Source organism: Pithys albifrons, chromosome 3 (genome assembly GCF_047495875.1).
Source record: "Pithys albifrons albifrons isolate INPA30051 chromosome 3, PitAlb_v1, whole genome shotgun sequence".
In the NCBI taxonomy this organism is placed as follows: Eukaryota; Metazoa; Chordata; class Aves; order Passeriformes; family Thamnophilidae; genus Pithys; species Pithys albifrons.
Window position 1 is genome coordinate 49595122 of NC_092460.1, and position 236518 is coordinate 49831639.

At 49.0% G+C, this 236518-nt stretch overlaps 9 protein-coding genes and 1 non-coding gene across 18 annotated transcripts; 5 read left to right on the plus strand and 5 right to left on the minus strand.

The window, feature by feature from the left end:
• Positions 1-3478: 3478 nt before the first annotated feature.
• Positions 3479-21044, minus strand: CBX6 (chromobox 6). 2 transcript variants are annotated; one of them, XM_071551789.1, is made up of 5 exons: positions 20950-21044; positions 20727-20770; positions 20522-20587; positions 20244-20310; positions 3479-12117 (listed from the first exon to the last, which is right to left on the minus strand). In XM_071551789.1, exons 1-5 carry the CDS (start codon positions 21016-21018, stop codon positions 11200-11202), a joined length of 1164 nt encoding a protein of 387 aa, XP_071407890.1. In that variant the 5' UTR covers positions 21019-21044; the 3' UTR covers positions 3479-11199. The 2 variants fall into 2 exon arrangements, with proteins under 2 accessions (XP_071407890.1, XP_071407889.1); XM_071551788.1 differs by having other exon boundaries at positions 3479-12171.
• A 5219-nt stretch (positions 21045-26263) lies between these two features.
• CBX7 (chromobox 7) lies at positions 26264-42499 on the minus strand. Of its 3 annotated transcripts, XR_011697461.1 has the most exons (7): positions 42357-42499; positions 40923-40966; positions 36819-36884; positions 36234-36300; positions 35306-35648; positions 32559-33279; positions 26264-30964 (listed from the first exon to the last, which is right to left on the minus strand). XR_011697461.1 is itself a non-coding variant. In XM_071551791.1 (6 exons), exons 1-6 carry the CDS (start codon positions 42423-42425, stop codon positions 33131-33133), a joined length of 735 nt encoding a protein of 244 aa, XP_071407892.1. In that variant the 5' UTR covers positions 42426-42499; the 3' UTR covers positions 26264-33130. The 3 variants fall into 3 exon arrangements, 2 of the variants coding, with proteins under 2 accessions (XP_071407892.1, XP_071407891.1); XM_071551791.1 differs by having other exon boundaries at positions 26264-33276; XM_071551790.1 differs by having other exon boundaries at positions 26264-33279.
• Positions 42500-66265: 23766 nt separating this feature from the next.
• On the minus strand, positions 66266-86605 carry PDGFB (platelet derived growth factor subunit B). Of its 3 annotated transcripts, XM_071549875.1 has the most exons (8): positions 86529-86605; positions 80610-81048; positions 74088-74184; positions 70841-70924; positions 70096-70301; positions 68252-68393; positions 67681-67848; positions 66266-66477 (listed from the first exon to the last, which is right to left on the minus strand). In XM_071549875.1, exons 2-7 carry the CDS (start codon positions 80763-80765, stop codon positions 67712-67714), a joined length of 822 nt encoding a protein of 273 aa, XP_071405976.1. In that variant the 5' UTR covers positions 80766-81048; positions 86529-86605; the 3' UTR covers positions 66266-66477; positions 67681-67711. The 3 variants fall into 3 exon arrangements, with proteins under 3 accessions (XP_071405976.1, XP_071405977.1, XP_071405975.1); XM_071549876.1 differs by lacking the exon at positions 86529-86605 and having other exon boundaries at positions 67685-67848; positions 80610-81576; XM_071549874.1 differs by lacking the exon at positions 86529-86605 and having other exon boundaries at positions 80610-81576.
• Positions 86606-113746: 27141 nt separating this feature from the next.
• On the minus strand, positions 113747-121097 carry RPL3 (ribosomal protein L3). The gene is made up of 10 exons (XM_071551792.1): positions 121039-121097; positions 119782-119974; positions 119009-119177; positions 117993-118128; positions 116592-116778; positions 116051-116211; positions 115653-115754; positions 115077-115172; positions 114491-114610; positions 113747-113857 (listed from the first exon to the last, which is right to left on the minus strand). The coding sequence occupies exons 1-10, from the start codon at positions 121039-121041 to the stop codon at positions 113813-113815; spliced, it is 1212 nt and encodes a 403-aa protein (XP_071407893.1). The 5' UTR covers positions 121042-121097; the 3' UTR covers positions 113747-113812.
• LOC139670780 (small nucleolar RNA U83B) lies at positions 116389-116480 on the minus strand. The gene has a single exon (XR_011697555.1). It is a non-coding gene; the product is annotated as a small nucleolar RNA U83B (small nucleolar RNA).
• An 11311-nt stretch (positions 121098-132408) lies between the features above and the next one.
• On the plus strand, positions 132409-152357 carry SYNGR1 (synaptogyrin 1). 2 transcript variants are annotated; one of them, XM_071551794.1, is made up of 4 exons: positions 132409-132638; positions 143611-143848; positions 145297-145442; positions 148069-152357. In XM_071551794.1, the coding sequence occupies exons 1-4, from the start codon at positions 132540-132542 to the stop codon at positions 148285-148287; spliced, it is 702 nt and encodes a 233-aa protein (XP_071407895.1). In that variant the 5' UTR covers positions 132409-132539; the 3' UTR covers positions 148288-152357. The 2 variants fall into 2 exon arrangements, with proteins under 2 accessions (XP_071407895.1, XP_071407897.1); XM_071551796.1 differs by having other exon boundaries at positions 146797-148157.
• A 5504-nt stretch (positions 152358-157861) lies between these two features.
• On the plus strand, positions 157862-167353 carry TAB1 (TGF-beta activated kinase 1 (MAP3K7) binding protein 1). Its single transcript, XM_071551793.1, has 11 exons — positions 157862-157912; positions 158695-158831; positions 159013-159166; positions 159786-159872; positions 160425-160563; positions 161038-161151; positions 163546-163657; positions 163766-163910; positions 164992-165214; positions 165505-165661; positions 166653-167353. Exons 1-11 carry the CDS (start codon positions 157880-157882, stop codon positions 166858-166860), a joined length of 1509 nt encoding a protein of 502 aa, XP_071407894.1. The 5' UTR covers positions 157862-157879; the 3' UTR covers positions 166861-167353.
• A 20724-nt stretch (positions 167354-188077) lies between these two features.
• Positions 188078-211275, plus strand: MGAT3 (beta-1,4-mannosyl-glycoprotein 4-beta-N-acetylglucosaminyltransferase). Of its 3 annotated transcripts, none has more exons than XM_071551799.1 (2): positions 188078-188093; positions 205629-211275. In XM_071551799.1, the coding sequence occupies exon 2, from the start codon at positions 205630-205632 to the stop codon at positions 207136-207138; it is 1509 nt and encodes a 502-aa protein (XP_071407900.1). In that variant the 5' UTR covers positions 188078-188093; position 205629; the 3' UTR covers positions 207139-211275. The 3 variants fall into 3 exon arrangements, with proteins under 3 accessions (XP_071407900.1, XP_071407899.1, XP_071407898.1); XM_071551798.1 differs by lacking the exon at positions 188078-188093 and adding an exon at positions 188784-189035; XM_071551797.1 differs by lacking the exon at positions 188078-188093 and adding an exon at positions 204485-204568.
• Positions 211276-220173: 8898 nt separating this feature from the next.
• MIURF (mitochondrial elongation factor 1 upstream open reading frame) lies at positions 220174-220699 on the plus strand. Its single transcript, XM_071551801.1, has one exon. The coding sequence runs from the start codon at positions 220487-220489 to the stop codon at positions 220697-220699; it is 213 nt and encodes a 70-aa protein (XP_071407902.1). The 5' UTR covers positions 220174-220486.
• Positions 220700-220702: 3 nt separating this feature from the next.
• On the plus strand, positions 220703-230254 carry MIEF1 (mitochondrial elongation factor 1). The gene is made up of 5 exons (XM_071551800.1): positions 220703-220876; positions 222216-222364; positions 222515-222695; positions 224633-224895; positions 225997-230254. The coding sequence occupies exons 2-5, from the start codon at positions 222221-222223 to the stop codon at positions 226801-226803; spliced, it is 1395 nt and encodes a 464-aa protein (XP_071407901.1). The 5' UTR covers positions 220703-220876; positions 222216-222220; the 3' UTR covers positions 226804-230254.
• Positions 230255-236518: the final 6264 nt, after the last annotated feature.

The window sequence follows — 236518 nt, forward strand, 5'->3', positions numbered from 1 at the left end:
GGGAAAGCCCGAGGGAAGATTTTCCTGCGGGATGCCTAGGCTGTAAGTAGAGGGCTCTTCGATATTCCAAGGGTTAGTGCCTCGTTAGTGTCTCGTTCCCTGAGAGGGTCTTTTGGTCCTTTCCCTCCTTGCCTTTCTCTTAAAAATGAAACCAGCAACCTTCCAGTTCTCGGAAATGCCTCTCCGGGAGGGCAAAGAGCGGCTGTCTTGCTCTCCCATCTCCAATGGGACTGTTGCAGAGAGCAGCCGTATGGTGTCTCACCCTCCAACAGCACACCTGTCCTATCCATTTGGGAGATAGATACCCACATTTAATCTTCCCCTGCCACTGCTCTGTTCTAAGCCTCTCATAAAGGACATACTCAGACAACCACTCATTGCTGTGACAGCACACTTGCCCGTGCGACATAAGCTATGCCGTGCCCTCTCCTGTTCCCTGGTGCCTTGGTGACACAGCTCAGCCAAGCAAAGAGGAGCAGAGGAGGGAAAGCAAACAAAACTGATTTCAAGCTCTGCTCAGTAATGGCAGAAAATCCTTCTTAGCCGGCAGGGAATCAGCAGCATGTGTGTTTAAAACAGCTCCAGTGCTGGATATGAAACACTAGTAAAGCTTACATCTTCTTTTCCCCCAGGCATATTTGAGTGGATAGCAAGGGAGCCAGAGCTACAAAAACTCCTCAAATTGGGCTTCACAGGAGCGGGGAGGTGAATGCTGCTGGCAGGATACAATCATCCTTTCTCCCCTCAGAGTACATTGCAACCCGGACCCCAAAAAGTCCTCACCCTGGAGCCAGCAAGAGACCTGTCTGGCTCATGGTGTTGGGAGGCTGTGAGGAGGAGAGGAAGACAGATGGGTGGTTTAAGAGAGAAAGAAGAAAGGAATCATGAGAAGAAAAAGTGGAGGTGGACATGGAGCAGGCTGAGCAGGTGGATGTGAAGAAAACCCAAGCAACAGGCATCTGGCTCTGGCAGCGAGGCCAGCGAGCACTCCAGGAGGATAAGTGCTTGGTGTTCTGGGACGAGTTGGCATGGGATGCAAGGAAAACAGAAAGCCTGCACCTCACAGCATGAAGGAAGGCCACCAGCCTTCAACCTGCACCTTCCTAATAGTGGCAGGGGATGGCACCCCCCAGAGTCCCCCTCTGCTGCAGCATGTTCACCCCTGGCACTGGCCAAGCAGGAGCAGCTTCAAAAAGAGCCCATATGAGTGCTGGACCAGCCCACCCTACCCCAGAGTGTGCAGATCAGGGTGGGAGGGACATCCTTTACCTGCATCCCTGTGAAGAAAAATGCTGTACATCTCTACAAAGCTTTTTATGTCCCCTGCTGGGAGAAGTGATGCCTATGCTAGGGACTTTGCACTGTCCTGGATATCTAGATTTTATTGCCAAAGGATTGCAGTGGCAAGGTTCATACCTGTGTCTGGTGCTGCTGTGGTGGTGAGTGGGGTGAGTGAGCCCCTCTGCACCAGCCCTGACCCACTCACCCATGCTGGGATGTGGAAGAGTTGGGTATCATGGCAGGGCAGGGCTGAGGGCTCCTGGGGGTCCTGACCTCTCCCTCAGCAGGGACCACAACTTCTTTCCGGAGACAAAGAGATGGCAAAAATAGATTTTTGCAGGGGGTGATGACTCAGATGGGTGAGTAGCCAGAGCAGTCTCCCTGTCCCGTGAAGAGGTGCTGAATGAGCAGCCGGGTCTGCAAGGACACAGCACTACCAAAACTATGCCCTCTTGCGGGTGACAGGGTGGAGAAAGGCAATGTGGGTTTTGGGAAGCCCTGTGTTGAATAGGATTGGTGGCAGAAACTGGATTTAACAAGAAGTCATGGATTCAGCCCAGAGGGTCTGGGAGAAAGCAATTAAGGGATTTTGTTCCATCTAATTAAGTCTGGGGCTGGCAGCTGTCCCCAAGGTGTGGCTGCAGACAGGGCAAGGCTGGACAAAGGGCCACTCTGCTGTTACCTCTGTGTGAGAGGGACATTTGGAATGAACTGCTAGCTTGAGGTGAAGGACACCTGCTGCTCTGAGGCCCTCCCCATCCAACCCTCCTTGCAGGAACAAGGTAGCCCCATCCCAGCCAGAGTGAAATCCTGGCCCATTCATGATGCTCAGGCCAGCAGGGCAGTGGGGGTGAGGAAGGGGGAGAGCCTTTTCCCACAGGAGGGTAATCTCATACCTCTGGGGTAGAGGATTCGCCCCCAGGGACACCCTAATGGGGCAAAAGGGCTCTGTCGCTGCCACTCCATGGACCCAGCTTGTCTCCTTAGACCAGAAGCCATTAATCCATCTTGCCTGGGCATATGCAGACTCTATATAGCATGGAAATCCTGGCTTCTCTCCTTTCCAGGTCTCTCAGCCCTGCAGATGTGACTTACATCACCTTATCCTGGTTACATGGTCTGCCTGCACCAGCACACTGTTGCAGGACCTTGTTGGATGTGTCCAGTCAAGGCTGGCATCTCCCTCTGCAGCCTTCCTCCTGCTCCAGAAAGTATGGGTCAGAGTGGCTTCATTTGCTGTTCTTGAATCCAGCCAAAAGCCCACTGGCGTCTGAGCAAAAAAGGGAAAGAGTGCTGGCCTCACGGGCATTTTGGCACACAGCAGAGGCAAGGTGAGCCTGGAGTTAGGACATAAATAGCACACTTTGGCTGTGCTTGGCTTTGATGGACAGTGTTCTCTGCTCCCAGGCAGCCAGGACACATCACCACTGGAGAGGGCTCTTCTGTGGCTTTCCAAACCTCAGACATTGCAGAGGTATCTCAAGGCAGGAACTCTGCCCAGGAGACCAGATCACACCATCTCAAAGGGCAGCCCTGAGGGTATTTTAGTTGGAGCCAGCACCACAGCTGTGCCCAAACACTGCCCTTTCCCAGCACCCAGAAGTGCTGCCTTCCTGCTCTTCTCTCTTGCCTGGCTGAAGAGCATCTCCCACCTACAGCACTTCCCCCCCTGAAGGTTTGCTGTAGCCTTTTTATGCATCTGCTGTGGGCTGGAGACCAATAGAGTGAATCTGGGCCTTCAATGACAAATGGAAAGTATTTTTCACCATATTTCTTAGATTAGCATAAATTGTGCTTAAGCACATGCTCTGGAGCTGGGAAAAGCCTAAAGCATTTTTTAGCCACTGAGGCTAAGCTGTACTCAGATTTAATTTCATTTTGAAAAGGATGTGGGAAACCCATGGGAGATTCTCCAAAGCATGTTGGAAGCAGGGGTTCAGGTTCCACTTGCTAGAGCTTGGCGTTCACATAGTGTTTTCTCTTCCCTTAATGTTCCAGAATTCTCCCTTGTCTTTTGTCAGAGCTTCTCTGTGTCCAGAAAGGTCCAAAGACTCAAACCAGGAGTGACCTGCAGTGCCCAAGAAGGTAACAAGTGTGTTTGACTGCAGAGCTGACCCCTGCCAGCTCAAGGCAGGTGTTCCAGTACCCCTGCTCCCCACCCCACAGGTCACAGCCCACCAAAGGAAACAGTAACAGGTTTTGGAATGTAACAATTTATTGGGGTTAATTTTTTGTTTTAATTTTTAATTCCCCATTTCTGGCATTGATACAATATTCAAGAGCAGCAGAAAGAACAAAATGTACAAGAATACAAGAGTAATTAGCACAACCCCCACCCCCAAACCTGGAGCAAACCATTTTCTTGTGGGCAGTGCCATGGGAAGGGGTGATTCAATCACCCCTCCAATGGCTATGCCTCCCACTCATCCGCTCTAGACAGAGTTTAGCCAGCTGGGAACTGGATTAAAAAAACCAAAACTGAACAAACACTATATTTAAAATGAAAATTGCAAGACAAAAAAAAATATATAGATATACAATTCATCCGTGCACAATCCTTAAATGCATTTTTTTCAAAATAAAAAAAATTACACGATACATACTTAGGTTTATCTTAAATAAAAAAAAAAATTTACCACCTTCACTCTGTATGCCAAGTGAGGGGAAATGAAGAGACAAATGGGTTGCACCAGAACTACCAGCACTCTTAAGAGTTAGGGCCGACCTTCTCCAAGAGAAAGGACAGGGCTCTGATGCTGCCAAAGCTCAAGCACAGGCAGAATCTGAAGCACCCAAGTACCACAGAGCTCAGTGGGGTCACTCACCTAACCAAGTTCAGTGTTTGCAGGAATCTGCGGAATTTGAGCCTAAGCTTGGCACAGGGGAAGGTGAAAGAAAAGATGAGGCAGGGCCCTGTCCTCCACTACCAGTAGACAACTTCCTATGCAAAAAAAAAAGAACCAGGGGGGAAAAAATCCCAAAATAGAGTCTCCTCTATTCTTTGGGAGCATACAAGGCTTTATGGCAGAGGAGAGGAGGGAGGACAGCACACTAAGTTGATTTGCTTGGGGCAAGTGCAGGCATGAAAACTGTTTTCTAAAAAAAGTCATCACAATGATTAATCGTTTTGTTCCATTTGAGAACTTGACCTAAGACTCCATCCCCCTTTGCAGCTGGGGGCTGGAAGCAGCAGGCTACATCCAGGACAGCTGAAGAGCAACCAAACTGAAGAGCAGCTGGGGGGCTCCTCAGGAGCATATAAGAGCACCCATTACTCCTACAAGGCCCAAAAGCCCCACCAGTTATTTTGACCCACCCAACTGCATTCCAGAGGTTTAGTGTGAGCTTCAAGTGCTCAGCTGGAAAGTAAAGAACCAAAGCCCTGCAATGGGAATTCACTTTGTCTGCATGTCCTGACCATGCCCCTGCCCTCCCACCAGATCTATTCTCTGAGCCACTGCTGAAGCTGGCAACCCCCCAACTGCATCTTGCTGCTCTTCTGTCACCTGCTGACTTCTTCCCTGTGCCACAGCATGTGCCTGCTGCCCACCTCCCAGCTCTGCTCACCCAGGAGTGCAGGGCATCTCCACTCCTCTACTACAGTGCTGTCTGCCAGTGCCGATAGGGAGCAGGCTCAAAGGACAGCACTTACCTGGGGTGGAGGGACCCTCACCCCAAGGACTGTGCTTTTGGATGGCCCTGGAAACATGTAATTTCCCACCACAGAGAAGCTGGAAGGGACAGAAGAGCTTCAAGAGGCAGCTCACCACCATGGGAAGGACAACTGACTGTATCTCACTTCAGTCCAGGAAGGAGAAATTTAGAGAAAGAATAATTCAGGGCCCTGACACATCCTTACAGGTGAGACAGGTGGGACACAGGGCATCTCAGATGCACCATGCAGAACATGCATGAAGCTTCTGGTGCCAAGGCTGACCCTACACAGACAAGGGTCCAAATACCTCTGACCACATCAGTCTGACAGAGGGCAGTGTTGAAATGGGAAAGCAGCAGAGGACAGAAAGGCAAAGGTGAGGACGGAGACAAACTCAAACATCTCCCATCTACACCCCCAAAAAGAAGCCACGCACACTGCACTCTGGAGAAGGACCTCAAAAAATAGAAGTAAAAAAAGAAAATAAAGACACTTATTTGCTCAATCCCAAAGCACTGGTGAAATGAAGGTATTTCCTGGAGTTACCTGGGGAAGGAAGCATGGACAGAGATGGGATTTCTGAAGCAACACTCAGCACTCCATCTCTGGGCAAATGCCTCAAGAGTTGGGCTGCCAGCACCCTCAGCAGGATGGTCACCTCCACCCTCATCCCCTTCCCATGAGGGAGACAGAGGCACAGGGCAGTGACACAGCTGGCAGAAAGGGCATGGCAAGCCAAGAAGGAACAGAACCCAGGAGGCACCAAACCCCCAACCCCAAACTAACCCTCTACAGCAGACCACCTTCAGAGTGGAGATTACGAAGGCTGTGCACAGGGTTGGGGGTGAGATGGGGAGAAAGAGGGGAGAGGGAGGTTTCCTTTATATTCATATATTTATATATAAAACGTAAATAAGATCCCAGCTCTTGCGTGATTATTGGGCGATTGAAAAATGCAGCAAAAGCAAGCGACATTGGAGTAAAAGGATGCACCAGGCAAGGAGGAAGAAGTCTTGTCAGAAGGTGGGGAAGGAGGCAAAGGGAAAAATAAGCACTTAGCCAAACACGCACTCCAGGTTTGTTACACCTCCCTGGGAAGAAGGACCTGCTCCTGAGAAGCCCCACTAGTGCCACAACCTGGAATGGGCAGAAGTGTGGGGGACTCAGGACACCATCCTTCAGCATGGCAACCTCTTTCTGCCAGGAGGTCCCCAGGAAGGTGATCATCTCCAAATGCTGGGAGCTGCTGAAGCCTCCTCTACGAAGAGGGGCTAGAGAAGGGAGTGAAATCCCTAGGAAGACTCAGCTCAGAGACAGCTCCTACCTGGTATAAAGCATGATTGCAGTTGTGGTTGTTTGTTTTTTTTTTTATTTCATAAAATCTCCCTGGGAACTTCAGTAAGGGGAGACACAGAAAAATGCTCCCTTTCTCTTTTGAAAACAGAAATTAAGCAGTGGCTCACCACAGCTGGGCCTGCTCACCACACTATTTCTGTTTTCCATCCCGAAAGGAGCTTGTATCTCATTAGCTTCACGCCTCCCCAGTCCCACTCTGCTCAGTGAGAAGACGGCATGAGACAGGAGGCTGCTGCTCCAAGTTAAAAGCTGTGGGAAGCACTGACAGAGCTCATTATGCAGAGAAGAAGTTCCCAGAGCAGCGCAGGCTACCGGAGGCATCAAGACATCTGTCACCTGCCACTGAAAAGCCAAGGGCACCAGAGAAGTCCAGATAAGAAAAGCTGTCCAAGCATCCCTGCCTGCCACATTCTATTCTGACACCAATATCTTAATGGCTTCCCTCTTCCTGCAGTCACTCCCACACACCAGATGAACACCCAGTGGAGACATCCTGGATGGGGAAGCCAGCACACAAGAGCTGCCCCCTCACTCTGAAGGAATGTTGGGGCAACTCTTCCCTGCCACTCTGCAGGAAGCTGGAGTAAAGGCTGCCCTGCTTGAGCAGAGTCCTGTTGGGGTGTTCATCTTCCCTCCCTGTCCCAAAGACTTCCAGCATTTACTGGCCTCAAGAAGAGGGTACCCTTCACTCAGCAACACCTTCAGAGCACACAAGGCAGCTCTCTCATCTGCCTCTATAGATCCAGCCACTGTCGCAGAAGGGATGCTGGACTACATACCAATGGGACTCAGTTCTCTGTCCTGATGTGCTGAATTCTATACAGAAAAATGCCACTTCCCACCTGATGCTGGAAGAAGCTAAGAGACCCTATAGAGGGGAGGCATATCTGCTTCCCAGGAAATAAGCCCACCATGATGAATTCTGCTTGGATACAGGGGACGGAAAAGAGGAGACAGCGACTTGGCAGGAAAAGTACACACCAACCCCAAATCTTAGCAGCTTGCTGTGCATGCAAAGTAAGTCAACTGTTTCCATGTTGATGGCCTGATCCACGTTCTGGTGTAACGTGACCGGCCATTTCTGAGGGTCGCTTGGCCAGAAAACCACTTGGAGACTCCACCTTAGCTCACAGGAGAGGTATGGGAGGGAAAGGAACTCACTCCAACACTTGGGAGGCAAGGACGGGAAAGGTTTGTAGACAGGGTTCCTCCAACATGCAACTTGCTTTTTCAGCTTGGAGATCGCTGCTTAGTCCTAGAATGCCTTTCTCTCCAGTTCAAGCAAGCCAAACACCATCCCAGACACACATGCTTCAATACTACAAAATACTCTTTTCTCTAAGGACCATCTAATACCACTACAGTTTGTGCAATCACTGCATTTATTATTCATTTTTAAACTCTCTCTCGCTCTCTCCCTGTAGAAATTTTTTTTAAAACTTTTCTTTTTTTATGCAAAACTAATCATTTCACTTTTTCCACTCCATCATAAAATCTCCTCTAAAAACACGACAACGAGAACAAACATGGCACAGACACAGAGAATATTTCCCTGCTTTTGTTGGGTATTTTTTCCTAGGGGTCATGGGGAAAGGAAGGGGATACTTTCAAATAAACTCCACCTTCAGTTCCATGCCCCTTATAAAAGGCATGGATGAATCTTCTTTCCCATCTCCATTAAGAGCCAGGGCAAAAATTCAGAAGGAGGAGCATAACCCACATTACTATGAAGGTAGGTTAGTCAGCCTCAGGTGTCTTGTCCACCTGAAGAAACTTGAGGCTGCTGCTGCTGCGTTCAAGTTAGCAAACCTCTAACTCAAAACAGCACAGGATCCTCATTTCGGATCCAGAAGTTTAGGGTTTGGTTCCCACCTGGTGACTCACTCAGGGAGAGATTTGTCACACAAGCAGGTGAGCTGTGTCTGCAAGCCAGATCATAGTCCTTTCTTCCTCCACAGAGGATCTACTGCACAAGCTCTCTGCTGCAACAAGTCCCCTCATTTCCTCATCACAGGAAGAAGGTCCTTGCAGAGCATCCCTACAGTGACCCACTGTTTTGCTCTTCACAGACAGTTCCCTTGCTTGTCACTCTGGAGAAAGGCAAAACCCCTTCAATTAAACAATTCCTGCCCCTTGCCCCCAAAGAACACCATACAAGAGACACTGGGGAAAAGAATTCTGCCAAGCAACACACCTTGGCCAAAACACATCAAGAGTTTCCTATTAAAGTTCCCTTTTATCTCCCACTTAAACGCTTCGATATTTTTTTCAGAACCTGATACCACAAAACAAAACACATCACCACATACACACCAAACAGTAACTTAACAACCTAAAGTGATTGGCCCATTTGCATCCACCCCACAAAGTGGTTCCTCTTATCTCGCAGCCACAGATTAGTTCCTGTTCAGAAGGGGGAGGAAAAAGAAAAGAATCTCCTCACTATTTTCCTAAGAGCTTTTCCCTATGCCTACAAACTGCTCACCTTTGAAGCTGCAGTCAAATGGACAGGCTGTGCTAAAATAAGGGATCCTTGGGTGTGCCAGGCACAGGAAAGATGAAAAAAAACCCCAACCAAACAAAAAAACCTGAACCCCACAAAAAATACAAGCAGGTATTAATACAGACACGCACACAAGTCCAACAAGTTATAGGAAGCCTTAGCTTGGTGAATGGATCAGGGAAGTCTCTTTCTCCCTGCCCCTAGCTCTAGCTGTGAATGAAAGCACATCCCCAAAGAGTCCACTAAGCTCTTTAACCAAGGGAAGAAAAAGACAGAGGTGTACAAAGGGTGGTGCTAACAGCACCTGGAATCCCCCTCGGACTGTCTGCACAGATACCCAAACACAACTGGTGTGAATTCACCATAACCCATAGCTTAGAAAGCCACCTGCTGTGAGGCAAGGTTTGTGTGGAGGGCAGCAAAGATTTTATTACACTAACCCAGGCACTGGAGGAAGGAAATAGACAAGCTCTGGGCACAGAAGCCCTAATTAAGGTCAGAAGCTGGTCTATTCCTCCACCACTCTGACAACGTCCCTTGGGCAGACAAATATTACTTCCCTCCCACAAATTGCCTCCCTTCTATCCTCAAATCACTGCAACCACAAAATCACTACTCCACATGGGAGCACTCCTTGGAGCCAGCAGCTCCTGAGCATCCTTGTGTGAAAGCACCAGAGGGGCCAATTCCACTCATGTTTACCCGCCCAGGGCAGGACTGTAAGTAAATGAGACCTGTTATGAGGAATTTTTTCCACCCTTTTCACCTCTGCAGCATGTTGTGTAGAAGTGACACCCTTCTGCCCCATCCAGGAACAGGGCTGAAAGGGTGAGGTTCTCACATCGATTGATCAGCACCTCTTTTCCTTGCCCCTACAGGCCAAGTCCTGTTAGAATGGAGGAAGTAGAGAGCAAAGGAACAGCATCTCATCATGAAGCTTAGGACCCACACAGGAATGGAGCAAGCCAGAAACAGCAGGCAAAAAAGAGCTTATTTTGGATGTGAACAAAGGTGGTTAGGGAAAGAGGGAGCTTGGGGAAAAACCAGCAAGCTGCGGTCTTGCTTCCTTCTGCCTGCTAGGGGTGAAGAAAAGGAGTTTCTTGATCAGCTCACAGGAGCTTTGGGGGAAGAGATCCAGTGCACATGCATATGGTGTGAGAGAGACAGGTATTTCTTATGAGCACCTTTGGCTGACAGTTGTAAGGGCTGTTTCAGATGCTGAAAAGACAGGAGAAACCTCTTTCAGGCCACCCATCAGGAGAGGCAAAAGCAAACAGGAAGAGCAAATGACCCACCTTAGCATCCACCCCTCCCTCCTTTGGAGGGAGCAAGAGGAAACAAAATGGGTCGGGGGAAGCTCACACACAAGGTGGGAGACCAGCCTCATCTGGCTGGGGCAGCGTCACGCTGCTGGCATATCTTCCCCCAGCCTGAAGGATGGATGCACAGCCCACTCCCATTTCCACCACAGAAAGGCCAGGGAAGGGCATTTCATGCCCTCTCCCCTGAGCAAGTGCAAGTGATGAACATCAGGAGGAAGATCTGGGCTGGAAGCAGACTCCTCCCTTTCTCCTGCAGAGCTGAGCAAGTTGGAAGATGCAGAAGAGAGAGAGTAGGGCACCTGAATGCAACCATACAACTGCCAAGGTAGCACCAATAGTAAAAGGAAAGGGGAAGCCAATGTGGGGCATATGTTGCATGGGGCACCCCCCCACCCCAGCTTTGTCTCAAGCACCTTCCAGGCATGACACTTCACCTGCCTCTCTTCCCCTCACTCTGGGGGTATCTGGATCAGCAACTGCTATGAGGTCAGTAGAGGAAAGGGCAGATCCAGACCACAGGACAAGAGGTGGAAGGATGGCAGGATCATAGTCATGGCAAGGGGGAAACAGGAATGGAAGAGACTGCATGCACATTGTGGGAGAAGGTTTGGAGTACGTGGGCAAGGGCTCCAATTCTCTTACATCCTCCCCTCAAGGGTCTGGAGCTCCTCTTCAGTTTTTGTTGAAGATGGAAGGGGTATGAGGAAGAGGAGCATCTTCCTCACCACCTGCACAGGCACACAGACACATGCTCACCCATCCCACAGTCCCAAAGGCTTCACTGCCCGTTGGACAATACCACATTCAAGAACAAACAATCACTCCCCATCTCCACCACAACCCTCCCTGCCTCCTCCCAGCAGCACCAACACCCAGAAACAGTGGGTTCTCCTACACCCCCACTGACACGCTCCAGCCTCCATCCAAGAGGAAGCAGGGAGGAGGAAAGGAGGACAAAGGGTGGCAGTGAGGGCAGAGAGACAGCCAAGGGGAGAAGGAGAGAACTAAGGACAGCCATTCACACCATGACTTCTTGCAGGCAGGGCTCCCCCCACACCCCTGGAGCGGGGGGACCTGGCTGCTCACTTGCTGCCTCCTCCACCACCACCTGCCGCCACCTTCTCAAAATCCTCTGCGTTGCAGAACTCCTTGATGGTTACAGTGAGGAGATTGCTGGTGACATCCGTGACCACCACATTAGAGCAAGGGGACATCTCAGGACGCCAGTCACCGGCCTCCTGCTCTGGGTCAGAAGAGGAGAGGGACAAGGAGGGCGTCTGCCCCCCACTGCACCCTCCTGAGGGAGAACGCTTGCTGGTAGCAGCCGACTCAGGTGGAATTGAGAGGTCAAGGACCTCTGACTCACGCCAGTCGGGGATGGCAGGGCTGAGGGTCTCGGGGAGCAGCTTCGGAGGGGAATCATCTGGGTCAGAGGAGGAGTGGGGGGTGGGTGATGGGCAGCCCGAGGAGCTGGAGCTGGGAGCATCGTAAGGGGTGGAGCCCATAATAAGCCCACAGGAGGCTGCCTGTGAGCCTTCTGCCTCCCCCCTCCCCTCCAGAGAGGGAGTAGGTGCAGCAGACGGCTTATTGTAGAGGGAGAAGGTGCCAAACTTCATGTGGCGGATTTGGGTGCGGAGGACGCTCTCACTGAACTTTTTGCTCTTGCCAATGACACGGTTTCGGGATGGGATTTTGGGCCGAGCCAGGCCCCCAGTCCCATTGGCTGGCTTTCCACCTTTGTCAATGACTTTGAGGTTGAGGATGATGCGGCTGCGTTTGGGCTCACGGGGTTTCACCTTACGGTTGATGATGCGGACGGTCTCCGAGAAGGGTGAGACGGGAGGACGAATGCCAGCCCCACCCCCCACGCTCCCGCCGTTCTGGGGGTCTGGACGGGGCAGGGGGCGTCGGGACATGCGGTGGCATCGCCGGATGTCTTTCTTGAGTCGGTGCACCGCGGCGCTGGAGTGGAGCTTGGGAGAGGAGGTACTAGAACCAGGCTTGACAGAAAAGTGTACATCCCCAATGTGGAGGGCCTCCGCTTGGGCCCGAGCCTGCGGTGGTGGGGAGAAAGAAAACAAACAGGGTCAGAGAAGCAGCTTAGGTGCAGCCAAATCTCAATCTGGGCATTGCTCACCCGAGGTCAAGCACTCACCAGCAATGCCATGTCACATTTACACCCAACATTAATGATAAGCACAGGTCCATACCTACAGACTATTGATAGCTATGGCACAGCCCCCAGACAGGCACAAAGCACTGCCCACATCCTTTTTGGGCAGCTAATGTCTAAGCTGTGGCCCTCTTGGCACATGCTTTCCCTAGGGAGAAACTGCCACTGTTCAGGCATGTTTGAGGGTTACAGTTAATGGTCTCAAAGGCCCCCTTACTTGGTCATCATTAGCAAACATATGCAACCTTCCACTATCAGCCAAAGAAGCCAGCACCTTCCTAAGTACTGGGGCTGTTAGTGCTGAGTTAGCACTGAAAATTATGACACTAGGGATTGTATCAGGTCCCATACAAAATGAGCACAAGAGAGGAAGAGTAATGCATTTGGTTTCCTTTTCCCCTCTCACATCCAGAATCCTCTCTGGAAAGCATGGTAGAAGGGGATTTTGAGGAAAAAAGACGGAGGCAGGTGAGAGTGGTCTGATGGAACTGTCTTAGCTAAACACAAGAAATGCAGAGATCTGAAGCTCATTTATAACTAAGGCAACAAACAAGTCATTGATCCTTACTGTACTGTGGGAGCAAAGTCCAGTGTTCAGAGTGAGAGACTAGGCCAGCTAGAATGCAAGTCAAGTTGTAACTGCACCTCTAATGAAGAGATTGCGATGTCTTTTTTTGAACACCCCACTTGTCTGAAGCCTAGTAATGGACCAGAGCAGGAACAGCACCAGTTCAATTGTGCTGTGCCAGCCCTCCCAAGAGCCAGGCCTGGGAACAAGACTTTTAAGCTTTTCTGATGCTTGGAGATAGTTCCAAAACCTGCCCTGGCTCATGCACTAGAGACAGGATCATTTTCGGCCAGCAGGAACAACAGTTTCTTTGGTAAGCTGTTGCTGTATGACCTGAAGATCCCACGGGCATGGAAACCTCGAGTGCATTCTTACATCACACCTCATCAGAACACTGTGCTTATAGAGCTCAGCCTCCTACCTGCACCCTGCTACTTGCCCAATCCAATCCCCTTTCATATTCCCTCTCAGCAAAGGAGACAGGTGGAAGTCACACAGGCCTGAAGGGGACAGGAGAGCCCCCCTGTGACTGCCCATCCAGTGAGCAGCTTCCCCCACCTCGTGGGCACAGCAAGAACTGCAATGCTAGAAAACGACAGCTGCTTTTCCTCCCCAACTTTTCCATCCTGTTGCCCCTTGCACACGCCAAGATCGGGATGGCTTCTTGCCAGCTAAGAGCTTAGCACTCAGCTCCATCTCCTTTGTCATCCTGCAGGCTGTGCCCCTACCAGAGCAATGCCCGGGGAAAAAAATGTGCATGTAAAGGCAGGGACCTAGCAGAACTAAGTGAGGGGCCCAGCCAGCCCCTGCACAAAAAGTTCAAAGCCCTGGCCCCACAGCTTTGCTGTTACCCAGTGCACCACTTCTCCCACCAAGATCCCTGTGGGAACCACAGAAGATCCCAAACAAGCCGAGAATGTAGATGTGAAGACATTCTGTTCTTCTCTGGCTAATGTTGGATAATCATGGCCTTCAGTACTACTTATATCCTGGCATTTAAAGTACTGCAAAAATGAGGCCTCCTTCTCCAGCTGTATATGATAATACAGTCTGAAGGCTCATCCAGACGAGGGACTTTTATGTTAGCTGACTAAGAAAGCAGGACAAGTTAACAGAACAACCAAGGCAGGGACAGACACTCTCCATGTTAACAAAACACTGCTGTTTCCACCCAGCTAGAGGAAAGTGTTCCCAGCACACACAAACCCAAACACAGCCCAATGTCTCGCTAGTTTTTCGTTGCTCAGCTTCATGTGTTATTCCATGGCCCAAACTCTTGAGACAATATACACAATTCTTGTCACAGGCAACCTACAGTTTGGAGCACAGCAGCAGCAGCAGAACTCCCAGGGTCACGTATCAACTCTCCCGATCCCATCAATACATAACTTGGAGACGCTGCAGACCCTGTCAGGAAGTCACAGGCACAGGCAAATGCACATCTAGGGCTGTGCTTGCTCCCTCTCCTCACAGGACCCTCTGAAGCAGATGGCAGACATGAAGACAAGCTACAGTTTGCTTTTTCACAGTATGTACCAGCACAGCCTGGAATAACAAATTTATTCTTCCTCTGCCACCCCTTACAGCATTGCTGGAATTGTCCCTTGGACTGAGTCCAAATTGTCCTTTGGACTTCTCACAAATTTACTACTGCTCAGCTGAGAGCAAAGTGCAACACTATGTCCCGTTCCAAAATGCAGGACAGGAAAACCAGGTAGACGGTACAGATGCACCAATGAAAATCCTTCGTCTACAGCTGCAGTGGATAGACACAGGTATCCTTCACAGCCTCTCCTGCTGCCAACACTGCACATCTTTCAGATTAATTTCCTACCCTGTAATCATGCCTTGGAGTGGGTTCTGCCCACTCTGTGTCACTCTGCTCCAAGTCAAATTTAATTGCCGCCTTTTATCAGCACTGCCTTCCATCACCCATGGGAAAGGCAGCAGCTTCCCACAAGGGTGGGGGAAGCAGTCACAAACACCCTCAGTTTCCTTAAACACCCCAAAATTCCTCAGCAAAGCTTCCCATCAATCACATTCAATGAGGCAATAGTATTGGGATGGTCACTGCCTGGCGACTTCCACAGCCCTGCTGATTTTACTTTCTCTCCCTGTGAACATTAATCAGCTCCTGTGCTATTTTGACAGAGAGACCTGTCTTGGTTTTGTGCTTGCACAGCAGCTAGTCCAGAGCCCTGGTACATGGCCGGGACTTTTCCAGTGTGCCAGAGACACTAGGTCTACTTTACTTGCTATGTGTCTGCATTTCCAGTTACTTCGGGGGCACCTCCTCAAGGCTGAAGCTGCTTCTAACTTGTGTTTCAGCTGTTTGCTCCTATTAAATTTGTTTCAGTAGTCTCCAGGTAGACTGTATGCAGCATCAATATCTTTGGCCAGATAATATTAAAAGAGAGGATAGGCTGGGACCCATCAGTTCTCCTCTGCTGCTACACTGCTATCCCCCAGAGACCATATCCAATGCAAGTTTCAAAGAGCAATATGCAAATATTCAGCTTACCTTGAGATTGTTTTTCCAGGTAAGGTTTCAAGAAAAATACTATCAGATGCTTTATCTAAGACCAGCCCCCAGAGCCCTCTCACTTGCGAAGCTCAGTATTCCCACCACAGGATCAGGTTTATTCAGGCATCAGCAATGCAAACTTGCCCCTCCACTGCAGCAGACAGCACATTTTCTGGGCCCTCCTTCCCCTGCTTCCAAGTTTACATTAAATAACTCGCTACCTCTGGTTTGGAGAAGACTCAGCATTCAGCTTTATCTGTTGGTAGTGCACTTCTCCCTGCTACAGGCCCATTTCTCAATCATACTCACAAGCCATATGAGCATAAGGTCTTTGAAAAAAACAAACCTGTTTAATCCTTCCAGCTGTGTCACCACAGTTTGCTACTTGGCTCGCAAGTTTTCCAAATGGAAACTACCTCTCTGGGTTTTGCTGTTTTCACCCGCAGGATGTGCTCACTGCTGAAGAGGTACTCAGCATGTATACGAAGTAATTCACTTTCTGCTTACAGCTCAGCCTACATCAGGATGCAGCTTCTGGAGGCTTGCTGCAGTGCTCTGTCACGAGAGCAAGTCAATTGCTAGGATTGCTTCCCTTCCCCCTCTTCCCTTCTGGGATACGTATCACCTTTATTTATCTTGTACAGCTCTCCCTCATTGCCTCTGGGAACTCGTGTATCTCCCTCATTCCCTGCTATTTCTGAATAAATGTCCCTTGGGGCCCCAAAAGCATATTTGTTCATTTATTCCCTTACCACGCTGAGGCACACAAGCACGTACATGGACACGTGCTTAGGAAGACCTCTCTTACCTGCTTTGTATCAAAATTTCTCCAGTTTGGAAGGGAAAAAAACCCCAAAGACCTCATAAGGCAATGGATTTCTAGTTAAATATTTCAAAATCAAGCCAATTCCAGTAGCGCTGCTGCCCCATAGTAGCGCTACTGTCTCATAAATTACTAGGTCTGCTTTGTCTTTTATTCTCCACCTGCATTCCCACAGTCCTTGCTCCAAACAGCGTTCGCAAGAGCTCTTCTTTCCCCTTTTTGGCTGCCATTCTGCCTTTTTATCACCTTCTTTCTTCTGCAGTCTTCCAAGTGACAAGGCAAAAGCAAGCCAGTTCATAGCACAGTTCTCCCGAGCAACACTGCCATAAACTAAAGTTTCCCTCTGGATGGCGAACGAAATGCCACAAAGGGTAATGGTCTGTTTTCAAACCACTCGAGAATAATTTACGAACGGGGAGGAGATCAAAAGAAACTCAATTCCAGTTTTAGAGTTCAAGAAAGGGCGAAGCAACAGAGCACCACGCTGCTTGGCCCCCTCTTTCCCCATGCTCCCACTAAGAACCTCCTTTACTCTGTTCTCCCTTACTTCTTCCTTCCCATTAACCTTCTTCACTCTTGTCCCCTTAGTATTTATGGCCACCGCGACTAAGGGTCTTCGCCAGCCACCCACTGAGCTTGCAGATCAGGCTCTGTTTCTGAATAGCACTTGCTAGACTTTATTAGGTGAGTTGGTGAGTTTTGCATTCTGCACAGCGGAGTGCCAAGGGAAAAGCAGAATAAAAAGAGCAAATTGAGCAGGAGAAAAAGAGAAAGAACACTACAGCATGTCTTGTATCTCATTCTAACCTCACACCAGCCTGTATTCTGACCTGCAGCCTAAGGGCCTGTCCTCAAGGATGACTCCTGCCAGACACCCAAGAAGTGAGGTAAGAGCCCTACATACAGTGCTGCCCGTTTCAGACCAAGGACTCCACCTCCCACCTCTCAGCACAAGGCTGCAGAATACCAGCAGTCTCCCAAGAATTACAAACTCCCGCCAAGCCTGATCTCAGCTGTGGGAAAGTTTCCCCCTAGTATACAGAGGATAAAGACCCATTTCCTGCCCGAAACTTTGTAGCTGAAGTTTGCAGGGGTCACTTTCAACACTGGCCATCTTGATAATGATACTACAAGTCTGGACTGTAATTTGCCTCTGCAGCCTGCTTGAAAGGGCAAGTGTTAGAAACAAGAGCCTGGCTTACAAAGGCAGCAGGTGGATGAAGATGCAGCTTTTCAAAGCTCTTCCAAAGGCGTGGGCCACTAACCTGCTGGAATGCTTACTGCAAATCCCTCTGGGTGCCTATCTGTAACTTTTGAGAACTAATCCCAGGATAAACCTAGCCTCAACTGCAAGCTAAAACACCCACACAACCCAAGGGACTGAGTGGAGTATCAGGGCACTTATTTTGATGCCATCCTGGAAACTCAGAAACCTAAGTTTAAGCACTGATACATATGAGATATTCTAGCGATCCACCAAGTTGACAGCAGACTAGTCTACCAAAGCAGTCCTAGGTCAGACTTCTGCTTAAAAATCATTGCAACCAGGCCTAATCCGTTAACAGATCAAAAAGAATATTGTTCTAACTGCCAACTCCAAATACTCCCTCTGGGATACAAGAATCAAATTTCTTCCCCTGCTTCCGAAATTCTCACTGGCAAGAGATTCTGCAGCCGAAAGAGCTGAAAACACTGTTAGCGATGCGCAAGGCAGAACTCAATCCCACTCCTCCCACACCAGCATTGGTGCTGTGGGGTTGGCAGAGGTCAAACGTGCACCTTCGGTGGGTCAGAAGAACTGACGGAGGTTTGCAAACCATCAAACCACCTCTGTCGCAATTCCAGCCACAGCTGTGCTGATGGTGGTTTGCCTGAATGGAGCTCAAACAAGTTCAGATGGGACTGGCTGTGATAGTTACTTCTTGCTGCCTGGCCTGGGGTGTTATTTTTAGGGTAGGATCTGAAGTCACAGAGAACAGCAAGTCAGAGTGCTAACAGTTCCGCCAGCTCTGTTTCCCAGAGGTGCAAGCCAAGTGGCAGTGAAGTGCTCTGCCCTGCCAGCCTCTCCCACAAAGTGGCACCAGCCTTCAGGAGAGTTAATCTTGCTCCACTATCACGATCCACCTTCTACAAAGTACCAAGCCAGCTCCACAAACCTACAGGTTTTCATTACTGTTTCAGGAGCTTGCAGAAGGAAGATGTGCCACAGAAACGTGTCATGGACATGATTCAAAGGATGCTGTTGAATAACTCAGGTTCCAAGTTTAGGGAGGTTTTAAAGAGCAAGGGGAAAAGATAAGCAATGAGTGGATTTTAAGTTTGGGGGTTGGTTTTCATTTTCTAAATGAGTGAAAATGAGTGAATTTTTTTTCAAATGAGTGAAAATGAGTGAATTTTTTTTCAAATGAGTAATATGGCAACAGATTTTGCCATATCACATTCAGAATCAAAAATAAAAGAAATTGATTACACACAGCATAATCACTTCTCTACAGCTCCAAACAGTGTCAGGTGTTCCAAATACCAGTATCTTTAATACAGGCAGAAAACTATTTTAAGCTGGTGGTTTCCCTTTAAGCGTTCCTCTTCATTGTTGGAAATATAAACACAAGGGTTACATTTAATGCATGACTGCCAGAAAGAGAAAAGCCAACTAGTCTGGTTTCCCTGAATATAGTGTAAGAGGTAGTACATATCAGATATGTTTGTAATTACCAATCTGCAGATACAGAGCACTGTTAGCAGAAAAACAGGCAGCAAGGGAAAAGGACAGTTCCATCAGCAGGATTTTCCAAGGATTACCACAGTCCCCTGGGTTTTATGCAGAGCATCAGAATACGCCTGTTCCTGCATTTCTTCCGTGTGCTTCATTATATCCTCTCAAAGCAAAGAAGAGGTGACACCCTACTCCTCACTGCTCTTTCTCGTGCTCATGCAGTTAAAAGTGCTGCGCTGACTTGAGTAAAGCTCCTACTGCTGCCAGGCAAAGGAAAGTATTAACCTGTTTCACAGATGGGGAAACACACACAAAGGCTAAATGATTTGCCCAAAGCCACAGGATGACTTGGTGATAGCGATGCCTTACTACAGGGTCCACACTGGCTGTTCCAGGGCTTTATACCAGAATAAAACCAGGGAAGCTGCTGTGGACTTACTCATCTGTCTGAACGGTGCAAAGGTGTGTTCCTTCTATGCTCATTTGAAGTCTGAGATTGTGACAGTTGAAGAGGAAGGGGGGGAAGAGGGGAGCAGAGCAAGCCATTTTGTCTGTAAACTAATAAATTCAGAGCTCACATAGCAGTCACACAGCTACTGGAGTTCTTAATTAAAAAGAGAAAGTAAAAATACCGGGGGAGCATGCACTAGGGACTATCTTCCTTGCTCTTCACTGCAAACAGAGATGCTATGACATCTTCTTGCAGAGATGCTGAGTCTGTCAGAGGAGAACTGGAAACTTCAGCTGCCATCCTATGCAGAGGTGAAACACTCCTCTGCTTCCCACCCACCCACCACCCTGCCCTCCACAAAAGCAAAACAAGCCTGTAGTTTACAGATCAAAACATGAACCCTTCATAAAACTCCCATGGAGCACCTATATCCTGAAATGCAATCAGAGGAGCACAAGAGGCAGCGGGATTCCCGCCTCACCTCCTGACCGCTCAGCGTGCTGCTAAGTTGCAGAACACGGGCTGGATGGAACAAGCTGCTGAAGGAAGACGGAGCACGGCTGGCTAGCTCTCCACTGCGGCAGCAGAAGGCCGTGAGAGGGAGAGGATATTGGAAAAAGAGACTGCAGCCTCACCACGCACATCTGCATGTGCCGCCCGTCCTGCTGAGGCACCAGTCGCACGCACACTCGCTCTCCCCTCTGACGCTTCTGCGCCTCTGCCCACCCCCCCTTTCCTGTCGGGTTTTCCCCGCGCTCCCAGAGCCAGGCATCAGGCAGAAGTCACTTGAAAGTCCAGTCCTTCCAAGGGCATGCACCGGAAAGGTTTGAGAAACATTTGGCTAGGCCTAAGTTATTTAAATAAGAGTTACCTTCAGCAGAAAAGTTTTAGGTTTAGGTCCTCTCTTCTTGGGCCCGTACAGCTCACGCTCTCGTTCCCTTTAGGGAATCAAATTTGTCAAGAAGTTAAAACTTCTCCCAAAGGGAAAAACAGAGGCATACAAGTTTGGGTTTTCTTTAAAAATAAAATAAGAAAAAGAAGAAAAAAAAAAAGAAACAAGAAGAGCCTGGACACTCTTTCCCCCCTGTCCACCCAAAGCTAGACCTGCTGCTGCAGCCCCCCCAGCCCGGGTGGGGGATGAGCACTCACTTCTGCTCGAAGGCGGCGATGAGACGGGAGTCCAGGATGTTCTCCTCGGGTTCCCAGGTGCTGTACCTGCCGGGGCGGGAGCAGCGGGGGGGACAAGCGGATGGGTTAGCGCCCAAATCCCCCCGCAGCCGCACACAGACACCCCCACCCCCATCTGCCCCATCCTGCGCCCCCCGCCCCCGCAGTCCGGGCGGGATGCACTCACTTGATGGCCCAGCCTTTCCATTTCACCAGATACTCGATGCGCCCCTGAAACACACAGGGGAGAAGGAGCGGGGGGGGGGGGGGGGGGGGCAGGGGGAGAGAAGAGATTGTGAGGCGGGGGCCAGGCGGGGGCCCGGCGGGCGGGCCAGCGGCGTGGCCCGGCAGCAAGGAGCGGGGTGAGGATGAGACGGGGTCCCGCGACCCCACGCGGGGCAGCCCCTCACCTTTCGGATACGGCGCTTGATGATGGACTCGGCGGCGAAGACACGCTCCCCCACTGCAGACAGCTCCATCTTGCTGCTCCCCCTCAGTGGCGGCGGCGCCCACAGCCCATAATAATCCCGCCCGCCCGCGCGCGCCGCCCCGCCCCCTGCGCGCGGCCCCGCCCTCCCCGTGCCGCCGCCGCCGCCGGCTCGCGCACGCCCGCGCGCCCCCTCCCGCCGCGCCCGCGCGTCACCCCCCCGCCCCGCTCCCCGCGGGTAAAGGCCCTTAAAGGGGCCGCGCCCCCCGGGTCGCGGCAGCGCGGGGAGGGACACGGAGGGGAGGGCAGCGAACCCCGCTCGGGCAGACCCCCGGCATGGCCGCCGAGCTGTCCTTTCCCGCCAGAACGGGGCCTCTTTTCACTTAACACAATGGCGGCAGCCTCCTCTCCTCCCGCTGCGGATGCACCGTCACCCCCCTCTCGCCAGCGGGAAAGCACAGGCAGCCCCAAAGCACCCACCAATGGCAAAAATGTGTAGTAAAAGCGCTTAAATCCTTGTTATCTTTATTCTTTATTCGGCTTGAGTGCATGTGTGCCAGTATAAGGTCCAGTTTTTGATCCAGTATAAGGTACTGTAAGGCAAATGCGCCAAGCATGCTACATAAACCTATAAAAATACCAGAAAAATGTTAAGTCACGTAGAGGAATTTCCTGCCCTGTTTCTGCAAAACCCTAATTAATTTGCAGCGTGCTTTACACAGTCTTGCAGGTGCTATAAAGACAAAGAGGCAAAAAACTCAGTCAAAAATCATTCTCTGGGATTCAAAATGGAAGCTCACGGCCCTGCAGCTGTTGTTGTGTGGAGCTCAGGGTCCTCCCTTACCTGGAGGTACCACCCGGCACAGTCTGTTCTGCTCACCTGTTTCTTGGGTGAGGAGGGGGTGCATTTCAGGTATCCTCTGGAAAAAGTCGGGGCTGTGATGAGGGCCATTGGCAGTGTCTTACTTGATTTGCTGCTCTTTTTCCACCAACTCTTGATTGGGGGACTTATGCTTATTAATTTATAATGTTATTAATCGATATACCTATCATAGAGTTTGCTTACTTCTCCCTCTGTATAACATGCAGCAAAACTCAAAAGGTACAGACCTGTCCTTGAAGATGCCACACCAAGAGGCCCCAGAGCCTCTTGGACTAATTAAAACAGCCAGAATACCCTACGAAATGAAGATAAATCAGAAAATATGTCAAAAGAACTATATAAGTAGAGAAATTTGCAATTAGACCAGTTACAGTTGCCAACAAGTCTGGTTTGAAGCAGTTTCCAGCAAAAGGTAAAAAGTTCATGAGAAGAAGACAACTAACTTCATCCCCAAAGACCACCAGAGACCCCTGCCCCGATTACCAGGAGGAAAAGCAAAGGCATGAGGAGTGGCACGGGGTGGAGAAAATGGAAATCAGTTCTTGAAATCATTATAATAACCCTCCCCTCTCAAAGAAAATAATGTTTATGCATGAAGAAATAAATATGTATAACTTAATTGCATATAAACCAGTTGTTAACTCGACCAGGTGTGCATGTTTTTGGAGGAATTATCCCCCATGCACCCAGGCCTGGAATAAATGTACATCTCTGTAATCTCACTGGATATAGAGTCTTCTTTCCATAAAACACTGTGGCCTTCGCTAACCCTTTCTCTATTTGTTCTCACCTTCCCTTTCCCTTTCCTCCTCCAGTTCAGGGGTCTCACTCTGAAGGAGGATATTCTGGAAACAACTATATTATGGCTATAATATCAGTATTAGCAGGGATGGATTTCCTGAAGTCAAGGCAGGCAGGTAGGAGAAACTGTTTTCCTCACAACCTGTGACTCAAGCAACACTCAGGGTGTTTTGTTCTTTCTCACCTTAGCAGCTGAAATGTTGCAGCCACCACAAGCAGAGGAAAAATTACTCAGGAGAGGACTTGCTCCCCACCACCATGTCCCCATTCGAAGGGGGGCGACTGAGAGGGTGATAAATGCTGACAGAGACAGCAAATGGACAGTCACATGGCCCCTGGTCCAGGACATGCGAAAAATTCAGAGAACTGAGGTGTTTCTGTGTTCAGGGACTAAACCACAGTGTGCTTCACCACTGATAATTCTGCATTTAAGTTATAGCCCTTGCTTCCAGAATAGGCTGTAAGAGGCCCTTTCTCAGGTATTTGCCATCACAGGCCAGGCAAGAACAAAGCCCTAAGACTCCCATCTGAAGTGCCCTTCTGAACTTTTCTGTTTCTCCAGATGCCACTTTCTATTTAATCTCAATTCTTCATATGTTTGAAGGTGACTTCAAAAGAACAAGTCCCTCACACCCATTGCATTTTGCTTTTCACTTTTTTAACTTTGCACATTAAGTGTTCATTAACACCATCTATGTTTAAATTAGCGTGTTTGTTACTGCTCACTTTGTTTAACCAACTGCTTTTGCACTTGTAGCTGAGTGTAAGTAACTGAACTTTAAACCAGTGCTATCATCCTCACTAAAAAGCAGGCACCCCAAAATCAAAAGGGGGAAAAATCTTTATGTGGCTACACAAACACACGTGCAGCAGTCAAGACTGGTGGCCCTGTCCTGAAACACATTTATGGGGCAAGAACAGCACAAGGCACTCCTGCCTCAGGGCAGGAGCACAAGGCACCCTGATTCATGGACCAGAAGGAGCTGCAGCATTTCAGAGGGTTCCATGTGCTCTTTCTAGTTATTTTCTTTTTCCACCTGTCAGCAGAACCTTCTTTCCAGCCACAGTGCCTGCTCAAATCACTGTGAGCTGCCATTGCACAGGTATTGCCTAACACTTTCATCTAACTTTTACTCTCAAAAAGCAAAATAGTAGCAGAATATCCGGCTGTTCAGGGCATTGTTGGGTGTTTCCTTTGTTTCATTCACATTTCCAGTAAAACACTTAAAAAAAAAAAAACCCACCTGGGAAGATGGCTCTCCCGGAAAAGCTATTGTTCACTACAGACACTGAAATAAAATATTTTTCTGGCACCTCGCTGTCTGCAAGACCGTGGTGCCACAGGATAGACCGTAGGATGCACTGTAGCACTTCTTGCTAGCACTGGGAGGCAACAAGACCTTTCTCACCAGAACCGCTGGCCAGCGCTGTAAAGGCACAGGGGGACAGCAGCAGGTGGAAGAACATTTTTATATATTTTTAAGTGGTGCTTGATAACGGGAAACTCACCTGCTCCACATCAGTAGCTGCCTCCAGGCTCATTTTTTGTGGACCTGCCAGGAGTAGCACCGCTTATCTCCATGAGAACAGCTCCAAGGGTCCATCAACTGACTCCACTGCTGTGGGCTCCAGGGAGGTCACTGTCGGGAGTGGCAGATTTCAGTAGGAAAACGGTCACTCCCTCACCTACACCAGGAGTGGGTGCAGCTGCACACACTCAGGAACCCTATGGTCATCCAGGTCAAAATGGGCTGAGATTTCCCTACTGCAACTCTGGAACATACACAGGCAAAGGCAGATCCCTCATGGCTGACCACATGCCTCCCCGAATACCAGGGGTGGGTGGCTCAGCATGGCCCAAAGCAGTGGCCAGAACAACTACCCTGCAAGCCCACTAACTTTTTGATGTAGCAGAGAGAGGAGAAGGCCCATGGGTTTCGCGCTGTGCCTACACTGGTGGGGAGCTATGATATCCCTGGGGCCTGCCTAGGATTTTCTAAAGCAGCCCAGCTGCCCAGGCTGCCGCTGCACTGGGGTGATTACACCAGTCCCCCAGGTTTCTTGCATTCTTGAGTTTAAAACAGTCGATTGGTGAGCAAAATGCTGGGAAGAGAAGGACCAAGGAGAAAGGAAGGTGTGTGGCACTGAACAGACAAGAGGTGACTGCCATCATAGGGGTCACACACACTGAATTTCACTCTGTCCTTCTTAGAGAACACCAAGCTCCTCAAAGTGTGTGGTTCCCCTTTTGCCAACTGCCCTTGTCAGGCTTTCAAAGGGGAGAGCTGTGCAAGGCGAGCTGGCTGCACTGCATGGATCAGAGGGGCGGCATAGCAACAGATTATTAAAAAATAGAAGTACTGCCCAGATTAACCTTTAATCCAGCCAACACATGCATGCGAGAGGACAAGCTGTTGTGAGTTTCCAGTGCCAGCCAGCCTCTGCAGCGTTGGCAGGGGCTGGAAGACACAACCTCCAGAGTAGGCTTTCCCGTAATTCTGCACTGCAGTTTCTTACAACTTCACCTGACTCGCTAGCTGCTGCTGCTGCCAGAAAGTAAGTGGCTGGCTGGAGTCCTCCAGTGCAATCACTCAGCTCCAGCCTCCCTGGCTCAAGGCAAGCATGCTGATGGTGCTTTGGTAACATGGGCAAGACCTAACAACACAGCCTTGAGCCATGACCAACTCAGGAAATGCACCCCATCCCCCTCTGCTTTTGTTCTGCATGTTTTTGTGATTGATGTCACAGCTGTGTTCAGGTGCAGGGCTCACCCTCACCTTACATCTACTATAGCCATCTTGGACAGCCCCATTCTCTTGCCACAGTACCTCAATAAACAGCTTAGTCTGCCCCTCCACAGAGGATGGAGGGATATATGCCTTGAGGGAGCAGGCTAGGCACTGAAGTAGACTGACATTTGGGATCCTTCTCCACAGAGTATGAGCAGTTCCAGTACCTGGGCTCCTCAGCTAAGCCCTGCATTACCTCATGTGAACCAAGGGCCAAACTCTGCCCAGGAGTAGCTGTGCTCCTGAAGAGGTCCTTGGAAGGCCTGCAGGACAACCCACTGGAAACTCTAGCTTGGAGGAGAGCTGCTTCCCTGCTGGCAACCAGCATGAAACATGTCTGACAACCCAAGCCTTGTCTCAGATTTTCTCCATCCCACAAGAGACATAGGATATAGGGTGCACCAACACTCTCCTGGTGCTGGCAGAACTGTCCTGGCACCACAGCCTTGTGCAAGGATGTAGAGAACTCCCATAACCCACAGTAGCAGTCAACCTGCCTTTGCTGTTCTCCTCTTCAAATTATAATCCATCAAAGACCACCTGTCCCCAGTCACCTCTGTACAGCTCTAACCCAGGGGGTTAAAAATTAATAAAAAGCTGACCTCCTCTAATCAAAATAATGAGTAATGTCAGAAACAGCCTTTTGCAGTCTCCATTCTTCATCGATCCTTCTTTACTGATCTTTCTCAGGCATGCACTCACTTTTTCCATTCCTTTTCCAGCTGCACTGCATGTTTATACCAAGAGAGGTAACTGGTGGAAAATAATTCAGCTGTAGAATTAAAGTAAGTGGAGGTAAATGACCACACAAACAGACCAAGGAGTAAATGTCAGTTCTCATATTTAATATTTTAATAATTTTGTTTGCAACATTTACCACATAAATCATCTAAATAAATAGATGCTGTACAGTCTCTTATCCATATCAGTACAAAAATAAAACCACACTTTGTGTCAAATTATACTTGAGCCTGCCCTCCCTTTGCTATTACAGTCTCCTTTTACAGCACATACTTGCTCAGAAAAGGCATTATACTCTGATTGGTTTGTTTGGAATTGGTTTACTCCCTATTTCCCCCCTCCCCCCAAATACATTCAATTAGTCTGTACAAAAGCTAGAAGCTCATTCTGTGCAAAAGGAAGCTTTCTGTGTGCAAAGACTCTGATAGTCTAGCGTGCTGGCGGGAACAACAGCAACAACCGAAGAGAAAGGAACAAAAATAATTGGGGACCCTCCCCTCTAAGTGACCCTGTCATCCCTCATCTTCCCCCCTCCAATAGAAAGGGAGCACACCAAATAAGATGAGTTAGTGTGCAAAAGTGTCCAAATGATGTGCGTATGCTGAGGGAAAAGGTTGGTGTTGAAAACCCAGTGAGAGAACTGGGGTGTCATCCCCCCATGCTGTGGAGCTGGCTGGGTAAGGACTCTCCCGTTAGCCTGCTCAAAAGGTTCTTGAGATACACAGAATAAAAGCTTCACTAAATTATTTTAACTCTTTTGTTGCCATTCTGTTGAAGATGAGGTGAGGAAAAGGCCTCTGGAAAAACCCAGCAGCAACTGAATACAGCACTCCTGGTTCACCCTCCCTTCCTCTCCCCACTCCCTGCAGAAGGACAGACATCTCCCCGTTCCTCAATTAAGCTAATAAGGTGCAATTTTTCAGACGGAAACTCTGTGAAGATGTCTCCGGAGCTGGAAGAAATGGTCATAGTTCCAGACTAGGACCACAAAAAATGAAACTCAACTTCATTTTTCCCTTTCCTTGTTCAAGGGAGGTGGGGAAGGAGGAAGCCAACCTGCACCCCAAAGGTGATCCAGGGACTTAGAGGTCTCCTCCCCTTCCTTAGGGAGTCCTCTGTTCCTTGGCATGGCAGAGCACACTCCCTTGTAGCCATGGGAGGGAGGCAAAGGGCTGGATGGCAGCTCTGGAAAAATGATAAGGAGCAGCCAGCGGCCTGAAACAGATACATCTTTTGCTTTTCAAATGCCACTTTTAGACAGACGATAAGGAGTACTTAGCACTCCTAGTGCTTTGCGTTTCCAAAGTGCTTCAAAACATACTTCTGATTTAAAAGCAAAAAAAAGCTGCTTAACATTTTGACAGATTTGCAAAAAAGCTTCTTCGTGCTGACACTACATTTTCTTGTTAAAAAACAGTAATAATAAAAAAAAGTTTTCCATCTCCTCCTCCAAGATCCCCCTCCCAGCCAAAACTCTTCTACTCCAGTGAAGAGATAAGCTGTGACAGAGGTTATGAGCAGTCTTAGGAGCTCTCCCTTTCAGCATCTGACTGGCACTCTTGGACAGGAATCCCTACCATTTTTGCAGGACATCCGACAGCAGATGAGGCAATCTCAGCAGCTACTACCCCACCCCAACTTTGTAGCAATCCATCCCTTTCCTGTCAGCCATTATGTGCTCCCACTGAGATCTGTACGTCTCTGCAACTCCCAGATAACTAGGGATCATCTCCCACCTGCTCCCTGTTCAGCCACTGTACTTTTAAGAAATTAAAGGTGAAAGAGAAGGACGTGGAAGAGAAAAAGGGGTAATTTCTACACGAGTGCTTGTTACAGGAAAGGATTTGAAAGGTCTGAATTCCATTTCAAGTGATTGCTTCTCTCTGTCCTTCCAATTGTCTTAGTGCTATTTTATGGGTCTTCCCATCTTGACCCCCTGCTTGGGGAGAATCCAGGTGGTTTGACACCCAGAAGGTTCACACTTTTTCTGCGAGGACAGAAAGTTCAGCAGAGGACAACACAGCCTCTTGATCATAAGCTACTGTCTCAAAACAAGTTTATCATACCCTTGGGGAAAACTTTTATGACAGGCAGGGCAAAAGCAATGTGTTTCTTTTACCTGTATGTGCCAATGCTATGCATTCCCATGCAGAAGTTACCCTATGCAAGCTGTTAACATATTCATCTCCCTTGCACTCTCAAATGGTAGAAGACAGATACACAAAGGCAGTAATCACTACCTCCTCTCCACAGGGCCCATGCAGAACTCCACCTGCAGATGCAAGGGATCAGTTTCATTACAAATTCTTTGTTTCTAACACATTTTCTCTCTCAGCTGCCAGTTCACCTAAAGGCCTGTCCTCAACCACCTAGTGAGAGCGACTCTGAGGCAACTCTGTCCCTCCCTTCCCTGACTGGCAGCTGCCCTTACTATCCTCCCAGAAAGACCCACTGCCCTCTTCTTCCTAGGCTGCAGATAAGCCAAGGAGGAACAGAAGATGGGTAGATCTAATTAGCTTTATAAATGGAGGTTTCTGCACTTTCCCTACTTCAGAAAACAAAAGCTTAAAGCTTGAGAGGAGAGGAAGGGGTGAAGAGGTGGTGGTAGACTTTGCTTTCCCTAAGATACAGATGTGGCTGACAGCCCCTGCTGTCTTTCGCACCCTGGCCTTTGTTGTGGCTACCACAGAGAGTCCTGCATCAACTACCCTGCCTATTTTTTGACCCTTGTGAGGCCTCCCTTCTCTGTTCCAATGAAACCATCAAACAGCATTAGCTGGCGTACAGCAGGAAACATTACTGGGGCAAAGGGCCCCCTGTGAGGTGAACAAACAATATTATACATTCAGTCACAAAAACACCAGAACAATAATTCTGGACAGTTTCACAACACTAATAACAAAAAAAAGCCATTCACTTCTCAACAAGCTTTTTTATGTCTGAGGCTCTGACATAAACAAGAGTCAATTCACTTACAAATTTGGGCTTATTTTGGCAAATGGAACTGCTTTTGGGTGTTCTCACAATAATATCCTGGCCTTGCTTGAAAAAAAAAAAGAAATCCAAAAGAAATCACCTCGGTCTGACTTCACAAGCAGAAGGGCCCCCAAGCAAGTGCAAGACAATAAGGAGCATGCAGGAGCTATGAGGTTACTTAATGCCACTATGTACGTGTTAAAACTTGCTGTTCCAAGGCATCACTTATATATCAGAGCAATAACATCTAGTTTATAACCATTCAGAAACAAGAGAAATATATACCTCATTGAGGAATATATACCTCGCTTTCCACATAATTTTTTTAAACACAGTGTTAACAATAAAGGCTTTCCAGTTTCATGAAGCCACTCATTTCTGTCATATATACAGAGAGTTCACTGTGAGAAGATCTGTGAAATAAAAACCTGTTTCCAAAATGGTGCTGGTAAATTCTCACATGGAAACAGTTCTAAGAATGACCATTAGAATAGTTCTTCTCTGAAAAGGTTGTTTCTTGTGTACAGTTCAGTAATTTCTTGTTTACAGCCATTGAGCCAAACGAGGTATGGGAGAGTTAGCCCATTTCTATTCTCAGCTTGTGCTTCAAATAGAATTATTAAACTCAGCTTCAGCTGGATGCTATTCTGGCTCTTCTAATCAAATGGAATGCTTAACAAAGCTCTGAGTGCAGCATCTGATTTTCATGATATGTTAGTACAAGAAGTCCCAATTCAATTTTTGTGTTTTGGGTTAAACTGGCAGATGGACAGTATTGGGGAGAAGAGACAAACCCATACAACCTCTCTTGCCATCTCTAGTAAAACCCCCATACATCTCTAACCCTGCAGAGGTGGAATAAAGCTAATTTTAAACTCCCTGAAGACCAGCTCTACCAAGTAAATTTACAACAATATGACACCAGACAATGCGGAACAGAGCCACATTTTTTAAAAAGATCAGGAGAAAAATCTTCTCAGAAAGATCTTTAAGATAAACAAGAATTCATGAATGTCAAAAAAAAAGTCCACGCCAACGAAGTAACTGCTTAGTTTCCTACCACAAACTCCTCTTCACACCCCCCACCCCCAAGCCCACGCACATGCAGCTTGTTGCGTCTTAACCCGATTACAGTTAACTCCTCATTGACACAAAGCAGCATGGCAGCCAGGTACTTTGTTCCACACTTCGTGCAGTGAGATGAATTAGTCACCCGTAGACCACAAGCTGGCCTGATCCAAAAAATGATTAAGATATGAAACTGTGGGTGGATCCTCTTTGAAAGACCACCACAGGTCTTTGAAAACTCTACTGCAAGAGGAAGAAAATATGTTTAAAGAAAAATGCCAAAACAAAGTATTGAGAAGTGTCAGCTGGTGAATGGAAAGAAAGCAGAGGATGGAAATCTAGTTTATTAGGACAAGCTCTTTCCTGCTGCAGGAGTGGTAATGCTTCCGATGTCAGCCAAAGCCAGGGACTTAGTAATAGGAAGCTTTTTTTGGTGTATTTTTACGCTGAGATGAAGACACGACAAAGGCAGCAGTTGCTGCCATTAGAATAAAGACACCAGATCCTATAAATGCTGTCAAGATCTAGGAGTTCAAGGCTTTTTTTAAAATAAGCTAAAATGTTATGCTTCCACAACCATCACTACCTGACCTGCTACAACCCGCAAGAGTGGACTCAGCCATGTGGTGGTCTCAACACTGGTCTCAACAGGAGAGGCAGGGATTCAAGACATTTGGCAGGCGTCAGGAAGAGGGGGTGTGTGGGGGGATGACGATAACAAGACTGTCTGACCCCACATCCTGCAAAAGAGGGTGCAACTTCAGACACAGAAGCCTCGCTCTGGACACCCACGTTCAACAAACATCCTGTGCCTGCATGCTTACCTCATCAGTTTGCCCTTGCTAGCTACTGCAAGCTTCTTTCCCACTCACTCTTCCTCCCACCTCATAATTCCCCTCCCCAGCTTCCACTTCTCACCCTCTCAGATTTCTCCATAATAGAACTCCCATCTAACTTCTTTGAGAGGCAAAAGGTCAGTTAAGAAATTCAAGATCTTCCCAGTGGTCCCGAAACTGCTGTGACACAGTGGAAGACAGGCTTGCTGAAGGAGTTCTGAGATGGAAGGGGAAATTCTAAATCTACAGTGAACTGCCATTTAGTTTCTGAGGTAAAACCTGCTTTTAATAAAAACCATAGGGGCAGTCCAAGCACTTTGCAAAAAGTAGATGTCTGAAGGACCAGAAGCCCCAGGCTCACAAATTCTGCAGGCCAGTAGCCAAGCCCTTCAGAGGAATACAATGAGGACTTTCACATGTGTCTCAGCTCAGAAGGCCCATAGCTTAGTTTAGAATAAATACAGCATATGAGATGCTTCAGGTGGGGTGGGGTGAGGAAACAAAGGGTTTGAGGGCAGTAATCATGACGAGCCAATGTTACCCTGCAGGTACTCTGTCTTGCAGTTCCCACTTTAGACTCTAGCTTACTTTTCATGGTTTCCATAGGAAAAGGTCTGTATTTAAAAAATTAAGTTATTTAAATAAAATTTGCTTTTAAAAATGGAAGAGAACATGCATGTGCAAGAACAGATGCTATGCTAAACTACCAACTCAAAATACATCGATTCTTCAAAAACCTCAAAGTGTCACAAGCAGTCCAGCACAAGGCATTTTTAAGTGCAAGATTAGTCAGGGTCTGTTGAAATGCAGACCACTTTCCTTGGCAAAGATTTTTAAGCCTTCCAAGGGGAAGTTCCTATCAGTAAAGTAGTACAGGATCACAGATACTGTGAGGAGACTGGAGTCATGGAAGAATATCACTCAGGCAGTACAGTCCACGAATTCTCATCACTAAGAATTTTTTTCCCCTCCTCAAATCTACTACATGCCTTCCCCACATGTTGTTTACCTTGGATCTCTCTATGGGATCCAAAAACAGAATTTGCTGCTAATCAAAGTCCATTTCTAGCTCAGTTCTGTTCAATTCCTGCATCCTGGGCCTGTGCCAGTTTCTTGGATATCTTTGCAGTGCCAGGCAATGCTTCAGTTGTCCTATTAGCCCTTCCTCCCAGGGGAGAGGGATCGGTTTTCAACCAACTTATTACCACAAATTCAGGGTAGCATTTGTTATTAATACTGAATTTGGCAAAGGGTAAGAAGACCCCACTTTCCATAACGCATTCCTCACACACCAGAGCCAAGCCTGGAAATCCTGTTTAGCATATACAGAATGGTATGTCCTGACTGTGCTGGGTTTCTGAGCTTTTAATGAGGGCAAATTGAATTTGTGTTGCCAATTTAGATTTCAGAGATGCATTTCAGTCTTTCCGCATGATCAACAGTCAAAGGGAGAAACCTCTGCTGCTTATATGGCCCCGTGCTGCAAAGACTGACTTACCACAGGCAGGCAAATACGGTTCTGAAGTCCTGACAGCAGGCCACAAGGAAAACAGCACTGGAGAGAAAGTCTTAACAGGCTCGAGTTATCTACACAGGTAGGATCCATTGCCTCTCACTGCTGCAGGAAGAGAGGGAGGAGGAAGGTGGGAAGAGCAATGCACAGAGATGTATCTTTATCCAAAGGATATCAATGGCAGAGCACAGCAGCAGGCTAGAGATCCAGCTCTCTTTCCACCTCCACATGCCCTCTCCCCACAAATGCAGCTGCTGCCACTTGACAGGATAAAAGGCGAATTGTTCAGCTTGCTGCTTTCACATCAAGGAGGGGAGTCTTTGCCAGGGAAAGGGCTGTCAGTTTTTCAGCTGGACAAAGCAATGACAAACACACACCCCCTACACTGCCCTTTTTTGCGTATCTGAAAGGGGAAAAAGGAGAAAAAAAAAAAAAGGTCTCTGTAAACATTTGAAGAGGAGACATTTTGGACTTTTTTTTTCTCTTAAGGGATAACGTAACCCTTCCCTAACCCCACCCTAAAAGCACTGGTTTTGGGGAGCACTGCAAACAGAGATTCAGAACTGTGCACTCCGGTCTCGAAAGAAGCCCTCAGCCACTTGTGCTTCTCTGAAAGTGACGGTAATGGAGTTTGCTGTGATGTCTGTCACTGTCACTTCACTGGGGGGCACAGTGGGGATCCAAGGGAGAGTGGCATCCACATCTGCTGCAGAAGGAAAGGCAGATAAGAGCATGTTAGTGAGAGAGAAGGTGAGGGAGAAAGAAGAGAGGGAAAGGAAGAATGGAAAAAGAGTCTCTTTTCTCACAAAAGTAGGTGATATGAGCCTGAGTCTGCATGTGCAACGCAAGAAAGAGCACGTGCAAGCCCTCCCCTCAGAGGCTAAGTGAAAATGGAGGGTCACTGCAGGACATAATGGGAAAAGGAAAGAGTAACAAAGGTGTCCAGACACACAGTGGCATCACAGCAGCCTAGAGGTCAAAAGACCCTATAAAACCACCCAACTCATCTAACCATCCACAATTCCCTGATGCCTCTCACCCCATCTCAGCCCCTAATTTGGTTTTGTGTCACCAATGCACACTCTGTGAGCTCACCTGCTTCTAAATGCCCTACTCTGCTGAAAAGTCAAATATCAAAAACTCTTAAACACTGTCTTCAGATACTCGTATAGGAGTCAAATGGATCCAAAATGGAGGGCCTGCCTCGTAATGCATCTGCAACACAGCCTGGGTGTGATTCTCTCAAAAATCCATCAATAGTGCTCCATGGAAACGCTGCTCTCCCTTTCTCATATACTTCCTTTTCTCCCAGACAGCTCCATACAGAAAAACCAAGCACCCCTGCACTTTCTCATTGTATGAATAATTATCAGTCCCTCTGCCAACCAAAGCCCCACTTCCCCTGAACTCCCAGAGAGTGCCACATAAACAGAAAGAGAAGAAGGAAAACACACCCTCTCCATGTCATTCTACCTATACTTTATACCCTGTGATCCCAACCTGGGCAAAGAACAAGCCCCCTTAAGAGTGTCTGCCTCAAGCACCTAGGGTGCCTACTTTCACCTCACAAAGAGTCTAGTCCCCCCTACCAAAAACTGGGATTCCACGCAGACCATATGTCAGGGGGAGAACAACAGTTTTACAATTCTGTAGTGCCACTTACTCTTACGATCCCCAAGTGCTTTAGAGCCCCACACTTCTAGGGCAGAACAGCCCCACACATTTGTCCACTGCCAGGATATAACACTGGGCTCCTCTGTGCTACTCTCATTGCTGCCTTCCTGGATTCTGGGCACTGTTCCAGTCCCTCTCAGAAAGGAGGGAATAGCATTGATTCCCAGAACACAGTCCTCTCCCTAAAATTCTGCCTAATCCAGCCTGGCTAACAGCTACTCCTATCAAGGAGTAACAGGATTCCCTTAGCTACTACAAGAAGCACAAGCCCCGTTTTTCTACTCCTCAGGAAAGCTACGCCTTCAGAAGCTCTAATAATGCAAGGATAGAGTTTCCCTGGTAACTGAGAACAACACACACATCCCACAGCTCTCCTGCACAAGATCCTGGTATCCCTCCTTAAAATGCCAAATGTGCTTGGACATCTCCCATGCCCACACTCATGCTGCCTACTCAGTGGGATGAGGCAGGAGTTAACCATCCTTGCTTCATCTCTCTCATCCTCCTGTCACATAGCTCTATTGCAAGAGACTTCAGAGGCGTGTGGGGAGGAAAGGGAAGACGGGAGCAGGGGAGTGCACTATGGGTTCCTAGCATTATTTCTGTATGCTTCTCAGAGCAGCACTATGAGGAGTGTTGGTACCCAAGCTTGTCCACTGCCAGCCGAGCTCCTATGAGCCGAGCAGCAGGATGAGCATGCATGGATATGTGGACAAAGGTGGAGTTTATGAATATCACACTTGTGTGTCACCTCTGCTAGGAGGAAACTCTAAGAGGGGAGTAATTTGCACTATCTTCTGCACATTTTCTAACACTGGGAAAGGCATCACAGATGTAGGATTACAGACAGGCAACAGCACCAAAACCTCACGATTAATCTGTGCTCTTCAAACAAGAAAGATGCCTGCAAACAAGACGGCCACAATATGAGCCAGTAACAGCTGCTCTGAGTACCTGACCTAAAACCAGAAGCCCAGGTGGAGGTAACCAAGGAGAAGAGACACAGAGCATCCTTCACATGGCCCAAAACTTCACAGCCAATGGGTATCTGGCCTTACCTTCTTTGTTAGTGTGCTGCGTAGCCTCCCAGTCTTCAGGGCCCTGCCTGGCCTCTAGGCCCACTGCATCATTCAGGAAAAACTCATGCCTGCAGTTTCGGTTCTCCAGGCTCGCCATACGGGGGAACTTCTTCCTTGACAGTCGCAGGTACTTCTGGTTTTTGCGTTGTTTCCGGAGAGAGAATGGAAGGACTGCTCCCCCAGTCTTCTCTGGGAACTCAGCCTGCCCTGTCTTGGTGGCCCCTGGCAGACTACTGTCTCCTCCTCCAAATCTCCGTGCAAGAGAGAAACAGAGCTTCTCCTTTCCTTTGTGAGCACTCCTCAAGTCCATACCATACAGTCGCTGCCAAGACATCAACACAGAAAGGGTCAGAGCAGACATCCGATTGCACAGGCAGGGCTCCACCTTGGGAACCAGGAAACTGTTCTTTGTTCAGTCCCTGAACATCCAGGTGAGCTAGGATAAGGTGTGCTGCTTCTACAACACTGTTTCTCTCACCTGTTCAACTGCCATCTAAGCTCTTCCTAATACGTGCTTCCTAGGATTGGCTGCCTTGCCTGGGAACGTGCTGAAACTCTGCTTCCAAACAGTGGCTACCTTTAACTTGATGAAAAGTCCAAGCTTACAATAAAATTAAAAGAACAGACAAACCAGGCAACCTGCAACAACTCAGGCCCTTGGTTTATAAAATCCCAGTTCACAGAGCAAGAGCTGTTGTTTTATTTTGCTTTTTTTGAAGACAAATTAGATAGCTTTTCAGCTAACAGGTTAAAACTCTCTGCCTAACAACTAATTTCACAGTATTGTGTTCACTTGTTACCTCCAATACTGTCCATACAACAGCAACAGGCAATTCCCACCCCCCTGAGAGCAGAGGAGCAGCAGAACTGCTAAGAGTTAGAAACACACAGAAGAGCAAGAGGCTACCTGCAGTAGGAGGCGCTTTGGTTTGGGGCCTCTTTTCCTGTACCCCGATGCACGGTCTCTTTCTTCCCTGTGAAAGAGGAATACAAATCAAGTACTATAGACCACAGCATAAAACCTAATAGGGACTTCAACGTTTCTCAGCTCATCACCCTTAATTTCCTTCACTAAAACCCAGTGGTGACCAGGGTGGGCTTGGAAGACATCCCAGAATTGCTTCCTGCAGGAGTGAAAGCCTTGCAATAGGGGAATTTCTCTGACACAGCAGATGAAGGATGGGTTAGAGAAACTTATCACCTCACATCACTCCAGTCCAGCTCTGGACCTGATTAAAATCTGAGACTGACTGTTTTTTGGCTAAATGCTGCCAGTTCTTGGCCTCATTTCCTGAACACTGCCAATCAAAGCTGCTTTAACCTTTTCTTGTCCATCTCAACTGACATCAGGGTACAGAAATCAAGCAGGATTCATTACTATACATCTCATCTTTGACTGAAGTAGGGACAATGGGGCACTTCATGCATATAATGTTATAAAGACAGTATTTCTTTTCTGGTGTTCAGGGAGAGAAAGAACATGCACCCTTACTTTTCTTCATAAGCCACTACTAGGCGAGGGTCCAAGATATGATCCTCTGGCTCCCATGTGCTGTATCTGAAGAAAAACATACGAAATAAAAAGTAAACAACACTTTAATGAAACATTCTCTCTGCAGGCCTGCTACCAGTGTGCTGCAGCCCTGGATACTATCTTCACCAGGGCTGGTGGGGCCTGCCACAACATTGCGAGAGCTCTGAGGTGTCTCAGCCATTCCCTCCCCACCTTCCCACAGACACTATCCCCCCTTCTCAAAACAGGCAGGGCCAAGCATCAAGCAGCTCTTTGTAGGAAAACAGGGAAGTTTCCTCCCCAGGGCCCCCTCCACACTGTTCACAGAGCCTGTGCAGACACTTGCAAATTGATTTTAAGTCCATGCCTAACCAGGTCTCATCTGCAGTGCTCCTTCAAATCCAAAAAACCCCATGGAACAATGAGACGTGATCTGATACAGCTTTCTGAAAAATAGGTCTCTCTTAATTTAGAGTGCTGAGAGAGTAAGTATGCTTTCTCACCTGCAATATTAATTACTTCTAATCACTGAAGCCGAAAGTATTAATTTAAGAGTTTAATTTTTCTCCTCTGATGCCATTCAACCAAACATGTTCAGACCGGGGCCCCAGGGCAAGCTGATGGCCACTTGCCAACACCTCCTCCTCCTGCTCAGCTCCCCCTGCGGGTCGTTCCTATCGAACAGAGCTCATCAGTACTTTGTACTGGAGCAGGAGGAACCCCCTGCATTGCAGGCAGGGCCACCAACACTGCTCCAAATCGGCTTCATCCTCCAAAAGTAGCCTGTGAGCGTCACTCACTGCCCCAGCTCCCTCCTCAATAGGCAGACGGCTGTGACAGGAGTCAGATGCTCAGGAAAAGGACTGAACCCACCCAGCAGGCAACTCCAGAACTGGTTACTAAGGTACATAAGCTGCACTTTACACCGGGGAGAAGCAGCTAAAAATGGCCAGTGTGGTAGCTGAAAGGATCACACGGTGGTCCTTGTGGCATGTTTGCTTCTAAGAGGTCATGCTTGCCCAGAAAAGCTGTGTGGCATGTCTCTACTGTACAAACACTAAAACAAAGCAGCAAGTCTGAAACACCAAATGCCTCAGAACACTAATTTTCCTGGATTGTGAGGTCCAGGCCTGGAGGCAGAGCGCCTGTCAGACCCCAGCGAGGAGGACCAGAGAGGCATCACTTGAAGGTGCGCAAGGGTACATTTATATCAGTGCCTTTAAACAGTGAGAAAGCATTTTAGGATGTTTACATTTCTGGAGGGAGCATAGGTTGCACAGGAGGGCATGTGATACATGCCTATATGTACATGGGGGAGGTGGTTTGGGAATGCTCTTCCCTTTCATTGCTCTATTAGAGAGAAGAAAGGTACTGGAAAACAGGAGAATTCCTGGAGAATGGGTTAGAAATGAAAACACAATTCTTTTACAAAAGGGAGAAACAAAAATTGAAATCCAGATATCCCAGGTGCACTGTACATCAGAGAGTTAAGAACAGACATGTCTTCATAACCAGCTGATTTCTCTCCCTCTCCCTCCCTCCTTTGCTCATGCCTCCTGCAGCAACCTGACTGTTAGCTGTCAAAGCCAAGATGTTGTTTGAAAAGAGGAAGGTTTCCTCCCAGCTGCAGGGATTCTGGCACTCATCCTACAAATTTAAGAAAAATAACACCACGAGGGGGGAAAAAAGTCATCAGATTGCTTTTCATAGGCAGGAGAAAAAAAAGGGATTTGCTTATTAAAAAACCCAGGTGGGTGTTGCCATTTTCTCTGCAGTTCAGATTCTGGCTTTGCTCGCTGCAGTAGCAAAACACTGCATATAAAAAAAACATGGTTGAGTTTGCCACGCGCGCGCGCACACGCACACAGAGCTTTATATATGGGTACACACAGCTCAGGCTGCAGCAAACTGCAGAGAGCAGGCACTCTGGAAAACACAGATCATATGATCTTCCTTCCCCCTCCTTCTACTCCTCCTCTTCCCCCTCCCCTCTTAACTCCAAGACAAGTTGTAAACAAGCTTGTAGCTAGAATCAGACCGTCATTCCTCCGTTCTCTGACTCCAGGAGTGCAATCCAGAAGTCTAAGGTGCAGGGCATGAACAAGAATTTTTTATTAAGAAGAGGAAAATAAAAAAAGTGAAATATGAATTACATGTGAAAGCAGCAAACTGCTGACCTATCCTTATTCCCTTCCATGATGCTTCCAATGGTAATGATGGGGTATTTGGTACAGAGATTACAAAGAGCAATGCAACAAGGCTGCAAAAGGGAAATGAAGAGAAACAGGACATAGGATGAGCAAACAGATAAAAAGATGCAAATAGCTTGTGGTGCTGCCTGCCATCATGGGCATAGGTAAGTTTAGAAACAAGGAACAGAGACTGCTAGTGGGATGCAAGTGCCTTCAGTGCTCTGAGCATCTTGGATTTAACTAACTCAAACCACTGAGTGAACAGTTAAAAGAGAATGAGACGGGGGAAAGAAAAAAATATCAAGGTTCCTCAGATTTGGAATTTGGGAGAAGAGGCAAGGTGCCTGGCTCTTCACAACATCAAAAGTAGGAAACCCTGACATCACCTTGCTCCCTGGGGAGCTGTGCTTTAAATTCCCCGAAGAGTTTATTTCTCCCTCTAAGTTCCAAGATGCAGGACAAGAAAGGCAGCAGTTAAGAATAAGGGCTGCTCTGTCCAAGGAAACGTTATGCCACACCTCAGCCCACCTTCTTGGCAAGGGACGTTACAAGAGAAGGACCTTAATGCATTGGTTGAAAGGAGAATGGGATAAACATCAGTATTCTGCCCAGAAGGGGATGGGGCCTCACAGGCTCCAAATACATTTCCCACCCTCTATCAGTGATTAAATAAGACTTGGCTATTTCGGGCTGAAGCAGTCCAAGAAGTAACCCACACTACATGGCAGGTCACGCTCAACAAGTGCACAAGGTTACGCCTTGACAGCAGGACTTAAAGAATAAAGTCACCCTCTCCCACCACCACCAGAGAGAAGTTGCTTATATTTACGTGTGCCCTATAGGCATGAGGATTAGGCTTGAGGACTAGGCATGTAGGAACACACTTCAGCTTCCTGGACATGAGGTACAACCTGTCAGAACCACCGTAGTGGGCCCTGCTTTGCTGCTGTGAGGGCGAACCCGTAATAAGCGGCCCTTTTGCTTAGCAACACGGAGCAACTGTGTGTGTAATGCTGTTGTATCCACCCACGTTGTGTATGTATGCACAGAGTCACAAACAAAAAAGCAAAGACAGGGCCCCATATGGGTTGGCCAGGAAGCTTTTCTACTAGACTGTGAGCTGACATAGTAATATTCTCCAGTTACCTAATCCTTCTAATCTCAAAGCATTTTGCAGACTGTTTAAGCACAGACCAGTCACTCTTCTTCAGAGGCAGCTGCATTTTAATAAGAGAAGTATCTATAAACAGTGCACAGCAATGCTGGAAGAAAATGCTTTTTTTCTTCCTTTTGGCAACATAGCAACCAAGTAAAAGCACAAGAGGCATTCACAATAACAGAAGGTTTTGGATAAGGAAATGAAGGCATGGCACTAATTTTCAAGGGACAAATATCCCTTGCATTTGGCTACAATCAATAAATCTGAAACATTGTGCCTTTCTGTTAGTGAATTGCAGCAGGGAAGCAATAAGACAAGAAGACAAGACCATCAACATGTATTCTATTTTAAAAGACTGCAGACAGCTCTAAAAATAAAGTGGGGTCCTCTTGGTGCTGACTCAGAAAACCAGGACCCATTCCAAGATCAGAAGAATCTGTGTCTTTGCTGAACTCATAACGAATTTTAAAACATTTGTATCTAGAAAGTATCACAATGGAATATTTCAGCTGTGGCAAAAACCAGTCTGAATGGACTGGCACACAGTTTGTATTCCTTAGCTGCCAATTCACAAACCGATCTGGGTTTGGTTTGTGGCTCTTTAGTTTTGTTTATTGTTGCTGAAATGAGGAACAAGCAATTACTCATTATGAATGAGCTGCTCAATTGCAGAGACACAGTGTAAGCTACTACCAAATATTAAAGAAAAAAAGACAAATAAACACAACTTACTTTGGGGGCCATCCTTTCCATTTCACCAGGTACTCTACTTTACCCTGAGGGTGGAAAAAGGAAGAAGAAAATAGGTGAACTCTGCAACCAAATATGGACTACAGTATGAGATGCAACCAATCAACAGGACTAAACTCCGCAACCAAAAAGCTCCTTTCCCAACACTATTTTTAAAACAAAGCCACTTCCTCATTCAACTACACTTGCCCAGAAAATGGGCATGCAGGTGTGTTTAAGCATGCTTGTATTTCCATCAGCTTGAAGCTCAGCTTCATAGGAGGGCTGCAGGCAGAACACTAAAAGCCAACTGGAGAGCAAGACTGAACCATTCCCACAGGTACAGGCAATCCTACAAGAAGTCAGAATGCATATATGCAAGAGGGAGATGTATGCCAGGAGCAAATGTCAGATGAATTTTTTTAAAGGAGAGAGAAGAAACACAGTATTTCAGAAACTATGAAGCATCTCCAGCATGTTCCTTTCCATTTGCTACACGCCCTACTGAAACACTGTTCTATCCATCACAGACATTCATCCTTTCGACCCAAGCTCACAGCTGAAGTTCACAGTTACCCATTTACTTGCTCACTCTAAATAAAAGATTTAAAAACAAAAAGCAAAAAAAAAAAGCGCAGATTGAAAACCATGTTCAAGGGCACAGTCAGCAATGTGTACAACGATCAAAATATTTAGTATTATACTGAGGGGTTTATTAAGCACTTCCCAAAGCATGGCAAAGGCCTTCGTGCAGGACGACCACTCTCAGAGAGCCCCTGCTGCAGCTGCAGGCACCTTTACAGGAGAGCATGACAAGGAAAGCGATCGGGTTCTTCAGTGAAAAACCAGTTTCATTTTCCCCATGGAGGGCTCATCAGCCTCCCACGGTTGCAAAACACTGCCCTACAAGGAACTTTCCACCGGAGGATCTCTACACATCGCATGCCTACAGGTTAATCCTTGCAACACCCTGCGGGGCCGGGAGCGCTTGCACGGCGGAGGAAATCGAGGCACGGGAGCCTTCCCAAACCCGCTCCGGTTTGGGCTCTCCCGTTTGGTGTCACCAGCCCTCATCCTGCACAGAGGCTGAACCCGCAGCAGCGACAAACACCCCTCGGTCCCGGAGACCACCGAGCCAACACGTGTGTCCCCCGCCCGCCAGCCCCGGGCAGGCGCTGGTGCGCCCCCGCCGCGGTAGGGACGGGACGGGACGGGACGGGACGGGGACGGGGACGGGGACGGGGACGGGGACGGGGACGGGGACGGGGACGGGGACGGGGGACGGGGACGGGGACGGGGACGGGGGACGAGACGGGAAGGGACGAGGACCGGGCGGTCGCGCGCGCGCGCCCACCACGCCCCCCTCCCGGTGCGCGGTGAGAGGGGCGGGCGGGATGTCCCGGTGCGCTCCCCCCGCCCCGCCCCGCCGCTGCCCACCTTCCGCACGCGCTTCTTGCGGATGCTCTCCACCGCGAACACCTGCTCCCCGATGGCCGACAGCTCCATGCGGCGGGAGGGCCGAGCGGCTGTGGCGGTGGCGGTGGCGGCGGCCGTTCCGCGTCGCTCCCCCTCCCTCCCTCCCTCCCACGCCCCCTCGCGCGCGGCCGCGCCCCCGCCGCCGCTTTAGAACCTGCGCAACGTTTTCCCCGGCGCGCGCGCGAGGGGGCGGGAGCGGCGGGCAGGGACGGGGGCGGTGCGCGGACCGCGGCGGGAACCGCCTGAGGCGCCGCTCCCGCCTCCCGCCTCTCCTCCCTCTCGCCTCCCCCCGCCGCGGGAGCGCCGACGGGGAACGGCGGCAGTGGCGGCGCTTACGGGCGTTTCCCACAGGAACGGGGTCCCCGCTGGTCGCGTGCGGAGCGGGAGTGGCGCTGCGGCTGTGGCTGCGGGTACAGAAGGAACCCGGTGTGGCTCCTCTGTCCAGTCACCCGCTGCAGGTCAGGTGCCTGTGACGACCCTGGAGAAGAGGAGGCTTAGAGGTGACCTCATCACTGCTATAACTACCTGAAGGGAAGTTCTAGCCAGGTGGGGGTTGGTCTCTTCTCCCAGGCACTCAGCAATAGGACAAGGGGGCACGGGCTCAAGCTCTGCCAGGGGAAATTTAAGTTGGAGATCAGAAAAACTTTACAGAGAGAGTGCTCAGGCATTGGAATGGGCTGCCCAGAGAGGTGGTGGATTCACCATCCCTGGAGGTTTTTAAACTGAGCTTGGCCGTGGCACTGAGTGCCATGATCTGGTAAATGGACTGGAGTTGGACCAGGGGTTGGACTTGATGCTCTCAGAGGTCTTTTCCAACCCAATTGATTCTATGATTCTATGACCTACCGCTGAGGGGAAAGGGAGCAAACCAAGATTCGTAAATGCTTGTGGCCAAAAGGAACTGCAAAAGCCTCAGGGCCTCAAAAGCAGTCAGAAAGTTTTATTAGTAAATTACATGCTTGACATGGAAATTGGTATGTTAGTCCCCTGACCTGCTGTATAAGCACACAGCAATGGAGTTTGGGCAAGATGGGAAGGAAGAGAGAAAAAAATGCATGAATTAAAGAGGGAAGAGAGAGGAAGAAAAGGAAAAGAAAAACAAAAGAATCGAATCGTATCACCAGTCCTGGTTCCAGCATTGATCCAGCTGATGGGATGTCAGTCCTGGTTTCAGCATCGATCCAGCTGCGTCGGTCCAGTCGATGAGATGTCCACAGTCCTGGGGGCACCTTGGCCTCTACAGGTGCCCAGAGCTCCTCTATGCACAGAGCGCACAGGTAGCTCGTAGTCATCATGGATGAGCAGGACATCAAGACACCTCTTCAACGTGGCCAAGGCTTTCTTAAGTGGAGCACTAGAAAACAGGGACACCATGAGCACACATTCTCACCTGCAGTTTCCAGGCTTCCTTGTGCACAAACCAGCTGCACAGAAATGTGCTTTTGTTTCCCGATCACTGCTTTAAACAAGAGACTCGTTTGTTGTTTTGGTTTTTTTTGAAGTCTACTAGGACGTTTTTTATATCACAGCAGGGGTTTATTTCTACATATGTAACTACCTGTTCTCACATGAATGTGCTTAGTTCCTTGACACTGCGACTGTGTGTCACTGAGTGCTGTTCATATACGAAGTCTGAGATGGTGTGAACCTAACTGTACAAATGGCAAATATTATACAGTAAAGAGCATGTTAATTTTAGTCATTTAGTCTGAAAATGTTCCTTTTCACACAACACACTGTGTCCACAAGTGTGGATTGAGTAACTGGCAGGGTGCTTCTTGCTGCTGTGATTAAAGCCAAAGTCCACTGTCAGGGAATCATGACCCTTTGGATAACCATTAAGCAGAACTAGCAGTTTATTTGGTACTGTAATAGCGTAGCTGTTGAATAGTCAAGGGGTTTATACTGTATTGAAAAATTAATATTATTAATAATAAAAAGCTTTGATCTTCTTTTTGATCCATCCTTTCTTCTATTCTTTGTGTTTTAAAGTGAATAGATAAAAATATATAAGGTAAAATTTTTTTGTTTCTCAAAATTAAGATCAGAAAAAGTAGAGACCAAAGAAGATTCGAACATTTCTCTGAATTGCAAGGACCTGTTTTTATTCCTTTTTCTCAACTTGAATCTGGTGCAGTGTAAAACTGGAAAATGGAAGAAATGGTGCTCCAATGACCACACTAACATGAAGTGAAATAAATAAATCCCACAGTCACAACGAAATTTCAGAGTTATTATTATTTAAATTATTGGTAAACTGTCGCACTTCTTAGCCTAGGATATTTACAACTCATTATTTAAGATATGTCTCTTTAAGATCAAAAATATATATGTATGTATTTATATATGTTTTTGAGAAACTTTGTTAATGAATACCAAAGGGGTTCTCAAATTGACCTGCATTTTGATCACAAGCTATAATACTTTTCTTATAAACAGAGATATACAATCAGAATTCACATGCTTGATATTATCAGTATGATTTCCAAGTGATTATTCCCTTTCTTTTTGCTTTTTCCACACCAGCAACTGACTCAAGTAAGGATTAGGCAATATGTGCACAAGTTATGTTTCAGCTTTCACAAAAAGCACTCCTTTGCCTGAAAGCAGGAGGGGTAAATGTGTCCACAAAATTACATCAGCATTCAGACAAGTTCTGGTCAAATCCCATGACAACAAAAATAAGCATTCCGTGTTTGCTGGGGAGTTTTTCCATTCAAGTCCTCCTCCTTCACGGGGGCTTTATTCTCCCATGTGATTGTACAGGCTGCAGTGAAACCAGTGTGAGTCAGGACTGCTGTGGTGACAACACTCCCCTGGATCTCTGAGTGTCTTTGGTACCAGAACACCCTGCTTGGGGACTGTTGTACTTTTCACAAAATGCTACGGAGTCCCTCACAGCAGCCTGGTCAGGGTTTTTTTTTTGGCAGTGTTTTTGGGTGTTTTTTTCTTGAGACAGGGTATTTGTTTTCGGCTTTTTTGCAATATTTTAAACAAAAATGTTGGGTTTTAAAGCTGTTACACCACAGTTACTTATCATTTTACTAATGGTTATAAATTAATTTGAGTAGGTTCCTTTTTTCCTCATTCAACCAAACTTGAACCCTGAAAGCGAAGAGCAAGTACATCTCCCTCCCACCCCATCCCAAGTTCTGAATTACCATTAAGTGAATGTTACTAAGCCATTTATAGGAAATAGGACAAACAATCAATCAAGTTTTTCAGATCTTACAGCCTGTTTTAGCAGTACTTTAAAAGCCATTCTGTGATAAAAGACCTTTTCTGAAGTATATCAAGAACTAGATTACAGAAATCTTTATTGGAGTTTTTCTTGTTACCACTAATTGTACAGTCACACTTATATATAGCAGTGAACTCCATGTGCAGAAAACCAAAGCAAATATTGAACCTTTCTTAGTACAAATTCAGAGACCCAGATCCAGGAGGCTTTAATCAAAATTCCAATTAACTTCAAAGAGTTTTACTTGAGTAAAAATTGCAAGCAGAATCTAGTACAGAAAAAAATTACCATTTTAATTGTTGCTAGCCTGATTAAACGATTCAGCTTCCAGTTGATACAAGCACTTACATTAACACTAAAAATTTATTAATGGTCATTTATATTCTGCAAAGCCTAATCCTGCCAAAGATTTTTTTTTCCCAGAAGACTGCAGCAAAGATCAGCATAGCTTCAAAACCAGCCAGCACATCCCTGAAGAAGGGCTGCTTGATGAAGCTTCAAGGAACGACCTTGCAGCAGAAGCCAGCCCTGGCAGCCTACGAGTACAGTGCTGCCACGACTCCGTAATGTCACGGAACTGGCAGCCACGCAGAGCAGTACTGTGGATGGCAGTTGCGATATATCACGGAGTCGGTGCATTAACCAGCCTCTCCTGCGGCGGTGCTGCATGTTTAACTATCAGTAGATGGCACTCATCCTGCTGCTCTGCAAGCGCAGGTCCAGTTCATACGCAGGCTGTGGTTTCAGCTGGCAGCCTCATAACACGTCACAGAAATAAAGGGCAGTTAATGGGCGCAGTCAGCCCTGTCCTAGCTCAGGAAAGAAGCCCCCTCACTCCCTGAGCTGGATGGAAGCATGGGAAGGCACAGGCAGGATGCACGGGGAATCAATGCAGTTAAGCCCAAAGGCACTAGAGACACCACCCTGTAGGTATGTTCACATCAATTAGTACTTTTAATGTTAGTTTCTTAAAACCCACGGAAGGAATGCAGCTGCCCCCTGCTGCCGGTTGGCAGCTCCTCGGTTTACCCGGAGCCCTCGGCACCAGCAGCCAGGGAACAACGTGTTTAAAGCTATGCTTCTGCTGTATATTCCTCACCTGGCTCTGATCTGCTCCCTTTGCAGGGACTTCCTGACACTGGATGGCCAGTGAACCCCAGCCCAGAGTAGTGCTTTCCCTCCCATTGTTACAAAACATACACATGGAATACAAATGTGTAAGTTCCCCAGCCTTGGCCAAAGGAGCTAGTCCTAGAGGGTAGAGGAAAGATGATCTGGCCCAAGCTTAGGACCCCCTGAAAGCTCTGGCTGGGGTCTGTCATGAAGAAAAATACCTTTTGTGGGTTCAGTGTCATTTTGCTTCCATCCTTAACTACTTTTTTGCCCAGTATGTGTTTTTTACATGCCTTACACAACATACAGGACAGTTGTCTACTTCAGTCTTCAATCCTTTTTAGATTTGAGCACCCAGCAGAGTTCACTGGGCCATGGAGCAGCTATGACATGGTCCTTTTCCTGGGCAAGAGGAGATTGGCGTCCTGACCACAACCCCTGACTGTGTGTACATGTCATTCAGTGCCTGACTCATGCAAATACCTAAATGTGTCCTAGTGAAGGTGCTGAAATGTTGATGTCTGCTTTCCAAGATAAACACTTAGCTAAAGACCAGTCTTCCTTCACTCTGGACCCCTGTGACTGTCACAGCAAGAGTGAACCATGCTGGTTTGGTACACAAAACACACATTTCAGATAAATTCCTCTACAGGAAGCTGTAGTAGGATTTTCATTACTCTGAAGCATAGACTAGAAGTGTGGGTGAGCAAGAGAAAATAAGTGCTTTTGTGGTTTGTTTTCTTTAATAATATTTTTGTGGTTTCAATGAAATTGAGTTTTGTTGTTTCAATTAATTTGAGTTTTGTTGTTTTAGTGAAAGCCTGCCCCATCTGTGGACATGTGATATGTCTTTGAAAAGCCTTGGCTCCCACATGTTCTATGGAAAATTCTTCAGCTGTTCATTGCTTAAAACTTCCAAAGACTCCCACTCTCATATATGATCCTCTCCTGGCACTGCCTGCCTCTAGAACATCCAGCCCTAAAACTGTTTCTTTCCACAGAGGGCTATTTGCATGTGAGACAGCAGATTTCCCCTGTTCTTCTGTTGTGAAGGGGCCAGCGTGGCAGTGCTTGCTTCCTTCACCCCTGAAGGACTGAATATTTTGAAAGACTTAAAAACCGGGTATGGGACCAGAGTCTGTTTCACACTTAGCTGAGGGTTTACAGCGTCTGTGCAGTCATGACTTGGTTGGCATTTGTGATCAGATCTCCTGCTTTGGTGCCAGAAGCAGGCTCCCAGCCTTCATGCCAGAACGCATCTGGGTTATGCCCTAGGGATGCAGAACCTGGGAGGTGCTCTCCACCCATATTACAGACCTACCATATTAAACTATGCCCTGCCATGCCATGCCATGTGGTAGAGCAGACTAGGCTGGTGGAAAGAGTGTGTTACAGACCCTCCAGGCTGAGGAGTACATGTAGCTTTCTGGGAAAGGGTTCTGAGCACATGGCTGCCATTTGAATGCACTCTGCGCTCTGTGACAGCACCTGTACAAGAGGTCTCTGCTCTGGTGGGTGCCTGACCTGAGATCATGACAGAGGAAGTAAGTGGAGGAGGAGGAATGTGCAGCCCTAACTTCTAAGCTCCAGGGAGGGATTGAGCTCTCCCATGTTTTTTCCTGCTGCCTCAAGGCAGCTCCCTGCCCTGGGTGATAGTTTGTCCACTGGGATGCCTCTGCAACTTGTCCAAGAACAGGCTCAGTATTATCCGCTGCCAAACAGCTGGGTTGAAAGAATCAAGTAAGTAATGTTTGAAGCACTGGGAGAGGGACCAAAAGCATTAGAGTAATGAAGTGCTTTAAGGAAGTCTCTTGAAGCACCTTCGCCTGGTTTCCCTGTACACAGCGTCATCCATGTGAGCTCTGAGTGGCGCTTGTTCATTAGGTGGCACTACAGGCCCAGGATTCCACAGCCGAGTTCGGTCTCCAGAGGGCTCTGCTGTGCCTGGACAAGGTTTTGTAGGCTTGGACACTTCATTGCCCGATTTGCATATATTTTTCCTGGAGAAACATGCTGTCCTGACAAATACTGGGAGAACACAGGCTTGCTATTGCAAATGCAAAGCAACAGCAATCAAGACATTTGATACAGCTGCCCAGGATTGAAGGCTGCAGGAGCCGTGCAGGAGTTGCTTGGGGTGAATCCCATACCAAGGACCTGCAGCCCACCTGCATGACCTGGTTGCACCAAGGCAGTGCAAAGGGGCTTCTGCTTTCCCCTGAACTGGGAAACAGCAGAGCTGGTCCTCTCAAAGACCTCATTCTTTCTCCAGTGCCCTGTGGAGAGGCCTCAAAAGCTGCTGGTGATCCAGAGACACATGCTCGTCAAGAAAAGAGCACCATGCCACTGTGCCTGTCTCCTGCCCCTGCTGCAGGGCCAGCAGTGGTGCCCAGCACCTATGATGAGGCCTGGAGCTTCCTGCGCTTTTGAGTAGAAGATACCCAACGTATCTCAAGTTGTGCCTCTTCCACTGAAACATCCTGAACTGGAGTTGGGAAAGTACCTGTGTTCTCTTACAGCCCTTCCAGCCACCTTCTTCTTCACCTTGATTTCCTTGGCACATGGAAACTGTGTCCCTGGTTAAATGTTTACACAAGTTTTCAAAGCCAGGGAGTGTGCGGGCAAGATCTGGAAGTGCTTCCCTTAAACAATTTGGTTTGAGGTGTTTTTAACTCCCTCCTCCCATGTTGCCAGTTATTCCCAGCCTGGCACAGTTCTGGCTCTACTAAAGCACACCTGACTTGGCTGACAACTCACACTGCTACTCCCATCCCAATGCTCCACTAGAGCTGAGCCTGGGCTCCTCCATCCCATCTGGCATCTTAGTCACTCTCCAGGCCTGGGTCAGTAACATGCAGACTACTCTATGCCCCTCTGTCTGAAGCTGAAAGATAAATGCCCTTGAAATCTTAAGTAACCAAGATAATTTTATTTTGAACAGGAAAATGGACTGGTTTTCCCCCTTATCTAATTGATTAGGAATGTCAAATATTCTTTTCTGTACACTGTGCATGCCTCTTACTTATGTAGGAAGCAGCTGGTCTAGAGACTGAGCCAAACACTTTTTTTTAACTAGAAAAAATTGAGATTTTTTGGGGGGGACTTGGGGGGGGGTGGGGGGTGGGGCGGGGGGGGGGGGGGATGTCACTGTCTTTCCTTGTGAGTTGACAGATAGAATCCATCTCTCTGCTTTTCCCCTTGAGTCCTGACATGTCTCTGGGAAACACTTGCCATGTCACTGCTTCAAAGAAAACTGCAGGTGTCTGGGAGAATGGGGATAAGGAAGGGAGTGCCAGGACAGTCAAGCCAATGGGATGTTCACAGCTCAGGAGCCATGTCTGGGCACCCAAATGATATCAGAAAAAAAAACTTGGCTTTTGTCTGAGTGGATTTCTGTCTATTTCTATTTCTGCACATTGCTGAGCAGTACTTGATGCAGCAGTTACTATGTAGAGGATGATATTAGCTTTGCATCCGCGTGACTCTCTAATTCCGTTCTGTAATGGACTTAAAATGGAGTGTATGTTCCCATTTTTCTCAGTAGGCAGTTACATTTCCCATCTGAAGTTGTACAGCCTTACACTGCACTTCAGAAAATTTTTTCTTAGGAAGAGCTCGAAATTGCAGCATAGTTAGATTTGTTGCTGAAGAAAACTGTTGTTTCAGCATGACTGATAGGTACAGCACTGTCTACTTGCAAAACCCAACAGAAAGATGGTTCTTGGTACAATTCAGCCAAATAAGTAACTGAATCCCCTTAACAGAAGTAGGACTCTGTAGAGTCACTAGTGATTGTAATGACTGGAAGTTCATGTCAAGAAAGTAACCAATGAAAAGAAGTGTTTCGTAGGATAAACTTGTAAAAAATAAAGAAAAACCAGACAATCAGCATTATAGATGTCACCATAAAGCTGTCACTATGAGTGTGCCTCATCCCAAAGCAGACTGCTGCAGCTCCACATGACTGTGGCCAGTGGTTTCCATAGAATCCTAGAATGGAAGGTACCTTTAAAGATCACTAGTCCAACCCTTCCTTGCAATGAGCAGGTAAATCTTCAACTAGATCAGGCTGCTCAGAGAAATGTCCAACCAGACCTTGAATGGTTCCAGGGATAGAGCATTTACCATCTCTCTAGGCAACCTGTGCCAGTGTTTCACCAATTTCACTGTGAAAAAAAGCCTTATATCTAATCAAAATTGATCCTCTTTTAGTGTTGGAAGTGGGTAGTTTGCTGCAAGGGAATGTACAAAAGAAATGTTAATGAAAACATTAAGTCATAGTGTATCTCTAGTAACACCTCTGTTCACCAAAGCTGAGAGCAGCATTTGGTCATGCCTTGGTGGATCATTGAACTAGTGGGGTTGGCATAATCTGCAGGAGGTTTATACCTGAGCGAAGGCAGCTGGGAGATACCAAACAAATGGGGTAGTGTCTTACATCGCCTTTTAAAAATGTCCACATGACTTCTCATCACTCAGCCATGACTGATGTCACCACCATTGCTTCCCACTGTCTGTGATACAGATCAGCTTGGCAGGTTTTCATCACACATCCCAGATCTGTACCTGGTGCAAGTGGGAGAGAAAACAGAGCTAAGAATGTACTTTCCCAGTCAGAATAGCACATTCCCTGTGACAGGTTGCTATGGAAAGTGATCATTCTGATAGTCACCAGTTTGCTGAGTTGGCAGGCACTGATACAGCCTTCAAGATACTCACAAGCAAGATGTCCCACAAACAGCCAAGCCCACCACTTATCTACACAGACCTCAAACTTGAGTTCTGAAGAGCATTAAAAATGGTTTGAAGAGCACATTCACAGCCTGACTTGAATATTCTGCTTTTTTACTGTAGTTGTCTGGTGTTTCCAAGAGCCATTTCAAAGGTGGACTCAAAGTTTACATTAGGGCTATGGCCAGAATGACACTCCGTGCCTCAAACCTGAATATTCAGCAGTAACTGAGCTGCTGAACGCTGGTGCTCAATGACCTCATAGGGACAAGGCAGCTGAAAAGGCTTGACTTTACCTGGTCTGTCAGAAAACACTGTGAGTTGTTTAATCAGCTAGCCAAACAACCTGCTGCATCTGCTCCCTTACCAGAGAAGGCCAAGCAACAAACATTTTCCTGGATAAAAGTTTCCACCAAGTTTTCACTGGCAGGAGGGAGATCTGCCAAGAGCACTGCTCTTCATCACCAAGACCTGGTGTCCAGGGACTGATCTGGACATAGAGGCAAATTTGGGCAACCTGGTTGCTCTCACCATGCATGAAGACACCTATACACAGTAATGTGGACTAAGTGTTTGGGGTTTGTCTTTTCCAGGTTTTACCTGTATTATCAGAAGCTGGTGGATTGCCAAAAACTTGGCAGCTGATAAAAACAAGTGCCATGCCAGATCCAGGGAAAATCCCACACTCTGATGCAAGTTGTTACCTCCAGCAATTCTTTCCTACATGTTTCGAGGTCCCTGAGGGACATATTCTTTGACAGCACTGTTGGAGGACAAGGCATACTCTGCGTGTTAAGCAAGATGGATTTTGCTGAGACAGTGGGTCTTATGGTCAAGTTTAGGCACTAACTGTAGCTGTTAAATAAATCAAGAGAGGAGCTCTGTTCCTGGACTTGCTGCTACTTGTCACACACTGGTACATTGTTCTCCTGAGGTGGGATTCACTGTTCTTGGTGTTTGCCAGCTAAAAATTAAGCACCTTAAATTGAGCTGACTGAAAATTAAGCAAACACTAGAAGCTCTTGTATCCTTCTCTAGACAAAAGAGAGCGTTTAGTACTGCCACAGTATGATTCATCCCAAATTTAAAAAAGTTAAGCCAGGGAATTGAGTTCTTTTCTGGACATGCCCATTTTGCTCTGCCAACTATTGAAACAGATGAGACATCTGGCTGAGACTTCAGAGCCAATGTCTGGACATCTGTTGTGAGGTGAATCCCATCGTTGTCCACCACACATGAACAGGTTTGGGAATGCATGGAGGACACAGCAAATACAGAGGCAATAAAAACACGGCCTTCTCCAGGGCTGTGTGCCATGTTCCAGCTTTTCCCCAATTTCCTTCCCAACAACCTCACTCTACTCCATCTCCTTCACTGATTTTACATGGTTAACTTTGATCATAAACTATCTTTCACTGATCAAGAGGTTACCCTGACTGCTGATATGACTGAACACATACACCCTCTAGCAAGGGACAGGCTCATCTTTTGGCTGAGAGAAGAACAGACCAAAACAATGCCAAGAAGATCACACTTTCACAAGGCATTTATTTTTACCCAGAACACAAATCCATCACCCCAAGGCAGGAACTGACGCTTGAGCCCAGACAACGCAGGTAGGTGGAACCTTGGATCTGGCTTTTCTGGAATGCCTCAGAACGTCAGTGCACAAAGTCAATCCTTGAAACAAATGAGTTTGCTTAACTTTGGGCGTCAGTGGACAAGTACACCAAATGCCTACTTAGACCTGCCATCTGCTGCTTCACTGCAGCGTCTGTCCCACTTCCCTTGTGCCAGGACAAGGCTGGCCAGTTGTGCGAGCTGGTGACTGAGCGTTTAGCCCTGCCAGGAACAGAGACCTGCCCTGTCTGTGAATGCCCAAGAACCACTGGATCCATTTTTCCCAGCAGCCTGTGTCCTCATGTAAGAAAGAAGAACTCTGTGGAGACACGTACACAGCTAAAGTGATGTCATTTTGTGTGCAAAGGCCTCAGTTTGATTTAAAGATCTTGTACCTGCTATTTAATCAGAAATCCCAATAATCCTCAGATAAAGAGATAAAGATCTGGTCAGCCCCTTGGAGACGGTTGATTGACACTGCCAGCAGATGAGAGATGTGGTATCTCAGATGTTAAATATTTCAGGAAAGAAGTAAGAATAAACAAAACCAGTTTTACTGAGATTCCTCTGCAATACAGACATTTAAATACAGTCAGTTGGGTGCCAGTGACACTGTCACTGGGAAGAGAAATCCTAAAGAAAACCAAACTGAGCACAAGCCAAATGGGAACTGAAGAGCCAAGGTGCAAGTCACCGGGGTTTCTCTCATTCCAGTCTGGAAGCCTGGCCAGAAGTGTCATGAAATCATTCATCCCACATGTAATGTATATTGTTTTCTTATTTTGTTGTATTTAATCTGGCAATAAATTGATGTATATAATATGGCCGCCATGATTAGTTTGTGTGGATGTCTTCATAGCTTGAGCATCGCTACACCATGGCAGTGACTTGGGATACCTACCTAGCTTACCTTGAAGAGACGTCACCCTGCAAAGTGGCTAAACCTGGATCATGCTGGTGGTGAGAGAGTTCATGAGAAGCACTGAAGAGCCCCCCGCTCCCCACAGGAAAGTTGATGTGTGGTGGGCAGCTCTACTGCAGTGCCCTCACTCCTCTGCAGTGCTGGGAACAGGCAATCCATGGCAGTGGGGAAGAGCAGCAGGCCTAAAGTGCTGATGCTCCCTGGAGCCAATTGCACTGACCAACCCCCGCATAGCAGGGGAAAAAAACAAAAACCAGCCCAAGAGGGCCTTGTTGTGAGAAGGAAGTATTATTTAACGTGCATTGTGTTGGGAAAGGAAAACAAGGGTCCTGGCACTGGGCCAGGTCCATTGGCCTCTTTTTTTTTCTCTTTTCTATTCTTCTGGGCAATTGTTCTATTGAGGCCAATTTTTTTGGTTGTTTTTTGATTTGTTTTGTTTTCTTTGGTGTTTTTGGAGTTGACAATGCATGGGGTAATTTGTCGGTGCTTTTCCTGTGTTTCGGCACAGGGACTGCCCAAACCCTTGGCCGTCCTTCCTGTGACAGAGATGCCATCGCTGTGGCCACTGGCACCAGCACTGGTGCATGGTTTGCATCAACAGGAGAGAGGGGGCTTCTTGGATGCCCCAGAGCTGGGGGGCAGGAGGGAGAGGCAGGAGCACAGGCAGCGAGGTGAGTCAGTGTGGAAAAGCAGCACACATTTCTGCAGTGTGACTCACCAGCCCTTAGGAAGAAAAAAATAATAAAAAAAAATTCCAGCCAAATTCTTTCACGGAGGTAAACAAGGTCACAGAGCGCAGCAAAATCCTGTTTACCTGAGACAGGACGTCTTTGCAGAGCCTGTGCTGGAAGCAGGGACATGCTGACATGACTCAGAGTGGCCAAGGCAGGGAGATGGGGCTGGGGGCACCTCTCAGCCAAAGGGCCCCCAGCCCCACTGCAGCAAAAAGGTGGTGAAACCTCATAATGGGGCTGGATTCTCTCCTCTGTAGAGGCTCTCCCCACTGCCTTGTGGCTCTATCAGGATGAATAACAGAGGGCAAGGGATCACCAGGCTATGGCAGGGCTCTGCTGGTACTCTGCTCACCTCCAACCCCCTCCATGCTCTTGGCCCTGGAAGCTCTGACCCACTGCTGCTGACCTGCCCATACTCCATCTTGAGTGGGTGCTTTCCCTGCAGCCCCACAAGGAAGTCCCAGTGGCCACATGGTTAATTAGAGCCCATTCCAGACGCTGACTGAGTGTTTTTTCCTGATAACAAGACGTGTGTGAGTGTACACTTGGGTGAATATCCTGTTCTTGCGACGGGCCAGAGAAGCAGGGGGCAGCTGGCGGGGGGGAGGGGGGGGGGGACAGACGGGGACCGGACACAGGGCAGTGCACTGGGATTTCGCATTCCTGGCATTCCTGCCTTGGCCTGTGGCTGCAAAACAGCCCAGTGGGGAGCACAGAGCACCCACGGGTGGCTACCCTAGCCACTTGCACACTTATGCTTTCATTGCCTCTGTGGTGACCACGACTGTGGTGTCAGGGCAAGGGGTCAGCCGGCGCCACCCCTCTGCAGCCACCAGGTCCAGTCCTCAGATGGAAACAGCCTGGCCTGCTCTGTGTCTCCTCTTTACCTGATGATCTTGGCCACTTTTCAGGCACCTGCCCCTCAGTTTGACCTCCTTGGCAGTGTCCTGAATGTCCTTGGCAGTGTCTTTTCTTGCACAGCCCCCACACTCTAGCCCTGCAGCAGGGCATGCCAACGTGAATCTGCACTGGGAGGCTGGGGACACCTGCTGTGGGATGAAAGGCTGTTACGGCCTTGTGGAGTCCTTTCCTCCCTGCCCTTGGCTACCCAGGCTGACTGCTGCAAGGACTTTGTGCTCAGGTCTCACAGTCTGGAGTTTCACTGGATGAGAAAGCCCTGCTCTCTTCCCCACTGCAGTGTGTCCATGGGGAGGACAGGGATATACAGGAGTAGAAGTTACCTTGGTCTGAGCAGTTGAATTCAGCTCACAATAAACTGCTCCTTCCTCTTCCACAATCTCTGACCCATCAGCCAGACTGGGCTTCTTGCTGAGTCCAGGCAAGTGAAGGATGTTTGCACTTCCCTCACTCCCAAGTGCCTGTTAGTAACCAGCGTGGTGATAGAAGACCCCATAGGACACCCTCCTTCTCTCAGCATTGCTTCAGCTCATGAGGGTGCAAGAAAACACCCACAGCCAAAGAAAGCACAGAGCTCAAGAGTGCCACTTTGGCTGGATCCGCTCCCACCTCCTGCACCCTTGCAGAGGTGAGCATTCCAGATATTCACATATTTCCAGAGATGCGTCAAGAAGAGCTCTTTTCTTTTCTTCTTTTTTTTTTAACTTTTTTTCACTGACACACCAAACCAAGCAGAGCCAATGCTGACCCTCAGCCAAAGCTATGTCAGGATGGTTTTGTCTCACAGTCAAATCATGATCCTTGGGTCTTGCACAACCAGGTACTTGGAAAATATAAAGATTTCTTTCTTCCTTTAAAACCCTCCCCTGTTCCACCTTCTCCAGCTTTCTACTTTCTGCTTTCACAACCTTCTGTGGCTTGGTAACTTTCTCAATGAAACAGGCACATGTCATAGCCCCACTGACAGCTTAAACAGAAGGAAAAGGAGACTCCCTGGCTCCCATCACCAGCTGCACACACGTGTTGTTGGAAGGGGAAGAACCAGGAGGAAAGAGGACAGTGCCTCTGGTCACATGCAAAATACCATTTTTGAGGAATTGAAAGCATGTTATGTCTGCAAGATTGCAAAAAGGAAAAAAAACAACCAAGGATGCTTCTGCATTTTGGGAAGTGGCCAGCGCAGCCATTCTGAGGTCTGGACAGGCTTGTGGGAAGATCTCAGGGGAGTCCTGGTGACAGACCTTCCTGCAGCCATTGGGGAGAAAATTGGGATATGCTGGGTGCAGGTTCCATCTATGACTGGGTGTACAGCAGGCATCTCAGCCTCATCCCAGTGCCTGCTGCCTTTGCCCTGGCAGAGATGGGGTGAGAAGCTGTTGAGGGTTGGGGTTTGCTTGTTGCTTGATCGGGGGGTGGCCACAAACGGTTGTGATTTTGATAGATCTGTGTGTTTCTTTGCTGTATTGCTGGTGGGGGAATCCCACAAGACCAGGTCATGATATCTGTTGAACTGCAGTCAGGACCATTTAAGCTGCTTTTGCTTGGCATGGAGGTGGGTCTTTGCTGTCTCAGGGCCTGTCTGTAGAGAAGAGCTGCTGTGCATTGATCCCAATTTTCTTCCCAGTATAGAAGGCCTTTTTACTCCTCCCTGGAAGGAGATTAAGCCATGCTGCAGAAGAGTTCTTGGTGTAGGACAAGGCAAAGGGGGCTTCTGCATTTTGAACTCAGCCCCCAGTGCTGCACAGAGGCTCCCTCCAGAAGAGCTCTGTTTATTCCTAAATTTTTTACATGCAACTTCTTTTTGAACTGCCTTTTACACATGCAGCTGACAGAAGCCCCAGTATTGGGAAAAGGTAGGAACATTTTTGACAACATGTTGACAAGTGCCTTCCAAACTCATTGTGGTCTGTAGGAGAAAGTGTCAAGGTCTGACAATAGCTGGCAAAGCCTGTTCTATCCCAAGATTGCTTGGGAAGGGGTGTGCATGAGTCCCGTGCTACCCAGAGAAAAATTCCAAAGCTTAATCTGATGAACAAAGTTCCAGTTGCCCATGGACTTCAGACCTGCCCAGGGCTCCCAAGCAATCCAGCTCCTTGGGAATGGGAAAACCCCAGCAGGGATTTGCTGGACTCCCAGAGGATTACAGGATAAATGACTAAACCTGTTAGGTCACTCACAAGATCTTCTTCCTTTTATGGTCAAAATGAAGTGTCAGAATCACAGGTTTCCTCTTTCCTTAGAATGGGTTTTCTAAGTACCACAATTTAGAGGATGCAATGCTAAAATTAAGTATCTGAAAGCACATGCATAGTGTTGCAATCTTGCTGCCTTGCCTACTGGTCTGTGTAATGCATGAGTTGGGTAACAAACAATAGAGGTTGGAAATAGCCGGGACAGAGGTTTCCTCTTTTGGTTGCAGAATTGTTTCCTTGACTGGTGCGTGCATAAGCCAGGTGGCAAAATACTTGCCCCGACCAAGTTTCCTGGCAAGCAGGAGGGGTCTTTTGGTGAGGGGTGGAAAGGAGTGAAAGAAAAAGTTCCCAAAAAAGCAAATCCTTCCTTTGGGCTTACCTTCACACTCCTACTCCTTTCCAAGCTCATTTTGTTTCTCAGTAACTGGTTCTGGCAGCTCCTCACAAACTTCTCAGGTCCTTTTTCAAACCTGTAGATGGAAACTATTGGCACTTTGTACTAGCAATGGAGACCTGAGATGCAGATGCCCATGTCCAAGCACCTCTGCTAATTGCCAAAAACTGGCACTGTGAACTCTCCCATCCATATATATACTCCAGGGACGCGTATCCCAGGGAGCCAGGTCTTACAAGTGCTGGGGAGCAGTGGAGCTTGTTGGTCTCCCAAATTCAAGCAGTGACCACCTCCCTAAGCCCACAGAAGTCCCAGATGGTATCTCCTCCAGCCAAGCGCAGGCATCTGGCTCTCTCACACGGCTCTTGTTTCCCTCCACTCCAATTCAATAAGGACTCATCACATTTGAGGTTCAGGACCCACTTGCCTTACCCACAGCTCACACTTGCAACACTTGGGCTTTGTGGCCATGGGTGCCCCAAATGCCAAGGACTCTGCCAGCAGGAATGACATCCTTCCCCAGCTTCACCCATGGTGGGCACAGCAGCACAGTGCCAGCTCCCAGCCTCTGCTGCCTGAGAGCCTCCACTTCTTGGATGGGTGTTCATATGCACCCAGATTCCTTAGAGGATTTTTAAATCCAAGCTTATAAATATTTATGTTTTCCAGATAGGAAAAAAATCCCCTATTGCTGGCTGTCCTTCCTCAAACTGGTGGTGATATATGGCAGCAGGAAATCTCCAAGCTCCCAAAACTACTCCTACACCCATCCACCCAAACCAGCTCTGCCCCCAAAAGGGGCACCTTAACACAAGCCACTCCAACCAGCTAACATCTTGCTTGGAGAAAAACACACAGGATGAACTTGCAATGAAATAATCCACTGTCTAGGTTAGAGCAGGGAGGAAAGAGAACAGGATTCAGCCCTGGGTTTGAGGCTTGCACCTGGCTCTGCTTCTGTGTTCAAAGTGGGAAACTAGAGCAGATTTTCTGTCCCACATGGTAGCAGCATCTGTCTGCTCCTTCCTGGCAATGAGCTTTGAAACCCTCTACAAGACCTGAGTAAATAAATAAGTACAACAATAGGTCACAACGTACCCAGTGGGGCTACCCATGGAAAAGGGAAAATACATGTCATGGGGAAAAAACTGCAAATCCTGTTCAGCTGCTCTTTTCTGTTTCATTTAATGCACTTGAAGATGGTCATGCTGGGAAAATGCTTTATTCTATTACCAGTCTGCTCACACCTGCCTCAGCAGAGTCAGGAGAGCCTCATCCCAGCCAAACCTGAAAGCAAAGAATGCCTTTTTCAGTCCTTTTACTCCTCCCAGCCAAGCTTGAATTCCCATTTCAGTCTTTTTACAACCGTCTGATGCAGTCAGGGGGATGCTCTGATGTATAAAGCATCCCCCATTCTTACCAGGGGACAAACCTGCACCTCTGGCTGTCATCTTGCTGTATCAGGTACCAATCCTACCCTTCACAGACCGAGAGCTTCATCTGGATTTGTGCATCCTTCTGGAAGGCAGCTGCCCCTCACCCAGCCTGGAATGCTCCGAAGCAGGGTCTTCTGCGAGCAAGAGGTGTGCTCCTGCTTCACTTCACTGGCCAGCACTGCCTCAAACTTTCCAGGGCAAGGCTATGCTATGATTGTGGTGTTTTGTCCATGGCTACTAGGTTTATGGGACACTAGGGAGACCCCCTTTTTCCTCCCATCCCCCTCCCACTGCAAGCATTTTGTTTTTCTTCTTAATTAATGGAAAAAATTCCTGAACCTGTCAGAGGGAAGGAAGGTCTTTTCTCTCACTCTCTCTCTCTCTGTGTCTCTCCTAGGTCAGTTACTGAAATACAAACAATATCCATGGTCATGGTGAAACATTTTTTCCACCTAAATAGTACCTCTGCAGATTTTAAAGGCACAGGCCCCTTTGCACAGCCCACAACTCCCAGCATGAGAGATAGCCAGGAGGCACTGCCCAGGCATTGTAGGCACCCTGCAGAGATGCAGGAACTTCCTGGATTTTTCTCACAGACATCAAGCCAGTGTGTGTAGAGTCATAGCAACCCCCCCTGCGCTCCTTTCTGGGAGCAGCTAACACCCCAGCATGCCCAAGTGTCAGGTCTCCTGAGCACCCTCCCAACCTGCCAATATGCATGGAGGCTTCTGACATCACCAGCCAAAGCATGGGGAATGCTGAAATTCCCTTCATGGAGCTGGTCATCCCCAGGTCTTCCTCTACACCCATCTGCATACACTTAGCTGAGCTCTGCTGCCCCTGAGCAGTCCTGCCTTCACTCAGGGGTCCTCAGCCTCTACCTACTGGAGAAGAAAGAGAACATCCTGCCTGCCATGTGCACTGCAGAGTGCCTCCTTACAGCTGCCTGCCAAATTTGGGCCACCAAAACACTCATGTGGGTGCTTGGTGTGATTCACATGTGACCCCATGCATGTAAACTGGGCTGTCTGTGTGCCAGACCCTCATGGGTCAACATCCGATATCGCTGCAGGAGATCACCTACAGGACATCCAGAGCCCTCTGGCCAGCCACCTCCTGGGTGCCCTGGGCTACCACCAGGCCTGCAGGTGTGAAGAAGGGCTTCTTTCTGGGAGCACACCTTTGTTCAGTCATCACCACTTTTCCTGTGATGACCTCATTTACTTTTGTCTCTGATGTCATTGCTCACAGCCAGCTCTGCGCTGAAGAGACCAGCAGTAGCTGACACCATCTCCTCTGCTCTTTCCTGAGTCTGTGCTGAGATTCCCACTGAAAAATAGTTTCTCTTCAAGAAAACTGATGAGTAGGGCCTGGGTTTGGGGACCAGAGCTTGCCTTCACCAACTGCATCGTCCAGAAGTGGCCAGGGTCAAAGGTTGAGGCATTTGGGAACTTGGGAATTTCCAAAACTACTGAGGCAAGACCTACTGCCGAGCTTCTTGCCTGGCCTGCAGCATCAATTGAATTTTTGCAGCATGTGCAAAAAAAAAACCTCACAGCCAACATTTCAAAATGTGTATCGACTGTCAAACCACAAACCTCCCTGCTGCCCAGGACCCTGCTGTCTTTGGGTTGCTGCTTAATCCCTTGCAAATAGCTTTATTGAGATAGTAATAAAAAATTAATAAGGGGGGGGGGTATTTCCCTCGGAGCTGCCTTTGTTCCAGTCTTTACTGTGAATCCAAGACAATCCATCATGCCAGAGAAACCCCTTTGATCTCTGACAGGCCCAGGGTAGGAAAGATGTTAGGTGAGCCCTGTCATCATTTTATATTTTGGCATCTTTGCTCTCCTGGCTCTTCTGCCAAGAGCCCCACTGATCTGCCACAACTGTTAATTGCTTGTATTAACCCAGAGTCTGCACTACCTGCAAGGACACTCCAGCATTTGGGGTTCCCTCCACTTCACACACTCTTAGCGCTCAATGTTTGGAGGGGGTCTATTGTTCCTTTAACCCCGTGAAGAAATCCACAAACAGCTGAAGCTGCCTGGCTTCCTCATGATGTCTTTTAAGATGGGAAATTCCCAAGCCTGTAACAAGTTCACTTGGTCATGGGCAGATCACAGTTCAGGGAGTGGCAGCACCATTTGGTCACGGGCTGTGTGAAGTTTAGTAGAGAACAGCTGCATGCTTTGGACACGGGCTTTTGTTTTGTTGTGTTTTTTTTTCCCTAAATAGCTTTTAATTTATCGTATTTTCCTCTTTCTTTGTATCTGCTTTTCCCTTGGTACAGCTGGCTTCTCTGCCCCCAGGGCCCACCAGATATTGGTGCATGGACAGTGAGATGGGGCCACTCTCCAACACATCCGTGTTCCACCCTGGGGTAAAGAAGCATGTCAGTGGCTTCACCCAAGCCCTCTCTAGCTGTGTCTTGAGTGTGGGCAGGTTGGGCAGCAGGACAGGGTGGCCAATGTGGAGAGGGCACAACTTATGTGAGGGAGGCACAATCCATGCACAGGGAGAAGAGTGCCCATATGGACTTCATTCCATGTGGCTGGGCTGGAGAAGGCTCTTTTTAGGAGCCTCAGCCAGGCTTGGGTGTGAGCTTAAGTCATATGTGTTCCTGAGCACTAATAAAACAAGCAGTCAAGGGTTTTCCCAAGCCTGGTGAGGAAACTCTTGCAAACTGATTTTTCACTGTATTTAGCCATGCAACAGCTTTGGTATTGCAAATTGTTGATGCTAAACCCCACAAAGTCTGGCTTTAAAACTCAGGGGTTTCCTTTTTGTGCCTGAACAGCCCATGGCCTTGCCCCACCCCTCCACCCCCCCGTCTGCTGCTTTTGGGAGCTGTATTATTACAGAGAGATCTATTGCTGAGGCCTCCCTCCATTGCCTGGAAGGCTTGATGCATTTCCTCCATCAAAAGATGAACCTCCTGTTGAATGACATATCTCAAGACTGGAGCTTTAGGTAAAGTAGCAGTTAAGCAATTAAATTAAGGAGAGTTGCCAACACTCCCTTGTTCCTCTGAGATCACCTGCAGCACTGAGTGCACCAAACTGGCATCCCTGCACAGTGATGCTTTCCGGCAGCCTGCTGCAGCCCTCCCAGGATTTATTCCTCAAGCTTGGCTTTGCAGTGTAGATGCAAACCACCTGCTCCAGCCTTGAGAAGTGGTGCAGGTGCCCTCCTTCCCATGGCCCATGCTGACATGTGCTGTCCTGGCCTTGCCAAGATGCTGCAGAAAGCAAACAGCGTCCAACATTGCACCTGAGGGAGCAGCTGCTGTGCGTGGCACTGGGCCCTGTGGAGGTGCTGGCACCAGGCACCCAGGCTCGTGGCATCTTTCAGCACTGATTCATTTTCAGCTGTTAAAAGCAGAGGTGTGAGCTTGTGGATGGGGTTGCATGGGGACTGCCGTGGCCAGGCAGTGTGCTGGACCCCTGGGATGCCAATTCCTTCCTCCTACTCCTGGGACATGATGATGGACCCATGCTTCCTATGCCTTATACACCTCTTTACACTCTTTGCTCCCCAAATTCCCTCAAGCCCAAAGAAGCCTCAAGCCAAAAACCTTTTTTCACTGGATTAGCCTAAAGAAATCAGAGTGGGGAAGTGATTACTATCCTCGTTGTGATTTTGCCTGTTTTCCATCCTTGGGGGCAGATAGAGCTCACCCCACTCCAGTTCCCTTCAGAGGATCAGGGGAAAAAAAACATGTCATCACCCCAAAATCAACCGTGCCCAGCAAGGTGCACACTGGGGACCACCAGGCTTGCCCTTTAAGGACAGCCTGGAGCACTCCTACATACTGATGTCCCAGGTTCACCTTTTCAGCACAAGTGCCCACTTGGGTCTATGTTCCCCACAGTTGAGCCACGGACAGAAGGTGCTGTGCACGTGCTGAGGGGATCTCAAAACTGAGGCACACGACAGCAGCTGCCTTCACTCCCCACAGCCTTGCACCCAATGCCAGATATGCAATACCTCCCTTGCTCAGAGGAACGGGAAGTGCAGCAGCCTTTCTGACCCACCAAGGGAGAGACTGCTGTTGTCTAGACGATGTGACTAAGGGGGGAAGGGGCTGACTGTTTGTACAGCTTTGGAGAGTGTAAACAATGCCGGCTGCCCTAAGCCCTTCAAAGCAGAGGAATCCAAAGATAGGATGAAAGCACAGGGAAATTCTGGCCGGGTGTCTGAGCAGAGCAGCTAAGGAGAAGGGGACCTCTTCGTGACAAAATCCCCAGCACCTGAGTCATTTCAAGCCAGTCCAAGTGAGGAAGGAGGAGCACAGCACAGCCAGCCACCCGTAGTGGGCAGGGCTGTGTGTGGGCTCTCAGGACTTTCCCAGCTTTGGTTGCTTCTCTGCAATTTCAGAACAAGTGTCCTGAAAAGGAAACTGGAAGCCCTGGGAATCCTGCTGTGCCATGTGGTGAACTGGTTTGGCCTCTGCTTTTCATTCTGCTCACAAAAGAAAGAGAAAATGCTGTTTGAGAGGTGGTTTCCCTTTTTTTTTTTTTTTACAACTTTAAATACAGTACTGAGTATAAATTAATCTTACATTTTAAAAAAAGGCAAAAAAATTAAAACATCTTTACAAATCCAAATAAACGATTTTGGAACAGGAAAACAAAGTGTCTTAAGACTTGAGGGCTTGGGAATAGAGGGAGAGAGAAATGTGCCACCTTGGCAGTGGCATGAGAAGTGCTCTGGGCTTGCAGGAAGTGATGACTGAGTCCCTCCCCAACTTGTAACAGTTCCCAGGTTGTGGCTTTGGCTTCTTCCTCCATCTCCTTCCAGGGCTTTGCCCTTCAGCAGAGGTGTGTGTGTGCAAGGGGAGAAGCGGCTGGAGGCAGGAGGGATAGGGGAACTGCTGTGATCACTCTGGGCAGGCATTTTCTTCATGTGTAACTGCAGCACCCAGCATGGCACAATCTGAGACTGTGACTCCAAGGTGATGCTGGGAATTCCCATTATATGTAACATTTCTGCTAATGGTGACTGACTATTAGGTGTGCAGAAACAGCCCTTGCCCACACAGTCCTCCTCCCTCCTGGGAGATAGGCACTGGCCCAGGAGGAACTCTACAACTGACCCTCCAGTTGTTCTCCAAGTTCTCCTCACTTAGAAGAGCTCATTTCTGTCTCAGACAGCTGCTGCCAACTGCAAAAACCACTCTCAATTCTTTCTCTATACCTACACAGAGCTGCCCACATCTTCGATCAACTTCCAAGCTAGGTGGGTTGGGAACATCTAATGGGCAGAGACCAAGAAGAACTTTGAGAGGAAAAATGAGAGAAAAATGATGGGAGAGGTAGGGACATTGGCAGGGAGAGATCAGTGTATGCAGGACACCCAGGAAGGGGTTAAAAACCTCCTGGGAATGACATGATTCTGCTTTTAGGACCACAGAGCAGGGAAGGACAGCTCACTGAGATTAAAGTCATGCTTCTAAGTTCTAAGTTTGGCTGTCCTTGGTCTTCTTGTGGTATCACTTCACCTCCTGCAAGAAGTTGTGCTTGGAGGGGGTGGTGCAGAGTGAGAGAAAAGGGCAAGGAAAGAGAGAGAGAGAGAGAGAGAGAGATATCAGATGATGCCTCTGCCTGCCCCATTCCGGGCCTCGCAGGCACATTGTAGTAACTGTGCTTTTCTGCCAGACCAGTGAAACCAATGCATGCACGTGCCTCTGAGCTTCCTGACACTGGGGAATGAAATCCATTTAAGAGCATATTTTTATATATATATATATTTATATATGCATGTATAAATACACATACACACACGCACACACACACGCACGTATATATATATATATATACACACACACATACACACACACATATACACATGCACACATACAAATTTTAAAAATAATTTGAGTTCGAGCCTGGAAAGTTGAATTCTCCACGAGCATGTGCAAAGATGGCTCCCCTTGGCAGGAGCCAGGGGCGTGGAGACGATTCTGCTGCTGTGTGCTCCTTCCCCACGATCCAAACACCTTCCAGTCAGCACCAGGAGCAGGAGGGGAAAGGGAGGGGGGGAATGCATTTGGCTTGTTTAGTTTTTGTTTTGTTTCTTTGCTTGTTTGTTCTGTTCCCCGAGATGTTGTGTATCTTAGTGGTTTTGGTTTTTCATTTTTAAAAGAAAAAATATACACACGCACATTAAAAATATATATCTACCCAAGTAGGGTGATAAAAGTCCTTAGTGCATTTTCCATCATTGGTCGCCGCTTGCAATCTGAGATACGCCTATTTCCATAATGTAGGTCCAGTGCAAGTGGGGATCTCAGCTGGGCCCCCCAGGCTTACCAGAAACACAAGAGAAAGGGAGAATATTCCCCTTCTGCCCTCTGTCCATCTGTTCTTCTTCTTCTTCCCTTAGAAGAAATTGGACCCATTTTCCTTTTCACATTTTCCATCCTGTCCTCTGTAGCAGGGAAGGCATTGTCCCATCCTCAGCAAAAGTTGTGGCTGTTTGGCGTTTATGGTTTTATTTGTACTTTTTTCATTTCTCATACATATATATAAAGGTCATCTTTGTTCTTTTGTGTGTGTGTGTGTGTGTGTGTGTGTGTGTGTGTGTGTGTGTGTGTGTGTGTGCAAAACTTTAAAATTAAGCTAATAAATGAAAGGAGGGAGACTTTGGTGGGAGAAGGTCCACTGATGGAAAGGGAAGCACCAATTGCCGTCTGAATCAGACGTCGAGGCAGATGGACAAAGAGGAATATCACTCCAACGACCCCATGGGGGCAATACAGCAAATATATTAAATAAACCTGGAAGTGAAACAAAACCAGACACAGCATTAGAATGTGTAACCCTTTCCCCCTGCAACTACCCTTCTATTCCCTTTTCTCCTCTGGAAATGTTTGTGTCAAAGTGCCAGATTAGAAGTCTGGGAGGACTTTTGACCTTCTCTATTTTTTACCCTGAATTGCAGGAGTTTGCATCATTTCTATCCTGGAAACTTCAGGCTGGCCAGGAGAATCCTGGGATAATCAGAGCCCTCATTGTGCTAAATGCTAAGCGTGGGAATCCCAATCCCAAGACAATGCCTGGTGTCCCTTGTCCGCAGCTCCTGAAATGCCACACAGAAGTCTGCCATCTCCTCTACAAGGTGAGGGGGAGTAAAAGTGAAGTGAGTGGCCTGGGCTCATTCAAAGGGCTACAGCAGAGCTGGAATCACCAAGCCATGGGCCAGGGCTCTCCCTGTTAAGCTGTCACCTCTCTCTAAATTCAGCTCCCCCCAATCTGTGCTCTGACTACTCTTTCTCTCTTTTCTATACCTTCCCCTCTCATAGGGAACCAGGCTTATTCTCCTTTCCCTTGTACCAGAGAAATTCTTCTGGTGATGAGGGAATTACTCCTGTTTACACAAGTCATAGAGAGAAGAATCAGACCCTGGCCTGACAAAGTCCAGATCTCTTGCCAGAGATTCCAGTTCTCTTTTCCCCTGATATGACCTTTCTTATGCACATGGGTTTCCTGCTAGGAGAATGATGAACTGAAAGTGTTGCTGCTTTTCAGTCTTTCTGCCAATTCAACTAATGAAACAAGAGGAAAACAGATCCCCAGAGCAAAAATAATTCTCTGCTTTCAATGGAGAATCAATAGAGAAAGGAGGACAGGAGTTGCTCCACAGAAGACATGAATTACATGGACCCTGAGGTGATTTAGCTGTAGCGAGAAGTCAGGCTTGTCCTCTGCCTGTAAGGGAGGCAGAGAAAGGAGAGGGCAGGGCCTGAGAGTAAGGATAGCTGGAGTAAAGATGGCTTGATCCTTCCAACTTTGGAAAGAGCCATAAAGGCATAAATAGGACACACATGTTGGCATCAAACCTAGTCCTTCCCGCTCCTTCAACCCAGATTTTATCCTGAAGTAGCCTCACACTGAATAAATGGCCAGTGCTGTGGGAAGGGTCCAAGATGACATGTCCCAGGAGGACATCTCTCCCGACTGGAAAAGCAGCTTGCTGTTACCTGCCTTGTGCTCTCTCCCCTGCCAGCACTTCTATGCTATGAGGATTTCTTTCAGCACTTTCTTATCGTTGACATGCTTGTACTTCTTATGTTTCCTCTTCTGTGCCGGCGGCCGGCGAACTCGCTGCCTCTGTGAGACAGTGGCTGTGGTGAACGATGGTGACAAGCCTGCCAAACAGAGGGGAGAGTGTCTGTACAGCAACAGGCAGCCGCCTCATGTTGAAACATCTTTCTCCACACTGTCAACAAAGAGCTCTGCAACAAGAGGACCACAAGGCCTCTTTCTGTTCTTCTGTCCCTTGTCCTCTGTTTTCCACAGTCTCTGCCCTCTCCCTTTTCCCACCATGCCCTTTCCCTCACCTCTCACCTTCCCCTCCTTCACTTCCCTTGGTTTCAGCCCCTTTCTAGCAGGCAGATATCCTGGGAAAGGTCCTTCAACTGGTATAAACCAGCAAAGTCCCATGGGGATTGACTGGAGCTAAGTAGATTGAAACCAGTGGAGGGCTCTTCCCTCTCTCCACAGACTCTCTTCTCATGCTTCCCTCCTTTCTACTAATGCCAACATCCTTACGTCTCTGTTCCCTTGACCCTGGACGGGTGTTCCTGGGGGGCGGTCGGGACACGGCTTCACACCGACACTGTACATGGTCCTCCAAAGGCACAACAACTTTTGTGAATTTTGGCTTCCTCTGGACAAATTCAATCTTGTACACCTATTTGGAAGAGAGAAGCAAGCAAAAGATTAATACAGCTGCAGCTCCCACTCTGTAAAAATAATCAGTGTTAGTGTGCTTCAGTACTGGCTTTCTTCCCAAAGGGTCAGAAGGCAGCTTACACAGCACGGTTCAAATTCAGGGGTGTTGTGTATGGGAGCACACAGCAGCAGAGCAGACCCAGACCAGGCAAATTTGGATGTCTCTGGTTGGTTCCCCTGTTCCTACCTATTGCTGCTGCTTAAGCAGGATGACTGGCTGATCAGAGACAGAAACACAGAGCATGCAGAACATGCTAGCCTGTTTCTGACAGATGTGATGGCAGAAGATCTGGGGGCAACCAGAACTAAGTCCCACAGGAAACTACAGGAAGAGCAAAAGGAATAAAACTGAGGCCTGATGCAAGCTAATACAGCTTCACCAGCTCTGCTGAGGCCTGTCTGAATTTGTCTCAAGCTCTTTAATAACTCACAGGGCTGAAGCCCTGAGCTCTGTGTTTCATGGGAAAGGCGGTGCTCTGGAAATTCCCTCAGACTCTCCACCAGCGCTGACTCAGAGGGAAGACACATTGCTCCACATCCCTACACAGGGCACAAGCTTCCTAGGGGGTCCTCCCACTCCAGCAGTGGGCAGGCCTGACCCCACTCAGCTTATCTAGCAAGACTGCGGTCCCTGAAGTGCTCCACAAGCTATAAATATTCACTGTGCTGTGCATCTGGGATGGAATTCCTCTAAACCCACTGCACCCAGCAGCATCCCTCAGCCAGCGCTGAAGCAGCCAGGCTGTTTATCTTTCCTTGAAAGCCCACTCCACACACTTCAGACCACACGCTGCTCACTAGACAAACACTTCCAGCCAAACAATAGAGAGACCTCTGTCCTCAAAGAAACCATTTCCAGGTCACTTTTTCAGGCTGGCTTTTGACCTCTCACTTGTTTTTTTCCAGAAAAACAACTGCTCACCCCCATTTTTCCCTCGTTCGGCCTGGCTTTTCTGAGAAAGGAATTTCCTGATGCAAAGGGCTGTGTGAATACAGTCTCTCCCAGCCAACCTCTGCTGCCTGCCTGGGGGAGTCTCTTACAGCTCAGGCAGAGGATTAGTATGGGATAAGTATTATTTTTAAACAAGCTGTCTGGGAGGAAGCTGTGAGGAGATCACTGGTAGCTGTGAGGGGAGGATCAGAGCAAGAGGTTAGCCATCAGGTGTCTGCTGGCTGCTGGAGCAGGTCAGGAGGTAATTGTGGGCTGAGAAAGAAAAGCTGCTCCAGTGCGTGTCTTGGAAAGAAGCTGCAGCAGCAGTGGGGGGATGGAGACTGACACTGCAAACCCTCCTCTTTCTGCATGAGAAATAGTTCCTGTGATGAAAGCACCCCATTTCTTCTGCTCTAACACAGTAGATAAGGCTTCCTCAGGCCACAGAAAGAGCTGTGACATGGAACTGCAGCTGAGGATGGTGGCCTGTAGCTCTGCACAGTGACAGTCCCCAGATGCTGGACAGCACCAGCCCTCCCACCAGCTGGCACGGATGTGACCTGCACCAGCAGCTCAAGTGCAGCATGGCCAATGCAGAGGGTGCAAGGGCAGAGTGGGTGCAAGGCAGCTGCGTAACCCCAGCACGTGAGACCCACTGTGGGCTTGGTTTTGAGGTACTGGGATGGGGGTGATGGCAGGAGGAATGAGCAGTGGGAGATGTCTCCCTTACCTGGACATGCCGCACACGAATCTGTGTGGGGCGACACTGCACGTTGCGGTTGTTGCAACACCCAGAGCAGCGCTGCACCTCCACGCAGGGTGGCCACACCACGAAGTTGGCATTGGTGCTGTCCACCATGTTGCGGGAGATTTCAAAGACCACCTCTCGCGTCTTGCACTCTGCAAGGACAGCTGTCTCTGCTGCTGCCAGAGCATCTGTGGAGGGCCAAGAGAAGAATGGGGGGTGAAATGGGCTTCGCAGTTGTTACCAACCTGCTGCAGCCATCTCTACTGGAAGAGAAAGATCCCTCACCTGTCTCTCTCTCTCACACACACACACACACACACACACACACACACACACACACACACACACACATGTTCTTTCTCCTTCTCCCATCCCTCCAGCTCTCTCCCAGTACAGAGCCATGCCCTGTGGAGGAGGCCCCAGTACAATGATGCTCCTCACTGCAGCAGTGCAGTCCTAGGCAGGAGATGACACTTTAGAGCAAACCACAACTGGCAGGATTTAAAGCAGAGCAGCTTGCAGAGCTCCAGACTCCCTCTCCTGCCCTCCCAGGGTGTAACACCCAGCTCTTACTCGAGGCCCAGACCCTCCTTCTCATCTGTCTATACATACACACTCACTTAAAACCTCTACCCCCATATCTGTATCTCACACATGCATCTGCACCCACCCATGACTGCTCAGGTGAGTGCACCAACAATCACAAGATGCAAGACCCCCAACTCACCTAGGCTTCGTCGCTCTCGAGACAGAGCTACAGGGTTTTGACCAGGCTGAGTTGCATTCAGGTTCAGGCTCAAGCTATCCTGCTCTGCAAAGGGAAAAACATGACCTAATAGCACCAGGTACAGGTGGAGAAGATAGTAGGCACTCGTGCTCAGATCATCAGGCAAAGTGCAGGGATATGGGATAAGCCACAGCCCCAGTACATCACACTAGGTGTAAATCCATCTGCAAGGTTACAGCTGTGCTGGGGCACGGACACTCCAGCTTTCCTCTTGGGTCAGACTGGGCAGCTCAAAGCAATAAGCCTACCATGAAAGAGGGGTCCTAGTCAGGTCTGGGAGAGGAAAACTCCAGCTCAAGAATGATAAGGCCCATGTCAGGGCTTTTTGGTGTCAGAGAGGAGTAGCAGAGAGATTCAGAACAACCAGCTGAGACTAGGATACAGCAAGGAGGATCAAAGACCAGATGGCACCAGCACAGCATTTGGTGTATAACACTGAGGTGCCTTGATGGGGTGGCTTGGGACTGGGAGAGTTGGGAGGTGAGAGAGCACGGAAAGGAGGTGATGGGTGGGAGGTGGGGTGCTTGCTTTCTCTCTCCCACCACACCTCTGCTGCTCTAGGGTAGAGCAGTTTTATGATACAAGAACAGAAAAACAGAGTTAAAATTACTTTTCCTCTATACTACTCTTAGGTAAGTGGCAGGATCTGGAGGTGGTTCAGTCAGCGATGGGAGAGGAAGACCGATAGCATTGAGGCCAGCCCTGAACGGTTCCCTCCCACCCCACTGCTTTTTCCCATAGGAAGTGCTGAATAGAGAAATGCCCATAATCCCCATGGAGCACTCCAACATACAGCCCCTCCTGAGCTCTGGACAATGGCTGCGCTCGAAGATAGCTCCCACCCAGCCACAGCTCTTTCCTTCTCTGACCTGCTTTAGCAGCTGAAGGAAACTGAATGGACGTCAGCATCAAGGGAGCAATTTTCTTAAAGGGAATTTGGGGCCAGTGGAAGATCTCTGTTTATCAGATATGTGGTGGAGCAGACTTCCCTTACCTATCCTGTCCCATTTCTCTTCCTCAGCCCTGCCCGAGTGCAGCCCTGTTATAAGGGAGAGCAGAGACTTTGCTCTCTGCTCAACTCTGAAGCAGTTGCTGAAGGATTTTGGATAGGTGCACAAAGGGATCATGAGCGGTCGATGCCTACACAAGAGGTGGACACATAGGCACCCCTTAAAGCAGTTAAAGAGGTGTGGTGAAGTCTAGGCCCCATTTGTCTTGCCCTGAGGCAGATGCCCAAAAGGAGAACTGGTGGATCATGCTCTAGAACGGCCTGTAGTTCTCTTGAGGCTAGAGAAGATGCCCCGGATTACTGGCTTAGATGGACACACCTGCTTTGAAGGCAGACACAGTTAAGGGGAATGACTCCCACTCTACACACCTCTGTTGTTGGGTTTACAATAGGGTCCAAGGTCAGGAGAGCACTGTCTCAGCTCATCTGCCTCCTGGAGCTGCCTCATTCTGGCTCCTTGTGCAGTCGGTGGAAGGAAGCACGGACAGCACGGAATAGCTCCAGCAACTGTGGGATTATTTTGCTGACACTCTAAATCACAGATACTTTAATTCCACACAGGGCAAGCAAATGTCAATGCCCGTTGGTCAGTATTTAGGAGCAGATGAGAGCCATGGGGTGCAATAAGGAAACTGCTTCACAGCACCACTTTCTGTTTCCCTGACCAGCCTTTCCCATCTGGGACCTGAAGTGAAACTACTGACGCAAAGCCTCAAAGCTCTGCAGCCTTCTCCCATACCCCTGGGCTTCTTGAACCAACAAGAGAAGCCCATTTTATTTCTTAGCCATGAGGGTGGTTAATAATTACGATAGAGAGGTATCTGTTCCTTAGACACCAGGCCATGACAGACTGCACACATCTTCTCAGCCGCAACTTCCTCACCCCTCCATCCTATGCCACCTGGCACTTTATCAAATGATGGCGGACTGCCTTTTGAACACAAGTTGAGTTGATGAGAAGACAGTAACGGGGAGGGGGGGGGAAATAGCAACAAGTGTTGACTCTCCTATTGCAAACCATGTCCCTCCCTCCTCCAGGTTGTCCTTCTACACTCCAGGTCAGCACTAAAGACAGTTGCAGTGGGGGGGACCAGCCTGGGACAATCCAGCACAGCTAATTTTGGAAGTTGCCCCATTGTGTGGCTCATGGACAAGAAGGAGGGAACTGGTGAGGGCAGGGAGCGGCCCTGGCAGTGGTGGCGAGCCCTGTCGCCTCTTTCTAAGACAAACAATAGCTGAACGCAGCTGGTGCCCTCCCCCTCGCTTTTCCCCCCTGCCCCTCCAGGGCCGTTTTGAAAGGCAGCGGGAATGCTTTTGAGACTGCGCCAGTGGTTGGACTGGCATAGGAAACAAAAGCAGGAAATTCTGTTCCCCCGTAGATAGTGTCTCGGCAAGGATTACAAAGCTCCAAACAGACAAAACACGAGAGAGAAGGCGAGCTGGGGGGGCTGGGGGACGACGGGCGGGAGCAGAGTTAGAATAGAAAGGAATTTGCTCTGAAGAGACCGTTTATAAATAAATTCCTGGGCCAGCCCAGCCGCCGTGGCGCGTGCTCCAGTTCCCACACGTGCCGACCCCTCCAGCCTTGTTGCTCCTGCTGCTCATTGCCCTCAGCCCTGGCCAAGTGACCCCAAGGCACTGCAGCCCCTGAGGCTCTTATCTACAGGCGAGAGGTGAAGCGATGCTAGCCTGACTTCGCCCCTGTTCTGTATTTCACCCTGGACACGTGCTCTGGCACCCTCACCATAATTAGAGCTTCTGGGAGCAGGCTTTTGTGGATGCTAAACTTGAAAACCCACTCAGCCCCTTCCTTCTCTGTCATCCTCTTTCCACCTCCCATTTTGCCACCTCCTAAACCAATCCTTGCTCAATTTAAACCTTCCTGAGTGAAAAGTGCTGACCTCAGTTCCTTACACTCACTTTGCCCATCTCCTATCATTTTTGGAAGTCAGTGACCCTGATTAGACCAGACAATTAGGAGGAGATCTATAAAGGCAACTGCTTGCCTTTAACTTGCACAAGTTTCAAGGGGACTAGGTGTGTAAATAGCCAGGTCTTGGCTCCTGAATGGTTCCCATATTTATAGTGAGGTCTGTTGACAGAAAACAGAATATTCCCTCCCAACCCCCCAAAGACTTCAGGAAAAGTAGAGGAGTGTTTGGTGAAGAGGAGATTTACCTACGGAGTCTATCTGCAGGGCGTGCTGGAGGTCACTGATGGAGCGCACTGAGCTGCCACCCAAAATCTCATAAATGTCTTCAGGTATGGGGTCCCCCTGCCAGAGGTAAAAAAAAGAAAGGGAAAAACAAGCATTAGAGAGATGATTTGCAAATACTGACTCTGTCATGAAGGGGGGGTCGGGGGGAGGTACAAGCTTGGAGGAGGCATGACAGAATCAGCGAAATGCAAACACATGCATTGTCTTGCATTGAGTTTTAAACCTCGAGGGCTTTGTGCCTTATGAAGGCACGAGACTGAAACCTAAACCAAAGCAAGAGAGCCCCACTTTCTCCCTCTCACAAAGCTGTCAGGAGACTAAAAAAGCCAAAAAATACCCATGCTGTGCAGCAGAGCCCTGAACACTATGCAAGCAGCCAGCAAGGCTTCCTTCTCTGGTGCTGTATGACTTCTCCAGGTGGCTTCTCATTCCTGCTGCCTGCAGTAAAGGCGTTTTAACAGACTTCCCTTACATTATCAGATAAAACTTTCCCAATATTTCCCTCTGTTATGAAACTCCCTCACGGGCTTTGTCAGTTATCGCGTGTATGTGCGTGTGCGTGCGCGTGTGTTTTCAAACCACAAAGGCCCAATAATATACATCATTTGCATACACTTTTTAAAAGAAAAAAAAAAGGTGGGGTTGGAGTGGAAGATTGACCTTCACAGCTGACGCTGCTCCGGCATAAGCCCTCAGTGAAACCACAAATGCTGCAGGGAGGTGACAGGCTAAGGAGCTGATTTGGGCAAGAAACATATGGGAATTTGGATGTCACTGCACACCAGCACCAACAAACCTTGAGTAAGCAGGTTTAGCAACATCAGAAGATGGGCCAAATTCAGAGTTTGTGCAGGCAGGTGCAATACCATTAGGTCTTGGGAATTTTACTCAGAGTGGGCCCAGTGACAGCACTTAACAAGACTACAAAGGAGCGGTGTGGGAAAGCAAGTGCTGATTAAAACATACTTCCAAAAGACTAGAAAAAGAGACGAAGGGAAGTACTGGCCAAAGTGTTTGCTTAGCTTCCAGCTCTCTTCATTCAGGGCTACTCAAGCGGAAAAGTTGCTCTTTCAGCTGGGTGCTGGATGGTGTCTGAGCCACAGCCCTACACATGCCCCTGTAACTGAGAGAAGTTGGCCCGTGTGCTTGTGAAACACAGAGATTTTCCTGTGGGTTTTTATGGACAGTTGGTGGCGTGTGTGTGGTCTTTCTACTGAACAGCTATTCCCTCCCTGCCTGCATCCAGTGCAGAACATTTCCCTTCCGATTGGAGCTGAGAAAAACTGACAGGGAGGTGGTTAAATGTTGGCTTTAAACCCTTGAGGTCTTTAGCCCAAACCTGCAGCCATTTTTGCATGACTGCTTGAGCCTGGCACTCTCCCACATGTGCGGGTCCCTTGGACACCTACCATTCACTTCTGTAGCAGAGCAGCAGGACTGCTCCCTCATCAGCCCTGTCAGACCACCTTCTAATACTGTAACTTACAGCAGGGCATGGTGCCTGCTGCAGCCCAAGTCATGGGGCAGAAACCTCCTGGGAGAGTGGCAGAGCAGACAGCACTAGTATCCTAAACCTCCGCAGCCAGATCCCCCAGAAAGCTTGAGTCAGATTGATCCTCCCTGCCCCGGTCCGTCCCTGTCACTGTCACATCTCACCACAGATCTGGCTGTCCGCCTGCAGCCAAAAGCAGATTTTGCATCCCCAGGCATTACTTCTTTAGTCTCTGAGGGAGAGGGAAGCGGCATCAGTGATGAATGCACAGCGAGAGAGAGACTTGTATAATTCAGGGATCACTGAGTATCTGTGAAATGAAGATGCCTTCTGACAACTCCTGCTGTGTGAGGAAGAGAGGGACCAACAGCCCAGCACCAGAGAGGTTCTGCACCACTTCCCTGCCTTTTACCACACACATTTACTGGAAAACAGATCATTTGCAATTCCCAGTACTTTCAGTCAGAGGTCAGTGCTGGGTGGTAAAATTGCAGGCTTTTAATGTTTGCACCTGTCAGCCAAATGCATTTGTGTACAAATGCTGCTCTGCACGGATGCCCCTGGTCCTTCCTGACACTTAATATGTGTAGGAAATGGAACTTTAAACTCTGGCACTTGCTGGGGGAGAGCGTGGGCAGGTGTTACGAGACTCGAGACTTGGTGACTTAGGAAGTGAGATGGGAGGTGTCACCTTGCTATCTGAGCAGGGGAACAGATATGAATCAGGGATTGTAAATGTAGGCTCTCAGGATTTCTGGGGACTGCCTATGGGAATAAGCTCCACTCCCTGCTCACAGTTGCAGTTTTAGATGCCAATTTTTTCTTGTTGCAGATACTACCAGCATGGCTATGGTGTAACACCATCCCACATGACTCATAGTCCTGTCCTCCTCCCCAATTTTTGTGAGGCAACTCTGCCAGTGACAACTGCAAGCCTGTGAAACTCCTTACTGTACCCTTGTATTGCAGAACCAAGTCCAAAGGTGCCCTAAGAGCAGCTACATAACCTGAGCTGCACATCTTGTCCTTATTCCCTTTGGGGTCTGTCACTGGAAACAGCTACCACTCTGGCCCCCAGCCCTGTGCCTGGGAGGCTCTGACACTGGGGCATCGCACACACCCAGGCTGAGGGCACTTGTGGGGATGGGACACAGGGAAGCAAAGGTCCATCAGCCACTACCATCTGATCCCATGGGGTCAGAAGGTGCAGGAGCATTGCAAGAGGTGGGACTCCCAACAGACCAGCCCAAGAAGCTGGTGTTTTTCCTGCTTAGCAGCTCCTCTGGAGTTATTTGTCTAATACAGGTTAACAATCTCCTTTTTTAACTGTGCGGCAGATCAAAGAAGACTTTTGTCTCAATGGACTCTTGGCTGGCTGTCAAGAGCCCCAAGGCCTGGCCTTGTATTCCTGCGAGGCCCTGAATTCTTAGAAGAAAGCAAGTTTGTTCTTCCCTCCCTCCCTCTGCCCACTAGTTCCTGACTTTCCCTTGAGCTGCAGGGGCACCCCCTAATCTGCCAATCCCTTGGCAGAGACATCCAACTCCCCTTCTTGAGCTGGGTGCTAGTGCTTGAAGGGCAAGCACCACAGCACACCTGACAGAAGCCAACAGAGCACCTGGCAGGGGCCCTGCCTGCCTGGCAGCTGCCCTTTGCTGAGGCTGTGACGCCAGGGCCTCTTGACACATCAGTTTTGACTCCCTCCTCCCAGATGTCCAGCAGTGCTATTTTGCCACTGCAAACCAATACAGACGCAGCAATGCCTTGCAAACAAGACATTCCCCTGTCCCTGCTCCCCATACATGCACTCCCCCAAAACCTGCCTCCTCCCTAACCTCACAACCTCTTGCTCTGGAGTTTTCTGACAATATATGATTTTGAGCACCAGGAATGCTAAAAGGTCCCCTTGCCTTCAGCTGCTGCCAGTGTGGTGCAGGAAATATGTAGGACTGTGCTCCGATCCTCCCTCTGGCAAGGGTTTCAGAGTCTTGCCTGAGGGTGTGTCTCTTGGTAGCACAGCAGGTACAGAGGAGGAGGGAGCAAAGATTGTGCAACCAGCAGGGAAGCAGACCCTCAGGGCTCAAAGAAAACAAACAAGGATACTCCCAAGGTGAAGACTCCTCCAGTTCCCTTTTCTGTGCTGGTGTCTACACACACCCACGTGTGACTGCACACGGAAGGACAGAAGGATAGCAGCAGTACCAGTTTGGGAATGGTAGGGAATCACCCAGCTATCCTCTGCTCTGCGCAGGTGAGGAGAACTTTCTGAGCACCTCCACACTGACTATGGCAAGGAATCTTGACAGCAGGGTCTTGAATGATCAGCTAGGCAAAAAACCCCAAACAAATAGCATATTTTGATTCCCTCTGAAACTGATGCAAGGACCCTGAGGGGAGACTCCACTGCATTCCTTGGCAGAGAGCAAGACCAGCAGCACCTGCCACCAGCTCTCCTCTGGCACAGGGCTTCCACCCTTCCCACACCACTCTCGTTACAGGGAGACCTGACATCTGCCTGCCAGAGGACCCCACAGCAGGCACAACCTTCATTGCATCAGACCCTTCTGTGTAGGTTGGTGGTTTATGTTTTCCTCCCTTAAAATAATCAAACAATGTTTGATCTAGCCCACGTTCCTAAAATACAAACAGACTTAAACACTCTTTTCCCAGTAACAGGGGGGCTCCACTGCTCCTCCACACTCCCCTCACATCTCCCCTGGAAGGGCTGGAGCTATTTCCACCCCCGGGGCTGGTTGTGTACCGGCAGCACTGGAACCACCACAGGAACCCTGTCATTCTCTCCTGCTGCTTCTCATCAGCTGACGGTGAGAGGGAGGCAGGGTGACTTGCCTGGCTCCTTCCACAGGCTCACCCCAGACGTGTCATCCATCCCAGCTTCCACCGCTTTGTCCTTGTCACTGCCTCATGCTAGGAAGACTAGGGAAGAATGCCGGAGCCTTGCGGCAGGAAGATGCAATGGGGAGCTGGGCCGAGGTTATAAGCAAGCGCCCAGCCGCACCTCATTCCTTGGGAATTCCAGAAAGCCCTGCCAGTGGGGCTTCACCCCAGCACAACCACAATGGGTTCAGCCCATCTCTGTAAATGTTGCAAGGCAACTATTATAGCCTGCAGGGCAAATGCAAATCAGCTTAGCATCCTTGCTTCCCAACTGGCAAATACCTTCCCGCTGAGGCTTGTACTCCCTTTGGCTGGAAGAGTTCCAGGGCCCTCCAGCTCCAGGTGGGTGCGATCGAAGAGGGAGAGGGACTCAGGAAGCTCCATCTCTTCTCTCAGGCCTCTGCTGAATTGGGGAGCTACTGCTCCTGGTGCACTTTCTCTGGCAGGGCTGGGAGGAGCTGCAAGCCCCATTCAGAGGACAACTATGCTTCAGCAGCCTGGTAGGAGCTGTGCTGTGTGTGCTTGGTGCAAAGGGTGCAATACACTGCCATCAAAGTAGATGTGGGGACTGACTGCAGGTAGAAGCATCTATCCAAGCAGAAATGTTCTTGGTTCTCCAGTAATACATGACAAATACAAATCCTCCTATGAAACCTAGCGCCAGAATTCCCAAACTCTAACCCTACTAGGCTGTCATAGAGCTGTACAATATTTCAGTATGGTTACAGCACTGAATAATAGCCCCCTGGGAACAGACACTTCCACCTTCACCCTTCTCCAGCGCCAACCATAGCTGATGTTTCATGCTGCATGGGAAGAACACATCTGAGCCATCCACAGAGGAAATACCATCCTCTGCCCAAAACAAACATAACCACTGGGCAGCCCACAGCTCTAACTGCTTCCTTTTGTGGCTTGGGCAAAGGCAAAATGGGCCCATAGGGAGGTTACGTGATGCTTTGCACCCAGCCTCTTCCTTGTCACCCCACAAGGGGTGCACCCACTCACCCCGCTCAAAAAGAAGGAAGGTGAAAACAGAAATCATGAAATGGGAGGAAGGTTTTGGTGGAAGGCTATTTCTTGCCCCTGACAACCAAGTTGCAGATCCAACCCCCTGTTTTGTCACCTTCGGTAGAGCTGAAGTGGGAACCGAGCACTGTGTAGGAATGTTAGGGGCTTTCTGATTCCCTCAATCTGCATGTGATCAGAGAATAAAACGTGGCAGCAGAGGTCAAAGGATTTGGGAATCCTTTTCCTCAACCATGGCTTGGGATGAGGCTTCAATTTCCACACAGGGAAACTGAAAAGGGCTGGGGTGTTCATTCAAATCCAGCACCTGTCCCTCACCCTCTGCCCGGCTTTCTTCTGATCAGAGCATTCAGGGTTGCAAGACAAAATGCTTGTGTGACCATGGCCCCAGCTGGGCACACACCTTGCTGAATAACCATGCAGCCCAATGTTGGTGTCTCTAGCCACTCTGTCCCCTTCCCTGTCCCTTCCAAATCCCCACACCCTTTCTCCATCAGCCCCCCTGGTGATGGCAGGGTGGGTTTCACACTGCATGTTACTCTAGAGGTGGCAAATGGACCTCTGTCCCCATTGCACGCACCCTGCAGGGATGCCAAAAACACTACAAGGGGGAAAGGCTCGACAGAGCCAGCACCCGCCCCCCGGGGTGACAGCCCTGGGCGAGGCAGGGCAGGAAGGTCTCCAGCAGCAGCCCACATTAATGAAGGCCTGCTTCAGCCTGGTCTCCCCTATCCCTGCAGCCGGGGGCAGACACGGGGGTGAACGTATTCCCAGGCGAAGCGCCGCCCGCGGGCCCGTCCCGAGGGCAGCGCCCGCTCCAGAGGGCTATCCCCGCTCCAGAGGGGTGCCCGCTCCAGCGGTCGCTGCCCGCCATTGGCGCGCCCGCGCCCCACCGCAGTCCTTCCCTGGGAGAGGGGCAGGGGAGCGCCGCCTGCCCAGGCTCCTCGGCCCCGCCGCGCCGCTCCCGCCCGGCACCTGCGGGGCGGCAACGGCGCCGCCGGCTCTCCCCCCGATCCCGGGGCTGGCAGCTCGGCAGCACCGCCCGCTGCCAGCGGCGGAAACTCACCTCCATGCGGGCCAGGGGCAGGGAGAGGATGAACGCGAAGACCACGCCGAAATTCATCCCGACTCCAGGCCCCGCCGGCTGCAGGCACATGGACGGCGAGCCCCAGGAGGGAAGCGCTTCCCGCAGACAGCCCCGCGGCCGCCCGGCCTCACGCATCGAGGGTGCCGCGCGTTCCCATGTCCCGTCCGAGCTGGGCTGCGGTGGGAGAGTCGCGGGAAGCCCTTGGAAGAGGATGTGGAGGTGGTGGTGGTTAGAGGAGACAGAAGTAGTTCTCGATGCCTCGCCTGCCTCTGCGCTATCTCATAAACCCGGTGGGAAAAAAATGCAGTCCCTCGGAATTATACACATCCAGAGTCTGCGTCCCCCTCGCTGCAAGGGATGCTTCAGTGGTGCCTTCGGCTAGGTGGTCCACATGCTATTCTTCGTCTTGGTTTTCTTCCTTTTTAAAAAAAATATATATATGTAAAAGCATTTACATGCAGGTAACAATGTCTCAGTGTTCTCAAAGAAAGATGATAATAACAGAATAATAACAAAAACAAAAACTTTTCCGAAGTTTGGTGCGAAATCCAATAAATGGAATCTTCCTTAAGGTGTCCTTTTCTTAAAATGCTGCTTTCCTTCCTTTTGCCCTCTTGCTTCTTAGCAAAAAGTTCCTAGTGTACATTGAATTCTTTCGCCTTACGTTAGATTCTGGCTCGGGTTCCTTCTCGTTCCAAGTGTTGGCAGTTTGCTTGGACGGGAGGTTTGCTTTGGGTTTGGAGACAGGTGAGAGCAAATGTTTTCTCTCTGGGTTGCGTGCGTGCGTGTGTGTGTGTGTGCGTGCACTGAGCCTTGACAAGCCTCAGAGCAGAGCTGCTGATTCTGCCTCTCGACCTCTGTTGCAACAAGAAGGGAAACCAAAAAAATGCAGAAAAGGTAAAATTGCAGGAGAGGCGAGTGAGCCGACGGGGCTTTATTTCAGTCTGCGAGCTGCAAGAGAGACTAAACTGGCACTCGGGGCTGCTCCTTTTATGAAGGAGAGGAGGAGATGGGTGGAGCATAACTTGCCACCCTCCTCTTGCTGGGTATCAAGCGAAAAATCTAGTGAGGGAGTAGCAGTCCATCGCTGACAAATAAAAAGTGTGTTAATTTAAATGATAAATTAATTAAAAATGACTAATGCTGCAGTAACCTGTATAATGTGGCTTTAATATCGCGTGAGGAATGGGGACAGAAATTCCTGCCTCCTCGGCAAGAGATAAGAAGAGAGGAGTTCCCGGCACGGTAGTTTGTTATTTTTTTTGGCCCCAGGTTCTTGCTGTTTCAGTCTGGAGCCCATTTCTCTGAGCTCCACTTGCTGTCTTCCCTGCCCTGCTACAGCACTAGCTCCAGGGAGAGAGACGGCTTTAATATCTTACATCTCTTTGTGTGCAGGGGGAAAAAAGAAGCCACAGAAATTTACACGTTCCTATAAGACAATCTGGTGTTGCTCGTGGCACCCGGAGGTATTTTGCTGCATGATTATCTCCACGATGTAATAAACATCTGAAGGGAAATTAAGCAAGCAGATATTTGCTGTGGGGGGAGAGGGATGGGGAGGGGAAGGCTGCTAACAGGTGAGTTCAAGAAAGAGTCATATCCTATTGAAAAAACACCCATACACACGCCCTCTCATGTGCATACAAGTGATCTCCTGGCACAGTTACACACTCACAAAACACACTTCAGGCATGACCAGGAGGGGTTTCTGCACCATCTTTGTGCAGGCTCGTATCCACCGATACATTCCTGCACTGTCATGCACCGCAGGCACTCGGCAGGCGTTCACTCTGAATCCCAAGCATCTCCTCTGCTTTTTCTATGCTACGCACACACTTCTATTCGAGCCACTCGCATGCACAGCTACGTGCAAATTTTGTCTCATTCACACATCCCTGGGCATCCATGTGTTCTCCTTCACTCTCCCCCTCTCTCTTCCCTTCTCACATACATACACCCACTGGCATACCAGTGGCCTCATCTCACAGCATCACACATGGTCCCTTAGACTGTCTAGGTGCCTGCAAGTCTCATGCAGCCAAACCCTCTCTAAAACACATGCTCTCACACCAGCAGCCACATATGCACCATCCAAAGTGTCCGGGTACAAGGAGCAGCTACCAGAACTGAGCAGCAGGCAGCTTACCAAATACTCCTCTATAGCAGGCATTCTGACAACACCTCCCAGGCTGGCTAGCTACACCTCCGAACCTGACTTGGTCTCATGGATGTGGGTGTTGGTCAGGAAGAACAGGAACACAAGGAGGACTGGGGGTCCTCCATAGCTTTCTTAAAATAGCCTAGCTCTTCTAATCCTCCCATCACAGAGACAGGTAACTCAGACACAAAATGAAAGGTCCTTCAGTAGTGCAGTGTGTCAAGGTGCTCTTAGGTCACAAGGGACCACCTCCCTTTGCCCTAACCCAGAAGAACAGTGGTAGGCTTCCCCACAGGTAGGGCGTTGGTCAGAGCCATGTCAGCTCCAGAGCCCAGGCCATCTGAAGTCATGAGTCCAGAGATAAAGACTGTCCTGGCAGTCCCTCAAACCAAGTCAAAAGTGACTTGATCCCAATTTTGGAGCTCAAGGGCGAGGAAGTGGAAATGCAAGGCATACCTTTGTTCATTTCTACTGCCGGAGACCTTAAGAAGTCTTTATCTTAGATGCTCCAGCCCTGTTAGCCCTGTCCCACTCCAAATTCCTCAGGACACTCTAAGAATTCCCCTCATTCTCCATTCTGTCCCGCCAGCAAGAGTACCAGCCATTTCAGGTGATGATAATTTGTCTCTAACCCCCAGCAGGGTGGAGTTGCTACCCTAATGTCTACCTGGGTGCTGAAACTCCTTCTGAAATCTGTAGGAGACTTCAAAAAAAGGTTTTAAAAGGGCCTGGGTCTATCTCACATCACTCCAGATGGCACCAGCCAAAGAAATGCTGTAGCTTTGAGCTCCCTGGTGTTCTGCAGCAGGGGAAGCTGAGGATTTGAGATAGCCAAACCAACTTCTGGAAGTCCTTCTATCTGGGGAGAGGGAGCTAGGGGCAACTAGGTCCCAAATGTCCATGACACCATTGTGTGTTTAAGGTTCAGTGGAGGCTAAGGTGTGTTTTGAGGGTCTCTGCCCTCAAACAAGCTGGTGTGGCTCCACCACCTTCATGCCACCTGGTTCAAGTTGTGTAGGGGCTCCCCCATGCTGTAGTGCCTGCCTGGCCAGGACAGAACAGCCTGCGTGTGGGAGGACTGATCAAACTCCTCGGCAGGGAGAGATATTGCTGCCTGAGAGAAGAAGGACTCAGCAGAAGGCTGTCAGGGACTGCTGCTCAGTAGCAACAAGAGCTGCTGCAGGGCCTGATTTTGGGGGGGAATATGTGTGGTGTGAGGTTGTTTTTTTCTGAATATCCGGCTACATTACATGCTAACTGGAATAGAAATAGAGTTATTTATTTTCATGTGGATGATACCAGGCAGTTTTTAGAAACTCAACATCAGAAACAAAAAGCTTATCCCTGCTGAACCTCCAGACAGCAAGGAAGAGGATGTTTGGAATTTGACTAATAATCTACCTATGACCCTGCCTGGAAATAGAGCAATGTGATATTCTAGCCGCTCAGGCTTCAGTTGCTTTTCCTTACTCTCTCTGTTTTTAAGACAGCGACAAATTTTTCCCTTGTGAGGTCTTTAGACTCACTTAAGGCTGGGCCAGTCTCACTGGCATAGAGTTCAATAGGGGTGCATGCCCTTAAAACTGCTGTGCCTTAAGCCAGGCAGGTGTTCCTTTGATTCTCCTACTTCTGTGAAATAAGCTCGACATTTGTCCCACAAGCTCCTAAAATTAATGGGGATTACTGGATCTTCCCCTCACCTGGCCTGTGGAAGGGGACTGGAGGACTGCAGGGCTATTGGTGTCCCAGATGTCACAGGATGAGAGTTTGAAACCACCATTGCATATATTTGGAAGATATTTCAAGGCTACATGAAACAGCTGGACCATAAAAATGTCCTGTTAGAGCATCACAAACTGACAATGGCTGGTGACAACTGTGCTAGCTGGTAACGGCCCCGCAGGCAAACCACAGCAGAAACAGATTTCCTAAGAGCCTGTAGCAGGGTTTCTTATTCAAACACCTTCAACACCACTAGAGCTCTCAAACCTGTGAACAGCTGAACTCATCTCCGTGGTTATTTTCTTATCATTAGGGAGGAGAGCAACACTTTCCAGGGGGACAATAGGCAGTTCCTTGCTGCAAGGCTGCTCTTCCCTCATCTTGTGGAAAAAATGATCTACTAGCCACCATCCACAGAGGTATGATGTGAGGGGTGATAACTTGTTTTTTTAATTTATTTATTACATTTTTTTTTAGAAAGGGAGAGAGTTGTGAAACAACAGGAAATAAAACAGGGCTTACAATGGAAAGCAAGACTCAGTCTGAACAGCTGAGATGTCTCAGCCTCTCCATGATGAGTCCTATTTTGAAAAACAATCAATGGAAAGAAATTAGGAGGTGTTGAAAGCCGACCTATAGTCAGCCCGCCCACTCAAGGTATCTAACTTAGGTGCTGCTCCCGGTCCGGTCTTTGAGTTCAGGAGAATGATGAGCAATCCCTACGCCTACACCGTGGGGCTGCAGCAGCCATCAATGGAGAGGAGCAGAGCAGCTGTGACGCTGAAATGAAGGACCTGGAGTAAGTTTTACGCGTAGTTTTCACGAGGAGACCTGTTCTGTGGGTGCATTGGTTTTACACTGCACAGCCAGGCTGTGTGAGGTTTATCCTGAGCTGCGTGATCGGAACAGAGTTGTCCTATGAAGTTTACACCGTGGTTTACACCATTTGCCCCAGAGGCTGCCAACGTGGGAGCTGCCCTGACTTTCTAATCACTGAATTCAGTCTAATGAAGGAAAAAGAAGGAAAGGAGAAGACAGAACAGAGGAAGGAGACAGACACAAGCAGGGAGCCTGGTGTTTGGTGCCAGAGAAAGGGAGAGCCTCAGAGTACCCAGGTCTTGCATAATTTGCCTTCCCACCCCTGGAAGAGAAAATGCTTTCCAAGGATGAGTAAAATCCTGACAGAGCCGGCAGAGAAATGGAAGGTGTCACCTGGTGAGCAGGAGTTTGATGGGAACCACCCCCCTCTGCCTGTTTCTCCCTGTCAGAGGGATTCCTCTAGCCCCTCACCACCTCCTTCATCTCACCCATTTCTGGCAGAAACGTGGCAGAGAGGAGAGGAGGGGGAAGGAGGACGACCACACAGACTCATGCAGAGGGCAGGGCACAGTCCCTGACAAAGGCGGACAGGGAGAAGGCTTGTGCCTTGCTACCCCACACTTTGAGGTGAAGGAGAAGGCAAAGGAATTTCACATCTCTGTGGATGTGCAGCTCGAGCAGGATTCAGAGAGAGAAGGCAAAGCTGGGGGCACTGATTTCCCAGCACTTTCCTGTGTGCATACATGTTCCTACATCAAGTGGGGAGGAGGGGATGCAGCCTTCCCTGATTGTACTACCATATATTTCTCCCCCTCCCCAACCCCCAAGTTTAGGGTAGAAGGGAACAATTTCCTTACACTGGCAACCATCCATTATGTCTATGGATCTGCTCCCCACCCCATTCCCCCTCTCTTTCCTGTTTTGATGAAAGGAAAAAATGTTCTGCTTTCCTTCTTTATTTTTCCAGACTGGTGAATAGCACTCGAAAGGAATTTCTCTCCCTCCCCCCTTCCCCTTTCCCAGTATAATAAATATATATGTATGTGTGTGTGAATACACCACACATCGCAGGTCATCTGTTGTTTTTCAAAAGGTTTATACTATTTTTGTTTCCAAATTGATTAGGTGGGCAGCAGTCCCCCTTTCCATTGACACCACCCCAAACACTGCTTCCCCTGCCCTCGCCCTCTGCCACTCACCATCTCCCCATCCTCTGCCCCTGGGTCTGCAGCGAGTGGCGGTGGCAGTGGCAGCAGTGAGAAGGAAGCTTGCTGAGCTGAAATAAAAATAGCCCCAGCAGTTACTCAGCTCAGAACGTAACATGACTCATGATGTGAAATGAAGATGAGGGTCGAAAATCAAAAGCAAGCAGCTCTCCCCTCCACACTCCTCACCACCTGCTATTGCTGCTCACGTCACAGAGGAAAACCCACTCTAAAAGCTCCTCACTGGGGGTCAGAGCTTCGGCCATGGTGGAAAGCCCCATGTGCTCTCCAACTGTGAAGACCTTTCCACCTGCAAAGACCTTTCGTACCTGTGAGAGCTGGTCCTCCTGCCTGCACCCATCTGGTTGTGCTGACACTGGATTTGATTTGATGCTGCTGCACCGAGTTCTCAGCTCATTTACCTCCCGTAAGCTGTGGGCCTTGAGCAGAACTGACATCCCATCAACACAGTGGCACAAAATACTCTGTGGCACCCTTGTACCAGCAGGTGGTTCACAACAGCACAAATGCAGACAGGCACTCTGGCTTGCCTGCACCTGCCGTGGCTGAGCCTGTGACTTGGGGAGATGTGGCTCATGCCCACCCATAGCCCACCCTGTGCCCCATCCCCATCACTAGGCAGGGTGCCCCCCATGTGGTGTGGAGGACACCCTGCTCCCCAGGGTGTGTGGGAGAGCAGCATGCCTGACATGGCAGGAGGCAGGCTGCCGCTATCTGCTGGCCTGTGTAAAAAGGGAGGGAGTTTAAAAATAGACTTTGAGCTGCAATGCCGGAAAGGCAGTGAGACGTATAGAGCGGGTGTGTATTTATCTTACACGCCCTGTGCCTGACACCCTGCTGGCATGGGGACGTGCCCCAAAGCAAAGGCACCGCTCGCTGGTCGTGGGCGCTCGCTGAGGGGCCTTGTGCCCCTCCTTACACTGCCTTGCCTGTGAATGGCATTGGGTGTGCAGGGTTGAGGGGAGCCCTGAGATCTGCCTCACAGGTACCAGGACTGCTCAGAGGTACCCCATTCCCACCACCCCATCCAAAGACCATTTGGAACTGTAGGACACACACCTCTCACCCATGCCAAACCAACACCATCTGTGGCTCCTTCACCCCCTGTATACCCAGACTAAGTGGCATCTTTCAGGACAAAGCCTTTCAATGGATCCCCTGCCCTCTGCCCTCTCCTGAACAATGAGAAATCAAGGAATATTGTCCAAGCTGAATAAAAAGATCTAAATTTAGAGTGTCTGATGTGTTCTTGGTTTCCTGCCATAACTCCCCTCCTCCTCCCCGGCCTCCCTCTTCATTGCTTGCTTAGCCTCGTGCACAGAAAGATTTCTGATGGGGTGACATCACCACCAAGACCCTGTCTCCCCAGTGATGAGACAGGGGAATTCCAAGTTTGACTCTAGACTCTGTTTTTGTAGGGCAGGGAGGAGGAGAGCACACCATTTTTAAACTCACCAGCTTAGATGTGCAGAAAAGGGAGGGAAACCTAAGATCAGGAGAGAGAAAACTTTCTCTCCCACTTCAGCCTCCTCATGTCCTGACCCTGACATGCCCCAGATGCTCTCCGTATGTTTCCATCTGCTCATGGCATTCCTCCTACAGCTCTGCCATGGCAAGTCATTGGAGCAGCACTGCCCCTGTGCTGTTCCAGCCTAGAAGCTCTGGCCTGCAGGACCCTCACTGCCCCTACACTTTCCCCAAGCAGGTCTGACCAGAAGCAAGAAGCTCAGAAAGAACAAAAAGAGGCAGAAAAATGTGTAACATAATTGAAAAAAAAGCCAAGAGGGAAGGGATAGGAGGGGTATTATCCAGCAATGTACTCCCAGTGTTTAAACAAGGGTCTCCCTTGGGTTCATGCCTGATCAGTCTGGGTGTCAGGGGAATCTATTCATTTGTTTTCCTCTTTAAACATAAAGGCTTTCCCATAACCACAGTGAGGAGGGAGCCAACACCTCTTGATGAACAGACATGTCTTAAGTACACGCACAGGAAGCCTTTCTGCCTTGCTCCTGGAGAGGAAAAAAGCCTAGACTGTGCATATTGACCACATTGCTCAGTGTCATTGGAAAAGGGAGCATGGGCTAGCAGCATTTTCTGCACAAGAATGGACACAAGGTGCTAACTGAAGCATGCCAAAATATCTGTGGGGCGTCTGGAGGTGCAGAGGTCCTGTTCAATAGTGGAATGCAGGCAGGTGAGCTGGGGGACTGACTCAAAAACAAGGGAAACTTCCCAACCTCCTTCAGCTTCGAACAGTGTCTCCCTCCAGCCTCCTGTGACCCTCCCCAGCTTGGTCGCTGAGTTGATGAGCAGGTGGAACTGGCCTTTTAGGCAAGCTGGGCTCCCCACTCTTTGCTCTCTTTCTCTGGCTGCATAATCTGTCTGGGAGGATTATGAGTCTTTTTTATTGCTAATATTATTAATTTCCCTTTTGCCAAAAGTTTGGGGACAGGCTCTTCAGAATGACAGCACACCAAGCGTGTCAGACCCATTGGTGAGACAAGAAAGGGAAAGGAGCAGCACTAGGTGCTCAGAGGGAGTGGGAGAGTGGCTACAGCCACAGTCAACATAGTATGAGCTGGCAGAGAAGCCAAGCAGGGCTACACCAGTTGGGGCAGAGGTGAATGCCCTCCTTCCTTCCCTCTCAGAAAGGTGAACAGCATGTGGGGCTCAAGAAGTGTAGGGGATAACCCAGACCTTTTTGCTGGTGGAGGGTGATTTTAATGCCCATTCCTAGCTCGGAGGGATTGGCAGTGCTAGAGGCTGGGGAATGGAAAAGTTCAGGTCTCCTGTTCCATGTGTAGCCGCTGCCAGAAAGCATCAGACTAATGGATGCAGCAGGGTGGGAAGGGAAAAACCAGCATCAAGGCCACTGGAGCTGAGGCCTCCTACCATGGTCTGGCTTGTCACCAGTGTGAGGAAGCAGCAAGAACAGGGCTTCTCCACAAGACAGGACAAGTCAGAAGTGACCTCAGCCCAGGCATGATAGGGACAGATTTCAGTCACAGCCTTAGACAAGGCAAGATCCCATCAGGAGCAGCAGGAGACAGGGCTGGAAACAAGCCTGCAGTACAGGTCTAAGGTGCATACTGGAGTCCACTGGAAATAACTAGTCAGAAAACCAGGGCAGCTGGGGGCAAGGCTAGCCACAGTTACACCTACACATAGCTCAGAGCAGGAATAGGTACCTGGACCTGAGCTTAAATGAAACTTAAATTAGGTAGTGGTTCCAAGTGAGCCTAGTTTGAACCATTTAGCCTCACCAAGGGCACTGCCAGGCATTAACCATCGCCATGGCAGGATATTCCCAGCTCTTTAGGGTGTGGGGCCTGTAAATCTGTCCCTGGTGAGGCTCACCATCTGGGCAGGATGTTGATTACCTAAACCAGCCGGAGGCAAAAGAGGCTCAAAAGCCAAGACACACCTGAGCAACACGTAATCAAGCTGGACTATCCTTGCCTGGCTTCAACCTTCTCCCATACTCCTGGAATGACAACGCAAGATACTGCCTCCATCTCTGAAATCTATGCCAAGAAACTTTTATTTTTAAATTCACAAACAATGACCTAGCAGCTGCTCCAAGGCTTTTTTTTTTCCTTGCTCACAGGGTGGAAATATATATATATTTAATTAGCTCATCGGAGCTAAATTTCCCTTCCCACCATTCTTCATTAAAGGCAGATGTAAAATGACCCACAACTGCAATCTCTATTGAAGGGGGTGTGACCCTTTGCCATCTAATAGAAGTTTCCAGAAAAGCAGTTTCTCCCACCCTGCATCTTTGCTTTGTCCAATTGTTGGTAGAGGGAGCCAAGAGTTTAAAATGCCATTTTGGCTGCCTCTCCATTATCTTGGGCAGACGGAGGGTTTGAGATAGCTCAGAGAATGGAAAAGTCCTAATAAAGGAGTGTGGTACAGATATAGCCTCACGTCTCACAGGCCCTTGGATCCAGCTGGGATCCAAAGATGCTTTCTTGCTGTTAAAAAAAAAACCAAAACTTTTTTTTTTTAAATACCAGCTGTCTCAATTTCTGACTGGACTTGAAGTAAAGCCCAGCCTGCAGGTCTTTACCTTCTGCAGCCAGATATTAGCCTTTTCCCATGCATGGGCCATGTGCTGTTCCAGAGAAACACTCCTGACCTCGAAGATGAATAGGACCTGGGAGCTCCTATAGTCATGCACTGTCCGGATAGGGCTGCCCGTGTCCCTCACACCCCCCACGCTGGCAATGCTGGCAGAGCACCGCGGTTGCTGCATTAGGATTGTCTAACACGGTGGGAGTATTCATCCACCTGAGGCATGGCAAGGGGATAGAGTCTTCTGTTCACACCTCTGAAAATTCTGTTAAAACATGGAAAACATTGTGTTTCCTTCATGTTTCCCCTGAAGAGATTCCCCGGAGGTGTTGCTTTTCTTCTCCTTTCCCCTTTTCTGAGGAAAGATGCCTGCCAGGACTGACTGCCCTGGTCCCTACTGTCCAGAAGTAATGAAAGAGCTCACATCCTCTTTTTTCTGCCCTTGCCAATCTAGCCAGGTTTACGTGTGAGCAGTGGCAGACAGAATTGATCACACACACATCCTGTACACCCACTGCTCCCCAGTTTCAGAAGAAGCTTGTGCTCCAAGATTCAAAAAGACCTCAACCTTTCCACTGAAGCAGCCAACCAGGGATACATGAAACATGGACTTTGGTATCTTTCTGCCATCCTTCTTCTCATTGTCTCCCCTTTCCCCAGTTATTTATGATCTGAATCTGGGCTTGTCTTAACTAAGCAGAAAATAATAGCATGCTGGATGCTTCCATCATGCTTGGCTGCCACACTGACCTGGACTTGACTTCAAGCCACTGATGGTGGTTGACTTTTGCTTTGAGAGGTGTCCTACAGGATTTTGGGATGAACAGTCACCAGATGCATATGTTGCAAGTTAGAGACTTTCAGACACCCCAGACTCCCAAGTCCATCTAATTGGCATAGGTCAAGGACGGGACTTGCCAGATGGGCTGTTTTGGAGCTGGCAGTGGCCAGCAAGTCTGGACTGCTCTGCATCGCTGTGGCTCCATACAGGGAGCCTCAAAGTTGGGGAGTTGTTTGGTCACTGCCTTAATCTCCTCTAAAGTCTGAGCCACAATAGAAGGTCAAGTAAGACGTAAAGGCTGACTCCTGCTGCTGCCTCAGCGTGACTGCAAATAGGTCAGACTTATCTCAAGAAAACAGAGCTTTAGGAATGGTGCAGACCCTCTTGTCAACCTGTCTGGTCTCTCGTTCTCCTTCCCCATTGCTTGCTCCCTTCAAGACTCTCTGAGGGGCTGCCAGGGCCACCAGAACCTTGGCAATGCTGGATGCACAGAGCCCTCTCTGGTGACAATAGCTCTTTCCTTCTTTCCCACATTCCTCCTTTCTTCCTGGTTCCTCCTTCCACCTCTGCAGCTCTCACAAGTTCCCGAAGTTGCTCCCAAGACTTTCCACAAGCTTCTGAGCAAAATCCCCCTCCCGCCCTTCTTCCCCAGAGTGGCTGGCCCCAGCCATGTAGGGCAGCCAAGCGAGTGCTTTTGGGAAGGAGCAGTGTCCCCATGACAATGTGGCTCTGCTTGGGAACAGACGTATTTACATCTCTGTCTGTGATGGAGGGTGTGGTTTCAAAATTGGCGCAAGTTGCTTGGAAAAAAACTGCAGAAAGCAGCTCTCCTGCCTTCTCCCCTCTCTCTCCAACCGAGAACTCCTTCCCCTGCCTCACCCCCCACCCTCCCCCCCTCCAGTTTCATTCATTTTGCTGGGAATGTTTTTAGCCTGATCAGCTCCAACTTACCACCCTGCCACCTGCTCACTTGTGCAGACACAGGAAGCAGAAGACATGGCTGGGTTGGAGGCACCAGTCCTTTTGCTGACAGCAGAAGCTAAGATTGATGGAAACTAATCCTAAAACCACTCAGTCCCAATCCTTTCATGCTGGGGAGTATCCCTATGTGGCATAGACGTATCTACTATGGCTCTACCTCTAAGCAAGAGATGTTCCACACATCTCCAGAAGGCCACATAAGTGTGTGCAGGGAGATTTTCACCATATCATTTTGTGCGTGGGAATAAACGCTATGCAAATGCCTGGAGATTCTCTGTGAACTCATGCATGTCCCCATATCCATGCCTGTAGGATCATCTGTGTTTCTTATGTGAGATGGTGATGCACAACTTTGCCTTTTCCTTGCCCATATGGAGTTTGATGAACCTGGAGCTGGGATCCAAACCCACAAGAGCAGCTCTATTCCGGGACTCGGCTGAAGGAAGCAAGTCTGCAAGAAGCAGCAGGATTGCAATAACCCACTGTCTTCTCCCTCCTCAGCCTGTTTCCTTACATAATTCCTGTAAAGGACAGGATTCTGTCTCAATCAACTGTTAGGTTAATGAAACCCTGATTTAATGCTCCTTTATTTCCACCTCTTCAGGGAAACTCTCCCAGCAGGCAAAGCAAATCCCAGGTATTGATTCTCTGCTCTGAGGGAGGTACATTCCCCAAGGACATGTGTGGGAATTCAGGCTGAGCGGCCTGTGGGTCAAAGACCAGTTGATACAGACTTTTAAACCCCACTGCACATGTGTGCACAGGGACACTTGCTACTCTTCTGAGCATGGTAGGAAGAGGGGGAGGGAAAAGTAGGGTTGTGTAATTGGAATTCCTTCATCCAATAAACAGCAACCCCCCAGGGCAGCAGCAGATAAGGGGCAGTGAGAACTTTCAGGCATTGCCAGCAAGGTGTTTGCTGGCCCCAGACGGCTGGTTCACCAGTGGTCTGCAGGGTGACCTGGCTGACTAATTTGGAATAAATCATTGGAGTGGGAGAGAGGTTGTGCCCTCCCTTTGGGAGCTTTTCTATCCAGGAACAGAGCTGGTGCAGGGACACTCCAGCTGCTGGCTTGGCCAGGGGTGATGAGCACCTTTTAAAACCTGCCAACGCTGGACTAAGTGCATTTTTCTAATGTGGTGCCTTTCCTCATTTGAGGTTTGCCCTGAGGTTCCTGCCTGACTCTACATGTTTTCAGAGACATTGCCTTTAGCACTGGTGGAAATTACCAATCTAAAGACTCCAGTATATTAATATTATGTATTTGTTTTCCTGCCTCTTCTGGATTGAGGGGTTGCAGTTTATCTTATGGTAGGGTTAGAAGAGTCATTCCTTCTGCATTTGATATTCAAGCTAGCATGCTGAAGGAATGGTCTTCCCCCTCACTGGCACCTTTGCTGCATCCCAAATCTGGAGTGCTGACCTCCTTCTGCTGGGCAAGCTGGAAGGGGCTTCCGGGAGGGACCAAGTTACAGAGAACAGATCCTTTGGCCATGTCTGGCATGAGCAGTAATAGCAACAATAGTAATATTCATCACTATCACAGCATTCAGATATCAATTTCCATCTTGCAATTTCTGTGTGTGCACTGAATCATTTATTTTCCCTGATGAGACAGGGAGGAATTGTTAGCCCATGGCAGATGTGGGGGAGCAGACATCCCAAGCCCTGCAGAGAGGGCCAGTAGTAGGGTTTAGTTGATAAATTGTTCCCTGCCTTCTAGTTCCACATTCACAAGACTCTGTGTGAAAAATGCCTACTAAAAGAGAACTACACTTTCATGGTACCTCAGCCACAAAAGACTAGGTGAATCAAAGTATCCATCTCTCCAAAGCTGTTTGAGATGGTTTTTTCCCCTAGCAAAGCTGTTATGGTGCGTGGGCACATGGGAAGGTATTTCCCACCACTGTCAGCTCCTAAAGTCCTGTTATGGACTTTAATTTCTGGTGCTGAGGTTCTGGCACCTCGCAGTGGGACTAAATGGGCTAAGAAGCGTGTCTAACCACAGAGCCATCCGTGTGACGCACGAGTCACTGAGTGCAATGAAAGACAGGCTGGTGGCTAAAGCCTTTTTCCCAGGCCAGCCTCCCCCGCTCCCAGCTGTGCTGGGCAGGACCCTCTTTCCAGTGATGGGACCATTGCGTCTGCAGCTCCATGTCATCGCCGCCCGTGCCTGCATGGAGTCAATAGCAGCCATTGTCCCGGGGAAAGGTCACCCAAGCCAGGCATGCAGGCTGCAGCGAGCATGGGGGCTGCTGCTGGAACAACGGAACAAGGGGAAGGGAAGCAGAGGCACAGGGCAAGAGGGGACAGGGCGATAGAAGGGTCAAGGACGTCGGAGAAGGTCTGGGTTGCCTCCTGCTTCGGGGAGATTTTGTGTCTGTATGCAGTAAGGGAGGAACTGGCCAGTTTCCACAGGGTTAAGCTTGCATTTGTGTGGGCAGCACCTGGACCCTTATTGGGAAATTTCTAACACCAGAAAGCTCAAAGCTTTCCTACACAATCTGCTTTTCCCATAACTGGCTATTCTTTTCTCCCCATCTTGAACTCGGCACTTGCAGGGCTGTAATGACTTTAGCACCACACCTACAGGCATCACCTAGTCTCCCCTTACATGTCCCAGTCCCCAGACAAGTGTTGTAATTTACAGTGACTGACCTCCTGCTGTGCCACATAGTGAAGGAATATCTTCTGCATAGGATCCCATCACCTTTATCGTCCCAATGAAGTGCTACTTTCACAGTGCCAATTATTTTTATGCCTGTTGAGCAAGACCTTTACTCCCTGGCCTGTTAACATTGGGTCATTTGTGCTTCTTACTGAAGCTTCACAAAGAAGCAGGGCTGGAGCCATTCTGGCAGTAATTTCCTTCACCCTCATCCCTGCTCTGGAAAACACACTGGAATTTCAGTAACAAATATTCCTCCAATTTCACGATCAGATGTCTGAGTCGTGAGTCCCACCCTGGTTTCTGTAGCACAGGGTTCACCAGCCTGGGGTGGGTGTCTGCAAGGATATCCATGAAACCATTCACAAAGTCAAAGCAATTGCCAGCATTTTTTCCTAATCTATTCATAGTTCTGTAGGGCTTTAGTCAATGCTCTGGAAGCATATGCCATTGGGTGATCATCTTGCATTTGAACAGCTGCTAATCTCTGCAAATTTACATTCACTGGGTTTTTTAGCCTCCTCCTTAATCTCAGGGCATTTGGTTTTGGGGTTTCTGTAACAAGTATTTTTTAATTTTTGAAAGCAGTTCTCATTATCTGAGAGATCACCCTGGGTCAACCATTCTCCGGGGAGAATAGAATGGAGATAAATTAGAGATGCATTTAAGTCATTTAACATGCCCAGGATGAGCTGGAGGGTGGGCAGGGCGGCAGGGGAGTAAGAAAAGTGAGAGCAGTTTGCCCCTGGGTACCTCTTGAGGGAGGCCTGCCACATTATATTATGAGACATCCTTATTTAGGAAAGATCACAGACCTGTATTTTGCCCTAGACCCTGTGGAACCTTACTGTGCCTTTGAATATGTAAATCTCCAGGAGGCTCCTCTGTTTTGGGATCCTTCTTCAAAAGCTATCACCTCCCAACGTTCTCCATGTCCTTCCTCTGTAAGCCAAGGGAATAAGAATTGGGGAGGGAAGGCAGACCTACTCTTTCAAACCCTGCCTTCAGAAGGAAGTCCACCAAAGCATGCTGCCAGTAGAAGACCCTGTGAGAGCAGAGCACTCTGTTTGCATGGAGCTGGTAAAGCCTCTGGAGCCCAAGTTCCCCTGACTGAACCTGCTTGAACCTGCCCTTGTGCTCTGCCAGGCTTCTGTGCATTGGCACCATCTCCTCTTCAACGAAAAAATAAGGGGACTTTCCCAGGCATTCTCCTTTAGCGGTACCAGAATGAAACAGCTCTAAAAACAGACTGTTCTCAGCTACGAAGATCCCTCTACCTTCACCAGATTTAGCTCTGCAATGAGCCTTGGTGGCTTTTCTTTGGGTCAGAGTTCCTCTCTTTAGCTGATTTCTTCTTCAGGTTCCAGTTGTGATTTCTGATCAGTTTTATTCCAAATCAGTACATCAGCCACAGGCATTTCTAAACTTTCAAGACCTTCAGAGACATATTTCTGTGGCCTCAGTTACTGAGAAAAGGGTCCTTGCAACATCCAACATGAGGAAACAGAGTGGAAATATTTGTACTTTCTTTGACTTTGGCTATACAAAGATTTTGTTCCCCATCCCTGTGCTGAACAGACTCTTCTATTCTGATTGCCTTATAACCACTTCTTCAGAGGTTTACTTGTGCTACCTAAAATCCCCAAAGCACTATCAGAAATTAAGTACTTTTTTCAAGTTATCTACCTGAGATCCTGTTGCCAAAATGAAGTGGTTTAGAGCCATTTGAGATGTCTTAGAGTATCTGAGACACATAAAGGGGCTGACAGATCTGCCACAGAACTTTACTGGAGACCAAGACGCATCTGGAGTAGCAGCTGGAGGCCAGGCAGGATACACTACTGTATCTAAAATGAAACTAGATTACCAGTATTTGGGCAACTGCATTGAACTGCAGCTGAGTAAGTTGTGAATGCATCCCCAAGCTGAACAAAACAACCTCAGGATGAATAAAAATCTGAGAGCTGAATAAACGTGGCACTACCAAGCCTTGCAAGCACCCTGTCTTCTCTGCCAAATCAAATCCGGTTCTTGCACTAACACTGAATCGAGCTGCTTGTCAGATTTGCTTTGCTACAAAATAATTTCATCCCTGCTCAGGCTGGCCATCTGTTCACTCGTTGGATTCCCATAATTTTATGCCATAGCTCTGTAACCTGATGATCAATAGCTTCACCATTTCTGGCAGCTGACATGCTGCAAAAAATCTTTCCCAAGTGCTCTTCTTACAGGGATAGGTGGAAGGACTCCTGAGATTTCATGGTGATATTGAGCAGCAATTTTTCCTGCTGCCATCAGAGTGGAGCATGGGTCTCCCTCATCTCTGCCTCTCCTTCATGTGGTGTCACACTGTTTCAGCTGCTCTGCCTGCCCTGAGGACCTCACTGCTATAGGGGCATAAAACCGCCTGCTGCTGCCTCCTCCCATCCTCAGCGAGCAAACTTGACCCACCCTGGTTCTGTGAAAGGTTTAATTTCTTTGGTCACTGTGTAACTACACTGAGACTCACTGCAGGACTGGTAAGAGCCTGAGTTTTCTTTCTCTGCCTCAATTATGTAAGCTGTATCACTGTCATGTGGCTGGGGTCAGCATGCATTGTCCATACTGGCTATGCAGCTGAGTGTGTGCTGGGACCAGCACAAAACTGTGATACTCCAAAAGCAAAGAAAAAGGTTTTCTATTCTGTGGGGAATCTCTGGTGTGCTTCATGAGGGCTGCAGACCCCAAAGGTGCTGTGGTGGACACTCAGGTAAGGGCAGAGGTGCAGACATAGGACTGAGTACGAGCCTAGGGTTGCCTGGTGAGCTGTGGGGCCAGGAGCCCCCATCACTTCCCCATGCAGTGGGGGTAGGGGAGGAGAGGCCCCCTGGGGAACAACAGAGCATTGAGCTGCTGCCCTATCTCTCCAGGGCAAGGGAAGCGGAAAGGTGATAAGAAGCCTCTCAGGTGAGGAATTCCTTCTCACTTTCCCCTTTCTGTTTGCCTTTCATCGGAGATAATATGAGTCTTGGGCACCTTACCAGGATGCTGAGCTGCCAGCAGAAGGGTCAGCCACAGCCACCGCTGTGCCCATCCCCCTGGGCATGTGCCCACGTCTGCCACATCTTTGGTGGGTTCCCATAGGAGCAGCTCACCCATGACCCCCTCTCCTTCCTCACCATCTGACCAGTGTTCCCGGATCCCCTTGCATGACATCCCATTGATTAACATCAGTAGCTGTAACCTGAGGAGCAATTCGGAAAAGGGGAGTGAGATTATGGGTGGTAAAGCCAAGGCTGATAAAGATGGTAGAATATTTGGGTAGCATTTCACTGCAGCACCACCTTCCTGAGAGGGAGCAGGAAGCATCTGAACTCCTGTTCCTGCTGTCTCTAGCCTGGTCTGTGCAGGCTTTGCATAGCCAGGCCATGTTCTTAATTCTCAGAGGCCCTGAGCCCATCTCTTACCTCCACAGATGTGAGGATGATGAATATTACTATGTGATGGGCTTGAAATGAGCATTACTGTGGGATGGATTTAAAATGTGAAGAGCTCTGGGAAAAGAGGCACAGAAGAACAGCACTACCAAACCATGAGTCCCTTCTACAGGTATCTGAACAATCTCCAGAAGGAGAGGCTGATTTCCAGCTGCTTTTTCTAATCCAAAGACAACTACTCTGACTGCTTAGTCTAATCTCCTTGTCCCCTGCATGACACAGTCCAGAAAATCTTGCTTGCCAAGCTCCTTCTCCAGCTCACGTTTTTGTGGCTGTGATGCCTCCAGTGCAATGTGATACCTCCTAGCAATGAGGCACAGTGTGTTATGGGCTCTCTGGGAAGCAGGAAGAAGACAGAAGGGTTGCAAGCAGTCAGACCCAGTAAGGCCCAGCCCAATGCCAATTTTCTGAAGAGAGTCCCAGCTGCATAGCACTCGGGAATCCCAGAGCAAGACTGTGCTTGCCTCCTCAGCAGATGTGACTGACAAAGTTTGGCTGAAGATTTGGGCTGCGGTGATGCCCCAGCTCCACACCTTCCTGCCTATGCCCCCTTGACAGCAGCAGGGAGATTGGCCCTTTACTCTGACAGTTCAAGAGGAATAACCTGCCAACTCTTCAAAGTGGGCACAGTCATCTGGGCCAAAGTCTACACATTGGAGTGAAGAAGCAAATGAGAAAACAAAAAAACAAAACAAGGAGAAAAGACTGGATGATGGATGGAGCAAGAAGGGCAAAGCATGGAGCTGGTGTTTTGTCCTTAGCCTGGGCACAAAACCTTGGAGCAGGAAGGGATCCTTGCTCTGTCCAGAGGAAGCTCTGTGAATGTCCTTTTGGTGATGGAAAAGACCACGGTTGGAATTCAGTCCTTTTAGGAAGAGACTTTTTAGGTACAGCTTCCAGTGAGATGACTCAGAGATTCTTCTGTCCTCTGGGGTCACCAGACCTTGTCACTCAGTGATGGGTAATGCCCAGTCCCCCGTGGTGCTGCAGCTGCGACACATATGCTGGGGTGCCCAGCGATGGGCTTCTGGTCCCTCAGCCATCCTGGCCTCTGATTCATTCCTGCTGTTTGTTGCCAGTCCTGGCTAAAGGGAAGACTGAGAAAAGCATGGGAAGAGGCGGTGACTCATCCTTAAAGCCCAGGTGGCTGTCCTAACTGAGGGACACCTGAGGGCTTCTGGCATCACAGGAAAGTGGTAAGACGGGCAAACATTCCCAGAGAAACCATGCAAAATAGCTGCAGGAGAACAGGGTTTCCCTGCTGCATTGTGTGCCTGCGCATCTGGGAATCTCATCAAGCCCACGCAGCAAAGTGAGCTCATAGCCAGGGTGGGAAGGCAAACCCACAGGCTTTGTCCACCCTGAAGTCCCCTCCAGCCATTGCTTTGGCTCTCTGTCGTGCTGCCAAAGCTGGGTAACTACTATGTGGCATCGCTCCGACCACTTGTGGTGGGACGAGGAGGTCCCCAGCAAGCATGTTCCTGAAGATGTAGGATGCCACCTCCCTCCCACAGCATACTCCTGTGCCAACAGCTCCAGAGATCAAATGCTCAGGGGAAGGGGGGAAGACATATGACTTGAAAGAGCAGCAAGAAGAGAGGAGGGAGAAGAAGATATGGATGAGGGCAGTGGATGTGGTGGTGTAGATGAGGGAAGCTGAAGCCAGCCAGGGATAGCTTGAGGCTGAGCTTTGGAGAAATAGATGAGATGGAGGTGGAACCACTACTAATGAATACTGTATTCGACCTGGCAACTGAAATAGATCGTACAGCAAGATTAGAGGTCATGGAAAGTGTATTGCAAGCCCTGCATTGCTTTTATTCACTGGAGAATGTTGGAAAAACAAGCAGGAAGGCAGGACAATGGGTCCCCCAGCTACGGACATCTCAGCACACATTTGAAAGACAATGGAGAAAACTATTAACTCCAAGAGTCCTCTATCCTGTCTCCAGTAAGATATATGCCTTGTTTTCCCTGGATAGGAACTAGGGATCAAATGGACAATGCCAATTAAAAAAAAAAATCTAGTAGAAATTTCTTCAGGGGAAAAAGGGGATTGGGGAGAGGGAAAGGATGACGCAGCTGCCAGGATTAAGCACAGCCTGAGTAAGGGCCTTCAGCAGAAGCTGACTTGCAAGGGAAAACAGGTTTGCCCATAGCCTGGCCTGCTGCTGTGGGATCTCTCTGTCCTAGTCATGGGGTACTTTGTTTTGGTCTGGCTACTGGTTCCCAGCATCCCAGGGGGCTGATGACCAGCCAGGTCTGTAGAGCAGTCCCATCTGACCCCAGAGGGTTTCAGATAGTGGAGAGCAGCAAGGAGGGTGCTGTGGACCTGCAGCTTTTCTTCTCTCTCTGGCACTTGGCCTTGACTGAAAAGGACAAGGTCAGGAGCATCCTTGCTTGAGGTCTCTACAAAGGTCTCTCCAGGAGGGAAATGTGCAGCCTGTCACCTGTCTTAATTAGAGAGATTATCTAATTAAATTGCTCTTCCATCAGGATTCCTCTTTCTGTTAACAGATGGTGGCTTCCTTTCCCAGGAACCGGGAAAGCTGTGCAGCTCTTCTCATGTTCTGACACATTCTTGCTCATGAGCACAGCCTCCTCTCTTTGGATAACCATCAGAATTTCACAGGGATCTACTGAGGATTTTAAGGTTCAAACAGTCATATTTGTTCATCAGGTGACTGGAGGGATCCTAAGAAGCTGTACTACCTCCCCTGCATGAGATGTCGTGAGGCCTTCAGCCATAACTTTTCTGCTAGACAAGAGGCAGGCCAAGAAGCATGGGCATGGCTCTTTAGGACTTTTCATCCCCGTGCTGGCAGGGCTTCCCCACACCTCCCTGGGAAAGTACTGCTGAGGTTCACAGCTGACTTCAGCAATGGCAAACTCCCGCTCAGATGGGCAATGGAATCGGATAGACTAATGTGCTTGTATGACTCTCAAGGATAAGAGGGGCAGACTCTTCTCGTGATGTTCAGCATGATGTTCAAGCTGGCCTCTTGCTTCTCCTGCTGCTGCAGCACAGGCCTGTTGGCTCTTCCAAACCTCCTAACATTCATCACGTTGTCCCTATGGTTTCTCCTAGATGAGCAATCTTGTGCCTCTGGCACTACTCCCTGCTCAGTCTTGACCCACATGTGTCCTGTTTGCTTGGGCTTGGAAGGTTTCACTTGCTACTTCTCATGTCAAAACGAAATAAAGGGGGACAGGGAAAAACAAGCACTATACTTAGAAGAAGGCTAGGAAAAATAATGGAGCTGGGAAGAGATGTGGGGCAACCACCTCCTAGGAACAGCTGGTGAGAGCAACCCCTCACCACCACTCTCCACTGAGCCCTGGGGAGATACTGTCACATCTTGGCTCTGGAGGAGAGGGGATATCCTTAACATCACTTCTTAAGGTATTTTGGCCAAGCATCCGGTCCCCTCTTCCTCTCCCTGAGTTCCTGTCCTCTGCAGTGACCACTGACCTCAGCTTGCACAACAGGTTGTTGAATTCAGAGATGAAGCCTCCCCATGGTCCCTTCTGAGCCAGTGGGCTACTTGGTTCATTTCCTAAGTCTAGAAATATCCTGTTACTTCAGAAGATCCTTCCCAATCTTTAAATTAGCCTTCTCAAGAGTGCTGGTTTTGCTGTTTTGACTCATATCCCCCCTTCCTGCCCCAGCCTGGAAGACCTCACCCCTAATTTAACCATGGATTGATGGGGTGCGACAAGGTTGCAAAAAACTGGAGAGTTTCCAGTTGAACATAACCTCCCTGGAAGAAAACAAAGCTTTTTACAGAGTGAGGAGGTTTTGCTGCTTCCCGCCTTCCCAACTCTCCCTCATATACCTCAGCAAGCCATTTCCATTGCCCTTTATCCCTCAAGCTTGTTTTAGGGGGCACCTCTGTGCCTGGAGGTACTCTGAGCATCTGCTCCCTTCCCAGCAGGGTCCCTGAAAGAGAAGTCTTCCCTGATCCAAAAACATCCCTGCTCTAGCCTCCATTCAGCACATGCCATTGTGAATCTCCCTTCCTCTGCACACTCTTCCATGCTTCCTTTCCCAGACCTGTTCCTGGACACACATAACAGTCCCAGGTCTATTCTGCAGCAAAATGTGCCTCCATTCCTGCTCCGAGACACACCAGTCCCTGACTTTATCCTGCTGCCTGGGATCATCTTAGCTTCATGATTCCCAGCCCTCCTGAACTCGACAGCCTTACCCCTCCTCCACCACTTGCCCCAGGAAATGCTGTTGAATATGAAGAGCAGCAGTGCTGAATCCTGCTTCCAGATCAGCATTTATCTCATGCTGGGCTCCATCCCTCTGTATCCAACACACATCCTTAAACCTTTTGTATTCTGCATAAACATCTTTGCCCAGATCTTCTAAAGGGCTGGGCAAAAGAGGAAGCAATAGCCTATAAAGAGCATGAAACCTTTGTGTCACAGTCTTATCCCCTCATCCTTCACGGATGCCGAGAAGTCCAGCCGTGCGACACTGCATGAGACAGGGGCTGCACAGGGAGCAATGTGAGATGTGTAAAATCAGAATGTGCTGTGAAAGTCCAACATGTATCAGTGATAGATGCAGAGCCTGAATTTCCTTCTTGAGTCCCCCCAATTTCCCACCTGGGTCCCACAGAGCATCCCACAGAACAGCCCACCCCTGCATCATCCTCCCTGTGACTGAAAGCTCATGAATGACCCACTCACCATGGCTTTCCCTGACTTCTCAGGTGAGCAGAGCCCTGTGGCCAAGCCCTGCCTGCCCAGCAGAGCCAGGTTCCTGGATCTACATACAGGGAGTGAATGTGGACCATCCAGGAGGAATAGCAGGTGTGGATAAATTTGGAGCATAAGGAGATGAAAAAGGAATTGCTGCCTGGAGGGAACCAGCTGCCAGTGCTAGGGTAGCTCAGGAGAGCCAGCAGCCGCAGCACAATGTAGGGCAAGATTGTAGGAGCTGGGGGAGGCTCAAATGAGGAAGCTGGTAAAAAGCATCTGGAGATGTAAGTGAGGTCAGGTAATTCCTCATATAGCAGTTCCTGCGCTGCTCTGGGAACAGACAAACAAGGCCTTCCTTCCTCCCAGCTTCCTCCACCTCAGCAGCTCTCCTTTTCAGGAGAGGCAGCTGGCCAGCCTCCTCCTCCCACTTTGCTGTCTGCATCCCTAGGGATGACTCACCTGGCCTTCACTGTGCTCTGGGGCTTCACCTCCCTGCCCCACCATGAGCAGTGAGGGCACAGGGGTCCTGTGTGTGACACACAGGGCAACTGCTGTTGGTGCCTTGGGGTGGCATGAGGCATCTGGGCAGCAGCCGGCACTGCTTCGGGAAAAACTGGAAAGCACATGCTAGCCTTGCAGTGTGGTGAGGTGTGGCTGCTATTTTAGGCTGGGAAAGCACAGAAGAATAGACCTGAAATCTCCCTGAAAAGCCACAGTGGGCATTTAACCAGGTGTCAGCTCCAGCGCTGGAGGGCCCAAGTGGCTGTGCTATTTTAGAGATGTATTCTTTTCTTATACTGGGCTATTTTTGGAGGCTGAGTGGGTACCAAAAGGACCCAGATACATTGCAGATAAGGGACTGATGACATTTTGGCGCTCATGTTCCAGCCACAAACACTGTTCATGAAGACAGACCCTGGGAATTGGCAGCACTCCTGGCAGCAGCAGCATTCTGGCTGTGCAGCTGTTCCTCCAAGGCATCAGGGTAGGGGTGCTGTAAGCTTCCCCCCAGCAGTGTCACCCCAATGGCTCCATGGTCTCCAATGTTCTCCCAAGTGTCAGCAGTGCCTCACAGCATCACTCAGCCTCATGGCATAGATGATGGGAGAAATCCTCCTCCTCCCTGACTCTGGAGCAGGCAGTTCACGTGCACAGGGACAGGGTTATGGACCAAGATGGGCTACATCTAATGGGACTGGGACAGGCTCTTACTCCTCAGCCACAGAAGGGTCTGAGATGTGAATGCTGCCCCTTGTAACAGAAAAAGAGGGTCTTCATCACTTGCAGCTGTGGTATACATATTTTTCTTGGAATAAGGAATATGGGGACTGGATGGTGGGAATTTCCTTGGCACAAGTGTGTTGAGGAGAAGGCTATGTCCACTGTCATCGCTCTCCACTACCATGCACAAGGTCAGGATTTACTGAGCTCCCCAGCCCATCCTGGCTGGGACACCTACATCCCACCGGACCAGGAGCTGGGAGACCCAAGGGCTTTGTCCCATGTTGGATTTTTTGCCCCAGAGCCATGCAGAAGAGCCCTTGGCACTTGGGATGCAGCACTCCTGACCTGCACCTTCAAGAGAGGAAGGACATGGGAACTTCCTCAGGACTTAAAAGGTGCCATGGGTGGGATGAGGACAGGAGCAGCCTGTGACTCTGCCAGACAGGGACTTGCATGCTCCTCCTGGCCCAGGGTGAGACAGATGGCCAGGCCCTCTGACTTTTTACTCAAAGTTCCCATTTGTGCCAGCAGGACAGAGGGCCTGTTGTGCATGCACGGCATGGGGACAACCCCCCTGGCATTCAGGGTTGGTGGAGGGGAGAGCTTTGAGACAGCAGCAAGGCTGGCCTCCACAATGCTACCCTGTGCTGTGCTGTTCCCATGGCTGCCCTTGCTCTGCCATGCCAGTCAAAGCTTTTGCAGCAGCTGGGTTAGAGTAGAGGGCATCCCCCAGGTCACCCTCACCAGGGCTTCTCCATGCCAAGAACATCAGTGTGAGCTTACAGCTTTCCCGTGTCCCCAGCCAAGGACTCCCTGAAGTCTCCTTGCACACCAGAGCTCAGTGCAGGGCAGTTGGGCTGGAGGAGATGGAGGCACAGCATACCAGAGGGGTGGGACTGGAATTGATACTACTTGTCTGGGCCATCTCCAGCACAAGCCCATGAATAAATCCTTCTGAATCTGTCTTTGTTCCCCTCAGTGGCGTCAGCAGCTCTTCGCTCCCTCCAGGAGATGATTCTGCTTCCGTTGCTGCCGTTTCCTGTGTTTCTCTCTCCCCCCTCACTCCCGTAGAGCCAGGCAACACCAGCACAAAAACAGGATTCAAGCTGCTGGAGAATTATCCTGATAACAATGACCAAGGAGACAGTCCGCTGGACAGGACCCTCCCTGGAGCCAGACTGAGTGGGGCCTCCAAACAGGTCATACCAACCTTTGGCACCCCCTCTTCCATGTACCCCGGGGCTGTTGATGTACAGGGAGCATTTCAGGCAGGGAAATGAGCACCCAGAAATGCTCTGTGTCAGCAGGTACTTCCATCCCCAAACCTTGGCAATGGTGACCAGGCAAAGCAACTCTCATACTGTCCTCACAACTGCTCCTGTCCCCATCAGCAGTTGGCAGAGCAGTAGGCACCACGCCATGCTCTCCCTTGCCAGTCCAGCTTCATTTCCCAGCTTTTCAGGGAGCAGGCAAATGCAATTGTGATTTGGCTTCATCCATGAGCAGAGCCGAAGGCAGCTCTGGCTTACAGGCAGGACCAAGGGATCTAATGCCTGCAGGCATGCTCCCATGTATCAGTATCCCTGGACCTGTGTCCATCCCTCCACCTCAGGCATGCCCAAGGGGGAGTTGGGTTTGCTTATCATCCCAGATGGAGATCTGAAATTCAGGGAACCCTCACCCATGGTCCAAAATGTTTTCCTGGATCTTCTGAAGGAGATCCCATCCCCAGCTGCTGGCCACTGCTTCCTGCCGAGGAACTGCTGCCCTCCCAGCATGCTGGTGGAGCCATGGGAGAAGCATGGCCTGCTTTACTCCGTGCAAAGCTGGCCATCATAGTTGAGGCAAGGGTAGAAGGGGACTGAGTGAGCCTGGCTGATGCTGCCTGAAGCAACCTAGGATGCACATGTGCAGACCAATTTGCTGGCAGGTCTGGAGGCAGCAGCAAGCACTGGGAAGAGGCTGTGGAGCAGGAGCACAGCTGGAACCTGAAGAAGATGCATCTGTAGCCTTGCTCCAGCTTGTTGAACAAGCTGGGTCTGTGCATGTGCCTGTGTCTTCATCGCGCTTCCTCTCACAGGTGCTGGGCTCATCCCTAACCACGTGCTCCCTTTGCCTCACATAGCAGGGACCTGCAGACTGGGGGGAAGGAAAAACTGAGTCTGGATGCACCTGAGTGACACCCCTCAGCTTTATGGCCTGAAAAATCATGCCACTGTGCCCCAGTCTAACAGGGCATCTGCTTCACAGTGGGGCTGTGGGTGTCTTGGAGGTGGTGCAATGCAAGAGATGTCCTAGAGATAGAGGAAGAAGAATTCCTGCCTGCTGCAACACCCAGTGAATGCCAGCCTTGCCAAGCAAAGCTGGAGCAGGATGCTGTCTTCAGCCTTACTGATTCCTCCAGCTTTATTGATCTCTCCAGGCTTAGCCCTGATCTTGTTGCTCTGATGGGAGATGACCAATGCCCTATAGATGCCCAGCAGATGGACCAGACCTTGGAGCAAAGGGGCGGAGCAAGGCCAACTGTAGGCGTGAGTTTGTCCTGCTGTAGCCAGGGGGTTGTAATCCCTGGGTTAACAGTGGTGCTGCTGATCCATAAATTCCTGTCAAGGGAGGAAAAGTTGACTTTTGGCCAACACAGGAGGTCTCTGACCAACAGAGGCAGGAAATAGCTACAGTGAGTGAATAAATAAATGGTGCAACTGTAGTTCTGCCTTACATGGTCTTCATGGGGAGCTTTCCTTTGTTTTTCAGGTTGGCTATTTATGCTATTGAGTGTGAAAATGATGTCAGCAAAGCCTCTGCTCTTCGCCACAAAGAATATCTGCCCCGAGAATTTTTGCAGGGCCAAGAGATCTCCTTGAGCAGCAAGCCTCAGAGGCTGGTGGAGCTTGCAGGAAACCCCAGCTGCCATGAAGTTCCTGAGGAGTCCCCTCTACTTCCACACATCCAGATCAGTGAGACAGTTGACCCAAACCCATCTAGCATGTAGCTGTGCCCCAGTAAAAGCCCATCTTGCCTAAAATGGACTCATAACCCCCTTCCAGAATATTTCCAATCTCTTTCTCACTGTCTCTCTTTTGCACCTGTTTTTCTATCCTATTCTACACTGCAGCCTTTAAGGCTTTCAGCTGCAGCCTGCTCGGCCTGGCGGTGTTGCTCCAGGTACACCTTGGGGGACAGGGGAAGAGGGAATGGGGAGTTCTCCTTCTGGGATTTTGCTGCTCTCCTGAAAAAGCCTAGGAGATATTTTAGAGAGCCAAGCTCCCAACTGGGCCATTCCCATGCTCACAGGAGCAGGGAAAGCACAGGTTCAGACCAGATAAAGAAAGTCCCCCAAGTTCAAGCTGAGCCTGCTTGGCTGTGGATGGCAGGCAGAAATGGCCATGCTTTGGGAAAAGAAAGGAGGAATACGCCATTCCTTCCCGCAACATTTGTCCCCTGCAATTAGGAGTGGCAACAACAAGCCCACACGAGTCACTCGGCAGCCAGCAAAGCCTCAGTGCCCGCAGGCAGGGGCGGCTGGCGGTGGGGTGGGAAGGGAAAAGCCAAAGTGAGTTCAAGGGTTGCCGGTGTACTTGAGAAAAACTCTTTCTGGTGACACATGCATCAGGTGTTTCCAGACGATAACAAAACCTGCCTGAGGTCATCGATATTTAATTAGCAATGAGCTAGGTTAAACATTATCCTAGGGGCAGGAGGGAGGGGAAAAGTGCTGAATTGGAGCAAGATTTAACTCTTTGCAGAGAAAGGGGAAGAAAAGGGAAGGTTGCTTGCAAGGAGAAGGGTGCTCCATGCTTGGTCCCCATCAGATTCTGACATTAGGCTGAGCAGAGGGGCAGAAAAGCTTTGGGGTACACATGTCTCTTGGGACTCCAGAAGAAAGAGGGGCTTTTTCCCATGGAAATGAAATGAGCTAGATTTGGAAGCTGAGTGCTCCTGCACCCCACCGGCCCTGGGGCAGCCAAGCACGGCTGCTGGAGCAAAACACTGGTGAGCAGTGAGGCTGGTGCCTTGTCTGGGTTCCCCGCCAGAGCCCTCCCGGTCACGGCTGTGCCGACAGCTGGGGCACCGCAGCGCTTGCTCTGGATGGCTGAGTCACAGCCCTGCTACCTGTGTGGGTTTGCACCTGGGTCCCTGCCCTGCCGCCGTCTCCCCTGTTTCCTCTGGCACATATCCCACACCTCCACAGCGGAGACCTGGCTCAGCAACCTGGGGGCATTCACTGCCCCCATGCTGTTCCTTGCCACCTCTCCCCTGCCAAAATTCCCTCCCGGCTGCCCCAAACCTGACACCCATAATTACTCCCAGATCGTAGGGACCGGCTGAAAGACTAAGTGTGAGCCACACCGTGAGGAGGGACATGAAAAACAGCTGCATCCCCTGCCTACAGTCAGGCCTCCCCACCACACCAGCAGCCTTTGACACCAGTGACACCTGGGAAGGCTCCTGCTGGGAGAGGGAAGTGGATCTCTGCTTGGGTTATGGACTGGACAGCACAATCCAGCTTGGGATATGGCCAGCCACAGCCTCTACCAACTGGCCAGTATGCTCAGGTCCTGCTTCTGCCCCTCTTGAAGGGGAGGCGGGTGAAGCTGGGCTGGCATTTTGTTCATCACCCCCTTTGCTTGCCAGTGGCTGGGTGCCAGGGGATGATTCCACTCTGCCTCAAGCAGAGTCTGGGGGACAACTGGCCTTTGGGGGTGCTCAGTGCCACCTCCCCAGGGATGCTGAATGGTTACTTCTTTATCCCTGGCAGCAGTGGTGGTGGTCTCCCATCACTGAGCACCTGGGAGAGATCCCTAGAGAAAAATGGCCTTTGGGGGAAGGGTCTGGGGAGATCCCCAACATGCATGGCAAGGGCCTTGGCTGGGATGGGGCCAGCAGCAGCATGTTCCAACAGCAAGGATGTACATCCTGCCTCCACATCACTGGTGTTGCAAACAAGCTGTCCGGTATAGCTGTACTGCACTTGTGGCATCTCACCCTCTCCTTAGCCCTGCTTCTCACCAGGGCCAGGCACCATGGGCCCTTGCCATGAGCAAGCATACTCCTGCTTTCTTGCCCCTCCTGCAATGATGTCCGTGGACAGAGCCTGCACGTGAGCCATCAGACACAACTGAGGTCCCCTGAAAGTGGGAGAGGGGATGAAGCTGAGGTGAAGGTGTCACAGTTCCAGTCCTGTACCCCCAACCCATGAACTCTAAAAATGGAGTGGAGTGAGGTGGGAAAAATGAGCAAATCGCCTATTTAGGGGCAGAAGAAACAGCAGCAACAACCTCCACATCTTCGAGTAAGGGAAGAGGCTGTAGCCACAGGCAGGGCGGAGCAGGTCGGCAGATGCAAGAACTTCATCTGCAAGGAGCAAGGAAATGTTCCGGAGCTGTTTGATCTTATTGTATGGAGGGAAGCGGGAGTGGGCGTCCAGCCTAGCTGGAACCAAACAATGATTATAAATACCTCCGCCATCAACAGCTCCTCGCCAACCTGGTCTGCCAGAGCCCCACTTGCTGACTGGTTCCTAAAGGGAAAAATTAACTTTGGTTTCCATCCACCCCTCAAACATGGTGGCAGATAGGAGTAGAGTGCACAGCAGACAGCTCTAGCCACAAAGCTGGTGGGGGAATTATCCCTGTGGAATGATATATGTGGGTGTAGCCTCCCCCAGTGACTCCCTGCGTGGCTGTGCCCAGAAGGAACAGCCCCTGTTTGCTTAATTCAGTCTCTACTGCCACTGCTGTCAATGAAGAAGTTAAAGAATATATATTTAAAAAGCCCTGTGATGTGGCAGTTGAGTGTGAAGTGATGCCTGAGCCTGGGGGACAGCCTCAAAGAGGTGTCCCTGTATCCTTTGAGTCCCTGGGCCAGATCCTCACATATGTCTTTTCCTGATTCAATCCTCGAGTTTAAATTTGGTGCCACACATGCTGCCAAGAGTGCCACCTGACACTGGAGTGCTTTGGGGCTTGTGGGGAGCCAAGTGACACCTGGACATCCAGGGGACTCTGGCACAGGGGCTGTCCCTGCTGGGAAGGGAGGACAGCCCTGCACTGTGTTTTGGGGAAGCTGGGAGACTAGAATGTAAATTTAGTATTCTCCACTGAGCCCATCAGTCGCCACAGAAACATGTGATTCCCCAGCACCATGCTCGGGGGAGGATGGAAAGACATCCCAAAACTCACGTGGGCTCCCATAAGTCCCATGTCCAGCCAGGGAGCAGCACCACACCAGGAGCACTGATATCCCCGTGTCAAAGCCCTGGTGGCCGTGAGAATAAAGGAGCTTCAGTTTTGGCTTTGGACAGGGAGCTTGGGCTGCCCACAGGGCTGCGATCCTGGAGCAGGGCTGCCTGCCACTCCCTTGCCTTGTGCAGAGAATGCCTTTGTGGGGACCCATCTCCTCACCACATCCATCCCCCCAGGTCCCACAGGCACTTCTAAGGGTTGGTGAGAAGCCAGCAAGTTGTCAGGTACAAAAGAAGTCCTCAGGCCGGGGGGGGGGGCTGCAAATCAAATGCACGCCGCCCTCGGAAAAGCCCAGCGGAGCTGCTCTGGCAGAAAAGCTGCCGCAATGCATGAACCTGGCTGTGGCTCCCCTGGGGCACCCTCATCAGCCCCTCTCCCCCATCAAGCATACTTGAAGCTCCCTGCTTGTCACTGGGATCAAAGGCAGGGGCCGAGGTGGGAGGCAGCGTGTCAGCTGGGCCACTTGTGAAGCTGACTGTGGGAGCCAAGACCTCCAACTTGAACCCAGTTTTTTTTCACCCCCCCCCAGGCATCATTACACACTTCTAAGGTCTCCGCTCCAGCGTCCCAGCTGCATTTTGTTTCATCTGCAGCAAGGGAAAGAGGCAGTGCTCAAGCCAGATGCCTTTAGAAAAGAGACCCCCCAACCAGAACCACTGGGTCTCAGCCCCTGCACTGCTGGCAGCTGGGAAGCGCTGGGTGCTGGGGGTGAAACCCAGTCCCACTGCCCAGCTGCAGCCCTCCCACCACCAGCTGGGACAGGGCACATTCCCACGGCACCCAGTGTTATTTCAGCAGGGTCAGGGCTGTCTATCCCTGTCCTCCTGCAGCTCTCGGGCCGGTCAGACTCACCAGGGTGAAGGATCTTTTCTGACCAGACTACAATGTTGTTGTATGTTTTGAAGCAGGGAAGATGCACTCAAGAAGCACCACCATGGCCTTCATGGAGCTGCAGGGAATGAGATGACAGTGCCAGAGAGAAAAAACTCACAGTCATTTGAAAACAACGTAAGTCATTCGGGAGCTGCTGGACCAATGTGTGACCTGCAATTGCTGCCTATTGCACTGGGGACTCACCAAAACAGAGGAACATGAAGGCTGGGGGACAAGGGCTGCAGGGTGGACCCAGGTTTTTGGAGCAGGAGGCTTTGCTGAAGCCAGCGTGGCATACCCTGGCTTCACTCCCTGCCCACATGGCTCGGCAGGGACATCCCAAACCAGGATCCCAGGACCCTCCCCACCAAGGTGTCTGGGTGTTATCCTGGGCTCTCTGAAGCCCTCAGGGGAGCTGAGAGGGCTCACATAGCCCGGATGACCCAGACTCAGCTAAACATGGTTTTTCTCCAGGCAAGTCCCACCAGCTAGCCCTCGGGGACAAGTGTCTTGCACACCATTTACAGAGGGAGGAGCGCCACCTCCTGACGTTGGATGTCCCCAGGATTCCAGGAAACCACTTTTGTGGGTTTTCTTCCCCCATCCGCTGTTTTATCAGTCAGCAACAATCGCTTCAAGAATAAACAAACAAGTCTGGCATTGGGGTTCAAAACAAAGCAACTCCTCCTGCCGGATACGCCAAGCATCTTCAGCAAGGACATTTCTTCAGGAATGCTTCCATCTACTTAGATGCCGATTTTACTAAAAATACCCTGCGCTGCCCTTTGTTAACTTCAAAATACAAACAGGACCTCCCCAGCCCCCACAGATGTCCCACCAAAAGGTGTGGTTTGGTAAAATTAGACGATTTTACTGATTTTCATCACAGTAGTGCAGTTTGTCACAGATACTCATCCCCAACACATCCATGTATCCTGACAATCCCAGATCCCTTGGATGCATCTGACTGGTGTAATGGAAGGAGCAGTGGCAGACAGGGTTGGTAGAGAGCCATGCCATTCCTAGCACATACCAGCTTTAAAAAATGGTAAGCCCACCGAAGGTGGGAGAAAACCCTGTCCTCAGAGCTGCTCATAAAACTGTAGCCTCAGGATGGACAGAGGTTGAGAATTCCACTTTTCTGCATCAGGGGTAATACAAATTTAAGGTTATTCTGTACGTACCTGCTGATTTGAGACTTGTGACAGAGGGGAAAAAACTAGATGAGACTTCTCCTATCTCGCATATAGCCGCAATCAGCCAGCAGGTCGATCTGTTAAATAAGGCTGACAGGGAGACAGCCAGCTTATGCAGTCACCCAGTCTGGTTTCTAGGGAAACAAGGTAAATGTTTTTCCTCCTTCTCACCACCTTTTAAGTCTTGGAAGGCACTAATGCCTCTCACAGGAAATAATCTCTACATCCCACCTTTCCCAGCTTCAGTTAAAGAGCAAACAGCACAAAACCAGGTCTGTTTCAGGGCAGTGTAACACTTGGGTGTGAAGGTCTGGAGTTACTGCCTTAGCTGCTGCCACATCTCCAATTATGGTCAGTGAAGGATACACCAAACCATCCCAGTATTTTCAGTCAGGCAGTAACACAACACTAGTGGCACTCACAGCTCTCTCTCCTTTCTGAGGGTGCAATGCAGAAGTCATCCTTCTCCCCATCCAGGCAGGCCTGCTTCCTATCACCATGCAGCAGGGAAAGGACATGGACTCGGGAATAGCCAGCTGCTGTGAGTTTGGAATTTGTCACAGTACCTGCTGCCTTCTGCTGTTCTCAGGAACAGCAACAAACTGTATCTGCAAAGCATGCAGGTTACCGCCCATACTACCAAAACTAGTTTCCATGGCAACAAGCATCAGCCATTTACCTCAAATTTAGTGATTTCAACTGTCTGAAGTAGTTAATTTCAAACCCCGTTTGACTTAAAGCTCTCCATCTACCCACCAGAGGATTAACACGAGAATACCTCAGTAAATGCAAATGCATTTAGGGCTCCTGCTTTACTATTTCACGTGACCAGAGAAGCCTTGCTCTGCCCCAAAATATTTGCTCTCCAAAACCAGCAATGGCAGCTTTATTCTCATTAAAGGAACTCTGCTACAAGGTGGAGCTTAACACAGCAATGTATACACCAAGAGCCAAAGTTAATTTGTTTAAAACGTTTATTTTTTGGTCTGAGAGCACATAGGCCACAGGACCATTCCACCCAATTACGCCGTCTCCTCTTTTGCAATACGATCCTTCTTGAGTGGTCCCTGAAAAAAAAGCCCAAAAAACAAACTATGTAAACAGCAGTCTGCACCAAAGACATCACATTACAATTACAGTAACTCAAGGCAAAAAAAGTCCCCCCATATCGCAACCCATTGGAAACCCTAAGCCCCCTCCCCAGGGCCAGGGATTTCAGGGAAAACTGAAGCTGGCGCAGCTGCACTGCAGCGATCTGATGCCTTTGGACGAGCCAGAGCAGGGATGCTGGGGCCACCTGGTGGGGAAGCTCCTGCACAGTCCTAAGCACGGCACTGCTCCGGTCTGATTCCCTCAGCACTCCCGGGTGCTTTCTCCAGCAAGTGACAAACTGGGAATGCCAACCACTGCGAGCACCATCCTTCTGAGCTACGTTTATAGGAGCTGAAGCGGTTCCATGTTTCATCACTGAACAACTTGCGCTGAAACAAGGCAACGTCCCTCAGACACCAAGCACTGCCAGAGCAGAAGTGAGGCCCCCTGCAGTTATGCCCAAGTTGACAGGAGGAGGCCTCTTGAGTGAAGCTGCACACTTTGTTTCACAGAAATTTTGGCATGACAGCCCAAAGGTCAAGCTGTAAGTTGCAATTAGAGACAATATGGTGATGTACAACACAAAGCTGCCCAGAAAGTGCCCTTACCATGAAAGCCTTCTTCTCTTCAGCTGTCTGGAAACGGCCATGACCAAATTTGGAGGTTGTGTCAATGAACTTCAAGTCAATCTTCTCCAGGGCCCGGCGCTTGGTCTGCACAAGCAGGGACTACAAAGAGAAACGCCAGGTGAGTATGCAGCAGGACCCTTCCAGTGCCACTGCACTGGCTACTTCCTGTCACCTCTATGTCTACCGTCTCCTCAGTCACTCTGACTTCAGACTTCAGCTGCTATGATGTGCAAGGAGGACTTGACAATAAGCCATCCCATCCTGCACCCTTGGCCTTCAAGGCCAGTCAGCTCACAGCAGGTGAGCCCCACTCTGCCTGCCAGTGTCCTTATGGCCCAGAAGAATTCTCAAGTCTAAAGCATGCCTATCACTACAAACAACCCTGGACTGAATTACTGGGAGAAAGGACCTCATGCCACTCCCAAAATCATTACTGTGAGGTGGGTTTGTCCACATAGAGCTTTTCTTTCCAGCACCTATATGATACCCAAGAGCTGCAAACACACCTGCACCAGAGGCAGCACAGCTCACTCCAGCCCATGTGACAGCAGACTGCACTACTCACCTTGCGCAGAGTTAGGACCCTTTTCTTGGTCCCCACAACACAGCCCTTCACCATGATGAAATCATTGGTCACCTCGCCATAGTGGACAAAGCCTCCCTGAGCAAGGAAGAGAACAGTTAGTGCTCTGTACTAAGAAGGACGAGTGATCACATCTGCCTCCAGCTTGATGTTCTCGTACCATTTCTGGGCCTTGGCCATTCCCACATTCACTGAAATCCTGCTCCCAGTATTGCCTTTCACTAGTCAAATTTCTTTATACAGCAATTTAGTTGCTGTGTAAGACTTTTGTTAATAGCAGAGGAGGCTGACAAAACAGCAAAAGCCGCTCTCGCTGTTATTCCTTGTAAATTTGTAAGTACCATTCCTAGGTCTGTAACGTCTCTGTATTGCCACATAATAAATTGAACTTGCAAGTTACACAAGTCAATGCTGACAGTAAGCAACACCATCTCCCGAAGCAGCAGTTTTATCTTGAGAGCTCTTCATTCTGTCCTTTTGCAACTTATACCAGGCCCACTTTCCCCTAAGGATTGCAGCTCGTAAGCAAAGTCTTGGCACAAAGCTGCAGCAACTCACCAGAGGATTAATGCTCTTGTCAGACAAGTCATAATCAGTTGATGCATTGTTTTTGATCAGCTTTCCATCCTTGATTTGGTAACCTTGGCCAATCTTGTAGATCTAAAAATGGAGAGAAATTCAACTTCACAAAAAGTAGGAAAAAGGGCCTGTCATCAGATAAAATGCATGCAGTTCTACATAGGGTCAGAGAAAAAAATGTCTGCTGCACTTTGAAAACATGTGGCCATACAAGAATTTGATGGTTAATCAACACAACATGCTATGGTTACTGTCCCCAAGATCACATTCTGACAGAGCGAAACATCCAAAGCCAATGTCTCTGCTCTGTTCACTGACATGGCGGGGAGTCACATCAGGCAGCTCTCATTTCCTCCCAGCAGTTCAGAGACACAAACCTTCTTATTGATCTCGGTGCGGTGGTGGTAGCCCTTCTGCCCAGCGCGGGCCACGGAGAAGGCCACGCGTGCCGGGTGCCAGGCGCCGATGCAGGCCACTTTGCGCAGACCCCTGTGAGTCTTGCGCGGAAGCTTCTTGGTGTGCCAGCGGCTGGTCACGCCTGCAACGAACCAAAGCAGTGCTCACAACCTCTGACAAGCTGAGAGACCACCAAACTAGAGGTCAGGCCACCTTTCAAGCTGCAGTCCCCAGACAACAGAAGGGAAGCCCAAACCCAGCATTCCAGGAATTATTCAACATTTCCCGGTGAAGCTCCCTCTCTGGCTGTCCCTGGGTTGCGTTCTCAGAAGGAAGGCAGCATGGAATGACTCCTCACAGATGTCAGGCGCTGTGCCCAGCGCTCATTCCATGGTCTCATCATTGAACTGTGACAGCAATATGGATTTACCTCCCCAGCCCTTGGCACACACACACGTGAAAAAACTCAAGGCTAGGATTTCATTAAAAACTGTATCCAATCACAGCCTTTTATGTGCTTACCTTTATATCCCTTGCCCTTGGTGACTCCAATGACATCTATCATCTCATCCTGGCCAAAGACTGTTGACACAGGCACCTGCTGTTCCAGCTTCTCCCGGGCCCAATCCACTTTATCAGCAACAGTGCCACCATTCACCTGGATCTCCATCAGGTGAGATTTCTTCTGTCTCAGGGGAAGCAAACGCATCTAGAAAACAGAAAGAAGGAAATTCAGGTCCTGGTCTTCCAAGATGGATTTATATTAATAAGCCAACTATCCTTCCAATCCTGGCCTAAACTGTTTTCCTTACTATATTTATTCTTTTCAAGATATAAAACTTTAACAAGGCCCTCCACTAACGGGAAAGGCTGTATTGTGGCTGAAATGCCAAGTCACTGCATCTGGAAGTTATATGCCACCCATAGGACCAGAGTTCTCTAACCTCACAGCCACCAAGCAAACTCCAGCAAGGAAGAACAGGAAGACAAGAAGGAGCAATAGTTTTAAACTGCAAAAGTGTGGATTTAGACTGGACATTAAGAAGGAATTTATTATGAGGGTGGTGAGTCAGTGTCACAAGTTGCCCAGAGAAGCTGTGGAGGCCCCATCCCCTAAAGTGTTTAGTCATGTCTGACAGGGCCCTGAGCAACCTGTCCTTGTGGAAGGTGTCCCTGCCCATGGCAGGGGGGTTGGCACTAGATGATCTTTAAGGTCCCTTCCAACCCAAGCCATTCTGTAATAAAGTCTGCCACACTGAAGGCCTCTTAGGGCAGAGGCTTTACAGCTGCTTCTGCTACATTTAGCGCACAGAGGGACTGGTGAGCATAGAAAGAGCAACTGCAATACTATCTTTGCTGTTTAATACAGAAAACTAATTCTAGTAAAATCAGCCATGTCATAACTAGACATCTTATTGCATTTCAAACCAACTCAAAATATAACTGCATCTTCCAAGAAAGTCTGGCTGAGTACTGACAGCTGGGGAGACACTACCACATTACTCAGCAGTACAGCTCCTCCAGCTGAGCAAGAGAAGCCACCAAAAAGATCTCTGAGTGCTTCCAGTCCAGATAGAATGCAGCCTGAAATGATGCTGAGCAGACAAACCCCACGGTTCAGTGATCAGTCTGGTATTATTTGTAGGTGGAATTAAGAGCCTCTAGGTCTACATGGTATCAGCAAAGGACTGAACACAAGAAGTTCCTACTACAGTTCAGTCTCTTTTGGACACTCCTTCAGAAGACTGCCAGTGATTGTCCTCAGGGCTGCTCAAGCATCCTGGGAGCACAGCTCTGTGCCTAATAAATTTACAGTCAGCATCAGGCTGCAGGGAAGGGCAGAATACCCCTAAAGAGATGGATCAAGTTTCATGCCTGCTCTCTCAGCTGTTTCTAGCATACCTGAGTCCTGTAGGCACTTACCTGAGTGTGAGCCATGACTCTAATAACCTGGCAGTACTTCTTCATGCTATTGAAATCTTTCTCCAACTGCTTTTTGCCCTCCTCATCTTGCCATTTCTTGCAGTATTTGGTGAAGGCCTTCTTCTTGGACTTGTGCCTTCAGGAGCAGAGCAGAGACAAGGTTTGGCTAAGCCCTTCATCAATCCCCAGGCAAGTGGGGACGAGCGGAAGGAGCTGCCACCTTAGCTGGTTTTGGCTCATTGCCAGCTTCTAATGACTCTTCCACTGGCAAGCGGAGCCTTGAGCTCATCAGACAGTGGCAAAATTGCCAAAGCTGAGCGGAGCTGCCATGAATTCCAAAGCAGATTAACATTCACAGTACAGAAGACAAAGGACTGTAGAGAGATGTCAAACAGTAACAGAAAAAAACCAGACCTTTAAAGGGATTGTGAGGTGACTACCATCTGCTCCAAAATACCATCATTCCCCCCCTTGTGTGCCTGACAGCAAGGTCCTTACTGAAACACCCTTGAGATCTTTATGGCTCAACTCTGACGTCTTTTCAGCCTGCCAAGTTCATAAACAGGCTGTGAGCTCTAGACACGCTGGAGCCGCACTCAGGCAAATGCACATACTTTCAATCACAACAGTGCCTGGAACAGCAATCAGAAGTAACACTTGTCTTCCCCTTTCCTGAGAAAACAGGGCTACAGTCAGGACTCGACACTCAACAACAAGCGCCAGAGGCGATTTCCTTATGTCCGCCCGTCGAAGTATCATCATGTGTAGCCGGTTAAGGAGATCTCAGGCAAAAAACAAACTGTCACCCCCATGCCAAGAAGGGCATGACCTAACATCATGCTGTCACCCTCACAGGGAAATTCACAGTCTATCCCATCATTAGGCCAGCTATCAAGGCCAAACACTAATTGCTGAAAAGCCTCCTCAAAAAGCTGTACAAGTATCATCTGCAACCCAGCAGAAGAAATATAAACTGTGGCACGGGGTTACCACAAGGCAAGGCCCTGCTCTCTTACCAGTTCTTGTAGAAGCGACGCTTACACTCATCACTGATGTGCTCAGCAAAGATGGTCTTGAAGCTACGGAGACCACGAGGGGTCTGCACATATCCCACGATGCCCACAATGACCATGGGAGGGGTCTCTATTATAGTCACTGCCTCGACCACCTCCTTCTTGTTCACCTCTGGAGGGAGGCAGAAATATAGCACAATTAACACCAGCATCAGCTATTAAACATCACCTGTTCTTTCTCACTCCCAAATCCTTCATGTGGAAGGTTAAATGATAAAAGTTCTCTTTGTAAAGATGATACATGTGATGATACAAAGTGATCAACTCTAAACCATAATTTAGCGCCTTGCAACAATTTGGGACTGGTTCAACAGAAAGGACAGCAAATCCCAGCAGGCAAAATGGATGGTAGCAAGTAACAGAATCACATTCAGGACTAGATAACCAGCAATAATATGCCAAAGGCAACTGAGTGATGTCTCTGCATCCAGAAGAGCCATTCTAAGGAGCCTGTTACCCTACAGCTAAACCAAACCAGGAGGTCTCTGTGCAGCTCAGGAACAGAACAACAAAACCAGTAAAGAGAGGCTGCCAGAAATGAAGTCTTGCTGCTGGGACAACACTCACATGGAAGTGGGAGGGGTTTGGGTGCTTCATACACCACCCACTCAAGGGCGTGGAAGGTGGGTGAAGCCCAGGGCTGCTACTGAACAGGGCACCCGCCACCACCCATTAACACCCCCCTCTCCTCCATTAGGAGGCGCAGTAATACATACTAGACCCAGGCCTGTCGACTTCCCGGACGATGTGGGTCATGCCAGCTTTGTAACCCAGGAAGGCAGTGAGGTGGACAGGCTTGCTCGGGTCATCCTTGGGGAAGCTCTTGACTTTGCCCCTGTGGCGGCTGCTGCGCTTGCGGGGCAGGAAGCCCAGGGATCCGTGTCTGGGAGCCGAGAACTTGCGGTGAGACTGTGGGCAGGAAACAGACAGGTAAGTGCTTGCTGCAGGGATCTGCTCACAGCCACCCAAGGGTTAATTCTCTCCTTGTCTGAAAACATAATTATGTATCTACCAGACAATTCACATTCTAGGTATTTTTCTCAGTATCAGCTGTGTGGCTCCTGAATTCCATTATGTTACAAGAATGTAATCCTCATGTCCCAACTACGCCCTTCCCCGATTTAACATTCCTCCCCTTCCAAGCTTATTTAAAGGCCTCACCAAGTCCCACTCTAGCTAGAAAGCTGGAGCTTGGCCACAGCAAGACACCCTAATTTCAGTCCCCTGCACAAGTCTAGAAAACAGAGCACAGAAAACTTTACAACATCTTTCAATGAATCAGTAACAAAGTGTTACAGAAGTAATTTCCGTTTGAAAAACTCCAGTAACCCGACATTTCAACATCCACCGTAGCCAGTAATTTTGGACAGAAGTGCAGTTTTGTTTCCTCAGGTTTTTATCTGAAATACCACCCCTGAAGCCTCGCTCTGCAATCTGAGAGCCACATAAAGCTGGGTTCTATCTGGAGAACTCTTAGCCCCAAAAAACAACTACCCGTTCAACCTCACACCCGAATCTCTAAAAAATATCGCACAGCTAAGCAAAAAGCAAACAAGAAACGTTTTCTATTTTTTAGAAATACTTGCCACGCGTTACGCCGAGCGAAATTTACAGCCCAAAAAGGACATTACTGCGGGAGCCCCCCAGAGAACAACCACCCGCGTCCCCACAAAAGGTACCAAACGCCCCCGCGCCGCGCAAGCCACGCAGACCCCGCGCCCCGTCGGGCCCGCCCGGCCTCCCCGCGGCAGCGCCTCGCCCGCGCCCCGAAAGGAGCCCCGGAGGGCCTGGCGCAGGGCGATGGCGCCGGATGGCGGAGGATGGCGCCGGATGGCGGAGGATGGCGCGGGATGGCGGAGGATGGCGCGGGATGGCGGAGGATGGCGCGGGATGGCGGAGGATGGCGCGGGATGGCGGAGGATGGCGCGGGATGGCGGAGGATGGCGCGGCCGGGCCGGGCCCGCAGCACTCACCATCTTGTCCCCGCGCTCGCCGGAAGGACCGCGCCCCCTGCGCGCCGCCTTTATAAGCGCTCCGCTCCAGGTCTCGCGAGAGGTGCGCCCGCAGTGCTACGGGCAGCGAGCGGGGCCTGAAAGGTTCGCGGGCAGCGATGGGCGGAAACGCTGCAGCGTAGGCAATGTCTGGCGGGGGCGCTTCGGTGCCCGCTCAGACAATGTGACACTGGAGTTTAAAAGAGCGCAGGATAAGGAAGGAACGTAGTAAAGCACATGCAGCCCTTCACAGGAGTGTTTGGCTGTGGTTCTGCAGCGCGTTATGCAGGCCCGTGCCGCCCTTCGGGATGTTGATGCCACACACTGTGTCCCTCCCGAACAGGTGCGGCTTCTCCTTTCCACGTTGCTGGTTCCAGACTGGGAGCGTCCCAGGGCAGCGTTGAAGTGGTTCCATTAAACAGCTCTGCAGCCGTCGGAGGCTCTGAGGAACCACGAGCAAAGGGCACTTGGCAAACCTTGCAGAAGATGTGAGGCAGTGTGAGGAAACATGGTAACGTGAGAGAAAGAAAAAATTAAAAATTAATTAGATAAAATAGGCTTCCCTGCTAGCACCGCCATCCCACAGCTTTTGCTTGTATCTCAAAATAGAAAAAGGTATCAAACAACTTCTTCACACAGGGATGTGTTCTCAGGCTGGTTATGTGTTCTCCAGGGGCCGTATCCCACTGTGTATTCCCACGGTGCTTGGTACGGTGCAGCTCCAAACTCAATCAAGGCCTCTGTGTGCTGCTGTTGAATTCATAAAAACAATAAACAATAAACCCAATGTCCATGCTCAAGTTACTCTGTGAGAGAGGAACTGAAAATAAGGCTTTCAGTGGAACCTGTCTGGACCAGCTGTTATTCATGCTGTTGTTTCTTTGGCTCCATTTATTGCAATTCTGGCACATGGATGAGCACTGTGAGGACCAGCCATGTCTCTGAGAGATGTTGGATGGCTTGGGCCACGTCAGAAAATTGCCCCCATGAGAGCTGGCACTGTGTATCTTCAGGGCAGGAGTGAAGCAAAGCTGAGGTGAAACCTGAACAGGGAAGGAGCTGGGAGACAGGAGATAAATTATTCACTCCCCCGTCATTGATACCGGGAAATCAGACAGGACCTGGCTGAAGAAGTTCCCTCAGACTTGCCTGGATTTGGAACTGCACGTCACCTTTACAGGATAACTGATATGCTGCGCAGCTCTGGCTGACACATCCCCTAAAGTGGCTCTGGTCTTCAGCCAGAAATGCTGCATCTCTTGGCCAAGGAGATGAAGGAGGACCACCCTAAAGGATCTGGAGTAGACCCAGTCTGAGGAGCAGGAGAGGGTAACAGGGCTGAGCAGAGCTGTCCATTTCAGCCAGCTGCCTGTTGGGCTGGGCTGGCTAAAGACCAGGTGAGGAGGTGTCAAAAAAAATGATGCTGTGAGATGTGGTCCCTCCAAGGACCACCATAGGTTAAGCGTGGAGCACACAAACTGCTTACCTGATTTTTCACATCACTGGAGAGGCAGAACATGCACCTGTTAGCTGGGAGAAAACAGAAAAAGGAGTCATTCCTTTGGAGGAATGACTTCTGGCCACTTGCTCTCATTGTCAGGGTGTCACGTTGCCTCTGGGTCAGCCTGAGAGCCTCAGACGAGGTAATGTGGGCTGAACCCAGGGCTCAGATCACTGGCATGGCATCAGGCATGCAGTGGGCTGGTGTCCTAGTTCAGCTGGAGGGACCAGCTAACCCTGTGTGGTGGTGATCAAACCTGTGTATTCCACCCCCTCTATTCATTCCCCAAGGACAATGGGCCATTAGCAGCAGCTGCCCAGGGAGCCATTATCACCTTCACACCCAGCCTGAGGGGGGCGGAGCTGCCAATGGGCCATCAACAGCTCAACAACCCCTGGCTCCCAGAGTTAATCACCCATTGTGTGAGTCCCCGCCCAGGGGGAGGGACTGAGTGCTCCCTGAGGGTACATAAGTGGTGGGTAAGAAGACCTCGGGAACCTTCTTGTCGGATCCAGAGCAGCAGCAGGACCTCGACAGCAGGAGATCACCGCTCTCGCCCAGACCACAGCCCTCGCCTGCACCAACAGGTTTTTCTTTTCCTTTTGCTCTGGACTTGGGGGAGCCACAGGGGTCTCAGCACAAGGGCAAACAAACCCCCTTGGGTTTGTGCCCCAGGACACTGGGTTATACTGCTGGGGTATTGTGAGTTGAAAGCAATTTCCCTTGTGTATCAGTGTTGTTATTGTAATATTATTATTAAATTTTAGCTCTGACTTATAATCTCTCTCGTGGTGAGTTCATTTTCCCTGCTGGTTCACCTTTAAACCAGCACATCTTTTGGCGCCCAACGTGGGGCCACGAGAGAGAAGTCAGAACTACAATTTCATTTTGTGTATTTGGGTACAGAAACTCCCTGACTACCATGTTGCTTGATGTATTCATGTGGATGGTGTATCTGGGCCTGTTCATACTTCGACACATGGGGAACCATGTGCCTATTTTGATGCTCTCTTTAATACCAGGGAGGAGGATCAAAATTGCTTTATTAATATACTATGTTTATGTTGTCATAACATCAGAAGCAATGAATTTCATTGTTAATGTATATTCAGTCTGGTCTGCCTGTCCTGGTTTGGGTTGTTACCTCTGGGGTCTCATTAAAAATAGCACCCAGACTGTGGGGAAAACAGGCGGAGATGGTTACTTCCACCTTTTCACCTCTGCTACAACAATCATTGAAAATATTGAGCTTCCTTTTGATGTTAGGGACAGCATAATCCTACTGTTAGTGCTGTTAGTGTTGCTTTGTCTCCTCTGTACTGTATACACCATGTTTAGGGTCAGAACTGGGCTCTCTAAGGAGACTTGCTGGAGGCCTGCCCTGGGAGCGGATGATGTTGAGTGGCACGGAAAGTGGGAAGATATGGGCCAGTATTTGGAGACCTTCTCTCCTCAAATGATCTGGAAATTCACCCCGGAACAACTGCAGGACCCTGCCAAAATGCTAAGCTATGTGAAAGGAAGATGCTCTGGTAGTCCCAGAGATGTGCAGCTCACAGCAACCTGCTGGGCCCTGGCCACTGCCTACCGCACACTGCTTGGTGTGGTACAGCATCATCAGGAGGAGGAGGAAAGGAGCAAATCAACTAGCGCCATGTCCACCCAGACCATGACTGAGCCAGAGAGGAAGAGAGATACATCAACTAGCGCCATGTCCACCCAGACCATGACTGAGCCAGAGAGGAAGAGAGATACATCAACTAGCGCCATGTCCACCCAGACCATGACTGAGCCAGAGAGGAAGAGAGATACATCAACCAGCGCCATGTCCACCCAGACCATGACTGAGCCAGAGAGGAAGAGAGATACATCAACCAGCGCCATGTCCACCCAGACCATGACTGAGCCAGAGAGGAAGAGAGATACATCAACCAGCACCATGTCCACACAAACCATGGAGGAGCCAGAAGGACAACAGAAACCGATAGCAGTTGCCCCTGTCCAGAAAAGAAAATCAAAGACCAAATCAGTTCGTATAGTGCATGACGAGGAAGAGTCAGGACCTTCACCTCAAGCAGAAGAAATGGAGCCAGAAATAATCACCCGGTCCCTATCCCTGGGAGAGCTGCGTGAGCTCCGGAGAGAGTTCACACGACAGGCAAATGAGTCCATCTTGACCTGGCTACTTCGAATCTGGGATGCTGCAGCCAATGATACAATTCTAGATGGGAGTGAGGCAAGGCAGCTGGGATCCCTGTCTCGAGATGTTGTCATTGATCAGGGCATTGGAAAGAGGCAGGAAACTCTCAGCCCCTGGCGGCGACTGTTGTCAAGCGTGAGGGAGAGATATCTTTGTAAGGAGGACCTCCACGTACAGCAAGGACAGTGGAACACGATGGAACAAGGTATCCGGTGCTTAAGGGAATTAGCCGTACTGGAGATAATCTTTTCAGAGGATGAGAGATTCCCTAAAAGTCCAGATGGTGTCCAGTGCACATCCCAGATGTGGTTAAAATTTGCACGACTTGGGCCAGAAATGTATTCTCGCTACCTTGCAACATTGCAGTGGAGAGAGGGAGAAGACAAGGTGGGTGCACTGGTCAGCAAACTCAGGATTTATGAAGACACTGTCACTGCTCCATTACGAGCCCATGTCTCAGCTGTGGAAACAAAACTGGCTGAACTGGAAGAGAAGATTAAGGAAGGACTCTTCCATATCTCTCCAGAACAAACAAGAGTCTCCGCCATCAGAAGCAGGCGTCTTCCAGCTAAGGAGAAAGGGTACACTCCACGCGGCAATCTGTGGTTTTACCTCCATGAGCATGGAGAAGATATGAGGAAGTGGGATGGGAAACCCACCTCTTCCTTAGCAGCTTGGGTACGTGAATTGCAAAGAGGCACAACTAACACAGGGAATTCTTCAAGGTTGAAGGCTGCTCCGGTCTCTCGTGGGCAAGGCTCCAGACAGTATAGGAATGATGATGTTATGCCTGATCCTCTTGAAGGAACCTCCCGGTCATATTCACAGGGAGAGCGCAGTGAATACCATGACCAGAACTAGGGGGGCCCTGCCTCTAGCCAGGTAGAGGAGAGGGACAATCGGGTTTATTGGACTGTGTGGATTCGGTGGCCTGGCTCATCAGACCCACAGAAATACAAAGCTTTAGTGGACACTGGCGCACAATGCACGTTGATGCCATCAGGATACGTCGGGGCAGAATCCATCTCTATTTCTGGGGTAACAGGGGGATCCCAACAGCTGACTGTACTGGAAGCTGAAGTCAGCTTGACTGGCAAGGAATGGCATAGACACCCCATTGTGACTGGTCCAGAAGCCCCATGTATCCTTGGCATAGACTACCTGAGGAATGGATATTTCAAAGACCCAAAGGGACTGCGTTGGGCCTTTGGCATAGCTGCTGTGGAGACAGAGGAAATCAGACAGCTGAGCACCTTGCCTGGCCTCTCAGAGGACCCTTCTGCTGTAGGACTGCTGAATGTTGAAGAACAATTGGTACTGCTGGCCACAGCCACAGTGCACCGTCGGCAATACCGCACTGACCGAGACTCTGTGACCCCCATACACAAGATGATTCGTGAGCTGGAGAGCCAAGGGGTGGTCAGCAAGACTCACTCACCCTTTAATAGCCCCATATGGCCAGTACGAAAGTCCAGTGGAGAGTGGAGGCTGACGGTGGATTACCGTGGTCTCAATGAGGTCACACCCCCCCCTGAGTGCCGCTGTGCCGGACATGCTGGAGCTTCAGTATGAGCTGGAGTCCAAGGCAGCCAAGTGGTATGCCACCATCGACATTGCCAATGCCTTTTTCTCCATTCCATTGGCAGCAGAGTGCAGGCCGCAGTTCGCTTTCACCTGGAAGGGGGTGCAGTACACCTGGAATCGACTGCCCCAGGGGTGGAAACACAGTCCCACCATTTGCCATGGACTGATCCAGACTGCATTGGAAAAGGGTGAGGCTCCAGAACATCTACAGTACATCGATGACATCATTGTATGGGGGAACACAGCAGGGGAGGTTTTTGAGAAAGGAAAGAAGATAATCCAGATTCTCCTAAGAGCTGGTTTTGCCATTAAACGAAGTAAGGTCAAGGGACCTGCTCAGGAAATTCAGTTCCTAGGAGTGAAGTGGCAAGACGGGCGTCGTCAGATTCCAACAGAGGTGATCAACAAAATAGCAGCTATGTCCCCACCGACCAGCAAGAAGGAAACTCAGGCTTTCCTAGGCGCCGTGGGCTTTTGGAGGATGCATATCCCTGAGTACAGTCAGATTGTAAGCCCTCTCTACCTTGTGACACGGAAGAAAAATGATTTCCAGTGGGGCCCTGAACAACAACAAGCCTTTGAGCAGATTAAACAGGAGATTAGCCATGCAGTAGCCCTTGGGCCAGTCAGGACAGGACAGGATGTGAAGAATGTGCTCTACACTGCAGCCGGGGAGAATGGCCCATCCTGGAGCCTCTGGCAGAAAGTACCTGGGGAGACTCGAGGACGACCACTGGGATTCTGGAGCCGGGGATACAAAGGATCTGAGGCCAGCTACACCCCAACTGAGAAAGAGATCCTGGCAGCTTATGAAGGAGTTCGAGCTGCCTCAGAAGTGATTGGCACTGAGGCACAGCTCATCCTGGCACCCCGACTACCAGTGTTGGGCTGGATGTTCAAAGGAAAAGCTCCTTCTACCCATCACGCCACTGATGCCACATGGAGTAAGTGGATCGCTCTGATCACGCAGCGAACCCGGATAGGGAATCCTAATCGCCCTGGGATTTTGGAAATCATCACCAACTGGCCGGAAGGTGAGAGTTTCGGATTGTCCTCTGAAGAAGAAGAGGAGCAGGTGACACGAGCTGAGGAGGCCCCACCATATAACCAGCTACCAGAAGAGGAGAAGCGATATGCTCTCTTCACAGATGGCTCCTGCCGCATTGTAGGGACAAGCCGGAAATGGAAAGCAGCTGTATGGAGTCCTACACGTTGAGTTGCAGAAGCGACTGAAGGACAAGGTGGATCAAGTCAGGTCGCAGAGCTGAAAGCTGTTCAGCTGGCTTTGGATATCGCCGAACGAGAGAAGTGGCCAAGACTCTACCTTTACACTGACTCGTGGATGGTGGCCAATGCTCTGTGGGGATGGCTGGAGCGCTGGAGAAAGGCCGGCTGGCAGCGCAAAGGGAAACCCATCTGGGCGGCTGAGATGTGGCAGGACATCGCTGCCCGGGTAGAGAAGCTGAGTGTGAAGGTCCGTCACGTAGATGCTCATGTACCCAAGAGCCGGGCTAATGAGGAGCATCGTAACAACGAGCAGGTGGACCGAGCTGCCAAGATTGAAGTCTCTCAGGTAGATCTGGATTGGCAGCATAAAGGTGAATTGTTTCTAGCCCGATGGGCCCATGATGCCTCTGGTCATCAGGGCAGAGATGCGACATACAGATGGGCTCGTGACCGAGGGGTGGATCTAACCATGGACAGTGTCTCACAGGTTATCCATGACTGTGACACATGTGCTGCCATCAAGCAGGCCAAGCGGGTGAAGCCTCTATGGTATGGTGGACGGTGGTCGAAATACAGGTATGGGGAAGCCTGGCAAGTTGACTACATCACTTCCCCAAACACACCAAGGCAAGCGCTACGTGCTGACCATGGTAGAGGCAACCACTGGATGGCTGGAGACATACCCCGTATCTCACACCACTGCCCGGAATACCATCCTGGGCCTTGAGAAACAAGTCCTGTGGAGACACGGCACCCCAGAGAGAATAGAGTCTGACAATGGCACCCACTTCAAGAACAGTCTCATAGACACCTGGGCCAGAGAGCACGGCATTGAGTGGGTGTATCATATCCCCTACCATGCTCCAGCTGCCGGGAAAGTTGAGCGATGTAATGGACTGCTGAAAACAACCTTGAAGGCGTTGGGTGGGGGAACTTTCAAACACTGGGAGCTGCATTTGGCAAAGGCCACCTGGTTGGTCAACACCCGGGGCTCCATCAATCGAGCTGGCCCTGCCCAATCAGAACTCTTGAATACTGTAGATGGAGATAAAGTCCCTGTGGTCCATATGAGAGGTATGTTAGGAAAGACTGTTTGGGTTAGTCCCACCTCAAACAAAGGCAAACCCATCCGAGGGATTGTCTTTGCTCAAGGACCTGGTTGCACTTGGTGGGTAATGCAAAAAGATGGAGAAACACGTTGTGTACCACAAGGGGACCTAATTTTGAGCAAGAAGAGTTTGTAATGTTTCATTGTATATATGTGTATATATATGTATAGGTAAAAAGGGGGTTAATTTGGGAATGACTAGATGGAGTGGAATAAGGGGTGGATAATGTCCTAGTTCAGCTGGAGGGACCAGCTAACCCTGTGTGGTGGTGATCAAACCTGTGTATTCCACCCCCTCTATTCATTCCCCAAGGACAATGGGCCATTAGCAGCAGCTGCCCAGGGAGCCATTATCACCTTCACACCCAGCCTGAGGGGGGCGGAGCTGCTAATGGGCCATCAACAGCTCAACAACCCCTGGCTCCCAGAGTTAATCACCCATTGTGTGAGTCCCCGCCCAGGGGGAGGGACTGAGTGCTCCCTGAGGGTACATAAGTGGTGGGTAAGAAGACCTCGGGAACCTTCTTGTCGGATCCAGAGCAGCAGCAGGACCTCGACAGCAGGAGATCACCGCTCTCGCCCAGACCACAGCCCTCGCCTGCACCAACAGGTTTTTCTTTTCCTTTTGCTCTGGACTTGGGGGAGCCACAGGGGTCTCAGCACAAGGGCAAACAAACCCCCTTGGGTTTGTGCCCCAGGACACTGGGTTATACTGCTGGGGTATTGTGAGTTGAAAGCAATTTCCCTTGTGTATCAGTGTTGTTATTGTAATATTATTATTAAATTTTAGCTCTGACTTATAATCTCTCTCGTGGTGAGTTCATTTTCCCTTGCTGGTTCACCTTCAAACCAGCACAGCTGGTAAACCTCAGAGCCTGGCCAGCTCAGCTGATGGCCCCATCCTGCTACCTACAGCCTCTTTCTGGGGTGAGGATGCAGGACACAAAGTGAGGAAGCTGATGAAGCTGCTGAGTGATTGAGATGATATTGGATGCATCCACAAGGTTATCTGTGGAAAATAATCAAACTGCTGAATAATAAGATCCAGCCCACCACATCCAGAGGCTGAATAAATTGGGAACTGGTAGACAAATTTGTGTTGTGATAAGGAACATGGGCCTTAGTCCACCAAGGCCTGTGGTACAAAAGGGTATGAAAACCCAAGGCCACAGCAATGGCAGAACCCAGAGCTGGGTGGTCTGGAGGTTCCCACACATAAGTCTGTCTTCAGTGTCTCATGGGGCTTACAGATAAGGATGTGTTTCACAAACACACCACCATGAGGAGATTGGTGCCCCCAAGGATTACTCCTGCCCTGCCTCCTCCCTCCTTGCCAGGGACCACAGCACCACAGCCATCCGAATTCCCACTGCAGGGATGCTGACCTGTAATATGCAATGTAGGGCTGTGTATCAAGCTACTGCAAACATCAGTTAAACAACACCAATCTATAGAGCCAGATCCCACTGCCAGCTGCACAGGTGTAACACAGCTGAGCCATTCAGCGTGGGGAGGCTGGTTACCCACCTAGTGTGAATGATTAAGGAGGGCATATCCAGGTGTTAAGCATGGTCATGCAACTCCCATAGATCTTCTATCCTCCCTTCCCCACTCCCGTCCCTGCAGGTTAAGTAGAAGCCAAGGCTGTGTGCAAACCTGCATGAAAAAGCCCATACAGACCACAATGTGCTTTCTTTGGAGGACATTTCATTGCCTGTTCTAACCTGGCAGATTGGTTCCCTGAGAAGGGGACCAGAACAAACTGGAGAGCTAAGGATCCACCTGTGCTAGAACTTCAGCTCCTCTTCCTAAAATAGACCTGCTCCATCCCTGGAAACATTCAAGGTCAGGTTGGACAGGGAATAGATCAGCAACCTGATCTAGGTTGAAGATGTCGATGCTTATCAAGGGGCGGCTGGACTAGATGATCTCTAAGGTCCCTTTCAACTCAAGCCATTCTAGGATTCTGTGGCTGGATGTGATGGAGCAATGTCCATCCTCTGCCTCCAGCCTGCCCCTCAGAAGGACCCCCACAAAAGATGAGGGATGGCTGCTCACTTTTTGGGGTCCAACTCCAAATGGGTCACCATGGGTCAGGTTTAAATGTGCGTTTATTTCCCACATACATTTACCTCTAGCTCTTGCATGGTTTTGGCTTCCACTCCTGAGCCATGTGGGTTGCTTCCAAGCAACCCAAGGGCTTGCTTTCCATGTCAGTTCTATTAACACTGATTATCAGGGACTCTGCAGTAGCCAGCAGACCAGCCAGCTGATGTGCAGCTACTGTGTGCAAAAAGCATGGGCCAAGGAGCTTGAATTGCCCCTAACGCCGTGTATCCCTTCCTGGCTGTGCTGATGGCCTTAGTGGCATTGTGGGTGCCAGAGAAGTCCAGGTGACTCCCAAGGCTGCAGCCTCAGGAGTGCAAGGTGTGTTTCTTGCAGCCTCTGCCTCCCAGAGTCAGGGGGTCTCCCCAAAATCTGGCTTCCCATTGTTCACAAAGGGTCTTTTCTGCTGCCCCCTCTCAGGAATGTGGCGTGGGTGGGCTGAGGGGTGTTGTAAACGAGAGCCCCAGGCTTCACTGCAGTGTGATTTTCAGGCTCATCAGATACCTCTCTGCCTGAGGACAGGTGCCCAGTGGGGGAGCACCACTGACCACACCTCTGGGATAATGGGTCACACCCAAGGGCCCACCCTTACCCCTCAATGGGAGCCTCTATGGGGGAGCGTCACAGAATCACGGAATTGTTAGGGTTGAAAGGGACCCCCGGAGATCATCTATTCCAACTCCTCTGCCAAAGCAGGGTCACCTCGAGGAGGTAACACAGGGATGTGTCCAGGTGAGTTTTGCATGTCTCCAGACCGTGAGACTCCAAAGCCTCCCTGGCAGCCTGTTCCACTGCCCGGCCACCCTCACCTAAAGAAAGTCTTCCTCATGTTGAGGTAAAACTTCATGTGTTTTAATTTATGGCTGCTGCTCCTCACCCTGTCACTGAGCATCACCAAAAGGAGCCTGGCACCATCCTCTCAGCACCTACCTTTGAGATATTTATATGCATTAATGAGATCCCCTCTCAGTCTTCTCTTCTTTAGGCTAAACATACCCAGCTCCTGCAGTCTCTCCTCATGAGACGCTCCAGACCCCTCATCATCTCTGAGCCCTGCTCTAGGTCCTCTCCAGTAGCTCCTTGTCCTTCTTGTACTGAGCCCAGAACAGGACACAGCACTCCAGATGTGGCCTCACTAGGGCCAAATAGAGAGGATGAACAGCTGGGAGGCTGGCCCTGCACTTGTGCTATGCCCTACCAAACGAAAGGTGGAATGGGCTGCCCAGAGAGGTGGTGGATTCACCATCCCTAGAGGTTTTTAAACTGAGATTGGCCGTGGCACTGAGTACCATGATCTAGTAAATGGACTGGAGTTGGACCAAGGGTTGGACTTGATGGTCTCGGAGGTCTTTTCCAACCCAATCGATTCTACGATTCTATGATCGCCCCTGCGTCCTTCTCCCGGCGGTGCTGGGGGGAGCTGCCTTTGTACCGAGAGCTGTTTTCCCACTCCCCCGCGGCCCCCACGCTGCACCCGCAGTGCCCGCGCCCCAGCACCCCCCGCACACCCCACGCCTTGCCCCAGACATGCCCCCGGGCCCCCGCGATGTGCCGCGGGCGGGGGGGTGGCGGTGGAAGGGGGGGGTGCGCGCTCCCTGCGCGGCGCGTCCCCGTGGGCGGGAGCGCGCGGCTCGTCGCCGCCGGGCTGCCAGGCACGGCTCGGCTCGGCGCGGCTCGGCGCAGCCCGGCTCGGCTCGGCGCAGCCCGGCACCGCCCGCCGAGCCCCCCGCCTGCCTCCCGCCCACCCCCGCGCCGCCATGGACGGGGGCGCCTTCGGAGCGGGGAAAGCCGGCGGAGCCTTCGACCCGCAGGCCTTCATCCGGCAGCCGCAGACCCTCCTGCGGTTCGTCTCCTGGGTAAGGCCGCGCTCCCCCGGCACCGGCACCGGCACCGGCACCGGGGCGGGGGGCGTCCCGCCGGGCTGCGAGGGGCGCGGGGCTCCCTCCGCCGACCGACTCCGACCCTGACCCCGACCCCGACGTTCCTGCAGACCTGCCTCTACACACACACACACACACACACACAAATAGATAACATCGTTATGCTGTATGTTAAATGCCATTATGTATTATTATATTAATACTCTGTTATGTATTATCTATTTATTATTATATGCTTTATATATGCGTGGTGTGGGGGTATGTATCTGCAGGGATAGATATGCACACATCTATCGATGTGTCTCCACATATCCCACATCAGTCCACACACAGATGTGGATGTATGCTTCCATAAGCATTTATGGCTGTATCTCTGTTCTTATTTTTATTTATATATATAAATATATATTTATATATATATGTTTGTATGTATATATATGTATATATGCAGGTATGTTTGGATATATGGATCTGTCTCTGAGTTTATACCTATCTATGTATAAATCTATATATATATCCACATATATGGGTGCACATGAATGTACAGCTATACGTACATATCTGTCTGTATGTGTGGATATAGGGCTATATGGGGCGAGAGCAGTCATTTGGGTTTTTTTCCCTGGCAGTTGGGGAAGGGATGAATCGGGTTGGACCATGACCCCATCTCCATCTCTGCTGGTTTGGGAGTGGAGGGGTGTCTTCTCACCCTCCCATGCCTGCAGGGTTTTGGCAGATGCAGGGAGGCAGCAGGATGTTGGGTGGCAGCGGGAACCTGAGAAAGGGATTGATGCTGCAGTCCTGGGATGGCTCCCCTGTGGGCTGGGTGGTGCTCGGCTCAGGCCGTGCCGAGGTGAATTGAGGAGGCTGTGGGGGGCTGAATGTCGCTCTGTGTTTTACCCTTATCCTCTCAACCCCCAAACCTCCCTTCCCTGTAATGTTTTTGTCTCTGTAATTTGTGGGAAAGGGGGCAGAGGGAAAGGGGTGTCTAATGGAGGTGTCTGGAGAAGGTCTCTTCCTGTTCCCGTGATCCTGATCCCATGGCTGCCCGTGGGGCTGGAGCGTATAATGCAAGAAGGTCATTGGGATTAAGGGAGCGAGAGCTGCAGCACCGAGCTGGCGGGGGAGAGATTGAGGTCTCAGCTGGGAGTGGAGAAGGGAGGGCAGGGAGAGAGAGTGAAGGAGACACATGCGCATGGAAGCTGAGGGGACAGGCGGCAGGCTGGCTTTGGGAAAATGAAAGCAGTGCCAGGTGGAGGAAATGAGAAAAAGAGAAGGTGGCCTGGCTTGCTGCTGGTGGTTGGGAGGCAGCCCTTGTACTCCCAGCTGGGTGGGTAATGTCCCGTCCGGGTGACGTGACTCGGAGGGCAGCTGGAGAGCCCCAAGACAGCTAAGGACGTGATTAATGCGGGAATTCTGTCTGTCTGTCCATCAGCCTGAGCTTGTTTACACAACAGCACATCATACTGGAAGCGGGCTGCCTGTGGCTGAGGGCCAGGCGAGGGGATATGTGTGCCCCCTGCTCCCAGGCAGCTGGAATGGAGCCAGCCTGCATGCCCAGGGATGATGGACGTGATGTGACCTACAAAGGCTCTCTCATTGCTAATCTCTGTGGCAGAATTTCCTCCTTCTCTTTCTGCCACTCTCTCTGGTGGGTTTTTTCCCCTTCATCCAAACACTGCAGGATTTTGGCTTCCCAGAAACACCAGTGAGGAAGAGAGAACAATAAATATGTTTGTTTTCTAATTAGGCACCTAGTCTGCTTCAGAGTATCTTAGACACTGTTGGCTTGCTCGCCAAGCTCAGCATTGTGCTCTGCAAGGTCTCCCCAGGCAAGAAGCGCTTCCCAAAGGCTGGCATCTCCTTGGGCCCCTGCACTGTTTCCCCCTGTTCATCTGACCTTGACAGAGGACAGGATGGGATTTACCCCAGGCACTTCACTTGGCTGTGGAAATTAAAGTCATTTTGCAGGAGCTGGAGGTGCTCCAGGTCAGCAGTCCAGCAAGGGAGGCTGGCATGGCCATCATGGTGCAAGTCTGTGCATTCCTTTTGCTTTTCCACTGTCTTGATCTTGTCTGTCCCAAGGATTTCTCCTTTCACAAATATTTAGTTGCAGTTTTGATCTTCTTTTTAACCTGAGACCAAGAGGGGTCCTTATGGGCAGTGCAGTCCTCTCTCAGGCCGTCACAAACATCAGACCCTTTATGGACCTTTTCTTAAATTGGTTGAACTTTGCTGAAAAAAGACTAGATCATGGGGTTTGGCCTTTCTTACTCTGTCTGGAAGAGTGCTCAGTGGCTCCAGTGGTCAGGGCCTTCCACTGTGAATCTATTTGTGGCTGGGGTTTTATCCATTTACCTTTGTGATCTGGTGTCCTTCAGTTTAAATGGTGCTTTTCCTTCCCTGGTGTTTTCCCCGGAGTATTTATAGACTGTGATTGCATCTGTACTTAGCATTTCTATCACCAGGCTCTATGAGCCAAACTCTTCTGGTGGCAAAGGGCTCTCCCTCCCTGTGGTCTCTGTTACAGTCCTTCCTTTCACCTGCTCTTGCACACATTGGAAGTACTTTGCCCACCATTTCCTGAGATCTCATTTGTCTTTATCCTGCTCATGTTGTGAGTTGTCCATTGTCTTCCCTGGGCAAGCTGGAGGCTCCTTTTGGTCTCTTTCACATGAGGAGCTTTCACCAAGAGCAGAAATTCTTGTGATCACTTCCTCAGGCAGTGACCTTGTGCTTGAGTCATGCAGCCTTTTATCAGATTTCATGATGGCATGGAGGTGCATATCACTTCTTACCAACAGGAACCAAAACTGGCTCCTGCCCAGGGAGTTTGCAGCCCAGTTGAGGTGGTGGCAAATCTCCAGGGGGAACTGTAGGATCAGGAGCAGATGGGATGACCGAAGATTATTTATATTGCTCCTTGATGAAGAGGAGATAAGATAAATTTGACAAGGAAAATGCTGAACTATGGAAAGAGGTTAGCAATTCTGGAGCATCTCTCCAGCATGACTGTGTTGTGAGGCGGCTCAGGTTTTGTAGGTGCTTTGGAGGTTGGTCACATGGAGTAAGTATGCATCTCCCTTACAGAAGGGTTGTCTGGTATGGGTACTGGTGAGCAGTGGTGGTCCTGCAGGGTGCCCTTGTCAGGTTTGGATATTCAGCCTCACCACAAGCCATTTCTCTGCTGCTGCCTTTCTCAGATGTGCTTGCCTGGATGAAGCAGCACCTTGCACAGCAAGGAAGCAGCCCTATGGAGCAATCCCCCCTGAGAATCTCTGCTGAAGGTGCCTCCAAAAGCATCTGGGTCTTGCCGTGAGGAGACTTGCCCAATCCAGCTGAACTGAGGCTTGCTGACAAAAACAATGTGTTGCTGAAAGATCCTGGAGGCTTCCTCATCTGTCTGTAGTGAAGAGCAGAACAACTCCCTCCCTATTCCCAGTCACAGCAGTCAGGAGAAGTCAAGCAACTTGCTCTGTTGCAATGTTGCCGCTGCAGTTTACTACCAGTCCTGGTCTTTCAAGGCCTTGCTCCACACCATGCCACTTCACTTGCTGCCAGCTGCAACACAGAGATGTGCTCAGAGCAGAGCTGCATCTCACAACTCTTCAGCTCACCTGGTTAGAGCATGGTGCTAATAACACCAAGGTCACAGGGTCCATTCCCATAGAGGCCATTCACTTAAGAGTTGAACTTGATGATCCTTGTGGGTCCCTTCCAACTTAGAATTCTCTGTGACTCTGGTGCCCCACAGTAGACAAGACACGGTGGGTTTTTTACCGCTTTGGCATATAGTCTTGCCTTTAGCCTATTTAGGTGACCCAGCAGCTGGAGTTACTGGTACTACTGCTGGAGCTCATGGAACTGGGTGACCCACACCATGCTGGAGCTGCACAGCTCCAGTATTGTTCTTGAAATAAAGCAGGTGAGTGTGAGCACATCCATGCAGAGTCCCATTGCGCCTGAACCTCCAGCGCTCTCCACAGCTGGCACATGGGAGCTGGATGGCTCCTTCGCAGCCTGCAGGCATTGGATGTAGTGCTGGCGCCATAAATAAGTAAAATGCTAAATTGAAACAGGTTGTTCCAGGTGCTCCTGTCTGCTTGGAAACCTGCTTGCTGGAGAAACTGAAGTGCTGCTCAGTGTAAAAGCCTAATGAGGCAAAAGTAACTTGCTTTTTAGAAGCAGGCCCAGCTTGCTTGGATGTGGCCTTAAGTAAGAGTCTTTTATGTCCAGCCACAGTTGCACAGACAAAACAGCCCATTAAAACGTGTCACACAGACTGAGGTCCTGAGCTCTCTGTGATGCCAAGGTCACTGCCCTGCCAAAGGGAGGTTCGGTGTGGAGACGTGCTGCCTGCCCTCCATCTTGTCCTCAGTCACCTGCTGCTGTTGCCACTGTGTCCCTTGGCTGGTGGGAGCATGCAGACCTTTTGAGCTAGGACAGGAATTGCTGTCCTGTGTGTCTACACACATGGTACATCCCAAACAACTCTGGCTGAGCAGACAAGGCAGATGAAGGAGAGAAACTACATCCAGGTGGTTTTGCCAGGACAGGTTGGCACCTGCAAGCTCAATGATGGGAGCAAGTCACAGCATGGCAGGAAGTTGCATCTCCTTCATTGCCAGCAGGTTCCTGGCTCACCATGCTTGTGCCTGGCTTAAGACAACACTTGCCTCTTCCCAAGAACACTCAGTCTGGGCATGTCATGGTGGTTGAACTGAGCCTTAAAGTGTGGGGACTTCATTAGTCCGAAAGCAGCTGCAACTGGGCTCCCACCTTTTCTGTCACAAGTAAATTTAGTTGAGATGTTCCTGCTGTTTCAAAACATGAGAGGCACACAGGTGAGAAGCAGAAAACTGTGTGGTGATGGGACAAGGCAAACATTTCTGACAAGACAAGGCAGCAGAGAGGAATTGTGTGGCTGCAAGAAGAGCTGGCACAGGTGACAGTGAATGCTGTCCTTTGCCTAGGCTGGAAGAGCCAAGCCAAGAAGGGATGTGTTCCCAGGAAGAAAACTGAACTCTTCCTTACAGAAAAAGATTTGACCTCTGGGCGGTCACTTTGCTGAGTACACAGTGACATAATAGCAATGTTGGGACCACAGAAGGACATGGATACCACCATGGAGATGTGAGGAGCTCATTAGTAGTGATGGGACAGAAGATGCTCTTTGACCATGGGAAGAGCATGAGACCTGTGGGACTAAACTAAGCTTCCTGAAGTTGCCCTCTTGGGCTCAGCTTCCTGTTGCAGCAGTGGGCATCTTCCAATGGCAGAGTCGTTCCTTCCTACACGTGGTTGTTAGGCATGGCTGCTCCATCATTACTCAGGGCTTGGGATGTTGTGGCAGGAAAGATCAACCTGGGCATGGGTCTATTGGGAGATGGAAGGGTTAATGGCTGGCCTGTCAGCTGCCAAACCATGTGTGAAAAAAAAGCTGGCTGGCCAGGAAAGCCTGTCCCAGATCCCGTGGCAGGAATTAGGGATGCGGAGCCTTTCTCCCTTCAGTCACCTGCTCCAGCTCAGCCCCGGCTGGTGAGCTGGGAGCTCTTGCCATGTGGCTGATGGCCAGAAAGGTGAGCTGGGAGGGAGGTTCTGGCATAGGTGTGCTCTTCCCCTGTCCTGTGTTCAGAGGAATTGAGTACAGGGAGACCGGTTCCCTCCAGCACCTGCCCAGGGCTCAGACATGCTCTCGAGACTGTGGGCAGGAGTTGTTTGCTGCCGGCGTGGAGGGAATAAATAGAGGTAGATGGTGGTACCGACTGGAGGGAATAAATAGAGGCCACCTGTTTCCAAGCTGCCAGTCCCATGTGTCTCAAAAGCTGCATATGTTTTCTTCCAAATGAACTAAATACAAGTAGATTTAATGATGGTAATAATAATCCATGTCTGTGCAGGGCACTCCAAAGCTTTCCAGAGACTCCATTTGCAAGTCACTGAATGAAAATGAAAGCCACATCATCTCTGCCAGTTTATCATTTGTGCTCTCCCCTGCTCTTGCTTTCTTTTTAAACAGATTTATTCTTGGTCATTACCAGATCAGACTCAGAAGAGGTTATTGCTTTATTCTGCCTGAGGGGGATTTGATTTGAAGTACTGCAAGGAATATTATGTCACCAAACTATTTCCTTTCTGTAACAGAATAAAACCGGGTGTGGGAGAAGGAGAGGCAGCATGCAGTGTGACAGAGGCTGTGGCCAGAGGGCATTGCAGCGAGCCCAAGCAGGTAGCTCAGTAGAAACCCTCTTCAACCTCATCCCCAGCACAGCCATCCTGGGGATCATAGGGATGAAGTCAGGAGGCAGCATGACGCACTCCTGGGATGAGGTGCAGGAAAATCCTAGTTCACTGCCAGAGGCTGGCTGTGTTTTGCATCTATCACATGATGCTCAGGAGCATCTGATGCACGGCTGGGGACGGGCAGTGTGGTGGAAAGCCTCACATGATGCTCAGGAGGTTTTGCCCAGCTCTCTGCATGGCTGAGCCTGCAGTGGGGAGGTGGGGAGGGACCGCAGAGCCTTTCCTCTAAGGGCTCATCTCTCACCTTCACCTTTGGCAAAACCAGATCACCTAGTTTAGCAAGAGGAAAAAAAAAGGTATTTTGTGGTAGGATGCAGAATTTTGCCTGTTCTGTACTTTTCTTGGTGTAATGAGACCTTGCATGCCTGTAATGGCCTGCATGAGCCCCTTGAGAAACAAGGAGACGAAAACACTCCACTTCTCGCCATCTCCTCCCCGCAGTGGTAAGGATTAAGTTTATTTTGCTGCACCTTTTGGCAAGTTGCTCTATCTCTGACAGCTTTGCAGTACACCTGGCTCTGGGCTTCACTTGATGTCTTCAGAGCTCTTGGATGAAAACAGGAGTCAAGGAAAATTATTGCAACAACCTGTGTGGATGTAATGTTTAAGGAGCTGTGGAGTGGAGAAAAGCTTGGTCTCAGGAGCAGAGCTGAGTTGGTCAGATCTTCTCCAAGGGCTGTTTTCTGTCCCTTTTTGAGTGTAATATATTACTGTTATTAAATGTGTACCTCCAGACAGGCTGCACACCTGCCTAATTACATATCTCTTGGAGGCTTAAAGAAACCCTCTCAACCTAAAAATCTAGTTACTTCAAGCCCTGTTAACAGACTTAAGCAGCCTTGCTGAAGAAATGAGGCCGCTCAAGTGCCCAAAGCTGGGGATGGATGGCTGGTTTTTGTCACTGAGCACAGGAAAGTGGCTCATGCCTCCCTCATCAGAGTGAAATGATGGGAGCCTCGGAATGCTTCCATCAGCTTTCAGACAAGCCACTTGCCTGCATCTCTGTGCTCAGTCAGAAGAAGACTCCTACTATCTTCTTCTTGCCTCATGTTTGCAGCTGGATGCATATTTTGGACCATTATATCAGTGGCCATAGACAAGACTCTGTGCAGTGAGGACTGACTATGCTAAATGGGGAGAAGAAACAGAGCAGTAAGAAGCTGCTGGTTGCTGGCATTTCTTCAGAAGTGCTGCAGATGTGATGGGAATGAGAAGGTAAATGCTTCATTCTTGAAAACTTGCTGCTTCGTTTATAATCCAGGCATTCATTCATGCTGCACCTGCTGCTTGGATCATCTTTGCAGGGCATGGATTGTGAAATCAAGGAAATAAATATTTGCTCTTTCTAAGATGATGACTTGCCAAATCAGTGAGCTTCCACCCACTTTCTCTCTTACCAACAAGGAGTAGCTGCCACGGATGAAGAGTGCAAGTTTCTCCTTAGGGCTGCAAGATCTAAGCTCTCATAATTATGATTTTTTTTTTTTGAAAATAACTTGTTGCAACAGTATCTGGGTACAGACATCATGCGAATAAAAGAGGAAATTTTGCTTGTCAGCAGCAGCAGCAGCAGTTGCCTCTTCTGCTGTCCAGCTCTGTCTGTCAATCTGGAATCTCTGGTTTGAGCCTGCCCATTCTTGACCCATCAGTGTTATCCAGCCCGTCTCAAGGCTTCTGTGTACAGTGGGTCCTCACAGCATTTTGCTGTGCCATCAGGGTCCTGACAGAATGACAAAGGAAGTAAACCCTCTCTGCAGTGCCAGAGGGTGGAGCATGGACCAGAGCTGATGCCAGTGGTGAGGAAAACACAGATAAAAGGAGACATCCCTTAAGCTATTGTGCTTTGGTCCATAGAAAGCTTTCTTAAGGACAGAGAGTACTTTGGGATAGCTGTTTCAGGACACATAAGATGAGCATGTGCAGTGTCTTCTTCTGCTCACAAGTGAGAACATGTTTAATGGAATCTCCCCAGAAAACTCCTAAGATCATGTGAAATGATCTGTTTGCCTGTAAATCATACCTTGGGCACCTCCAGGGTGTGAAACAGTTTTCTCATCATAGGAGAAAAGTTGTGGCACCTTTGCTGACTGAAGATGGAGAAAGGAAGTTAGGAATGCTAGCTCTGCTTGAAAATTAGGGAGAGGGAGATGTTCCTTTGGATGTGACTGTGCTGTGCAGTTATGACACGCCAGCATAAAAACGGTATGAAAGAGGAAATGCAAAAAGGAATTATTTTCCTTCTTTTTCTTGCAATTGAGAGCTTTTCCAGACCAGCAGCAAATCCAAAGATAAGAGCACAGGGAAGATGTGTATCAGGATATAAGCAGAGTAAACAGAGGTGTCTCTGGGGAGAGGTCATTACAGAAGTTCATTCATCCGGAGTGAGTAAGCAAGGACTCACAATACAGCTTGTTGCAAGGGTTGACCTGACTCAGGGAATAACATTTTTCCAGTTTTCAACCCTAAATCAAAACTGAACATGCCACTTTTGAGGCGATTACTTATCTTCGAGCTTTCTGTCTAGTGCTGCCGAAAACGGGACACCCACTTTGTAATCACAGTATATGGAGGTTGGTACTTCAGGTGTCAGTATTAGCGCTGGTCACAGCCTCACATTGGGGTGTCACTTCAGGAGTCTGTCAGCTGCCCTTCAGGTCAGAGGAACATGGTCTTACTGTCAATGGTCCAAGGCAGACATGTCAGCCCAGCCTATTAAGAAAGTGTGTGAGACATCCCACTGAAAGAACTTGGCTGTAATTGTGTGCAATTTTGCTGCTTTCCAAACCATTCAGGCTGAAATTTTAAGGAGCGAACCTTTGCTTCTGGCAGAAGAGATTCTTATTTCATTTTCACAGGCAATTTCTGAAAAATATGATCAATTTCAAGAAGGAGGAGGACAAATCAGTTATTTTACTTCTAAGCTTAAAAAGCTCATATGAATTATCAGAGAACCCATACAGTCCCTACGCTTAGGAACCCCAGCTCCCAGCTTTTTAAAGTTTGCTCTTGTGTGGTACACCTAATTTCAGCAACCCAAGTGTGACACAATTATGAGTCTTGGGGTGAAAAATAGTATCTGTGTCAGTGGATACTTGCTAGTTTGGCAGGTGAAACATGATTGGTGTTTAGTATCTGCCCAAGGGCTGTGGGGGACTGTGAGTAAGGTTTTTCCTCTGGTTCTTGATGCCACAGGCCAAAGAGCAGAGGTCCATGCCATAGATCTCAGGCATCCACCATCAATGATAAGTGGTGTATTGGGTTGGCATTAATCAACCATTTTTCCAGAACTCACAAAGCTGCTTCTCAGCTTTCTAGGTTGTTTTCTGGTGCTTGGTTGGATTAAGTGGTACTGGGGTCCTTCTGACCTAGCAAACACTCAGACCAAGCTCCACTCCCTGCAGGAGACTTAACCTCTTCACCTTCTTGTGTGCTGCTTCTCCTTGGGGACTGGGTGGGGGTTCCAAGGGTGCCAGGTCTTGTGCAGACATCCCCTGGGCTGGCAGAGTGCCCTGGTGATGTCTTAGTGTGTGTTGTGTGTAAGTTCATTCCATGCCTGAGGTCCCATTTCCTGTCTCCCAAGGCTCTCACAGGCAGCCTGCAGGTGGGCTGTTCCTACAGAGAGTCTCCAGATGCCCTGCAAAATAAAATCTGTACATGCTGCCTTGATCTTCCCCTCTTTCTCCTGTGGCTGCAAGGGGAAGCTGTTTATTTGAGATGCAGGACTGGGGGTGCTGTAAATAGCTCTCTGCTTTGATGACCCTGCTGTGTCAAAGAGGGACAGCCTTGTGGCAGGAGACGAAGCTAAGCCTGTGAGCAAAGATTAGACCAGCAACTGTGGATTAGGGCATTTCTACCTGGACTCATCCTTAATTCCACCTGATTTAAAATAACATGCAGGGGCAGTGGTGGTGATGAGTAGGGAGAACTCACAATGGTCTTGACAGGTGGACCTGGAAGGGGGATGTTTGGCTTCTAAAATCTGTGGGGAAACTTGGAGAGCGTTGGCATGCAGGTGAGTGGGCAGAAGGATAGGTGGTGTCATGGACTGGGCTGATGGAAAATTGGTGGAGAGAGGTATGTGATGTATGGGGAGATGGGGTAGAACAGGAGTCAAGCAGAATGGCCTAGCAAGCAGGGCTGTGGATTGTGGGAGGGTGGATGGGGAAAAGAGCACAGTGGCTTGATAGATAAAATCAGTGAACAAATGCATGGTAGAAACAATTAATCCCTTGAAGGGAAAGGAGCGAGTGGGAGAAAAAGTGCAGACTAAGGGAATTTCCACTACTTGAAGCCACTGTATGCAGGCATCTGCACCAGAACCATACCCAATTTACACTTCATGTTGCCTCTCTGTGTGTCTGTGGGAAGCCACCCTTACTCCAGACTGCAACTGCTTTGCATTGCTTTAGGTCAAGTGGATAAAAAGGTTCAATTTAAAAATGTCCTATTTTAAGTTAATCCTCAGAAATAAAATGAGACCATCTCCCCAGTAAATTCCCTGTGGCTACAGCCAAGGCAAGACAGCAGTATGGGAACTCAGCAGAGCAGAGAGATGCTTGTGAAGGATGTCTGTCCTCTGCTCATTTGTGCTGGTCCAGAGAGATGTGGGTTGCCCTGACATATCTCTTCCCTTCCTCCCCACCAGATATTCTCCATTGTGGTATTTGGCTCCATTGTCAATGAAGGGTACGTGAACCGCCTGGACGAGTCAGAAGAGCACTGCATTTTCAACCGCAATCACAATGCCTGCAACTATGGCATTACCGTGGGTGTCCTCGCCTTCCTCAGCTGCCTTCTTTATCTGGCTCTGGATGCCTACTTCCCACAGATCAGCAGCGTCAAGGACCGCAAGAAGGCAGTGCTCTCGGACATCGGAGTCTCAGGTGAGCTTCCGGGCTGGTTGGCCATAGTGTCTCCCTCCTCTGCTGGCAAGGGAGAAGTAGAGAGCTTCTGCTGCCCTTCAGGTCAGGTCACTGCTGGCAGGGAGGTCTTTGGGTTCCTTATTTTCTCAGGTCTTCTGTCTCTCTCCTTTTCTTTCCCTTTCCACTCTTCTCAGGCAATTTGGCTGATGCCTCTCAGCTGTTCTCCATAGGTGTAGTTCAGGAAGCCCTTTAGGATCAGCAGGTCTTGCCTCCCTGCATCCTTGTGCTTGTTCAGACCACGTGTGGATGCCTCTGGAGATGGTACTTCCTTCTTTTCCAGCTTCCAGTGATTGAACCCTATATATTTTAACATAAAAAGAAGTTAGGGGATTCATGCATGCTGATTCAACCAGTCCTTCTAGATTACGCAAGATTCCCTATGTGAATAGCTTTTCAACACCTCATTCAGCCCTGGGGCTTATTCTAACTTATGATCAGATCTCTCCATCCCAAGTAGTGTGTCAAAGTGACAGACAGAGTGACAGTGCATGTGTGCGAGTGTGTGTAAGGCCAGTCAGGAGGATCACAGGGAGGTGCTCTGCTCTTGGAGTTTCATCCTCGGTCACTCTTCTGGCTTACTCCAGCCATTCTACATGCTCAAACTGCTCAACATCAGGCCCTCCCCAGGGTATGTCAAAGGGGCCCTGAGTGGAGTGAAGGCAGGATCAGATGAAGCATCTGAACTTGTTAAGGACATTGGGCATGCAAGGTTACCCATGGTTAGCCCTTTGCCTTGCAGTCCCTTGTACAGCTGACAAGAGAAGAGAAGTGACTGAGCCCTGTTTTGCTGCCACTTAGGAATGTCAGTTCCCCTCACTGCTGGGTATCTGCCTGCACCTGGCAAAGAGAGTAAGTCCCTCCTTTCCTGGGGGCTTAATGTTAGTGATTAATGTTATTGATCCTTCAGCACCTTTCATCGATGTGAGTCCTTGAGCTGTGCTGTTCTGAGCAAAAGCTGGTCTCTGTGCAACAGCAGGCCAGCTACTTCCCACTCTACGGCAGCTCCTATGGAAGGAATTGCTCTTTGCTTGTCCTTGCAGGACAAGGTTGTGAGGCAGTGTCTGTTTCAGAGAGCCCTGGTGATCATTTAGTACTGGAAGCCCTTCAGGCTCCCTCCCAAGGCCAAATGCAAGTCGTGTGATCAAACCAAACACAAGCAAATGAACTCTCCAGAGGTACTTTGTAAAGACACCGATTGTCACCTTGACAATGTAACCATCAGTGAGTTTTTCCAGTTCACTTGGGCTTGGCTGGCTGCACAGTCAGTTTGGCCCAGTCTGCAACATACTGGTGGCTCTCACGAGGGCTGAAATCTCCAGAGAAATGTGATATGTGTATGTTCTGCTCACATGTATCTTCTTGATGTCTCTGTCCTTCCCTGTTGGCATGCCTGTGGTGGTCCATCCCAGCCTTTTGGGCATTCCTCTGGTTTGTTGGCTTCTGCTTTCTGACCAACCAGTGGCAAGCTTCAAAAGAAGAGGACAACCCATTGAATGAGGGAGGGGATGCAGCCCGAGCAGCCATCACATTCTCGTTCTTCTCCATCTTCACCTGGGTGAGTACAGTAGCCATGATATTGGATCAAATGTCCTCTGTGTTGTATTGTCTTGTGGGGAATGAAAGGTGACTGGCTAAGAGTCATTCCCTCTGGGATCTCAGTTCACATAGCTTCTGAGAAGGAAAAGCAGGAGGGGAGGTGGTTGGGAGGTAAACTTGGGAAACAAGGACTCAAAAACTTCATGTGGAAGAAGTTTTAGAGCATTAATAAGCACAATGGGAAAGAGAGTCCCATATTCCAGGAAGGAGTGTCCATGACAGACCTCTAATATGACCATGGACAAGCCTGCTCCCCAAGCACCATTATCATTGAATCATACAATCGTTTGGGTTGGAAGGGACCTTTAAAGGCCATCTAGCCCAACCCCCTGCAATGAGCAGGGACACCTTCAACTGTATCAGGTTGCTCAGAGCCCAGTTCAACCTGACCTTGAATGTTTCCAGGAATGGGCATCCACCACCTCTCTGGACAACCTGTTAACCTGTTTTCTTTGTGAATCAGAGGACTTCATCAGCTTTTTCACTTCACAGTCACTAAGCAGAGGAGGGAGCTCCAGGTCAGGGGTTGCACCCATCACCCTCCCTGCTGTGCTCCCGTCATGTGAGATGTCATCATTGGCCACAAGAGGCTGCAATCAGCATCCCTCTGGGCTGTCTGTCTGAACCCACCACTGCAGTGCCACCTCATGAGTTGTGTCTTCAGAAGGTGACGGTGCTATCTTAAGACTGCCCTTTCCCCAGCAGCTCTTTATTGCTGGTTTCCTGGAAGAATTGTCATGTGAAATATAAATATCCTTGATGATTTCCTCCTGCCTCTGAAAGCATCAAGCACAACTGATTTTCTTTTCTGAAGTTACTGGATAGTGTGAAGTAGGAAGGAATTTGAACCCTGTCTCCGTGCATAAGTGCTTGTGGCTTTATCTTCTCTTCATACAGGCCTTAACATTGGGCAGAGGCCAGATAGGAAGGGTGCCATAAGACTAGAGAGTTGTCAAGAATGGAAGGGGGGCTGCAAAGGGTTGTACTGTCAGTACCCTCGCCAAGGTCACACCAAGCAGGATCAAGGAACAGCAGTGTGTGTGTTCCCTTCACAAGCTGTGTCCTGCACTCGAGTGCTGCTGGAATCCCCTTGCAAGCTCAAGCAGAAAGTTTGACAAGGAGCAGGGCTTTTGCAAGGGGTCTCTCAGTACTTTTTTTGAGATGCCATCACCTGAGTGGTCCTCCCCAATTCACAGGCTTGTGAGTGGCTAAACAGGCATCCTCTTCCCCCGGTTCCTTGGGGTTTTTATTTCAAACAGTGGTTTGCTCTACCTTACTGATTCTCCTTCCCACACCCCTCTGTCTCCTTACAGGGCACCCTCGCATTTATGGCTTTCCGGAGACTCAGAGACATTAATTTCCAGGAGGAATACAATACCCTATTCCCTAACTCCCCATCCTTGCTGCCATAGTGTCCCTTGCTGATGGGAGAACTTGGGGGAAGGGGTGGAGGAATGCAGCTGGAGGAAGTCACTGAGCAGAGCCAGTTCCAGTGCCGTGACCATGGGTATGTGGTCACTGCAGGGCATGGGATGGGAAGATGTGGGCCATTGAACTGGAGTGGAGTTATCCACTGAACAGGGGATTTCCCTCTGGAGAGTTGGAACTGGCAATTTCTTCTCCTCCTCTGCTTCCTTCTCTCCCTCACCCATACCCTAACTAATGCTGTGTAACACCACTGTGCCTTTCTTTTGAAGACTGCTCAGGCCTAATACTTTAGCCAGGAGATGTCCTCTGCTCCCACCACTTTATCTCTTCCATTTCTTCCCAGACTTCATTACCCAAAAACCCCTCCCCGCATCAGCTGCTAGACTGCTCACCTCTGTCATGGATGCTGTGGGACAATGCACCATGCCTGCTGGGGTCCACAGTGCTGAACCCTCTGCCCAGGCACCCTCAGTCCACCAAAAGGTGTCCTGCCTGAAGTGCCTGTGGCAGGAGGCAGCAGTTCACTTGCTAACCATCCCATGGACTGGGAAGCAGCCATCTTGCCTCCTGCTGCTCCTTCCACAGGTCTGTGCTGCACTGTGTGGATATTGACTGCTGAAGAGGTTACAGGGGGTGACCTCTACCTCACACTTTGTGCCAAATCCTGGTCTCCTTCCTGGCCTCTACAAGTAAAATGACAGAGTACATCCAGCCCAGCAGCCAAACCTGCTGTGGTGTTGCTGAGGCAGATTGCCTTCCCACAGGCAGAAGGGGCTGAATGGAATAAGCACATGCCAACTGAGCCTCTGCAACCTTTGCCATTTTGGTAAAACCCCATTGCCAGGCAGAAGGTGCCCAACGCATCCCAGAAAGCAGCGAGCCCTGAAAGGCTGCACACAGCCAGCTGGACTTGGAGACATCCCTGCCCAAATCTCCTCTCTCCTGGTGGGCTCATGCTTTCTGTGGGACAGCCTGAACTCCCCATGCTCTTGAGGGTATTTCACCAGTGGTCTGCCAGGCAGGCCTTGCACACTAATCCGTAACCACTACTAACCCCACTTTTGTTTGTTTCTCTTTTTTGGTACATTCCTCCTCTTTTTCTCCTCTTCCCTCCCCTTTCTGCTTCCCATCTCTTCCCTCCACCTCCTCCCTTAAAGGTGGGCCAGGCATTCCTGGCGTATCAGCGTTTCCAGCTGGGTGCCGATTCGGCCCTATTCTCCCAGGACTACATGGACCCAAGCCAGGACTCCGGCATGCCTTATGCTCCCTACACGAACGAGGAGGATGCTACAGATGCAGTGGGGACATACCAGCAGCCCCCTCCAGCAGATGCTTTCGACACCGAGACACAGGGGTACCAAACGCAGAACTACTGAGCCACCGATGCCCCTTTCCCTTCCCCTTTCCCTTCTGCCCCCTTTCCCACTGCCGGCAGAAAGCCAAGGCACAAACCAGACACGTGCATAGTGGTACTAGAGGTGGCTCTCAGCTATGCTCCAGCCTTCTGGGTCATCTGTTTTTATTTATTGTTTTTAAAAAAGGAAAAAAAAAAGAAAAAAAGGTTTCCCCATCACCTCTTCCTTCTCCTCTTCCCTCAAGCTACCTGCCAGATTTTCCCAAAATCAGCATTGTGACAGGAAGGTTCTCCCTTTCCTCTCCCTTCTGCCTTGCTGCAGATGGCAGAGTGTGTCCAGTGGTCAGGAAAGGTTATGGTACCAGCAGGGCAGGGGAGAGGGTGTTGAAGGCAGAAGGGAAGAAATCAGTGGGAGCAGGGACCTTCCTAGAGGAGAGTGTCGCTAAAGGCTGGAGTAGATACGAGAGCATCCAAATTGGTCTGGAGCACCTGGTAGCTCAGGGAGGGGAATGATGTTGGAGTCAGCATATAGGAGTGTGAGAATGGGGCCTGGAGGGCAGCAGGAATGGTGTCCCCCATGTCAAGACAGGGACTTTTTTCTACTGCTTGCTAGTAAAGGAGGGGTGGGTTTTTTTGGAGGGTTTGGGAAGAAGTAGTATTAGAGCACAAAGAGGAAAAATGGGAAGGCAAAGAAGAAGATTTCAAGGTACAGTCAGGAATCACAGGAACGACTGTAGGTTACAGTCGGAGATTGAGCAGAGCAGAGAACCAGTGCCATGAAATCCACTCCTTCCCAGCCCCCTTTGATAGAGGTGGAGGTGGTTCCCCTCAGCTATACATCCTGCTTCTCAGACCAGTGTTTGACGAGGCAGGAGGGGAGCCATGCCCAGTCCCTGGGCCCAGATACAGTGCCTGTGGGAGGAAGGATGGAGGAGGTGGGCTTCTAGGGGCCCCTGAAAGTCCTTGACCCCAGCTGGGCTGGTTCGAGGGGGAGAGGGGACCTTTTTCATTTCACACTGGGCAGGAGGAGGAGATAAAACACAGTTTCTCTCTTCAAGTCCTGCTGAAGCTTCTTCTGTTTCTCTGCTATAACATTGCAAAGCCTCTTGCTGATACCATCTCTGTAGCACACAGGAGTGGAGCAGGACCCTACTTGGAAAGAAATACTGTTGCTGGGATGGCCAGCATGCATCTGGCTCTTGCAGAGGGGTGCAACGAAGCAGGGAAGGATCCTGCCCTGCACAGCTGCGTTTTGCCTCCCACTCAGATGGGAAGGAGGTCTTGGTGTGCAGAGGCCAGACCGAGCTCTCTGAGAACTGGTCTTTCTGTACTTGCCATAGGCTGCTCTTCTGCAGCATCTCAGATCCTGACTGACTTTAAAGCCTCGCCTAGGTGGCAGCAGTGACTCTTAGATGGAGCTCATATGGATATCATTCCGCACTCCTTATGATTTTGCTCCAAGTAAAGACACAACTGTGGAAGCCCACTCTCTGTTCCAGGATAGAAGTAAGGTCTATGTGTGAAGGCAGATTCACAGATTTCCCCTGAAGGGAAATAATGCAGCAATAGTTACCTGGACAGTTGTCCCTGGCACAGACATCTCCCAGAGCACAAGATGCAGGGTTTACCTGGCAGCAGTGAGGAGGTCCATCCCCCAGGCAGCCACCCTGCTTGGCACAGCACTGGTCCCAGTAGCAGAGATCAGGACCAGATGCAAAATCTGTGGCTGCCTCCACTGTACATCCAACCTAATTCTCATAGCACCCTTAGGAGATGGGAGGATGGGACACAGGTCTGGCCTGTGGCTGTGTGAACATCTCTTCTGGAGGACACCAGAGTTACCAGTCCTTCCCTCCTCCAAGTGTGACTCCTTTCCAGCTGCCCCACAATGATAGGGAAGGGGTGGGAACTGTAAAGCAGCAGCAGACTCCCAAGAAGAAAATGTGTCAGTGTTCTCCACTTTACATAGACACCGTTTCTACCTGCTTCTACCAGCAGACTTGTGCTGCTGGCTTGCCCTCCTCACTGTGCTTGCCCTCCTCACCCACTGATGAGGACAGGAGAGGGGGACCAGCTAGCCCTGTGGACACAGTAGGAATGACTGGGCACACATCCCTCACTCTGTGGCTGTGAGTGAATGCAATACTGTAAATAGGAGGGGTGTTCTTTAGAAGGAAGCCCCTTGAGCTTCATTTTCTGTCTGTTCAGCCTAATATTTAGGCTTGGGATGAGTTTACTTTATTGAGAGAGGTTCGTTATGACTGTGGCTGTGGGGGGAGCTCCCTTCAGTCTGTCTCCCTCTGGGGGAGAAGAATGAACAAATGATGAGATGGAGGAGGAGGGAAATTAGTTGTACTCACCTAGACTCATCTGTGTCATCCTTCTTGCTTTCATTTGGGGTGTGGGGAGGGAACCAAGAGAAGGAGGAGGAGGCTAAAAGTTACAAGCCCTCAGCAGAAAAATGCGTTGTACTTTTTAGATGCAACTGCCCATCACCTGTGCCCTCTCCCTGGTGAGGGAGCAGGAGCATAAGGAAACGTACAGACAATATGTAGGGGGTCTACCCGAGGCTCTATTTTGGGTTATGGCACAGGAGCATCTATGTACCCCTTCTCCCATAAGAGTTAAGTAGATGACTTAACATCTTTTGGGGCTGACTGATGAGCAAGGTTTTCTTTATCCTTTTTGGCTTGCTTCCCTCATGTAACCAGCTGATGGGCTCAGGTAGGCTTGAGGCAGGAATGAGCTTCCCCCTCAGAGCCAGCACTTCAGTGAGACATGAGCCATCCCTCTGTCCGTCTCCTCCTTGCTTTGCTTTGTAGGAAAGGCATTAGTGTAGCAGGGGACACTACAACAGGAGATACTCGGACAACTGCTTGCTTTTCTCACGGCAGAAAACATACAGCTCTTTGGGTTAATGTGCTTTCAGCCTTTGGAGTGGAGGGTTGGCAGTGACAGACCTGGGGGTGGGAGTCTCCTTGTTTGCATGTAGCTCTTTAAAGTGCAAAATGCAATTTCCAGTGGCATTTGGCTGGTTTTGCAGCTGATGAGACATACAGACCTATCTAAAGGTCTGGTTATCTTATCTTAGGCACTTCTGATAAGGTGCTGCCTATTTCTGGTCATCATAGGCAAGACCTGAGCAACTGGCTAGAACATGTCCCTATTATATCCTAAATGTAGGTGATACCAGCCCCACTGTAGAGATTAGGAGATCAGAGAAAAGGCTGTATAAGCAAAATGATAAGGCAGCTTTCTTCCACTCTGCCATTTGTCCAGATTGGGTGTCCCCTATTGGGAACAATGTCCCCTTGATGTCTTCTTATCTTTCAAAGCCCTCAAGTAAGGGAGTATCTTGTGGAAGCAGAGGCTCTGAAGGGCAAGGGGATGATGAAACTTTGCCCCAGTTCTGTCTGTGGCTTCAGCCTCCTGATGTGTCTGCATCCCTGGCTCACCCATATCCTCAACACCACCCTGTTCATCACCTCATGACACATACCCTTCCTCTCTGCGTATTCCTGGCAGTTCCCTCAGGGGAGGAGGTCCCTGCTCCCTTGCAAGCACTTGGGAGGACCCGGGAAGGCAGCACTGCAGCATGGTTCCCACAGGAGTCTCAGCCCTGGTCCCCAGAGCAGGTACAAGGCAAGGAGCCCAGTGAGGCCACCTCATGCAGCAAGTTCAAACCATCCATCCAGACAAATCCCTGCTGCCTGTGTGGCATTTGTAACACCACCTGGGCTGCCCTGCCCCTTCCCCTGCCACATTACTGCCTGTGTATAGTATATATATTATATATATATATTTAAAGAGATGTATAATATAAAGCTATACATATATACGTATAATACGATGACTCATGGATGGCCTGCCGCATACAGGATCCTCTTGAGTGGTCTTGTCTAAGCCCGAGTGTCCCTTCACCCCTTCTCCCTGTGGCCCTGCCCCTGTCTGTTCCAAATCCAACTACAGCGAACCCCGCCACCTCGGCACCTGTGTTTACAATGTCCTATATATTTGTGGTTAACAAAGTGAAGGTGGTAACTACTGGTGTCTCAATAAAGTTATGATGTTCAAACTATGTGGAAAAATAAATGGTCTGGGATTTTCTTCTTTGGGGAGGGATGGCTTTTTCAGCTTGGTTTGCTATGAGAGCATTGACTCCTGTGCTCCTCCATGGCCAAGCTGGCAGGTTTAGTGACAGTCAGTGGCTTGAATGGAGGAAAGAGACCTAAAGAACTGCTCTTACTGAGATGTTTCAGGGGGAGCTAATGGTTACTTGTTTTATTTGGCCTAAAGTTTCAAATCACACACACCATCAAGTAGGAATCTCACCTAATCAGTAGGAAAACCTGAGGAACCTGTGACCATAGTTCAGGGGTCTGGTGTAGTGCACGTGTTCAATAAAATTAGATACTGAGAAACAATCTCTCAGGGCACTGCTGGCAATGGGTATCAGGGATTGGTAGCCCACCACTAAAAAGGATCTCATTTCAACAGGATCTACAATAAAAATGAAACTCAGAAGTCCCATCCTGCACTAAGGAAGGTAAACCTTCCTTCTCATCCCTTTGTAATGAGTCTGTCACCTGACTACCTGAGTATCTCATTTCGCAGCCCCTGTGGGGTTTGAGGACAGTAAGCAGAGGCACATGATGGTGAACAGGCTCTATCCAGTCCTCCAAACTATCTCCCCTCATGGGGACATAACTGATCACACATTGCAGCTGCACATCAAATCGTATGCAAAAGTGTTGGTGGACCAACCCATCTGTTTCATGATTAATCTTTGTGGACAAGACCCTTTGTACAGTCACAGCTTTTTGGGGATGGATGTGTTGTGGAGATACCATGCCCACAGGAAGGCAAATGACTGCGTTGGCAACAGGTGAAGTTAAAAACTGGTGAGACAAGATCTTGCCAAAAGCAAGTATTTCAGATGAATAAGATGTTAACATTACGGTTTGTTTATGTTTTCTAATAATTTGAACTCTCTATAATTCTGCTTTCTGGCATTTCAAGCACTTATGAGTCATGTTTTGAAGCTTCTCCCTGCAGCCATGACATCTAGAAACATAATTCTATTATAAAGCTGTTTTTTTAAAAAAGAAGTTCACATAATCCTAAGACTCAAGGAGATGAGACTTTGTTTAGTATCAAGGAATTCAATAAAATTATATATTTTGGCACAACTGAAACAACCCCATTTCTCTCCCTCAAAGATCCAGCTGGCCTAAAGCTTTGTACAAGCTTTGTTTTGCAGTGATATTTGGCTCTCTCTTGGGGGAATCAGCACTCCCTCATCATTCCCCCTTTCTCTGTCAGTAGCTCTCCAACTCTCTGGAGGATGCTGGGGGAAGCAAACTGTTGTTTCCAGCTTTCCTACCTTAACACTTGTTCTCTCTATTGCCCCATCTTGTTTCTTTGCCATTCCAGCATGCCTGGAAACAGTGACCTGCAGAGGAATGAGGAGCATTATGGCACCTGTGCCTGTGGGGAGCACCAGGCTGAAGTTGGCAGAGGTAGATGGGGAAACCTTGGGGTGGAGCTGCATGAGGCTCACAACGCAAGCCCCACCACCACCCTTTTGTCTGCCGTAGGAGCAGAGCCAGTGCAGCAAGGTGGCTCTGTCAGACAGACCCTTCTTTTTTACTGTATTAATTCCTGCAAGCCTTGCCAAAAATCATGACTTTCTCTTCCAGCCCCAGTCTCTCTTACCGATAAAACAAGGCCCACACAAAAAAAAATCTCTGTAAACGTTTCACACATGATCAGTAGAGAGAAACTAAATGATGTGATGGCTTCTGCTGGTGATCTTGTATATGCTTCCCTTTGTTTACAGTTTGCGAGAGCACTGCACCGGGGCTGCCCCAAGCTCCCTACTCCCCACTCCCCACGGCGGCGTGTTCAGTCATGCTGTTCATCTTTCATCCAGCAGCCAAGCAGTGACCATGCTGCTTCCTTTCCTGCAGAGAAAACTTTGGTAAAAACAGGAAGGCAGCAGTACAGCTTGGCACCAGAAATGCCATGTGTATAATCCCTAGCACTGGGGACAGAGAAAATATGAGAGTAGTTACAAAAGGAGAGAGAGGGAAAGAGAGAAAGAGAGAGGAATGAGAAATGTGGGAGTTTAATGTGAGAGAGGGAGCTGTATATCTGGTAGTCACTGAATCATATAATTCATTTACTTGTGCATGGATGGTGAGGTTCAGTGACCAATATCCTGCATTCCTGGGGAGATTTTGGCTGCATGGGAATAAAGCATGGTAATTTCTGAGAGGATTTACAGAAAGTAAGAAGCATAAGTGAAAGATAAAATAAGCTTGATCAGTGCAGCCAACAAAAACTCAGTTGGTGCAGTATTTTGTCTTCCAAGTGCTGCATAAAGCTTTTGGTCTCTGTGAGCAGACATTCACAGAGCAGAACACCAGCTGCTGGATGAAAGATGCTGGACAAACTTGAATTTAACACTGCAAATGGCCTTGTTTGCTAAATCTTACTATTCACTTTTTTCCAGGCCAGGCAGTTAATTGCATCACTCAAGGCTAGGGTGGAAGCTCAATGACAGAACTACAGGAATATCCAGGCAGAATCTGGCACAATTATTTTCACCAAGAAAAAAATGCTTGGCACCAGTCTGTGTTCCAGCCCAAACTGGCAGAAAAAAATAAACTAGAATGACAAAGATTAGTGACTATGAGCTGAAGCCAGATATTTAAATTATGAACAGAGCACATTTTTAACTGTAAGAGGTGACAAGCCATTGTACAAACAAGCAAAGTGGCAGCTTTTCTATCTTGTATCTTTAGGAAAATTGTTTTGCTCTCTCATTAAGTTCACATTCTGCCTTATCACACCCTCACACAGACTCTGCTTTTTTGGTCTTGAAAGCACTCACTTATGGATAGAAGAAGACAGAAATTACTCCTAAATTCCCAATCCTCCAATGCAATACATGCTGTCAGTCTCTGAGTACACCCAAAGCCTTGCTGATTTACTTCCTAAGCAAGGACAGGGGCTGACTGTGTTCATCAAGGTGCATGACTGCAGCCTTCAATGGCCTTAAGTAACCATACGCTGCTGCTGCAATGCTGAAAAAGTGTCATCACGTTTTAAGGCAAAGACACTTGCCTGTAGCTTTTTAATGACATGGACAATGCTGTGCTATGCATTTTTCTACAGCACTGGGAATTCTTCTTCATACTGTTAAAAAAACAAATCTTTGTCAATACTAAATCTGGCCATCCCACTTTTAATACAGATTTGAGACCTATTCCTATAATTATTTGTACCTATTCACAGCTTTATGCACAGGAATACATCAGTGAGACCAAGCTTATACAGAAACCTAAACATGAGGAAACCTGTTCGTAGACTGAGGTTCTAAATTTAGAATTTTCTTCTGTCTTTGCCCAATATAACCTTTAAGAATGTCATTTTGCCTGTATGTCTAACTCTGCTTGAATGGCTGCGTATTTATGAGCCTTATGTCAAGGGGAAGGATCTGTAATTTTTGTATATTTGGAAGAAAGAGATGTAAGAAAACAATAGAGCATTTACGGGAAAGGAAGCTTGAATCCTCTGGCAGAATCCCCTGCAGCCAAAACCATCATTCCATAGAATGAGGTTAATTAACTGGCAATTATTTCTGAAGTGCATCCGAATCAAATACATCTGCCACAATGTCATTAAAAAAGTATCAAGAGTACTTAATGCTCCCACCCTCACCCTGCACTGCTACCCATGACTGAAACTGCATTTCTCTCAATGTTGGAGCCCCTTCAGCCACAATTCACACAGGGAAACACTCTCTTCCCCAAGCCCTGCTCTGCTGCAGCCTGACTGTCAGCCAATGCCACTCACACTCCTGGGTGGCTCTTGTGCTAACTTAAAATGTTAAGAAAGGGTGAGAATAAATCTCATGTCTTCCCTCCAGCTAATCTGATTCAATGGAAACAGCCTGTGTCTGCCTAGAAAGGATTTTAAAGAAGAGCAAAATCAGTGAGCTCTAGTTTTGTCTGTATTGTTCAGGCAGGCACACGAGTGATTTTACTTTGTGCCTGACTCAGGACAACCAAGAACTGCTCCAGAGTGTGGTGGATATCGACAGCCACCTGTCAGCAGTTCTGGATACCTTCCCATCACTGCTCTGAGGGCATTGTCCAAGTACATCTGTGTTGTTTATGGCCTGCAAAAGCGGGTGGGAAAGAGCAGGAGACCGACTCCAAGCTGAGGCACATGGATGCCTCAGGTAGCATCTGTGGAGCAGGATGCAGCTGGGAGCTGGTATCCAGGCCGGGTCTTCCCTAGAGATTGCTCGGAACGTGATGAACTGCTAAGAAAACCATTTCAACATCAGGCTCCCTCAGGGCTCTCTGGCACCCAAGCTGACCCCATTTTGCAGGATCCAGGATTCACAGTACCAACTGTACCTCAAATACTGTGTTCAGTTTTGGGCCCATCACTTTAGAAAGGACATTGATGTGCTGCAGCATGTCCAGTGAACGGCAACAATACAGGGGGAGCCCCTTATACCAAGCTAGGCTGTGGACTGATGGTCAGAAGAGCTCAGGCACAGCAGACATCAGAAGGCTTGATCAGAAGGCTCACAACTTAGGGAGTTTATTCAAGATAGGTTAACAGACAGATCTTCATAGCTCATAGTAGAAATAGATAGTTCCCAGAAGTTCCTATTACATCATCTCACATCCTAGTAGATCTCTCTCTCACACAGTAACATCCAGACCTTTTATGGACCCTCACATCCAACATGCTACCACATAATTGGCTAACCAATTCACCTTGCATACACCATAGCCTCTCATTGGTCACAAGCCACCACACATACTCCAGTTGCTCTGTTCTCTTTAAGGGAGAACTCCAAACAGCTTTCCTTAAGGGATGCACTTACACTCACCCCTACATAACAAAGCTCATGAATGGTCTAGAAAACACGTCTTGTGAAGAATGGCTGAGGGAACTGGGTTTAATTGGTCTTGAGCCTCAGGGGGACCCTCATGGCTGTCTACAACCACCTGACAGGAGGCTGTAGTGAGGTGGGGGCTGGTCTTTTCTACTGTGCCTGCCGTGAGAGGAACAGAGGAAATGGCCTTAAGATGAGACAGGGGAGATTCAGATTAGGTATTAGAAAAAAAAATTTCACTGTTATGGTGGTCAAGCATTGGAATAGGTTCCCAGGGAGGTAGTGGAGTCACCACCCTGGAGGTATTTAAGAGATGTCTGGTGATGTGGTTTAGGGCTTACAGCGGCAGTGCTGGGTTCACGACTGGACTGGATGATATTACAGGTCTCTTCCAAGTGTCTTTGAACCTTGACGGTTCTATTATTCCATGATCCTCACAACCCTGCCCCTCTTCCCTGCCCCTCCGCACACACTGGCAGCGGCGCCTAACAGGTGCTTCTTCCCCACACAACTGAAGGCCATGGGCAAGAAACGGAGACGCGTGCACTGCCCCTCGACACGAAGGTCGGTGTGACGGTAGAGTAATGCCAAGCTGCCCAGTTCCGCGGGATTCCCTGCGGCGCCGCCGGAGCCGCCTCAGTGCGGGAGGCGGAGCCCGGCGGGGCGGGCGGGCTGAGGCCGCTCCTGCTGCAAGATGGCGGCGCAGAGGAGGAGTCTGCTGCAGAGTGTGAGTGGCACCTTTCCCCCCTCCGCGCACACGCACCCCCCAGGTGGGTGCGAGGGTGTCTCCGGGCCTCCTCCTCACCCGCCCCCCGCGCTGCCGTGTGGGAAGGGGGAGGTCCTCCCTCAGCGGGGCGGTGGGTCGCTGCCCTCCCGCACCCTGTGCCGCCTGAGCGCAGGGGGCTCCGGCTTGCGGGGGCCCTACGTGGGCAGCGATCCGCACCCTGGGCTGACCTGCCGCTCTGCAGCGCTGAGGGGGTCACAGATCGCTGTGGGGGGCCGTGGCAGTGCTGCGGGCTTAGGGGTGTCCTGCTGTGTGAGGGGGCAGTGGCGACTGCGGGCCGTGAGGGAGATGGCGGCCCTAGGGGTAGATGGGGCCCCTGGCTGCAGCAGCAGGCCCCAGTCCCCTTGTCCTGGGGGAGGACTTCAGCGGGGATCCAGAGCCTTCCCTCTGTTCCCGTGCCACGGATGCATGAGGGTCTGCTTCACCGTAGGAGCAGCAGTGCTGTAGTAAGTGTAGAACTCACATGCAAATTTAACTTCAGGTTTTCTTGTAGCAAGAGCCGAAGTGCAGCCAGAGCACAGCTTCACAGGGAGGGGAGGTGATAAGTGGTCCTGTTCTGCAGCACAGGCATATGAAGTTACTGGCTAAGGTGGTGTGCTGCCCGGTTTGCAAAGGGAGAAGGGTTGAGAAGAGGTGGAGATGGACTTGTAACCTGTACTGGACCAGGATCCTCACTTCAAGCTGCTTGGGGTTTATATGGGCTCTTTCCTCATCCTGTCTCCCAGGAACAGCAGCCCAGTTGGACAGATGACTTGCCATCCTGTCATCTCTCTGGGGTGGGCTCCGCTCCAAACCGTTCCTACAGTGCAGATGGCAAGGGGACAGAGGGTCACCCCTTGGAAGATAACTGGTTAAAATTCAGGTAAGTGGGTTGCACCTGGGACACAGACTCCTGAGGGCACAAGGGCAGGTAAAAGTGGTATTTAGTTAGTCACACAGGACTTGGAAGAGGGTGGGGCCTGAGCGTGCAGAAGGTGTCTGGGGGAACTTGTGTCTGTATCTTACAGACACCTGTGACCTCTTTGCTTCTGCCCTCTTGGCAGGAGTGAGAACAACTGCTACCTCTATGGTGTCTTTAATGGCTATGATGGCAACCGCGTCACCAACTTTGTGGGCCAGAGGCTCTCTGCAGAATTGCTGCTGGGCCAGCTACATGCAGATCACAGCGATGCTGACGTGCGCCGAGTTCTGCTGCAGGTAAAGAAGCTTCGAGTGGGAATGGCTTCTGCTTTTCACACTACCCACCTTCTTTTGCCATCAGGGGAGCAGCATCTGGCTTCTGTGTGGGTTGGAAACATCTGCTGATGGTTGCAATTGCACTCATCTTAAGCATCTGTAGTGCTTTGTTGCACTCCCACCTCGTATCCATCTGTCCCTCTGGCTCCGTCAGCGCAGTGCTGAGAGCTCTCCAGGAAGCTGCAGCTGCTCTTCCCTGGACATGTAGGAACAAGTCAGCCTATGAAGGAGATGATAATGAGTGAAAGGGAGAAGTTAATGTATGGGGAGATGGATTTGTGAGTGCGCTTTCTTGAGTGACAGGCAAGTTCTTAAAATCAGCACACAAGATCAGATAGGTCTCTGACATTACTGTGAATGTAATTTTTATGGTTTTGAGTTGTTACAGGTTGTATTTACAAGCTGTTAACTACTTGCACTGAAACAATTGTGTTTCAATGTGATGTAGTGATCCTTGAACGTCTTTACACACAGTGGTCATCTACTCTTACCAGCCAGTCTTATATAGGTGAGGACGGGTAGCTTGAGAGGTCGGTAGGCATGGGATAAGAGCTTAGTTTCTCTTTATGGCCTCTTCTAGGCTTTTGATGTGGTGGAAAGAAGTTTCCTGGAGTCCATTGACGATGCCTTGGCAGAGAAGGCCAGCCTGCAGTCCCAGCTACCAGAGGTAATGTAACCTTAAGAGTAGAGATTGCTGGAGGTCTCACCTTCCAGATTGCTGGATAAGATTTGGGCATTAGTTGTTATGGTCAAGGGAAGCTGTAAGTGAAAACTGCTTCTCTGTGGTTCTATTCTGGGAGCGTGCATGAAGTAAAACAAGCCCCTTGGTCCATTTCCCAGAGTTCCCATTGTTCATACTAGCACTACTTAGACCATCATTTGTTATCTGAGTAAGGAACTCAGTGTATCCTGGAGAGTAGTTCAGTCTGTACATGTGGCTCTTCCAGGACAAAGCCATGTGATGCAGATGAGAGGCAAGGTCTCAAATTTGCATGGCGTCTGGGCAAATGTGGGTTTGGTTCTTCAGATGTATCGGACTGTCCTCTCCAGAACCTTATTGAAGTCTAGGATTGAATAAAAAATTACATGTCTTGCCATAAGCTTGACACAAGGCTAAGGCATGTCAAGGTGAGTCCCCTACCCAGAGAATTTTTATTTCAGCTGTGATTTCTCTGTTGTGGATTGTGTATTTAAGCATCGCCCTGATTTTGGGTTCCAGGGTGTCCCTCACCACCAGCTCCCTTCTCAGTACCAGAAGATTGTGGAGAGATTGAAGGTTGTAGAGCAGGAGATCTCTGGAGGAGCCATGGCTATTGTGGCTGTCGTTCTCAACAACAAGCTGTACATTGCCAATGTGGGTGAGTTGGTTTTTGTCAGTGGCTCAATCTCTGGATTCCTGAGGATGGCAGCTGTTGTAGGAAGTAAAATAAATTTGAATGTGGAGGACAGTTTCTTTGATCTGTGGCCAAGCAGTGATGTGCTTGTTACTTACAGGAGCACTTGAAATCAGCCTGGCTCTTTAGCACTGCAGATGTTGGCTGATGTGGTATGTATGACCAAACAGAGGGAAAATGGGTTCAGAGAAGTAGTGTGGGTTCACTGAGAAATGGAGAACTTTCTTGTGAGGTACTGGCTCAGGTCTGATCAAGAGCTGCCCAGCAGCCCTACTGTGCTGCTAGCAAGGCTACTTTTGGAGGTCATGATGAAACAGTACATGAACATTTCTCTTATTTTCTGGCTTTATTTCCCTCACTGTTCCTTTTCCGTCTGGATATGTTCTCCCTCTTAACGGCAAAGCTCTCTGGTGTCTCATCTCGCTGCTCCCACTGCAGGTACCAATCGGGCACTGCTATGCAAGTCCACAGTGGATGGGCTGCAGGTGACTCAGCTCAACGTGGACCATACGACAGAGAATGAGGATGAACTTTTTCGCTTCTCTCAGCTGGGTGAGTGTTTGGGTTTCATATTCTTAGCGGAGAACGTTGCATGACTCCATTTATCTGGGGCACCAAGAGTGGCTCAAGCCACTGGAAACAATAAATGACCACAAAAAGAAGCTTCCTGCGTTTTCAGATGGCAGGTTCACTGCCTTCTTTTTGTACCTTTATAGCCATTCTGAGACTACAGAAAGAGTAAGCTCAGCTCACTGACCTAGCAGAAAACTATCCTTTTCGTTGAAGTTTTGAGTGTTAGTTTTGTGTCCTGCTGCCAGACTGGCATTGATTTGCCCTCCAGCTGTGTGATTGCTGGAGTCAATAGGAAGGCAGAAGTAGAAGCACACAGCCAGAAGGTAGAAGTGAGGTGGACAATACATGACTGCTCGTGTGGAGGCAAACCACAGTTAAGCTGGGTGATGATTCTGTGTGATGCTGCACCCTCAGGATGGTATGTTTCAATATGCCTTTGTACAAGCTTCTGCTGCAAAAAAGCAGCTTCACTTCCCACAGAGCCAGGCCAAGCATTGGCATTTACTGCTCTCACATCAGTAACTGCTGAACTCCTAATGCTGACATTTTGCTTTAGGCGATTTCCCTTTTCCTTTACAGTGTTTGACATGTTTGCTTTCTTGGTCTAGAGTTAACCCAGACCACTTGTGTGATTGCTAGTATCATATTCTTTTTACTGAAATACTTAGGTCCTGTACTTTTATTTAGGTAGATCTAAGGTGGCATTCCTCATTGGCTGTTGATGTGGTAATTTCTGCTGCTTGGTCTTGGTTTTTTCTATTTCTTTTTAATTTCATCATTTACTGCTATTCCTGAACTAGAGGCATGTGCTGTGAAACAGAAGATTGAATAAAAGAATCCCAAGAAAGAGACCTTTTGACTGCCCTTCTACTCCCAAAAATGCAGAATTTAGCTGCAGTCCATAGGAGAATGGGCATCTGTTAGATATCCTGACTTTGACTTGGCACACCAGTGGCACTCCTGCCTGTAGTCCCATTAGAAGGAAGAGCCTGTGGAATAGGACAGTGTGCACAAGCTGTTTTGGGGGCCCAGAGGAGGTGGTTGTAGGGCTAAGTTGAAGTGTGGTGATAAGAGGTAGTGGGGGTAGTGTGTGTCATGATGGTGCCTGTGTCACCCCTCTCCTGGGGGGAAGGGAGGGAGAGGTCTTGTACCTTTGTGGCTCTTTGCGCAGTACATTGTGGCTTGTTCAGAGCTCTAGGAGAGTTGCTGTGATTTAGACACAACCTCTGGCGTGCTCTGAGCCTCCCTGTGTTCGTGTCTGTCAGTGGCGTGTACCCCCCCTGCCAGGAGCTGGCAAATGAGCCAGGCCATGTTGATGAGTCAGCTGTGGTCTGCAGCAGATGGAGGAGTTGTGTCTTACTGCTGGGGTAGGTGTGGAGCCATCTGTGCAGCGAGGCTTGGTTTGACTCAAAAGGAGAGTTTCAGTTGGACCCCTGCCTTCACCTTGTACAGAGGACAGTCATCCCTAGATAAAATCTCAGTGTTTACTGGCTCTTAGCTCTAGGTATAACCGGGAAAGAGAAGTTGTCAGGTATATGGCTCATCTGCTCTGAGTCCTGCCTCTAACAGTAGTTGCACACAGATGGTCTCTGTTAGAACCTTCTTCAGGATGGGATTACACCCTAGACCCTGCCAGAGGTATATCCCCTTAAATTTATAAATATTGTTTGGTCATTGTTCTTATTTTAGGAGTAGTGCCCACATCAATTTGAGCACTTGAGCAAATTCAGTGCCTCTTGGAGATCATTCTCCTTTTCTCAGAATGACAACTTAGGCAAGTTGGAAGCTACCACAGCAGGGTTATCCTAGAGCACATTGCACAGGATTGTCTCCAGATGATTCTTGAATATCTTCAGTGAGGGAGACTCCACAACCTCTCTCTCTGCAGTCTAGTCTGTTAGTGAAATTGCTGCATGGAGCTTAGGAACAGGAATCAGTAATAGGTGGAAGAAAAAGCAGAATCTTTCACGTATGTTTTCCTCCTTCCTGCCTTCTCTGATCACACAGTCCAGAGCTGACAGCCACAGATGTTCCCCTGGCTTTTTGGCGAATGCCTGTGCACCCAGGCCAGCTGCTGCTGGTGGCTTTGGACAGGATATGGGCTTTATCTCAGAGCCAGCTGTTGCATTCAGAGTGTGCTTATTGGGCTATGTGCGTCTCCCTCCTCTCTCCTTCCCAGATCCCAACTAATGAAAAGGTGTCCCTTGGAACACAGCAAACTGCTATTCCTTTTCTCCCTGTATGGCTCCTGATGAATCTTTGGCATCTTGTTTTGTATTACAGTTCTGTTTAGCTGTGGATATTTCTTTTCTCAGAGGAAGTTCTGCAAGTTTCACAAAGTTAATCGAACATTTTTGGTTTTCAATCTGGCAGGCTTGGATGCAGGGAAAATAAAACAAGTGGGAACTATTCGTGGGCAGGAAAGTACTCGACGCATTGGAGATTACAAAGTCAAATACGGCTATACTGATATTGAACTGCTCAGGTCAGAAAAACTCAGCTTTGGGGTTTCAAGCCCTCCTTTTCTTTATGATCCCTCCAGTCTCACCTTCTGTTTCATAATTAAATGCTAAATAACACTGTCTCTTTCCAGTGCTGCTAAATCTAAGCCCATCATAGCAGAGCCTGAAATCCACGGAGGGCACTCACTGGATGGAGTGACTGGTTTCCTGGTGCTCATGTCTGAAGGGCTCTACAAAGCGTTGGAAGCAGCTCATGGGCCTGGGCAGGCCAACCAGGTGAGCCTGTTCACGCAGGAAACATTCCCTTGGCTATTGCCTCACTCCAGCCATGTCAGCTGCTCTCGTACAGACTGTCCTCCTCATCTGTCCTGTCAGTGCTGGCCAGGTTGAATGCCTCTGCCACCCCATTCCAGTCTGTAATAGTGTCTCGGTTTGAGGGGAAAAACCAAAATGTTTTACCCACAAGCAGGGGAGGGGCCTCCTCCACAATAATCACACCACTCTTTATCAAATTTAAGAAAAGGAATTTTAATACAAGAAGGATAACTGCTATATATATATATATATATGTAAACAGACTAGTGCAACCCACTTCCCCAACACCATAAGAGAAAAAAAAAAAAAAAAAAAAAAAACAAAACCCAGCAGGTTTTCCTCCGGGAGAAAAGGTTATACTTAAGTGTCCTTGTCACAGCTCGGCTGGCTGCAGAGTGAGTTTCAGTCCCTCTCCAGCGAAACAGACGAGCAGTGGGCTTTCAGATGGACTCAGTCTCTTCCCCCTGTGTTCCCCGTCCAAGAAGCAGAAAGGTACGAGCAACCAGCAGCAAATCCAAGGCAGGCAGCAGCACGGCAGGAAAAGGTGGTCCGAAGTAGGCAGCGGCAAGACAGCCAGGGAAAAACCCCAGCAGTAACCAGCAGGGCAGCCTGCCTCCTTGGAGTCCCCACTCCCCCCTTCCGGCCGAGCCAAGACTGAGCAGAATATCCAAAAAAAAAAAAACCAAAAGAGACAAACCTGCCCCCACCCCAGCGATCACAGTTAACTGCTTCTTTTGTTAACCGCTGGCCTGGGCAGTTAAGTGGCAGGGGAGAGAATTTACATAATAATCCCAAACTACAACAAATAGTAAGAGAGCTGCTTTGCCAAGCCAGTTCTTCTAGGCAGCTGCCTGTCCCTTAGGAGTAGCCCATTAAAGGGAATGGGATGATTCAAGGCACAAGGGCGCATATCAGCAGGTATGACAGGCAAGCTTCACAGTCAGATGAGTTGCCATAAAAACTCTTAGATCAGATGGCAGAAAAAGGTTTTCTCCAAAATCTCCTAAACATTCTTCCTGTTTTTTTTCCCTTTTCTACTCAGGAAATTGCAGCCATGATAGCCACAGAATTTGCCAAGCAGACATCGCTGGATGCTGTGGCACAAGCAGTAGTGGACCGGGTTAAGCGGATCCACTGCGACACTTTTGCCAGTGGTGGGGAGCGGTCCAAGTTCTGTCCCCGTCATGAAGACATGACACTCCTTGTGAGAAATTTTGGGTACCCCCTGGGTGAGATGAGCCAGCCCACACTGACACCAACACAAGGTATGTTGGGGAGAGAATAAGATAAAATATAGGGGGGAAGATGAGATCTCTTGATTGATCCAGCAGTGACCTCACATCGCGAGAGGAGGTATTTAGTGTAGAAGGAATTTTTTATTAAACAGATGATTGGCTTTTGAGATGTGAAGTCTGTGACAATTTTACAGAGTTCAGTACAGCATCTAAGAAAGGCAAATTCTTGGATTCTTTGGGCCCTCCTTTGCTGCTGTGCTGCACCCCTAGTTGCTCATATCTCAACTGCATTTTATAACTTCTGTTTTCTCCCTTCTCAGGAGGCCGTGTCTACCCAGTCTCTGTGCCATATTCCAGCTCCCAAAGCACAAGCAAGACAAGTGTCACGCTGTCTCTTGTCATGCCTTCTCAGGGCCAGATGGTCAATGGTGCCCACAGCAGCTCAACTCTGGATGAAGCCACCCCCACCCTCACGAAGTAAAGTCCTGCTCTCTTGCTACCCACGTTTTTTTCTGCACCTCACACTGTGTAAAGTGGTTGATAAGCAGAGACACCTGTCAGTTACCCATCAGTCATTCCCTTGTCTTGAGTGTGGCCCCCCCAACTGCAGTATTGACAGCCAGCATAATGTGTTAGCTGGAAAGCGATTGTGTGAGGAGTGGGAATGAGTGAAGCGAGCGGCTCTGAAGCAAGCTCTGGCAACATGCCTTGGGAGCAGCATCTGCTGCTGCTCATGGAGGGCACTCTGGCAGCAAGCAGCCCTACTCTTTGGGTCTTGTGTGCCAAGTTGGGTGCTGTGCACAGAGGGAGTGTGGGTGCCCTTCATTTTAGTAAGGAAGAGGGACTACTATGCAGGTCACTTGTAAGGCTGCTGGAGAGGCTGTCCTGCCACAGAGGCCAGGAAAGAAGTGTATAAAGCTTAGAACTGGGTCCTATTTGGATCCACTTTGCATGATTGTACTACTTAGCAGCTGTAGTTTAGGTTGAGCCTCCGGCACAAGGTGGTGTGTGTGCACACTGCAAAGTGAAGAAGTGCTATGGGTATTGTGTTCTAGCTCCAGAAACAATGAGACAGATGCACTAGAGCTATTTTGGCTGCAGCACAGGTCATGCAAGAATAGCTTTCCTTGCTGCCAGATTCTTCCCATAAAGCTCGTACTGTTAGGGGCAGAGCGCATGCCTTTTTTTTTTACTAAATTTTTCTTTCTGCTTCCTCTCCTCTGTTCCTCAGATTCCTGGTTGTACTTTAGGTGTTCCAGTTAATGTGAATCAGATATCTTTGATGTTTGTCAATTCCAATCAGTTCTCAACTCTTCTAGTATTCTCATACAGCAAGTGACTGCAACCTTTTACCTGTTTGCTAGGACAGCTTTATCTGAGAAGAAACTGGTGCTTGTTCTGGTGCTTGTCTAATGCATCAGATGGGGAAAAATAAAGGTGCTTGTGTTCTCTCTTTTTCTCTCCATAGCCAAAGCCCAACTGTGACGCTCCAGTCAACTAATACTCACACACAGAGCAGCAGCTCCAGTTCAGATGGAGGTCTCTTCCGCTCTCGACCCACCCATTCGCTCCAGCCAGATGAGGATGGCCGTGTGGAGCCCTATGTGGATTTTGCAGAGTTTTATCGGCTTTGGAACATGGACCACGGCGAGCAGGGAGCCCTTACTGTGTCCTAACATTGTTATCTGCCTCCTGCAGACACCATGTGCTCGGCTGTGAGAGCACAGACTGAGGCAAAGAGTGAGGGTGCTCCACTGAGGGCTGTGTTCTGCCCAGAGCTAACTCCTACCTGGGATGTGCTGGACATGGGGCAGAGGAGCTTGTGCACTACACGTGTGTTCCCCGTGCCATGCTCCCAATTCTGACCAGCCTCACTCCCTTGGAAGCCCTGTGAACAGGGGAAGGGGTCTTGAATGCTGCCCTCGCTACAGGATTTTGCAAATACAGATGCAGAGAGGGCTCCTTCTGGATAATGCAAGAGTTGAGGCCCGTGCAAAGGCTGTGTGTGTGTGTGTAGGTCTACACGTGTATGCCTCTGTGTGTGTGCGTGTGTGTGTGCACTCTCATAATGTTTCCACAACTCAATTCATAATGCTGTGATTCCAGTGTTCAACTCCATAGAAGATACCTCTATTTTCCAGAATAAATAACTTATAGCTACAGTCACTGGCACCTCTGTGGCTTGCTCTCTTCCTTATAATGTCGTGTGTGGGTGAGGCAATTCCTCTTGGTGAAACCCTCGATTCCTCCAGCACTGAGGGTTGTACCTGGCAGCATTCAAGCTTCTGCTGTAAAAGTGGCCCGAGCCCTTGCTGGTGACTTAAAAGCATAAGGTCTTTGCATAGTTATCTGCTGAGCTTTGGCCCTGGATTATGTCTTGGAGCTAAGCAATAAATTCAGGTTATTGTGTTTTGTAGGTAAAATGCACATTGTTTCTCTTAATGCAGGCCATCTGGAAAGTTAAAGAGGGCAGATGGAGTTTGTAACGCAGTTTTCCTGTACAGGCACCTGGCAGTGCACAGCTGGAAGTCACAACCATATCCTGATGCCTTGAAGATGCAGATGTGCACCCTCGTGTCACAGCAACGAGATGTGCAGGAGAGGAGGGGTCCTGCTGTCTGCACATCGGGTGTGCTGAGGCGTCAGAATCACAGCAATCTTCAGTTCAGGTTTCTGACGGCAGGCGGCAAGCGAGGCCCTTCCCTCCCTGCTCCTGCCGTCCCCTTCAGCCTGCCTCTCTCCCTTGCCTTTCCCCAGCAAACACGGAAGGCCCTGGGGGTGACTGCTGTGTTGCAGCACTTGGTACCTCTGTGGGGAATTGTGATGAGGCACCAGGCAAAGCCAAGAGAGGGCTAAAGGGAATTAGAGGAGAAGGGGCAAGTGAAAGAACTGGCCTGTGTTCCTTTCTGGATGTATTTTTGTTTTCAGGTTTGTCACCTTAGGAGAAAGGGGAATGGGAGGGGATCAGGGTGATGTAGCAGGGGATGGATGTTACAGTTAGGGCCAGTGTGTAGCCATACCCTGATTTATGCAGGTTCAAGGCACTTGTAGCATGCCAGCTTGGAAAGTAGAAGAAAAGGATTTATCCCTTTGATAAATCAAATAGCACTGAGTGCCCTGAGGCAAGACCTGAGTTCACTGAGGGCAGGATCAGAGTGGTGAGAAATGCCCGTTTCCTTGGAAGGCACAACAGGAATCCCTTGCATGTGGGTGGGTGGCTCTCTGCCACTGCCCTCTCCAGGTACCACTGGCACAGCTTTGCCCTGTGGGGTTTCATATGCTGCTGGGCTGCCTGGAGAAGCTTGTATTTCCCTGTCCCCCCGTAGTTCCTAGGAAGGCTCAGTGTGCTGAACTTGCCAGCACAGACACCTCAGGTCAAGACCTTTCCAACCCTGCCAGAGAGGTGGTGTTCAGTGGTGTGGAGGCAAAGATACCAGAGTTGTGTGAAGTTTGGTAACTTGTCCCTGAGGCTGAACAAGTCAAGGGCTTGCAGTTGCTTAACCCCATCCTCCGCCCTTGCCTCTGCCCTGCAAGGAGCAGGGAATTCAGGTATCTGGGCCCAGCCTGGCCTTACTGTGCAGAGCTGCTCCGAAATGTCATTTGACCTGGGAATCCTATCCTCCAGATTGTTGTGTGGCTATTTAATAGGACAGTATGATCCTGGTATGGAACTAAAATGGAGTTGGAAAGGTTGTATCTATTCTGTGTTCCGTAACCTGGCACAGATTTCAATAGCTGTATAAACAAGTTTTTCTTGCTTATTCCCTCATCCCTTTTATCTATGGTATTTGTGAACTTATACCAAGAACATTTCCAATGGGAAATATTCCAGCAAGTGAATACTCCAGATGAAAGTTTTAAGAATTGCCAAACGCACTTACATAAAGCAGATCACGCAAAACAAACCAATCCTTTGGCATCATTACCAGTTTAGGAAGCGTAAAATAAAATGGGTAGGAGCGGGTGGATCACACTAAGCTGTGTCTGTACAGCCACTGGGAAAAAGTTGAGGAAAATAAGTTTTCTGTACATGCTACATAAGCCATGGCTTAGGAGTCTGGGTCAAAGAAACAAACTGAACATTGTGTACAGGGGAGGGAGGCTCATAAGTGAATATCAGTATTTAATATTGTCCTCAGGGAGTGTTGGGAAGATGCAGGCAGTAAAAACAGTGGAAAAACCTTCTCTCCCCTGCCACTTTAAAATGAAGGAGTGGATGGAAGAGGACAGAACCAGAGTGATCTGGAGAAACAAGAGCAGGGGCCCTTTTGCAGTGTAGTGAAATTCAAAACCACTAGAAATGTGAAGTCCTAGACAGAGAGAAAAAGAGTGCAGCTATGCTCCCCAGGACTGTTGGAGTGGAGCTGGCAAATTAAAATCTGACTATGCACGGTAAGTCTTCCGTAAAGGCAGCTATTTTCCACGAGCTATCTCCCTGCAAGACAAGGGTAGAAATGAGAAGCCCTATCCTTGGTGTGTGAGCAGCGGGAATGCTCTGCATGTCCCTGAGCGGTGGGCACTGGCTGAGGGTCATTAAAGGTGTTCAGGCTGGTGAGATGTGCTGGGAGAAGGTCCTGGTCCCAATACTTGCGGGCAGGCAGTGGTGAGAGCGGGCAGCCAGGCTGAAGTGGCATGTGCAAGATTTGGCAGGGCCAAAGACATTGCAAAGCCTTCAGATGCACTTGGGGATGACCAAAGCTATATGCATCTTGCTGCACACTAGGAGTGTGGAGAAAACCCAGCAAAGACTGGAAAACACTTTGTAGACTCACCACTGCTTGTAAGGACCTTCAGAAAGAGCTGTCTGAAAGAGGGGGCCATGTCAGTGCCATCAGTGCTCCCTGGACCATGCAAGGGTAATGCAGCATCCTCAAACAGCCTCTGCTCCCTCAGCTGCCATGCTCTGAAGGGTGATGGATGTGTTCCTCTCCCCTTTCTCCTTGTCTTTTTCCACCGCATTAAGGTTTTGAGAGTGTTAGGAGACAGCAGAAGCATTTGTGGCACCACTGAAAAATGCTACAATTGGCCTCGTGTCGTTGCAGGGTGGAGACAGCCATAGCTGATGGGTGAATCTACCTAAAAGATGTATCAATTAATTTGATTGTTAATAGATAGTTGTTTGTACAAAATGGTCTGATTTTTCCTTCTGTAGAATGTCTGAGGAAGGGCTTTAGAGTACTCCTGTATTGTTCATTACTCAAGTGACGCCTTTCTCTGGTGAAGAGCATTGCTGGCATCCTAAAAAGTCCATGCCATTAATGTGAGTTGTAAATAAACCACCAAGGATGGGTTAGGTATTTTAAATCCTATAGCTCTTTCTGTAAGCATAGGAATGCTATATGGAGCATTTTGGCGAAAATTCAGCACAAGTACTTGTATTCTGCCAATTCCAATCCCCTCCTGGAGTTTCAAATGGATATGATATTTATCTTCACTTCCTGTCTTAACTATTGTGTGTTGTCACCGTAGGTTGCTAAACAACTGCTGTCTCATCGGTGGCTGCTTTTTGCTGGCAATTAAAGTGAGCCCCATGTGTGTATGAACCATAAAGCTATTTGGAGCCCTTACATAAGAACCCCAAGATACGTGTAAGCTGTTAATATTTATTATGTGGAGCTGAGAACATCCCTGAAGATGGAGGGATTAGAGTAACTGAGTTCAGGCTGTTGAACAGCCAGACAGAATGAAAGAGAATACAGATGCCCTGAAGGAATAAGAGCAAAATGCATGAGGAATTTTCTGTATGCAGGATTGGACTCCAGTGGAGCATGGAAAGAAAAAGCCTGGAAATACTCAGAAGAGCCAGGGCAGATAGGACAGATTCAGCATTACGGCTTCTTGTTTGGAGGTGAATCTTCCCTTCTATGCTTCCTCCAAACAAGCACCAACTTACTCACAGGGTCACTGGCTGCAAACAGCAGGAACCCTGTGAGAAGGAATCTGCCACCCCAGAAGGCAGGTCAGATGAGGTGTTTCCATGCCACATGAAAGATGATTCCATCTTCTGGGCTATGCAGTGCTTGGGCATTGGCCCTCTCACTGCTACATGTTTCAAGAGTCTTCTATCCTGTTTTCTCTTTTTGCCTCATCCCTCAAGAACAGTGTGACCTAGAAACTGCATTTCTTCTGCTGATTTTGCCTGAACTGGGCAAAGAGCTTTTCTCTGCCTGAAAAAAAAACAATCAGTCATGGGGAGCAACAGCAGCCCATTTCTGTGGAGCAAGGTCCTCAGCAAACCAGCTGCTTTAATGTCCAAAGGACTGGAAACAAGGAAAAGCAAGGCTTGGAGAGCTAGTGGCTATGAAAGGGCAGCCAACCCTACACCTCCTGATTCAGAAGCTACAGAAACGCTCCTGCACAAAGCCCTTATGGTTACTGTGGCACTAAAGTGGCCAGTAGCCACCAAATTATCTTGGGAAGCCACTGTGGTTTGTTTTTAAAAGCAGCCACAAGCTGTCATCCAAAATTGAAGTTCTTAGATATAGTTGGGCTTTTCTGGATACACGGTGCAGAGCTCCAACCAAAGTGAAAACGGGCAAAGGCATCTGCCTTCAACCTCTGATGAAAGTTGGTTGCTTTGGAAAATTTGGGACTCCTTTCAAAGTAGGGGAATCAAAGCTGAGCTATTAGCGGTTTCATGCCTCTGCGGTTTGGAAAGTCCCTTGCTCCAGCCGACAGCAACTGGCAGTTGAAGCAAAATAGGTAGCCACTCCTGTTTGCCTGTGTTCTCTGGGCTCCTCCTGCCCTTGTCAGTGCCAGAGCCTCTTGAACCCTGTCTTGGCTGCAAACCTGCTCAGCAAGATGGCCAAAAACCTGGTGCATCCATCACCTCCAGGGCAGGCGGGGAGGGTCCTGCTCAGACATCCAGGCAGACGGTTCTCTCGTGCAGACAGGTACCGTACAAGAGGGGAGAGTCCCTGTGCCTTCTCTCGACCATATCTTCACCAACCAGACCTATCATGCAATCTCTGTGCGAGGGGCACTATCCACCCCTGTCAGGAAAGGGAGGCTTCTGGGCCTGGTTTTAGGCAAAGCACAGGAAACTGGCTGGGTCACCCAGTTTAACCTTGGCTAAAGGTTTGCTGTGGGTGCCACTGCTGGGTGGCTGTGAGGGCAGTAACAGAAACTCATCTCTGAATGGGCTCACCAGGCACTGCTTGTTGGTTCAGCATGGAGGCTGGTCCCAGTCAGCCCTCCCGTGACCCACAGGAATTTTTACCTGCAGCCACTTGCTGTACAAAGAGGGAAGAGTGTCATTCCTCTTTTCGAACCAAGAAAAATACAGAGGAGCAACTTCAGAGCTCATCCCTGAAACACTTACAGCTCTTAAATACAAATGAGTCAGACACGAAGGCAAAATAGGTTTTAATATGAATTCTTCATCCAGGTAGTTCAATAATTTACAGAATTCTCCACCCTCTAGTCCAAACACATTCTGGAAACAGCTCTGCTTTTCCTTATTGTTGCTGTCATTAGTTCTTCAGGAGTTCTCAGCTGCTGTGGTAAGAAATATCCAAAATAGCTCCACAAGGGACTTCTCAGAGATCTGACAGCTTGAAACAACAACAGCAAAAGAAAAAGAAAAAAAAAAGAAAAAGAGAAAAGGCTAGCTGGGAAATGGAAAAGGTGAGGAGACAAAACTAACATGCAGTCAATAAAAGCTTTCAGAGAAGAGATAAGAGCAACAAAACACAGAATGGCTTACTGCTTGCTAAAGGTGTGATGGGAATGAAAAGAGCTTTTACAAATGTCTGGAGGGGGAAAGAAATTAGAGAAGTGTATCCATTAGTAAATGAGTGTGTGAGTGTATTATTCATGGCTGCAAATATCTGAGCTGCAAAAGCGTGACATTTTTATTTTTATCTGCCTTTAGTGGCAAATTTAAGAATTTTGGATAGCAAGGATGTAATTAAGATCTAATAAAGCAGCTTGTGCCTGCTGCTGCAAGCAAAGAATGTGACAGAATCCCTCCCAGACTCTGCAGGGCTGTTCACCTGGATGAAGTTACTCTGTGTTTGCAGAACTGCAGCTGGAGTCAGCATGCAAAAACCTAAACAGGGAGAGCACTTTGACAGAAATAAGGTAAAATATTCAATTGTTTAGCTGAGGTTCACATTAGCTGGTGCTCTTCACCACAGGTCTTCATTTTTGGTAGCTTACTGAGGTCCTGCAATTGTTTGGCACCGAGAGACCCTTGCTGTGATCTGACCCCCAGCAGTGCTTCTTGGTGGGGTGCAAGATGACTATGCTGTGCCTGGAAGCAAGGTGGGCGGCCCAACGTGGCTGCAATTTGCAGCTGCCATTGCCAATCCCACCACAAAGCCACTGTTAATTGTTATGCTTGGCACCTCCAGACAGCCTGGCTACCTACATCTGGTCGGCCGCTTGCCAAGCATGTGAGCAAATGTGTAGTTCTGGGGAGACACGTTGTGCTAATGGTGTTATGTGGAGCTTTAAGTAGGTTGGGGACCTGAGACTCTCCAAGCAGGAGAAAGCTTTTGCTCTTCTCTAATTACACCAATTTCGTGAACTGGAGCGTTGGAGCAGGGCTGTGATTCCTGGAGAAATGGATGGCTCCACAGGCTGTTTGCCAAATCCGCTGTGGACTTAGCAGGACTCCCCATGCAGGGAAGCTGGGAGACACTGCTGCACCGAGCCGTTTGCCACAGCCTCTCTCACACCTCAAAATCAGATGGATGCATGCTGGTTTTGCTGTTCTTAGGGCAGCCAAACCCCATGACGCAACCCAAAATATGATGAACATGGCAGTGCTGTGTTGATGGCAGTGCTGACTTGATGATCTCAGAGATATTATTCAACCTAAATAATTCTGTGGTTCAATGACAGGGGAGAGATGTGAGTTCAAAGTGTTAGCAAGGTTCTGCATTCACTAGGAAAGCCAACTTCATGCCCAGTTAGCAGAGAAATGAGGGTAGTTTCCAGAAGAAGAGCAGCCATGGCTGGAGGAGTCCAAGGGACAAGAGAAGATTATGTTGTGACAAACTTTGTTTGTCATAACCAACAGCAGGTGGCTGGTGTTTATTGAACCACATGTGGGTGGCAGCTTCGACAAGAAATTTCAGCAGAGAATGTAAGTCTTTCTGTGTCTCTGAAAAAGAGAATGAAAATTGACAAGGCTATAAATACAGCTATGCGAAAGCACACTGCCTGGAGAACCCGGACTGCCATGATAAATGACTGCTGAGTGCTATTTAGGGCACAGAGGCCTAAGAAAGTGCCAGCGAACTAAATATCGAGTCAAGTCTTCATGTCTTCACTAATGAGTTCAGAGGAGGATGGCAAAAGGAGCTTCTCCAGGGTCCCAACTTATCCAGGGCTGATGAAGTCCCCATGCTGGAAAATGGCTTGGAAAGGCATAAGCTGCAGCAGTGTCACTGCAGAAACTCTCCCAGGCAGCAATGGGATGTGATTGGCCTCATTAGAAGGTATGTTCACTAAACCACATTAACCATATCATCTAGAGTAGGCACATGGCTGGCTGGGAGACAGTACAAAAGTGTGCTATGGTATGCAGACTTGGTGGGCACAAACCACTGAGACATTAGGAAAATATAATAGGCATCAAAACCAAAAGGGTTTGGCGTGAGCACCATGTTGGACAACCTCCAGTGAGAAAGCCCTGTGGAGCTGGGGTGTCCAGGCATCCTGATCTGCTGATTTCTCCATGCCCATTTCAGTGCCTCCATTTATTTTTGCTAGCATGATAAAAAAAACCAAGTCACACAAGTGTTTTTAAATCAGAATGATTCCCTGGCCAAACACCAATGAAATTCTGACTTTTTATTCTGCCTGGTATGTAAACACATTTCAAAGGGCTTCAGCAGCAGAGGAGAAGGAATCTCTGTTCTGAGCCAGCCCCTGCTAGCTGAGACCAGTGGCCATGCTCCCTGGAGCACAGCTATTCTGTGGGAAGGTGTCACTCCTGATCTCTGGAGAAGAGGAGAAGGAAGATTCTCCAGAGTTTGGTGTTTGAACTCACCTTGGACTGCTGCCATTGCAGCTCTATTGCTGGTGGGCTGAACTCTTCAATGTCCCCATCCTAGCACTTACCCCGAGGCTGCCCTTCGGCTCTTTTGGAGGAAGCAGAGGAAACCAGGTCGAGGAACTGATTTGGATTAAAAAATAACCTGGGGGAAAAAAAGAAATTTTTTTTAAAAGAGGATTTTTTCAGCTAGAGCAGCTCCCCAGCTGGGCTTGGTGAATGCACTCATGTGCGGCCAAGCTGCTTTCAGTCCTCTGTTTTGAAGCCTTTCCCACTATGGCAGTTGTACTGTGGATGAGAGGCTCAAGAAGTGCACGGGGGCCTGGAAAATATGAGCAAGATGCAGTAAACTCTGCTCAGCTTTGCTGAGCTGGTACCTCACAGGAGCCACTGACAGGAGGCAGCAGTGTAAGATACAACTCTCTGAGGACTGGAGAAACTGGAGAGGAGCCAGCACAGGTGGAAGCAGGGTGGTGATGTGGGCAAAACTAGATTTTGCCACCCTAAGGGTAGGAAAGGGCTGAAGAGAGGAGGGCAGAGAGAGACAGTGCAGGCACAGAAGTCAGAGGAGGGACTAAGAGAGTGCCTGTGCTGCTTGTCCTGGTCTTGGCCACCTGTAGTGTTGGCCAAGGTGCCCTGAGCTTCCTGTCATCAAACGGTTCCAAAAGCTGGCTCTTGCCCAGCAGCCAGGAAGGGCTGCAGTGTGCTAGCACGGGCTTGGGAGGTTGAGGACTATAAAACAGATTTAGGCCCCTTCTAACAGCTGAGATGCAAGGAAAGATTTGCAGACCACCCTAAAAGTGGCAAAAACCCCTGTTTCTGCAGAGGCAAGGACAGGGCTCCCCAGTCTTCTGAACTCATTTGCAGTGGCAGTGTCTGTTTGCAGAGATGTACAGCAACATCTTGCTCATCTCCAGCTCCCTTGCTTTCCTCTTGAATCCCCAAATACCTCTAGTTTATCACTCCAGCAGCAGTGGCATTCCCACAAGGGAGCAAGCGCCACTGTTGGCTAACCGAGGCATGTCAGAGAGACACTTTCACTCCCCCTGGTTCTGGCTACACTGAGCACACAGGCGGTTGGAAATGAGAGAGACCAGGGGAGACAGGTCCCATGGGGACTGTATCCTCTGCACAGCTCCCAGGGAGGATCAGCAACAGGGACAGAGTCAATTCTCCATTATCCGCAGCACAGGGAAGGCAGCCGGGGCTTGTGGGGAGCTGGCAGAAAGATGGAGTAGCTGAAGAGATGCAGCACAGTTTGCCTTGCGTTTACTAATCGTGTCTAAAACATGAGGCCAAACCATTTATTTATGGTATGGCTGATGTGCAGCATTTTGATCACAGTGACTGCTGCTAGAGAGAGACCAGATGCCCTCATAAAGGCTGTCAGTGCAAACCCTCCTCCTGCCACATTCCTCCTACACTGGTGCAAAAGGCCACCACAGCCTTGCAAGAGCAGCACTGCTGCACACAAAAGCATGGTGCAGAGGCACGAGGATGCAAGCGTCAGCAAAAGGAAACAGCACTTGGAGAACTGCTGTCAGCTATTTTGCAGGAGTTTGAGCCTGTGTGCATGTCCTGCCCTGAATCATCACAGCTTTTTCCCAAATACTTGTGAAGCGCCATGCCTGACCACCACATTGAGCAGATTACCCAAAGGCAGGAGAGGATGGTCAGAGTAAGAGGGTATGTGGATGGAATGGAGTAGTCAAAAAACACCACCATCACCAACAACAATAACACCAATCTTGCTAATTTTCCTAAGCTTCTATATTTATCCACTAATCCATAAGACCTTGATTAGAGATTGGCTAGGAAGATGTTTGTTTTAGATTATACACAGGGAAATTCTCATGGTTCTGAGGAGGCTCTGCTGTGTATCATGCCCAGGTGTTCAAACACTAGAATCAGATTGCTTAATATTGTTTTATTTGGCTTAAAGTAAACAGAAAATAATACCAGCTCCTTTCCACTTTTATTCTGCTCTTCCAGCCTCTAAGGTGTCTCAGCTAGCTTCTCCACATAGTTCTTTGCAACCCCCATGGCCCTGAGCTCCCAGAAAAGCGAAAGGGTCTCAGCAGGGGGATGCAGCCAAGGGACATCGCCTCCTTGTCCTTCTCAGCTCACGAATTCTCCCCATCCCACAGTCACTAACTGCAACTTCACCAGGACTGAGCTTATTCGGTCCTTAAGGCATCTTTAGTAGTTTGGGCACATCTATGTTCCTCTCACCCTCCAGTTCCCATACCCCATCTAAGGACTGGGGAGGGGGTTGCAGCCCCTGCTGGCAGTAACTCCCAGAGCTGCTACTTGACCCTGGGAGGGCAACAGCTTCCCCTTGGCACCAGCACATCTGCTCAGCCTTTGCTGCGAGTAACAAGCTTTGAGCAAGTGAACTGGCAGCCCTGGGGCCTTCCAACTAAAAGTGAACCATGGAACATTCCTCTGCATTCTCACCAGCTGTAGCCAGAGTAGCAGAGGCTGGGGAAGACATTTTTAAAGAGTCCACTGATCCCTCTTCAATCTGGAGGAAAGCTCTACCAACATCTAAAAGCTGCCTGCTTTCACCTGCAAGGATTGTTCACTACAGGAGAAACAGGTTTAAATAAGTAAAAAGAAAAATAAAAGAGCACTTGAAAGGGAAATAGTTCTGCAAATTGAGACCCAAAGAATCCCGGAGGTATTTGATGCTTGAATGGCTCAATGAGATGCCATTCTGCAAGGCGAAGCATTCAGACTCATTTATTTATTTAAATTGGCATGGAGATGCTGCTCAGATTTGCTGCCTGCAGCTATCCATCAGCCAGGATCCAGCGGGCTGACAAGGGAACCTCAGGCACAGGGGAGGCAGGGAGTAGGCTTGCAGGGGGGATGAAGAGCTCTCCTCACTTCCCATTTTCCTCTAGAGGGATTTCTTGTATGTGTTCATCTAGCTAGGGTAAGTGAAGCAGGGGACAGTTTAACCTCCAGCACCCCAGAAATGCACTGCCCTCCACTCCAGCCCTGATTTCCCAAGTCAGATGTCATTGCATGGGCTGTGTGTGGGACACCCATGGGCATGGGGCCATCCCTCACTCCCCCAGTGACGCTTCTGATCTCACATCTGATGTGTCAAAACAGCCCAGTGGTTTGGCCCTTGATTGAAGGTGTGTAAGCACCCCAGGAAAACCCAGCTCTGGAGCACAGGCAAGATGAGGCAGCCCATGGCAAGTTGCCCAAATTAATCTGGGAGCAGGAATTAGCAAAAGGCAGGAGCAGCCTGCCAAACCAGTCCCTCTTAAACACCTGTATGTGCCTGGACAAGTTGTCACCAGGCTCCAGGATAGGATGTAGACCCCATGCAGTGATGCAAAGCTCAGGCTGATGGTCCAAACATGCTGCTGTCTCCTTAGAGGGAGTGCACACACCTTGTATTACTTCTTTTTTCACCCTGTGGTAAGCAGGGGCAGAGCAGTTTTGGCCCTGGCATAGAAAAACAGCGAAGGGAAGAAGTCAGTAGCTCTTCTGAGCATCATCATGTCCCTGGAGCAAGACCCCTCGCAAGGCAGAAGGGCTCCCAACACCAACCCACAGATGGAAAAGGTGCTGGCTTTCAGGGGTGGGTCCTTTAAATACAGGACCCACTTTGGACCTTCCAGCCTCTCTCCTTCTCTGTGACTCAAACTGACCTGCTGCAACTGGTGGGAGTAAATAGCTGTTGGGGCAGGAAGCAGCAGGAAATGGGAATTCATTGCATGAGATTTGACAAGTCCACCAGACCACCTCATTTTGGCCACCAGCCTCTTCCTGGCTCCTCATAGCTCAGGATGTATAAAACAGCCCATGGTTACTGCAACCTGTAAGGAGTGACCCACAAAAAATTGGGCAACTAGGAAAACAAGGGGAATTTTGTTTCCCATCACCAGCAGGACCTCAGCTCAGCTGCATTCAGAGGAGAGGTTTGTGGGTTGATGCTGGAAAAAAAGGTGAGCTAAACTCAATCCAGGCTTTGTTTAACTATGTTGCACTCCTCTCTCTAGGGCTCTGCTGACATTGTCCGTTATTTTCCGGACTAGCGCCAGACATTTTCTGTGGACACATTCCCAGTGGCTTTCCAGACGAAGAGCTGTGATAAAAACCTAACCTATTATGTTGTAGGGCACTTCCTCTTCACCCTCACATAATCCAGGAATGAGATTTATTTGGGATATTTACAGCTGTGAAGGACAGCACCTGGGTCACACATCTCACCAAAGAAAAAGAAAAACCCTACAATTAAAATACAGCTTAAGAAAACATGTGAAACCCGAGATATGGAACAAATCCCAGCTTGAATCATCTGTTTCCAAGACCTTCGTGGAGCCCATTGAGCTTAAGCTAATACCTATTCACAACATGCAAGAAGCAAAGACAAATAGGAATGGCCTGGAGCTAAAGTTACAGGATGCTGCATCCAGAGACGATACCAACCCCCTCTTCTGCTCTGACACCCAGTCAGGGCACCAATCCCACTACCTGTGTATGTGCCTCTGTGGTGCTCCCACCATGCTCTCCTCAAGCCTCAAAACCCTCCTATGAGAGGGCAGGAACACTGCGAATGAGTGCAAACAGCCCTCTGCAAACTCATGAGGTTTTTGGTGACTAGACTAGAGCCTGGAAAGTGCCTCTTGTACTCTGGGCCCTCTGGCAGCCTCACCATGCCAGTGCATGTTGCACCTGGAGGGCAAGTTGTATGAGGTACTTTCTGTTGTCCTCATCCCCAGCTCAACCCCAACAGGGAGCTGGTTGGGGACGTGGCAGCTCCTGGCCAGGTATTCCTATCGCAGGAATTCATCTGAAGGGTAACACGCAGCACTCTCTTTAGTGTTCCTCCCATGGAGGTGCCCCAAGTACAACATTTAATTCTGACATCATATCGAAAAGGTGAGATAGAGTGAGCAATGTAAAGCACTCTGGAGCATGCATACCTACCTTTGCAATCCTAACTGACCCTTAGGGATACATCTGTTGGTAGCTGCACCCCGACATAAAGCCACAGCTTCCTCCCTCTTCCCTTGCCAGGATAGTGCTGCTCCTGGCTAACCACCCCATTCAAAGCTCTGCTTGCACAGGCACAGGTGACATGATCTGGATGAGCAAAGGTTGGCCATGAAGTAGTCATGGTTAACCTGAGCCATTTTGGCAAAATGGGTTATAGAGAGGCTGACCCAGTAATTGTGAAAGTGCCAGTGAGGAGGCTGAGCCTGCTAGTGAGGAGGCTGGTGGTGACAGCTAATCAGGCTCAGTTACCTTTTAACCCTGCTCAGCTGTAGGCAGCTCAGATGCAATCAGACCTTTTGGTGTCATTTCCTTTCCAGGTCTTGTTTTGCTTTCAGGGTGTTTTCCTAATTTTGTATTTCTGGACTATTGCAAATCTGTCCTGGCTTGGAAGATGAGTAAATCTCTGTCGAGGGCTCTGGGGGCTGCAAGCCCCCACACAGGCACAGGCCATGGGTCTCCACAAGAGTGTGCCAGGCTGGGCAAAGTGAGCAGCTCACTGTGGCATAACCATGTTAGCCCTGCAATAAACCATAACCCCATGCAGGGCTTAATAATTTAGCCAGATTAATGAGCCTGGGAGAGCCAATCTGGTTCATGCCTCAGACATGCAGTTCACTCACCGTAGCCTGGGTGAGCATCATGGTTAAGCCAATGCAGCCAAATTTTGCCAAATGAGAGGCTGCAGGCTCAAGGAAGTCCTGCTAGCGGTGACTCCCCTGGCTTTCCCATTTGCACCTTCCAAGACAGTTTAAATGGTTCTCTCTGGGATGTTTTGATAAGCCTTTGTATCTCACAAGTACTTCAGAAAAGAGCAATAAAATGAGAGGCTGACAGGACAGGCACACAAGGAGAGAGCAAATGGCCCACGTGTTGTAGTTGCCAGTTTCCAAACGTAGACAATCCTCTGAAGGGACAGGCAACCATTATACTTCCAGGATGTCATTCTGCTCCAAGTCACCATCTTCTCCAAGGGTGGAGGAGATGTGAGTTAATACAAGTGAGGTGCAAGCAGGAGGGGAGCAAGGAACTTGTCAGCCCAGTGTGGAACAGGCTGAGGTTGCTCTCCTTGTCCTGATCATCGACCCTGCTCAGCCATAGAGTATGGGGCTGCCCTGACTGCTCACTACTTTCAAGGGATGTATTTTAGGTTCTGTAAGCTCCCCTCTGCCAGGAGTGAAGGAGCCATACATTGGAGACAGCTCTGTCCAGGATGTATAACTTCTTTTCACAATATTATCAAAGGCTTATCAATGCATACAGCTGGCACTGGTTGCAGTGAAATTGGTTTCAAGCCTGTTTTCCTTACAATTCCCTGACTGGACATGCTTGCATCAGTTGCAAGGGCTGGGGAAATTGATCCGGCCCCAGTCAAAGCGCATTCACTTGGCAGCATTTTAACTCATTCAGCTGCAAATCCCATTGTACCTTTGCCTGTGTCAGAGGCTGGATGAGGAAATAGCACCTGCTGTGCCCCCAAGAGAGGTCAGGCACAATATGAACCAGCCTCACCTTGCATGTGGTTGTGCTTATCAGGGGCGGGAGGGTTTCTGGCCCTCATCCCGTCCTCAAATCCACTTGCCATGTCTCTGCATGGCTGGGTGGGTTAAAGTTCAGCCTATGGTTCTTGGATAGATGTATTCCCAACAAGACAAGACAAGATGCTGAAAAAGATGCAAAATCAAAGAAGCTTCAGATCAGCATCAGGGGCTAAGAGGTGAGGGCAAGGAAAAGTAAAAGAGATAGCTGGAGTGCTGCCTCGCCTGAGACCATCAAGGCAAGGATGTGTTTTCAGGGAGGCTGTGTTGGAAACCACACCATGGGGACTGTTCCAAAGTAAACTCTGGAAAACACTGTTCCAGTAGTAATTCTGCAAATGGATGGGGATGGCTGTACTTTAATGTATCTCTCCTACCTTTGACTTGTGGGAGCAAAAATCACAATTCAGAAGTGTTGAGGCCATCCCCAAGCAACAGCCAGCCACAGAAAATCCTCTGGTTGAAGTGAGCCCATCCAGTCCTGGCTATCCCACAGAAAATGCCCTGCATCCCTTCCTGGATGCCCCAAGGCAAACCTCTTCTGCTCTCTGTGCTGCTGGTGAACTTTAAACCTTCACAGCATGCACCAAAGAGTTAACTGCTGCTTCACCATAGCCACATGAAGCTTCCTGTGGTACTGTTTGCCGTCCATCCCTTCACCACAAGCTGAGAGCACCAGGCTCTGGGTCAGAGGCACATGGCACTACAGTGCCATGGCACCAGGGTTTTTCCTTCTCTGTGGATGGATGTGGGCAGCATCAGACATGTCGGGGGGCACCCCAGAAACTGATGGAGGTGAAGATTCATCTGCAGTGAATGCAAACAACAAAGTAAACCACCTCCAGAATACAGCCACCACACAAAACACTCCAGCATGCCATTTCCTTCCCTCCTGTGCTGGTAAAGTGACTCTTGGACACATCTCAGTATGCACAAGTGCATGACTGCTGCTGTGCTGGATGGGTCTTTGAAAGAGGAGGTGTTTTTCTATCTATCTATCTATCTATCTATCTATCTATCTATCTATCTATCTATCTATCATCTATTTATGTATTTATGTATTTATTTATTTATTGCTGTGGTGATTGCCTGGGACAAACCTGAAAGGAAATTATGTGACTGGAGACACTGTGGCTGGTGAGTAACTTCACATGTAGATGCTGGAATTCAGGTCTGGAAGCGGTCCTGGGGTGAGGACTAAGGATGGCAAGGCAGAGGACAGCATGTGATGGTCTTGTCTTCCCCTTAAGCATCCTCATGGGACCAGTACTTCCTTGTCTGATGGCACAGCTCCATTTTAGGGGATTTGAAAGCTATACACGAGTAGCAAATGTGAAGACCCCCCCCTTGCTGCACTGTGCTGTCCTTGCTTTCCCCCTGGGACTTTTCAGCTCTCCCTCAAGATCTCCCAGCAGGTCAGAACTGCAGCACAGGGAGATAAGAGGAGCACATAAAACAGGCAGGCAGCAGGCTCAATGAAGCACGGAGGCGGGTCACTTTAACCTGAGCCTGGTTAAGTGAGGGGAAATAGTGTACGTCTCTGCAACATTGCAAAGTGTGGACTGGAGAAGGGTGACAGGTGATAGCTGGGGGTGCTGTATGTGAACAGGAGAGAGAAGGCTGGTTCATTTTTCTTATGTTGTGATAATTATGTTTGCAGAAGAAAATTAATGCTCTTAAGTGTGAAGAGCAAAACAGCCCTAGGAAGGAGCAAACTGTCTCCCTCCAGGAGGTCATCTGCTTCTTGACCACAGCAACAGCTCTGTGTTTCCCCAAGGGAGGGCTGCTGCACCAGGGCATCCCTTGAGGTACACAGAGCTTCCAGCATATTCCCAGAATCATTCCACCCTCTGGTGTTACATCATTCATAGACATGCATTCCTTTTGACTTCACCTTTATCTTTGTTTTGTCCAATTCTGCACACTGGAAAAAAACAACCAACCAACCCTTTGGCTTATTTGGTTTCCAAGGCTGATTGGAGATTTCTTGTTGGCTCACGTGACCATCACTGGGAGAGCTGACAGGTACTGCCCCTCTGTGCTCTGGAGGGTGCAGGTTAACCTTAGCTCAAGCGGTGACAAGAGCTAGAGAAATGAAGGCAGACAACATTCTCCTTTTTGTTTGCTGTTGTTCCTGAGGGGAAGACACCAGAAAACACCCAGCCAGACAGCATTTCTTCCACAAGAAGGGTTTGCTGTCATACTCAAAACAGGTGACTCAGAACAGAAGCATGCAATGCCATCAGGATTCTCAGTCCCCTGTGCTGCTTGTATGCCACTGCTGTTAAAAACCTCCTCTGCCTTGAGCAGAAATGCCTCTGAAGCCATTTCTTCTGGTTTTTGTTGACTGCATGGTGGAAATTTTTATCAAACTTAAGTTGAAACATACTCACTTGCTGCCTGGTCAAATTTTTGCTCAACTTCTCGTTCACCTTTCCAGGAAGCCACCACTGGCTTGCTATTACATATATTTCCATTGTTGTTAGAGGCAGCAGTGGAAGCTCTGACATACCAATTGGTCTAAAACCATATCACAAAATATAGCTCTATGCTAAAGAGTTTGCAGGCTGGAGAGGCACAGTGTTAGCAGGTACATGTGGTGTGAACTGGACCAGTCAGGATGCTGGTGGCAGCAGACACCCTCACCTCCATGTCGACTGTCCTCTTCTGCCCTCTCAGTTGCAGAAAGACTGGATTTTTCATGCTGACTAGAATAATTCTGTAGTAGGAGATGAAGATGAAACTCGATCTCTTTGCCTTTAATATCGCAAACTGAAAAAAACCCGAAAGCATTTCTACAAATAATCCAAGGAGCAGGGCTGCCAGAAACCCCTAAGTGAGAGCAAACAATCCTTATCTGGCAAAGTTTAACTCTACTTAACACCAGTGCAAGTTTAAAAGCATTTGTTTGTTTCTGTTGCACACAAGGCATCTCTTCTGGGCGGATCCTGCTATTAGGGTTAGACCCTCAGTATTTGTACCAGCACCTGTTCATCTTCCCACTTGCTCTACTACAGCCTGACTGCTAGAAATGGTAATTGCCAGTTACTGTAATTTTCTTCAGATACAAGGCCTCAGAACACTCTTGTGACCAATAGAAATGTCACTTTGTTGTTTCCCTCCCTGCCACCACCAGTGCAAAATGAACAAGGGCATCGGATTTCAAGACTGCTTGGCTCAAAGGAGGACTTTGTTTGCAGAGTCTAGCTCCAAAAGGCATTAAAAGGACTCTAATCCTGAAGTGGGGGAAACATGGTGACCTTTTGGTGATCTTCTAGGGGAAAGGGCGACAGTGAAAGTTTGGCTCTGCCACTGTTTACTCTGTAACTAAGTGTGAAGGTGCTAACCAATGTCAATGACTTGCACACAGAGGGACCAAGAAACACTTAGCAGCACTAGCCACACGATGATAAAAAAGTTATCTAACAGCAATTGAGGACAGCCCCTTGAACGAGAGCTGCGTCCACCCAGAAGTGATGGAGAAGGGCCTTTCCATCCTCTGCCTTTGGCCAGCAGATTGGAGCTACCAGGTTGTAAAGCCAAGCACATGACTGACACCCTGCCTGGAGGCTCTTGCCCACGCCACCCACTTTTGGCACTGCCCATGAGGAAGAAAACAGGGCATGTCACAGATCCTGATCACGAAAACAAAAATACCCAAACCTACACAGAACAATATTTTGTTTCAAAGTCTTGAACCTGGTAAGGCAGCAGCATAGAGTGGGGAGGTGCAAATCATCACAGGACTGAGAGTACCACCTTGGCTTCAGCTGCAAACATAGAAGCGTCTTGGTTAGCAAACAGGCTTGGTTGTGGCTAGGTGGTGTTTTATCTTGCTTTTTCCATCAGAATTCATTTGCATGCAGAGGGTTGAATTTTTAGACCATTTAAGGTTAACTCATTGCAATATGTTAATCGGCTGTTTTCCTAGAGGAGCAGCCGGCAGGGTTAGGGAGCATGGAGAGCAGAAGTTATTCTGCCAGGGGCAGGATGAACATTTCTGCCACATTCAGGTCTGGGGTGGCTGCACACTCAGGACATCCTTGCAGTGCGTTCAGCTCCTTCCCAGTCTCACCAGCCCCACAGGTCCACCTGAGATCAATCCCTCCTCTTGTCCTATAGAGGGGCTGGAACCATCATATGCCATGCTAGAAGTGGTGTTTGGATGCCATGCAGCCTGCAGGCACACATGGGCATTCTCATTCTCCCTCTTTTCCCTCCCCTCTTTCTACTCATCATGCAGCTCATCCGAATTGTTCTGTTGTAAAATCCCTTCCTTGCTGCTGGGTTTGGTTGAAACTGGCCAGTGGATTCAAACCACATTGTGGGCAGCTGATAGACAGGCAGATAGACAACATGATCATGAGAGCTACATTTCTGTGAGAAATTGGGCTAAAAATTACTCCTTATCCCAAGAGAGCTTGTCCAGCATGTCTCAAAATGAAGTATGCAAAGCAGAGAGAAAACACTACACAGACGGTAATGGTTAGGGTGCTAATTTGAGATCCACAGTCAATTTTCTATCCTACTTCAGGGTCTCTGTTTGGCCTTCAGAAAATCACATTACTTTTCTAATCCCCTGTTTCTTTTGCATAAAAAAGGCCAAAAGTTTGGGGGTTTTACCTTTAGGAGAAGGGATGACAACCAAGTAAATTAGAAATCATGAGGTGCTTGGATACTACATCTAAAACTACAGCCTCACTCTGGTGCCATCAAAGAATGTAACACTACTAATAAAAAAAATTTAAACCTCAACTTCTGTGTCTGGACTCACAAACCCAGAACCACATCTATTTGGAAACAAGATCCCACTAGGGAGATGCAGCAGCAGCAGGGTGAAGGAGGTACCAGCATGATGTTGCATCCAGCAAAGTACTAGAGTATGCTGAAACAACAGCCTACTGCATCACTCTGCTCTTGGCTTAGCTCAGGAAAGAGGAGCAAAATCTTGTCTTTCCTCGCTCAAAGACTGAAAGGCGAAACTAAAATTCCACCCCCTCTACATCCTTTCATAGAAACAAAGGGGCAAACACCTCCGGGGAGGCTGCAGGAGCCTGTCCCTCTAGTTAGGAGTATTCAGCGTGGCAAACACTGTTTGTCACAGGACTGGGGAGCTCTGGTATTGCAGCTGCCTCTCTGTGCACAGGATGTTATCCTGCCTCTAGATTTGTGGTCTGATGTTCTTGAATGCTTGCACTCTCTGGGTGAGCCTCTAAGCCTTTAGTTTTAACACATTAACACGGAAAACAGTAACTGTTGTCAAATCACCTCAAAGGATAATATTTGAAGCAAAGGGATAACGTTTAATGAATGAAGGAGGTCCAAAACATGGATGGTTTCTTGTAGTTAGTGCCAACTATCACTTTTGTGATGGGTGTTCACTGGCTAGGGGAAATGAATCAGTGATTGCTGCCCATCCCTAACAGGATTTGTACTCCCAGAGCCAAAATCACCCACACAAGACTAATACTGTCACCTGCCAGCCCTCTCATGGAAAAAAAAAAAAAAGGCACTTATGGATTCAATGCAACTTGACTCACAGCTGCTAAATTCTCCATGGGGATGTAGGAGCTGAAGGTTCTTTAAACCCAGCTTTCTACTAGAGACCCACGACCATCTTGAAGAGCATAATCTTGTTGGTGAGTAGCCTCATCCTGGATCCACAGAAATGGGGATGCTGTTGTCTTGCCAGTGGGTTCCCACCAATATGCTATTGCTGTCATTGAGATGGAGCCTCTCAGTGTCCTCAAGGACTTGCACTGGTGTGGTATTTTGTCTGTCACAAAACAATCTTCCTCCTATCGTGAGAACTTCCCTTGCTGTACTGTTGTCTTCCTTTCCCGTCCTCATTCCTTTCCCTCAGTACTTCTACAACACTCTTGAGGCACTTCTGAATCCAGATGACCTCTGGCTGTCTTTACTCATCCTTCTAGCTGAGTTTGCAGCGGGGAAAATTCCCCTTCAATTATGCTGTCTCTTTGCCTGAGCTCCAATGCAGTCTCCACCTTGGCCTAAAAGCTCAAAATTAGGGCAGCCCTCTTCCAAGGAAATCCCTCTCTGGTGCTGACCAGGCAGAAGATTAGTCCGTAGGGCAGACTCTTGTGCATCCTGGTTGGGTTGCTGCAAGTGCTGCTCAAGAGAACAGGCAGCGGCAGTTCAACAGGACCACTTCTCACCTTCTCACCAGCAAACCGCACAGCTCACCCATCTGATAAATGGCAGGTTGGAGAGGCGTTGGCACCAATGCTTTGTTTTTAATGTGCTATTTTCCTAAATTCCCATCAAATGTCGAGGAAGGGTGTACCCTGTTTCAGCTTCCTCTCGACCTTTTGCTCGCTCTTGGCCGCAAGGGGTAAGGTCCCACGCTTGTGTTTCAGCATGTTTGTTAGCGGTGCCGTTCAGCCGGGGGGAAGGTGGGGCTGTGGCGGGAGTGGTGGTGGTGTTTTGATTTGGCTTGGCTTTGTTTTCCTTTCCAAAGATGGGCCCAGTGTGGAAGGCAGCAGGGAAAAGTTGAATTAAGAAAAGGCAGCTTTTGCGGTTGGGACGCACGATCGGGAGTCAGCAGACGCAGGTTCTATTTCTGGCACCACAGCAAAACTTCCTGATGTCGCTGGGCAAGGCAGCTCATCCATCTCCACCTCGCCTTGCCTCCCTCCCGCCAAACAGCGAGCGCCCCTGCCCTCGCTCGCCCGCCGGGGCGCGGGCAGGGATGCTGCTGGGCCAGCTCTGCCATGGGGCTGCGGGCGGCACGGCAGCTCTGCTTCGGCCCCGCAGCATCCTTCGAGGGCACCGCCTGGTCCTGCACTCGCTACCGCAGCCTGCTCAGTAAACCACCCTGGGCCCTGCCGCGTACATCCCACCCCGTCCGCCATCCAAGGGGTTCCTTTGTGCGGGCAGGCGGGGGGCGGCGGGGCCGTGCCCCGGGGGGCGGGCGGCCCGCGGCGGCGGCCCGGGGGGGCGGGCGGGCGCGCCGGGGGAGGAGACAGGCGAGGAGGGCGGCACAAAAGGGGCTGCTGCAGCCCTGCCCGCTGCTGCCGGCGGGGCTTCGCTCGCCGCGGCTCTGCAGCGCAGCGCATCGCATCCTTTCCCGCGGCCGGGAGGAGGTGCCGGGCCGCTCCGCGGCGGAGAGGCAGAAGGCGGAGGAAGGCGGCGGGGGGCTGCGGGCTCCGGGCTCGCCTCTCGCCTCGCCGCGGCCGGCGCCGAGCCATGCCGGGGGGCGGCGGGCGGGCCGGGGGCGAGCGGCAGCCTCGCCCCGCCGGGGGCCCGGCGGGCACCGACACCGCGCCGGCCGGGGGTGAGTGAGCGAGCGGGGGGTGGCGGCGCTGAGGGCGGCGGCGGGGTCAGCGCATACCCGCCTGCCCCGGGGCGGCGGGGCTGAGGGTAGTGACGGCGGCACCCCCATCGGTCCATGCCCCCCGCCGCTGCTGCCGCCACCTGCAAGTTGTGCCTCGGTCCGGGGGTGGGGCGTCATCCCCTGCGAGCGTTGCCGGAGAGGCTTCCCCCACCGAGCCCCCACCTTCCCGCTCCTTATTTATTTATATTAGTGCTATTTTTTTATTCTCTTCCCCCGTCTCCCCACGCTTCCCCCCCCTCCCCCCCACCATAATCCCGGCATCCCCTGCTAGGGAGCATCGGCTGTGGGGAGGAGGGAGGTGATGCTGGCAACCCCCTGCCCACAGCGGAGGGCTCGCCGGGGATGGAGGCACCCTCCCTCCGTCCGGGGCACTGCAGCGAAGGCCCATCTGCTGCCCGGGCTCGGCTTGTGAGGAGGGCACGGGCTGGGGATGCATGCCAAGCCTGCAGCAAGCGAGAAGGAGTAACAGGAGTGTGTGCGTGGGAGGGAAAACATCCATGCAAATATATGTATATCATCACCAAACGTCCCCTCTGCCCTGCTCTGCCTGCATGTCAGATGGCTACAGTCCCCCCGTTGGGGGCTGGCTGCAAAGGGATTCAGGCACCCAAGTTCTCCACACTCTTGCAGGGCTCTTGGGTAGTTTGTAGGCTAGAAATAGCTGTATGTCCTGCTGGAGTGACACAGGCTGGCATGGCTTGGTCCTTCCAAGAGTTTTGTGCCCTGAGTGAGTGTGACAAGGTTGTTGAGGAACACAGCATCTGCTGCAGCTCTAGACTTCCTCAGACAGCTCAGCAAGGGATGGAGAGGAGCTCCTCTCAGCGCCTCTGCCCATGGTTTTCCCTTGGGGATTTCCACAGCCTGCGTTTCTGGGAGCCACACCAGAGTTGTGTGAGAACTGTGCCTGTTTCCCAGAACTAAAGCTGGGGTCTTGCACCATTCCCTTCCAGTGTAGGACAGAGCTTGGGTCAGGAACGAGCCTGCCTTGTCTGCAGCCCACAGTGTGGGTGCTGAGCAACTCCCCTCCCACAGAATGGCCCTCCAGTTAACTCCAAATCCCTCCCCTTGAGTGGGAAGTTCAAGCCTTTGAAAACACTTGCTGGCACCACTGCTAACCAGGAACCCCCAGCCCTGTGCAAAGTGAATTTCAAATTCTTGCCTACTGCTGCTGCTGTGTCCCTCACCCTAGTAAGGTGTGAGTCATCAGGAACTCTTCAGGTCCCTTCCTCAAAGGGTATCTCTCCTGCTCTGTGAATCCCACCTGCAGAAGTCATGTTGAGTCCAACTGGAGCCTGTGATTTTAGAAGCACTTGAAGGTCCCTGTTGCTGCACCCTGGTTGCTGTCAACTCCTCAGAGAAGAGCTGAAATCAAGCAGGACCTACCATTCATTGCTTTACTCTGAGTGCAGAGACCCATCTCAGAGGGGAGGGAAAACTATGGATGTCCCTACCCTCCAGCTGCCTTTCAGTTTCCAAGCACCCCTAAATAGAGCTGTAGCACCTGTGCTTCTTTCAGCCTCAGTGGCAGTGCTGGGAATGTGTCCTCCAAGCTGGAGTTGGACAAGAGTAGTCCTGAGGAGCCTCCAGCCTCCCTGTACCATTATAAAACAAGCATTGAATGAAAGCCTTTGCATACTGCAGAAGAGAAGTGAAGCTGTGACTCTTCTACTGCATATCATAAAAGTCCCTTGAAGATTTATAGTTTCTCTATGCCCTCAGGTAGTTTTGCAGGAGTGGTAAGAAATCCACTGGAAGGTGTAACATTCCTTCCCTGTGAGGACTCTGCATAGCTTGTTTATAATCACCATATCCAGGGCATTAATATCCTTAGGAGAGGGGAGGGATTTTGGCTGGCTGCAGGTGTGTTTTCTTGCCCAGTTTCTGATTTGGTGGCCTAGCTGCTGCTTTTGGTTAGCATACCTTTGGTTCTAGGTGCTGCTGGGGCTCCTCTCCATTAGAGGGGCCCAGAATGTGAGGAACCGTTTCCAAACTGGGTTCAGGGGCTGATCTGCCACCTGCCTCCCTCTGTCCCTGTAAGTGCTGTTAAGTTTGGAAAAAGAGAGTAGCCTGTGAGGCACACAGGGGTTGCCTTAGCAAGGAGATCAAGGAGATGGGGTGGAAAGGAGTGTGTGTATTTGCATGGATGTTGGCTTCAGTGGATGCTCACAATTGTAAACTTAGGTAGAGTACTTGTGCCCAACATGAGACATGGATAGCTGGTCTGGAGGGTTGCTGGGACTGTGCTGTGATCACAGAGCCCGTTTAACCTTTACCAGATACACTCAGTGTGTTTGCCTGAGGAGCATACTGATGGGGTTTGTGTGCTCATGCCTTTTCCATGTGCCTTATGTTTACCTTCCTCCTCCTTCTCCCACGCGCAACTGGTTAAGTGCAGTGTGACACTGTGGCCTGCCAGCTTGGTGCAACATGCTTATTGCATGTTTTTAAGGGATAGTTGTGTGACAAACGTGGGTGGCTGTTTGCTGGATGAACATAGCAATACACACTGGTCCTGATGGTCCATTTGCCATGGAATACACACACTCTTGTGGAGTTTTTGCCTACAATAAGTGTGGAGTATGTAAGCAATCATGCATATGGCAGTTGTTCAGGACAGTGTGTGTGTAGATGCTGTTGTCTGTCCTGAGGTGCCCTTCACACACTGGACATGCACAAGTTTCTTGATGTCCCTCTCTTTCTTTGACCTGTCAGCAAGCAGAGATAAACTCTGTTTAATGGCAGGGTTTGTAGCTGAGTTTTCAGTTTGCTGTGCCTGAGCTTCCTCGTCTTGAGAATAGCATCTTTAATGTGCACCTGCTATTGTAAATTGACCCCCCCATCTCGCCCCCAAGCCCTGCATCGGATCATGAAGGTGGAGGAAGGAAATAGGGGAGTTTGGTTATGGACAGATAGGGCAAGCTGGTCCAGCATTCATTCCTAAGGGCTGATTAGGTTTTAGGTAAGGTTAGTGTCTCTAAAATGAGCCCTTTGTACATTGTTGGAATCTGTGACCCAATCAGTGGGATGTAGCTGGAGGAGGTGGTGCTTACAAAGACTGGTACAGCAGACAGTAACTCTAGCAGAGAGTGTACTGACTGGCACAAGAGATGTCTTCATGTCTTTAGGTCAGTGAAAGGTGCCTCAAGGGGCTGGTTCCTGTTATCAGTCCTGACTATAGAAGTAGTAAAGTGTGGGTAGTTGTCCCCACCTCTTTCCCTACTGTCACTGTGATCCATCAGTCCCGCACAAAAGGTCAGGCTGCATTGCACTTAGCGCGAAATGCCATCATGTTGTCAAGACACTACAATGAATCATTACAATGGGATCTGAAATTTGGGGAAGGTAGGCATATGGAACAGTGCAGTGCAAGGGGACATGGAGGGATGTCTGAGGAATGCCTGCTGTTCCTCGTTCTGGATGTTCTTGGAAAGGTGGTGACATCTGCAGTGCATATGTGGACTGTGCTGTCGGGTCAGTGATGCAGGCTGCCTTGAGGAACCATGAAGGAGCTGCATGGAGGGGCTAAGCCTGGAATTGTGGGCAGCTCTGGGGCAGGTTTGGGGTGCTTTGGTAGTCAGAGGAGTGGGCTGCAAGGAATGGCCTATGCAGGTCAGGGCTGTGACACAGTAAGAGGGCTGTGTGAGGTGCCAAGGACTATCTGCTTGTCCCGGGGGCCAGCGCAGTGTTGCGGTCACAGTGCTGGTGAGTTCCCCCTTCTCCTGGGGGAGGTGAGCTGAGATGCTATGTGCTGGAGCAGTGGTTTAGAGTGCACAAGAGCACTCCATGCCTGTATCTGTGTGAAATGAACTCAGCAGCTCTCAGAAAGGCAGAAACACAATTTCTTCACCTTTTTTTATCTGACTTCTTTGCTTTCCTTGCACTGCAGACCCTTTACTTCCCCCAGGCTCTTTCTGAAGCACAATAGGTACCTCCTGCTCTTCAAAGCTCTGAACACCTGTAGCAGGGTGGGTGTATTTCTGTGCTCAGAAATTTGCCTGGTAGAGACGATAGGTGAAGCGCATGTGTGGCACTGCACTTCGAGCTTTCATCAAGCGGGCTGAGGGAAGAAGCAACATGAAGGGAACTGGCTGCCTTACGAACAGCAAGGACTTGTTCTAGAGCTGTCATTTTGGAAATGATTATTCCCTGCTTTAAGAGGTCAAAAGTTACTTGAGCTGCCTGCTGTAGGGGCCTTTCATATGGAGATAGCCCCCCTGACTAAATAGGCAGCTTGATGAGCTAAGTTAAAGTTTGCTGTTTCCCCAGCTAGGGGAGTGCCCAGGTCTGTGTCTAAATAGGCTTTTTATAAAGGATCAGCCATGGCTGTGGGGTCTGACCAAACTGAGCTTTGCCAGCAGTCTTTTTCAGCCCTTGATGCACAAGCTGCAAGCAGCAGAAGAGGTGAAAAGAAGTGGATGTGGCAGACCAGAGCAAGAAGGGTTGTGGATGCATTTGCTCTTTCTGAGGATCATCTGTGTCTCACTTTTTATGAAAGGCTTTTTCTCCAAGGACCTCAAAGCAACCCATTAAGCTGCTTTTAATTAGGCAAGCCCTTACTTGGAGTAGAAAAGTTTGTGACATTTTCCATACAGGGAAACTGAGGCATGGAGCAAGGCTGTGCCATGCCCAGTGGTAAATGCAGGGGTTTGTCAGGAGAGCAGTAACTGGAGTGCAACACTTCCCCGACTTGCTTTGCTGTTGTCTGTCTTGGGAACTATAGAGAACAGCTGGGTATATGTGCTGAGCTAGGGGTTATCGATAACATTCCAGTCACTGCTTGGATTCTGCAGCCCATTTCACCATAGATATCACCACCTCCTTGATCTGCTGCCCAATCTATGATCCCAGTTCCCTGTTGCCTTTCCCTTGGAGTGTCATTTTTCCCTCTGTGTGTAAATCCATACAGGTTGGGCTAGGGTTAGTGAGCAGAATCAAATGCCATGATCTCTTTAAGGCCTTTGGGGTAATTTTTATCTTGGGTTATTGCTGCATGTGTCTTGCATGGTAGCAAAGCTGCAGCAAGCAGATTTGAAGCATACCCAAAAGACAAATGCAAATCAAACCTGCTGCATAGCAGCTTCACAACTGTGAAACCTGTGATCTAAGCACAGGTATCTGCTACACTGACTTTATCTTTGTTAGGATCCCCTGCTTTGGCATGCAGATACTGGAACTGAGCTGAAAGTGAGAGAGACAGCATGGCAAAGAAACATGAAAGGGAGTCTCTCTCCTAGATGCTGAGCCCTTTAAGAAAGAAGGGGAAGGTAAGCCAGAGCCCTGAGATTTTAAGCTGGTTGTGCTGAGGCTGAAGAGAGGGCTATGGTAGTGCTTTCAGTTTCTCCTTTCTCTGGCACCATCACCTCTAGCTGGAGAGTTGGGAAAAAGAGAAGGATGGAGGTCTGTGCAGACTGAGCATGTTGGGCATGGACAGACCTTGGAGGCTGCAGCAGCCAGGAAAGGTAGGGGTTTGGAAGAAGGGTTTGCTGGTGTAGGTGCTGGGAGTGGATTTTGCTCACTGTGCGAGGAAGTCATGTTTTTGTGAAGCTTGTAGTGTGAGGACTGGCTCTGAGGCAGAGGAAAGGGCAGGGTAAACGATGAGAGCGGTGCCCTGGAGTGATCAGCATGAACTGTATGCTGTTGCTTAATGACCCCATTTCCAAGGCAAACCTCGGTAGCTCTGATATTCGGGGAGGCAGTATCTCCTGATGGCAGGGGAGTGGGGCAGAAGAATAGACTGATTCTCTCTGTTTTCAGCTCAGCTTTCCCTAAATGCTGCTAGCAAAAACCCGTTCCTTCTTTACTGCCTCCAGAGTGATTTTGGTTCCTTTTTCTCCTCACCTGCCCCAGCAGTTCTGTCCTCCCCACCTTGCTGTGCCAATGCTGTTCAGCTGCAGGTCTCACCAGCTAACCCAGTCAATGGAGGCAAGACCAACCAAGCAGCCTTGCTTGAAGGCGACATGATTTTCTACATTTTCTCCTGGGGCCGTGTGAGGTCTCTGGAGAAGAGGTGGATTAAAGGAACTGCTGTTTCCCTGTCGGCCCTGTGTCCCCAAATACCTCCTGTTGTGCTGTTGTTCAGTGCAGGCCTGGCTGGGAGTAAGTGGCTGCTGTGCTCTCGGATATGTGCGATTGGCACAGAGCCTCTGTGGCCTCAGAATCCTCATCTAGCAGCAACTTTTGGAGGAAGGGTTGACCACACCTGAATTCAGCTTGGCCAGGGGGACGATGGGATTGCTTTTACATAATTTAGAAGTTTCTTGAATTATTTATAGTGCAGTTGTGCTCTGGAACAGTTTTCTCGCTTCCCGTGAGTGCCTGGGGGGAGGGAAGGGGAGTTTGTCAGGCATCCAGAGTCTATCACTTAGGGATAAGGAAGTGCTGTGGGTTTCCTTTCTGTCATGTTTATTTGCACGTGCAGCTGAACTGCCCTGCAAATCCAGTTCTGGTTCCTGCATCACTCAGGTGTGTGATACTGCTGAGCATCTCCATGGCTTGGGACTCTGTGAGAGATTCCTGACTTCAGAGCCTTGTCTTTGCAGCCAAGAGACTGTGTCAAGCTGGAGACAATGAAGCTTGTGCTTGGATTTAGTCCCTGACTCAATTACCGTTCTGTGCTGTGCATCTGGGGCAGGGATCTTTGGGACTATTCTCTGAAATATTCAGATGCTTGAAAGCATTTTTTTTTGCTTTTGAAGGCCCATCTTGTCTTGCCAAAGTGTTTTTTTAGATTTGGTATGACACGGTCCGTTGGACTTTACAAGAGATCATCAGAGCCTGAGTACTTGATAGATCAGCTGGTTGAGCAGCAAACTGTGCAGCTGCAATTCCCATCACTTCTCAGTGATTAAACCCTGAAGAGAAACCAATTGAGGGCTGAGGGAGATTGGGGCAGTTTGTTTCAGGCTCTTGCAGCAGCAGAGCATCATGAAGATGAGCTGGGTGGACTGAGCACCTAACTTTGCTATGTATGAGCCTAATGCTCTTTGTTCCTCTGCCTCACTCTGGCAGGTTGCTGTACCATGCAGATGAGCTGTCCTGCTCCTGCCCTGCCTGTCCTGTAGATTTCAACATGACCATGGCTTCCCTACCTCTGCTCCACATCTTTCTTGTTCATTACCCATTTTCATGGCATGCTTACGTGTTAGTTTTGTCTTTCTCCTCTCCTTCCTTTTTGATCTGTCTGGCAGCTGACTTCTCAGGAACACAGTTCAATATAAATGTTTGTGTTACTGAAGACCTGAAAGGGGAGGAAAAGGGCTGAGGGTGGAGAAGGAAAGAAACTTGGCCTGTAATCAAGTGATAGTGGCAGTAAACTGCTGTACAGTTGAGCAGAAATGCTCAGCTTCCCCATTTTTAACTGTATGTTTGTGGCTTTTGCATTTGGGGAAGAGCTGGCCAGGCAAACCCTAGATGCTCCCAGGACAAGCTATGCTGTCCCACCTTGCCCTAGCCTTGTTCTTGGGTTCTTCAGGATGAAACAAAACCCATTCTTTCATTGAATGTTTTACCTCTTGTCAGGGATGTTGGCAACTGGCTAAATGCAAAATTCTTCCTCATCCTTCTCAAGAAGTAGGGCAATCTAAGGGAAGAATGTGAAGGCAAATGGTGCCCAAATCTGTATGATGTCCAGGATGCCATTTGATTTCACTGATGAAGACTTGGTTTTCCTTCTTTCCCCACAAACCTGCTCCCAGTTCTTTTGCTTGATTTAATCTGGAGATCCGGGTACAGCTTTGCTTAATGAAAGGGAATGTTTGTGTGGAAGTAGTAAACATATTGTTGAGACCCAGGCCTGCTGCAATGCCTGTAAACAAGATCCAGTCATCTGTGGGAGGCAGAAGAGAGATTTATGTGACCCTGAGTTAAGTGCATTAGGAGGCTTTTGATTTCATTCTGGGAAGCTGCCCCTTTCCATGGTACCATATGCCTGTTACCGGCATAGAGCTGTTACTGCAGAATTGATTTGTGTGGATTTAATCCGAGGGGCTGTGATGCTGCAGTCAGAAGGATAACGTAAGCAGGGGGTTGTCTCTGCAAGCCAGAGCCTGAGGTGCTCTGCAGAGCCCCTGAGCTCATGCCCTGTGTCCACCCCAGAGGTGGGAGTCTGGGCTGACTTACTCCTGCCTTGGGGCAAGGCATCGAAGGGCTCTCTGCCTATCAGCACTTTCTTTACAAAAATAGTAACAAAGTGAAGTGGCAGCAGGGGATCCAGGCAGCACTGTGTCGAGGTCTTGCCTAAGTCTTGAAAGAGGAAATGAAGAATAAAAGCAGAAGAGACAAATAAATAAGGGTCTGTTCATGGTCCAAGAAAAATTCCCATGGGCTCATGTAACATTCTCAGGAAGATGTGACACTCTCTGTGCTGGAGCTAGTTCTTGAGAAATTAAAGGAAAGAGGAGGGGAAAGGCAAGAGAATGACAAGGAGGGGCTGGGGAAGGGGAGGAGAGAAGGAGGGAGAGACACCCTAGAGAAACCTCTCAGCGTGGAGTCAGGTTTCTCTGGCTGTTCTTGGTGAAGAGGGGTTAATACTCTTTGCATGGGATTGGCTGGTCACCAGACATTCAGAGAAGAGGGGGATCTGGGGGCTGGCAAGCAGGACCCCTGTGGCCTGAAAGGAGGGGAGGAGGGGAAGGAAGAGGCTGAGAGTGCTCTTCCAAACAGTAATAGATGGGCTACTGTGGGAAAGTGAGTGCCCTGCCAAACCCCAAGTAGCTGGTGATGGATGGGGGAGAAAAGAGGGTGGGAATGGAGGGCCAGCTCTTCTCTGTGGCCACTGGGATCTTGCTGCTATTCCGTGGCCTCTATTTATTGTCTTCCAGGATTTAATTACACCCCTCCTCAATCCATCTTGGAGAGCTTTTATCCTGGGGATGCACAAACAACTGCCACGGGCTTCAAAAATAGCTGGAGGCAATGTTGTCGCTGCCTGCCTTCGTGGGTCTGTGCACTTTACCCATCACCATGGCATCAAGTGCTTGTTGTCTCCTTCCTCCTTTAACTGTCTTGCTCTGGGCCTGTAGGGCACCCACCTCACCTTCCTCTGGGCTGTTCAGCCTGCATCTCCCTTGGGCTGTTACTGGACCCAAGGACTCTTCCTGCTTTCGTTTGCACAAGGTTTACATGCGATGTCTGCATGTCTGCAACATGCTCTTCATCCATGGACCCTCAGCTCTGAGGGTCATCTGGACTGTTCATCTTGGAGCTGTTCTCAGGATTTGTGACTTGTATTCCACTTGCTTGTCATGCATGGAGTGCCTGCCAGGATCTGCATTGAAACCTGCTTCTGGTTCTTCCAGTTCCCTCCTTGAGATGTGCTCCTTCCCTGGTGCTGCTGGGAGGAGTTAGTGACTTCATGGTGTTTGAATGGGGGCCTTGTTGGAGATCTGCTTAGGTGAATGGTGCCTAAAGTTCTGTAACTTTGAATGTCTGAGGATGTATCTACATGATACCACAGTTTTTATGAGAAGTGAACTGGTGAAATAATTTAGGAAGTTTCTGCTGGTCAGCAGCTTGTTCCCATATCTAGGCATTTTCTTGAAGTTTATTTTTAACCCAGTTAGATCTGCTGCTGATTTGGCTGTAAAAACAGACTCTCATATGATTGACAACTTGAATTCATACAACTGACAGCTGAGGGATGGGTGAACTGTGAAGGTGGTGAGTGAGGGGAGAGAATCCCTGAAAAAACATCCTGTGTTGCCACATGCCTCATTTGTGGTCTCTGAAAGCATGGCTTTCTTTTATCCTGGGACAACATGGCTTTGTCCTGTCCCTCTCTGCAAGGCACCAAGACTAGCTGGGAGGTCTTGCATAATTCTTTGATTACCCCGTGGTGTATCTAAGGACATGAGTTGCTTTTGTGTGTAGTTCTGTCCCTTTTTTCTTTCCTATTTTTCATGTTGGAGTAATCCTTTCCTATAAGATACCAGAATCAATAGGAAAAAAACTAGCCAACTCTATTTTGTGCTACTGTGACCACTGTGCTCTGGAAGCAGTGAGCAGGAGCGATGCTGTATTTGGCTGGGGGAAAGGGCCTCTCATCCTTGGTGTGTGTGCATTGCTGACTGCAATGAGCAATGCCTCAGCTTACCCTCTGCTGTCCTGAGAGACCCAACCAGTGGAGCCAAGCAGTGATGCAATCTCCAGGGCCATCACAGCAGACTTCATGGAACCAGATGTTTGGAGGAGGCAGTAAGCAGGGTTGAGGAATAGCCCTTCCGGAGTATCAGGCATAAGTGAAGGAGAGAAGTGCTACTTTTCCTTTAGCAGAAAGAGTGGTTAGACTACTGGTGCTAAGGATTGAAAACTGGCTTCTGAGAGCATCTGAAGGATTAGAGTGTGCAGAAGCATCTCTGAAGCCATGGAAGTTCCTATGGTGAGACTGGATTTAGCTGGAGAGAGGAGATCACCTACAAGGAAGCCCAGTACAACTGAAGGATACAGAGAAGAATATTTGATAGATTTCAGCGGAGTTAGAAATCCAGCTTAATTTTCCTTAGTATGCAGTACTGTACCCTTGTGATGTTCAAGTACTTCTTGAATAAAATTAAATTGGTGTCTTGTAGGCCATTACTGGATTTCACTTGTGTTTTCTAGTCTTCTCTGAGAAGATCTTCTTTTAAACTGGGGGTTGGAGAATTATATAATTATGCTGCTATTAGTATTATGGTAGCTACAGTAGGAACAGTCTCTTCGAGTGGAGGGTTTTATAATGGACTCTGAAGGTGCTCAGATGTAGACCTATTCTTCTGACTTCTGGAAGATCAGTCTTGAGCCAAAATCCTGTGAACAAAGACCACTTTATCTCCAGGTCCTGTGTGTTCTGTGCAGAGGGTTAAGAGCTGCTTTGTCCCACAGTGTGCAGCTGTCTTGCTGTGACTGGAGGTGTGGCATCTAAAATAACCAGGGCTTAGACCACTGACAAGCAGGACAAGACACTTGAAAGAACAGTTGAAACAATGAAAGCCCATGGAAGATGTGGAGTCCAAAGGTACTGTGCTTCCAGAGCTGAAGAGGTGAGCAGCCTCTTACTTAAAAAGCTGGAGGCTTTGTGTTGCATCCACCTTACTTTCTGTATGCAGCAGATAGTAACTACAATATGGAGCACTTGGGTTTCGTAGAAGAAAGCATAGAAGAGACACCTGGTTCGTTTGTTTTTTGGCTTTAGATGCTGCTGGTCTGTTGAGACCTAGCAAAGTGTTGTGTGCAATATGGAGGCTTGTGGTTGACTTGTACATAATGTGTCTGCCTTCCCTGGGAAGGGGAAGGTAATACGTTTGTGCTGTGCTGTTACCCTTTCCTGGCCAACCTCACCTTAGTCTTGTGCAGATTCACCCTTTAGTTGTTTCTTTTTTCTTTTTTTATTTTTTTTTAATTCAATAATTTTCTTCCTGGCTTGCTGAGACCAAGTTAATGGTTAACTCTGGGTGTTAGTGGCACACTGTTGAGTGGTTACCTTGCATCTCTTCTCACTTCCCTGTGGAAATGTAGGAAGGTTCTCTGGACAGAGCCTCACTCTCCCCTAATTGCTATCCAGATGAGGTCAGGCTTTGTTGGATGGCTTGCTCCAGGTGTTTGGGCTGGCAGCAAGTCAGTGGCACCTTGTGGTCAGTTGCCTCGAAGCTGCAAAGGAAGCATGGAGCGTGAGGCATTGCTGTTTTGCATTAGTGCTGTGGGCAGCAGCTCTTGATGAAGGTCGTGTGAGAATGTTGTATTCCGTCCTTGAAATGTGGAGGGAAGCCGATACAGACCTGCTTACACTCAAACTACCTTGTGCTGTGACTCTGTCAGAACTTCCTGCTGACGTCCTTGTAGCTTGGTGTCCCTGAAAACAACTCAGCATCCTTCACGTGACAGAAATACTGAGACCCAGCTACCTTCTGGAACATCCTGCTTCTCTCCACTTTTCCTGCTGTTGTATGATAACCTTATCTTCCTACCCTTAAGCAAAGCACAGTCCGGTTGTCCCCAAGCTTGTTTTGGTTGTAGACAAATAATAACTTTATAGTTTCTCCTTCGGTGGGTGTTTGCAGAACAGAAGTAATTTGGTATTTTAAGAGTGTTTAGAGGTACTGTGGCTCTGATGCTTGTTGTGATTCTGTTCACTGGGGATGGCAGGTAGATCTAGTACTTCAGAATTGTGGAGTTTGTCCCATTTGTCTCTAGCTGGAGCAGAGAGAGAGTTGGGCCCTCGGTGTGGAGTGGGGAATGGAAGTCATACTGGATTTTAATCTGCCATGTGAAAGTGATTCTAATTTGAATTGTTGCTTTGTGTTGAAGTTTGAGTAATGTGCAAATATGTTACTGCATGGGTGTTATGGGATAACTTTAGGCAGAGGAGATGAGCATTTTGGTATTGGGGTAAAACAAAAGCTTCTGCTCTGACTTGTTCTCCACAGTAGCTTTTCTCCTGTAACCACAGGAGAGGTCTAAGGAGTCTTGCATTCCCTGTCCTATGGGATGGAGGTGGGATAGCATGCATCCAGTGGCTTCCTAGTGGCCTGTTGCCAGTGTTCTCTAGAAGTGAACGTTAGGACTGGTGAACTGCCAGTACTTACTGGTGCATATCTTTCTCTCTCGCTTCCTGAAAAATAAGTATATGATTTCAGGATGATATAAATCAACTGGTTACTTGATATAATGGCAAAGTAAAATGCTAACAGGTGCCTGGGGATAAGTCTTGTGCATACCACCTCTAACTTTCCTCCTTCTCTGAAAGCCCTTCACCTACATGGTTGAGACAGAACTTCAAGCAAGGAAATATCAAAGGGTTCCCTTACAAAAAGAAGCTTTCAGATTGTCTTGCCAGGACTGAGTGTTGCTGAAGTGGTTTATAACTGTGTTCCCTATAGAGCTTTCTATTAATGGAGCTGCATGTCCATAGTCCTTCTGGCTTTTCTGCTACTTGAACATTAAAGCTTTTCTTACTGCAGTTTTTAACTTGACAGCAACTTGATCACTCCCAGAGATCAAGTTGACTTTTTTTAGCGCCTCCTCACTCAAAATTGTCAGAAGGGAAATATCTCTTCTTGCTGTTTTCTGTGTTCCCAGTAACTGATGGCTGCTTTGTGTTAGAGCAGCTGGGATCCTTTATGACAAACAGAGATGTGTCCCCGACTGGTACCTCCTTTCTCATTTCCACCACATGTAAACGTTTTGGTGAGGGTGGGTATTAACACCTTCCCTGCTGGGCTTTGTCTCTGACTAGCTACTACTCAGACACATCTTTCATTGCAGGGCTGATCAGAGGATAAGGGAAGGGATACATGACTGATGATATTATGTGTCTTGACTCACCTAGAGGTGCATGAGTGTTCTCCACTCCCTGGCAGAGGAATCCTTGGCATGTGAGAATGAAGATGGTTCCCAGGGAAGAGATTTTGAAGAGGACACACCTTGCTTCTTTGCTTCCTCCCTTTCAGGGGAAGTGTGTGTGTTCCCACTCCCTAACAAAGCTAATTGAGCAGTGGGAATTGCCTCCTGGGATGTGTCAGCAGTGGAACAGCAGAGGGTACGGCAGAGCTGCAGGGGAGGGGTGTGCACACCAGCCCAGCTCTCCGAAGCACAGAAGGCAATCATGGTGGGGAGGCAGCGCAGCTGTGCCCGGGGCTCCTTGTGCCAGTGGGTGAAAAGCTGCAGAGCTGTGTGCTGAGCCTGACATACTGATGTATGCAAATGTCAAGTGAGGAAAATATGCTTTGCTTCCTAAAACCATGTGTCCTGCTACGTTGACACGGTGCACTACATCTCAGAAAGTGGAGCAGTTTGTTGAATGTCAAGAGTTATGGCTTTTTGTCTAGGAGTTTACTGTAGCATGCAGAGCATCACAGCCATCTGAGAAGATGTGCCTCGTGTGGTTCCTTCAGCACCTGGCCCAGAGGAAGCTGACTACCCTGCATTTTTGTGTCCTGGAGCAAAACCAGCATTACCTGGCAGCTGTTGGGACTGCTGTATTGGAGCAGGTCAGCTGTTCTTCTTGCCCGGGTTTCAGTGTCTGAGAGACCAACCTGACGTCTGGAAGTAATGCCTTGGAGAAGACACAGGACAGCTGACCAGAGAAAGCTGCACTCATTTGCAGTGGCAGACACTTTCTCCTGACAGCCTGTCACTGCTCATTTAGTGTTTTCTAGGGGGCTTCTAGTGCCCCTCTCTTCCCCATGCTTCATTACACAGCAAAAACTGGTGACATGCAAGGAAAATGCACTGAATACTTTTCTACCTTCAAGATGATCTTGCTGCTTCTGCAAGACATTAACAGAGACTTAAACAAAAGAAAAAAAATCCTGGATATGAGGAGATGCTCTTGGGGCATTCAGCAGCCTCATGTTTTGCCCCCATGAAGAAAGCTTGACAGCAAGCTTCAAGGTGATTCTTTATGGTTTTCAGCTGGAGAATATCCATTCCTTTCATGACTGGGTCACCAGAAAGGTGACCTCCCACCAGCTGGGTCATGACCAGGTGTGTGAGGTCAGGCTGTGGAGCTGTGGTGGGTGGGTGCCAGAGGTGAGGACCTGCCCTGGTGCAGTCCCCTGAGGACAGCCACCATTTCCTGCCTGCCTGAAGTGATGGTCTCCTGGAGGTGCACAGAGCCAGCACCCTGCCCTGCCACTGACCTGTGCTGTGTCATAGTATATCAAAACCATTAACCAATAGAATTAAGCTCTCTTTCTCTTTTATTTCCTTGTTTATTTTTCTTTTCATTTTTCCCCTTCTGTGACCATGCCGTAACTTTACCACCAGCTTTAGACTTGCAGTCAGAGCTGGACATGGGACTTCTTGCCCTTCCACCCCAGCACTGGAGATGGTGTCAGTGAATGGTGGCTCTCACTAAAAAGAGTTCGAAGTGTCCAAAAATGCTTGTCACTCAGCTGTGGGGTACAACTGTGGACAGTCCATCTACCAAAGTCTCTGTTGGAGCCATCTGTGGAGAGCCAGATAAGTTTTCCTTTGGGTGGTTGCTATTTGTCTAAATGCTTTATGCCTTTTCACTTCAGTATTACATTCTCCTCTAGTTAATCAGTAAATGTGCTTTGTGTCTTAATACCCTCTGAAGCGCTGGGTGTGGGCTTAGTGCTTCTTCCCTCTGCTCCCACAACCTGACCGTGTGTCAGCCTTGAGGAGCCCTTGGGCAGGCGAGCAGGACAACCCTGTGGGGCTGAGGGTGTGCGGCAGCTTCCCTGTTGCCCCCAGGAGCAGAGATTGCTTCCTGTGAAGGCATTGCTGGCACCACTGCATGCCACGTGGAAGCTTTATAAGTGATGGTGTGTGGTGCCCCTCAGGAACTTTGGCCCTGAAAAGGGAGATTGCACCAGGACAGCGCATGCACAGGGATCTCTGTCTCTTTGCCTATCACTGCTTGGAGGGTTTTGTGTTCCGGGGAGCAAAGGACAGCCTGTGCATTGCAAAGGGCTTTTGGATGATCTTGTTCCTACGTTTAGCTTTGCTCCAGCTCTCATTTCCCCAAAGAGCAGATGGTAAGCACCTTTTCTCCTTTTCCTTGATGGAGCATTGTATGGGATTAGTTTTTCCTTTTTTTTTAATGTCCTTTTTCTGGACTGTAGTCTTCAATCACTTCTCTGCCTGACAGTAGCTTTGCATTCCTTGCTTGTGCTGGAGAAGGGGAGGGTGGTGTAGGAGAGGATGAAGGCAATATTTCATGGTGTGTGGAGGGAAGGGCTCTGCATGGCTGGCTTCTTCCTGGCCTGACATGGATCCATCATGATGGCACAGTATTACCAGCAGAGACAGCGAGGTGTTTATTTTAGTCACCTTGAATCCAGATGCAAAAAACCTCAGCATTTGGTCCACAGCAAATGAAAAACAAGGGGCAACATTTGGAGGTACAATGGACTTGAGAAGGATGTAGAAGAGTAAATGTGACAGGATCTTAATCTTATTTTTGTTTCCCTGTTCCCTGTGTGAACTTGGGTAGCATTTCCTAGGAACAAAGGTGATATTTTTTAGGGCGTGTGTTGAGTAAACACTGAAAAGATATGGGGAGTGTAGGCTGTCTCTGGCAGTCTGATTTAATGGTCTTGGTCCTTAAGAACTGTCTCTCTTAAAATGGTCATGTTTCAACCATGCCCTCCCCTACTCCCACTCTTCCTGCTCTCTCTCCATTTTCCCCCACCCCTCTGGTGATGCATGGGTCTGAGGAGATCTGCATTTAGTTTGTTTCCATCAACGAATTGAGAACAAATCTGCCAACTGCGGTGAGTTCACTGGATCATGAATTCCTGTTATTCTGGATTTCTCGTCTTTCTACCCCATTGCCAGTGCTTTTCTTGTCTTTGTGGATTTATGAGACTGTGGCTGATGTAGCAGAGGTTCAGCTTGGTGTAAGCCAGCTGAGGCAAAAGGCCCACTGAAGATGGCAGGGGGTGGGGGGAGTGCTTCTTGGATTTGAGTCTCTGAGATGCATGCTGAGTTTGGACCAGCTTTCTGCCATCCCAAACCTGTTTTTCTAACAATAGTAAACTTTTTGCACTTCAGTAACTATTAAATGTGACTTTCCTTTTCATGGCTCTTCCACAGGATGAAGATGAGACGCCATAAGCTCTTTCTGACTCTCTGCATGGCTGGTCTCTGCCTCATCTCCTTCTTGCACTTCCTCAAGGCCCTTTCCTATGTCACCTTCCCCAGGGAACTGGCTTCACTTAGTCCCAACCTCGTCTCCAGCTTCTTCTGGAACAATGCCCCTGTCACACCTCAGGTCAGCCCTGAGCCAGGAGGTTCAGAGTTCCTCCGCACACCCCTGTACTCTCATTCACCCTTGCTCCAGCCCCTGCCTCCCAGCAGAGCCAGCGAAGAGCTGCACAAGGTTGAGTTCATGCTGCCAGAAGACACAACAGAATACTTTGTCCGTACCAAAGCCGGTGGTGTTTGCTTTAAACCAGGCACCAAGGTGTTGGAGAAGCCACCTGTGGGAGGTCGGCTGGAGGAGCGAGCAGATAGTGTGGCCTCGGGGCGGCCAGCTCGCAAGCCACTGAGCACCAGCGGAGCCAAGCGGCGCAAGTGGGTGGAGTGTGTGTGCTTGCCAGGCTGGCATGGCCCCAGCTGCGGTGTCCCAACTGTGGTCCAGTACTCCAACCTGCCCACCAAGGACCGCCTCGTGCCACGGGAGATCCCACGGCGGGTCATCAACGCTATCAACGTCAACCATGAGTTTGACCTGCTGGATGTCCGCTTCCATGAGCTGGGAGATGTGGTGGATGCTTTTGTGGTCTGTGAGTCAAACTTCACAGCTTATGGAGAGCCGCGGCCCCTCAAGTTCCGCGAGATGCTCCTCAATGGTTCCTTTGACTACATCCGCCACAAGGTGCTCTATGTCTTTCTGGACCACTTTCCCCCTGGTGGCCGCCAGGATGGCTGGATTGCTGATGACTACCTACGTACGTTTCTCACCCGGGATGGCATCTCTCGCCTCCACAACTTGCGCCCAGATGATGTCTTCATCATTGATGATGCTGATGAGATCCCGGCCCGCGACGGCGTGCTCTTCCTCAAGCTCTATGATGGCTGGACAGAGCCTTTCGCCTTTCACATGCGCAAGTCACTCTATGGCTTCTTCTGGAAGCAGCCAGGCACCTTGGAGGTGGTCTCAGGCTGCACCATGGGGATGCTTCAGGCTGTCTATGCTACCGACGGGATACGTTTGCGACGCCGCGAGTACTACACCATGCCTGGTTTTCGACAGTATGAGAACAGCACAGGACACATCCTGGTGCAGTGGTCACTGGGCAGCCCTCTCCACTTTGCTGGCTGGCACTGCTCCTGGTGTTTCACCCCAGAGGGGATCTACTTCAAACTGGTGTCAGCCCAGAATGGCGACTTCCCCCGCTGGGGTGACTATGAGGACAAACGAGACCTCAATTATATCCGGGAGCTGATCCGTACTGGTGGCTGGTTCGATGGTACTACGCAGGAGTATCCCCCTGCTGACCCCAAGGAGCAGATGTACGCTCCCAAGTACCTGCTCAAGAACTACCAGCGGTTCCGCTACTTGTTGGAGAACCCCTACCAAAAATCAGAGGGTGCTGGGTGAGGCCACCAAGGTTCAGGCTCATGTGGGAAATGAGAACTTCACAACAAAGGGAAAGAGTCTGATGTTTTCCACTGTTCCATTTCTTTCTTTTGTTTCTTTCTTTTGTTTCCTTTGTTTGTGGGCAGAGTGTGCCACTTCTCTGGGGTCTCTGCCCTCCCTCCCTCCCTGATATTTTCCCCTTCATCCCAGGGTGATGGCTGGGAACCTGAATTCCTCGGTCACATGAAGGGAGACCTGGGCAGTAGGAGGAGAGATGTTGGGGACCTACTCTGGCAGTAGCATAAAGACTTGATTCCATCTTCTGAACCTCTCCTGCTGCCTGAAGAGAATCTCTGCAGCCAGCTGGCAGATTTTCCTCTGAGGAAGCCTGGGAGGGTACCATGGGGAGAGAGGGCAGCTGTTCCTATCCACCCTCATCTTTTGTGGATTGGAGCAAGCACAGATGCAAGCCTGGGCTATTCAGTGAGTGTGTGAGTCAGCAGACACAAAGTGATGTGAGTGGTCATGCCTGATGTGTGTTACTGCATTTTTTCGATGGGTGAATGTGTGGAAGCATCTCAGTATGCATTTCTTACCTCTATATTCAAAGATTATTTGAGGAAGGCAAATCCTTTGTTTCTAAGGTGTCTTCCCCAGGATGCAGCCCCCTTCACACACTTCATGAATCTGTCTTGGGCTGTATTTTGCCCCAATGCTCTACCAGTCCTGGAGTAGTCAGAAGGGAAACTGAGAAAGCTGGTTTCTTTTTTGTTTGTTTTTGGTTTTTTCATTCATTTCCCATCTCTGCCCCCATGACACTGCACTGGATTGTCCCATAGAAGCTGAAGCATCTTCCCTGCAGTATGTGCTTCTCTTAGGGCTGGGGTAAGTTTCAGGGAAGTCAGCCAGATGGTGGGAGTGTATGTTTGCAAGTGCATGGTTTCCTATGTGCATGAGTGCTAACATGCATGGGTTTGGTATGCACGTGGGTATTTTTCTGATCAAATTGAGATGCAGTTCATCTTAGCTCCTTCCACATCTTGTGTGCCATAATGCCTGCTTAGAAGAACTGAAGAAACCTCTTTTTTGTTACTGTTTTTCTTTTTTTTTTTTTAATTGCTGTTCTCACATCAGTTGTGTCTTTCCCACAGGCAGAGAAGCCCCTTTGGGAACTGTGTGGAGAGAGAAACTTTGCTAGGCAGAGTGCTTCCCCTGAAGGGAAGGTGTGGCTCTTCTAAGTCCAGACTTCTTGTTGCAGCAGGAGGGACTCTTGTCACAGTCATGGGGTCCTGGTGCCAAGCAGGTTGTGGGTGCAGAAAGGTTATAGAGAAATGGGGACCCAGCTGAGAAAGAAGGAGCCTGTGTTGAGCAAGATAAAAACCGTAGCACTGAGGTTGTAGCAAAAGGGGAATATGCGTTCCCCAGGGACAGCAGGAGGAAAGCAGGTGTGTTAGCTTATGGGGTTCAGTAGCAGAAAAGTATGGAAGGAGGAAGCTATTTGTCATTTTCACTCATAGGAGGAAGCCTGAGATCTGCTCTTGGACCTTTGGCTTTGCCTTATCTCAGTGATGATAACACAAGGCCAGCACCAGGCTTTCCTGTAGACAGAAGAGAAAGACAAGTCAGTCTTTGCATGGGTGCTTTGGCACTACCAGAGTCCCACGAAGCAGGGGCTAAAGTGCCTGTGTGCTGAGGCTGCACCTCATTATCTTCCACAGTGGGAGCAGCCTCTCTTCTGATACCAGCCCTTCCCGTGCATGGCCATCTCGGGGGATTTTTAGTGCTCTGCAAATCACATTTTCAGTGTTGAGTTATGGCCCTTGTCTCTTGGGAGTTTCAGATAAGCCCATAGCTGTAGTTCCTGCATATCCTATTCCTGAAATACAGCCTGTTGCCTTCTAGCCTCCATTATTTGCTCTATCATTCTCCTCTTCTCTCTTTGATTTGCCTCTCCTTCTGCCCCTTGGACTGGAGAAGAAGATCCTGCTGGAATAGCAGTGCTGGGGCTCTTCTGGGCTTACTCACTTCCTTACTCTTAGGAAATTAAATTTAAACCAGACTTCTGTTGTGGTGGGAGGAAGGGGCTTTACAGATGAAATGCATTCTTTTTAGTTTCTTTTTCTCAAGAACTGTTTAAACTTTTTTTGATTTAAGGCCAAACCAGTCAATGTTTATGTCTAATTTGTCTGGCTAACCCTATGTTCATTATCCTTTGGGAGCTAGAATGCTTGTCATTAAAAATCTCCCTTCTTATCGCTGGAGGAACAGGCACTAGTAAGCGGACTTTTGCACAGTAATTTTCCAAGGTGGTGGCTTGCCCTCTGTTCAGCCTTGCCTTTACGGCTGTGCTGGGACCTCTGCACCAGTGCATGGAGACAGCCACCCCCCAGACAACCACCACAGGAGGGAACCCAGAAGCATGTGGGTGTGTGAGGTGGTGAGATGAGCAAAGCAAGAGGCAGGTTTCTATTAGATCTTTGTTTCTGACTGCTGAACTCTGAGGTGAGCGTTCAGACTCCTTCATCTTAGTTGAATCAGGTTCTGATGTTTGAGAAGGACCAAAAACCCTGTCCTGCCACTGGGCTGGTGCTGGGATAAGACCTCCAGAGCCTGATGTCTGTGGGTTGTGCAGCCATGAGCAGTGCAGCCTGATGTCTCTCTGGAACCAAACTTATGGTGAAGGAAGGGAATGCATCGCCAGCCTTTCCCTGCAGTCCTCTTCAGCCTTGTGCTTTTTCTTTCCCAAAATGTTTCTACCTTCAAACTGATGCAAAGGAAGGCCAGGTAGTAGGTGAAGCAGTGGGTGGCACACTAAAGCCATGCATTTTTTCCTGTTTGCCCGTCTTCTGTTTTCTTTGTTTGTGCTTCCCACCCAAAAAAGGGATTGTGTGCCCATGCATGGCTTTAGACTGGAGAACTCATCTTCCTCTTCTCCCCCAGGTGAAGGGAAGGACATGGTGGACCTACAGCATCTGACTTTGCTAAAGCAGGGGGAGTAGGGCAGGTTAGACATCTTTGCCTGTGTGTGTGTAATGCCATGCCCAAGTGACAGAACCCAAGAAAGGGTGATTTTGTGCCTATGCAGTTGGTATGAAGGATGACATGCTCAAGCCCATTCTTGCTGTTGCTTTCTCTGATCCTGTGTCCTGCTGAGGTGTTTGCTGTTGTGCTGCTCAGGCCAGCCTGCTCTTTGTGTCTCTGTGACAGGTAAACAAGGAAGCCTTGTGGCCTTCAGGTAACATGAGTCATGATGGAAGGAGGGAAGGTATTAATTCCCCTCTCCCTACCCTGGTGTTTCCTTGTGGGCTGGTAGTGTCTACTCCCCTCTTCAACATCCTCTCCCAGCTCCTGCCAAACAATCTCCATGGCTGCTATGCCTCTGCACTGTGAAGACACATGTCCAGAGTCACTCCTGGTTCAATAGTGAACACTGGTGGTGAAGAGGGAAGGAATGGCTTGTCCTGGCTTCACTGGCCTCTACTCTTGGTGAGAAAGGAGGGAAGTGAGTGAAAGAATGGGTCCTGTATCCCTCCATTATTGTGTTCTCCCTACCCTCCCAAGCATCTCCTTTCTGATTTCTGAGGCATTGGACAAACTCACTCATATTATGGAAAGAGAAGGAAGAGAAGGAGAGCTGGAGGGTAAGGGGGTGACAGGAAGGGCTCAGATCCAGCACCAACAAAGAAGACCTGTTTCTAATGCAATACACTGTCATTTTAAAGCTTTGAGGACTACAGATAATGGATTAAGAAGGGATCTGAAATACTCTGAGACTAAGAACTTGAACCACTGTTTTTTCCTTCCTGTGAGGATGATGATGCAGTATCATTCTGGAGGTGCTCCAGCAGCACTTCCAAGCTTGGGGTCCACCTGGACCTACTGGTGGTGTTGCCCCTGGAGTGGCTCCAGAACACCCTGCATTAGAAAAAGAATGTGTGGACTTGCCAAAAAAGAAAAAGAGAAAAAATAAGAGCATCTGCAAATCTCCTTTCCACTCTGTAATTTATAAACAGCAAGTTATAATGAACTTTTTGTAAGGATAAATCAAATGTACATTCTGAAATCATTTTCTCTGTAAATGGTTGGATTTCATTTCACCCTTAAAGGGATGCTTAAAAGGAGGAGATAATAATAAAAATAAAAAAAATTTACAAAGTATGGAAATACGTGTGTGACACTTTTTTTTTTCTGATTGCCGAGTGGTGGGGCTCCTGGAAAATGTTGTGGGGGAACTCTCTATGTTAGCAGGACACTGTTCCTAAAAAGGGAGATTGAGGGGGAGCCCAGCTGGAATTTGATTTTGTGGACCCAGGTCAGATGCATGTTAAGTGAGTATAAACATGTAAAGACACAAGAGTGGGGAATGATGGGTGCTAAGTGGCTCTCAGAAGAGCTGGTGGATGCAGGAACCAACATCACCTGCTCATGAAATGGTATTTTGACACCACCTTTTGCTCCCTTGGATGCATCCATTATTACAGGTAATATGCTGGAAACCCCAGAGACCCAAATTAAACCTCCCAATTGCAGAAATGCCTCTCTGGCACATGACCTCCTTGTTTTAGTTTATTTTTAAACCTGTCTAACGTAGTTTTGACTGTTCCCATTGCTTTGTATCAAAGCCTGGTCCTGCTCTGACTCCTCCTAAGCATTTGACCTCTGCAGGGCCTTTGCAAAGGCCTTTTGCAAGCTCATATGCCATCTACAGCTTTCTCTACCTTTTTAAATATCTTAGACTTCAGGTTCATTCCTGATTCCATTGAGAGATTGTGACTGTAAACATCAGAGGTTAGTTTACTCATAATCATTAGCTCCAGTGCATTCCCCTCTTCTTTCTATCTTTCACATCAGCCTAATGTTTTCAATTCTTCTCATATGGAAGGGTCTCTTACCAAACTAGAGGCTTGTGTTGTGCATTGCTGAAAGGGCCTGAAAGAAACATGCTACTCAAAATTAACAAGATTTTCTACAAGAATTTTTAGCATGCTTAGCAATCACTGTATTTTTGTGTCTGAATAGGGCATAATCTAAAAATAGATAATGGCCAACATGCCTGAAATTTTGATTTTCCAAGAGGGAAAGTATAAATATATAAGCTTAGGCCAATGGCAGTTTAGTGAGACAGTTTAAGAAATGAGAGTTGACTAGGTCAGAGGTTTTCCCATGTTATTTTTCTTGCCTCCAGCACAAAATCTACTGACATTTATATAATTTTAAGGAGTAACCTAAATGGCATTTCTTTAGTTCCTTATAAGGGTTTAAAAGAAGGCATTGACTGAACCGAGGACCTTTTTCCTCAGAAAGCACAAGCTTCTGCTGCAGGGGCTTGAAATCATCCTGTGAGAGAGGGGTTGACTCTTGGACAAACAGTCTGCCATGGGGACCCACATTTGCAGGAGCAGTGCTGATGGTCAGCCAAGTGCAGGGAGCATGTGACTCCACCATAAGCCCTACATACCATCTCTCAGAGGGTCCCTCAACACATCAAAAGAGATCTTGATATGTCAGTGTGCATCATGGATATGGAACCTTAAGCATCGTATTGAAGCAGGAGCGTGTAAACCTTCCAATGCTAAGTAAATCCTGTCTGTTTTGCAGAATTTCAGTGCCCCAACAAGTTTTAGATGGGGTGATGGATCATGGAAGAGCTCTGGCATGACCTGCCTTGGAAATAAGTTTTCTCCTAAGGTCTCGGTGTTTGTCAGGGATGTGTGGTTCTCGTTATGGGCACTGTGCAACACTGGTCAGTGGGGACTGAGGCTGTGGCAGACCCTCCATCCCTGGTTGGTGGAGGGTCTGGCTCCAGCTGATTCTGGATTGATGCCTTCAGCAGGTCGGCTGATAAGGGAATTGATGTGCTGTTTCCAAACAACAGGGTGCTTGGGAAAAAAAGTGATTTCAATATAAACTTAGGGCACCTTTCAGAAAGATAGAAAAGAGACAGCAACCTGGTTGTTTGCTTTTGTTGCTCAGAGATGTTTGTTCCCTGTGTAAGGATACGGTTTAATATGCTGTTTAGCAGGGACAGTTAATTTTTAAGTATTAGTCCAATTTGATATTATGTTTTTAAATCTCACTGCTTCAGCGGCTCAGCTGGGGAAGCCATGAGGTCTCAGCTGGCTGGCAGGCAGCCCGTGGAGCCGCCAGGGAGAGCTGTCCCAGCCCCGGAGAGCGTCACCAGCAAATGGCTTCATGCTCACATGCCCGCAGCTGCAGGCACTGGCTGCCCTGCTTTCCAGTGCACTGCGATGGAGGGGATTTGGCCACAGCCGTGGCAGAAGAGAGACACATTCTTGCTTTCTGGCAGTGGCACATGTGCTGGTGGCTCACAGGCACCCTGTGTCAAACCCTTCACCTGGCAGTGAGCTTTGCAGGGCTTTGTTCTGTCACTGCAAAACCACCTCAGAGGAGCCGTGCAAAACTGTCCCATCTTGAGAAGGGGCTCCAGTTCACTGAAGTGAGAGACTGATATAATGAATATAATCCATGGATGGTAGGGAGAGGAGCCTGGCTTGGGGCCAGGCTGCTGCAAGCTCTGCCTTGGTAGCTGCAGTAGGAACAAGCACATAAGAAAAAGGGAAGAGGATCAGCCCACTTCAGCTAATATTTGGGGTGTTACTGTAAGCATCTCCAAGATCCCCAAACACAAACCTTTTCCTGGAACTGAGGAGAATCTGGCAGTCCCACATTTCCAGCATTTCTGTGTGTTATTTTTTTTAAGCAAAGTGAGAAGTAAAAATAGTCTTTACTGTCTTTTCAAATACACTATAGCTATGTAAGAATGCAAATCTTTCAAGGCCATATCTCTCCTCACCCTGCCAAATGAAACACAATGTCAAACTCCATTGTTTTACTCTTACGTTTCCTGTGCCTAATAGCTTGAACATGGATCTTCTTGGATGAAGTCCATCCCAGTAACAATTTAATTTGGGAACATGTTTCACCTTTCTAAAAATAAGGAAAACTGAGAAGAAGAGCAAATAAGCTGTGTTGAATAAAGATCTAAAATGACTTCTCCAGGACTTAAATTAAAGAAATTATGTTACTCAGGGAATGTATAAAATCAAATAATAAAAGCCTGCCTCTATGCAGCAAACTCTTTCCTGGCATTTTAGCCCTGTTCTACAGTCTGGACCTTTTCCAAAAACACAGCAACAAATCATCAGTCATATTTTTTCCCCCTTCAGACACTTACTAAGAACCAGGCACACACACAAAAATAAAAGAATGTAGAAAACATCTACCCACTTCTATTTGTTTTGCGGTGTTTTTAAAGCTTTTGACTCAAACTGTTACCCAGAAGTGAATGCCAGATTACTGCAAAACCAAAACCAGACAAATTTCCCCAAATGGGATAGAAGTAAGTCCATCTAAGGACCTGTGACTTAATGGGATGCAATAGGTGCAACAGATGTGCAATAGGAGCTTTTACCTAGAAAGAGAAGAGAAGCAGCAAGATATAGTAGCCATGCCCTTCTCAGGTTATATATATGTAGGTGGAGGAGTGTAGCTCAGCAGTAGAGCATTTAACTGCAGATCAAGAGATCCTCGGTTCAAATCCAGGCACCCCCTTCTCTGCTTCTCGAAATTAGCTCAGTTGGTTAAAGTGTGGTGTGCCATTAACACCAAGGTCATATGTTTGATCTGGGCTATTCTATCAGCGGATTGTAAATAGCCCACCGATACGGTGGAGAGGTTTCCGCTTCCAGGAGCCAGGCTAGGAAAGCGACAAGCAGGGCTCCCCTAGGATCAGGCCCCTTAGAAGCGAGGGTCGGCTCCTCCCGCCCCCGGCCCTGCGACCGTCCCGAACGGAACAAGCCCGCACTTGCCAGGAGTCCACGAGGAAAAGCCAAGTTTATTGCCGCGCGCTGGCTTTTGAGGAGAGCATGGGAATTCCCCGGATGTAGGCGGGGAAGAGGGGCGGAGACGGGGCGGAGTAACACAGTTCATTGGGTACATGCAAACGAAGGGAAGGAGGGAGGGGAGGAGCGGCAAAAGGACCAATGGGAGAATGAGATGGGCGGGGAAAGTCTACCGTAGGGCTTCAGGCACTTCGAGGCAGGGACAGCCCCCGCCCGGGCTCCAGCGGCGCCTCGTGGGCGGCCCCGCTGGCAACCGCCCCCATGGGCCGGGTCGGGCCAGGACAGGGGGCTGCGACCCGGAGGGTTCTGTGGGAAGAGGGAACCCGGACAAGGAACTACCAAGGGAAAAACAACCAGGGTAGACACATTGGGGTGTATAACATTCAAACTGGGGAAACATCAATATAGGGTGTGAACATTAGAGTCCTTATAAATCTCTCACAGAGCTTCCATATTCAGGGAGCCGGGTTCCTGGACTTAGGTGTCCTCGTCTATCCATCTCTTGTAGTATTTTTGCCAGTGTATAAACCCTGGGTCTCCTCCGACACTATTCCCTTAAGAGTTGGACTCTATGATTCTTGTAGGTTGATAACCCCTTACACAAACCCAAATCCCATGTTCATACGGAATGGACTTCATTGCAGCATGTGAAGCAGCACAAGAAAGCCTGAGGACAGCATGTGCAGCCCTGCTTGGGGTGGGTGGTAACACCAGCTGCAAGCCCTGTGATCTCTGCAGACACTCCCACTGCAGAAAGCCCATGAGGCTGTCAGAGTGATGCAAAATTGCAAGGATAACAGGAGTGGTGCAGAACTGTGAAGATAATAGCACTCACTGAAGCAGGGTCTCTGAATGGCTCTGTTGTGCAAAGTGAAAAATGGGGGTGGTGAGGGGTTAGAATCTTACTAGTTAGGGAGCCATGAGAAAAGTCCCCAACAAATCCAGCCACGGGGAAATTTCATTGAAGAAACACAAGCTGTGCTGAGAATGAAGGTGGGCACGGACCAACTGTAAAAATACTACAGCAGCAATTTCAATTTGTTAGGGAATAAAACCAAGCCCCCTCAGGGACTTTGCAGCCCCTTGTAGGGGCAGCAGCTCTGCAACACACAGAAGACCACTCACTGCTGGCGGTGTTTAAGCCCCAGGGGCTGCAGGACAGGACTTTGGGGAGCTGAAAAGCCCCACTTCAGCCTCAGCAAGGCTTGGACCTTTCCCTTCTTCCCCCTATCTAATACATATCCTGAGCATGGCTTCCCAGATTGAATATTTACTGTCTGTTCTAAAATCTGTGTCTTGGCTGTAAATCAGGAATGCTCCTTGATAGGTGGCTCTGTACCAGTGGTCTCTCCTCTTTCACCACCCATCTTCCTTCCCACATGCACTCAACATCAAAGCTGCTGGTGGTTCAGAGAATGAAGCCACCTGTGCCACCCTTGGCTCTCTGCTCCTCCTGGCTTGTTGCAGCTGGAGAGCAGGAGCCCAAATGCCATTAATCCTTGTGATTTCTCTAGAAGAAAAAAGAAATACAGCCACAATGAAAGAGAGAACTGTTAAACAGGATAAGACTGCCAAAAGGCCTCCTGCAAGGTCCATTTGCTAAAAGATATTAAGGATATTAAGCCCAAGCTCAGATGGCAATGATGGGTCACTACCCATCTTCTCTTTTGCCTTTTAGAACTGTTTTCTGGCTCCTCTAAGAGGCCAGGCTTCTGTCTCCAAGCACAGTTTGTTTCCTCTGCCTGCAGAGCCCCTCCAAGATGCCATTTGCAGCTCTGAGGGTCACAGTCACCTCCCTGTTGCCAAGGGAGGGTTTGCTGGCTGGCAGCAGGCAGCACAGGGATGTCTCCCTGCCTAGTAATGGTCCTGCCCTTGCAAAATGGGTAATGGGAAGCCCTGGGCATGGCACTGGAGTTCAAGGAGCAGAGGCTACAAGCCAGGCTTGGGGACAGCCATTTGCTGCTCTTGGTGGCCATTAAAACCTGTGGCAGTGTCTGCTTGAGGGGCAGAACTGGCTGCAATCATGAGAAGACCGGCAGAGAAGTGGCATGTCAGGAGACTGCCAAGGAGGTGGGGGATTGGGGGATGTCTTAACCTTATCCTGCACACCAGCAGGGGTTATTGTGCCCTGTCACACATGTTGCCTTTCATATTTCACAAACTCACTCAGTCATTTGGGGAAACAAATGTTGTTATTGTTCTCCAGGAGCACAGCTTAGATGTGCTCCCTCCTTTCTGCCTGCCCCTTGCCACATCAGGGCAAGCAAACTCTTTCTTACAGGGACACAGGCTGGAACCACAGGGGGAACCGCATTCCCAGTGGGTCCATGGGCAAAGAAGCCATCAGGCAATAGGATTCTGGAGGAAATGGTGTGTGAGGGCCAGTATCCCATCAGGGCAGAACAAGTTTTGTGGGCACTCGGTATGTCCCCACCAGGGTAACTGTGTAGCCAGTCAGCAGAGGAGCCGACTGGGCTGGGAAACACTGGAGAGGTGGGGATGTTGCTTCACTGTCTCAAGGCATAGTTCAAGTTTACAAAGCCCACTGTGTCACCAGAGGTCTAGCACTCACATGGCAGCTGAGGTGGCATTGGTCATGTGCTGCTCTGCTGTTGCACTCGCCCTTCTCTTTGCAGGGCTGGAAGGGCAGATTGAACACTCATGCCCACACAGTGTAGGTGTGGGGAGACCACGTTGGGCAGTGGGTACAGTGCGTGACCTCCTCGCAGGGGCTGGGGCAGCTTTGTGTGGGTGGAGTAGTTCACAACACGAACACGCAGCTGCTGGCGGGTGGCCCAGGAGCTGGCAGCCAGCCTGAGGGGGAAAAGATCGGAGAGAAACACCAAAACAAGCACAGTCCAAGGGGGCCAGGCTGGGGAGGGGCACTTGGAGAGGTCCACAGTCCCTGGCTGCCATAGCAGGAGGGCAGTAAGGAAAGCCCATCATTGTGCAGCCTGATCTGGAACATCCCATTTGAAGTGCTTTGGGGGACTGTCACATGCAGCTGCTCCAGCTTTCACCCATACTTGAGAGTTTTGGGGACTGGGCTCAGCAGCACACCTGCCCAGAGGTAACAGGGCCCTGTGGTAAGGAGTGAAGAATTTCTCTGGATTAACAACCCAAGGAGAAGGCAGGAAGCCAGAAGGAAGGTTCAAAGATTGATTTTCATTCTGGCAGCAGGTTAGGGGTAGGGAATATGAATGCTGGCTCAGAGGTCCTGAATTGCCCAGTATACGAACTGATGATCTGGAAACAAAAATAAACAATATATCAAACATTTTTCAAGAATGACTCAAAGCTGTTGAGTAGTTTTTGAGGAGATCGGAAAGGACTGAGTAAAATGCAAATGTGGTAAATGGGCAACACCACACATTTGCCAAGGTTTCACTGGGCACGTGCAAAGATAGAAAAGGCAAAACAAATTGTGCAGAAGAATTACAAAGCTCCAGATGTTCTCTAGCAACTCAAGAACAAATCTGGATGCCACACAATCCCTGGTTCTGTGAGTAGCTGCAGGTTAAAAAAGCACACACAAAATATTAGCATGCAGAAGGAAGAAGGGGAGAATAATATGGAAAATATGATAATGCTATTATGTAAATCACTAGCACGGCCTCTCTGGGAATACTGTCTGCAGTTCAAGTAAGCCTTTCTCAGAAAGGGCTGATTAGGGGCATGGCAAATTCACTCACAAAGAGAGATCAAAATGATTGGGGTTGTTTATCTCAGAAAGGAAATGAACAAGAGGAGATTGGCACAGAGTGAGCCAGTCCTGAGCTTCTGGTTTTCTTCCTGTTCAATTCTATCACCGTCATATCTGGTGTCAGTGAGAAGTGTGTGAAGTGATGTAGCTCTCCTCTGTCACAAACAGTTTGCTCTTTGTCTCACAGTGTTCCCCGGGGGAGGCACAGCAGTGGTTATGTTCTATATTTTGGTAGGACCTGGGGAGGAGGAGACTGGCAAGGAGGACTATATCTATGACCCAGAGTAGGCATACAGTAGGGAGTGGAAAAAGGGGATTTGCATCCGGACAGAAGTGGCAAAGGTTCTGGCTTCAGGAGGCTCCTTCTATGAGCTCAGGTAGACCCCAGAGAAGCTGCCAGCTACTGCCCTTCCCCTGGAGTCCCTGAGACTTCCAGACCAGGCCTTGGGGTTCCTTGGAGCTTGAATTTGATAAGTTATTTTCTAGAAAGCATCAGGGTAGTCAGAGGTGCCTTGCAACACGCAGCATTAACCTGCCCTTTGCCGGGGGATGTTCAGGTTGGACATCAGGAGGAATTTCCTCACAAAAAGGGTGATTAGACATCGGAAAGGGCTGCCCAGGGAGGTGCTGGAGCCACTGGCACTGGAGGTGTTTAAGGAAAGCCTGGATGTGGCACTGAGTGCTCTGGTCTGTTGACACGGCAATATTCGGCCACAGGTCGGACTCGATGACCTTGGAGGTCTTTTCCAGCCTAATTGAGGCCGTGGTTCTGTGGCCCCGGAGCACCAAAGGAACCTGCTCAGCTCAGCCCGCAGTGCCCTGGCAGCGGCACTCACGGTTGTGCCGGGACAAGCCCTGCCCTTTCCCACGGGAACCGCCCGGCCTAGGGAAAGTGGCCGGTGCTGCGGCTGTGCCGGGTGCGAGGACAGCAGCCCCTCCGAGCGGGCCGCCACCCAGCGCCGCAGCCGCGGCTCACGGAGCAAGAGCTGCCGGCGGGACAGTTCCTCTCTAGGCCGGGCAGTTTCCCCTCCAGGCCGGGCAGTTCCCCTCCAGGCCGGGCAGTTTCTCTCCCGGAGGGGCAGTTCCCCTTCCAGGCCGGTCAGTTCCCCTCCAGGCCGGGCAGTTTCTCTCCCGGCGGGGCAGTTCCCCTTCCAGGCCGGTCAGTTCCCCCTCCAGGTCGGGCAGTTCCCATCCCGGTGGGACAGTTCCCCTCCAGCCCGGTCAGATTCTCCCCGGGACTGGCAGCTTCCCTCTCGGTGGGGCAGTTCCCCCCTAGGCCGCGCAGTTCCTCTCCCGGTGGTGCACTTCCCCTCCAGGTAGGGCAGTTCCCCTCCCGGTGGGGCAGTTCCTCCCGAACGGGCAATTCCACTCCCGAACATGCAGTTCCCCTCCCGGCCGCCAGGGGGAGGCACTGCCGCCGCCCCCGCCCCGCGCCGCTCTGTCCCCGGGGCTCGCGGTGCCATTGGCGGGCGCAGGGCCGCGGCCCCGGAAGCGGAAGAGCCGGTCTGCCAGGTGACCCCGGGAGCGGTGGCGGCGGGGAGCGGAGTGACCCCCGCCCGCGGCCCGGGCCCGCTCGGTGAGTGCGGCGCCGCCACTGCCTCCCCCGGCGGGACCGGCTGCTGCGAGCGGAGCCCTCGGCGTGCCCGGTGCCCCGGCGTCGTTAAGAGAGGCGGCCCCGGCCCTTCACGGGGCCCGGCACGGAGCGGGCGGCAGTCGGCGCGTCCCAGGCGGAGGGAAAGGCTGCCTGGGGGCCCCCCTCGGTTCCTTCCCCGTAGGTCGCCGCCCGCGCCGCACGGTTGCCCCGATGGCCGCGTGGTCCCGCGGGGCGGTGCTGGCGCTGTATCGGGCTCTGCTGCGTCGCGGCCGCGGCCTGCGCTACACCGACCGCGACTTCTACCTCGCCGCCGTGCGCCGCGAGTTCCGCCGCAACCAGGGCCTGCAGAGCCTGCAGGACAAGGAGAGGCAGCTGAAGAAGGGACAGGTTTTCCTGCAGAGCGGACTTGGCGGCCTGGTTTAGAAATTCCCTGTAGCTCACACTGGCCCCACTGCCCCCTTCTTCCCGAAACGCCCTCGCCCAGCCGGAAGAGATGATTAACATTCATCGCACACCCCTGGCTTGAAGAAGGCTGGAAGTGCTTCCACGGGCACGCCGGGAGGACTCTTCTATTCTTTTCACAAATGCATTAGGTCACAGGTAGGTCACGTACAATGATGTAACTGTGTGCTTTGTGCTGCAGTTACAGGGAGCTTTGTGAAGGTGCGTTTCTTTTTTCTGCCTGGGGATCACAGGTGACTGTATTCCTGGTCCAGCCAGGCAGGGACGTTCCTCTGGAGAGTATAGTTTGGATTTAGAAAAACAGAAGGGTCTGTTTTAAACTGCCCCAATGAGCCTGGCAGGCAGGCTGAGGACCTCTGGAACTGACTGAGGAAACAGATCTCGAGTCATGTCAGAAGAGTTTCCTGATGTTTTCCTGTAGGTTCACCGGGGATCCTCCCATAGGTACAAGGTGTGTTTTACAGAGTCACAGAATCAGTTGGGCTGGAAAAGACCACTGAGATCGAGTCCACCCTATGCCTGAACACCACCATGTCAACTAGACCACAGCACTGAGTGCCACATCCAGCCTTCCCTTTAACACTTCCAGGGACAATGACTCCACCACCTCCCTGGACAATCCATTCCAATGTCTAATCACCCTTTCTGTGAATTAATTCCTAATGTCTAGCCTAACCTTCCCTGGTGCAGCTTGAGGCTGTGTTGGCCATGGAAACTCTTTAAATTTAAATCTCAAGGTGAAATGGAAATCGAAGGACACGAAAGTACACATATAAGGAAATATTAATATTATACGTGACTTGTCTGAGAGTCAAACCAATCAGCCTTGAGGGCAGGAATAAATGTCCAGTGAAAGCAAGGGAGCCGTTCCCTTCATGGTGCATTATGGTCTCTGCTGTTGATTCTTGGGTGCCTTTGAAGTATCTGGGACCAGCCATTGTCCAGAAATTAATCTGAGACTGCCTGTCAGCTCTTGGGAAGATTATAGCTTGTTACAGACAAGCAGGTGACCATCCCTGTATCTCCCAGTCTGTGAGCAAAATTACACTCAAAAGAATTAGAAAATAAATTACCTGTGCTTTGGTTGAGAAGCCCAAATTAGAAGGAAAATACCCAAATGGTTATAGAGTTTTGCATAACACACAGAATTTTATTACAAAATACTGTGGAAGTAAATCCTACTTTCTTTTATTAAACCTGCTTCAATGACTAGAAAAACCCCACATCAAATTGGGATGTTTTCATTTGGGTAATGAATGTTGCTGGAAGCAAAGAACTGCTGTCATTGCAGAGCTTGGTCAGTGCTGTTCTGGCATGGCCAGGAACAAGCAGCTCCTCGAGGAGGGTTGAGTGGTCTGTTCCTGTGGCTCTGTGCTGAGACCTGGTGGGAGTCTGTTCCTGCGCCTCTGAGTGGGCGTGAGGTGAGGAGAGGGTTGCGTCTTTCAGCCCATTTATTTATCATTGCTGCTCTCTCCAGGGAAGATGGCAGGCGCTGGGCAGCGCAAAGGGAAGAAGGATGACAACGGCATTGGCACAGCCATTGACTTTGTGCTGTCCAACGCCCGGCTGGTGCTGGGCGTGGGGGGCGCCGCCATGCTGGGCATCGCCACGCTGGCCGTCAAACGGGTGAGTGGGCAGGACAGCTGGGGCTGGAGAACGGAGCACTGGGAGGAGGGAGTGGGAAATAAAGGGGCGTGTGGCACTAACAGTGGGCTGGGTAAAATGCAAGTGGTGGGCCCTTAAGGACTCAAACTATTTCTGATAATGCTGGTTTAGATGTACGACCGGGCAATCAGCGCTCCCAGCAGCCCCACTCGCTTGAGCCAATCGGGAAAGAGAAGCTGGGAAGAACCAAACTGGTTGGGCTCCTCCTCACGCTTGCTGACCCAGGACATGAAGACCAGCCTCAGCCGCTCCCTGCAGACCCTTCCCACTGATCCTTCGGCTGCTGACACAGGTAAGGAGCATTGTTATACTCCTGCATTACAGAACCATCCAGGCCCACAGATCCTGTAGCTGTTTAAAGGAATGCAGGGAAAAAAAATACTGTCTGGCCCAGGATTTTGATGCTTTTCTTTTAAGCAGCTCCATTGGTAACTTCAGAAATCAGAAGTCATATTAGGAACTAGTCAATAATAATCATCTATTTGCATTCTTTGTTCCTTTCATAATGGCACAGCGTTAAGCTTTATTCTCTCTCTGGATTTAATCTTTCAATGTGAATACTTACCTGTGCAGTCCTGATTAAAAGCCATTCCATTTGTTTCAAGCTCTTTGTTGCCTGTCTTTGGGCAATTACAGTTTGTTTGTGTCTTCTTAAGGGAAAGATATTCACATTGTGAATGTACTAGCAGTTCAGGAGGGTATTTCCTACATTATTTCTGCCATTTCACAAAAAAATTCTGTAATGGCATTTCCCTGTTTACTGCTGCTTATCACTGAGTTGGTCTTCATCAGGCTATAAAAAGTGTCCTGCAGTCTTCTTTCTGAGTGCGATAATAAGTAATTTACAATCTTTGTTATATGTGTTTGGTTATTTTTTCTCAACAGTTTTACTTTCTGTCCCTGGTCACTTCAGGAGGTTTACACTGGAGATTTAAACTAAAAATCAGAATCAAGCTTTTAGCTTGATTTCTGGATTCTCTGTAAGCAAGTCACCTTCAGGACGGCAATAGATTTTCTGCTGGGGAAACACTGAATAACTAGACAGCTGTATTAAATGAGGTCTGGATCTTTTGATTGAATTCCCCAAACATAAGCATTGAGGAATAAAAACATTGATGGTGATGTCTTGCATTCCTAAATTAAAAGTAAAGTAAAAGTCACTATGGAAAAATAATTTTTTTCATGGACAGGCAATGAAATCCATTTCCGTGTGGTTTTGTGAGCTATTTCATGAAAGCTCAAATTTGTCCAAAGGAACCCAGTGGGACAAGAGGCAGCAGCTGTGGAGGTTGGGTGAGATGGGTCTGCATGCAGAGCTTGTTCAGTCGTTCCACGTGTGCTATGTGGCCGAACGTCCATTACCAAACAAATCTGAGACAGCTGATTGCCTTAATGGGACCGCTCCTTAATTCTCATCAATAACTTCTGAGACTCTTGATTCATATTAAGAGAAATCTGAAAAAGACAGATGGGAAGCGTTGTCTTACTTCTTTGGGAAACCAGTCAGAAAAAAAAGGGCTTAGAGACTGTGCTGGTCAGACATTGCTTAATAAGGCAAACAACAGCATAAAGACTTGTGTTGCTGTATTGTGCCTCAGAGTGGGCTCTTGGTTTTTTTGGCCTATGAAGGTTTGAGGGAGGTTTTCACTGGAGCTGTTATTACCTGAGCTGGGATGGCCCCAAGATCTGTCAGCTCATCATCCTGATAACTGTGCTGATAGACTCCCAACAACTATTTCATTTCTAGGTGGCATGGTCTCTGATCTCATACCCAGGTCAGGACTGGGTTTTGCTAGTAACTGTAATAATCTGTTGCAATGTTAAAAACTCAATGAGATCGTGATGGTTGTTCAGGAGTGTTTTGTGCACTTGTCTGGCTTAATGTTGAAAGCTTCTGAACTGGTAACTACACCAAATTTTTCATGAAATTGAGCTGAGATACTCCCCATGTGGCCATTAAAATTACTTCCTTGTATGCAATATTAGTCTTATTCTGACTGAATTCCAAGTCTAGTAACTTGTTCTCACCTGTTTCGGTGCTCGTTGTAGTGTCTTTTGAAGTTTCTCAGCACCTCCCTTACGACTGGTACCTGTGTAAAGCATGCAAAATGTCTGCTGACAGCTTTTTGAGGCCTAGGATACTGCATTTCCATGCTGCAGATATCCTTCTGCGGAACGCTTCACAGTGAAATACTGCAGATGATCAACAGTTTTCCTTCTGTCTTGCAGACTTCTTTCAACCCACAAAGCCCAGACCATCTGTCAAGAGGAGTCAAGTGGAGCTGAAAAAGTCCCGCCTTCGTCTGTCCCTGCAAGAAAAGCTCTTCAGCTATTACCGGAGGAAGGTGGCTATCCCGGCGGATGAGCAGGCTCGGGCCAAGCAGGCAGCCGTGGATATCTGCGCGGAGCTGCGCAGCTTCCTCCGTGCCAAGCTGCCAGACATGCCCCTGCGGGACATGTACCTCAGCGGCAGCCTGTACGATGACCTGCAGGTAATTCCTGGCCCTGTGGTGGGTCCATATTCAGAAGGCTGACTGGGCAGGGGCATTTCAGGCTTCCCAGTCAGCAGTGCTGGCTCAGCATAGCATTCCTCAGGAATAAGGCCCCTGGTGTTGCCTTTCCCAGTGTGGAGCCAGGCATTGATTTCTGCAGAACTCTTTGAACAGGCGTGACCAGGGTGCTCTGGCATTGTCTACAAAGCCTTTGCTCTCTGGTGTTTTTGCTGGTTTATTTCTCACCCTTTCTTTCCTTCCCCTCTGTCTCTCCCTTTAATTGTGTTTTTCATTGCTGTTTCTCCAGTAGATCTCTGTTTTTTCTCTCTCCTTTCTATATTTTATATCTGTTCAAACACATGATATTCCCTTAGAACTCCTGTGTTACCATGTAGGTTCTTCCTTATTCTTTTTTTTTGTTGTTGTTAAATGCATGACAGACTGGATTGACCAGCAGACCTTGTTGCAGTATCTCTGTGATGGCAAGACGCCCACAGCTATAGTGAGTGATTCAGAGGCACTCTTCTTTGTTTGAGTCAGAGCTCTGGAATGGAGTGTTGAGTGGCCAGTGAAACTTAAATCTGGGGTCTTAATCACATTGCTGAAAAAGGATCTTTAATGACCTTTTTCTGAGCAATGTGGCAGACCAGGTGAGGGCAGCGTACCTAGTTGTAGCATGGCATCATTAAGCCATGGCAACCTAAGCTTGTCTAGAAACTTAATACTCTGCCTCCTGTATTAAATTGTTATGTGGTGTTGCTGTGCCCTAGGCCAGCTGCATCTCACATCCAAGGAGCTGACTTAGACCAGTATGAGGCAAAGTGATTCATCTATATGCAGTCCATGTCAGGTCTTTAAATAGTACATACCACGTAAGCACTAGCTTGGGTTATACCTTTGAATTATCCCACTTATGGTCCAAAATAGTCCTTCAGAATGCCTTTTAACAGAGGGAGGCTGTGAATCCCACACAGAGAAGAGAATGAAACAGCTGAATTCTTCTTCCAGGTTGCTTTGGACAGAAGGCTGTCTATATGTGGTGAATAAAATGAATGTGGAGAGAGAAAGCTTGTTCTTACTGACTTTTCTCTCTTGTGAAAGGTAGTGACGGCTGACCACATCCAGCTCATTGTGCCTCTGATGCTGGAGCAGAACCTGTGGTCATGTATCCCCGGGGAGGACACTATCATGAACATTCCTGGCTTCTACTTGGTGCGTCGAGAAAACCCAGAGTACTTTCCCCGTGGCAGCAGCTACTGGGACCGCTGTGTGGTGGGAGGTTACCTTTCCCCCAAAACTGTAGCAGAGACCTTTGAGAAAGTTGTAGCTGGCTCCATCAACTGGCCAGCAATTGGGAGTCTCTTGGACTATGTGATCCGTCCAGCAGCTCCTCCAGCAGATTTGACACTGGAGGTACAGTATGATCCGGATCGGCATCTTTTTATTGACTTTCTACCATCCCTGACACTGGGTGACATTGTCCTTGTTGCCAAACCTCATCGATTGGCCCAGAATGACAATTTGTGGCGACTGAGCCTGCGGCCAGCAGAAACAGCTCGCCTCCGAGCCCTGGACCAGGGGGATTCTGGCTGCCGTTGCTTGTGCCTCAAGATCTTCAAAGCAGTATGCAAATTAAACCCAGCTCTGGGTCACCTTACTGCCAGCCAGCTCACCAATGTCATCCTGCACCTATCCCAGGAGGAATCTGACTGGTCCCAGGACATGCTGGCTGATCGCTTCTTGCAGGCACTGAAGGGGTTGATCCGCTACTTGGAGTCAGGTGTCCTCCCCAGTGCTCTGAATCCCAAGGTGAACTTGTTTTCAGAGCTCACCCCTGAAGAAGTGGATGAGTTGGGCTACACCCTCTACAGCTCTCTGTCAGAGCCAGAGGTCTTGCTGCAGACGTAATGGGGCCTTACCTAGGAAAGTGTTGATAGGGTTTAGCCAATGCAGACTTTGAGTACTGCAAATTGTGTCTCCTCCACTTCTCCCTATGTTCCTCTCTCTCTCCACCACTCCTTCCTTTTGGTTTATTAGTAATTTCCTGCTGTGGAGTTGGTGCTTCCACTGAATTTCTTGGTGCTACTGGTCCATTTCCACCATCTCTGTCCCAACAGGTACCCATTGGCTAGGAAAGAGAGGCTGAAACTGCAGCTTTAAGATCTTCAGATAAATTCTACTGAAGTGTCTACCAAAAAAGTAAACCAGACTATGCACTTCTTTCTTCTGTAGTACACCTACTGCAGCAAGTCCATTTTTCTCTGAAGAAGGTGGAACTGGGCTGGTAAATCCAGTGACAATTTTAGCAGACTTGCATTGAGGTTGCTTAATTTCCTCTGGTCTGACTTTGCCCCGTATTTCTTTTTCTCTGCTGCCCCACACTGTCTCGCTTTCCTTTGGTTTTTGTCCCACTGACCCAGTCATGCAGGACAGACTGAGTGAGATGTTTTGGATAGGTTTGTGTATTGTATTTCTGAGTGGATAATGATTACACTGGCAGTGTTTAGGGCTGTAGAGCTTGGAACAGGAGAATTCCCACAGGTCCCACAGGAACCTTCTCATTCTTTGCAAGCTGGGTTCAGCATTAAAGGGCAAGGCTTGTCCAGTCTGCTGCAACACAACCTCCAGTATGGGCAATTCTCATCAAAGCTGTCATAGGGGAGGAAGGAACCTTTGTGGTCTGTCTGTGTGATGAGGCCAAAGGAACAGGGCTTGCCATTCCTGCCTAGCCAGATCTGCTGGGAATGGCCTTGCGAGCAGAGAACAAGGCAGCTCCTTAGTTGTCTCTGGCCTACAGGAAGAGAGGGTGCTTTTTGAGGGAGGGTGGAGAGACACACATAGGAGGAATTGGGATTTTTTTTTCTTTTCATCTTTTCCCCAAGAGCTTATGCCTGTTCTGGTTTACAGGAGGTGGAAACAAGACTGCATGCCTCAAAGGGCTTTGTGATAAGCACACCCAAGCGAGATGCTCACCAGCTGTAAGTCTGTGAAGGTGGCAGAACAGAACTGGTGTCATCAGCAAGGTTCTGTCCCATACACTGGTATTAGGGTACATATACAGAGCTGGCATTTAGAGATATATTAGCTTTGCCATCTGCTCTATGTGTGTTTGAGTCTCCTCCCCAGAACTGAGGCTGGCTATCCCCTTCCTCATTTCCATGTGCTGACCTTGCAGTGCTCCCAGTTTACAAATACTCCCAGAAAGCTGGTGAGGGCAACACCTTCTGCCCACTCCTGGCTATGGCTGCTGTCAGGCCATAGAATGTATACTCTGCGTTCAGCAGTCCAGCCTGCTGTCTGCAAAATGGTGGGGAGAGGGTGTTCCCCCGAGTCTGAGGCTCTGTGTATCTCAAAAGGCCATCATAGCTATCGTTACAGAAACATAGTTGCCTTGTCCCAGCTTAATCAGCTTTTTGCCCCTTGCTGTCCAGCTTCCTTAACTCATGGAGAGAGGTACTGCAGCAGGGTTTGGAGGGAGCAGGAATCCTGTTATCCTTTTCTCCTCCTTTCTTCTCAGGACTTCTCCCTTCTTTGACAGAGAAGTTTCAAGGTGAATTGCAGAAGTGGAACCACAGAAGGAAGAATTTCGCCCTTGTTTTTTTTTAGGAGGCAGTGCAGGTGAGATGAGGGAAGGAACATCTTTCTCAGACAATCCGTCCATTTTAGCCAATGTGTCAGATAGTATTCTGTAAACAGTGATAACACAACATTACGTTTTAAATTATTTAATCCTTAAGCTACTGGTATTTTCTAGACTGCCAGACATGTACTTTGAAGTTTGTGTGTGTATATGAAGTCTATAGTCTATCAAAGGTAACAGAAGTCCCATTTGTATGACTATGTGTTTTGTAAGTTTTGCAGCAGTCCGTGCTGGTCAATTGTTGATTGCTCTTCACTCTGGTTCCCAGAATTTTTCCCCTCTTCCTTTCCTTGCTCTCCACTGCCTTTCTGATGTCAGCCTTCCTACCCTAAAAACAGACAGATGAGACTTGGAGCCTGTAGGCTATTGGGGGAAATTCCCCTTTTTTAATTACTTGAAGGTCAACAAAAATATTAAAATATCTGGGTTGTCAGGAGTTCCTGCAAAATTAATTTCTTCAGTATGATGTCACTCCTCACTTGGTGCTGATTCTGGTACCGTGGTCTTCACACAGAATTGAGCAGCAATGTGGTTGGAAATTATCAAAACTAGATACAAAAAAGGTGAGCTATAAACAGGAGGAAGCCACTGTCTGAGCTGACTTGAGAACAGTTGTCACATACATATCTGTACATAGAATTGTTTACATGAATGCTTTTACTTCTTCCTGGCAACCTAATTAATTAATATTTTATGGCCATTTTTTGCTGCTATTGAGCTCAATTTGTGTATCAAATGGAGACTGAAGCTGCCTTTTTGCCTTTTCTGTAGACTCTGCTCCACTTCACTTGAATCAATCACTTCCATCATTTCTTCCCTTCAGTTTTGCCCTCCTCTGAGCTATCCACAGGCCTGTTCTCAGGAGGCAAATACTCACTTCCCTACATGTGGTCACCACATCAGGCAATAGCTGCCCTGGCAGTGACAGTCTCAGCAATGGCCAAAGATATGATGGGTCACAGGGATGCTGCAACTAGGAATATTTTAAAAGCAGGCCAGGCATAAGAGGCAGGGAAGAAGGTGTAAGGTAAGTACATGGGAAACTTACAGTAATGCTGTACCCAGCCTGTGGGTCAAACATAATGTTGCAGAGTCAAACTGTCACCTTTCAGTATTAAATGCAGTGCATGTGTTGATGTGCAGCCTGGAGTGCTGTCTTACCTATAGGTAGGCTCCTTCCTAGTCAAATCTGTAGCACAGAGCAGGAGAACCTAAAGCTGAATGTGAAAAGGGCAGCTTCCGGGCACCTTCCTGGCAGAGCAGCTCAGAGACAGATTGATTGTAAGAAACCCAGGGCACATGTTGGGCTGGTTGCTGCCTGGGCTCCAAGAATGTTTCAGTGTGTTCTGCTATAGCTTAGCTCACACAAGTTTCCAGTAAGATTGTTGTCTTACTCCCTGTAACCACAGGGTGAGGACCAACTTGCTCATCTGTGGGGTTTCACTACTGCTGAACTCCACTGCTAATCCTTCAAGTCAGATGGATTTATTTTCCTGTGTTTAAAAGCAATTATGGAAACAGGAGGCTGCTTTCTGCCCCCTGGCAAGGTGCCATTAGGGCCCTCACTCTTGGCGTGTGGGCACTGGCAGTGAGAAGTGAAGAGATGATTCCCCATCTCTCCCAGGCCTGGAGGCTGTGGATTTGCAAAGGGGAAATTCCAAGTGCATGGTCTCTGACAGAGTGCGTGGAATTCTGAAATAAAATGACTTTCCACAGTAACCTGGTTGTCTCCAGTGTGTTTATGAACAAAGGAGCATCTCTCTCTGTTTTCATCTCTGTGCGTCACCTTCATGCTGGTATAATTCTGTACCTTACCACTGCTTGGGTAATGATATGCCCCTTGCTGATTCACTTGCTTTCTCTTTGCAGCTCTGGGCACTCAACGCTTTGCAGCTTGTCTTGAGGGAGCAATCAGTTCAGTACTGCAGCATCCTGGCTCCTGGCAGCATTTGCACCAGTCACAGGATGATGTGTAATTATGGCACTGTGCCTCCCATCCTTTCTCTGATAGCACACATGCCCAGGCAGGCACCTGCTTTTCATGTGGCTCCCCAGACTTCAGAGGCTTCCTTGCCTCTGTAATACTAAACTTTCCTGTGCAGACCGCCCTGCCCTTGTTCAGTCACACCTTGGTTTTTATGTGCCAATCCTCTTCCCTGCCAAATGCACTCCTCTCTTATCCAGGCATCAGCCTTGAGGCAGTGAGGAAACTACTTTGCCAAGGGTCTGTGTCTGGTATATTGAAGCTCTTTGCAGTAAGACCCAGTGCCTGCTTGGGAAGGAGGAGCAAAAATGTTGTACATTAAATAAAGCATGAAGTGATGCTGCTTTTGATAGGTCCCAGGCTTGTTAATTCTGGGAAAATACACTACAATGACAGTGTTGTCCTGTGAGTCTTGTTTTACTAAGGATTCTAAATAACATTTAACTATTTTGGAAGATTTTTCAGAATAGAAATGGAGTCTACATTTCTAATTTCTTTTTTTTTCTGATACCACTTGCTTGTGTTGTTTTGGAGTTTTTTCCTTTAGTCCTGTGGCAGAAACGCGCAGATGAGATCAAGCACATTTCATGCCATACAGACTGTTACGGGAACAGCTAAATTCAGCTGCTCTGTGGCATCTGTGACAGGTATTACCCCCTCAGGTCAAAGCCGCTGGAACACCTAGAGCCTACAATACATGCTTAATATATGCAGTGGTTTGCATCTTTACATAAAAGCTGTCCTGGCATGAATAGGGAGGAAAGATCAAAAGATAAGTGTTTGATTAATGTAGAGAAGAAATAATTGAGCAGAGTGATGATAATTGCTTCAATTATGGAAAAAGTTGCTACAAAGAAGAAGACCATAAACAGAACTCGAGGCTGCAAGGACTCAGAATCTCTTTTGTTCTTAGCCTAAGGAACAAATAGCTTAGGAGGAAAGTGAATTTTGGAAAAAGGAAATATTTTGCATGCTTTGTTATATAACCATAGTCCTGTCCTGGATATTAATGAAGCTGAGTTTACATTTTGCTTCCTTGTTTTTGCGTCTCTTAATTTTAAAAAATAAATAAATAAATTCCAGACTGCCTATTTTGTAGCTTAAACTGGGGAAGAAAGGATGACTGAAGCCCAAATCTGAGATTATCATGCTAAAATGAACAATGAAAGGTTTTTTTCCCCCTAAATTCTTAATCACATCCATGGTTTTTAAGGTTTATTTTAATATTCTAAGCTCCAGAAAAGCTGCAGCCAGCTGCTGTTTTTTAAATTTAGTCTCATGGAAAAAATGTTGAGCCTTTTCTAAATGAGGAGTTTCTCTTTCAGGTAAGATAAGTTTGCCCACTGCCTGCACTAGATATGATTCAATGGCTCCAGCATGGCTCACTGAATCTGGGACTGGATCTTGAAATGCTGGGCTTTGCCCAGAGATGAAACAAGCAAGAAATGGGAAATTCTCCCACCTTCCAGTGAAACCCAGTATTAGCTTCCAGCTGCAGTCTAGACACTTGGGGAACTTTGAGGTATCTGGATATTGTCTTCTTTATCCTTGTCAGGCTCAGTTATGATCTGAGTTTATGATCTGATGGGGTTCAAGAAATATCCTCCCTCTATCCTTTTTTTTGTTTTCTCTTTCCTTTTTTTTTTTTTTAAGATTCAACACCACCTTAAGTAGCTCTCATTTAACAAGTGTGTCCCATACACAATCAGGCATAGCACAGTCTAAAATTTTTACTAATGTACTCTGAGAAGGACACAAGTCACAGAGCCAGAAATGTGGTAATAAGTAGGCTATTCCTGTCTTTATAGTATGTGATCCCGTGGAATAATCTTGCAGATGGGTAAGGCAAAAGAGGGTGATGAGACCAAAAGCAGGGAATATCTGATATCATTCTGTAGATAGAAAGGGTTCTTGTCATTTTACAAAGAGCAGGAGAGTGGGAGAGAGTTTGGCTCACTGAACTCAAACTTCCCATGATCTCAAGCTTTTCTAAATACTCACATGGAAGTCAGTACTGAACAAAATCACATTAAACACACTAAAAGTCAGATTGATTTTTATTTTGCTGCCTTGGTTCAATTTCCCTGGCTCCTGTGGCTAAGTAGCTCTTTGATCTGTCTATTAACACTCTGTGCTAAGCTTCTCAGGGGAAATATATATATATCAATGCTAACCACATTCTTCATGAAAAGCCTTCTCCATACAAATAATGGGCAAAAGTTGCTTGCTTGTGTTTTTGGTTTTGTTTCAGATTTTCTTTTTTTAGGCAACAGTTCTCTCAGTTCAGTACAAGTGCACTCCTTCACCTGCCTCTCACTGTGGTAGAGTTGTCACTGTTCCACAGAAGCACAGGGGTGATATAGTGCCCTGTAAAACATCCCACTATGATGATCCCAATCCTGTAAGACTCTCCTGTTGTTCTGCTCAGCATTGCAAAGGACAGGCCTAACAGGCAACAGATATGAGGGTATAGATGGCAAATGATGGACTGTGTTGGCTCTTTACCTATCCCATGACAGACATTACTGCAAAATTTGTAATGCCCTGGCAGGCTCCTTAACCCCTTTGAAAGGCAAGAAGCAATCATTCCTGGAAGCAGTATGGCAGAAAGACATTTTTGCCTTCAAATTCTTGAATTTATTTAGCACAGAGTATTGTTATGGCCTTGGAGACAATAACTGCGGCCACTTACATGGGTAATATAATGTGACTCCTGTTCAACTCCTGATTGTTTACAGCAGCAGTGATACACTGTCAGAGGGCCTGAATGCACAGAAGCAAAAGTACTACAAGACACAGTAGTCCCAGAGGCTGCAGAGCTGCAGCTCCCACGTTGCTTGTTAGAGAGGACGCTGGCAGGGGCCCAGCTCCCTGGTACTCATGGGAAGGGTGGTTTTTGCTGAGGCAAGTGCACAACCAAGGCACAAACCTCTTTTCCAAATCACTGCCTGTGGTTGTGGGAGAGACAGCAGAAAGCATCTAGCCCAGTGCCTTTTCTTGAACTATGAGCAATGGGCTAAAGTTTTGGGTTAGGAATCTTTCTCCCCTCTTTTCTTTTACCCTTTTTTTTTTGTGTTTTGTGGTTTTTTTATTTTTATTTTGTACCTTCTTTCTTGTGTAAAAAAAGACCCATCCATCACTTTGCACTAAAAAGAAGGGTGCTTGGTGTCACCAGCTGACTGGTGGCTCCCAAGCTTTATGTCCTGAGACAAAGTTACCATTTTATGATCAGACAGAGCAGGTCTGAGAACTGTGTTTCTGATAAGTGCTCAGCATCTAAATCAGTCTCACTGGGACTGTGTGACTAAGGTGAATGGCTCAAATGTTACCTTCCTGAATAGCACCTGTGTTGCCTCAGACCCAGAGATGTGTCTTGTCATCACAATGCCAGGACACAGGCTCAACAAAGTCTCACCCTGTGAGTGCCAAAACAGCACTGCCTCCCCAATAGAGGTGGGTTGCTGTGGCTAATTCCTCAGACAGATCTGGAGTTAGTCTCATCCCAGCTCTCTCAACAGTCAAGCACAAATTCCCTAACCTAAAGACCTTAGGAGGGAAAAGGACATTTCTTCAGGAAAAAACTATAAACTCAGTGCTATCACATCTGTGTCAACATCTGCCAGGAATTTCTCTTTTATAAACAAGTGTATATTAGAACAGAACAAAGTCTCCTGGTAAACCACTGAGCAGCTGTTGCCTACAAAGAGTGGAAAATTATTACTGAAAAATGGCTGCAGTGTTTCTCCCCAGAGACTTGGGCAGCTAGAGCCTCAACAGTGATTTATCCCGAAAAGAATTTCAGAGCTTCATCTGAACTACCTGGTTTGTCAGAGGTCCTGCTGGAGCTGCCTGCCAGCGTCAGAATCAAAGAGGTCACACGCACACCTCAAAAATAACCAGAACTCTGTTTTGTTTCATTCACAGAGTATACCCATTCACAGTCTCTCTTCCTGGCTTCATCAAAACATTCTGAAGCAATATGAAGTTAAAAACAAATCCCCAGGTGGGGCACACAGAGCATAGCTGATATTACCAGCCTTGCTTTGTGCAGCTCCTATCACTTAACAGAGAGGCTGAAATAACTCCAGCTCAAATAACTTTTGCACCTGCTTCAGATGGAACTGCCAGTGTAGATGGCGGATTCAGGAGTGCAATTGCCACTAGGTTCTGGTCCTGAGGACTTCGCTGTCACCGTCCAAGCTCACTCAGCCATGGCAGATGAACCTTAGGAGTTAAACAGTGGGGCCAGTTCTGTGCACGCTGAGCCTCACCTAAAAAAATCCACTGCGCAGGCTGGAAGGGCACACCCACCTGAGTTGAGCCCTTCCCAAATCTTCCGTCATGACGATGATGATGATGGTGATGATACAGCAAGGGGTCCTCATGCTGACAGTAAAAGAGAAATCCACTGAGGTGATAATGGGCTATTAACTCACCTACTGGTGTCTGTGACTGCCAAGGTGCTGCAGTCTCATAGTCTGAATCTGCTTGTCAGGACACAGCTTTTGCTGTCTTCACACTGCGAGAAAAGAAGCAACGTGCGCTGTCATTCTCCTCTTCATCCTTTAGCACAGAAGGGCACAAGACACGTGGCACATGGTACTCCAGTAGGTACTGGTAACGTACAGATACATACATTTTGATATGCAGTGAGCACACAGTCTGCAGGGGGCTCACATCAACTACAGCCCCACGAAGAACAATAGTTGTCATGAATTATGTTTCTGTTCTTTTCTTACTTGCACAGCTGGAAGGCTTTTGTTTGTGTGCTAAACTAAGCCCACATGTGCTAATACACATAAGGGATTATTCTTGACCTCCAAATCCTTTCATCATAAAAAAAGGCTGGACAATGAGAAAACTAAAAATATCCACCAGTGGTCTGTACAAAAGTAAGCACCCCTCCTCCCCCTGCTTCACATGTATTTTTTGCTAAACATAATTTTCAGCCAGGTGTAGGTTTGCTGAGGAAATTCATGCTCAGGCAAGTTACAAGTCAAAACTCATGTCTCTCTTACCCGACTTACACAATGTTTTTATTTGTGGCAGCTGGCCACAGCCTGGCTGATTCTGAGTAACTAAGCCTCTGGAGAGACATCTTTTGTGAGCTATTGGCATGTGCTTGGCATGCCCATGTTTGTTCAGTAAGAAAAACGTAGGTGGACAACCAGGATTGTTTCCATATCTGTCTAAAATAATTGAACTGTAAGTTGCAAATGTAAATTGCAGATTTAAACCTTTTTTTTATTAGTCTCATCTCTAATGTTAGTGGTATTTACATACCAGGATGGAAACAGAAGACGGTGAGGGGGTGGGTAAGTAATGAATGAATTATTAGAGATTCCATTTGGTGTACTAGACCAAAACAAATGAGGCAAAGCATATGGATAAGTTTTTATTGTCTGTATGTAATAAAAGATGGACGCTAATACCTCCCAGCCTGATCTTTAATCACAGATATTTGCTTTTCAATCTAGTTTCAAAATGCAACATCCATAAAGGAATCCCTAAAGAGCTTACAATGAGAATCTGGCAGAAAAAATCCTTCAGATATCTGTTTGGGCCACTTGAAGACAGAAGCAACTGAGCACTGTGAATTAGCCTGTGCCATAGAGGTTGCAGGAAATTTTCCCTCAGAATTTCTCAAAATGTCTATCTGCTTTGCCTCATTCCTCCCTTGTGTTTCCCTCAGTACTTCTGTCTCCAGGAAAAATTCTTGTTGGTCTCTGGAAATGTCTTGTTCATTGAAGTGTGGGGTAAGTTTTCCTGTCCCTTGTGATGGAAGGTTCAAAGGATTCATGTTATCACTCACAAGAACCCCCTTGGGGACTTGCTTTCACACACACACCTCCTCCCCAGGCATCCCAGCAGGGCCCAGGACCAGCAGAAAGTCCATCTGCCCCTTCTCTGGGGCCCTGGTGCTCAGTGGGGGCTCAAAGTTGCCTGCCCAATGCCACGATTGGGGTCATGCACACTCCTGATGCAGTGTCAGCCAGCCC

What these genes read in the sequence shown, in the direction of transcription:
- RPL3 (XM_071551792.1), bottom strand. An exon ending in ACAAGAGCATTAATCCTCTG is followed by an intron (nt 115,173 to 115,652) that starts GTGAGTTGCTGC and finishes TTCCTTGCTCAG; the next exon opens with GGAGGCTTTGTCCACTATGG. An exon ending in GGGTCCTAACTCTGCGCAAG is followed by an intron (nt 114,611 to 115,076) that starts GTGAGTAGTGCA and finishes TTCTCTTTGTAG; the next exon opens with TCCCTGCTTGTGCAGACCAA.
- PDGFB (XM_071549875.1), bottom strand. Translation starts at nt 80,765, where the DNA reads ATGCGTGAGGCCGGGCGGCCGCGGGGCTGTCTGCGGGAAGCGCTTCCC. An exon ending in TGCCCCTGGCCCGCATGGAG is followed by an intron (nt 74,185 to 80,609) that starts GTGAGTTTCCGC and finishes TACCTCTGGCAG; the next exon opens with GGGGACCCCATACCTGAAGA. An exon ending in TCGAGAGCGACGAAGCCTAG is followed by an intron (nt 70,302 to 70,840) that starts GTGAGTTGGGGG and finishes GGCCCTCCACAG; the next exon opens with ATGCTCTGGCAGCAGCAGAG.
- MGAT3 (XM_071551799.1), top strand. Translation starts at nt 205,630, where the DNA reads ATGAAGATGAGACGCCATAAGCTCTTTCTGACTCTCTGCATGGCTGGT.
- MIURF (XM_071551801.1), top strand. Translation starts at nt 220,487, where the DNA reads ATGGCCGCGTGGTCCCGCGGGGCGGTGCTGGCGCTGTATCGGGCTCTG.
- CBX7 (XM_071551790.1), bottom strand. Translation starts at nt 42,425, where the DNA reads ATGGAGCTGTCGGCCATCGGGGAGCAGGTGTTCGCGGTGGAGAGCATC. An exon ending in TGGAAAGGATGGCCCCCAAA is followed by an intron (nt 36,885 to 40,922) that starts GTAAGTTGTGTT and finishes GTTTTTCTTCAG; the next exon opens with ATACAGCACATGGGAGCCAG. An exon ending in GCAGCACACTAACAAAGAAG is followed by an intron (nt 33,280 to 35,305) that starts GTAAGGCCAGAT and finishes TTCCTTCTGCAG; the next exon opens with CAGATGTGGATGCCACTCTC.
- SYNGR1 (XM_071551794.1), top strand. Translation starts at nt 132,540, where the DNA reads ATGGACGGGGGCGCCTTCGGAGCGGGGAAAGCCGGCGGAGCCTTCGAC. An exon ending in TCCTGCGGTTCGTCTCCTGG is followed by an intron (nt 132,639 to 143,610) that starts GTAAGGCCGCGC and finishes CCTCCCCACCAG; the next exon opens with ATATTCTCCATTGTGGTATT. An exon ending in CTCGGACATCGGAGTCTCAG is followed by an intron (nt 143,849 to 145,296) that starts GTGAGCTTCCGG and finishes GGTCCATCCCAG; the next exon opens with CCTTTTGGGCATTCCTCTGG.
- CBX6 (XM_071551788.1), bottom strand. Translation starts at nt 21,018, where the DNA reads ATGGAGCTGTCTGCAGTGGGGGAGCGTGTCTTCGCCGCCGAGTCCATC. An exon ending in TCAAGCGCCGTATCCGAAAG is followed by an intron (nt 20,771 to 20,949) that starts GTGAGGGGCTGC and finishes TGTGTGTTTCAG; the next exon opens with GGGCGCATCGAGTATCTGGT. An exon ending in CTAAAACTTTTCTGCTGAAG is followed by an intron (nt 12,172 to 20,243) that starts GTAACTCTTATT and finishes CCACCACCGCAG; the next exon opens with GCTCGGGCCCAAGCGGAGGC.
- TAB1 (XM_071551793.1), top strand. Translation starts at nt 157,880, where the DNA reads ATGGCGGCGCAGAGGAGGAGTCTGCTGCAGAGT. An exon ending in GGAGGAGTCTGCTGCAGAGT is followed by an intron (nt 157,913 to 158,694) that starts GTGAGTGGCACC and finishes CCTGTCTCCCAG; the next exon opens with GAACAGCAGCCCAGTTGGAC. An exon ending in GATAACTGGTTAAAATTCAG is followed by an intron (nt 158,832 to 159,012) that starts GTAAGTGGGTTG and finishes CCCTCTTGGCAG; the next exon opens with GAGTGAGAACAACTGCTACC.
- MIEF1 (XM_071551800.1), top strand. Translation starts at nt 222,221, where the DNA reads ATGGCAGGCGCTGGGCAGCGCAAAGGGAAGAAGGATGACAACGGCATT. An exon ending in TCCTTCGGCTGCTGACACAG is followed by an intron (nt 222,696 to 224,632) that starts GTAAGGAGCATT and finishes TCTGTCTTGCAG; the next exon opens with ACTTCTTTCAACCCACAAAG. An exon ending in GCCTGTACGATGACCTGCAG is followed by an intron (nt 224,896 to 225,996) that starts GTAATTCCTGGC and finishes CTCTTGTGAAAG; the next exon opens with GTAGTGACGGCTGACCACAT.